The 267,500-nt window shown below is 45.5% G+C and overlaps 1 protein-coding gene across 1 annotated transcript; it reads right to left on the bottom strand.

The window, feature by feature from the left end:
• Nucleotides 1-26,312: 26,312 nt before the first annotated feature.
• On the bottom strand, nt 26,313-152,089 carry LOC142290027 (retinal guanylyl cyclase 2-like). Its single transcript, XM_075333970.1, has 18 exons — nt 151,348-152,089; nt 132,276-132,577; nt 125,860-126,214; nt 111,785-111,869; nt 105,750-105,846; nt 100,791-100,925; nt 97,270-97,350; nt 84,382-84,558; nt 83,053-83,209; nt 80,708-80,857; nt 79,128-79,276; nt 74,853-75,016; nt 70,734-70,926; nt 67,049-67,223; nt 66,819-66,917; nt 57,430-57,524; nt 51,089-51,174; nt 26,313-26,388 (listed from the first exon to the last, which is right to left on the bottom strand). The coding sequence occupies exons 1-18, from the start codon at nt 152,087-152,089 to the stop codon at nt 26,313-26,315; spliced, it is 3,318 nt and encodes a 1,105-aa protein (XP_075190085.1).
• Nucleotides 152,090-267,500: the final 115,411 nt, after the last annotated feature.

Below are 267,500 nucleotides of genomic sequence, written 5' to 3' on the forward strand. Positions count from 1 at the left end.
TCTTTTGAGAGCCAGCCCTCATGCAGGGATTGGCTGGCAGACCACTGCAATGCCACAGCCCTGTTAGTTGTGGAATTGCAGTGATTGGCCGGCCTGCACAGCGTGACCGAGCCTTTATATCGGCCGGCGCGCTGTGCTCTGCTCACAGCTATCCAGACAGTCAGTGCAGGGAGAGTGTCGCTGATTCAGGGAAAGCTTTGCGGCCCTTTATAGTTAGTTCCGGAGCAGGGCTGCAAACAGTGTGACCAGAAGTCCTTCTTAGGACTATTATAGTTGTATACAGGCAGGCAGGGTATAGCCAGGTCGGAGTACAGTAGCAGAGTCCTTCTCAGGACTATTGTTGCTATATACAGGCAGGGTATAGCCAGGTCTGAATACAGGCTAGTGACCAGAAGAGTCCTTGTCAGGACTATTGTACCAGTATACAGGCAGGCAGGCAGGCAGGCAGGGTATATAGCCATTCCTAGTGGTGACCGTATACCAGCCTTCATCATATCTGGGGCTGGTGTACACAGTGTAAAACAGTCCAGATAGTGTCTGACTTGTCTGTAATTGTCGCTCCCCAAAAAAACCTGTTAGGTTCTTATTGCGTCCGTGCTTGGTTTTTAAAACCGCACGTGTGTGCCTGTTGGTGGCAGCGTACAGGTGCACTTGTGTGCAATTTCCACAAACTTTGATATAACGCACAAGTAGTGAATATACACGTCAGCAGTGCACAGCATTGCAAAATGCGCAAGGGCATTGGCAAGGAACAAGGAAGTGGACGTGATGGTGGTGCAGGCAGAGGCCGAGGTCGTGGGCAAGCTCTAATTTCGCCACAACAAAGGGCCACATCTAGTCGCTCGCACGTCCTGTCCCAAATTCTTGGGGACCGCAGCAGTACACCGCTCTTGAACCAAGACCAGTGTCAACAGGTTGTTAGTTGGATAGCAGATAATGCTTCCAGTCAGATTGGCACCACCACAAACACTCTGTCTACCACACGGTCAAGTGTCAGTAGCCGTGATACTGCACCGCACATTTCTGAACCTGATCCTCCTTCCTACCACCAGGCTGAGTACACGTCCTCCTCGGACATTAATGATCCCACACTTGGACACTCGGAAGAGCTGTTCACGTTTCCATTCACACATTCTGGCCTCTCGCCAGCTCATATTGAAGTGGGTCATGAGGAGATCGTCTGTACAGATGGCCAAATATTTGAGCAGCCACGTTCTCACGAAGTTGGCAACGTGTCTCAACAAGTGGTGGACGATGATGAGACACAATTGTCAGGAAGTCAGGAGGAGGAGCAGGGTGCGGAAGAGGAAGACGACGTGGTGGATGATCCAGTAACTGACCCAACCTGGCAGGAGGATATGCAGAGCGAGGACAGCAGTGCACAGGGGGAGGGAGGCGTAGCATCACAACAGGCAGTAAGAAGCAGGGTGGTGGCCCCAGGCAGAAGTCAGGCAACCGTTCCCCGGAACAACACGACGACACAAGGTGCCTGTACAAATGTTAGGTCTTCCCGAGTCTGGCAGTTTTTTAAGTTGGATCCAGATGATTCAAAAAAGGCCATTTGCAACACCTGCCGTGCCAGCATCAGCAGGGGTACCAAAACTAGCAGCCTGACCACCACCAGCATGATCAGGCACATGTCAGCCAAGCACCCGACTTTGTGGGAAGTACAACAGAGTCGAGGAGCAGTGCTTGCTGATGTCACTGCTACGTCTTCGCTGGTTGTGCATGCGAGCCAATCCCCTGTCCATGCTGCCTGCGAACAAGCCTCCTCCACTCCTGCACCTGCAGTTGCCTACGCAGAAAGAACACCATCATCAAGCACGTCCTTGTCCCAGCGCAGCGTTCAGTTATCCATTCAGCAAACCTTTGAACGCAGGCGCAAATACACTGCCAACACCCCACATGCCACAGTTCTAAATGCTAACATTTCGCGACTGCTTGCGCTGGAAATGTTGCCTTTTAGGCTGGTGGAGACAGAAGCATTCCGTGACCTGATGGCGGCAGCTGTCCCACGTTACTCGGTCCCCAGCCGCCACTATTTCTCCCGGTGTGCCGTCCCCGCGTTGCATAACCACGTGTCACAAAACATCACACGTGCCCTGAACAACGCTGTTTCACCCAAGGTCCACCTAACCACAGACACGTGGACAAGTGCTTGTGGGCAAGGCCGCTACATCTCGTTGACGGCACACTGGGTTAATATTGTGGAAGCTGGGACCCAGTCTGAGCGAGGGACGGAACACGTCCTTCCCACACCAAGGTTTGCAGGCCCTACCTCAGTCAGGGTTTCACCCACACTCTACAGCTCCGGAATGTCATGCTCTTCAGCCTCCTCCTCCTCCTGCGCATCCTCATCCACTGTACCCTCCACACCAGTCACAAGCTGGAAGCACTGCAGCACTGCCTCGGCGAAGCGGCAACAGGCTGTGCTGAAGCTAATCTGCATAGGTGACAAACCCCACAATGCAGAAGAGCTGTGGACAGCTCTGAAACAGCAGGCAGATCACTGGCTCACACCTCTGAACCTAAAGCCAGGAAAGGTCGTGTGTGACAATGGCCGGAACCTGGTGGCGGCTTTGAGGCGAGGCCAGCTGACACATGTTCCATGCGTGGCCCATGTTCTCAACCTCGTGGTTCAGCGGTTTCTAAAGTCATACCCAGAGCTGTCTGATCTGCTGGTAAAAGTTCGCCGCCTGTCTGCACATTTTCGAAAGTCACCTACTGCTTCAGCCGGCCTTGCCGGCTTTCAGCGCAGTTTGCATCTTCCGGCTCACAGACTGGTGTGTGATGTCCCCACGCGTTGGAATTCAACTCTGCACATGTTGGTCAGGATATGTGAGCAGAAGAGGGCAGTTGTTGAGTACCTGCATCACCTAAGCCGTCGGGAAATGGGTCAAACTCCACACATAACACCTGAGGAGTGGAGATGGATGTCAGACCTATGTACCATCCTCCAAAACTTTGAGGACTCCACCAAGATGGTGAGTGGTGATGACGCCATTATTAGCGTCACCATACCGCTACTCTGCCTTCTAAAACGGTCTCTGCTGAAAAACAAACATGATGCATTGCAGGCGGAGCGCAATGAGTTGCAGCAAGAAACAGTAGTGGGTGTGGGTGATGATAACACACAGCCCAGCCTCGTCTCATCACAACGTGCAGTGGAGGACTATGACGAGGAGGAGGATGAAGACATGGAGCAACTCTCCGGCCAAATTGAGGATATGACATGCACACCAGTCATATCCTCGGTTCAGCGTGGCTGGCCAGAGGACAGGGTAGATGAGGAGGAGGAGGAGGAGGAGGAGGACAGCATGTTCAGTCATCTTGTTGGTCAGGCTACTGAAGTCCTGGCTGTTAAGAGTCTGGCGCACATGGCTGACTTTATGGTAAGCTGCCTGTCTCGTGACCCTCGCGTTAAGAACATCTTGGCCGACAATCATTACTGGTTGGTAACACTGTTAGACTCACGCTACAAGGAGAACTTTTTGTCTCTTATTCCCGTGGAGGAGAGGTCAACCAAAATGCAGCAGTTCCGGAAGGCCATAGTCACGGAAGTAGACAAAGCATTCCCCTCACAAAACGCTAGCGGCATAGGTCATGAATCAGTGGACAACCAAGGCGTACAGCCGAGAGAGGCACAAGTCCAATCCGCCAGAGGTAGGGGAACAGTCTTTAAGATGTGGGACAGTTTTCTCAGCCCCTCACGTACCACAGCCCCTGAGGTGCGGGGTAGTGCCACAAGAAATCCTAAGTTTGCCCAGATGCTGAAGGAGTACCTTGCAGATCGAACAACTGTACTCCGACATTCCTCTGTGCCTTACAATTATTGGGTATCCAAGCTGGACACGTGGCATGAATTGGCTCTCTACGCCTTGGAAGTCCTGGCCTGCCCTGCTGCTAGCGTTTTGTCAGAGCGTGTTTTTAGTGCCGCAGGTGGAATCATTACAGATAAACGCACCCGCCTGTCAACTGAAAATGCTGACAGGCTGACTCTGATCAAGATGAACAAGGGTTGGATTGGGCCAGACTTCACCACACCACCAGCAAATGAGAGCGGAATTTAAAGTTTGCCATGTACCTCCACTCACCCATGGGTACACACTTCTGGACTTTGGATAATCGCTGGACTGCTCCTCCTTCTCCTCATGCGCCACCATGATGATGACCGTTACAAATTGCAATACTTAGGCCTTTGTTTCAGGTATACCCCCAGTGGTAAATTTTTTCGCCCATTCTTTGCAGAATGGACATTACAACGACAGGAGACCCGCTCCTTTGCAATGGGAACAATGTTTTGAGGCCCTCATGCACGTCTCTACCCAGGGACAACGTGGAGCCTCCCAATTTTTGGCTGCCCTGCCTAAGGGCTATACTACAATAGACCCACTTCCTTACAATGGGCACTTCAGGTTTACAGGCCCTCATGCACGTCTGTATGCAGGGGCATTGGTGAACCTCACAATTTTGGACTGCCCTGGCAAAGGAAAATACTACAAAGACTCACTTCCTCAAAATGGGCACATTAGACTCAAGAGGCCTTCATGTACGTCTCTTCTCAGGGACATCGGAGTGCCACACAATGTTTTCACGTAAAATCTTTCATGTATTAATCTCAAAAAGTAACATACACCAGCTCTATCTCACTATTGGGTATGTGCCCTTAACATTTCCGCCATGAAAAATCATTTTGGGGTCATTTTGGAAGGTTTTCTGGTGAGTCCGTAAAAATGGCGTAAAACGCGGACAAAATTGTTCACAGCTGTGACTTTTCAGTGATAAATGCTTCAAGGGGTCTTCCCCATGCTGTTGCCATGTCATTTGAGCACTCTTCTGAGACTTTTGTGACATTTTTAGGGTTTCTCCATGCTGCCGGGGGGTCATTTCACAAAAATACTCGGGTCTCCCATAGGATAACATTGGGCTCGTTGCTCGGGCCGAGTACACGAGTATCTTGGGAGGCTCGGCCCGAGCTTCGAGCACCCGAGCTTTTTAGTACTCGCTCATCACTATTGCTCACCCATATTGTGCATCTGCGGTAAATGCTGTCCTGAAGGCCCCAACGCTGCGTTTCGCGTAGGGCTTCCTCGGGGGGCCATGCCGTGATTGTGTGTGTCGGGCTTTTTATAGCCCTAACATAACTATGAGATCTCCTACATGTGTAGCGCATGCGCAGCGCGAGCGAGCACCCGGAGCACATCACTTCCGGTCTCAGAGCGGATCGGGGAAAACCCCAGTGACGTCAATAGTACTGCCCCAATCACTCGTAGAGACCATCTGGGATGCGTCCAGGATGACAGCCCGCGACGCGCATGCGCAGTAGTCATCTCACAGACAATCATGGTAACAGAGTCATGGAAAGGTGAGTATAGGAACGGTGATCATACAATATATAATGCAACGTGCATGTGACATAAATATGATAGAACACTAAGACCTGGAGACGAAAAAACAATTTTATACATTATATGAGATGGAAAATTTATTGTCGCTCCAGAAGGATGTCATCAGCAGCTGAATGAATGCATATAGATCCCTATGACCTATACAGGAATAGCAGAAAAAAGGAAAAAGCAAATACACACACAAAATAAAACCAAGGACTCATAAAAAATACAAAATACCAATGGCACATTACAAAAAGGGAGCAAAGCTCTGCTGCTCGTTAAGCCCATTGGGTCTAAGTGTACCCAAAATGTGAATCCAGCGGCATTCCCGCTGTGCCAGGAGCCGCTTCATATCACCCCCTCTAGCACCAATCTTGATTTGCTCAATGCCACGTACCCTAAATCCGGTAGGGTCACAATTGTGATGAGCATGGAAATGCCTCGGTATGGGTTTGAGGGTGGCCGGCTCCACAGTGGTGCGTGCAGCTAAGATGTCCCTTACGTGTTCGCGTGTGCAGACACGAAGTTCCCTAGAGGTGAGACCCACATAGATTAGATTACAGGTGCACGTGGCGTAGTACACCACATATGTGCTACTGCAAGATATGAAATCAAATATTCTAAATTCTCTGGGGCCATCCGCAGAGACGAACCCTGTGGATCTCACCATATTGGGGCACGCACGACAATCCCCACAGGGATAGAAACCGACCCTCCTCCTACCCATCGACAGAGGATTGGTCACTTTCGCCACGTAGTGACTTTTGACTAGATGGTCCCTCAAATTCATGCTCCTCCTTGCCGTCCTCATGGGAGATGATGGCAAGACACTAGCCAAAATTGGCTCAGTGAGCAGAACAGACCAATGTTTCTGTAGAATCTGACGCATATTTTCCCAACGATGGTTATAGGTGGAAATGAACCGTATAGCTCCGGGAGATGACTTCCTGGAAGAAGGTATCAAAAGGTCCTTTCTATTACTGGATTTGGCCCTAAGATACCCTCTCTTAATGCACCTCCTGCTATAGCCTCTCTCAGTAAACCTATCTTTAAGATCGACGGCCTGCTCCTCAAATAATTTGCCAGTTGAGCAAATCCATCTGGTTCTGAGGAACTGGCCCGTAGGAATAGCCCTGATGGTAGATGGTGTATGGGCAGAGGAAGCGTGCAGGAGGGCATTAACAGAGGTCTCTTTTCTGTATAGGTCGGTGTGTATTACACCGTCATCCTGCACAAGAATTTTTATATCCAAGAAATCAATCTCTCGTCTATCAAACTTATAGGTAAGTCTGATGTTGGAGTCATTGCAGTTCAATCCCCCCATAAACTTCTGTAAATCATAAGGTAAACCTTGCCAGATGAACAGTACATCATCGATGTACCTGTACCATCCTTGTACCTGGGGAGCAGCATCTGCCCCGCCGAAAATGCCCCTCTCCCAGAGTCCCAGGAAGAGGTTAGCATACGACGGGGCACATGCCGCTCCCATAGCTGTACCTTGTTGCTGTAAAAAATACCTATCTTTAAAAATAAAAAAATTGTGTGTAAGGATGAACTGCAACAACTCCAGCACCAGACCGACCAGGTCCGCATCCAAGTTACTCATCGTGAGAAAGTATCGTGATGCCTCCAAGCCATCAGTATGTTTAATGCTTGTATAGAGGCTTTCGACGTCAGCCACCACCAAGTACATATCCGATTCCAATGTCATGCCATCAAGACATTGGAGGACGTCCATAGTGTCTCTGACATAGGAGGGCAGCGTCTCAACTAAGGGATGTAGATAATATTCTATAAATTTACAAATTGGATCGCATAGCCCTCCTATGCCAGAGACAATTGGACGTCCAGGTGGATTCTGAGGATCTTTATGTACTTTCGGTAAAACATAAAAAGTCGGGGTGACAGGATTCTTTGTCATAAGGCCATCAAATACCTTTTTAGTAATAGTGCCTTCGTTAAGAGCTCGTTCCAAGATCTTAAATAGGACGGAAGAAAAACCTCCCACTGGGTTATGGGTCAAAGTTGTATATACCTCCTTATTCCATAGCTGCCTAAACACCTCACGTTCATACTTGTCTACAGGCCATATGACCATATTCCCCCCCTTGTCTGCAGGTTTAAACACTACGTCCTCCCAGGACTTTAATTCACACAGGGCCACTCTCTGATCCAAAGTTAGATTATCTTTTTTCTTTTTGTTGTTAATTTGTTTCAGATCATTGGCCACCAGTTGTGTGAGATGTCCACCTGGGGACAAATAGACAAAGAGTTTGATATATAACCTGAGGTCTCTTAGTTGCTTAGCCTGACTCGGGCGTTGGCTGTTTTAGTGACTCGCCCACCCCAGGGCTATGGGACACCCGGTGCCGGGCTGGACTAGTCTGGGGGTCGTCAGTGGTGGCGGGGCCCGGCTCCGTGGCCCTGGTGGGTGTCAGTAAAATATGGCTGGTGACTTGGGGGTGAATAAAGTTTGTGTTCGTGACGCCACCTGTGGTATGCGGCTATAAAGCCACCGCTGCTGTATGAGGCCTCCGGGGTGATGGAATGGCAGCTGGTATGGTACTGCTCCCCACAGGTGGAGCGGTGCCCCGGGGCACAGTTGGTGCTCGTGAGAGTCTATGGTGTAATGGAAGGCTAAGCAGATGAAATAACAGAGACAACACCGGAGGGTGCAATTCCAAGATCTTTACTCACACTTCCTGGCAAGTGCACACTGGTGCCTTCGGACGGCTGGAACCCACTGTCAGGGACCTCCACCGTTTCTGGGTGATTTCAGGACTGAAAGCCGGTACCCTTCTCTCTAAAGTGTCTCTGTCTTCAGCTGTCTCCTTAAGCCTAGCTCTTGTAGGATGAACCTGCTCGGCCTCCACTACAGCCTCCAGGCTGGGAGCTCGCCTGTCGGTTACTTGCCCCCTTTCTAGAGGTTCTGCTGTGGGCTGTGGCCCGGGGATTTTCTAACTTTCCCTGGGCCTCGGTTTTCACGGTTGGAGATGATTTTTCACTCCTTCTGTTTCTAGGGACCGTCCCCTGTTGCAGCTTGATCCCTCCACCGATGTTCCTGTGGAACAGGCCACCACAGCTCACCAGCTATCTGTGGCCCTGGAATCCCTTTGTTCCCTGCTTGGTGTCACCTGGACCCTCTGAGTCCCAGGATCTTCACCAGGAAGCGTCTCTTTCTTTCCTTAGCTCCTGTCTGACTAGAGCTTTTCTTCTTCTTCTCCTTCTTGTCTGCCTCCTGCAGACCTCCTCCTCCTTCCCCTCACTCCCTTCAACTCCTCACTTCAACTCCCTAAACTTGACCTTCCGTTCTCTGACTGCACTCTGGTGGCTCCTCCCACCTCCCCAGTTGCTAAGCTGTACCCTATAGGAGCAGGGATGGGTCTTACGGCCCCTCCCAGCATGCAGCATGGGAGGGTTGCTGCCACTATCCCTGGTCCCAGTGTGTACCTAACAATGGGTGTTGTGTAGATTTGCCAGGGGACCGGAGTTCACTCCTTTCCTCACCCAGAATGGGACATCACACCGCTGGATGGGGTGCAATGTCCTGTGGCGACTGAAGCCTCAGGGGCGCCACACTCCCCCACAGCGAATCCCAGCACGTCCTCGGGCTGAAAAACCACAGAACATGTGGAAGAAATTGCAAAATTTTTGTTATGCATAACATAAAACAATAAAACTTTTCTTATAAAGAAACTCTAAATGTGCACTTCCAGTCCATTGCACGGTTTGGGTACTTCCCCCATAATTCTGGTAGGGGGCACAACAGGTGCAACTATTTACATTCTTGGCTACAACAAGTCCAGTAGCCTGGCAGTTCGTTCAACTTTTCAAACTACAAAGGGCAAAGACAAAACCAGCCACTAAGTCCAGTGGCCTGGTTACACAGGACACATTACATTCACATTCACCGGGGACCACATTCCAGTTCCGTGGCCCGGTAAAACATACACATGGGGGGTGACTTTTTCAAAAAGCACAAGGGGCAGTAAGGCAGGAAAGGGTGTCATCTTCAAAAAGCACATTAGGGCAAAACAAAAGGGACGTCTTCACAAAGGATGAGGGGCAGACAGGGGCTATATACAGTTCAGCTTCTTTTCTTCACTTTACTCGCGGGGGTAGATACGAGGATCCCACTCCGGCATGGCCCCAGGCAACAGGTAGGCCGAGGAGATCATAGTCTGGGTCTCCCGGGTGCTGGTCACTGGCCTACTGCGGGACGCTGCAGCCTGGGTAGGAGTGGGGCTGCTTGCAGGCACAGCACGGCTTCCTTGCAAAGGACTGCTTGCTTGCAGGGGGCTGCCGGCTTGCATGGGACTGCTGGCTTGAGAGTGGCGGCGCCACTCTGGCTCTTCTGGGGCCTCCTCCTCCCGCAGGACATGAACACTCAGGGCATACCAGCCACGGCTCCCCATCAGCCGTGTGTACTCCACTTGGTCGCCGGGCTGGACGTCGCGCCCTGGGTGGCCCTTGGTCAAGTGCTCCTCAATGTCGCGGCGGGAGACAAAGACATCCTTGCCCAGGCCGGGCTCCCGGATGAAGCCCCAGCCCGCCGTCTGCCTGAAGTCAATCACTTGGCCCCTTCTCATTGGGCCCTGAGATCCTTTTCGGGCCTTCCGGATCTGTGCTTTGGAGGCCAGGTTGGATGCCTCCACGGCCCTCCGCTTCTCCTCCCGGAGCTCCCGCTCTTGCTGGAACAGCTCCACTTGGCGGGCGCAGGCTATCCCTTTTGCCAGCGGGGTTTCGGCAGGGCGCAGGGGCCGGGCCAGTCCCAGGTCACGGACCGGAGTGGCATCCCAATTCACCCCAGGTGAGCACGCATCCATCAGGGCAGTAGGAGGGCTCGGTAAGGGACCCACCAACTCATCGGGGCCCGCTGGGGCCTGGTAGCCTTCTGCACTGCTGGGGGCTGCTGGGCGTGCTGTGGCTAGGGTGCGGTTGGCGGACGCCTCCTGCAAGCCTACAGGAGGGCTGAACAGGGACACTTCGCTGTACCAGGGGCTCGGGCAGGCAGGGGCAACATGCAGCTTACCCAGGTCCAGTACCGCGGCCTGTTCTCGGTGGCCCACGACTTCTGCTGCCGCCTGGTTCTGCTCGGCACTCGCTCTCTGCTCTGCGCTCTCCACCCGCCGTCCCACTTCAGCCTGCAGGGCACTCGATCCCAGGATCTTCACCAGGAAGCGTCTCTTTCTTTCTTAGCTCCTGTCTGACTAGAGCTTTTCTTCTTCTTCTCCTTCTTGTCTGCCTCCTGCAGACCTCCTCCTCCTTCCCCTCACGCCCTTCAACTCCTCACTTCAACTCCCTAAACTTGACCTTCCTTTCTCTGACTGCACTCTGGTGGCTCCTCCCACCTCCCCAGTTGCTAAGCTGTACCCTATAGGAGCAGGGATGGGTCTTACGGCCCCTCCCAGCATGCAGCATGGGAGGGTTGCTGCCACTATCCCTGGTCCCAGTGTGTACCTAACAATGGGTGTTGTGTAGATTTGCCAGGGGACCGGAGTTCACTCCTTTCCTCACCCAGAATGGGACATCACACCGCTGGATGGGGTGCAATGTCCTGTGGCGACGGAAGCCTCAAGGGCGCCACATTAGCTTTACTGCTCTCCAGTCATTCCTGCTGGCTTGTGAACTGCTGCTAGATGCTCACGCTGCTAATGACCACTCACAGCCGCCTCCACCCCTTATAAGGTACTGCATCTGGTTGCTCCTCGACGAATATAGCTCAATGTTGTTTCAGCAATATCAGTCCCTATTGTAGTGATCCAGAGCCTGGTGATCTGTTGTGTGCTTTCCTGTGTGGTGTGGAAAGATCGTAATTGATAGTTTATTTCTTCCCTTCTTCCCAGTGTTTATTTCTTCTTGGGCACGTATTGTCTCTCCCTTGTGTCTGATTCCAGTGTGCATGTGTTTTGTTTCTTCCCGTTTCTGTGGTATTTATGGGGTTTGCTTCTCCAGGGATGTTAGATCAGTTTTCAGGGATGTTAGATCAGGAGTTAGGGTCATGCTGGCTGTCCAGACCTGGCTACCATCAAGCCTACCTTTGGGATAAGGGACAGCACAGGGTCCCAAGTCTGAGGGCCAGTTTAGGCCCTGCTCCAGTTACCCTGACAACTCCGTGACATATATCTATTTATTAACTATCTATCCTTCTATCTATCCATCTATCTATCTCAAATTTATTTTCTTTTATTCTATCACCTATCTACAAAAGACGAAGGCTCCAATTTATGAACGTGTTTCTGTCACTTTTCTGGTGTAGAAGACCTTCAAATGTCACAACAGTTGCACAAAGATTTTTGTGCTTTTGGCATTTTTACACAAGCTTTGCCAAAATGGGTGAAGCCTGAGCAGGACGGGACGTGGCTAAGCAGATCCAACTGTTTCAGCGTGATTTAATCTAGCACTAATATATATATATATATATATATATATATATGAGTGCAAGCCAAAACTTACATACTATAGGAGGATAAGGCTGCACATCAAACTTAGATAATGGTATAAATAATGGTAAAATATATATATTAGTGCTCACTTCAGTTATCCTATTCAGTTATATGTAGTTTTTTTCTGAATGTGAACACAGCTCCGCCCCTTTTGGCCATGTTTTTTCCATCTCCTATATAAGAAAGTCCTTAGTTGCCCCTCTCCACCCACAGCAGTTTTTAATTGCAATGAGATGACACACAGTTAGGGTCACAGAGCTAGGGACCCCAATATAGAGATATACCTTGACGAGGTCTTGGGGCTCAGTTACATTGATCAATGTGATTGCTAAATATCTCCTTTTTCCTAATATTCATGGCAGGTATGCAATTCATTATTCACATGTTCAAATTAGCAAGTAGCATTTTTCATTGTATATTCCAATATTTGTCCATATGCTTGAGGCATTATACCATTATCTAAGTTTGATGTGCAGCCTTATCCTCCTATAGTATGTAAGTTTTGGCTTGCACTTTATATATATATATATATATATATATATATATATATTAGTGCTCACTTCAGTTATCCTATTCAGTTATATGTACCCCAAAAGGGACAGTCGGGGTTCCCAAATGCTTCACGCTACAGGGACTCAATCTACAGAGAGTGCCGGGGACAGAGAAACCTGGATCACTACATTGGCACTGGTCCTCCAAGTGTCTGGTCTCCATTATTGCCCCACTATAGCTCCCAGGCACATCCCTACCTGTGGAGGGCCTACCATAACAGCTGCCACTATCATCAGCTCTGGGAGTACCCACATACAGCAGCGGCGGTTCTCCATCCTTAAGCCCAACCTGCAGGTGGCGTCACATGACAAAAACTCTTATCTCCCCTGTAAATAAGCCAGATTAACAAAAAGGCCCAGAGCACGGGACCGGACAACGGCCACCAGAGTGACATTCTCATTTGTTACTGTCCAGGACCGAGTACACCCTACCCTGGGCGCTACACTTCCACACTACAGGAGAAATAGAGGAATGCGCTGATGATAAGAGCTTACACTCTATGGAACAGAAAGAGGACCCTGCTGATCATAAGAGCTTACACTCTACAGGAGAGAGAGAAGAATGCGCTGATCAAAAGAGCATACACGCTATAGGAGAGAGAGAGGAACCTGATGATCATAAGAGCTTACACTTTACAGGAGAGAGAGAGAGAGAGAGAGAGGACACCACTGACCATAAGAGTTTACACTCTACAAGAGAGAGAGGGGAACACGCTGATGATAAGAGCTTACACTCTACAGGAGAGAGAGGAACATGCTGATAAGAGCTTACACTCTACAGGAGAGAGAGAAGAACCTGATGATCATAAGAGCTTACACTCTACAAGAGAGAGGGGAACACGCTGATGATAAGAGCTTACATTCTACGGGAGGGAGAAATGCGCTGAGCATAAGAGCTTACACTCTACAGGAGTGAAAGAGGAACACGCTGATAAGAGCTTACACTCTACAGGAGAGAGAGAGAGAGGACCCCACTGATATTAAGAGCTTACACTCTGCAGGAGAGGGAGAAAGAACCCCACTGATCAGAAGATCTTACACTATACAGGAGAGAGAGAGGACATGGCCGACCATAACAGCTTACACTCTACGGGAGAGAGAGAGTAATGCGCTGAGCATAAGAGCTTACACTCTACAGGAGCGAAAGAGGAACATGCTGATAAGAGCTCACACTCTACAGGAGAGGACCTTGCTGAGCATAAGAGCTTAAATTCTACAGGAGAGAAAGAGAGGAACCCACTAACCATAAGAGCTTACACTCATGATACGGTAAAATTAATGTTCTTAAACATACAACTCAGCAAAAAATACAAGCCCTCATACAGCTATAGGATTGGGGAAAAAAGTTATGGCTTTTGGAAGTAAAGGAAATAAAAATGAATGTGCAAAAATTTAAAATTTCCCAGACCTCAAGGGGTTAGTGAATTTCAGGGTTCATTACCTTTTGGTTCTATCCATCTGAGATCAATAATTCCATTAAACTCAACAAGTAACCAAAGAATTTTTATTTACAGAAATATATTTTACAAATCTAAAAATATTGCACATAGGAAAATTTACAATTCTTTCTACAGTCTATCGGCAAAACATTAGAATGCTCATTGCATAATTCTACACACCCCTGTATAACCTGTGATGCAAACAATAGTGAGTCGGCAAGTGGAGTCATTCTGTAAAAAAATAAAAAAATTTACACATTGCATTTGATCAACCTTTTTTAAATTTAGAACAAATATTTATATGTAGACATTAATATATTATATTATATATATATATATATATATATATATATATATCTCTATCTATCTATATATATATATCGATTAATTAATTTTTCCTTCTGAAGGCTAAAATGGAGCCGTCACAATTTTGATTTCAGTGGATACACAATTCGATTTTGTGTAAAATTATAACCAATCAGTCCACCCATTGACCAAGAAAAATGTAAAAAAAACCACAATTTTTAAAGCATTTTTTTTTTAATTACCAAAGTAGTAATGTGATCAGAGATCAGCGAATCACTTCAAGGCAAATTGAATTCACAAAACTGAAAATGTGAATTCACCTGAATTGAGTTTTCTGGGTTCAAAAGGGCCAGAAACCGATAAAAAAAAAAATAAAAACAAAAAATTAATAGTTATCTGGCTGTCTCCAGCATTTCTATTCTTGCATAGAATGGAGGTTAATGAAAAATGAGTAACCAAATTGTAACATTTTCCATAGTGTAGTAAATCAAAAGTTAGAGACTAGCCAAAGTTTGAAAAATTATTTTTTTATTTTTTTTTTTAAATTTTATATATCTCTTTTTTGTTGTTGCAACGTCCATACTGTAATTGCACAAGTGACAACAGGAAGGGCGGCCATGTTGATTGTCCCTTTTAAAACTAGAATTATTTTGAACTATGATTCCCTCCAAAAGTAGCAGTAACTGGTTCAAAGGTCACAAGGAGAGATGAGCGTATCGGTGGAAGTTCGGTTCGGCGGGTGCAGCCGGAGTTTAGATAACGTTTGGTTTGGGACACTGACTTGAACTGAACCCCAATGGAAATCACTAATTGGGCAGTTTGGGTCTCCACCCACATACAGCTAGCCATAAACATCACTTCTGGCAGCAGATAAGCAGGGTTTTTCCATTTTTTTTTGTTTGGTACACACTAAATTTGATCATGCTGTTACTCCAAGTGCACAAAGGTCACAACTATAGATGAGCGGTCCCGTGGAAGTTCACTTCGACGGGTTCAGCCAGACTTTAGATAAAGTTTGGTTTCGGATCCGGACTTGATCTGAACCCCAATGGAAGTCACTAATTGGACAGTTCAGGTCTCCGCCCACATGCAGCCATAAACAGATCACTTCTGGGGAAGGGTGGTCGGGGTTTTTCCATTTTTTTGGGTGAACCATGCTGTTGTTACCCCCATTGTGAGCCGTTAAAACACTGTAAGCGGCTCACACTGGGCTGAGCACCGAGTCTCTCCGAGCACAGCGATACTCGCATGGGTGGTTTGCATACATAAAGTATCCCAACTCCGAACCCGAACTCTGTTTTTTTTTTGTTAAGTCTGTGCTTGGTACGAACACCAAACTTCGGGTTCGCTCAACTCTAGTCTGTTGTGAATATGTTTTCCAGTTTGGGGCTCCCTCTTGTGGTCAGTTGATGTGTGGAGCGAAAGATACACACCTGTGGAGGACTGGCAATCAGGGTCAGATTGGGCTATTTAACTGAGTAGTTTTCTCTGGTTACTTGCCAGTAGTCAATTGCTCCTGTGTATTAAGGACATTCTGTAACCAGCTCTGCTCACAGCCAGAACTCCTCTCAGATAAGTGGTCTTTGTACCTCTGCTGTTTGTTTTCCACTTTCTTGTTGTTTTCTCTGCTTTGATACTAATGCATGATTCCTACTTTGTCTGTGTGGAGTTCGTGGTGGAATGGGATCATTCCCTGCTGGGAGTGTCTGTATACTTAGCTCCATGATTCTGCAAGGTTTGGGTTTGTCATGCTTGGTATTAATTCAGTCCCTCATCTGTATTAGTGTTTTTGGATCCCAGTAACATCTGAGTGCTGGTACAGTGGGGGAGAAGTTGTGTGACCTCAGGATTTTTCCATATCAGAAGTGCTGGTATATATTAGGGTTTTTACGGCTGCAGACAGTTGCTTTTTCCTATCCTATCCTATAAAGATAGTTTGGGCCTCACCTTTGCTGAATCTGTCTTTTCTGGCTTTGTATTGTATTTTTCTATATCACCGTAGTCTTTACATGTGGGGGGCTATCTATCTATCTTTGGGGACTACTCCGAGGCAGACTTTCCTATATTTCTGTGAGATTATTTAGTTCTCCGGCTTTGTCGAGGCGTCCAGGTAATCGTAGGCACGCCCCACGGCTACTGTTAGTTGTGTGTCAGGATTAGGTCAGCAGTCCATTAGGTTTCCAGCCACTCTGTTACCTTTTTGGGATTCCACAGTTTTTGATTCTCTTGGGTCCCTGAATCATAACACTAGTCACAACTAATATCTTTACGCACTACTATTTGTTTCAAAAATTTCCACCTGAACAATATGCAAACATTGTAATAATTTTGTAATATTATGGCTAGATAGTGATACGTTTGTTGTTCTTTGGGGCTACACAGTACCTCTGTATGCATCCAATTTCACATGATGCAGGGAAATCAGAAGAATGGCGTGGTAGTGACTGCGCTGCTGGACAGTAATAGAGACTGAGGCATTTTATCCAGAGGAAATGTGGTTTATTTCTCAATACGTTTTGAAGTGGTCGCACTTCTTCCTCAGGAGAACCCCCAAAGTTGATGGTTCTCATGAGGAAGAAGTGTGACCACATTGGAACACGTTGAGTAATAAACTGGATTTCCTCTGGATAAAGTGCCTCGCTCTCCTTTACTTTCCAGCACAGCAGTCACTACCACACCAGTCTTCTGGTTTACTTGCATCGTTAGTAGTCTCAGGGCTCATGGTTCATGTGGCGGCTGGTTACAGGCTCGGATCTTGTTGTGTGTGATAACCCACGAAGGTGAGCACATACTCTGCTAATATCAATATTAGTCTGTCAGATAAGACCTATTTTTGCTGTTCTGTCCTGCAGCCCCCCATTTCCGATTTTACATGGAACGCAGATTTTTTTTTCTTCCCAATTCTATCAAAATTGTTCATGACTAATCAAATTTGTCACGAATTTCACCCACAAAATTCAGATCCCAGAATTTGATATTTTCCTGATCAGTTTCGTACTAATCCTACAAAAATGTGCTATGTTGTTGGATTCTTCATAGAGCCAAGAGGGGGTTAAAAAATAATTAAAGCTTAAACTCACCTGTCCTTGGCTCACCCCTCACCTGTACGATTTCCACAGCTCCTCGCTGAGTCCCCTGCCTGTTCCCTCCAGTCCGAAGAGCAGCAAAAGTATGATCAGAGGGCACAAATGGAGGACTCGGTGGAGAGCTGCAGTAGTAGAATAGGTAAAGGGCAGGCATAGGAAGGTGAGCTTCCTTGACCCTACCTTCTTACAATTGAGCAGGAAGTCAGCGCTGTGCTCACATCCTGCTCAAATGTCTGAAGGCGGGGAGACAAACGCCAGGTGCTGATTGGTCGCGGGGTTCGCGTGTCATAACAATGTCACGTGGGCCCCGGGAACGCGGTTTCATACATTCCCGGAACCGCAGCCGCACCAGAGGTGTGTATAGGCTTATTTATTTTTAAGGAGGGAAACAAGGGGAATAAGTAGGGGTTGTCCAAGTAGTGGACATCCTCTTTAAGAACAGTATTAACTTTCGTCAGGCTAAATAATTTTACAACGTTAACAGCGACCCTTTATCTCGGAAGGGGGTGGAGATATTTTATTGAAATTTGGCCAATATATTCTGGACCAAAACTGCAGAGATGTCACAAAATTTCAGCCCTCTACGGCTTTTGGAAAAAAAAATGTATTGCAATTTTAAAACAGAATAGTTACAATTGTACCTATTCAGCCGGACCAAGGTTAAATTAATTTTCACAGCAATTTCGATTTGGATGAATTTTATTTGGACCAAAATTTGCCATCTGGTAGAGCAGGTCTGCCTAAAACAAATTTTGGGAAATTCTCTCACATCTATTCAATTGATATGGAATCATTAAGGGAAAAAAAATCTAATGACATGATCCATAGGATGCCACATTATACTAATACTGTCCAGTAAAAAGAGACACTACGGTGGCAGACACAGCTCTTACAGCTTTAGGCCTCTGCCACACTCACACAAGTGCCGAGAGACACATATTTCCCCTGCGTGTTGCGTGTGGTAAGTACGTGTCTCTGGTACGTGCGGGCCACGTGCGATAGCACACGTAGAACCGGTAATTTACATACTCACCTGGTCCTTCCTGCTGTCCGCGCTGCTGTCCAGGGCGCTGATCCTCAGTCTTCAGCCCTCCCGTCTCCCCGCTGCTGCTGCTGCCAGGCAGTGAAGTGAATATTAAATGAGAATAATGAGTGGCGGTCAGCAGCAAGAGGCAGCAGCGGCAGAGACAGGAGTGCTGGAGTAGGTGAGTTAATGTTTTGTTTTTTTCACTGACGTGTGTTTTCTCCGGCGCGTGTCACACGGGACCGCATCCACACTACACCCGTGTGGTACGGGTGCGGGACGTGTGACACCCGTGCTGCGGGAGAAAACATTGACATGTCAGCGCTTTGAAAAACGCACACACGTACAAACGCACACGGACACACGTTCCGTGTGGTTTTACGTGTGTGTGCCTGCTACCATAGGGTAGCATTGCTTAACGTGTCTCTGTGCCACAGGTATGTGTAAAAAATGACAAACACGTGCCGGCGGCACGGATGTTTGTCGCAGGCCTTAGGCTGTGTGTGCACGTGTGCGTATTGCATGCATTTATGCTGCGTCTAGCACTGCAGCGTAAACGCATGCGTTCTGCGTCCCCAGCAAAGGCTATGTAACTTGTGCAAATTCCATGCGCACGTTGCGTTTTAGAACGCAGCGATTTGCATGCTGAAATTTGTGGCTGAATCGCTGCTTTCTAAAAAGAAGCGTCACTTCTTTTGTGCATTTTGGATGTTTTTCCCACTCTGTCTATGGCAGAGCAAGCATCCAGAACGCATGAAATCTGCATCCATTCCGCATTCAAAAGATTTCCAAAACGCAGCTTTTCGGCAGCGTTTTGAAACGCACATGCAGTGACAAAACGCTGCAGAATATTTGTCACGGCAGAACGCAGACGTGCGCACTTACTCTTATAATGTAAAATCATAGGGACTCTATACTGCCATAATAAAATACATTGTGTAAAAATTCTCCCTACAGGGGCCTTGTTTCCCAGTCTAAAGTGGCCAGTTTTTTGCTTCTATTCTATTTCACCTGCTCCACTGAGTAATCAGTTTTGGTTTTTTTTTGTTTGTTTTTTTGCCATACACTTCCAGAGATAAATCTTTTTATTTATTTATTTATTTATTTAATTTAGAACTATTTTTATGGTCTTTAACAAGAAGATGTTGCTCACAGGATCCTCTGGGGTGTGTCTTTAGACTGATCTACATAATTACACCCTTATCTCCTGCTTAAACTATTGCAACCCCCTGCTCTGTGACCAACCTTCCAACAGTCTCTCACCCCTAAAATCTATTCTAAACTATGCTGCCCAACTAATTCACCTGTCCCCTTGCTATTCCCCGGCCTCTCCTCTCTGCCAATCTCTTCAGTGACTTCCCATTGCCCAAAGACTCTAGTTCAAAACCTTAACCATGACATACGAAGCCATCTACAACCTCTCTCCTTACCTGCACATAATCTGCGATCCTCACAAGATCTCCTGCTCTACTGCTCTCGTATCTCCTCTTCCCACAATTGCATCCAAGTTTTCTCTCGTGCCTCCCCCATACTCTGGTACTCTCTATCACAACATATCAGACTCTCACCTACCTTGAAAAGCTTCAAAAAGAACCTGAAGATCCACCTCTTCCGACAACCGTACAACCTGAAGTAACCCTCAGTCCACCATAGCGTCGCATGAGCCACTCTGCATTCACCTACTAAATCCTTACCCATCCCCTGTAAACTGTGAGCCCTTGCAGGCAGGGTCCCCTCTCCTGTATCCTCACCCATCCCCTGTAGACTGTGAGCCTTCACGGGCAGGGTCCCCTCTCCTCCTGTATGCTCACCCATCCCCTGTAGACTGTGAGCTCACGCGGGCAGGGTCCTCTCTCCTCCTGTATCCTCACCCATTCCCTATAGACTGTGAGCCCTCGCGAGCAGGGTCCTCTCTCCTCCTGTATCCTCACCCATCCCCTATAGACTGTGAGCCCTCGCAGTCAGAGCTCTCTCTCCTACTGTATCCACACCCATTCCCTGTAGACTGTGAGCCCTTGCAGGCAGGGTCCTCTCTCCTCCTGTATCCCCACCCATTACCTGTAGACTGTGAGCCCTTGCAGGCAGGGTTCTCTCTCCTACTGTATCCTCACCCATCCCCTGTAGATTGTGAGCCCTTGCAGGCCGGGTTCTCTCTCCTCCCCTATCCTCACCTATCCCCTGTAGACTGTGAGCTCTCATGGGCAGGGTCCTCTCCTCCTGTATACTCACCCATCCCCTGTAGACTGTGAGCCCTCGCGGGCAGGGTCCTCTCTCCTCCTGCACCTATCTGTGCCTTGTATTGTTCATGATTATTCAACTTGTTTTTATTATATATGCCCCTTTCCACATGTAACGCACCATGGAATAAAGGGCGCTATAATAATAATAAATTATCCTGTGAGCAATGCCCTTTTGTTAAAGGTGGTCAAAATTACCGTAGCACTTAATAAAAAGGCCCAAAACGCTTTAATAATATTTTGGATTTAAAAAAAAATGTATATGGAGAGCAGTGTGAATAAAATATGAGCAGGAGCTACCACTTTTAAAGTGGTGACAAGTTCTCTTTAAATTATAGCATTCCCCTCGAGAAATGAGCAAACCCAATGTTCAGTGTTCGTACGAAACACAGACTTTGAATAAAAAATAGAGTTTGGGTTCGGAGAATGGGTGCTTTATGTTTGCAATACACTCGCGCGACCATCGCTGTGCTCGGTGCTCAAACCGGTGCAAGCCACTTGCAGTTTTCGAACAGCTTGCACGGGGGGTAACAACGGCATTATCGGATGTAGTGTGCAGTAAACAAAATATGGAAAAACCCTGACCACCCGCCCCCGGAAGTGACCTGTTTATGGCTGGCTGCATGTGGACGGTGACCAACTGCCCTATTAGTGACTTCCATTGGGATTCAGGTCCTAAACCGAACTTTATCTAAAGTCCAGCTGAACCCGTCGTACCGAACCTTCAACGGGTCCGCTCATCTCTATTCGCCTGTCCACCATGAGGTAGCCAACCAGCTATGTTTATAAAATCAAGAACTATCAAGACTTAATAAAATTGTAAAAAAATATTAAGACAGTATCTATATAGTATAAAGGGTTTCTATGGACATCGAGTTACAAAAGGCTAAAAACTGTATATATATATATATATATATATATATATATATACACAGGACATGCTGAGAATGCATCAAATGACTGAACATTTTTGGGTGATTTACAAAAACATTTCTGAAATGAGTTACGACCTTGTACACATTAAAAAATTATCAATAAGGCACACCAAGGAATATTAGACATTTTTATATGAGATACTGCTGTAGTAATTGTCCTTGAATACCTTATTGTAGAAATGTTTTATGAATTTATATTATTTTTTTTTCTCACACTCGAAAATATTGGCAAGGCTATGCCCAGAATTACATTACTCAATTAAAAAAAAAAAAAAAAAAAAAAAAATCATTATAAATCTAAATATACACATTGTATATTTATGTGATATTTGGTATTTCTATTTTTTTACATTTTAATTAAATTTCTTATTAAATTTTCTGAAAGAATTATAGTCTTATATATGCATTTTTTTATACCTATTTCTTCCATATTTTTTTCTTTTTTTAATATTATAACAACATAAATACAAAGTTTATTTCCCTGAGGTCAAATAAATACAATAGATAAATTAACTAATTTATTACGTATTTAAAGTAAAAAAAATAGTTGTTTTTTTTTTTATTTTATCAACCCTTCTTATTGCTTTGGTCTCAATAATCTAAATCTAAAATAAATGCTATTTCCTTTACAGACATTTGCAAATCAGATGTATATTTGAAAATGTAATGTAATTGTACATTTTTCATTTAAAAACTTAATAAAATAAAAAAAACTTAACAAAATTGACTGTTTTTTAACTGAAACAAAAACATAAAATAAATTGCCCAACATTGATTTAATGTATTTTGACAGGTTTAAGTGTATTGATATTTTATATTTCTTTTTTTTTTATATGCTCTTATTCTCCGACAAGTGTCATAATTTATTAGGCAATAAATAGTTCTATCTCTGTTTGTTCTACGTTTTCTTCATTTTCTTAATTAATGTTTCTTTTAAAACGATTTTAAATTTTAATTCAATAGTTTTACAATTTTTTTGCATTTTTATTGTTTTTCTGTACTTTAATATTTAGCAACAAAGTTCTAACTTCAGTGTTGGCAACATATTTTGCTGCAAAATTCACTTACAATTTATATTTAGCTTCTGGTGTAATTTAGTGATTGAATATTATTTTTTCTTTTAGTGTTTTTGTGTTTTTTGTATTTTTTTATTGGAATTTTCCAGCCACAAAAGCTGAGCTATGATATGCCTCGCTGAACTTGTTGCCCCAGCCCATATTACTTAAAGGGAAACTGTCACCTACTCACCTGTGGTGCGGTTCGATCTGATCCAGTCAGATGGGCATCGCTGATTTTGACTTGGCGCTTCCTCCATCCTTGCGATCTCTGTCCTTCTTTCTGATTCATGTGGATGACACAAATTATGACATCCACACAGTGTCCACCATTGCAGTCCTGCGCATGTGCAATTCTTTTTGCCATGCTGAGGGCAGAACAAATTACTGTAATGTGCAGGCGCGGGGAAAGGTCAAAGAATGCCCGTGCATGCTTACTACAATACTTTGCTCTGCCTTCAGCATGGCAGAGAGAAGGGACACAATGGAGAATGCTGTGTGGATGACGTAGGATGCGTCATCCACACGAACCAAGAAGGAGGACAGTGATCGCAAGGATAAATGAGGTGCCACACCGAGACCAGCAACACCCATCGTATCGGAAAGTATCGAAACGCCCCACAGGAGAGTAGGTGAAAGGTTCCCTTTAAACTTATTTTAGAAAATTTATTGCATCTAAAAAAGTTCTACCCCACCCCCAAAAAAATCAAACATTTCTGACCTTTTAACATGACTGTTTAAGAGTCCATATTGCAGAATTGAAATTCAGAATATACAGTGGAGAAAAAAAAAGTATTTAGTCAACCACCAATTGTGCAAGTTCTCCCACCTAAAAAGATGAGACTCCTGTAACTGACATTATAGGTGACCACAACTATGAGAGACAAAATGAGAAAACAAATCAAGAAAATCACCGCGTCTAATTTGAAAAGATTTTTTTTGCAAATTATGATGGGAAAAAAACTATTCAGTCACCTAAAACATGCAAGGTTTCTGGCGCTCACAGACCTGTAACTTCTTCTTTAAGAGGCTCCTCCTCTGTCCTCCACTCATTACCTATAGTAATGGCCCCTGTTTGAACTTGTTATCAGTATAAAAGACACCTGTCCACAACCTCAACAATCACACTCCAAACTCCACTATGGTGAAGACCAAAGAGCTGTCGAAGGACACCAGAAACAAAATTGTAGCCCTGCACTAGGCTGTGAAGACTGAATCTGCAATAGGCAAGCAGCTTGGTGTGATGAAATCAAGCGTGGGAGCAATAATAAGAAAATGGAAGACATACAAGACCACTGATAATCTCCCTCGATCTGGGGCTCTATGCAAGATCTTAACCCATGGGGTCAAAATGATCACGAGAATGGTGAGCAAAAATCCCAGAACCACACTGGGGACAACTAGTGAATGACCTGAATAGAGCTGGACCACTGTAACAAAGGCTATTATCAGTAACACACTACGCCGCCAGGGACTCAGATCCTGTAGTGCCAGACGTGTCCCTCTGCTTAAGTCAATATATGTCCGGGCCCGTCTGAAGTTTGCTAGAGAGCATTTGGATTATCCAGAAGAGTACTGGGAGAATGTCATATTGTCTGATTAAACCAAAGTAGAACTGTTTGGTAGAAACACAGCTTGTTGTGTTTGGACGTTTCAGAATGCTGAGTTATATCCAAAGAACACCATACCTACTGTGAAGCATGGGGGTGGCAACATCATGCTTTGGGGCTGTTTCTCTGCAAAGGGACCATGACGACTGATCCGTGTACATGAAAGAATAAAAGGGGCCATGTATTGTGAGATTTTGAGTGCAAACCTCCTTCCATCAGCAAGGGCATTGAAGATGAAACGTGGCTGTGTCTTTTAGCATGATAATGATCCCAAGCACACCATCAGGGAAACAAAGCAGTGACTTCGTAACAAACAGATGAAGGTCCTGGAGTGGCCTAGCCAGTCTCCAGATCTCAATGTACCACCCCTGCAGCTGTCGGACTGCTCGGATCCGGGGTTACTGTGGCTCGAGGATCTCCGGACCTGGGGGCTTGCGGAAAGTTGAAAATAAAAGGGGCTATTTACAAGGGGATTAGTGTTCGTGACGCCACCCGTGGTTCGCTGTAAGGGGAGTACCGCCGCTGCCAATGGGAGTACCCAGGGGAGATGGAGCGGGGAGGTCAGATGACGTTCCCTCCGTGGGTAGGGTAGGCCCTGGGACTCTGGATGGTGGAGATGTAGGGGAGCGTGGTGCAGGCCAGGCGGGGAGATTCAGGGGAATCAGCGAATTCACTCAGGTCGTGTGGGTGTTGGTGCGGCCATTAAACAGACTCTCACACAGGAGTAAACCAAGTCTCTGGGTGCTGCTGCCACTCAGGGGAGCTCGTCCGGGAATCCGTTCCCGTTGGTATTGTTGATGGTTCTGGACTATATCCATGCACTATATTTAGATGTTTCGGAGTGACCCCTCAGCCTGAAGCTTTCAGGGTCCCGCTCCCTACAATTAGTTAGAGGAGGTGTGCTCTCGATGGCTGACACTTGGGATCTCAGTGGGCCGCATAAGCTGGAAAGCTCTATCCCCCTTGTTGTGTTGGTGCCTTTGATCTCTGAGCTCTTGGGGAAAGTTCATAAAGGGACTATCCTCCACAGGTGTATTATCAGGTTGCGTGAAGCTACTCTCTGATCTAGGGTCCAGTACCCTGCCGTGCTCAGTACCAGTCCGGTTACTAGATTTTCCGGTGTCGACCGTTCTCCAAAACTAAGTCTGGGCACTCTTCACCAATACCCTGCGACCGGGTCTCCGACTCCTCCGGCCCCAGACCACCATCTGCAACCTAGCCAAAATCTCCCAGGGAGCTCCAACTCCCTCAGCTCCTCACTCTCTGAGGGCTACCACTCAACTGACTATGTCCCTCCCACCAGCCTGCCTGACCCCTAGGCGGGTGGCCCTTTTCTAGCTAGACCACCCACTGGTGTGCGTGACAGGGTGTGGTGTGAGGTGTGGTTAGGATTTGAATGCTGATGGAGCAATACCAAAGGTTAGGATCCCAGAACCATGGAGGGTAAGTTCTGCATCGTAAGAGAAAGGTGTGCAGTTCTTTGTGACACCATGACTAGTCCAGGCGTGTCACATCAACCCCATAGAAAACCTTTAGAGGGAGTTGAAAGTCTGTGTTGCCCAGCGACAGGTTCAAAACATCACTACTCTAGAGGAGATCTGCATGGAGGAATGTGCCAACATACCACTAACAGTGTGTGCCGACCTTGGGAAGACTTACAGAAAACATTTGACCTCTGTCATTGCCAACAAAGGATATATGACAAAATATTGAGATGAACTTTTGTTATTGACCAAATACTAATTTTCCACTATAATTTGCAAAAAAAACTCTTGCAAAATCAGACAAGGTGATTTTCTGGATTTGTTTTCTCATTTTTTCTCGCGAAGTTGTGGTCACCTATGATGCCAATTACAGGCCGACCTCATCTTCCTTTTAAGTGTGAGAACACAATTGATGGCTGACTACATACTTTTTTTTCCCACTGTAAATGGCAGCTTTGATATTTGCTATACCAGTCTGTCCTGATAACAGAGCTTCCTACAGTGCAGCTACATCTTCTGCCGCGCTACGTTACCCTTAGGACCGAAAAATCATCTATGACTTTCATTGACCATTATTGATCCGGTTCACATCAATCGATCTCAATATGAAGATCTTCCCTTCTTTCTCTCTGCGACCGAGAGTCCAATCAGAATAACCACTGAGTAGTGAAGTCCTAAGGACAATTGTAGGATTATCCACCATATTCAGGACGGAAGAAAGATGGCCGGTTCCAAAACTCCACTTGTATTCACACCACAATGCTCCTTCTTTTTCTCCAAAATATTGTTTTAATTTCCTTGTTAATTACTTCCTGCCAGTCTTCCCTGTGAAAAGATAGTAACAATAAAAGTGTAAATTAAACTCCAATATTGTATAGTATGAGATTACGTAGTATAGTAAAGTCTAACTATAATATGGTGCATTATAATATTATATAATATTCAGAGAAAGGATCCAACTCAAAATCTTCAACTTTATTTAGAAAATTTTAAAAAACATCTACACATCTAAGAATCATCCATCGGCAAAAAACACCAACGCGTTTCTGGTGCACCTTGACCATGAGCTAAGGAGCAACCTGTACCGGAAACGCGTTGGAATTTCTGCTAATGGATGGTTTTTGGATGTAAAGATTGTTTTTTAACTTTCCAAATAAAGCTGAAAATTTTATATTCGTTAAGCTGGATACTTTATATATATAGTTGTTTTCATACCAAGAAGTGATACTGGTTTGAGTTCCTGAAAGAAATAGGCTATTATGGTGAGCTGAATTCTTTTTTATGTGTATAATATGATATACTAGAACATTAATATATATGTATAATATTAGAATAACATTATATAATATAAAATAAAAAAGCGTCTAAAGGCCCCATCACACTAAGCAACATCGCTAGCAACATCGCTGCTAACGAACAACTTTTGTGACGTTGCTAGCGATGTTGCTGTGTGTGACATCCAGCAACAACCTGGCCCCTGCTGTGAGGTCGTTGGTTGTTGCTGAATGTTCTGGGCCATTTTTTAGTTGTTGCTGTCCCGCTGTGCAGCACACATCGCTGTGTGTGACAGCGAGACAGCAACAACTAAATGTGCAGGCAGCAGGAGCCGGCTTCTGCGGACACTGGTAACCACGGTAAACATCGGGTAACCAAGAAGCCCTGTCCTTGGTTACCCAATATTTACCTTTGTTACCAGCCTCCTCCGCTCTCACTGTCAGTGCCGGCTCCTGCTTCTTGCACGTGTAGCAGAGTACACAACGGTAATTAACCCCATGTGTACTGTAGCTAGGAGAGCAGGGAGCCAGCCCTAAGTATTGTGCGCTGCTCCCTGCTCTGTGCACATTTAGCTGCAGTACACATCGGGTAATTAACCCGATGTGTGCTGTAATTAGGAGAGCAGGGAGCCAGCGCTAAGCGGTGTGCGCTGCTCCCTGCTCTCTGCACGTGTAGCTGCGTGCGCTGGTAACCAAGGTAAATATCGGGTTGGTTACCCGATATTTACTTTAGTTATCAAGCGCAGCATCTTCCACGCGGCGCTGCTGGCTGGGGGCTGGGACACTGGTTGCTGGTGAGCTCAGCAGCAACTCGTGTAGCCACGCTCCAGCGATCCCTGCCAGGTCAGGTTACTGGTGGGATCGCTGGAGCGTCGCAGTGTGACATCTCACCAGCAACCTCCTAGCAACTTACCAGCGATCCCTATCAGGTTGGATCGTTGTTGGGATCGCTGGTAAGTTGTTTAGTGTGACTGGGCCTTAACAGTATAATATAGAATTGGCTAGTATACAAATGTATGCGATACTACAGTGTAAGGCTGGGTTCTCATGTCCTGTACTCATCCATTATCACGGATTCATTACATATCCGTTGGGAAAAATTTATGCAGACGTAACTTTTTTGTCCATTGTTAAATAACGGATGTTGGCCGGATTCATTTGTAACATGTGGAGTCTATGGACAACGGAGCTGTTAACAGATTGCCATCCATTGCATTTGTAACTGATCCGTTGTTTTCTTACCGGATCCTTTACAAATGGAAGATAAATAGCAATCTGTTAATGGATCTGTTGTCCGTAGACTCCCATGTACAAAAAAAGGATCCGACAGAAACCAGTTTCCCAACGGATCTAGGTAGGATCCATTCTAATGGATGACTACAGGACATGTGAACTCAGCCTAATACTGTAAAGGACAGTACAACAAAATTGTATAGTATAATAATAGGCCAAAAATAGATAATAAAGTATAGGAAATCATTATTTTCTAAGTTCTTCACAACCTAAATCCAATAACATGTTTGTAACTGCGGCTAAAAGGTTAATTTGGGGGAAAGAATTGACGGCCTAAACTTAGGATACGGCATTCATATATGATCTGTGTGGGCACATATCTACAGTATGAACCCACTAAAAATGAGTAGCATAAAGAGTTCCTCAATATTTAGTAGGGTACAGCAGTCTATACATGCAGTGACTGGAGCTAGGGGATAGTACTAATCAGTCTCTAATTTCCAATGGGGCCACTTGTAGGATTTTCTGTGGAAGTACATGGTGCACACAGGATGAAAGAATGTGCCTTGCATAGAACCTGGTGGCGTAAAGTCAGTGACACAGAACACAGAATATTAGGATGATAGCAAAGAAAGACTCCCACATTGGATAAAGAAAAACTAAGGATGAAAAATTGCATTTGATCCTCTGGATTGGGGTTGGGTATCTCAAAATGGCTTAAAAGAGCACTTGCCCCACGATTTTGGTCAGTTAGGCTGAATGGAAAAGTCAAGTTAAAATGGTTGTCCACTACACGGATAACCTTGTCTTTAATGCCAGAGTCCCTAACAAGAACCTTAAAAGGACCTTCTAGATATGTCGGAACCAGTTTCCCCTGAGCTCAGATGACATTGCCATGTCGAATGAGCACTACAGCCAATCTGCGGCTGCTGACAGTCTGAAGCCCTTATTATGTTATCCACTCTGACAGAATATTGATGAGCCGCAGCCAATTAGCAGAAAACAAGGTGTGAGGAGAGTATGAGCCTTTTTATTTTACTTGGAAGACTTGGGCAGTTAAGAAGGGGTTGTCGGAGCAGTTAACAATCCCTTCGAATTGATCAAAAACCAGCAAGCTTCTCATGGATTTAGCAACTGGAAAACGTGAAGGAACTTCACGTTTTTATGATCTGTATAAATGGTGGTAGAATATTTTGCCCAAGATGTTCTCGATGCAACAGGTTCCAGTCTTCAATGTAATAGGAGAACGTCCTGGTAGATATCTCAATAACTAGGCAAAAAAGGTAAGATTAGAAGATGCCTGGGTCACGAAGAAAGGGCCAGAATAAACAAAGTGTGCCGTAAGTTGTTCAAGGACACAGACACTTCATGTCAAAAGCAACGAATAACTCCTCTATCTACAGTATAAGGAATAGTAATAGCTAGAAAGCATTGCAGTACTTTCAAAACTCTAGGACTAGGCTAATGAAAGATGGTAGAAAGCACATTCGGCTCCAAATTCCAACCTTGAGCACAGGTGATGTTAGTACAAAAGGGATATTATGATTTTTAAGAGTTGGATTTTCCACTTTTTTGTATAAAGAGAAAGTCCTAACAGACCATGTAAGACAAGAACATGCTGCCCACACCAAGACGCCGTTATCGAGTAGGACACGGAAAAATCTCAAGGTCAGGGTTTCTAACTTGACTTTTAATTTTTTTCTTGACAGCTTATCAATAAATCACGGACAGACAATACTTTTTATGGACGTATTGGAAAACCATATTAAATCATTATGATGTTATGTAATATATATCTTCAACCCATAATTCTGATATGAAGACCTGAGTGACCTGCCGTCACTGTAAACTGTAAAATGATAATTAACATCAAAATAATATGTATAAGTCTCTTTAGCTTCAAAAAAAAGTTATGGACACCTTAAAAATATTTTACTGGCAGGGCAAAAAAGTGTACTTATTTTACGGACTGTCCTGGAATTTCTGGACGGTTAGCAACCCAGTTCATAGTGACAATATTTTGTAGTATAGTCAAAGCATTACAAAGCTTGACAGGCATGAGCAGGTGAAAAGACCAGGTTATAGGCAGTAATTTGGTGAAGATGGTTAACTGGTCATACAACTTAGAGATGAGAGGGAGAAGATGATCATCCTTCACTGTGATCAGGTTTAGCCTTTTATAGTCTATATAGGATCTCAAAGACCCACATATCTTCTTCAAGAAGAAAATGCCAGCTCCGAGTAGGTAAGAAACTGATGCCAAAGAGTAAGCCCAAAGCAGAAAGGTGCACACAATTGAGCGGCTGACTGCATCTGAACAGAAGAGATGCCCCAGACCTTGTTGAACATGAGAGTCGAGGTAACAATAATACCTTTAACCTGTAACCCAAATCACAGCAGACGTTCCTAGCAGATCCATAGTCAAAAATAAATGAGGTAAGGAAGGTTCATGAAGCCTTGAGAAAAAATTATGGAGAAGAAATGTCAGGCATTCCTCCTTGTTCGTGAAGCCTTGAGAAAAAATTATGGAGAAGAAATAAGTTAGGCATTCCTCCTTGTCAAGCTTAGACCGGAGAATTTACTAGTCTAGGACAATGGATAAAACAATTCTGGTATTGCTAACCCTTCTGACTGCAGTAAATGCACACAACCAAAGCAGCCTACAGAATGTTTACTATGAGGACAAAAGGGTCATCAGATGACATAGGATACATTAGCTGGAAAGACTCAATTAGGCAGATCTCTTTGATATGGCCTGCCAGATCCCTCCTGGAGGCCACTACCAATACTGAATATGGTGGCCAATTGAAGAACATACCTCTTTATATCATAGATGTAGTGGAGGATGTATGTCGAAGTTTCTCAAACACCTTGCGGAAGGTTGTCATGAAAGGTTATAGTGAGGTGTTGAGGTAGCATTGTTCTCTTCTTCCCAGAGGGGTAATGGCCAGGCAAGAGCTTCGTCAGAGAGAAACAAAATAAAACAGGCAATGTAAACTTGTCTGACAGTTTCAAATGGATTGTTCAAAGTGCCCAAAAAGTTTTCCGGTTGTATTTCTCAGGATTGGGTCCAATGTCAAGAGATGACATAAATTCCATGGAAAAGTAGCATTTGCTTTTTCCTCAACTGGAGAAAACTGTTAGACCGGAATACTTTGAAACAGTGGTCTACCGCAAACTAGAGTGAGGTACAAAGTATGACATAAAAGTCAGCCAATCCCTCTAAACTCTACTGGAGTAACCAACTATCTTATGCATTTCAGGGTGTGCTGCCTCTCCCCTGATGATGTTGGGGGAAGAACAGATCAGGTATGTTTACCAATCCTTTTGTTCTTACAGGATATAAGGTACTGCCAGAGGAATTTAGCAGTGGTTTACTCGCCTCAGTTGAGCTGATCTTGCATGTGTATTGGAGAGTTTGGACGTCTTTTGGACAACAGCTCTTGAAAGTCTCGGCCCAGCTTAAAGGCCACCTATACTCTCTGGCTGGACTTATGTTTTTCGATGTCAGTAGAATCAGCCAATAGTCTGATGTTTATGGGGGTTTCTCCAAGTTTCCCTCTTCAGATGATGTCAGGGACAGTGAAGGATGCAGCCGGTTGGATTTCCAAAGTCCATTCAATTTGTTCTCTGGGAGATTAGCAGCTGCTAGCAGAGCCTTTCTCATTCAGAACACAGCAGCACTCACCAATCCGAAAGGGCTTATATGGAGGACTCGGGCAGACATCTATCTAATGTCTATGGGAGCTGATCCTCGCATTAGTCACCAGAGGGATGCTTAGATATAATATAATTGGTCAGATCCCTAGGTAGTCAATATTTGGCAGCGAAATGCATCAATAATAAGGCACAGTAAGGCAGTAAGGCAATAAGGCAATGGCTGTGGGTCAGAACTGGGAGGTTAAAGAGGGAGTGGGCAGAAGAAAGGCAGCTCCAGGAGTCCATGCCAGAGGTCCATGCCTGGTCCACAGAAAGAAAGGCTGGGTGAAACACAGGCAGGTTAAGAGAAATATACAGACTCGGGACAGGATTCAAAACAAAAGTGGGCTGACAATGGTAAGAGGGTACAATACATAAAATTACCAGTGGTACCATCATTGATTAGCACAGCTGGATGACAGAACTGTACCACTTGAAGTCCTGCTACAAGCATAATAAAATATTACTGTACTAGCACCAGGGTCTATTGGAGGATCCACTGGTACTTTCGTGAATCTTTTCAATCCTGTGGCTATTTCTTAGGATCTCACTGGTAAAGGTTAGAAGAAAAGATTGGCCGTCCATCACACTCATGCATGGTGCGGGGCTGTAGAAGGTTATGGGACCTGTTTTCCTAACACAATTGGAAACTTTGCAAATAGTTTTTAAACTTTTAACAACCAATCAGATTCTATCTGACATTTTACTCTTGGACCCAATTCAAACATTACCTCCCTCCCAGCCAAAATTTTGGAAATGACAATTTTTTTTTATTTCTTGCTGGTTCCTGTCTGAGATACATAAAAATGATATATATCATGCACACAGAACGACCAGACAACACAAGAGTTTTGCCTCTACCTCATCTCTACTCCTGTTTAGAAAGCGACTTTTCCGCTTTTCTCCTTTTGAACTCTGCAATTTCGTCCGCTGTTAACCCGTGGGCATTACACCTGTGGTAGATATATACGTCATTAGTTAATCGGAAGCTCAAGAGTTAAAATTTGTACTTTATACTTTATCATCAGGTTACAATTCATTATTTTTTTTCTGTTTGTGATGGATTCACAGAGTCATCTTGGAGCTTCTGGGTCCAAAAGTAAAATCTGAAATGGGACCTCATCTGTCATTTCTAATTCTGGTATCTTATGATGGAGGACAAAGATCTATGACCAATGACCTATTGACAGCAAAACGTAACAGTGACCACTCTCTGCTTATTCTTCTTGACCTCTCCGCCACCTTCGACACTGTTGACCACCATCTCCTTCTCTCTATGCTCCATTCTATCGGCCTAAAGGACACTGTGCTTTCCAGGTTCTCTTCCTATCTTTCTGGCCGTTCATTCAGTGTATCATTTGCTGGCTCCACATCTTCTCCTCTTCCTCTCACTGTTGGGGTCCCTCAAGGTTCAGTCCTTGGCCCTCTTTTTTTCTCCCTCCATACTGCCCCAATTGGAATGACCATCAGCAGATTTAGCTTCCAGGACCATCGTTATGCTGATGACACACAGCTATACACCTCATCCCCTGAGCTCACCCCCGCTGTACTACAAAGCACTAGTGACTGCCTGACTGCAGTTTGCAACATCATGTCTGCTCGCTATCTGAAACTTAACCTTTCCAAAACTGAACTTCTTTTCCCTCCATCTCCCAACCTTCCTAAACCTGACATCTCCCTCTCTGTGTGTGTCCCAACGATAAATCCTAGGCAGCAGGCCCGCTGTCTGGATGTTATACTTGACACTGATCTCTCCTTCACCCCCCCATACACAATCTCTTGCCCGCTCCTGCCGCTTGCACCTCAAGAACATCTCTAGAATCCGCCCCTTCTCACAATGGAAACGACAAAAACCCTCACCGTGGACCTGATCCACTCCCGCCTTGACTACTGTAACTCTCTATTAATTGGTCTCCCCCGAACTAGACTCTCCCCTCTACAGTCCATCCTTAATGCAGCAGCTAGGGTCATCTATCTGGCTAACCACTACTCGGATGCCTCTGCTCTGTGCCAGTCATTGCACTGGCTGCCCATATATCACAGGATCCAATTCAAACTGCTTGTTCTCACCCACAAAGCTCTCCACAATGCGGCACCCCCCTACATCTCCACCCTCCTCTCTGTCTATCATCCCACCCATTCTCTGCACTCTGCAAATGACTTTCGACTAACATCCATACTAATTCGACTTCCCACTCCCGAATCCAAGACTTCTTCTGACCTGCACCAAACCTCTGGAACGCTCTACCCCAAGAAGTTAGGATGAATCACAACTTACTCAGCTTCAGACGCACCCTAAAAACGCATCTTTTTAGGGCGGCCTATCACACTCCCTAGCCGAACTAATTTCACCTAATCCCTACACAATTTATCAGAAAATAACCCCACGTCAAACTCCATGCCACCCAAATGCATCTCAAGGTTCTGGCCAACTGGTCCAGGAAGCCATTATCTATCCCCCATTTCCTTGAGATGGCTGGATTGTCACTGTAAATAAGCACTTGTACCTTGCCCCTCCCCCCACCTCATTGTAGATTGTAAGCTCTCACGAGCAGGGTTGCCTTTTTTCCCTTTAAATATTGTATAGTCTATAACTGTTACTTGTTTGTATATGAACCTCCTGAATTGTAAAGCGCTGTGGAATATGTTGGCGGTACAGAAATAAAGATTATTATTATTTATTATTATGATCTATGGTCGCTTCTCCAACACCAGGACTTGGGCATGAATGCTACGTCATCCGCCCCTTCTTTCACTCAGCTGCTATGCAGGGTATAGAATAAGGGCCTGTAAACTTAGACTGCATGTGAAAATAACACCCCAACCCTGCTAGAATGTTGCAATCACCTTGAGGGGGATGCCTACTTATCTGTTTTCTAAAACCTGGTCCTGCATTGCTTAAAATTAGGATAAAATTAAGCATACTCACCTACTGATCCCCGGATGTTCCTCCATACTGCAGATTGGTTTTCCCACTGGTCTCCTTGCTTTGTCTTCCAGCTGAGATCGCCATGTGATCGCTGTGTAATGGAGATGAAAATTGCCGGCACCCCTGAAAAATCTGCTGTTATTATAGAGGGGCTGAAACCCTTGTATTTTGGCAGCAATTTGTTTTATAAAACAAGCAAACAAAGAAAATGTGCTTTACTCACCCTCCCCAGGTCCAGGTCTGAGTTTCAACCCCTGCTCCTGGTGTATGGCTAACGCCATGCTGTCAGCCAATAACTGAGCTCAGCAGCTCTGCCTGAGTTGACATCACAAGGTGCTCACAGCTGCTGAGCTCACTGATTGGCTGTCAACATGATGTCAGCGCTGCAGACAATAAAAGATACAACCGGGAGCAGTCACTGCAGGACTTGGGAAGGTTGAGTAAAGGACAGCTTTGATTTAAAAAACAAATTGTAGCCAGGAGGGACAGAATTTTCCAAACCCACTAAATCCCATATTTGTATGTTGGTGCATTTTACACTATTAAATACCTGACAATGACACCTTATCTATTGTACTGTTGTAGCTGGTGCGATTTCAAGATTAAAGGGGTTTACCGAGAATGACATAAAATGGTGTCCCTAATATAATTCAAACTGTAGCCCATCCTAGTCACGTGTCAGACTGCACACTGAATCAATATAGTTCCCAAGACCTGTGTGTCAACTCACAAGAGCTGTATCACACATACCTCAGTAAGGCTGTCAAATGTAAAGAAATATATCTTTTCCTCGCTGAGCACAATGGGTGTTTTCTCAAGGATTTCCAGGTTCATTCTCCTCAATATTTCGTTTTTCAGTTGGGCCCAGTCAGTCTCTGCACTGCTATAAAGCTGTCAGACTGACTTAGGAGGAGGATGATAATGGAGATCTTCTTTAAACATCACAGTCAACAGTTGACTGAGGTATGTGTGATACAACTCTTGAAACACAGGAGCTGTATGTCTTCAGTCTGCAGCCTGTACTGAAACATGACTAGGACAGGCTGCAGTTTGAATTACATCAGATATGCCAATTTTTCCTTAATCTTGGAGAGCTCCTTTAATGTTATTGTTTATTGTGTCCACCTACATGTGAAGGTAATGAAAGAATGACATCTAGGCAGTGAAATATCAATAGTGAATCAGGTCCTGCTGCAGGTAGTTCTGGGAGACAGAGTTTACTTGTAGGTTCTAGTGAGTTTTTAGATAGTGAGTGAAATGTTATATAGGCTCAGTGTTTGTGAATGAGGATTCATTGTATCAAGCATAGTGACTGAATTGTGAAAGTTCGGACATGGCTAGACTATCGTTGGTGCCCAGGAAAGGGGAGCTAAGGGGAAGAGGAGCTCAGCCGCAGCAGGTACAGAGCCAAGAGGTACAGCTTTGAGTTTGTGGGGACCCTGAGACAGCAAAAGAGAAGATGGTGACAGAGGCAAGGTGTAGACCTGATATTGACTTGTTAAGGAATATTGGGCTTGCAGACCGGGTCACGGGTACAGTGCTAAAGGGAACTAAAAGTAAAGAAAGACATAATTAATGAGATGGATGGACAAAGTTAGCGAGATAATTTAATTGTCAAACACGTTGTAAGAAATTTTTTGACACGTTAATACGGAGGATTTGTTGATCAGGTCTTGCATCCGATTTCTTCTCTAAATATGTTCCAAATTTTATAAAGTGACCTGACTCCTTCCTCATCAGTACTGTAGGTCTTGGGATCCAGTGTCATCCAGCAAAGTGTAGCTGAGAAGGAGCTATTTAAAGAAGTCACCAACACAAAATGGGACGCGCGTCACTGGTGATTAGGTGTGCAATGAAACACGTTGGCCATTGCAACAATTACGCTAAAAATTGGCAAAGTCTACAGAATAAAGGAGTTCTGCAAAGTACGGAGAAAACGTGTCACCCAGTAACAAAGGCGTTTGAGAAGGGAAAATATGGCGATCTATGGCGCAGTAAGAAAGAAAAGACCCCCCCACTATGGAAGGATGCCGTGTAGAGCGATGTGAAGAGTAGCCCAGTCCACTGAAATGGTAGACAATAGAAAGACGAAAGAGCAGTACTGAAGAAATTAGGCTCCTCGTAAGAGGGGAGCACGGAAGAAAGGCCGGAACGGAAGGAAATTGTTCTGCCCACTGGGAGGCAGAGGAAGGGAGCATGAGGTGCTGATATGGCTGGTGATACAATTCTGGCAAGTGAAGAATCCTGCTGCTGGAAATCTACACCTCAAAAGTGGAGGAGCCAAAGCGGCAGAGGTGCTATGAAAGTAAAAAGCAACACACACATGAAGGGGCGCAGCTCACTGGGGTCTGGGTAACACTGATTTATTTTGACCCAATGATCAGAACAGGATGAACCAGAAACCAAGTTGTATGGACATGTAGTCACCTGCCCATCCCTGTGAGAGGCGGGAGCAAGGAAACTGGAGAAGGAACTGGGCACACTATTAAAGAGTGTGGCGGGGCATCAGTAGGTGCTGGTAGGGTTTTTTTCTATATTTTTAGACTATGCTCATTCTAGTTTAAGAAAATAAAAGGAGATGGATAGCCTATTTAAAAATCCACGTTGTTGGGATCATATATCATATGGTAGTACCATATTTTGGCTTTAAATAATTCTCAGTTTTGGACAAGTCGCAACTTGTCAGAAGGGTCAATCACAAATTGCCCCCTTCTGAGACTCCCAACTATCAGGTGTAATCTGTGGGGAAACCTGAATGTGTGGGGTTTCCCTGCAGCGCCTCCACAGGAGAAATTAAGTATTACAGGGCGGCACGGTGCCTGAATGGTTAGCACTGCAGTATTGCAGCGCTGGTGTCCTCAGTTTAAATCCCACCAAGGACACCATCTGCAAGGAGTTTGTATGTTCTCCCCGTGTTTGCGTGGGTCTCCTCCGGGTCCTCCGGTTTCCTCCCACAATTCAAAAATATACTGATAGGGACCTTAGATTTTGAGCCCCAATGGGGACAGTATTGCTGATGTATGTACAGTAAAGCGCTGTGGAATTCCTATCACTGGCTGGACCCGGCTCCTCCGGCTATCGGGGAGCTCAGGGAGAGAGTCAACACTATACTTTGGTTTGAGAGCGGGGTGTATCTTAAAAGAAATGCGCTTAAAAAAGTCTACAAGATTTGGGGGACGTGACTGGATACTCCAGGTCTTCCCTCCCCGACACTGTTGCAGGATGGCATGGGGGATCAAGTCCTTCTCACCGATTAATTACATTTTGGGCTAGGATGTTCTTTTGTATAGGCCCGATACACGTGTGGCGGTTGGGGATGGTGGGACGTAGTTAGGTTAAGAGGCGTACACCAAAATAAATCATCTATCTCGTGACATGTCTTCATTATGGGTGTGGGCTGCGGGTGCACTGTTTGTTTGTGGTTACTTCATTTGAATGTATATTTTCAATGTTATTTTGATGACCGGAGACGGTCTTATCCCTTATCCCGAATTGTTGTTCCAGGGGAAGGGACTGTTATGTCATGTGGGTTTTCCTTTTTTAATAATAAAAATGAACATGATTAAAAAAAAAAGAAAAAAAAGAGCTATGGAATTAATAGCGCTATATAAATGATTAAATATTATTATTATAAATAATAATTAATAATTTTAATAATTATTAATGATAATATTACTTATTATTGATTATTATTAACTAATTATCTAACGATATATCGCCGGGGTCACGGACTCCGTGACGCACATCTGGCATCGTTAGCGACATCGTTGCGTGTGACACCAACGAACGTCCATTAACAATCAAAAATACTCACCTTATCGTTGATCGTTGACACGTCGTTCACTTTCAAAAAATCGTTGATTGTTGAGGATGTAGGTTGTTCGTCTTTCCCGAGGCAGCACACATCGCTACGTGTGACACCTCGGGAACAACAAACTACAGCTTACCTGCGGCCGCCGGCAATGCGGAAGGAAGGAGGTGGGCAGGATGTTCGGCCCGCTCATCTCCGCCCCTCCGCTTCTATTGGGCGGCCTCCTAGTGACGCCGCTGTGACGTCGCACGAACTGCCCCCTTAGAAAGGAGGCGGTTCGCCGGCAACAGCGACGTCGAAAGGCAGGTAAGTAGTGTGACGGGTGTAAGCGATGTTCTGCGCCACGGGCAGCGATTTGCCCGTGACGCACAACCGACGGTGGCGGGTGCTTTCACCAGCGATATCGCTAGCAATGTCGCTGTGTGTAAAGCCCGCTTTTAGTCTCTGTATGGCAGCATAAATCAGTCATTGGATAGTAGTGTTAGTCTGTGTATGTCGGCATTATTGAATCATTGAAGGTAGTATTAGTCACTGTATAATGTTATTATTTAGTCATTGTATGGCAGTATTAGCCACTGTACAGTAGTATTAGTGAGTTACTGCATGTGTCGCGGGCGGAGGAGGGGACGCTGCGCTCTCCCACTGCTCGGGTCCGGCCGCTGTTGCTGCGGCTGCTGCTGCTCGGTGGTGGCTTGAGCGGTGGGCCGGATCCCGGGTACTCAAGCGGCGCTCCTCGCCCGTGAGTGAAAGGGTGGGGGAGTTAATTGTGGGGATTTGATATTGTCCGTGACGCCACCCACGGTTGTGGTGATATTGGTGACACCACCGCTGCTCTGGACGGGGATCCCGGGAGCGATGACAGGGAGCAGCCTGGATGTTAGTTCTCCCCTCCGTGGGTAGGGGGTTTGGTTGTCCCGGGGCCCGGTGAGGGATAGGGATGGATTGCAGGCGGGCTACGGGGCCTGGTGAGGTGCAGGGTCGCGGGGGCAGCGCTGTGCCACACGGCACGGTGGTACTCACTCAGCCAGTAACACACACGGAGTCTCTGATGAAACAAACGGCTGGATGGACGGGTCCCACAGACGGCTGCGGTGTTTTCCCCTGACCGCAGGTTGGTAATTTAAGTCCTTTCCTGCACTTTCCGTACACTCCTCCTGCGCTCCGGTTTCCAGCTGGCTCCCCGGTTCGGTACCGGTGGGCCACCGCCCAGCCCCGGCTACCCACGGTTCCACCAGACTGTCTTCCCGGCTCTCACAGACGGCCACCACCGTCTGCCTGACTGCTGCACAAGGGCCCTAGGCTCCAACCTAGGCCCCAGTCTGCGTCTGCCTCTCTGCAGACCTCCTCTCTCTTCCTCTGCCTGGACTTGTCTGCTCTAGTTTCCTGCCTCAGGCCATACAGACTCTTCGGTGGGCGTGCCTCTCTGCTTGACTCCGCCCACCTAGTGTGTGTGTCTGAACCCGAGGGAAGGAATCAGGTCTCACTGGGGATGTTTGTTGTGAACTGCTGGGGGTGGGTGTGTGTGTTGTTACCTGTGGCCCCTGGCTTGTCCAGGGCGCCACATTCCCCCTTAGTAAAATGCAGACCGTCCGCGGGCTGCCCGTCCATCACCGGTTTTATTTTTCTATTTTAAACTGAAAAGATATAAAAACAAACACCAAACAGTATACATTTCAAATCTTCCCATACGGGAGGCATAACACTTCAACCGTTGCAACAGCAATAAAACACTTTTAATAACAGCAACGGAACGGGTCCTTCAGTCACCCACCCAAATAACCTGGCCCTGATGCTGCCCCTAAGAAGTGGGCAGCACCCCTTGACCCCAGTCCAGGAACGGGCCCAGATTCCTTAACGGGATGGGTGCTTCGCTGCCGTTGCGGCCGGGCGGATTGCCGGAGCCGTCGTCATCTCCGTCGCGGCCGGGTGGACTGCCGGGGCAATCCTCATCAGCGGTGCCGGACGGACGGGACATCTCGTGCAGCGGTGTTCCAGGAACCAAATACTCGCAGAGTCCTGGCGTCCCTGCTTCCACAGCCGCGGTTCACATGCGGCCGGACGCCATCCGCCCCCCCTTAGTGTCTCTCTGGCACCTCCTCTACAGGGGCGGGGTTTTGGCTTTTGCGCCTCCACTGCTCGAGGAGACGCTCGAGCGGGAATTTTTCGCGCCCAAGATGGCGGCTTCTCCAAATTTTTGGCCGGACACCTCCGGCGGTCACAAGGCGCACCTCTACCAGATGGCAGAGCGGTAAGATCCTGTTCGTGACGCCAAGTTGTCGCGGGCGGAGGAGGGGACGCTGCGCTCTCCCACTGCTCAGGTCCGGCCGCTGCTGCTGCGGCTGCTCGGTGGTGGCTCGAGCGGTGGGCCAGATCTCGGGGACTCGAGCGGCGCTCCTCGCCCGTGAGTGAAAGGGGGGGGGGGGGGGTTAATTGTGGGGATTTGATATTGTCCGTAACGCCACCCACGGTTGTGGTGATATTGGTGACACCACCGCTGCTCTGGACGGGGATCCCGGGAGCGATGACAGGGAGCAGCCTGGATGTTAGTTCTCCCCTCCGTGGGTAGGGGGTTTGGTTGTCCCGGGGCCCGGTGAGGGATAGGGATGGATTGACGGCGGGCTACGGGGCCTGGTGAGGTGCAGGGTCGCGGGGGCAGCGCTGTGCCACACGGCACGGTGGTACTCACTCAGCCAGTAACACACACGGAGTCTCTGATGAAACAAACGGCTGGATGGACGGGTCCCACAGACGGCTGCGGTGTTTTCCCCTGACCGCAGGTTGGTAATTTAAGTCCTTTCCTGCACCTTCCGTACACTCCTCCTGCGCTGCGGTTTCCAGCTGGCTCCCCGGTTCAGTACTGTATGGTGGTATTATTCAATCATTGTATGGTGGTATTATTTAGTCATTGTATGGTAGTATTAGTCACTGTATGGTGGTATTATTCAATCATTGTATGGTGGTATTATTTAGTCATTGTATAGTAGGATTAGTCACTGTATGGTGGTATTCAGTGATGGTATGGTAGTATTAGTCTCTGTATAGCGGCATTATTCAATTACTGGAAGATATTAGTTAATATATGGTGATATTATGCAGTGATGGTATGACAATTTTAGTTACTGTATAATAGTATTAGTCAGTTACTGTATGTAATTTTAAGTTTCTGTATGGTGGTATTATCTCACTGTAAGGCAGTATTAAGTCACTATATGGAGGTATTATTAAGTCCCTTTATGGTAGTATTAGTATCTTTCTGGCGGTAATAATCAGTCACAGTATGATACTGTTAGTCAATACATGGTGGTATTATTTAGTCACTTCATGATATGATTAGTCACTGTATGGCACTATTACTCAGCCAATGTACAGTAGTATTTTTCAGTCATTGTATAGCAGTACTATTCAGTTACTGTATAATGGTATAAATCAGTTTTTAGTCGCACTAAAACGTTTAATGTGCAGGGAAGAGGGTGGTGGGGTTAAAATGCAATTAACCCTGAATAATAAAAATGTCCGCTTACCATTACCTATAAGGTTTAGTTTCAGGAGCACAGCTGCGCTTCGGATTGCCAGCCTGATTTTTTATCTTTTCTGTCCAGTCATTTTTGGAGTGCTGGCGGCATTGTCTGCACCGACGCTTATATTAAATCTAGGCCCTTTGGTCACACGCAGCTTGGTTTTGGATCCATCACAAACTTCAGAAAAGTTTTTTCACAACTTTCTCATTACTATGCATCAGTCACTCAGCAGGCGGCTGGTATATTGCGGGGTTTGGCAGTATATTTACATATCCGGCAGCTCCCTGCGATCCACGCTTTGTTGAGCCGTTTCTCTTATTATGCTGATCGTTGTATTTATTTGCCCTCGTTGTCATTTTTTTTTTCTCGCTTTTTTCCATCTTTTTACTCTCAATTATCTGCTTAGAGCGAGGCAAGCAGTTTCCTTTGCTGGGAGATATTACGCTATTAAAGAGAATTTATTGTGTTCCATAAAAGCCGTACCTCCGAGACGCCGCCGTGAATCTGAATACACTCCATGTTTTTTATGACGGCCCATAAGCTGCTCAGACAGAAGAAAGTGCTAAGAAGGGGTTTGAGATGCTAAACAAATTGCTGAAATCCTGACGTCTGTAATAATGCCGCTACTATATATAATGAAATATTTTCTGAAGTCACAAATTAGTGGGCAGGATGAAAAGTGGAATTTACTGCAATGGTGTTTTAAAAAGGAAAAAAAAAAAAATACTTATCAGCCACTCTCTGCCACCCCTGCAGCGGTCGAACTGCTCGGGTCCAGGAGTGTGCTTCGGCTCGAGGGTCTCCAGACCCGGGGGCCCGCGGCCACTCGAATGTAAAGGGGGTATTATTTACAGGTAATTAGAACTCCCTTACCGCACACCACGGGTGGCGTCACGGAGTACCGCCGCTGCTGATGGGAGTACCCGGGGGAGATGGAGCGGGGCAGCCAGATGATGTTCCCCTCCACGGGTATAGGAGGCCCCGGGACTCTGTATGGTGAGAAGCTGGTTACAGGGGAGCGCAGCACTGGTTGGAAGCAGGAAGGACCATGTACTCCCTCAGGCAGTGTTGGTGATGATGCGACCGCAAAGCAGACTCTGAGATCAAGGTAAACCAAATCTCTGGGTATCCGTCCCCTATAGCAGGGTTCCCCAACTCCAGTCCTCAAGGCCCACCAACAGTGCATGTTTTCAGGATTTCCTTAGCATTGCACTGCTGTTGGAACCAGCACCTGGGCAGGTAATTACATTAACACCTGTGCAATACTAAGGAAATCCCAAAAACCTGCACTGTTGGTGGGCCTTGAGGACTGGAGTTGGGGACCTCTGCCCTATAGTACTGCCGAGTGGTAGGGAGCCTGCCTCCGTGCACAAATTAGAAGGGTTCTGGTGGCCCATTGGCGTAAAGCTGTCCGGGCCCTGCTCTGTTGTGAATACGTTTTCCAGTATGGAGCTCCCTCTTGGGGTCAGTGCTGGCACTGCAGTTGATGTGTGGAATGGAAGCGACACACCTGCAGAGGACTGGCAATCAGAGTCAGATTGGGCTATTTAACTTAGTAGCTTTCTCTTGTTATTTGCCGGCGGTCAATTGCGCCTGTGTGTCCAGGACATTCTGCAGCCAGCCCTGCTCACTTCCAGAACTTCCCTCAGATAAGTGGTCTTGTACCACTGTTATTTGTTTACCACCTTTTGTTGTTGTTCTGCTTTGATACTAAGCATGATTCCTATTTTGTCTGTGTGGAGTTAGTGGTGGAATGGGATTATTCCTTGCTGAGAGTGTCTGTGTACTTAGCTCCATGATTCTGTAAGATTGGTGTTTTGTCATGCTTGGTATTATTCAGTCCCTCATCTGGATTAGTGTTTTTGGATCCCAGTAACATCTGAGGGCTGGTACAGTGGCGGAGAGGTTTAGTAATCTCGGGATTTTTCCATATCAGTAGTGCTGGTATTTATTAAAGTTTTTACGGCTGCAGACCATTGCTCTTTCCTATCCTTTTCTATAAAGATAGTTTGGGCCTCACCTTTGCTGAAATCTGTCTTTTCTGGCTTTGTATTGTGTTTTTCGATATCACCGTAGCTTTTACATGTGGGGGGCTATCTATCTATCTTTGGGGACTACTCCGAGGCAGATTAGCTTTCTTATATTTCTATCTGTGAGATTATTTAGTTCTCCGGCTTTGTCGAGGTGTCCAGGTCGTCGTAGGCACGCCCCACGGCTACTGTTAGTTGTGTGTCAGGATTAGGTCTGCAGTCTGTTAAGTTTCCAGCCACTCTGTTACCTTTTGGGATTCTGCATTATTTGATCCTACCCGGTCCCTGAATCATAACACTGCTCCCTACTTGTTGGTAGTGGAGCTGTGCTCTAAAGGGCTCACGCTTGGGATTTCTGTGGGCTGCGTGGGTTGGAAAGCCCTATCCCTCTCATTGCGCTAGTGCCCCTGATCTCTGAGCTTCTTGGGGACAGTCCATAAAGTCACTATCCTCCACAGGTTAATTGCCGGGTTGCCTGAAGCTACTCCCCGACCTAGGGTCTAGTACCCCACCATGCTTTCAGTCCCGGACCGGTTATTAGACTCAAGCTGCTGACCGTCCTCCAAGACCAGGTCTAGGCACCCAGCCTCAGTACACTGCGACTGGGTCTCCGAGACCTCTGGGCCCAGACGACCGTCTGCAACCCAACCTGTAACCCCCTGGGAGCCCTACACTCCCAGCTCCTCACTTCTCGAGGGCTAACACTCCACTCTCTACTTCCTCTTCCTTCCCGCCCACCATTCTGCCGGACCCCTAGGTGCGCGGCCCTATTTCAGCTCAGCAGCCCACTGGTGTGTCTGACAGGGTGTGATGTGAGGTGTGGTTGGGATTTGGATGCGGATGGAGGCAGTACCATAGGTTGGGAACCCAGAACCAAGGGGGGTTGAGCCCTGCACTACAGAGCAGCAAGTGCACTACCCTGTGATGCCCTGACTAGTCCAGGGGCGTCACATTTGTCTGTAACTCTCATTGCTGGATAGCAGATCTTCTTCTCCTTCCAGTTTAAATAGGAAGGATACATTGGTGTTGACGTACCTTTGACTTCTAACTGGTCTGCTTCGCAACTGGAGAAAATGTAGCATGATAATCTTCACCATATCTTTGCGAGTACCCCTCTGCGACCAATTTGCCTTTAAAGCGGTGAACTTTACCTGCGAAGTCATATTTGTTTTTGAGGATCCACTTACATCCGATAGCTTTCTTTACTTGTGGTAGCTCAGTAAGCTCCCATGTCTGGAGTTGGTGAAGGGACTCCATCTCTTCATTAGTGGCATTAATCCACTTCTACTTCTATGGACAGGAGGTTTTTGCATTTCTTGCCATGACTGTGGCTCAGGAAGTTTTCTGACCATATAAGAAAGGCGCTTAGCTGGGATACCTTTGCTTGGCCTTTCTGATCTCCTGACTGGACGTTGATCTGGTTCTTCTGTGTCTTCCTTGGTGGCTTCAGAGCTTATCCAGACTCCAGTGTCTTTCTTTTTCGGTGTCTGGATTTGGTGATTGCGATTCTTGTTCTTGCTTTTTAGGTTGAATCACTGGTGTAACTTCATGGATTTTGAGCAATACAAAGTTCTCATCAATCACTACTAGGGATGATCGAATATCACAAATATTCGGCTTTGCGAATATCCGACGAATAGGTCACCGCTATGTGAATATTCGATGGGCAATGTAAGTCTATGGGAAGTGTGGCGCCTTGGACTAGCCAGGTAGCCACAGACAGAACACACACACCCCCACCCCCGGACAGTTACATTAGTCAGACACAAAACCCTTGTTGCCTCCCTCCAGGGTCTGTTGTCCACACCAGGTGGGGTGGAGCCAGGCAGTTGGTCCCACCCACCGAGGAATTCACAGGCCTGGAGGCGGAAAAAGCAGCAGTGAGAGTCAGGAGGTGAAAGTGAGAGGTCACGTACTGCAAGTGTCTGGGTCGGAGCCCAGGAACTGACAGCAAGGTTGGCAGACAGTGGTGGCTGTCTGCAGGAGTTGGTGGAACTCCGCAGAGCCGTAAGGACCGGGGCGGAACGGAGTGAAGCTAAGCACACACAGGCAGGGCCATCGGACCCCGACCAGGCTTGGAGCCGCCGTCAATAGTCAAATCCGAATGTGACAGGAACCCCCGGAGTTCCCTAACAACTAAGTCCCGATTGAAGGCAACCGCTCACACCGTGAGGATATACAGCCACCGCCACCGGCTAGAAATCCAAGGGCCAGCGCCTGCGGGCAGAACGGGCTCCTCCGGTATCTATATATGGCGCCCTGGACTAGCCAGGTCGTCACAGATAACACAAACACCCCCACCCCCATTAGACAGGGACACCAGCCAAACACAAAACCCTTGTTGCCTCCCTCCAGTGTCTGATGTCCACACCAGGTGGGGTGGAGCCAAGTGGTTGGCCCCATCCACCGAGGAGTTCACAGGCCTGGAGGTGGGAAAAATTTGAGTTTGGAGTTGGAAGTGAGAGGAGTGAGCACTTGGGTGTCTGGGTTTGTGGCCCAGGCACTGACAGCAAGGTTGGCAGACGGTGATGGGCGTCTGCAGGAGTGGTGGAGCAATGCGGAACTGTAGGACCGGGGTCGGGCGTTGGCCCGCCGGTACCGACCGGGGAGCGAAGTGAAGCCAGCACACACAGGCAGGGCCATCGGACCCCGACCAGGCTTGGAGCCGCCGACAATAGTCAAATCCAAATGTGACCGGAACACCAGTGGTTTCCTAACAGCTAAAGTCCCGATTGAAGGCAACCGCCCACACCATGAGGGTATACAGCTACCGCCTAAGGCTAGGGACCCAAGGGCCAGCGCCTGCGGGCAAACGGGCTCCTCCGGTACCAATACACCGGGGAGCGGACTACCATTGGGGATCCATAGTAGTCAACTGAGAACATCAAGGTGCAGGGAAAGACAGCCGTCATCACCTGTCCGGGGAGAGACACAGCAGCCGGCTGCGTGACCCGTCCATCCAGCCGTTTGGTTTACCGAGGACTTTGTACATTTCTTACTGAGTGAGTACACCCGTGCCATCCGGCACCGCACCGCGCTGTCCCTGCAACCCTGCACCTCACCAACCCTGCCTCCCCGTCACATTATCGGGCCCCGGGACCACCGACCCCTACCCACGGAGGGGGAAAACAACATCCCAGCTGCTCCCTACCATCGCTCCCGGGATCCCCGTCACCAGCAGCGGTGGTGCCCATCTTCACTACAACCAGTGGGTGACGTCACGGACTAAATCCCCCAAACCAACCACCCTTTTCAGTCACAGGCGAGGAGCGCCGCTCGAGTCCCCGGATCCGGCCCACTGCTCGAGCCACCGAGCAGCAGCAGCCACAGCAGTGCCGGACCCGAGCGTTAGCGAGCGCGCAGCAGCGGCGGCGTCCTCCCCGCCCGCGACATATACAGCGGGGAGCGGACTACGATTGGGAAGCCATTGGAGTCAACACAGTACACAAAGGTGCAGGGAGAGACAGCCTGTCCGGGGAGAGACCCTGCAGCCGGCTGCGGGACCCGTCCATCCAGCCATTTGGTTTTCCGGAGACTTTGTGCATCAATTGCTGAGTGAGTACACCCGTGCCATCCGGCGCCGCGCTGTCCCTGCAACCCTGCACCTCACCAACCCTGCCTCCCCGTCACACCACCGGGCCCCGGGACCACCGACCCCCTACCCACGGAGGGGGAAAACAACATCCCAGCAGCTCCCTACCATCGCTCCCGGGATCCCCGTCACCAGCAGCGGTGGTGCCCATCATCACCACAACCCGTGGGTGGCGTCACGGACTAAATCCCCAAACCAACCACCCCCTTTTCACTCACGGGTGAGGAGCGCCGCTCGAGTCCCCGGATCCGGCCCACCGCTTGAGCCACCGAGCAGCAGCAGCAGCGCTGGCGTCGAGCGTTAGGGAGCGCAGCGCCCCGCCGCCCGCGACAGAAGCCCGAATAGTTGCTATTCGGCAACTATTCAGGTTTCCCATAGACTTACATTGCGCATCGAATATTCGCAAATAGTCGAATAGCGGTGACCTATTCGGCGAATATGGGCGTTGCCGAATATTTGAGGTATTCGATCATCCCTAATCACTACATCTCTGCTGATTGTTACTGTGTTGGTCTCCAGGTGCAGGATTCTGTATCCTTTTTGAGTCTCGCTATAGCCCACCAGGACCCCTTGCTTTGCATGTGATTCCCACTTGGAAGGTTTTTCTTTGGGAACATACACAAACGTTTTGCTTCCAAATATCCTGAGGTGCTCAGGTTAGGCTTCTCGGAGTTCCATAGCTCATGTGGAGTTTTATTTGAGGCTTTAGGCCCCTTTCACACATCAGTTTTTTGCCATCAGTCACAATCCGTCAAATTCTGAAAAAAAATGGATCCAGCGACTGATGCCGCTACATCCGTTTTTTTCTCACTGACTTGTATTAGCGATGGATGGCCTCACGTTTCATCCGTCGTTCAACGGATCAGTAGAATAATGTTTGTACGTCAGACGGAGACGACGTCCACAGTAATGTGTTTTTGTTTTTAGTTCTATCTTTATTAACCCCTTAGCGACCCATGACGTACTGGGTACGTCATGGATCATGTCACTATGATCGCCGCGGGCTGCCCACGGCGCACATAGCTGATTTCAACAGCTGACATGTGTGCCTGCTAGTCACGAGTGGAATCGCTTCCACCCGCGACTATTAACCCCTTACATCTCGCTGGCAGCGAGATGTATATGCGCGTGGCCATAACTTTGACTTACCCCGCCCCCATCGGAAGTCATGTGACATGATCACGTGACTTTCGTTGGTTGCTATGGTAGCACAAGGTCATGTGATGACGCCTATAGCTAACATGAGTCACTTTCTCTCAGTGCCGGCATAGTGCCAGCATTGGGACTAAAGCAGCATATCTGAAGATCTCAGCTCTGTAGCTGTGATCTGAAGATATGGAAGAACGATCAAATTGCTGATCATTAAGGGACCTAATAAAAAAAAAAAGTTAAAAAAAGTTTTGAAAAATAAAAAAACCTAAAAGTTCAAATCACCCCCCCTTTCACCCCATTGAAAATTAAAGGGTTAAAAAATAACATATATTTGGTATCGCTGCGTTCAGAAATGCCTGATCTATCAAAATCTAAAATCAATTAACCTGATCGGTAAACAGCGTAGCGGCAAAAAAATTCCAAATGGCAAAGTTACGTTTTTTGGTCACCACAAATTTTGCGCAAATGCAATAACAGGAGATCAAAACGTAGCATCTGCGCAAAAATAGTACCATTAAAAATGTCAGCTCGAGACACAAAAAATAAGCCATCACTGAGCCATAGATCCTGAAAAATGAGAACGCTACGGGTTTTGGAAAATGGCGCAAAACATGCGCCACTTTTTTGGACAAACTTGTGAATTTTTTTTAACCAGTTATATACAAGTAAACCTATTCATGTTTGGTATCTACAAACTCGCACCGACCTTAGGCATCATACCCACACATCAGTTTTACCATATAGTGAACACTGTGAATAAAATATCTCAAAAACTATTGTGCGATCACACTTTTTTTGCAGTTTTTTTCACACTTGGAATTTTTTTGCTGTTTTCCAGTACACTATATGGTAAAACTTATGGTTTCATTTAAAACTACAGCTCGTCCCGCAAAAAACAAGCCTTCATATGGCAAGAATGACGGAAAAATAAAAAAGTTACGGCTCTCGGAAGAAAGAGAGAAAAAAAAACAAAAACGGAAAAACGCAAAACGCTTAAGGGCTTAAGGGGTTAACAGCAAAAAAAAAAAACTAGCAACTAAACATTCATAGACAGGAATGGAGTTGTTGCACTAAGCATATTCCAACAGAATGTTAATAGCAGATTGTATTTCATTATTATTTAGTTAATTGTGTGTTATTTGGACAGCATAAGTCAGTATTATTTGAGCACTATGTGGCGGTATTTACTAGGCTTGTGTCAGCGGACATTTTTTTTTAAACCTATGTTAATAGCAGACTGTATATCATTGGTACTTATTTAATTAGGTGTAATTTGGACAGCATTGGTAAGTATAATTTGAGCACTGTGTGGCAAAGCTATTTTGGTAATTGTTTTTTGGATATGTTGTTTTTAAGTACTGTGTGGCGGTGTTTACTTGTCACTGAGTGGCTCTGTACAATATTTTGTAGTATATATGGTGGTATACTGTAACGAGTTGTTATGAAACTGTGTGGGTTATATGTCAGTATTATCTGAACACTGTGTGGCGGTATTTACTAGACGTAGCGTATACTTACAGTCACAGTGTATGATGGTGACTGTATAGCATTGGTACTTATGTGTGTGTTACTTGCACAATATATGTCAGCATTGCTCATGTACCGTACGGAGGCATTTACTAGGAGTTGTGTATTTCCAAGTGTAGGTTGCTCCGGGACTGAAGATCATTATTACTTAGGTTTCAATGTGTTAATTGGTCAACATATGACAGTATTACTTGAGCACTGTGTGGCGGCATTTACTAGTCATTTTGTGGCACTATTCATTATTTTGCATTGTACGATGGTGGAGTTCTGTATATCATAATTATATAGGTCACTCTTATATGAACAACAAATTTCAGTATAATTTCAGCACTGTATGGCGGTGTTTATTTGGCATCATGTGGCACTGTGCAACATTTTGCAGTGTATACAGGTGTTGCAATGGTAAATGTATGTTGCATTTGGACAACATATGGCGGTATGATTTGAGAACCATATGGTATAGTACTTATGATTATGCTGTATGCTATGGTTACTCTATCATCCGACATGAGGGTAACCCTAACAGTATCCAAGTAATATCCCCTTGCCTTTTGAGTAACGTCCTCTTGATTTGGGCGCCCACGTCCCTTTTGGGCATTACCCCTATACTGCCTGGTGCCCTACGCTCCTCACAATTTTACTCCTCTCTGGGTTGTGAAGAGAATGAGCTTTATTCTTATAAGTTCGTTTTCACAGTTGCCGGTATACGCCGACTGAAATTCCAAATCAAGACCCCAGAAAGATGGTAAAATACACATACCCTGGCTTTACATTCAGTGGTTTTGGTAACAGTTTGGTGAAACCATCTTTTCCTACTAACCAGTATGTTTCTTCTATACCTTTGCCCTAAAAAAAGAAAACAAAACAAACTGAATGTTACACACAAATCTTCATTTTTATGATCTCCTATAGGAGACGTCTGATCAGTCGGTACAGAATTATATGTGTTGGGGGGGGGACACCATTACTGTCATGACAGTGTGTCGCCATCTGGTGGTCACAAGTGTAACGTGCCAGGGGCGTAACGACCACGGTCGCAGCGGTCGCCATCGCGACCGGGCCCGGGCAGTTTGGGGCCCGCGGGGACCCGACAGATCAGCAGCCAGCTCCTCTCAGTGAGAGAGAAGCTGCGCTGATCTGTCACAGTGCACGCGCCCACTATATGACCCGCTGCCGCCCCCGACACCGGGCCCTCCTGCCCGATGTCAGCGGCGGCACCGGGGCCCCCCTCCCCCGTCACCGCGCACAGTAATAATGAAGCATAGAGCGGCCAGCGCCGCTCTGCATCATCATACTCCCCCTGTGCCTGCGCGGTGACGTCACTCCTGTGCGACTGCTGTGCTGAGTGCACAGAGCGCAGGGAGGGAGGACGCCGACCGCAGCACCGGGAGAGAGAGGAGGACGAGCAGCAGTGGAAGGAGGAGAGCAGGGAGTACAGCAGCAGTGGAACAAGGAGACGTCAGGACAGAGCAGCAGTGGAAGGAGAAGATCGGTGAGTACTTGTTTTTTTTTTTTTTATATATATAAAGTGAGTACACGGTGGTCAGAGGCCTGGGGTGGGGAGGCTGCATGATACTGTACATGGAGGCCTGGGGTGGGGAGGCTGTATGATACTGTACATGGAGGCCTGGGGTGGGGAGGCTGCATGATACTGTACATGGAGGCTTGGGGTGGGGAGGCTGCATGATACTGTACATGGAGGCCTGGGGTGGGGAGGCTGTATGATACTGTACATGGAGGCCTGGGGTGGGGAGGCTGCATGATACTGTACATGGAGGCCTGGGGTGGGGAGGCTGCATGATACTGTACATGGAGGCCTGGGGTGGGGAGGCTGCATGATACTGTACATGGAGGCCTGGGGTGGGGAGGCTGCATGATACTGTACATGGAGGCCTGGGGAGGCTGGCAGCATTATTATAGATGGAGGCCTGGGGAGGCTGGCAGCATTATTATACATGAGCCCTGGGGAGGCTGGCAGCATTATTATACATGAGACTAAACACACACTCGACATCGAATTATCGGCCAAGAATGAAGTGAGTTCACATAATATTATCTATGAAAATTATTTTATTATTAATAAACTTAAAATTACACTTTCAAACAAGAGAGCCACCAGGGGGGCGCAGGATTCCAGATTGTCTACATGTCATATCAATCCTATGTATACATATATAACATATCAGATTGAATCCAAAAACATCGGATAATTGTACTCAATATTTATACATAAATGCTTATTTAAGTCATGAAATTATATCCAATGTCTGTTTATATCAACTGACAGAATATAACAAGGAATAATTGTAACAGTACTAAGTGTGTAATAAGAAATAATTGAAAGCAGTCCTCAATTAATCATTTTGACATATATGGCTGCTTTCAGTGCTTATATAAATATTGCTGCCCAATACATAAACACCTAAACCTTCTTTGCCTTCATCAGCGTGAAAATGAGGTAAATCATAAAGACAAACCCCCTAACATTAAATTTGGGGCTGTCACACATACAGCTGAGCTGTCCATCAATACATTAAATCAGCATCCACTGACTTGTATGGACTGCCGCTCAGCTGCTGTGTCTCCGTCTTCGATTGACACTGAACCCCCACCCTCTGAGGGGTGGTGGGGTGCATGACCAGACAAATTAGTCAATGTAAGTATCTATTCTATAATTCTACCTGTTGAATATGTAATGCAAGTACCTTGTTGTGTAACGGTTGTTATCTCTGGTTGCCCTGGTATACATTTCACTACCTATTTGGCATTTATGCCCGTGCATCATCAGCGTGATTCTGTGGGGGTTCAGTGTCAATCGAAGACGGAGACACAGCAGCTGAGCGGCAGTCCATACAAGTCAGTGGATGCTGATTTAATGTATTGATGGACAGCTCAGCTGTATGTGTGACAGCCCCAAATTTAATGTTAGGGGGTTTGTCTTTATGATTTACCTCATTTTCACGCTGATGAAGGCAAAGAAGGTTTAGGTGTTTATGTATTGGGCAGCAATATTTATATAAGCACTGAAAGCAGCCATATATGTCATAATGATTAATTGAGGACTGCTTTCAATTATTTCTTATTACACACTTAGTACTGTTACAATTATTCCTTGTTATATTCTGTCAGTTGATATAAACAGACATTGGATATAATTTCATGACTTAAATAAGCATTTATGTATAAATATTGAGTACAATTATCCGATGTTTTTGGATTCAATCTGATATGTTATATATGTATACATAGGATTGATATGACATGTAGACAATCTGGAATCCTGCGCCCCCCTGGTGGCTCTCTTGTTTGAAAGTGTAATTTTAAGTTTATTAATAATAAAATAATTTTCATAGATAATATTATGTGAACTCACTTCATTCTTGGACGATAATTCGATGTCGAGTGTGTGTTTAGTCTAATTGTATAGAAGTGATTATAAGGAAGTGGACTTTGGTGATTAATTATTATACATGAGGCCTGGGGAGGCTGGCTGCATTATTATACATGAGGCCTGGGGAGGCTGGCTGCATTATTATACATGAGGCCTGGGGAGGCTGGCTGCATTATTATACATGAGGCCTGGGGAGGCTGGCTGCATTATTATACATGAGGCCTGGGGAGGCTGGCTGCATTATTATACATGGAGGCCTGGGGAGGCTGGCTGCATTATTATACATGGAGGCCTGGGGAGGCTGGCTGCATTATTATACATGGAGGCCTGGGGAGGCTGGCTGCATTATTATACATGGAGGCCTGGGGAGGCTGGCTGCATTATTATACATGAGGCCTGGGGAGGCTGGCTGCATTATTATACATGGAGGCCTGGGGAGGCTGGCTGCATTATTATACATGGAGGCCTGGGGAGGCTGGCTGCATTATTATACATGGAGGCCTGGGGAGGCTGGCTGCATTATTATACATGAGGCCTGGGGAGGCTGGCTGCATTATTATACATGGAGGCCTGGGGAGGCTGGCTGCATTATTATACATGGAGGTCTGGGGAGGCTGGCTGCATTATTATACATGGAGGCCTGGGGAGGCTGGCTGCATTATTATACATGGAGGCCTGGGGAGGCTGGCTGCTATATTATACATGGAGGCCTGGGGAGGCTGGCTGCTATATTATACATGGAGGCCTGGGAGGCTGGCTGCTATATTATACATGGAGGCCTGGAGAGGTTGGCTGCATTATTATATATGGAGGCCTGGTGAGGCTGCATAATAAACATGAAGGACACCTTATACATTGAATATAGAGGTGTAATATACATAGAGGTCTATGAGGCTGCATTATACTGGAGGTCTATAGGGCTGCATTAAAATGGAGGTCGGGGGGGGGCTGTATAATACAAAATGAAGGGACACCTTATACATGGAATATAGGGGTCAATTATACATGGAGGAGTATGGGGCTGCATAATACCATCTGAAGTTTTATGGGGTTGTGTTATAATACATATAGGACTATGGGGGCTGCATTATAATATATGGAGGACTATGGAGGCTACCTTATACATGGACTATGGAAGTGCATTATAAAACATGGAGGACTATGTGGTGCAGTATAATATATGGAGAACTATGGGGTGAATTTTAATACATGGAGAACTATGGGAAATGCATTATAATTGAAGGGCTACTTTATACATGGAGGATTATGGGGGTGCATTATAATATATGGAGGGCTATGTATCTGCATTCTAATATATGAAGGGTTATGTGAGACCCTTTATACAATTATTTGGAAGGCTATGTGGGGGCTGTTATAGTATTTTGAGAACTTTATACAGGGGGGACAAAGATACAAGTATGGGATGGAAATGTTTTGTGCTGAGGGAAAAAGGCTCTTTCCCTCAGCAGCCAACTTTCCCATGCTCTGCTATACATCTCTCAGCACCCAGCTTTCCCATGTTCTGATATACATCTCTCAGCACCCAGCTTTCCCATGTTCTGATATACATCTCTCAGCACCCAGCTTTCTCATGCTCTGATATACATCTCTCAGCACCCAGCTTTCCCATGTTCTGATATACATCTCTCAGCACCCAGCTTTCCCATGTTCTGATATACATCTCTCAGCACCCAGCTTTCTCATGCTCTGATATGGGAAAGCTGGGTGCTGAGGACAAGATAAATATCAGAACATAGGAAAGCTGGGTGCTGATAGAGGGATTTCAGGGTGCTGTGGGTGAGAGCCAAGTGTCAGCGTCATTATCCTGTACCCCGAGTGTCAGTGTCATTATCCCTTACCCCATACCTCCCAACCGTCCCGGATACAGCGGGACTTTCACGCTTTACGTTGTTTGTCCCGTTGCCACGATCGGGACGGCCGGCTCCCGGGCTCCGCCCACCCACTCTCTCTCCGCCTCCCTGCTTTTCCCTCCTACCATCCCAGTAGACGTGGCATAACAGAGAGGAGCGCTGCCTGTGCTGCTGCTGGTACAGTAAAATCTCCCCAGCGCTGATTTCCCTCCCTCCCCCCCCCTCACCCCCGGCCGGAGCCTCTCTGTGCGGCGGCCGGCCGGCTGTCTGTGCGGTCGGCCGGCCGGCTGTCTGTGCGGTCGGCCGGCCGCCTGTCTGTGCGGGCGCCCCCCGGCCGCCTGTCTGTGCGGGCGCCCCCCGGCCGCCTGTCTGTGCGGGCGCCCCCCGGCCGCCTGTCTGTGCGGGCGCCCCCCTGCCGCCTGTCTGTGCGGGCGCCCCCCTGCCGCCTGTCTGTGAAGGCGACCGGCCACCTCACTGTGTGGGCGACCGGCCGCCTCACTGTGGCTCCCTGCGTTTCCATGCTGGAGGCCCGCCGGCTGCCTGCGTGTCCATGCTGGAGGCCCGCCGGCTGCCTGCGTGTCCATGCTGGAGGCCCGCCGGCTGCCTGCGTGTCCATGCTGGAGGCCCGCCGGCTGCCTGCGTGTCCATGCTGGAGGCCCGCCGGCTGCCTGCGTGTCCATGCTGGAGGCCCGCCGGCTGCCTGCGTGTCCATGCTGGAGGCCCGCCGGCTGCCTGCGTGTCCATGCTGGAGGCCCGCCGGCTGCCTGCGTGTCCATGCTGGAGGCCCGCCGGCTGCCTGCGTGTCCATGCTGGAGGCCCGCCGGCTGCCTGCGTGTCCATGCTGGAGGCCCGCCGGCTGCCTGCGTGTCCATGCTGGAGGCCCGCCGGCTGCCTGCGTGTCCATGCTGGAGGCCCGCCGGCTGCCTGCGTGTCCATGCTGGAGGCCCGCCGGCTGCCTGCGTGTCCATGCTGGAGTCCCGCCGGCTGCCTGCGTGTCCATGCTGGAGGCCCGCCGGCTGCCTGCGTGTCCATGCTGGAGGCCCGCCGGCTGCCTGCGTGTCCATGCTGGAGGCCCGCCGGCTGCCTGCGTGTCCATGCTGGAGGCCCGCCGGCTGCCTGCGTGTCCATGCTGGAGGCCCGCCGGCTGCCTGCGTGTCCATGCTGGAGGCCCGCCGGCTGCCTGCGTGTCCATGCTGGAGGCCCGCCGGCTGCCTGCGTGTCCATGCTGGAGGCCCGCCGGCTGCCTGCGTGTCCATGCTGGAGGCCCGCCGGCTGCCTGCGTGTCCATGCTGGAGGCCCGCCGGCTGCCTGCGTGTCCATGCTGGAGGCCCGCCGGCTGCCTGCGTGTTCATGCTGGAGGCCCGCCGGCTGCCTGCGTGTCCATGCTGGAGGCCCGCCGGCTGCCTGCGTGTCCATGCTGGAGGCCCGCCGGCTGCCTGCGTGTCCATGCTGGAGGCCCGCCAGCTGCCTGCGTGTCCATGCTGGAGGCCCGCCGGCTGCCTGCGTGTCCATGCTGAATGGGTGTGGATGGGGAGTGGATATGGGCGTGACTGTGAAATGGGTGTGGTTAGGGGGCGTGGCCTAAAAATTTGCAAACTTTGTCCTTCTTTTCCTTCTTTAAAAGTTGGGAGGTATGCCTTACCCCAAGTGTCTGTGTATGTGGAGGGGGGGCCCAGGTCTAAACTTTGCACCGGGGCCCATCCAACTCTAGTTACGCCACTGTGCCCAATGTAGCCTAATGGCGGCAAGACTGGTGACGCCATAAACCAGCAATGGCTGACCGACCTTACATTTCTGATTAGCGGGATTATTATATACACGGGTATGTCCTAATCTTACCTTTAATTCTGTTTTTCCTCTAACATCTATTTTATAGTTTTCATTCAGGGTTCGCAGCGTGGCCACCGTGCTTCGGTTGACGTGGATTCTGTAAGCTGCAAAAAAGCAAAGGATATTACCAAATTTACCAGATATTTAATTGAAAATATGGCTGCTGATGCCAGTGCCCTCCTTGACAATTTTCATTTATGGTCTTTTGTTTGTTTTCCCTCCCCTTCTTGCCATATTATAAACTATTCTTTTGCAGCACGAGTTGTACCATTCATGATAACATATAATATAGGGGGAAAAAAGACATTCCAAGTGTGGTAAAATGGTGAAAAACCATATTATATATATATATATATATATATATATATATATATATATATATATATATATATATATATATATATATATATATATATATATATATATATATATTATTTATTTTTTTTTTAATTTTTTTTTTCCCTTTCGCCCATGACAGCACCACCTGAGAGATAGGTTCCGCCCACATCAGGACAGGAAACCCACTGATAAAAAGGCGGTACCTCTCCTCCACATCAGTTTGGTTTCCTGTCCTGATGGGACAGCCCACAGATTCTCCCAGGTCTGACCCGGTGTGGAAGTTTGGTTTCTTACCAAAAGCCGGCATTCGGGCCTGGATGCACCTCCCCAGGGCTTCGGCTGTCTGCGGTAGTGGGGCGTGTGACGCCCTGGGCAAGACAGGGGTCACAGGTCACAACACCACACGCACCCCACATTCCCTGCAGGTACACACAAAGTCAAAACTAAAATCCTTGTTGCCTTTCTCCAGGGGCTGGTGTCCACACCAGGGGGTGGGCCAGGTGGTTGGCTCCGCCCCCCGAGGAGTTCACAGCCCTGGAGGCAGGAAGAAACCAGGAGATTAGCTCAGGGGGAGCTTGAGTGAGGAGCTAAGTGGAGGAGTAAACAAGTAGTGAAGTGAAGGAAGTAAAGTGGTAAAGGAGGAAAGTAAGAGCGGTGACAGAAGAAAGCCTGAAGTAGTCCAGCTGAGTGCAGGACAGGGTCAGCAAGGTCAGCCCTGGAGGCGGGAGGAACCAGGCAGATAGAGTTTGGACAGGAAGCAGAACGGAGTTAAGCTTGTAAGAGGAGTAAAGAAGTAAAAAGAAACAGTTAAGCAAGCCTGAAGTTGGTCCGGGTGTGTGCCCCGGACTGAGACAGCAAGGTTGGCAGACGGCGGTGACCGTCTGCAGGCGAGACTGATTGGAGGTTGCCGAAAGGACCGTGGACGGGTGGTGACCCGGCGGTACCGGAGCGGTATACGAAGATTAGTCAGCACCAGGGCAGGGGCCTTTCGGATCCCGGCAAGGCTTGGAGTCGCCGAATTTGCCAAATCCGTCAGTAAAGGGGACGACTGTCTCCCAACAACCAAGTCCCGTTGAAGGCGACAGTCCAACCGTTAAGGGGAGACACCGCCACCGCCAAGGCACCAGTTTCCCAGGGCCAGCGCCTGCGGGCAAGAGTGGAGCTCCTCCGGCTCATATCCAAGCTGGGGAGCGGGTTACCGGTGGGGACCCATCGCTACCAAAGAGACTTTCATAGGTGCAGGGAAGAGACCGTCACCACTAACTGCAGGGAACATCAGCACCGTGAACCGTCCGAGGGACCCGTCCAACCAGCCGTTTGTTTACAGAGAACTGTGTCGTGTTTACTGGCTGAGTGAGTACCTCCGTGCCGTGCGGCACAGCGCTGCCCCTGCGCCCCTGCACCTCCACAGGCCCCATCCCCGCCTGTCCACCATTCCAATCCCATCACCGGGCCCCGGGAGCACCAAGACCCCTACCCACGGAGGGGCAAATCAACAACTGGCTGCTCCGTACCATCACTCCCGGGCTCCCCCAAACAGAGCAGCGGTAGTGTCAACTCCATCACCACAACCTTGGGTGGCGTCACGGACAATAAACTATCCCAAATCCCAATCCCCTTTCACTCACGGGCGAGGAGCGCCGCTCGAGTCCCCGGGATCCGGCCCATCGCTCGAGCCACCGAGCAGCAGCCGCAGCGGCAGCCGGACCCGAGCAGTGGGAGAGCGCGGCGTCCCCTCCTCCGCCCGCGACAACTTGGCGTCACGAACAGGATCTTACCGCTCTGCCGTTGGGTAGAGGTGCGCCTTGTGACCGCCGGAGGTATCCGGCTGAAAAATTTCAGAAGTCACCATCTTTGGCGCGAAAAGTTCCCGCTCGAGAGTCTTCTCGAGTAGCAGAGGAGCGAAGGCCAAAACCCCGCCCCAATAGAGGAGGGGCCGGAAAGAAGCTAAGGGGGACGGATACAAGATGTCTGCGCCCGACGGGGCCGCGGGAGGAGCGGCGGTCGCAGCCGCAGGGGCACCCGTGGATGGGAATGGGCCTGCCCAGGTCCCGGCCGCACTGGCGGGAGGTGCCGCGGTCCCCGCTCTCGCCCAGGTGATGCTGTTCTCCTTGCCCTATGCGCCCGGAGCTACCTGGCTACCGCAGTATGACGGGAAACCTGATGCTTTACACGTCTTCCGGAAAAAGCTTAATCCGCTTTTAGAATTGTACCCCCCTAACTGATAAGCAACGTGCAGCGGTAGTGCTGGGCCAGTTAACCGGCGCGGCTGAGCAGGAAGCGGAGACCTGGGCCGAGGGGGACCGGCTCTCTGTAGCCACCATATTTGAGAAGCTACAGACTGCCTTTGAGACCCGTACCGAAGCTGAGCTGAGGATGCAGTTTTACCAGTGCCGGCAACGGCCTGTGGATAGCATTCGGGACTACGCTTTACGCCTGCAAACCGCTCTTCGCACCCTAAAGCAGGTAGATACCATCAATGAGGCGGACAGCAACAAGATGCTGGTAGAGCAATTCGTGCAGGGGATGAAGTCCTCTGAAGATCGCAACCAGCTCCGGCTGTGGGCCCTGGAACACCCTGATGTTGACTTTGCTGTATTAAAGGAGCGGGCCATTAAAGCACTGCAACCCCCAGCTTCGGAAATGTCGGAGCCAGCCTCGTGGCCCATTGAGACGGCCCCCGTCGTGGTGGCCCCTGCTCCACCAGCCTCTTCAAGACCTGCAGCTTCCAGCAGCACAATGGAGGAACTAGCAGCCCAGGTCCGCCGCATGGACGGAGACCTCGCCAAGATTCTCGCTGCAATCCAACTTTTGACCAGATCCCAGCCTCCACCCAGGATACAGCTAGCCGACAGCCCTGAGGATGTTCCCTGGATGCAGCGGAGGAGTGCTAACAACTCACGGAACAGGCCTTCAACCTGCTACAAGTGCAACAAGCCTGGCCATTACTTCCGACAGTGCCCGTTAAACGAGCAACCCCTGGGGCCACGGGCCAATCCTCAGGAGTAGAACCCCGTGGCCCTCCAGACTGGCGGGACCGGTATATAGGTGCCCGTCCCATCATTCCCGTGGCTGTGGACGGCATCCTAGTGATAGCTCTCTTGGACACTGGATCACAGGTAACCACCATACCATACACCTTATACCAGCGGTATTGGGGGACAGACGAGCTGGCACCCCCAGATACTAGTATAACACGGATTGCCGCTCGAGCGTTCCAGGCTTATTTCTGCCGACCACATGGATATCCAGAAAAGGTGCTTACTGACCAAGGCCCGGCTTTTGAAGCGGAGGTGTTCCACGAGTTCTGCCAGTTGTACGGCTGTAAGAAGATCCGGACCACCCCTTACCATGCCCAGACCAACGGCATGTGTGAGAAGATGAATCACTTGGTCCTGGGACTCCTCAAGACGTTACCGCTGGAAGAGCGGAACCAGTGGCCGGAAAAGCTACCCGACTTGGTCGATATGTACAACAATATACCGTCCAGCTCAACAAAGTGCACCCCAGCATATCTGATGAGGGCTCGCCCCGGCCGCCTGCCAGTGGACCTGGAAATGGGGTTGGAGGCCCCAGAAGCACTCCCTTCAACAGCTGAATGGGAAACTCGGCGGAGAGCACAATACCGGCACATTCAAGAATATGTCGAGAAGAACTTAAGTCGGAGTCGGGAACAGCAGGAGCAGCGCTTTAATCAAAAGGCGTCTGCTGGCCCTTTTCAGCCCGGAGATGTCGTACTGAAGCGGAAGAGGAGAACCCACAAGCTGGATGATCAATGGGAACAGAACCCGTACGTCATACAGCCCACAGGATGGGAAGATGGGAAGGCCTACCAAATCAGTCGTGACCATGGAGGCACTTTGGCCACAGTTTCCCGGGACCATCTGAAAAGGTGCCCACCAGCCTTAAGAGCGGCGGCAGAAGTACCGGTTCCCCTACCAGCGGATAAGGCGAAAGAGGTGATCCACACTGCGATGGGAGACTTCCCAGCAGACTGGCCTACACAGAACGGCGCGGTGATTCTTCCAGTGATACTGTTCCCACAACCCGTGGATGAAGAAGTGATGGAAGCGGTCAGCCGTGAGTCAGTACCAGTGCCCAGGGATGAACCTGTACCCAACTCCCCTATGCCTCCGCCTGCCCTACACGACAGCAGGGAGGAGGAACTGATTGTTCCCTCTACCCCACCGCTTAGCCCTACTTACACCGGACCCCGGAAGTCCACCAGTCCCAACCTAGGTAGACCCCCACTTAGGTACAGGGAGACCGTCCTTTAAAAGGGGGGGGGGGGGAAGGTGTTTGACTGAGTTGTGTTTGCAAGTTGTTGAAAAGTTGGAAAATGATAAGAAATGGAACCGAACAGTCACCTGATTCAACCGTGATTTGCAACCGGCCGTGGCCGGCACAGTTGTCCCCGTGGGGACCGTTTGAAAAGAGTTTGCATGAGGAACTGCTCATGGACAAGCCCGTGAACTTGCAGGGCAACCACAGACGTTAGTGGCTTGTAAATAAGTTGTGTTACCGTTACCGTTTCCGCAATTGCCGCCTCCGGAAAGGCAGGTTGGAGGGAGGGCCCACAGCAGAGCAGGCTGGGGCCCAGCCACCACAGGAACCGGTGGCTACCCTCTGGAGGGGAAGGACAGATCCCGCTCGGGTAACTTGTGCTGGACTGGGGTCAAGGGGTGCTGCCTGGGTTTTAGGGGCAGCATCAGGGCCAGGTTACTTGGGTGGGAGAGAGCGGAGACCGTAACCGTTAACCGTTTTAATGTTTGCAACGTTTAAGCACTGAACCTCCCGATGTGGGATGATGCCAAAAACTGTAAATATGTTACCGTTTTTCTTATCTTTACAGAAAACAAAAAGGAAAATAAAACCGGTGTTGGACGGGCAGCCCGAGGACGGTCTGCGTTTTGCTAAGGGGGAATGTGACGCCCTGGGCAAGACAGGGGTCACAGGTCACAACACCACACGCACCCCACATTCCCTGCAGGTACACACAAGGTCAAAACTAAAATCCTTGTTGCCTTCCTCCAGGGGCTGGTGTCCACACCAGGGGGTGGGCCAGGCGGTTGGCTCCGCCCACCGAGGAGTTCACAGCCCTGGAGGCGGGAGGAACCAGGCAGATAGAGTTTGGACAGGAAGCTGAACGGAGTTAAGCTTGTAAGAGAAGTAAAGAAGTTAAAAGAAACAGTTAAGCAAGCCTGAAGTTGGTCCGGGTGTGTGCCCCGTACTGAGACAGCAAGGTTGGCAGACGGCGGTGACCGTCTGCAGGCGAGACTGATTGGAGGTTGCCGAAAGGACCGTGGACGGGTGGTGACCCGGCGGTACCGGAGCGGTATACGAAGATTAGTCAGCACCAGGGCAGGGGCCTTTCGGATCCCGGCAAGGCTTGGAGTCGCCGAATTTGCCAAATCCGTCAGTAAAGGGGACGACTGTCTCCCAACAACCAAGTCCTGTTGAAGGCGACAGTCCAACCGTTAAGGGGAGACACCGCCACCGCCAAGGCACCAGTTTCCCAGGGCCAGCGCCTGCGGGCAAGAGTGGAGCTCCTCCGGCTCATATCCAAGCTGGGGAGCGGGTTACCGGTGGGGACCCATCGCTACCAAAGAGACTTTCATAGGTGCAGGGAAGAGACCGTCACCGCTAACTGCAGGGAACATCAGCACCGTGAACTGTCCGAGGGACCCGTCCAACCAGCCGTTTGTTTACCGAGAACTGTGTCGTGTTTACTGGCTGAGTGAGTACCTCCGTGCCGTGTGGCACAGCGCTGCCCCTGCGCCCCTGCACCTCCACAGGCCCCATCCCCGCCTGTCCACCATTCCAATCCCATCACCGGGCCCCGGGAGCACCAAGACCCCTACGCACGGAGGGGCAAATCAACAACTGGCTGCTCCGTACCATCACTCCCGGGCTCCCCCAAACAGAGCAGCGGTGGTGTCAACTCCATCACCACAACCGTGGGTGGCATCACGGACAATAAACTATCCCAAATCCCAATCCCCTTTCACTCACGGGCAAGGAGCGCCGCTCGAGTCCCCGGGATCCGGCCCATCGCTCGAGCCACCGAGCAGCGGCAGCAGCGGGCCGCAGCAGCCGCAGCGGCAGCCGGACCCGAGCAGTGGGAGAGCGCGGCGTCCCCTCCTCCGCCCGCGACAGGGTGCGGGCCTGGAGCGGGAGCTCGGCTTTGCGTCGCCCCAGGCTATGTGATCCTCACACGGAGCCCGCGAGACGGGCGCCCTGCTGACGGAATGCCGGGGTGAAGAGGAAGTGACGTGGCACCCGGAAGTTAATCACCTGTGCATGTGCAAGGTGTTCCAAGATGGCGGCGCCCAGTGAACGGATTTCGGGCAGGAAAATTGATCATATATGCAGGGCCTCCACTTGGTCCTCCTTCCTCTACCTTTTTCTGTCACTTTAGACTTGACTTGTCCTCCACGGCGGTGGTCCCTCCCTAAGGTGATTGGTCTCTAGAATCTCTCAGGTGGTGCTGTCATGGGCGAAAGGGAAAAATTTTAATTACTTACCGGTAATGGGATTTTCAGAAGCCCATGACAGCACCCTTAGTTCCCCCCCCTATTCACTGGTTATGGGCACCCTTCGGGGAGTGTTAGAGTTAATGGTGTATTCCTTTGGTGGTGGTGTGATTAACATTTTTGTTTGTTTTTTGTTGGTCCTCTCTGGCTCTGTAAACCTACTGATGTGGAGGAGAGGTACCGCCTTTTTATCAGTGGGTTTCCTGTCCTGATGTGGGCGGAACCTATCTCTCAGGTGGTGCTGTCATGGGCTTCTGAAAATCCCATTACCGGTAAGTAATTAAGATTTTTTTTTTTTCTTTACGATGATCACTGTGCCACAGAAATGACCGGACAACTTATTTTTCGATAAAGGCAATACCAAGGTTGTATCATTTTTTTTTTTTTCTTTTAGTTAAATGGTTAAAAAAAATTCAGAGATTTGCGAAAACAAAAAAAAAAGCTTTGTTCAAATTTTTACATTTTTTTTTATATCTTTTTTTTTTCCAGGTCATAGACCAACATAGACAATATACATTACTATTAACCCATTTACTACCATATTATATAGTTACCAAAATCAGTTTTGGCAATTTAAGGATTTCTCATTCCTGCCCAAGAATGACCCAGTCTGGCCCAGAAATGCCCAAGTGTTGGTGGAAGTTGAGTAAATATCAATTACTTTTGGCACCAGAGAGCACCAATTTTCTAAAAATCAGAATAGTGTTGTTAAATTTGAGATGATTAGCTTAAACCTCAATTACCATCATAGACCACCATGGATGATGGATATCAAAATTAACCCCTTTACCACCGTACACCTCCAAAAATATTAAACGTTATCCCATAACGATAATAAACCAGTATGAATAAGGAGATGTCATGGCCAGAGATAGAAGCTATACCAGCCATATAGTACAATACAAAGGGAAGGGGAAAAAATGCTCTATTTGCTAGGGAAAGGGGGAAGTAGTGACTCCCTGACAACAACCTGCAGCTCATCCACCCTATATAGGCTCAGCACTTGTCACCAAGCAGGAATACCCAGCCCTAGGCAAACCCTGATCTGGGCCCTAAGTAAGGATGGCAGGTATGAGCACTTGTCAACACCACTAATGCTAAGAGAGACAAAAGGAAACTATACAGGGGAAGCCCAGGTAGATAGCAAAAGTCATATTCTTAGCTTAGGAGCAGCTACCACAGAAGTCTCTGGAACAACAAGATGAGACGACCACTGCAGATCACAGCCAGGAACAACTAGAAACCGCACCCAAAAAACCCCGGGGAGGTTTATTAAGGAAGTCAGAGGCTAGCAACTGAGAGGAAAAACTGACAGCTTCCCAGGGTCATAGAGTCTTCTGCAGAAACAGGGAACTGTCAGATAACAACACATGCTGCCAATCTCTAGGAGTTTCTAACACTCGCTGCCACTGGATTGTCAGCCAGCCGAGACACCTCCATTACAGGCCATGACACATGTGTGACAGGAGATAAGTGAAATGATTCTAAAATAATCAGGTTGGTCAAGAATTTCACAGATTTTTCTGCTGATTCGGACAAAAAAATCCAAATCGAATATTTAAAGTGTAACCGTTGTATGAATGTTTATTTCATAAATCAATAGGACACGTGACAATAATACACTTTGTAAAATATCTTATCAGACAAATTTGCTTCTTTCTCCTACAAAACTGATCATTTGTTCTCAAAATCAGTCTTCGGTGAATAAAGACCGTTTCCGTTACGGAGATAGGAGGTGACAGTTGGTGGTTTTAAAATATTGTAGTGGGAGGAGCTAAAGAGACATGGACATTCTGCTACAAGTTCTGAAATGACCATTACAGTTTAAAAGTTTATTTGTGTCTAATATTAATGTTCCCAAAGGTCCCCATCGGCTTTTTCCCACCCTCATCCTTTGATTGACAGGTCCCTCCCTATGCACAAACCTGTCAGTCAACACTGAATGCAAATAAAATATGTTGGCCCTTGCCCATTTGACATTATCTGTAGAAAAAACTTTTGGCTCCAATACATCATTTGTGAGTTTTTCAAGCCCCCCCATCTATGATTATTAGATGCCAGTATTTTCGCCAAATCCCTCAATGTGGTGCAGCCAGTTCATAAATTTTTCGCAAAGTAAAATATGATCTTTATTTCTATGTTTAATATTTGCTTGCAATTTTTCAAGCGCAAAAAGTTGCACATTTTAAAAACTTTCTGGAGTGCGTAAAATCCCTTTGGGAGGGACCGGGGTACATTTATGCAAATGTTTTGGGACTTTTCAAAAAGTCGAATAGTGAATGAGTCAAAAACATCTGGAAATCCTAAACTCCACCCACAGTGGCAAACATAGAATAACAGGCAAAGACATAAAAAGGAGACAAAAAGGCACAAATACACAAATGTATCAGCCCCTCTGTGTTTGGTTTAGAGCAAAGGGGTTTTAAAAAAGTTTTTTTTGCCATTTTTCTGTTGAGTTTTTCATATTTTTCATGTTTTTTTATACTACAAATGTGAGCATAACAAGCCCCACTCCCATGAACTTACGCAGTCCCGTGGATTCCATTCGTGACGCCGTGTTCACAGTGTCTCCAAATAGACAGTAACGCGGCATGGTAAGGCCAACGACTCCGGCTACACAAGGCCCTGGATGGGAGGACAAAGATAAAATCATTGTACTTGATATCCTTCTGTTTTCCTGGCTCGGGCCTCCACTTTTGGTATTTCCAATAGTCTTGTATCACTATTGTGATGTTAGACTGAGGAGAACTTCCTACCTGAGTGTAAACCAATCCTGATCCTGACCGGAATGTCCGGCATGTGTCTCATCTGGAAGCTGCCCACAGAGCTAAGGATGTCCAGAGACATGTTGGCTATTTCGGCAGCATGCTTGTTTCCGTTTCTCTTTGGAAGCCCTGATGCCACCATGTAGGCGTCACCGATGGTCTCCACCTGCAAAGGAGATGCAACATGGACTGCTCTGTTTATTTGAAAGGCAATCATATAATACTACATTCCTCCTGTACTGGCCACTGCAGGACAATTCTGCACCTACTGTTGCTTCTCTTGGTAAATCGACCAGCAAAGGTTTCTTGGGATAATCAACTGATCATGATAGGATTTCAATTTCTCTATTTTCCCACAAGGCCATGCTCTAGACAGATATGTAACTAAAAGGGTATTTCCATCCACCGGCTTTGTAAGAACAGTATGCTCCATGCTAACGGGGTATTTAGCTCTTCCCTCAGGATCTATAGGGGTCCTGGTGGTGGGATACCCAGACATCAGGAAATTGGATGGGTAAAACTTGCTAATATGGGAATAACCATTTAAAGTTCCTACGTCTCTTTACAAAATCTGTAGTACAACCAGATAAGCCACAAGTCCAATTTTAGGGGGTAGCTGCCCTCATTGAGTATCGTACATCTGCACAGGAAGCAGTGACCTGGCTCACTCAAATCTTTTTTCTGGGAAAATTATTCTGTCTTCAGTGTTTGATCTTCGGGTTCCTCCTGAAGTCGATATTTAGTGTTCGGTCTTTGGATTCCTTTTGAAGTCTGTGTGACGCCCTGGGCAAGCCAGGGGTCACAGGTCACAACACCACACGCACCCCACATTCCCTGCAGGTACACACTAAGTCAAAACTAAAATACTTGTTGCCTTCCTCCAGGGGCTGGTGTCCACACCAGGGGGTGGGCCAGGCGGTTGGCTCCACCCACCGAGGAGTTCACAGCTTTGGAGGTGGGAAAACCAGGCACATAGAAGTGGAAGTTCAAAGTGAGAGAAAGTGGTAGAGGAGCTAAAGTAAGAGCAACAGAGAAAGTGACAGCAAGAAGCCTGAAGTTGGTCCGGGTGTGTGCCCCGGACTGAGACGGCGGGGTTGGCGGACGGCGGTGACCGTCTGCAGGCGAGACTGATTGGAGGTTGCCGAAAGGACCGTGGACGGGTGGTGACCCGGCGGTACCGGAGCGGTATACGAAGATTAGTCAGCACCAAGGCAGGGGCCTTTCGGATCCTGGCAAGGCTAGGAGTCGCCATAATTTGCCAAATCCGTCAGTGAAGGGGGACGACTGTCTCCCAACAACCAAGTCCCGTTTGAAGGCAACAGTCCAGCCGTAGAGGGGAGACACCGCCACCGCCAAGGCACCAGTTTCCCAGGGCCAGCGCCTGCGGGCAAGAGTGGAGCTCCTCCGGTTTATATCCAAGCTGGGGAGCGGGTTACCGGTGGGAATCCATCGCTACCAAACAACAACACATAGGTGCAGGGAAGAGACCGTCACCGTCAACTGTAGGGGACATCGGCAACGTAACCGTCTGAGGGACCCGTCCAACCAGCCGTTTGTTTACCGAGAACTGTGTCGTGTTTACTGGCTGAGTGAGTACCTCCGTGCCGTGCGGCACAGCGCTGCCCCTGCGCCCCTGCACCTCCACAGGCCCCATAGCCTGCCTGTCCACCATTCCAACTCCATCACTGGGCCCCGGGATCACCAACCCCTACCCACGGAGGGGCAATACAACAACTGGCTGCTCCATACCATCACTCCCGGGATCCCCAGCCAGAGCAGCGGTGGTGTACACTCAATCACCACAATCGTGGGTGGCGTCACGGACAATAAACAATCCCCACACCCAAACCCCCTTTCACTCACGGGCGAGGAGCACCGCTAGAGTCCCAGGGATCCGGCCCATCGCTCGAGCCACCGAGCAGCGGAAGGCCGCGGCAGCCGCGGCAGCCGGACCCGAGCAGTGGGAGAGCGCGGCGTCCCCTCCTCCGCCCGCGACATCTGTATTTGTTGTTCGGTCTTCAGATTCCTCCTGAAATCGGTATTCAGAGTTCGGTCTTTGGGTTCCTCCTGAAGTCAGTATTCACTGTTTGGCCTTCAGGTTCCTCAAAATGTCGGATATTCCGCTTCTATTTGACGTTCCGTTATTGAATTTCTTCTGAAGTCGGTATTCGGTGTTCAGTTGTTTGGTTCATTTGGGATTGGATCTTCAGATTCCTCCTGAAGTCGGTATCTAGTTTTCAGTCTTCAGGTTCCCCCTGAAGTCAGTAGTCAGTCTTCAAAATCCACCTGAAGTCGGTGTTCAGTCTTTGGGTTCCTTCTTAAGTCATTATTCAGTATTTAGTCTTTGGGTTCCTCATGAAGTCGGTACTCATTGTTCGGTCTTTGAGTACCTTCTGAAGTCGGTATTTGGTGTTCAGTATTCAGGTTCCATCTAAAGTCAGTATTCATTTTGGTCTTCAGGTTCCTCCTGAAGGTGAAATTCCTTGGCTGGGTTTCCTTATCACAAGCTTCCTTTGCTATGCAAATGTCCACTTCAAGTCTTGGCATGAATTCCTCCCCTCCTTTGTCATTCTAAGATTGTATATTTTGTAATTGCACCACAGCTTTCACCTGACCTGGCATCCCCTTCAAACTTTTCCCTCAAGGAAACACATTCTCTATTCTTCAGTTCCTGCCTGCTCTATCCATCTATCCATCCAACAGATGACAATGTGTACTTGTGAATACTGTCAGGTGTTTTAGTGTGTGCATCTTCTGTTCACTACACCCTTACAGGACCTCCAGTCTGCTCTCCAGAACTTACAGCTTCATGTGCACAAAGGAGGCTTTCATTTCGCGTAGGGAGACCCATAGTCTATATACGGAGCATTGGTTTGCAATGTATTCCTCCTGTTGGTAGCTGTACACATTCAGTTGCCTCACCCTTTCCACAGGCATTGCTAATTAAGCACCATACTTGGTTCTGGTCCGCCTTTATCAATGGTTGCTGTCTGGCACTGGGAGGGTCAGATCTGATATAGTCCTGGTATGTGTAGAGCTTGCTCCACATGCTGGGACCTGGGCTGGCTTCTATCCACAATTGCCTCTTTTGCAACATAGAAGCGGTTATATATACAGGTTACAGGTATGTGTGCTCCATTATGGTTCTGCTTTTAACTTTATCTAGGAGGCCGCATGGCACATGAAATACAGAATATAGAGTAGGACCCCCCTATTGAGATTTGCCGTGACGTTGGCAGGGGTGGCTCAAAGAATTGATCAATTATTTGCTAAAAATCTCATTTATATTACAGTACAGTTGGAATAAATCTGTGAATTTGCACTTTTTAGATGATGTATGCCATTTTCAGATCGTGCTGGCTCCCCTCTCTCTATATACGGAGCATGCCATATGGCTGAACCCAGACTTATGCAAATTTGTTTGGGGCTCCTAGGTGCTTAGGCGTGACTCCCATCTTTGCATGCCTATAATAATTATACCCCATATTTCTAGATTTTATTTTTTTTCTTGTGTAGTAGGGACCAGGTTGATGAAAAGAAGTCTAGTACCAAATCATTTTCTGAAATTCCAGGGAAATTCCAGAAATGGAGAAGTCTAACTCCAATTTAGCATGCAGATCTATAGAAATCTGGACAAAGTAATGTCTGCCATTAGCGACCGCCACCCTTCACTCACCTTATATACATCATGATTTCCGAGAACGGCGTCAAATAAAGTATAAAGGTCATTTAAAAGGTCGACCACCTCGATGGGTTCACTAAGGGCTGAGATGGTAGTGAATCCGACAATATCGCTGAAGTAGATTGTAACCTGATCGAAATATTCTGGCTCAACTGTAGCCCCAGTTTTAAGAGCTTCGGCAACAGATCTGAAAGACACAAATGGAAGGATTATAGTTGTATTGTTTTGTGAATTGTGTACTGCATCTGTGTAAATAAAGTAATATGTGAAATGTGATGTATTGTATTGCGTACTGGACAGTAAGATTATGTACTGCCCCGCGCTCGAGCCGCTTGGATCCGGGCTCGTTTGGTGGGTGGCCCGAGCACCTCCGGACCCGGGAGTCACGTCGCTCTGAAGGGAGTTGGCGCTGTGTAGGGATTTCGGTGGGGAAGGTTCACGGCCGAGGCCGTGGAGTTTAAAGGTGTAAGTTCGTGACGCCACCCACGGGTTGTGGTGAATGTGGACACCACCGCTGTTGTTAACTAGGCTCTCGGGGACGGTGTTATGCAGCCTGGTATTGACCCCTCCGTGGGCAGGGGGTGATGGTCCCGGGGCCTGGTGGTTGAGAGGTGCAGGCAAGATGGTGTGGTGCGGTGCGCGGCCCGAGGGCATTGTTGTACTCACTATGACAGATACACCGGAGTCTCTGGTAAACCAAAAGGATGGTGGTCGGTGTCCGCAGCCGGCTGCGCTTTGCCCCTTTCTCAGGTTGGTGGTTCCCGCCTTTCTCCTGCACCTCTGTGGTAGAACTTGACTGCCTATGCTTCAGCAACGGTAGTCCGCTCCCCGTCTTGATATGTGTCGGGGAACTTGTTTGCCCGCAGGCGCTGGCCCGTTGGATCTTTCTGCCTGTGCGGTGGCTTTCTATCCCCCTCGGTGGGCTGTTGCCGTCTTTTGGGTCTTGGGACGGGAAAGGACCTAAGGTCCAGACCTCAATCAGTGAATTCGACGTGGTCCAGTGGCTTCTGGACCTCGTTCTGGGGCTGAGTACCCCTCCTGGTGCTCCTGTTTCCAGTTTGCTCCCCGGTTCGGTACCGGTGGGCCACTACCCTGTCCCGGTCCCTTACGGTTCCACCAGCCGTCTTCCCGGCTCCTGCAGGCAGCAACCACCGTCTGCCTCCTTGCCAGAGGTGACTGGGCTCCAACCCAGACACCTGGTGTTAGACTGTGGCAGACCTGGACACAGGTCTGCACTTGAACTCCACTCCACTTCACTGTCAAAACTAATCTACTCTGTTTTTCCTGCCTCAGGGCCTGTGAACTCTTAAACCCAGAGGGAGGTGACTAGGGTTTGTAGGTTGGCTGCTGTCACCTTATTAGGGGCTGGTGTTTGTGCAGGGGGTCTACCTGTGACTACCTGGCTAGTCCAGGGTGTCACATTTATATGTGGTTGTTGGATTCTAGGGTAAGAAGTAGTTAAGTTTTGGGACTAGCCCACAATGGGAGGGGTTAGTTCACAGGGAAAGAGACAGATTTCTTCTAGTTGAGACTCAGTGTGTGACAAGAGCAGACATATGGTCTGAAGGTCATCAAGGTTGCATGCAGTGGGTGATCTGTGGCAGGAGAAAGGAGACCGAAGCTAATATAGCGTGATCCTGAAGTACTGACTGAGACACTGAGTATAGGGGAGCGTTGACGCTAGATACTGGCCTTAATACAGTGCGGCCCCAAATCAGAAGGTTGCAGAGGATGGAACTCTAGCAGAAAGACCCCAAGAAGTTTACAGGTTTTTAGCCTTGAGTTGTAAAAAAAAAAAAAAAAAAAAAAAAAAGCGTTCCCATTCACTGAAAGCAAACAGAGATTTAACATTTATCCAGTCACTCCTGTTACCCAACAGCATACAGGTCCCCTCTCTCTAAGGGCCCTAGAGCTGTTTCATGGTCTGTGTATGTGATATGAACGTCCTTGATCTGGTTCTTTGGCCCCTCATGAATAGCTAGCTGGGGGTGGTGGGGGGTGAACGAGTTCCAGATGTCTAGGGACCAAAATGCACGTGACTAGCAGGGTTTACCCAGTACCATGTAAACCCTCAGAAGATGTAACAACACACAGGGAACACAGGGGTCAAGATTAGGGATGATCGAATATCTCAAATATTCGGCTTCGCGAATATTGGCTGAATAGGTCGCTGCTATTCGACTATTCGCGTATATTCAATGCGCAATGTAAGTCTATGAGAAACCCGAATAACAACTATTCATAACTATTACTAATGTAAGTCTAGGCTTCCCATAGACTTACATTGCACATCGAATATTCGCATAGCGGTGACCTATTCGTCAGATATTCGCGAAGCCAAATATTTGAGGTAGTCGATCATCCCTAGTCAAGATACAATGGAGGTCCCTGCCACTAGGGAGAGGGGTGAGTGGACACCCCCTGAACTCACCCCGAGCTGACTCCTGAGCTCCCTAGCATTCCTATACAGGTTTTTGCAACCTGTCGCCGAGTCGGATACCTTAGGCCCTCAGCTATCTCTACACTTGTGATGCCCCTGGACTATCAAGTCATCACAGGGTATTGCACAATCTGCCCTCCAGTGAAATATCCACCTCCTTCTTGATTATGGGTCCCCAACTACATGGTGTTGCCTACATCAGCTAATCAAAATCCTAGGTACACTCTGCACCACACCCACCAGACACACCAGTGGATGGCCTGAGTGGAATAGGGTCCCCACTTGGGGGGTTGGTTAGGGGAGTTCAGGAGTAGTGAGAGTTGAGTGTTGGAAGTGAAGGAGAGAGGAGGTCAGGAGCCGGGCTCTTAGGAAGTTATCTAGGTGGCAGACGGTGGTCTGGAGCTAGAGGAGCTGGACCCCCGATCGCAGGGGATCGTGGCAAGGGGCACAGGTCTGTCGAGGAGGACAGCCACTAGCCTTGCACGATCACCGGGCTGCGACCAGGGCACAACGGGGTACGTAAACCCTAGGTCAGGCAGTAGCTTCAGGCAACCTGACAATTTACCCGACGAGAATGGAGCCTTCAAGATCCACTCTCCACCCGCTCCACAATCGGGGTACTAGCGATACGAGGGGGATAGGACTTTCCACTCAAACAGTCCAGAAAATCCCATGCGTGAACCCTGAGAGCAAGCTCCCACACTTGGCCATAGTGGGGAGCGGGACCCAGCAAGTTCCATACTACCGGGACCAACAGAGAAGTAAACTTAGTGCCAGGAGGCAGGTCATGGATCACCAGGCAGCACCATTGGGGACGGGACCTGAACTAGCTCCCCTCAGCGGCAGCGGTATCCAGAACTTTGGTTTATCCAGTAGTCTGTGTCAATATAATGGACTGAGTATGAAAGTGACCCCTTCGCACCCAACGGCACTCCTCCTCATCATCACCGATTCCCGGGGCATTCCCTCTACCCGTGGAGGGTGCTAACATCCGGCTGCCCGTTCCATCACCCCCGGGTTCTCCCAACTGCAGCGGTGGTGCTACAAATTACCACATACCATGGGTGGCGTCACGAACGTTAACACAATCCCCTGTAAATACCCCCTTCATTTGAGTGGCCGCACGACCCCCGGGTCCGGACACACATCAAGCCACCACGGATCCGGATCCGAGCAGCCCGGCTGCTGGCGTGGGGTGGCACACACTCACCCTGGCTAGTGAGCATGCCAATGAGAGCACTAGACTCTCCACTACAATACAGAAGTACAAGGGAAGGAATGCAAACAGGGGAAATAGGCATGCAAAGGAAAAACACTCCAGGCGGCTTCAATGCAGCAAACACCGCTGCTGCACACAGCAGAAAAAAATTCCTCCACAGCAGGTTCCTTCCAAAGTGGACCACATAGCATGAGGATTCAGTTTCTATCACAGGTATCATGTGATCAGATCACATGACTTAAGTAGGGAAGGGGAGTGATCCCAAAGAGCCACACCTGAGATTGGAAGCTACAGCCAGCAGCCAGGAAAGAAAGGGTGCTTAATCCTTACAGCACCAAAAGCAAGGAGATGTTATCACACAACAGTAGTGAACCTGCCAGCAGTGAGGTGCTGTCATCTTCTGACACCAGGTCTCCACCCAAGCGAGATACACTCATGACAGATGTCTACTCACGGAGGCAGCATTTGTGAGAGAAGTTTTTCAGTTTTCTGTTTTTCCACCTCAAGCTCCTCCGTTCTCTCCCGGATCAAATCTTCTAAATTACTGGAATATTGCTCCAGCATCCTCAGCATGGAGTCAATGATGTTGGTTTTCTTCCCTTTGTTTATGGTCTTAAACTGAAATAAAAATGTTGGATCTTGATTATAGAATAAGGACTATCCCGCCATACTGTGCATCATATAGTGTGTCCACCCATATCCTGTCCACCGAAATTAACTTGAGAATGGCGGCAGCTATAGGCATAGAAGTGGTGTCTAGGTATAGTAAAATAGCCATGCGCTACGCAATGAAAGCACCTATAGCGCCACCTGGTGGAAAACAACGGAGTTAGCATTTTTATCTCGAAAGCGGAACTAGATAGAGGAAAAAAGTGAATTAAAAATTGTAGGGCATCATCAATTCAATATGAATCAACACCTTGCATACAGAAATGCTATGATATGAAACCCATGACCCCCCCAAAACATTGAATGCTGGTCACGCATATGGCGCTGCAATGCACATCTGGACTCTGCACAGCATACTGTATCTTGCTGCACGTTGTGCAATATGGCAGGTGACACGTCTGCACAAGCATCTGTGATACGTCGTCGTAGGTCCTGCAATGTTGGTGGAGGGGTCGCATACACGTGCTGTTTGATGTCACCTCACAGAAAGAAGTCCAATGGGGTCAGGTCAGGTGAGCGTGGAGGCCACACAGCCACCATACCCAATGACTTGTAGGAAGGTCTCCATGAGTTATCGCTTCACGTCCGCAGCCTTGTGAGTTTTACACGTTCTAATCATAGCATTTCTGTATGCAAGATGTTGATTCGTATTGAATTGATGATGCCCTACAACTTTGTAATTCACTTTTTTTCTCTATCTCGTTCCGTTTGCGAGATAAAAATGTTAACTCCGTTGTTTTCCACCAAGTGGCGCTATAGGTGGTTTCATTGCGTAGCGCATGGCTACTTTACTATACCTAGACACCACTTCTATGCCTATAGCTGCCGCCGTTGTCAAGTTAATGGCGGTGGACAGGATATGGGTGGACACACTGTATAGTGCACAAGCTACAGCCACTTGCTGCAACTCTGAAGCCCTGTCCACTTTTCAGATAATAATAAGATTTATTCACTTATATAGCGCTATTGATTCCACAGCGCTTTACATACATTGGCAGAATAGGGCGGTAATACATTTATAAACCTGATGTGTCAATGTAACAATGATGAATTTAATAATAAAACAAACTAAAGCTTTATAAGAGGCCTAACAGAGAGAAGGGAGGATGTGTTCCCATTGCCGAAAAGTCGGGGAAGGGCTCTGATTAAGCAAGCTGCCTTCCAGCATGAAATGAAGGATTTGTTGCACATTTTGTTAATTAAAACGTACCCATATTTTGGAAAGACTGTTCCAAATAAGCTATTGGATGAGTACACAAAAAGCTACACAATTTCTGGCCATTATATGACTTGCATGTTGCATTTTCTCCAGTTTTCCCTTCTGCCGTCTTTATCTCTAACTTTCAGTTGTCTCTGAGCTTGGTGGGTGGAGACTATCTGCTTTGATGTCTCCCATACACAGTACACACAAACATGAGGAACTTATGTTCTCCTGTCTCTATGTAGAAAATGTTCAGAAGCAGAATCAGCATGAAGGATATTACACATAAATACTGAGCAGTGTAGCTGTGAATCCAGCTCTGGGGTCAGATAAATATATATATGAGAAAATTGGAGCAATATAGAACATTATACAGCAGTGTAGTTGTGAATCAAGCTATTGGATGAGATAAATACATACTAGAAAGCAACAGCAATATGGTGCACAACATACAGCATAACAGAGCAGTATAGCCGTGAATTCAGCTCTGGATAAGATAAACACCTATTAGAAAGCAGCAACAAAACGGACCATAATACACAGCAATATTGAGCAGTGTAGCTGGGAATCCAGCTCTGGAGTGAGATAAAACACTAGAATGCAGCATTGAAAACATTATACAGCAGTGCTGTGAGTTGAGATTTGGGGTGAGATGAAACACTTACTAGAAAGCAAAATTCAGGACATTATAGAGTGGTACTGAGCAGTGTAGCTGCAAATCTAGCTCTGGAGTAAGATAAAACACTAGAATGCAGCAGTGAGAACATTATACAGCAGTACTGTGAGTTGAGCTCTGGGTTCAGATGAATCACTTAATAGAAAGCAATATTGAGGACATTATAAAGCAGTACCGAGCAGTGTAGCTGGTAATACAGCTCTAGGGTAAGATAAAACACTAGAATACAGCAGTGAGAACATCATACAGCAGTACTGTGAGTTGAGCTTTGGGGTGAGATGAAACACTTACTAGAAAGCAAAATTGAGGATATTATAGAGCAGTACTGAGCAGTGTAGCTGGGAATCCAGCTCTGAGATGAGAGAAAACACTTACTGGAAAGCAGCATTGAGGATATTATACAGCAGTAATCAGTGCTGTGAATTTAGCTCTGGAGTGAAATAACACACTAGAGAGCAACATTGAGAGCATCATACAGCAATACTGAGCAGTGTAGCTGTGAATCAACAGATAGTGGTGATCAAATATCTCAGTAAATCCGTCTTGTTCAAGGATTTTAACAATATTTTATCGTGAATTATGAGATTAAGAAGTGAGGGAGGGGGAAAAGCAGCTCACAAGCAGAAAAAGAAGCAGATTTCACTGATAAGATATATTACAAAATGTCTTATATTCCCTTGTACTATTGATTTATGAAAAAAAAAAAAACAACAAACACCACATTTAAGTGTCTTACAATGTGTCTTCTAATATTTTATTATCCTGTAAGGCTGTGTGCACACGCTGCAGATTTGGTGGAGAAATTTTCTGCAGCAGATCTGCACACTGTGGAAAAATTCTGCGTCAAAACCGGATGTGGTTTTGATGCAGTTTTGATGCGGTTTTGATGCGGTTTTGATGCGGTTTCATGGGCCATCAATAAAGTCAATGAATAGAAGTCAGTGGGTGGAAAAACGCTGCTAAACCTGACCAATAATTGACATGCTGCAGATTTTTTCTGCATCAAAATCTGCACCAAAACCGTGCAGAAAAAAACTGCACAACAAATCTAAAATCCCATAGACTTTGCTGGCTTCAGGGGACCATGCAGATTTTGCTGCACATTTGGAAAAAAAAAAAACTCCATCAAAAACAGCAGCGTGTGCACAGGGTCTAAGTGTGATGTCAAGATGGATTTTTTTAGCTACTGATTTGATAATGCTACTGCTGAAGATGATGATGAACGAGATTGAATGTTTTGTCTGACCACTATTGACAAGACCATTATATCTGGATACATTACGTTAAATACAGGTGCAGAATGAGGAGTGATCTGAATCTCTCCAATGCAAAGTGCACTTTTCATACATTGCATTGTGTTAGGTTGCAGTACAGCTGTATGACCAGCAGGTGGCGACACAAATCTATGTTTCTGCCATCCTGAGACCTGATTTGCAGAATTTCACTTTTGTAGATGAGTATCTCTTACATATCAGGGCTTCCTTATTGATAAATGAATGGATTCAGTGATAACATCCCCATGGATAGAACATATAAAGATGATCAAAACCGGACAAATCTCCTATTACAGAACTGTTAGTGCATATTTGTGTTCTTCTGTCAATGAATGGTGAATCGGATTGGCCCATTAAAGGGTCATTTCACAATTTTATAAATGGATATTGTTATATGGGGCCTGTAAATACAAGCGATTTTGTAATTTACTGCTTATTACCTTTTCAGCTGTTTTTGCCATATCATCACTTTTCTTCTGTTAACAGAAACCAATCTCCATTGCTATTCTGCAGAACATCTCGCTCTTTTGCATAAAAATCTGCTGCAAATACTGATGTGTTGGTAGGAAAAATACAGCATCAAATACATGCGCTTTTTAATGCGTTTTTGATGCATTTGTGGCACCCCAGTGTCCGGTTGCCACAGTAACATTGTCTTCCCCAGTGATGCTATGCCTGGAGGCAAGGGGGGGGGGAGTACTTTCTTTATTCAAACAAATCTCAGAACAGACCTATATCTGCCTATAGGATAACTGGCTGCAGCAGGAGCCTCCCCCCACTGCTCTGCCTATAATAGGAGAAAAGCAACAGTAAGCTCCACTCTATTGTTAAGTTTCCCCTTTCAACTGTCTGTCAGACTAAAGTGGAAGGGGTGAGGTGGAAATAACCGAAACGTCTTCTGTCACCCACCTGATCGAAGATTTCATCGAAGGTTGGCCTCCTGTCCGCTAGTTCACTCCAACATTGCTTCATGAGCTGGATACACTCCAGAGGGGCCTGGTCGGGGGCCACGTTAGGGCGACACAGAGGTGGAGGCTTCTTTACCTTCTTGATGATTTCTAAAAAGTGTAAAATAGAGTCACTATATCGTATTTTATTCCTCACGTTTTCTGAACATCTCCAATAATCACACCTAGCTCATGGTGGATAAGATCTCTGCTTGCAGTCACTGAATAAAAATCTGCTCCAGTTGTGATGACTGCAGAGGTAGTCACGACTTGACAGAATAACAACAAGCAGAGTTCTTGGTTACAGGAAGAATACGTAACAAAAATCACTATACCATGAATAACCTTTTATCTCCTAAAACTTGGAATATTCTTTTAACCCCTTCCCGATCAGGCGATTATTTTATTTTTGTGCTTTCTGTTTTCCTATTGTGGCACCCTGAGGTGTCAGGTGCCACAGGGTATTGCTTTCAGTAACAGGGAGAGTACGGTGTGAGAACTCATGGGACCAGGCACAGGCGGGGTGCAGAGCCCTAGTTCAGGAAGACGCTTCAAGCTCATCTGATAAATCTGCCCGGTGAGGGAATCATCAAAGTACCTCACCAACATTAGTGTCCGGGGAACAGCAGCAAAGAGGGAACCCGGGAACGGGGACAAAGGTCCAACCCAAGAGAGTTTCAAGCTGTCTGCCATACGGGCCAGGACAGTGACGACAGGAGGGGACCCCAGAACGCATCAGGCCATGGGGGCCCACCAACTGTAGATGGGTACATGGAAGTAAAGCTCACCAGGTCACTGCACCGGTACTGGGATCAAGGGAATCCCGAAACACCTGAAGCCCAGATTGGTAGAGACCAGCACCAGCCGGGTTGCACCTCCAAGAAACCAGTGAGTAAAGAACAAGTTAAACCGCAGCCCCTGTGTTGTCTGAATTCTTCCTGCCCTTCTGCATCATTACCTTTCACCATACGACCACCACCATCATCCTCCCCTGGGGCCTAGCTCTACATGCAGAGGGCCATAACATCCAAGCTGCTCAATACCACCAGCCCCAGTAGTGAGAGACTTTGCAGCGGCGGCTTTCCCCATACAGCCGCATACGGCAAGTCGCGTCACGAAAAACTTTTTATTTTTCACCCCTTTTTTAAGCGACCCCCAGGGTCACGGAATCGGGTATCGGCCATCCGTGATACGTCCCCATGATACGTCCCCATGATTCAAGGCCCGGGACTGAGTACCCCAAGGCCCTGGGGTGCGTCACTATCATCTGTCCACAACTATAAGTGTACGAAGGCTTGTTTTTATTTTGGTGGTTAAAAAAAATTGTCGAACATTGCCCAAAATATATATAAAAAAAAGTGGCTCTTGCACATTTTACGCCTTGTCTCTGATTCGATGTATCGGAGTAGCCTCATGTGCTCAAACGGTGGCCACCTTGGCAGGGAGTCCTTAACATACACACCTTGTAATATAGAGGATATACTACAAGAAGAGATATAGTACCGCACCGCTATACAAGGATGTATTGTATCAAAGCTTTACCCTCAGCTGGGAGACCCGACATGCAGTATGGTGGACCACGTACTACCACTTCTTGCAGTATGATAGCAAAGCTGAATACATCTCCTTTGAAGGTTCCTCTTCTGGCCAGGTTTTGATCTCGAAGCAGCTCAGGGGCCGTCCAAAATAATTCTGTATGAGAGAATGACATCACATGGATTAGCTCCTCCCATGAGGAGATGATGTTACAGTATTTTCATTAGCAATGGGTGTGAATTAGTGATGTCATTTGGTACAGAAGTGCAATGCATAGAGGCCAGGACTATAATTCTGGAGCTGTAGGATAGAGGGCAGAAACACTAACAGGCTGCACTGATGCGTTTGAGAGATTTCTTCTCTGCCTATAAACCTTTTTTCTGTACATGGCAAAAGTGAAAATATGGCCGCTTTGTATACACCACAAATCCTCACCCTATTCATGAAAAATGTCCATCAACACATGGACAGGAGCCCTCAGATAGGAAACTGCCCTCAGGTCACACCACTCCGAGGATTAGATTGAGGCCAGAGGTGGAATGCTCGCGGTCACAGGGATCTCAATCGCGACCGGGCCCGGGGGTACAGAGAGCCCGCCGGCCCCAGCTGAAATGTATTGCGGTGCACAGACCTATCAGGTCCCTGCACTGCGATACATACTGCCGGACAAACAGAAGCCGGCAGCTTTCGTCGGCATCCTCGTGACTGAAGCGGCACATGACAATGACGTCATGCATTGCCATAGCACGGACGCCGATGAAAGCTGCCGACCACTGTGGGCAGCTATAGAGGAGGACAACGCACGATGTGGGAGCTGGGGAGGTGGTCAGTACAGTATATACCAAAAGGGGGACCGTATGTACCAGGACCGTCCCAGGAGAGGAACATATATAGCTGGAGAAAGACTGTATATACCAGGAGGAGGACAGTATGAACTAGGAGGGGCCCAGGAGAGGAACACATATACCAGGAGGGGTCAGTATACACCAGGAGGGGGGCAGTATATGTAAGGGGTGGGCAGACCCCTTACAAGGAAGCGCAGTTTTCCCCCTGAAAGTTGTTAATGCTGATGTTATTTAATAAAAATGTTTTACTGTTTTAGTGGGTTCCCCTAGTGGCCGGGTGGGACGGCTGTCCCTATAGAAACAGGGCAGAGGAAAGGAGGAGCCGGCAGCAGAAAGGGGAGGGAGAAAAGGAGTTGTTAAGGAAAAAGTTAGAGTCAGAGGCAGTTGAATCCGGGACGGGAGAGAAGAAGCAGAAGGGGCAGAGTGTGGGAGCTGGGTGGACAGGAAAGCGAAGGAAAAGAAGAGAAGAAGTGTCCTCAAGGGTGAAGCAGTATTGGTGTGGGTCCAGTCTGTGTTAGCCGGAGTGGGAGCCAGGTGAAGTGGAGTAGCCGGGCACATCCCCACTAGAGGAGACATCTAGAAAAGGTTTTCCCCCAGCCGAAGTTGTGACACCATCTGATTATTGCCTCTGTCATGAAGAAGTGTACAATAAACATGCCTTCTGGTTCAACCGATCCACGTCTGCAAAGTGTTTGTACCTCTGACGGCGTTATCTGCACCACCACACTCTGCCCCACCAAGTCATCTCCTGTCCCAATAGTGACGGCGGAGCCGGGGGAAAGCCTGACCGAAAAAGGGGCCATGACTACAACCCCCGAGGCACCCCTGGCACCCCGTTACATATATTTCAGGAGGGTTCCAGGAGAGGAACATATATACCAAGAAGGGGGACAGTATATACCAGGAGGGGGACAATATATATCAGGAGAGGCCCAGGAGAGGAACATATATACCAGTAGGGGGACAGTATATACCCGGAGGGGACTAGGAGAGGAACATAGATACCAGGAGTGGGACAGTATACACCAGGAGGGAAACAGTATATACCAGGAGGGAGACAGTACATAACAGGATGGAAGACATATATATCAAGATGGGGGAAGATGTATACCAGGATGGAGGACATATTTACCAGGAAAGAGCCCAGGAGGAGTTACATTAGAACAGGATGGGGGGACATTACTACATAATGGGAAGGAGGGCAATTAGTATGTTTTTATAGGATTTAGAACGCTAAATGTATACATACATCTGACCAACATGCGGGGACGGTGGGGGCCCAGGTCCAAATTTTGCACTGGTGCCCATCAAACTGGTGTTACGCCACTGATTGTGGCAAATATTCACCTTTCCCCCTTCTTTATGTTCCCATAGGAAATGCATGAGCTGCTGGTACGGTATTTTCACCTCCAGTGATAAGGGAAAATATTCGAAAAAAACAGGAAAAAAAGACCAGAAACTAGGAAACAGATGAAAGAAATAATACATTCTCCTCTTGTTTCTCACCTCCAGGTGGTAGAGGGCAACGAGGAGCCTTTTGGTTCTCTACAATGTCATTGTAACCATAGTCGGTGATCTTCAGGACAAACCTTCCATCCACGACACAATTCCGTGACTTCAGCCGTCCATGGGGGAAGTCTCTGTGGTGTAAATATCTCATTCCCTGTGATAAAAAAAATCAATTAGCATAACAGAAAAAAACCATGAAAAATGAAATAGATGAACATTGCACCTGAAGACTCCAGTGCCAACCATTAGACAGCTCTACATCCATTACTCAGTGTTGGGCTTGTCGGGCTTTTAATACATGGTTGCAGTCTACAGTGTGTCCACCCCTATCCTGTCCACCGCCATTAACTTGAGAACGGCGGCAGCTATAGGTATAGAAGTGGTGTCTAGGTATAGTAAAGTAGCCATGCGCTATGGAATGAAACCACCTATAGCGCCACCTGGTGGAAAAAAACTGACTCAGCTTTTTTATCTTGAAAACGGAACGAGATAGAGAAAAAAAGTGAATTACAAAGTTGTAGGGCATCATCAATTCAATACGAATCCACACCTTGCATACAGAAATGCTATGATTAGAACGTGTAAAACTCACAAGGCTGTGGACGTGAAGCGATACCTCATGGAGACCTTCCTACAAGTCATTGGGTATGGTGGCTGTGTGGAGTGGCCTATGCTCACCTGACCTGACCCCATTGGACTTCTTTCTGTGAGGTCACATCAAACAGCAGGTGTATGCGACCCCTCCACCAACATTGCAGGATCTACGACGACGTATCACAGATGCTTGTACAAACGTGTCACCTACCATATTGCACAACGTGCAGCAAGATACAGTATGCTGTGCAGAGGCCAGATGTGCATTGCAGCTGACGGGGGCCACTCTGAGCATCAAAGTTAAATGAGCGCTATATGCGTGACCAGCATTCAATGTTTTGGGGGGGGGTCATGGGTTTCATATCATAGCATTTCTGTATGCAAGGTGTTGATTCGTATTGAATTGATGATGACCTACAACTTTGAAATTCACTTTTTTTCTTTATCTTGTTCCGTTTTTGAGATAAAAATGCTAACTCCGTTGTTTTCCACCAGGTGGCGCTATAGGTGGTTTCATTGCGTAGTGCATGGATACTTTACTATACCTAGACACCACTTCTATGCCTATAGCTGCCGCCGTTCTCAAGTTAATGGCGGCAGACAGGATATGGGTGGACACACTGTATATTGCTACATTGTGGACTTGCTTGGTGTTATACTTATTGTTAATTTTGTAATTTTAATGTTTTTCTTCTTTTATCACAGCCAGTAAGACACGTATGTCATACAAACCTTAATCAAATCTAACACTAGTGATGACTTGAACATCCAGTCCAACTTGACGTCTTCGTTCTTCAGCAGATCCTCCAGACTTCCTCTGGAACAATGTTCAGTCACGATGGCAAAAATGCCGCAGTCAGAAAAAAAGCCCAGGAAGGGATTCACATTTTCATTCCTCAAATCTTTCATCTGCAAAACAGAAGGGGACCGGTCAGCCACACATGGGACTTAACATATGTTGATGCCATTTACAGTGATTCTAGGCTGGCTATTTATTGTCTGGTCATCTTGTGTACAAATAAGTGTATAGTACAATGCGTGATTATTGTCAGTATATAGAATAGTGCACGATTAAAAACGCCCTAGTGTACAGAGCATGAGAAAGAGCGCCATATAGTATAATGCATGAGTAAAACTGCAACACAGAACATTTGTAAAAGCACCATACAGTACGGTACATGTGTAAAAACGTCATACAGTGCGGTATATGAATAAAAGCACCATACAGTGCGGTACATGTGTAAAAACGTCATACAGTGCGGTATATGAATAAAAGCACCATACAGTGCGGTACATGTGTAAAAACGTCATACAGTGCGGTATATGAATAAAAGCACCATACAGTGCGGTACATGTGTAAAAACGTCATACAGTGCGGTATATGAATAAAAGCACCATACAGTACGGTACATGTGTAAAAACGTCATACAGTGCGGTATATGAATAAAAGCACCATACAGTGCGGTACATGTGTAAAAACGTCATACAGTGCGGTATATGAATAAAAGCACCATACAGTGCGGTACATGTGTAAAAACGTCATACAGTGCGGTATATGAATAAAAGCACCATACAGTGCGGTACATGTGTAAAAACGTCATACAGTGCGGTATATGAATAAAAGCACCATACAGTGCGGTACATGTGTAAAAACGTCATACAGTGCGGTATATGAATAAAAGCACCATACAGTGCGGTACATGTGTAAAAACGTCATACAGTGCGGTATATGAATAAAAGCACCATACAGTGCGGTACATGTGTAAAAACGTCATACAGTGCGGTATATGAATAAAAGCACCATACAGTGCGGTACATGTGTAAAAACGTCATACAGTGCGGTATATGAATAAAAGCACCATACAGTACGGTACATGTGTAAAAACGTCATACAGTGCGGTATATGAATAAAAGCACCATACAGTGCGGTACATGTGTAAAAACGTCATACAGTGCGGTATATGAATAAAAGCACCATACAGTGCGGTACATGTGTAAAAACGTCATACAGTGCGGTATATGAATAAAAGCACCATACAGTGCGGTACATGTGTAAAAACGTCATACAGTGCGGTATATGAATAAAAGCACCATACAGTGCGGTACATGTGTAAAAACTTCATACAGTGCGGTATATGAATAAAAGCACCATACAGTGCGGTACATGTGTAAAAACGTCATACAGTGCGGTACATGAGTAAAAGCACTATACAGTACAGTGCATAAGTAAAAGCGCCATACAATATGATACATGTGTAAAAGCGCCATACAGTACAGTACATTAGTAAAAGCGACATACAGCATAATACATCAGTAAAAGCACCATATAATACAGTGCATCAGTAATAGCGCCATACAGTACAGTGCATCAGTAAAAGCGCCATACAGTACAGTGCATCAGTAAAAGCACCATATAATACAGTGCATCAGTAAAAGCGCCATACAGTGCAGTGCATCAGTAAAAGCACCATATAATACAGTGCATCAGTAATAGCGCCATACATTAGAGTGCATCAGTAAAAGCGCCATACAGTATCGTGCATCAGTAAAAGCACCATATAATACAGTGCATCAGTAAAAGCGCCATACAGTGCAGTGCATCAGTAAAAGCGCCATACAGTACAGTGCATGAGTAACAGTGCCATACAATATGATACATGTGTAAAAGTATCATACAGTGCAGTACATTAGTAAAAGCGCCATACAGCACACTTCATCAGTAAAAGCGCAATAGCGCAAAGTGCATCAGTAAAAGCACCATACAGTGCAGTGCATCAGTAATAGCACCATACAGCACAGTGCATCAGTAATAGCACCATACAGTGCAGTGCATCAGTAATAGCACCATACAGTGCAGTGCATCAGTAAAAGCACCATACAGTGCAGTGCATCAGTAAAAGCACCATACAGTGCAGTGCATCAGTAATAGCACCATACAGTACAGTGCATCAGTAAAAGCGCCATACAGCACAGTGCATCAGTAAAAGCGCCATACAGTACAGTGCATCAGTAAAAGCGCCATACAGTACAGTGCATCAGTAAAAGCACCATACAGTACAGTACATCAGCAAGAGCGCCATACAGCACAGGACATCAGTAATAGCACCATACAGTACAGTGCATCAGTAAAAGCACCATACAGTGCAGTGCATCAGTAAAAGCACCATACAGTACAGTGAATCAGTAAAAGCACCATACAGCACAGTGCATCAGTAAAAGCGCCATACAGTACAGTGCATCAGTAATAGCACCATACAGTACAGTGCATCAGTAAAAGCACCATACAGTGCAGTGCATCAGTAAAAGCACCATACAGTACAGTGAATCAGTAAAAGCGCCATACAGTACAGTGAATCAGTAAAAGCACCATACAGCACAGTGCATCAGTAAAAGCGCCATACAGTACAGTGCATCAGTAATAGCACCATACAGTACAGTGCATCAGTAAAAGCACCATACAGTGCAGTGCATCAGTAAAAGCACCATACAGTACAGTGAATCAGTAAAAGCACCATACAGCACAGTGCATCAGTAAAAGCGCCACACAGCACAGTGCATCAGTAAAAGCACCATACAGTGCAGTGCATCAGTAAAAGCACCATACAGCACAGTGCATCAGTAAAAGCGCCACACAGCACAGTGCATCAGTAAAAGCACCATACAGTGCAGTGCATCAGTAAAAGCGCCACACAGCACAGTGCATCAGTAAAAGCACCATACAGTGCAGTGCATCAGTAAAAGCACCATACAGTGCATCAGTAAAAGCACCATACAGCACAGTGCATCAGTAATAGCGCCACACAGCACAGTGCATCAGTAATAGTGTCGCGGGCGGAGGAGGGGACGCTGCGCTCACCCACTGCTCGGGTCCGGCTGCTGCTGCTCGGTGGTGGCTCGAGCGGTGGGCCGGATCCCGGGGACTCGAGCAGCGTTCCTCGCCCGTGAGTGAAAAGGGAGAGGTTTGGTTTGGGTTTAGGGATATTGTCCGTGACGCCACCCACGGTTGTGGTGAGGTTGTGACACCACCGCTGCTCTGGACGGGGATCCCTGGAGCGATGACAGGGAGCAGCTTGGATGTTGGTTCTCCCCTCCGTGGGTAGGGGGTTTGGTTTTCCCGGGGCCCGGTGAGGGGTAGGGATGGATGGCAAGCGGGCTACGGGGCCTGGTGAGGTGCAGGGTCGCGGGGGCAGCGCTGTGCCGCACGGCACGGTGGTACTCACTCAGCCAATGATGAATGCAAAGTCTCCGGTAAAACAAACGGCTGGATGGACGGGTCCCAGAGACGGCTGCGGTGTTTTTCCTCCCGGCAGGTTGATGGTGACTGCCTTTCCCTGCACCTATGTTTTGTGTACGGTTCCAATGGGTTCCCACCGGTAACCCGCTCCCCAGCTTGGATGGGTGCCGAAGGAGCCCCTTTTGCCCGCAGGCTCTGGCCCTGGGAACTGTAGCCTTGGCGGTGACTGTGTTTCCCTCTACGGTTTGAGCTGTTGCCTTCAATCGGGTCTTGGCTGCTGGGAAACCCCGGAGGTTCCCTTCGCTAACGGATTTGACCAGTTTTACGGCGACTCCTAGCCTGGTCGGGGTCCGTAGGCCCTGCCGAATGGTGCTGGTTTCCCTTTGTTCACCGGTCCGGTACCGCCGGGCCACCGCCCGTCCACGGTCCTTACGGCTCACTATGATCGGCCTCTCCTGCAGACGGTCACCACCGTCTGCCAACCTTGCTGTACCATCCGGGCCACACACCCGGACGCTGTCAGTCTCCTCTCCACTTCACTTCCAAAACTCCTCTGAAACTAAACTGTTTTCCCGCTTCCAGGACTGTGAACTCCTCGGTGGGCGGGACCAACCACCTGGCCCACCCCCTGGTGTGGACATCAGCCTCTGGAGGGAGGCAACAAGGATTTTGTGTTTGGCTTTGGTGTGCCTAACCGGGGTGTGGGGTGTGTTGGTGTAGTACTTGTGACGACCTGGCTTGTCCAGGGCGCAACATTCCCCCTTAGTAAAATGCAGACCGTCCGCGGGCTGCCCGTCCATCACCGGTTTTGTTTTAACTGTAAAAGATAAAAAACGGTAAACATATAAAACAAGCATTTTCAATCTTCCCACATCGGGAGGCACATTCCTTAAACGTTACTAACGGTAACGGCTTCTGCTCTTCTCCCACCCAAGCAACCTGGCCCTGATGGTGCCCCTAAGCAAATGGGCAGCACCCCTTGACCCCAGTCCAGCACCAAGTTGCCCGAGCGGGTTCTGTCCCTTTCAGGGGACCCACATCCATGGGGAACCCCTGAACCCCCGGAGGATCGCCACCGGTTACGGTAGTGGCGGGCCTGGGCCATCTCTTTCCTCCAGGCCATCCTCCAAATCAGCCTCTCCGGAGGCGGTAGCGGTTAAAGTCTTAAAAACACATTTTTATTTACATACCACTAGTTCGTGGTTGCCCTGCCAGTTCTCGGGCTTGTCCGTAGCAGTTTCTACGCATGGTTTGCAAACAGTCCCCATGAGGACAACAGTTGCCGGCAATGACTGGTTCAATCATGGTTGTAAATCAGGTCACATCTTCGGTTAATCATTTTCACTTATCATTCAAAACTTTCTACGGTACTGGTGGTCCCAACGGGGACAACTTGCAGCGGGGCTCCGCTAACCTACTCCGGATCCACGACGTCGGCCAGGGGAGGGGGCTGGGCGGATACTCGGGCCTCTTGACTGCCCCTCAGCTTCGCATCAAGCGCAAACCAACCCCTCTCCCCGCAGTGCCTGGTGTACTGTACCAAATCTCCCAGCATCAGGTTGCGGCCCGGGTGGTCTTCTGGTAGGTGAGCATTGACGTCCCGTCGGGCCACAAAGACTTCGGCCTCCAGGCCCGGTTCGTATATAAACCCATAGCCCCGACGGACGTCAAACCTCCTCACTTGCCCCTCATAGAGCGGACCCCGGACACGGAAAGTTGCTTGGCGGAGGCTCTCCTTCTCCCGGATCGTACGGGCCACCATCTCCGCTTTCATTCGCTCCCTCTCTGCAATTTTTTGGCCCAGCGGGGTCTGTCCTCTGTCCCAGTAAGGGGCCATTGCAGGCTCCGGCGCACGGGTCGGGCCCCGCGAGACCTCCTTCATGCTGCCCAGGATTGGCATTCTGGGGGTAAGGTCCCGCGGTGTCATGGCCTTGGGTGCTGCCCTGCAGCAGCAACCCGGCGCGGCCTCAGCCAAGGCGTGGGGGATAGGCACATGGATCGTCTCCCGCTGGGCCTCCTGCACGGAGCGGCCTGTCGGCACCGGCTCGGGGGAAGTCTCCGCAGGTGCCTCCAGTTCTGGCTTCGGCACCTTCTACGGGAGCAGTTCTGATCAGTCACGGGCTCCGGCTGCAGGCCGGTCCGCCTGGGCGGATGGGCGGGGTACCGCTACCGGTGGTGGTGGTAGCGGGCCTAGTGGCAGGGTAGCAGCAGCCAACACGGGTAGCGGGGGAGATAGCAGGTCGAGCGGGTATGGACCGGGTCCCTTGGCTGCGATGACCGACCCACTAGGGGTACAGGGGTGTGGGTCACTTACCCTCCCTTCCAAGACTCCTTCCTCCTCGCGTCTCCGTACGGCCGCCACCACCTCCGCCATGTCGGCCTCCCACTCCTCCAAGAGGAGTTGCATCTTGACCTGCAGCCGCTGTTGGAGCTGGGCGGTCCAGACCTCCACCCACGCCGCGGTTCCAGGCGCGGGGGCTATGGTGCTGCAGGACGGCATGTACATCGTTCTGGTGGCCTCTTCCAGGAACAGAAAGATGGCCGCAGGGTCCTGGCGTCCCTGCTTTTATAGCCGCTGCCTACATGCGGCCAGACGCCATCAGTCCCCCTTAGTCTTTTTCCGGCTCCTCCTCTACAGGGGCGGGGTTTCGGCTTTCGCGCCTCCACTACTCGAGGAGACGCTCGAGCGGGAATTTTTCGCGCCCAAAATAGCGGCTTCTCAAAATTTTCGGCCGGACACCTCCGGCGGTCACAAGGCGCACCTCTACCAGACAGGAGAGCGGTAAGATCCTGTTCGTGACACCAAGTTGTCGCGGGCGGAGGAGGGGACGCTGCGCTCACCCACTGCTCGGGTCCGGCTGCTGCTGCTCGGTGGTGGCTCGAGCGGTGGGCCGGATCCCGGGGACTCGAGCGGCGGTCCTCGCCCGTGAGTGAAAAGGGGGAGGTTTGGTTTGGGTTTAGGGATATTGTCCGTGATGCCACCCACGGTTGTGGTGAGGTTGTGACACCACCGCTGCTCTGGACGGGGATCCCTGGAGCGATGACAGGGAGCAGCTTGGATGTTGGTTCTCCCCTCCGTGGGTATCGGGTTTGGTTGTCCCGGGGCCCGGTGAGGGGTAGGGATGGATGGCAGGCGGGCTACGGGGCCTGGTGAGGTGCAGGGTCGCGGGGGCAGCGCTGTGCCACACGGCACGGTGGTACTCACTCAGCCAATGATGAATGCAAAGTCTCCGGTAAAACAAACGGCTGGATGGACAGGTCCCACAGACGGCTGCAGTGTTTTTCCTCCCGGCAGGTTGATGGTGACTGCCTTTCCCTGCACCTGTGTTTTGTGTACGGTTCCAATGGGTTCCCACCGGTAACCCGCTCCCCAGCTTGGATGGGTGCCGAAGGAGCCCCTTTTGTCCGCAGGCTCTGGCCCTGGGAACTGTAGCCTTGTCGGTGACTGTGTTTCCCTCTACGGTTTGAGCTGTTGCCTTCAATCGGGTCTTGGCTGCTGGGAAACCCCGGAGGTTCCCTTCGCTAACGGATTTGACCAGTTTTATGGTGACTCCTAGCCTGGTCGGGGTCCGTAAGCCCTGCCGGATGGTGCTGGCTTCTCTTTGTTCACCGGTCCGGTACCGCCGGGCCACCGCCCATCCACGGTCCTTACGGCTCACTATGATCGGCCTCTCCTGCAGACGGTCACCACCGTCTGCCAACCTTGCTGTACCGTCCGGGCCACACACCCGGACGCTGTCAGTCTCCTCTCCACTTCACTTTCAAAACTCCTCTGAAACTAAACTGTTTTCCCGCCTCCAGGACTGTGAACTCCTCGGTGGGTGGGACCAACCGCATGGCCCACCCCCTGGTGTGGACATCAGCCCCTGGAGGGAGGCAACAAGGATTTTGTGTTTGGCTTTGGTGTGCCTAACCGGGGTGTGGGGTGTGTTGGTGTAGTACTTGTGACGACCTGGCTTGTCCAGGGTGCCACAATAGCACCATACAGTACAGTGCATCAGTAAAAGTACCATACAGCACAGTGCATCAGTAAAAGCGCCATACAGTACAGTGCATCAGTAAAAGCGCCATACAGTACAGTGCATCAGTAAAAGCTCCATACAGTACAGTGCATCAGTAAAAGCTCCATACAGTACAGTGCATCAGTAAAAGCGCCATACAGTACAGTGCATCAGTAAGAGTGCCATACAGTGCAGTGCATCAGTAAAAGCACCGTACAGTACAGTGCATCACTAAAAGCGCCATACAGTACAGTGCATCAGTAAGAGTGCCATACAGTACAGTGCATCACTAAAAGCGCCATACAGCACAGTGCAGCAGTAAAAGCACCATACAGCGCAGTGCATCAGTAAAAGCGCCATACAGCGAGGTGCATAAGTAAAAGCGCCATACAGTACAACAGTAAAAGCACCATACAGCACAGTGCATCAGTAAAAGCGCCATACAGCACAGTGCAGCAGTAAAAGCACCATACAGCGCAGTGCATCAGTAAAAGCGCCATACATCGAGGTGCATAAGTAAAAGCGCCATACAGTACAACAGTAAAAGCACCATACAGCACAGTGCATCAGTAAAAGCGCCATACAGCACAGTGCAGCAGTAAAAGCACCATACAGCGCAGTGCATCAGTAAAAGCACCATACAGCGAGGTGCATAAGTAAAAGCGCCATACAGCGAGGTGCATAAGTAAAAGCGCCATACAGTACAACAGTAAAAGCACCATATAGTACAGTGCATCAGTAAAAGCACCATACAGCACAGTGCATCAGTAAAAGCACCATACAGCACAGTGCATCTGTCGCGGGCGGGGAGGAGGGTGTCAGCACACCGCGCTCACCCCTTCTGCTCGGGTCCGGCAGCTGCTCCTGGTGGCTCGAGCTGTGGGCCGGATCCCGGGGTTTCTCGAGCGACACTCCTCGCCCGTGAGTGAAAGGGGATGTTTGTTGGGTGTGGGGATTGTTATAGTTCGTGACGCCACCCACGGTTGTGGTGATTGCACCACCGCTGCTCAGTGTGGGGGTCCCGGGGATGGTGATGCGGAGCAGCCAGGTGTTGTGTTGCCCCTCCGTGGGTAGGGGTTGGTGATCCCGGGGCCCGGTGATGAGATGTGAAGTGTAGGGCCTGGAGGGCGCAGGGACGCGGGGGCAGCGCTGTGCCTTGCGGCACTGTGGTACTCACTCAGCCTGAGACACGGACACAGTTTATACGGTAAACCAACGGCTGGTAGGACGGTCCCACAGACGGCTGCACCTGCACTCCCGGTAGGTGACGGTGATGTCTCTCTTCCTTGCACCTGTGTTGACTGATGGTAGCGGTGGATTCCCTCCGGTTACCCGCTCCCCGACTGCAAACTGGGCCGGAGGAGCTCTACACTTTGCCCGCAGGTGCTGGCCCTGAGAAACTTGTGCCGTGGCGGTGGCGGTGTCTCTCCAATACGGGTTGGGCTGTTGCCTTCAATCGGGACTTGGTTGTTGGGGGATCTGCGTCCCCGTCACTGACGGATTTGGCAAATCTGGCGACTCCTAGCCTTGCCGGGGTCCGAGAGGCCCCTGCCCTGGTGCTGACTGTCCTTCAGAACACTGCTCCAGACCACCGGGCACACAGCCAACGGGGTCCTTCCAGGAACTTCCAAACGGTCCCCCTCCAGACAGTCACCGCCGTTGCTGACCTTGCTGTTCTGGCCCTCACAAAGCTGGGCCCTTCAGGCTGTCTTTCTCTTCTGTTACTTTACTTGCTTTCCTCCTTTACTACTTTCCTTCCTTAACTCCTCCACTTTAGCTCCTCACACTTGCCCTGCCTGGGCTAATCTCTGTTGTCACTCCTTCCACTTCCTCCTCCTGGACTCATCTGCCTGGTTTCTTCCTGCCTCCAGAGTTGTGAGCTCCTTGGTGGGCGGAGCCAACCGCCTGGCCCACCCCCTGGTGTGCATCATCAACCTCTGGAGGAAGGCAACAAGGATTTGTGGTTAGCTGTGATGTGCCTACCTGGAGTGTGGGGTGTGGTGGTGTGTGACCTGTGTCCCCTGGCTTGCCCAGGGCGACACACATCAGTAAAAGCGCCATACAGCACAGTGCAGCAGTAAAAGCACCATACAGCGCAGTGCTTCAGTAAAAGCACCATACAGCGAGGTGCATAAGTAAAAGCGCCATACAGCGAGGTGCATAAGTAAAAGCGCCATACAGCGAGGTGCATAAGTAAAAGCGCCATACAGTACAACAGTAAAAGCACCATACAGTACAGTGCATCAGTAAAAGCACCATACAGCACAGTGCATCAGTAAAAGCGCCATACAGCGAGGTGCATAAGTAAAAGCGCCATACAGCGAGGTGCATCAGTAAAAGCGCCATACAGTACAGTGCATCAGTAAAAGCACCATACAGTACAGTGCATCAGTAAAAGCACCATACAGTACAGTGCATCAGTAAAAGCACCATACAGTACAGTGCATCAGTAAAAGCACCATACAGTACAGTGCATCAGTAAAAGCACCATACAGTACAGTGCATCAGTAAAAGCTCCATACAGCACAGTGCATCAGTAAAAGCGCCATACAGCGAGGTGCATAAGTAAAAGCGCCATACAGTACAGTGCATCAGTAAAAGCGCCATACAGTACAGTGCATCAGTAAAAGCACCATACAGTACAGTGCATCAGTAAAAGCGCCATACAGTACAGTGCATCAGTAAGAGTGCCATACAGTGCAGTGCATCAGTAAAAGCACCGTACAGTACAGTGCATCACTAAAAGCGCCATACAGCACAGTGCATCAGTAAAAGCGCCATACAGCGAGGTGCATAAGTAAAAGCGCCATACAGTACAACAGTAAAAGCACCATACAGCACAGTGCATCAGTAAAAGCGCCATACAGCACAGTGCAGCAGTAAAAGCACCATACAGCGCAGTGCATCAGTAAAAGCGCCATACAGCGCAGTGCATCAGTAAAAGCGCCATACAGCGAGGTGCATAAGTAAAAGCGCCATACAGCGAGGTGCATAAGTAAAAGCGCCATACAGTACAACAGTAAAAGCGCCATACAGTACAGTGCATCAGTAAAAGCGCCATACAGTACAGTGCATCAGTAAAAGCTCCATACAGTACAGTGCATCAGTAAAAGCGCCATACAGTACAGTGCATCAGTAAAAGCGCCATACAGTACAGTGCATTAGTAAAAGCTCCATACAGTATAGTGCATCAGTAAGAGCGCCATACAGTGCAGTGCATTAGTAAAAGTGCCATACATTACAGTGCATCAGTAAGAGCGCCATACAGCACAGTGCATCAGTAAGAGCACCACACTGTAAAATGTATATATAAAAGCGCCATACTGTGTAGTGCAGGGAAAACACCGACAGCCCCTAAGATGTCTTTGTATTTGCTGTTCACCAATATTTTTAGTAATTAAATGGAACAAACTCTTTGACTTTTGTTAATCCTCTTATTTTTACCACTATAAGCTTCTATCTCTATTATCCCAGGGAGGAATAGAACTAGGTGATTGCACCGGGGGAAAGGACTTGGTCATAATAGTAGATCCCAGATTCAACATGAGCCAAGAGAGCGGAGCTGCAGCTAAAAAGGCCAACAAAATTCTGGGATGTATCAAGACAAGCATTGAATTTAGATCAAGAGAGGTAATTATTCCCCTATACCCTGCCCTGGTCAGACCCCTCCTGGAATACTGTGTACAGTTCTGTGGCCCCCAATTCAAGAAAGACATTGATATATTGGAGCAAGTCCAGAGAAGAGCAACGAAGATGGTACAAGGTCTGCAAACCATGTCATATGAAGAATGGCTAAAAGAACTAAAGAGAAGGCTGAGAGGAGACTTAATAGCGGTCTACAAATATCTGAAAGTGGGTCACAGTGCAGAGGGAACTACCGTATTCTTATTAGCACAAGGCAGTACAAGAAGCAATGGGATGAAACTTAAAGGAAGGAATTAGGAAAAACTTTCTGACAGTGAGGGCAGTCAGAGAATGGAACAGGCTACTCCGGGAGGCAGTGAGGGCAGTCAGAGAGTGGAACAGGCGACCATGGGAGGCAGTGAGGGCAGTCAGAGAATGGAACAGGCGACCATGGGAGGCAGTGAGGGCAGTCAGAGAATGGAACAGGCGACCATGGGAGGCAGTGAGGGCAGTCAGAGAGTGGAACAGGCGACCATGGGGGCAGTGAGGGCAGTCAGAGAGTGGAACAGGCGACCGAGGGAGGCAGTAAGGGCAGTCAGAGAGTGGAACAGGCGACCATGGGAGGCAGTGAGGGCAGTCAGAGAGTGGAACAGGCGACCATGGGAGGCAGTGAGGGCAGTCAGAGAGTGGAACAGGCGACCATGGGGGCAGTGAGGGCAGTCAGAGAGTGGAACAGGCGACCATGGGAGGCAGTAAGGGCAGTCAGAGAGTGGAACAGGCGACCATGGGGGCAGTGAGGGCAGTCAGAGAGTGGAACAGTCGACCATGGGAGGCAGTAAGGGCAGTCAGAGAGTGGAACAGGCGACCGAGGGAGGCAGTGAGGGCAACCAGAGAGTGGAACAGGCTACAGTGGGAGGCAGTGAGGGCAGTCAGAAAGTGGAACAGGCAACCACAGGAGGTAGTGAGGGCAACCAGAGAGTGGAACAGGCTACAGTGGGAGGCAGTGAGGGCAGTCAGAAAGTGGAACAGGCAACCACAGGAGGTAGTGAGGGCAACCAGAGAGTAGAGCAGGCTACCACAGGAGGCAGTGAGGGCAGTCAGAGAGTGAAACAGGCAACCACAGGAGGCAGAACGGGTAGCCATGAGAGGTGGTGAGCTCTACATGAATGGAAATCTTTAAGCAAAAGCTGGATAAACATATGCCTGGGATGATTTCGGAAAACCTGCACTCCAGGTGGGTTGGAGGTCCCTTCCAAATCTACCATCCTATGATTCCTGTTAAGAACACTATTCAGGTTTTTACGCAGAAAAAAACGTTCTTATACACATAGGGCCTGATTCATTATTGCATTTTCGCTCTTGTGTTCTCACATTTTCAGTCTTTTGCACCTTTTTTAGTTTCCGCCATATTCATCTTTACGTTTGTGCCTTTTTTAAAGTCACTTTTTTATGTGTTCATTTTTTTTTCTAGATTTTCTGATGGTTTTTGTTAGTTTCATCAAGGCTGACTTTTTTGAAAAAGTCATTTTCAAAAATTGTAAATGATGAATCTTGGCCCTTATTCTAGGAGGGCTCACTGATAGTGTCTCTGTCTTCCATACTATAAGTTCTGAGTTTAAGTCATGGTCAGGAGATAAGGTACAAGAAAAAGCTGTAGCTCAACCATTTGTACTCTGAAAGTCCCCCATAATATCATGGAGATGAGATGCAGGGGTCATCTTCTTTAAAAGTAACTAGTTGGCAGGTGGCTATTAATCTTACCTTGCGCAAAGTGCTGGTTGTGCTCTGCCGCAGCTCGTGGTACACACCCGGCTCAAATTTCTTCAGCCAAACCCAGTCTCCCTACAAAATAATATCACATCATATATAAGAGACTCCAAAAGAATAAAGTCATTTATATATTAAAAGAAAATTAGTACAATTGAGAAACTCATGTATGTATGTACACAGTGACAGCATCAGCAGAATAGTGAGTGCAGCTCTGGAGTATAATACAGGATATAACTCAGGATCAGTAATGTATGTACACAGTGACTGCACCAGCAGAATAGTGAGTGCAGCTCTGGAGGTTAATACAGGAGGTAACTCAGGATCAGTACAGGATCAGTAATGTAATGTATGTACACAGTGACTGCACCAGCAGAATAGTGAGTGCAGCTCTGGAGTATAATACAGAAGGTAACTCAGGATCAGTACAGGATAAGTAATGTAATGTATGTACACAGTGACTGTACCAGCAGAATAGTGAGTGCAGCTCTGGAGTATAATACAGGAGGTAACTCAGGATCAGTACAGGATAAGTAATGTAATGTATGTACACAGTGACTGTACCAGCAGAATAGTGAGTGCAGCTCTGGAGTATAACTGACTCCCCTATAGTCTTTCAAACCACTCCCTGTTTAATATATTCTCCAGATTTGAGTCTAATTTTTGTATTGTGCCTCTTCCTTTTTAAAATACATGCTCCAAGGAGCTTTCTTATGTGCCTTCACGCTCTAGACCAGATTTGAGTCTAATTTTTGTATTGCACCGTTTCTTGTCTTGTCTGTATGCCCTAAAAAGTTTTTTGACATACATTTGTGCCCTTTGTTGGACCTGCGTTCAATCTCTGCACTGTGCCGTTTATAATAAATCTGCTCCAAAGAGCCATTTTTATATACATTTGCACCATATAATGGACTTGTGCCAAACTCTTGTATCGTGCCACACTTTGTTAGCTTAACACAGCTTGCACTTTATCTCCATGCTGCACTTTTCTATATCCAGTATATAAAAAATTAATTACCAAAATGTGTCGCCACAAGGAGATACACGTCAAACCATCTCCAGGTAACAAAAATAGAACTCGGCTATTAATTCAAATTGAAAACAAAAAGAAGTAAAATAATATTTACAGCGTTGTGCAAATTAATTGGGACAAAGCATTTTTTAAGTAAAATGGTAAGCTGGTTACCAGTCAGTGATTCAAACCAGTTTTAACTGCTTTGAAAAAGGGAAATGTGGAAGAAAAAGGAAAACGACACCAAGAACTGATAAAACATTATCAGAAATAGTAAAATTACTGCAAGAAAAACAAGTAAAGACCCCAAAGAGACTTGTTCGCTGCAGGTATTGATATTAGCGATTTGACTGTACGGCGCAGGCATCTTCTGGAAGTTGGTCGGAGGGCAACAAAGCCAGTGAAGAAACAACTTCTGACATCTCCAATGAAGGCGAAACGACTCGCATGGGCAAAAAATATAAGCCTTGGACAACTTGCCAGTGGAAAAAGGTAATTTTCAGAGATGAAACCCATCTTTTTGTTCAAGGGTACAGAGCAAGTGTTAGAAGAAGCAAAAATGAACCATTGTGAGCCGATCATATTCAACAAACTGTAAAACTCCCTCAAAAACAGATGTTTTGGGGCTTTTTTACAGCTGATGGTGCAGGGAGCTTTTTTTCCTGTTGGTGGTATGATGAATTCATCCAAATACATAGACATTTTAAAACAGTATTATTGTGCCGTTCATGCGCAAATTTGAAAGGACATTCCAACAAGATTTGGCTCCAGGCCACAATTCCAAGTGTGTGAAGAAATTCCTGGAAGAACATAAAGTAAAAGTGCTGGACTGGCAATTCACCAGACTTAAGGGGTACTTTGCCCGTTGCGACATCGCTACTGCGATATCATCGAGGTCAAATCGAAAGTGACGCACATCCGGCGCCGGTAACGATGTCGCAACGTGTAAAGCCTAGATGTGCCGATAAACGATCGCAAAAGCGTCATAAATCGGTGATCTGTGTAGTGTCGGTCATTTTCATAATGTCGCACCAATAGGACATACGATGTTGTTCCTCATTCCTGCGGCAGCACACATCATTGTGTATGAAGCTGCAGGAGCGAGGAACATCTCCTTACCTGCCTCCACCGGCTATGTGGAAGGAAGGAGGTGGGCGGGATGATTACGTCCCGCTCATCTCCGCCTCTCTGCTTCTATTGGCCGCCTGCCGTGTGACGTCGCTGTGACGCCGCACGACCCGCCCCCTTAGGAAGGAGGCGGGTCGCCGGCCAGAGCCATGTCGCAGGACAGGTGAGTGCATGTGAAGCTGCTGTGGCAATAATGTTCGCTACGGCAGCTGACACAAGATATCGCATGTGCGACGGGGGCGGGGACTATCGCGCTCAGCATCGGCTAGCGATGTCGCAGCGTGCAAAGTACCCCTAAGTCCTATAGAAAATTATTTGTAGAGCATTGTGCAAGACGTCTTTGAAAAATGGACTGTACAACCAAAGAACGCATGATAAACACCGCCATACAAGTGTGGCTCCATTATGAAGAATTTGTGAAACAACTTGGTAGAATCAAGGCCAAAACACATTGAAAATCTCATATCTGCTAACGGAGGACATTTTCTTACTAAAATTGGAATGTAACAGGGCATTATAACATTTTATTATTAAATATTCAAAAATGTGTTTTTTTTGCTTTGTCCCGATTAATTTGCATAGCATTGTATTAATCAAAAATGCAATTATTAAAATATAAAATATTAAAATGCAAGGGTCTAGTAATGAAAAAGTGCACAAGCACCACAGAGCTCAGCAGAATGATTGTAAGCAGACAAAAATATTTGCTAGATTATTAATGAAAAATAGTAACGCACCTATTGGGTATTTTTGCTGAGGTTATAACAATAGTATTCCCAAGATGCAACACTATATGAACATATCTATCAAGGGATTAGACATATTCCATAAGAAATAGCAAAAGCTCAACACCACATGGTATAAGGCATTACAAAACTGCTCACATATAATTAAATAATTAAATATTCCCAAAATAGGGGTGCATACCTTTCGCCATTGTTCCCCACTGCTGAGCCACACCAACACATGTTTCGGCCTAAGCTTTCATCAGTAACCACACCTCCCTGATACAATAGCACAACAATACCACAGAGGAGTACAAGCCACCTGCTTGCAATCAGAACTAGAATGAACTGAATAATATCACCAGCACCAGTCCATGGACGATGGGAGTATTTAAGTACCAAGATAATACTGATAATCAGCAGCTGGATGGAAGGAGAGCTCCTGCTGGGTCCAAAAGGGGGAGAGATGAAAATCCAGCAGGCAAGCTACCTCTTATAATGAATACTAACAGCAGGAACGTCAGGGAGCATTTATAGCAGCGAAACGCTGTGACCTTCTATTGCCAGAAACCAGATGACCGTCTGTCACCCGTGATACCAACCATATTATGTAGGGATCAAAAAATCTTTGATTTTTAGCACTGCCTTACCTCGTACACGGCCACGTTGGAGTTCTCATGGGTGACTCCTCCTGTGCTTTTAGTGGACAATGAGCGTGCCATGGATTTCAGGCTTTTGCAGTCGGAAACACTTTTGGTGTCACTCAGATTGTCTAAATTCAGCTTCTATAATGGAGGGAAACATTATTTCAGGGCATTTTTAATTAGAGCAGGTCTCTAGCATTCAAAAACAGAAACAATGGCCACTTCCTTGCAAAAATAGATCCATCTATAGATTGTGTTATTCCAGCTCCATTCACTTCAATACAATTGAGCTGCAATACCAGTCACAACCTGTAGAGTGGGGGGCGCTGTTTCTGGAAAAAAAAAAAATCCATGGTTTTCTAATTCTGAACAACACCCTTTAAGGGGAACCATTTTTTTCACTATTAAACTAAAAGTATCACCTTCCGCAGCTCCTGGGCTGCATCATATGAAGGTGCACGTTGTTCCATGACACCCCTTGCAGAGCCCAAAAATAACTTCATAAAAGCTGATCGCCACGTATGCAAATTACCTCATCCAGTCCGGTGGGCGTCCTCTTTTTCGGCTCCTGTCCCTCCTCCTGCCGCTGTTCGCCGTCCTCCTTTCTTGATTGACGTGATGACGCCTCCGTCATCATCCTCCTTGCTCTTTCAAATCTCGCGTCTGTGCAGTCATGTCCACTCGCGCAGGCGCAGTTCGCTCTGCCACATCGCGGGCAGAGCATAAAACATAGCTGCCCTCGCGCGCGCCGGTGAGCTAAATGCGCAGGCGCGAGATTATGGTCGGCGCTGTGCATGACCTTACCAGCGTCATCCTTGTACCTGACCATAATCTCGCGCTTGCGCATTTAGCTCACCGGCGCGCGCTAGGGCAGCTATGTTTTCTGCTCTGCCCACAATATGGCAGAGCCAACTGCGCCTGCGCGAGCGGACAGGACTGCACAGGCGCGAGATTTGAACTAGCAAGGAGGATGAAGACAAAGGCGTTATAACGTCGATCAAGAAAGGAGGACGGCGAACAGTGGCAGGAGGGGGGACAGGAGCCGAAAATGAGGACGCCCATCTGACTAGATGAGGTAATTTGCATACTTGGCGGTCAACTTTTATAAAGTTATTTTTGGGGTCTGCAAGGGGGGTCAGGGAACAAGGTGCACCTTCATATGATGCAGCCCAGGAGCTGCAGAAGGTGACACCTTTAGTTTAATAGTGAAAAAACTGGTGACAGGTTCCCTTTAAGTTATATCTCAGCACATTTAACCATTTTCAGAAGAAAAGACGTCTTGGAGGAGGATTTTGCAGCCAATGACATAATTAAATTCCTAAAAATTCAACTTTTTATAAAGAAATGAGACTGATTTGTAGATTGATGATCTGTTGCTATTATTATAAAACACTTTATTATTATGACATAACTCTCCATTAGGATCCATTAGGATTAATTCCACATTTCGGGGGTTTATACCTCTCTGCTTATGATACAAATACAGACATAATTCGCATCTAATGCGGGAGCACATATGACACTTTTATAATCCGCCCCAGAGAATATCTGACGGCACTGGATTCAATTGTGTTTCTAATTCTTGATCTACATATGTGCAAAGGAGAATACTATAGAAGAAATGGAAGAAGGAGGAGAAGAAACGGGATGAGGAAGTATGAAGAAAACAAAATATGGCGGAGAAAAGGAAGGACAGAAAAAGAGAAAAGCGGAAGAGAACAAGACCGCCATATTTTGGGTAAAATGCATCATTATGAAAGTTGTCTTGAAACCTGAGCCAAATAGTGATATGTTTTTAAGTTGTCTCCAAACTTGTGAAATTTGGAAAATGACTGTGTCGCCCAGGGATAAGGGGTACTCAGATCCGGGCCAAGTGGTCACTTCTGTAGGTATTACGGTGGCGTGACCCAGTCTGTGATCCCAGGCTCCACAACCAAAAAGGGGGATTATGTTCAGGGGAATTTGTAAGTCTATGATCCGTGACGCCACCCGTGGTGTGCGGTGAGGTAATGAAGCACCGCCGCTGCCGGTCAAAGGATCCCGGGGATGGTGCTGGGCAGCAAGGTGGTGATTTTCCCTCCACGGATAGGGTGTTGATGTCCCGGGACCCCGGTGTAGTGGATTGGGGAGTGACGGGTGCAGTCCACGGCTTGGACAGGGTGGTGCAAGAGTACTCACAGTATAAGGTAATAACTGACACGAGTCCAGGAATTAACCAAGTTGCTGGTAACTGGTGCCCACGGATGCTGTGAGGACAGGTCCCACACCCGTGTGTGTAATTCAGGTGCTCCTCTCCTGCCTGAGGTCTGTGTCTGCTCGTGCACAGGTCCGGACTGGGTCCCGACAGTCGGCACCTGGGGGGCCACTACCCTCTCCTGGTCCACTTCGGGTCCCAATAAGCTGCTGGCCTATTCCTGAGGCCCTTACTGCCACTCTCCCTAGCTCCACACATGAGCTGCTTCCAGACTTCTCTCCTTCTGCAGAATGACTACAGCTCAAACTCTGCTCTACCCTTCCTAAGCTCCTCTCGCCCCCTCCCGTTTTCCTGGGGAGGGGGTGAGTAGGGCCTGATTGGCTGGTGTGTTTCTGTGTGGGAAACTCCCCAAGGGAAAGTGAGATCTGCACCAAAAAGATGGATGCAGACCTCTGTGACACCCTGGTTTTGCCAGGGCGGCACATGACCATAAGATTTAATTTAGGCTAAATTTATTAAAGACTAGCAGCTGTTCTTACAGTGTGGCTATTTTGGGATCACAAATGGAGGACCCTCATCTACCATATGTGACAAGATTTTCGGATGACCCTCCGCAATGTACGAAGTGTGTTGACAAATTTTTTTCCCCAGAACTAAACCCCCTTTTCAGGCAACACATCTCCACATATCTTACACAACAGATCATCTTAAGTGGGTGTAATGCTCGCCACTGGTATTGTTGAGGCAGCGAGAAAGAGTGGACCCACTGGACCACAGGGGAACCCGGGCTTACCCTTTAGTGTGAGGAGCTGGACTAAGCACCCGGTACCACTCCCAGGGCAGTGACTGGGACTGTGGCAGCTGATTCCCAGGACATGAGATGGACACAGATGCAGGTAGGTACAGGTGGGATGGCTGAGGCAGACAGGAAAGCAGGTACAGACAGGTATGGTCTGCATGGTAGAGACAGATAGGTATGGGAAGGCAGACTCAGGAATAGGTAACGGGACAGGAGCATGGGACCTGATAACTAGCTAGCAGACAGTAGACTGACTAACTAAGGGCATTGTGCAGGCACTTCCCTTAATGGGAGAGTGCCTTAAATACCTAGTGCCTCTCAGCCATAGGCTGAAAGGAATTTCCAGGAAATGGCGCACTGGCCCTTCAAGAGGAGGGCAGGTGTGCGCGCCCTAAGCGCATTCCCGAGGAGTCTGGGACGAAGAGGGAGCAGAGATGGATGGCTGCAGGGAACCAAGGGAGGATGCAATCCAGCCGGGACGGTGAGAACGTCGGCGTCCCAGCTAGGGAGAGACTGGGCAGTGCAGGGGCGCCGATGCTATAGCGGATTGAGGCGAAATAGTGTAAAATAACGGTGTAAATCTAAGTTTACTCAGAAGGTGTGGTAGTATTTTTGCTTGGCTAACTGAATAAACATGGCAAATTTATGAAGAGGTGTACACCCCTGAAGGTCCAATCACTTACACTCTTCAACATACACTTTTTTTTTTAAGTAAATTTGGAGCAGGAATGGAGAAGTGTGAAATTATGAAAGGGAATATGATGAATAAGGAGAATGATGAAGAAGAATATTATGATGGATAAGAAGGAAGGAGAAAATTATTATAGAGTAGATGGAAGATGATGGAGGAGGAAGAAGATAATAATAGAGCAGGAGAAGATGATGGAGAAGGAAAAGGAGGAAGATGATGATGATGGGACAGGAGAAGGAAGGAGAAAATGATGGAAGAAGAAGATAATGATGGAGCAGAAGATGATGGAGAAGAAGGAAAAGGAGGAAGAAGATAATGGGGCAGGAGAAGGAAGGAGAAGATGATAGAGAAGGAAGAAGAAGGAAGAAGATAATGATGGAGCAGGAGAAGTTGATGGAGAAGAAGGAAAAGGAGGAAGATGATGATGGGTAGGAGAAGAAAGGAGAAGATGATGGAGAAAGAAGGAGGAAGACGATAATGATGGTGTGGGAGAAAATGATCGAGAAGGAAAAGGAGGAAGAAGATAATGATAGGGCAGGAGAAGGAAGGAGAAGATGATGGAGAAGGAAGGAGGAGGAGGAAAATGATAATAGGGAAGGAGAAGGAAGGAGAAGATGATGGAGAATAAGGAAAAGGAAGAAGATGATGATGATGATTGGGAATAACAAGGTAGGAGACGATGATGGAGAAGTAAGAAGAAGAAAGAAGATGATGACAGTAAAGGAGAAGGAAGGAGAAGATGATTGAGAAGAAGGAAGAAGGAGAAGATGATGACGATAAAGATGAAGATAATGATTTAAAGGAGTTTCCACTATATTAGTCTAATGGGAGTTATTAAAATAAAAAAGCCTGTGCGCTCCTTCTTGAGCTGTCTCCTCTGCCCCATTGTTGATATCAACATGTGGTGTGAAGGAGCTTCACGTGATGACTGCAGCGAGTCATGGCCTTCTGATGTCCCACACTGGAGGTTGTATCTAACAGTCCAGCAGGGGACAGAGCTGCGAGAACAGAGGAACCCTGCTATTCATAACAGTGTATACTCTTTTTTTCTGTTTTCTTACACCACCCTCACTCCAGTACCAAATGAGCTTTAGTTAAAATGTAGTGGAGAACCTCTTCAAGGAGAAGGTGGAAGAAGATGATGATAGATGAGGAACATAAAGAAATGGTGACTTTGGATAATGAGCAGAGGAAAAAATAAAAAAGATGAAGGACAGAGAGGATGGAAGTAGTAAATAGAAAAAGGAAATAAGGCTGAGATGATTGGAGGCTCCTACTTACCTTCACACTCAGCTTTGGGTTGATAAATGTCAGGTCATCTAAAGACAATAGTATTTTGTTGGGTCCCTTCACCAATTGGATCTGAAGGATGCTGTGTCTGGAATATTACACAAATGGAGACATTGTGGAATGACTGGTAAATGCAAATTACAAAGTGACTGTCCATTCTGTCTCATAGAGAAGAGAGCGCTGGGCAGAAGATGCTGATATACCCTACTGGGCAACATAGACAAGGGCTGACCTTAGCAGACAATACATTTCATGGTCTTTGGTTCTTTCAGTGCAATAATTCAGTTTTGTGCTTCTTCCCGACAAAGTAATAGATACAAATCTCTGTAGGACAATGAGCTTATAGGTATTTGTAGTGCACCACTGAATCATTCGGCTACTACTAACGGGAACATGTTCTCCTGCATCAAAAAAGGTCAGTCTGCTGCCAAAAAAGAATATATCAGCATCACTGCAAAATGCTGCTGGTGCTGAACCAAACCCAGCAACCAGGGCGCCTGTCCCACCATCCACTGCCTACACCCCGATAATGCATATTTATACTTCCCATTTCCAGGATTAAAGCATGGCATGTATAGGATTACAGGAGAGTAATCTCTGTGATGTAAACACTACACCTCTCTAAACAACATAAATTACTTAACTTTCCAACAATCCTGAGAAAACAATTATATTTTCATCTTTTAAGAATTTTGAACAAATTTAACAATGGTCACAAATTCAATCCTAGAGATTATTTTATTGTGTCGTCAGTCACAGATGAGCATCTAGCCCAGCTGGACTGATGGTGAGCATCACAGGAGCTACACCTTGTATTAGGCCCCCTTCACTATATTTGGACTAAAAGACAAAAAAACACCCTCTTTGACCACTTTATTAACCCCCAAAACACCCCTGCAGTCACAGTTGGGAGGTTCCCACAGGTGGAGACCTGTGACTGAGGTGCGGTCACTGAGTTTAATAAAGTACCCTGAGATCAGGTAACCTGCGATCACAGGTAGAGGACCGTGGAAACCTCCAGCTGTGATCGCAACTTACCTGAGTGACGTCATGTTCCATGATCACACACTGTAATTTCATGTAGCAGAGTTGAATCATCGTGGGACCTGGATTATGTCAGACCTGCAGGGGTGTCTTGGGGTTAACAAAGTGGTCAATGCGGATGTTTTTTGTCTTTTATTCCAAATAAAGGATTTTTTTAGTGTTTGTCTTTATTTCTTTACACTTACAGATAAGTAATGGGGGGGGTCTCATAGATGCATCCCATTACTAATCTAGGGCTTAGTAGCAGCTGTGGGCTGCCATTAACCCCTTATTACCCTGATTGCCACTGCATCAGGGCAATCGGGAAGAGACGAGTAAAGTGCTGGAATTGTCGCATCTAATGGATGCAACAATCCTGGGTGACTGCAGGCCACTATTTTTAAGCTGGGGGTCTCCCCAGCCTGAGAATACAAGCCCCCAGCTGTCGGGCTTTATAATGGCTGGGTATCAAAATTGGGGGGACCGCACGCTGTTTTTTAAAATGACTTATTTAAATAATTTTTTAAAAAAACCACATGCGGTTCCTCATAGTTTGATACACAGCTAAGATAAGCACACGGCTGGGGACTACAGTCTGTAACCGTATGCTTTATCTGTGCTGGGTGTCATAATATGGAGGGACCCTACGCCATTTTTTTAATGTATTTATTTTTATACCATGATACACACATAGCATCTGTGATTGGAAGCAGTCAGCTGACAGGCTGCCACTTAGGGTGGGGGTGTGTCTGATTGCAATCAATCACAGACGCCAGTGGGCGGGGAAGCAGTGCATATGCATGAAGGCTGATGCCCGGCCCCGGAAGTGAATGGGCGGCCGCGGGAGCAGTTACAGCCCTGCCTAAATCTTGGTAAGTATAGCGCAATTGCTTCTATCCCCATATGACTTCTACCACCATTTTTAATCGCCAGATTCTGGTTCCCATAGACTTATATGGGGACCGGAATCCGGCCAGATACCCAGGATCAATTCTGAGCTGGAACCAGATTTTTTAAAAATCCGGTTAGGTCTGCCAGTCCCGGTTATCTGCGAGTCCGCCCATCACTACTCATAATTAATTGATTATTTCCCTTGCATCATGGTCTATTTTGATTGGTGAATTTGCACTATATATGTGTCTTGAGGAATATGTTTTCTATGCTATGACTAGGAGCACACTACATGCTGAAAACAAGTCAAAAGTATTCCTATGTTCCATGTGTTTGATATATTTTTTAACTTGTCCTAGAAAATAAAAAAGATAATTTTATACTTTTTTTTCTCATATACTAGAGTGCTGGACTGTTTTCCCTTTTCTACAGAGCAGTAAAAATAGTTACTAGGGATGATCGAGCACTACCATGCTCAGGTGCTTGGTACTCATAATGAGCATGTCACAATATTGGTGGAGAGCAGAAGACAGGGGCTCTTAGACTGGCCGTCAGGATAGGAGACCCTCCTAGCTATCCCTAATTCCAGAGTTACCGCTGATGATGAGGATGTCTGGACTACTAACAAAGGGGGGATTGCTCGGCACCACCTGAATTATTAGACAAATCATGTGCCATGTACCTATCAAATCACCTGAACACACACAATATGGCACAAAGAGGCATCAGACTTATGAATAATAAATAATTAATATGGAATAGACCTTGATGTGTGCAAAAAATACAATATTTATTTATTTATAAAGGGTGGCAAAACACTCACAATTTTAAAATCATTTAAAATCAGACATAAACACTAAACACTGCCTCCAACATGGGACATATGAATTGCAAAGACAAGCATATTGAGGGTAAAGACAACAATACTGACCCATATCTGGGTATTCTTATACAAAATCAAGTACAGTGCCTACAAGTAGTATTCAACCCCCTGCAGATTTAGCAGGTTTACACATTCGGAATTAACTTGGCATTGTGACATTTGGACTGTAGATCAGCCTGGAAGTGTGAAATGCAGCAAAAAAGAATGTTATTTCCTTTTTTTTTTTTTTTTAAATTGTGAAAAGTTTATTCAGAGGGTCATTTATTATTCAACCCCTCAAACCACCAGAATTCTGTTTGGTTCCCCTAAAGTATTAAGAAGTATTTCAGGCACAAAGAACAATGAGCTTCACATGTTTGGATTAATTATCTCTTTTTCCAGCCTTTTCTGACTAATTAAGACCCTCCCCAAACTTGTGAACAGCACTCATACTTGGTCAACATGGGAAAGACAAAGAAGCATTCCAAGGCCATCAGAGACAAGATCCTGGAGGGTCACAAGGCTGGCAAGGGGTACAAAACCCTTTCCAAGGAGTTGGGCCTACCTGTCTCCACTGTTGGGAGCATCACCCGGAAGTGGAAGGCTTATGGAACTACTCTTAGCCTTCCACGGCCTGGACAGCCTTTGAAAGTTTCCACCCGTGCCAAGGCCAGGCTTGTCCGAAGAGTCAAGGCTAACCCAAGGACAACAAGGAAGGAGCTCCAGGAAGATCTCATGGCAGTGGGGACATTGGTTTCAGTCAATACCATAAGTTACGTACTCCACCGTAATGGTCTCCGTTCCAGACGAGCCCGTAAGGTACCTTTACTTTCAAAGCGTCATGTCAAGGCTCGTCTACAGTTTGCTCATGATCACTTGAAGGACTCTGAGACAGACTGGTTCAAGGTTCTCTGGTCTGATGAGACCAAGATCGAGATCTTTGGTGCCAACCACACACGTGACGTTTGGAGACTGGATGGCACTGCATACGACCCCAAGAATACCATCCCTACAGTCAAGCATGGTGGTGGCAGCATCATGCTGTGGGGCTGTTTCTCAGCCAAGGGGCCTGGCCATCTGGTCCGCATCCATGGGAAGATGGATAGCACGGCCTACCTGGAGATTTTGGCCAAGAACCTCCGCTCCTCCATCAAGGATCTTAAGATGGGTCGTCATTTCATCTTCCAACAAGACAACGACCCAAAGCACACAGCCAAGAAAACCAAGGCCTGGTTCAAGAGGGAAAAAATCAAGGTGTTGCAGTGGCCTAGTCAGTCTCCTGACCTTAACCCAATTGAAAACTTGTGGAAGGAGCTCAAGATTAAAGTCCACATGAGACACCCAAAGAACCTAGATAACTTGGAGAAGATCTGCATGGAGGAGTGGGCCAAGTTAACTCCAGAGACCTGTGCCGGCCTGATCAGGTCTTATAAAAGACGATTATTAGCTGTAATTGCAAACAAGGGTTATTCCACAAAATATTAAACCTAGGGGTTGAATAATAATTGACCCACACTTTTATGTTGAAAATTTATTAAAATTTAACTGAGCAACATAACTTGTTGGTTTGTAAGATTTATGCATCTGTTAATAAATCCTGCTCTTGTTTGAAGTTTGCAGCCTCTAACTTATTTGCATCTTATCAAACCTGCTAAATCTGCAGGGGGTTGAAGACTACTTGTAGGCACTGTATATACTCCATCTATGCTAAAAATGTGCTTGTATTGCATCAAGTTGTTATTGGATATCCTGAGACTGTCACCAAATGGTATATAACAAAGGCTAAACTTTGGACTCATTGTTATTATTTTTGGCTAGTGTAGCCTTTGTTATATACCATTTGGTGACAGTCTCAGGATATCCAATAACAACTTGATGCAATACAAGCACATTTTTAGCATAGATGGAGTATATACTTGATTTTGTATAAGAATACCCAGATAGGGGGCAGTATTGTTGTGTTTACCCTCAATATGCTTGTCTATGCAATTCATATGTCCCATGTTGGAGGCAGTGTTTAGTGTTTATGTCTGATTTTAAATGATTTTAAAATTGTGAGAGTTTTGCCACCCTTTATAAATAAATATTGTATTTTTTGCACACATCAAGGTCTATTCCATATTAATTATTTATTATTCATAAGTCTGGTGCCTCTTTGTGCCATATTGTGTGTGTTTTGAGGATGTCTGGGCCACTTTCCTTGCCCTGCTCCTCACCATCCCTAATCTTAGGCCGGGGTCACGCTTGCGTGTGACGCGTGTGAGTATCGGATCGCACTGCCCGGACCGGCCGCGGCTCTCCTGACAGGAGTGGGTCAGCATCATAGAAATACATACAACAGAGCTGCTCCTGGCAGAAGCGAAGCCAGCCGGCCCGGGCAGTGTGATCCGATACTTGCACAAGTCACATGGAAGTGTGACCCCAGCCTTATACCCACACCTCCAACCCCTTGGGAGGGCCAGGGCAGGAGTGATATAGCCAACAGAAATAGGGAAACTGGGAAAACTAAATCTCTATCTTTTGGCACACACACACACACACACACACACACACACACAGGTATAAGACCTTGGAAGGAAAGTAAGAGCAGGGAGGAAACAGCAAGAAAACAGGAGAACTTCACAACAACGTCACACACAAAGTAATACAATCACCATCAGGACTAGGATACAACAGCACATGGACAGGTTTAGCAAAAACTATAGTTGGCATGAAAAGACAGGCTCCAACATCTTAAAAAGGCAGGGAGTGACAGTGATAGGTTTCCAGCAACATGTGATCTAAGAAGTAACCAGCAGACTAGCAGAAATCAACTCCTGCAAGCCCAAACACTAATAACAACACAGCTGGTCGACGCCCGAGCCTTTCTGTGTAACTCAGAAGCACCAAAGGAGGTAAAGTGTGGAGTGTCAGATTCTGCAGTGTGAACAGCGTCAGATGCCGTCATGACACTCGACAAGTTAAGAGCCAAACACCATGTGATGGAGTAGTTGGATGCTTGGATGGGGCTCAACTCACGTACTGAGCATAATGGAAGTCAATGGAGAGCTGGAGCATTTTTCCGGAAAATCTTCTTGAAAAATGTTTATGTTCCCCATTTTATTTCCATTATTTTTGGTACACGAGTTGTGTCCATCCGAGCCTCTAACTACTTATTACGAGTACCGAGCACCCGAGTATGGTAGGTCACTCATCACTAATAGTTACAAAACGTAATGGCTGGAGGTAATGAAATAAAAAAAGTATTTACCTGATGAGATAAGAGACACCAACGCCACATAAAGCCAACGCAAACACCAAGCCGAACACCAGGATGACGATAGATGGTTCAATACCTGAAAAAGACAATGTCAATGTAGCATTAGTAGCATCACTACAGGTCAGAAGATATCACAATGATGGAAGAGTAGGAAAAACCCAAAAACAAAGTGATAGCTGGATTAATGTAGGGTGAAAAAAAGCAAAATGTGCTCCAATGTGAATTTCTAAAACATGGTCGCTCATGGGAACAAGGAACAATATGAATCTGTATTATGTGCCCTAGCATAAACCTAATTGATGGTTCCCTTAACTTAAAATTTTGTTGTACAACATTTTAAGGCAAATATTACACATGATTTCTGTAACTCCGTGACACCTCTGCTCCTGTCCATTGTATTTTGGCCAACTCCTCGTGAGTAGATGGCTCCTTGTGTCTCTGGTGTTGTGCGTCTTCTCCAGACTGAAGGTTTCAGCTCCTTCCACATATGTTCAATGGTATTTAGGTCAAAACTCATAGAAGCCACATCAATACAGTCCAGTGCTTTGCTCTTAACCATTCTCGGATGTTTTTAGCTGTGTGTTCCTTCACTATCTTGTTGGAGGACCCATGACTCGCATCTCAGACCAAGCTTTCTGATGCTGGGCAGCACATTTCAATTCACAACACCTTGATAGTATGACGCCCTTGCCTATCAGGTCGTCACAGGGTATTGTGCAATCTGCCCTTCTGCACAGTATCCAATCCCCCTTGGTTATGGGTCCCTGGCCTGTGGTGTTGCTGAGAACAAGCTAATCAAAATCCTAGAAACACTCTGCACCACAACCACCAGACACACCAGTGGACAGCCTGAAGGGAATAGGGCTGGCCACTTGGGGGGTTGGTTAAGGGGAGGTCAGGAGTCTTAGGAGAGAGGGAGTTGAGTGGTGACTCTCGTGTGGAGAGGTCAGGGAGCTGGGCTCCTCAGTTTCTAGGTGGCAGACGTTGGTCTGGGCCTGGTAGGAGCTGGAACCCCGGTCGTAGGGGAATGTGTCAAGGGGCACGGAACTGCCGAGCAGGGCAGCCGGCGGCCTTGAGTCATCTCCGGGCAGAGGCCAGGGCACGGCGGGGTACATGGACCCTAGGCTGGGAAGTAGCTTCAAGCGTCCTGGTAATTTACATGACGAGGGCGAAGACTTCATGATTCGTCCTCCACCCGCTCCAAAATCGGGGTACTAGCGCAACAAGGGGGATAGGACTTTCCCAATACACAGTCCAGAAAATCCCAAGCGTGAACCCTGAGAGCAAGCTCACTCCATTAGCCATACGGGTAAGCGGGAGCCGACTAGTTCTATACTACAGGGGCCAACTAGTAAAGAAAGTACCAAGGAAAAGGTCACAGGCTAAGAAGCAACACCATCGGGCATGTGACCCAAGTGTGCTCCCTCCCTGCTACAGCGGTGCTAAGAATTCCGGTTTACAAGTTGTCAGTGTCAGCGTTATTGGACTGAGTGAGTACGCAGTGACCCTTTCCTCCCCAACGGTGCTCCCCTCTCACCATCACCAAGCCCCGGGGCATTTCCCCCCTACCCACGGAGGGGTTAAACACCTGGCTACCATTCCATCGCCATCGGTAGCAGCTGTGGTAGCGTCATGAACTCTAACCACAAAATCACCTGTAAATACCCCCATTTATTTCGAGTGTCCGCGCGACCCCTCTCAAGTCCGGAGATCCCTCGAGCCATCGCGGATCCGGATCCGAGCAGCAGCCCGGCTGCTGGCACTGGGGCGGTACAATAGTCTTGAGATTTCATTGTACCCTGCACAGATTCAAGACCCCCTGTGCCAGATGCAGCAAAGCAGCTCCAGAACATAACAGAGAGCCTCCTCCATGTATCACAGTAGGTACAATGTTTTTGCAGGCTTCATTTTTGCGTCTGTGAACATACAGCTGATGTGGTGCGAAAAAGCTCCAGTTTTGTTTCATCTTTATAAAGGATGTTTTCCGAGAAGCTTCGTAACTTGTCAATATACATTTTGGCAAATTGTTTTTTTATGATTTGCTTTCAACAGTGATTTCCTCTTCAGTCATGTTCCATGAAGAAGTCCACATTAGCCAAAACAACGCCAGATGGTGCGATCTGACACTGATGTTCCTTGGCCTTGGGTGCTACCTCTAATCTCTTTGAAAATTGTTCTGGACTCTATTGTTAGCATTTTTATTATCTAACTCTTCAATTTGCAGCAAAAACTAAGGAAATCAGCTCAAGTCCCATAGACCTTAAACTTCTGAATAATATGTGTAACTGTAGAAACAGGAAAATCAAACTGGAGATGTCTTATAGCTTTTACCTCTAACATGTTTGTTTATAATTTTCTTTCTAATCTGCTGAGACAACTCTCTCTCAGCTTTCTTTGTTCCATGTTCAGTGTGTTCCACAGCATGATACCAAACAGCACAAAGACTACTTTTCCAACAGTAAATAGGCAGATTGACTAATCAAAGGTCTGTAGACACTTGAGATGCTAATTAGAGGACACACTTTAGTTCCCCATGTCCCTATGGTCAAATTCTTTTCTAGTGGAACCATCATTCTTGTACAGGTCAGTTTCATTATTTCTTTTTCTCTTCAACCACAATTCACGAGTCTGATTCTCATTAATTGATATTCAGTTTTTTAATAGAAAACTACTTTTATCAGTTTCATGTTATTTAGTGGCCATTGTGTGTCTTTCTTACTTAATCAGAAGGGACCAACAGTTTTGTTCATGTGTGTAAATCCATTAAAAGGGTATTTAAGCCTAAATTATTTTGTTACGGGTGTCTCATGGGTGACAGTCATGTGGTTTCTGGCCATAGAAGGTCACAGTGTTTGGCTGCGTAGAATGCTCCCTGACTGTCCATTGTTCCTGCTGTCAGTATTCATTGCTATAGGTAGCTTTCCTGCTAGATTAATATCTCTCCTTTTGGACCATCCATCCAGCTGCTGATCATCTCTTGGTGCTTAGATACCCCTTCCTTCCTTGGACTGGTGCTGGTGATATTATTCAGTTTATTCAAGCTCTGGATGCAAGCAGAGGGCTTGTACTCCTCTGTGGTATTGTTGCTGAAACTTTGCTGAACTTCTGCCTATGTCATCTGTGGATAAGTAGTTCTTGCATTTTCCCCCTGTGTGTCCTCCTTGTGTTTTCTATAGTGTTTAGTGGGGTTGACAATGAGCTCATCCCATCCATTCCATATTTAGGGTCCAGCTCTAGGGATACCTAGGGTCAGGTATCCGGCTTGGCGCAGAGCTGCGGAACCTATCTAGGGTAGTGAAGGACTCCAGGGACAAGCAGTAGGTTTGGTCAAGGGTCACCATCTTCCCCTTCCCTAGACACAGGGTTTCCCTTGTCTTCCCTTTCACCGTTGGCTTGGTACTTCCCTGTACCTAGTGTGACACATTTATCATCTACTCACTGAAGATTGAGGGTCTACAGAAACTACCCTCATGACTAAAATAAGAAACTCTGGTCTACAATACCCCAGAGTAGTGGCGGACACAGACAAAAAAAGACTCCTGTGCAAGAACAGTATACGGACCCTTTGCAGTTCAATAGTTCTGCTATGACAAAAGTTGAAAAGGCCGCTACTCCTCAGGTATCAGTACCAGATTAGAGTTCATGCAGTTGGTGTTGGGTCATACTGTCCACTCTGATATACAGTCTTTTAGGCTATAATTACACATGGACAATGGCACTTTTAGAGCTTTATATATGTAGTGAATACACGACAATACTTAGAGAGTACCTGAGGCTTCGATGTTGGGCAAAGTTATCCCCCTTGTTAGCTAATATCCAAATGGCATTGTGGGAATACTTATCCAGAGGAGTAGAAGTGAAGACTCAATGCAAAAGAGAAAACTGGAGATTGAGACGCCCGTCATGGGTGCTGTGGGCATGACAGCTGAGGAGACATGTGAGTATATTGTTTTTTTTTAATTTTTTATCCCCCACCCTGTCCTCATTTATTATTATCTAGGGTCTGGTGGACCTCGGAGCATAATAATCATATTTTAACCAGCAACTCAATTTCCATCAAATAATATTGATTACAAATTAAAATTTACAGACAAATGTAAGGCGCACCTGTGCAATAATCATGCTGTTTAATCAGCATCTTGATAATCCATCTACCTCACAGGTGTGGCATATCACCACAAAGGAGAGGTGCTAACACAGATTTAGACAAAATTCTTGTGGTTATATTTTTGTTCAATGTAATATATATATATATATATATATATATATATATATATATATATATACATACAGTACAGACCAAAAAAAAGTTTGGACACACCTTCCCATCTCTAGAACAACTGTTAAGAGGAGACTTTGTGCAGCAGCCTTCATGGTAAAATAGCTGCTAGGAAACCTCTGCTAAGGACAGGCAACAAGCAGAAGAGACTTGTTTGGGCTAAAGAACACAAGGAATGGACATTAGACCAGTGGAAATCTGTGCTTTGGTCTGATGAGTCCAAATTTGAGATCTTTGGATCCAACCACCGTGTCTTTGTAGAAAAGGTGAACGGATGGACTCTACATGGCTGGTTCCCACCGTGAAGCATGGAGGAGGAGGTGGGATGGTGTGGGGGGGCTTTGCTGGTGACACTGTAGGGGATTTATTCAAAATTGAAGGCATACTGATCCAGCATGGCTACCACAGCATCTTGCAGCGGCGTGCTATTCCATCCAGTTTGCGTTTAGTTGGACCATCATTTATTTTTCAACAGGACAATGACCCCAAACACACCTCCAGGCTGTGCAAGGGCTATTTGACTAAGAAGGAGAGTGATGGGGTGCTACTCCAGATGACCTGGCCTCCAGAGTCACCAGACCTGAACCCAATCGAGATGGTTTGGGGTGAGCTGGACCGCAGAGTGAAGGCAAAAGGGACAACAAGTGCTAAGCATCTCTGGGAACTCCTTCAAGACTGTTGGAAAACCATTTCCGGTGACTACCTCTTGAAGCTCATCAAGAGAATTCCAAGAGTTTGCAAAGCAGTAATCAAAGCAAAAGGTGGCTACTTTGAAGAACCTAGAATATAAGACATATTTTCAGTTGTTTCACACTTTAACTATTTCCTTCCACATGTTTTCATTCATAGTTTTGATGTCTTCAATGTGACTCTACAATTTTCAGAGTCATGAAAATAAAGAAAACTCTTTGAATGAGAAGATGTGTCCAAACTTTTGGTCTGTACTGTAGATTTAAAATATGATATCTCAAGCTAAAAGGAGTGATAAATATGGACACGGCAGTCAACAAAAGCAGTGAAAAATGCATAGAAAGGAAATCTTAAAGGGATTGCATCATCAGAAAAAGGCCTATTTTTAAATCATGTTTTTGTGCTAAATGTATTTATTTTATTTTTTTTCCTATTATTCTTTATATTACAAGCTGTATAAAAAAAATTAGTAATCTCACACTGGCCATTTTGGCTCCTCAAGATTCGTACTTCTTGGTTTTCTATAAAGACTTTACAGCAGTCTCATTATCATCAGAGGCAGAATTAAAATCAAAACCGCATTACTACGAAATACCAATGATTGTCTGTCTGCTGTCTCGAATGTCCCCTCTATATCTAAACTGAATCTGTCAAAAACTGAACTCCTTGTGTTTCCTCCCTCTAATAACCTTCCTAAACCTGAAATTGATATCTGTGTGTGTTGTTCTGCCATAACTCCCCAGCAACACACTCGCTGTTTTGGGGTTATATTTCACTCCCTTCACTCACGTCACTTGCACTTCAAAAGCATCTCTAGATTTTGACCTTTTCTTACCGTTGACTCTGCAGAATCTCTTACTGTCGCTCTTATTCATTCTCACCTGGACTGATGCAACTCTCTACTAATTGGTCTCCCTCTTAGTAAACTCTCGTCTCTCTGATGCATTTTGAATGCAGCAGCCAGGATCATATTCTTTTCCAGCCGCTTCACTGATGCTTCCATCCTGTGCCAGTCATTGCACTGGTTGCCCATCCACCACATATTCTAATATAAACTTATTACACTTACACACAAAGTTCTCCATAGTTCTGCACCACCCTACATCTCCTCCCTTATCTCCACTTTGCTAATAACCTAAGACTAACATCCAAACCTCCCATGCTGCACCAGTTTTCTCTAACACGCTACCCCAGACAATTGGGTTAATTCCCAGTATCCACAGTTTTAAGTATGCCCAAAAAACACATTTCTTTAGACTGGCCTATCGCCCCATCTCACTCACCTAACTATTCCCTGTTATCGCTTACATCCCTGCTTTACCTGCACTTGTACATACTGGCTGGTGACCGGTTCATGCATTATTTGAATACCCTATTTAATATACTGATGGCTGAACCTTACATGACAAGCCCTATATTTTTACCTTTTACCTTTTGTGTCCCCCTATTTCTTCATAGACTGTAAGCTTGCGAGCAGGACCCTCACTCCTCTCGGTATGCGTTACTCTGTAATGTCATCTTTTCTCCATCTTTGTTCATTTGTCGGATCCATGCTTTCCTTAACCAAGAATCTGCAAAAACATTAGTGCATGCCCTCATCATCTCCCGCCTTGACTACTGCAACCTCCTGCTCTCTGGCCTCCCTTCCAACACTCTTGCACCTCTCCAATCTATCCTAAACTCTGCGGCCCGCCTAATCCACCTCTCCCCTCGCTACTCCCCAGCCTCACCACTCTGCCAATCCCTTCACTGGCTTCCCATCGCCCAATGACTCCAGTTCAAAACATTAGCCATAACATACAAACCCATCCACAACCTGTCTCCTTCCTACATCTGTGACCTAGTCTCCCGGTACCTACCTGCACGCAACCTCAGATCCTCACAAGATCTCCTTCTCTGCTCCTCTCTTATCTCCTCTTCCCACAATCGCGTACAAGATTTCTCCCGTACCTCCCCCATACTCTGGAACGCTCTACCTCAGCACATCAGACTCTCCCCTACCGTGGAAAGCTTCAAGAGGAACCTCAAGACCCACCTCTTCCACCAAGCCTACAACAAATAATAACCCTCAGTCCAGTAGACCACTGCGCAACCAGCTCTGTCCTCACCTATTGTACCATCACCCATTCCCTGTAGACTGTGAGCTCTCGCGGGCAGGGTCCTCTCTCCTCCTGTACCATCACCCATTCCCTGTAGACTGTGAGACCTCGCGGGCAGGGTCCTCTCTCCTCCTGTACCATCACCTATTCCCTGTAGACTGTGAGCCCTCGCGGGCAGGGTCCTCTCTCCTCCTGTACCATCACCCATTCCCTGTAGACTGTGAGCCCTTGCGGGCAGGGTCCTCTCTCCTCCTATACCAGCCTGTTTTGTACTGTTAATGATTGTTGTACGTATACCCTCTTACACTTGTAAAGCTCCATGGAATAAATGGCGCTATAATAATAAATAATAATAATAATTTGTACAAGTTCCCTCTGAATTGTACAGCACTACTGAATATGTTGACGCTATAGAAATAAAAATTATTATGTGTAATGTTTATTCAGTGTTCATGACTTTCTCTTCCTACCTGATATGTCTGCTATAGCCCGGTGGCTAAAAAAAGGCTACATTGGACAGACTTAGCACTAGCCATTCTGATTGGCAGATCCCAGAGGCACCCTGGCCTTTACCCTTTAACCACTGTACAGGATTTAGTCTTACAATGGAGTTCCCTGAATTTTTTCACAGAGAGGTTGCTATCATGGCAGCGTCAAGATCTGTGGAGACTACAGATTTTGGCACTCTACTTGCTAATGTCTCTGATGTCTGTGATCAGCGCAGGGAGACTCAGGCAACTACCCACAGATTTATGGTTTATAAGCAGGATAGCAAGAGTTAATCCCTGCAGGACTGCTTGTTATTCTCCTTTGATCACATGCTGTGCGGGAGCCAGTCACATTCACTCCCCTCCTATATATGCTGGCAGGACAATTCCATTATTGCCAGCTATAGCTAGTCTATACTGGTCTGATGGTGTGATCCAGACTTACTGGAGGTTGTTGTGCATTATTGCTGTGAGCGGTTGTGGTGTTAACCCTTGTTGTCCTTTTGTTGCTGCCTTCCTTCTCTTTCTTTTCTCCTTAGTTTCTCACTGTTTATTCCTGTGAGTTTGCAGTGTGTCTGAGTTTTTTGTGTCTGAGTTTTGTTTTTCCTCTGTCTGTGTTGCCATCACACTCCTGCCCCTTCCTTCCCTGGGGGGGGGGGAAGATTAGTTATGGTCAGGAGAATAGCCAAACACAGGACTCAGGTATCTCTACCATTAGGGGTAACCCTGATGTTGGGGATAGCCTAGGGTCCTGTAGTGTGAGGGACAGTTTAGGAGCCCCCTGTCTCTCCCTATCCTGCAGTCACATTATGACAGCACCAATAGGGAGATGATTAAACCCGCTGGATGGCTGGACAGCTCCCACACCCTTTAACTAGGCTCAGCAGAACCATAAGTCTCAGTCAGGCTGGATCCCTTGCTGGACAGTGACTGCACTATGGAGGGAAACTGATTATCACATCTCCTTTAGCATACCTCACAACTTTTAAATTAAAAAAAGAGGTACAAATACAGTGTCATGTGTCATGCCACATTAGTTATGCCCCCACAGTACATTCCCTCCCACATATTATGATACCTCCACAGTGTACACACACACACACACACACACACACACACACAGCTCTGCTACATGAACACACACACACACACTTAGCTCTGCAACATCAACACACATACACTTAGCTCTGCTACATCAATACACACAGCTCTGCTATATGAATACACACATCTCTGCTATATCAATACACAACAAAAAGCCCTACCACATCAATATGCATCCATGCACACACACACACAGCTGATACAGCAATACACTCCCTTACATGCACAGGTCTGCTACATTAATGTACCCACTATACACACAACTCTGCTATATCAATACACCCTGAAACAAACACGCAGGTCTGCTACATCAATTCACACATACAGCTGTTACCTCAATGCCAATACATACACAGGTCTACAACATCAATACAAACAAATATACACACAGCTCTGCTACATCAATTCAAACACAGCTATGTTACAGCAATGCAAACAAATACATACACAGGTCTGCCACATCAGTTAAACATATACACACACAGCTCTGCTACTTCAAACCACACATGCACGCACACAGCTCTTTTACTTCAATACCAACATATGCACACACAGCTCTGCTACATTAATATAGATACGCACACATTACTTTTCTTCACTGACAGTTATGTGACCCAAAAATCTTGGCAGGACCTTTGGTCTTTACCAAGACTGAGAAGTGGAGGAAAGCCATTTTGGCTCATTTCTACACTGTTATTGTTACGAACCGGCGCCGCTATAGCCGCAAGCAGCCTGTTGCGGTTCCTGTTGCGCCCAGGCGTCGGCTGCCATATTTGGCCGTGCCTCGGGTCGTTCAGCTGGCTGCTTCTTCCTCCACATCTAAGTGTGGAGAGGCGGCTAGTGCGCATGCGCGCCTCGATTTACCCCAGCCAGAGTCTAAGTCCAGTGTTTCGCCTAGTGAGCATGCTCAGCCTGATAGTGCCATTTCTGAGGCTAAGTCCTTGGTTCAGGCTACTGAGCATGCTCCTACACTTAATGCGAAAAGCCTCTTTGCACAGGTACTTGGACATTGGGCCGTGTGTAAGTCCAGTGTTGTGCCTACTGAGCATGCTCAGGCAGATAGTCTGATTTCCCAGACTGTTGTTCAGGCTACTGAGCATGCTCAGGCACTTAGTGCATCAGAGGCTAGGTCCGGTAAGGACCTCACTGAGCATGTCCGTGAGGTGGCAGGTACTGATAGGGAAGAGGGTGTCAGGTGTCCTGATGATGTGGCCACTCCGGACTGGCTCGCAGAGGCCCGCCTCTATGATCTGGCAAATCACCATTGGTCGTCAGACGATGACTGGTGAGGTGTTTGGGGCGTGGCTTCCATGAGGTCATCAATGACATGGCAGTTCCAGATAGGCCGCTGGTGACGTCGCTGCTGGCATGGCACTCTGCTATTAGACCTTGGTGGTTCCACCCTGGGTTTGGGGCGGACCCAGGTTATAATAGAGGCTGGAGACAACATGGAGGCATGCACAGTCTTCACTTAGAGTTCATGGTGGCATAAGCCTTGTTGGAAGCGGTAGGTAGGGCTAGGCGAACGGTGCCTGTCATGCCAAGATTCGTGGCTCAGCACATCAGGGTCAGGCGCCGTGCTTCCTTGCTGCCGTTCCAGTAGTGCTATAACACTCCAGTGGCGTTAACTGGACTGCGGCTGCTGCGTTATGTGTCCGTTAGTGCCTCCTACGCACACAGACAGCATACCTGCTGCGTCACCTGTCCAAAAGTGCCCTCTACGTACATGGACAGCGTACCTGCTGCGCCACCGGTCCGGTTGTGCCCTCTACGCGCACGGACAGCGTATTCCAGAACCCCTGTGGAGTTAACAGGGTGTTCCTGGATTGGGTGTGTGAACCCTATTTCCCTCCTCGGCTTCCCAGTCAAATGCTACTGGTGTGACTACCTGGTCTGACGTGTCCTTCACACACGTGGCCAGTCGAGTGGTGACCAGAAACGCTAATCGGAGGACCGCTCGGCCTGACGTGTCTTTCACACGTGGCCGACAGGGCGCTGTCGCAGCGGTCTTCTTGGTCAATGCTACCTGGTCACCACCTGGCCTGACGTGTTCCCTTCACACGTGGTCGGAGTAGCGCCCGCTCCACCGAAATGCTAACTGGGTTGTCGTCCGGTCTGATGTGTCCTTACACACGTGACCGGTTCCTAGGTCTCCTGGGTTATCTCTGAGTCATCAGCTCTTTAGTCTCCGCCTAACCCACAGGGTGCCAGCAGCTCCATTATCATCTGGAGCACGGTGGGCCCCAACTGGCGATTGGGATATATACCCCTGGTCCTAATCTGCCGGTCCCCCCATAACAGTTATATTCAGGTGCATTTGTAACCTTAGAACAGAGACACAGCTGATGTTAGGACAGACCCCAAATTTCCTTTGACAGCTCCCAAATTCGGGACAGTCCGGCTTAGCACCAGCGTTGTTCGCAGAGAGAATGAAGCAGCACTTAGTGACCAAAGCAGATGAAGATGAACCAGACTAAGATGAAGATGTTGCTAAGCTGTGAACTGTCCCATCCTCCTACTATCCATATTCACTGCAAAGCACTGCTGCATTCCCTGCCTTGGCTTTTATACAAGCTAGGAGAATCCCTCCTGATTGACTGTATTATACCATGTGATATAATAGCTGCAAAGCATTATGGTGGAGCCTGCATGGCCTCAGCTAAAATCATGAGAGCCTTTTATGGCTCATGAAATTTACTGCTTTGTGAAAATGGTGACTCATGCGAATCGAATCACAAACTGTTTGAATTTGCTCAGTCCAGTGAATTTCCTAAAATTCTATATGAAATTGAATTGCATTGAATCTATTCGCTCAAGGCTAGTAGACAGTGTTCCTGTCATGTGATGTTCGGCTCTGCACGCGTTTGGTGGCATGGTGGTGTCGCACTTTGCTCACACTACAGAGTATGATAAACAACCTGAAGCTTCGTATTGTTCAGCCAGATCCGGGCGTTGGCTGATTCAGGTCCACTGGTCTACAGCCCTGCAGGAGTTAATTCCTGCAGACTGGTGAGCAGGAACTAGGACGGAGCTCAGGTTGCTAATTGCCACATGTAGCTGACTCCTTCCTATTTAAGGTGTAGGGGCTTCTTCCAGTATGCTCCGATAAAAGCTTTAGCATAGCTCCAGCGATCCCGGTCTTAGTTGTGATCCTGTTTATGGTATCTGTGTTACGATATTGATTGGTATGAGCATTCCCCTGTTGTGCGTTACTTTCTTCCCTTTTCTTTATTCCCCTGTACACATATTGTCTCTCCTGTTTTGAATGCGGTGTGTATGAGTTTCCGTTCTCCCTTGTTGTTTCTGTGGGGTTTTGTTATTGTGTTTCCCAAAGGTGGGGGAGAGGGGGAGTAAGTTCAGGGTTTGAACAGGAATCAGGGTCATGCTAGGGGCTCAGACCTGGCTACCATCAAGCCTACCTCCGAGATAAGGGACAGTGCAGGGTCTCAAGTCTGAAGGCCAGCTTAGGAGCCCCTGTGCCGTCATTACAAACTCCATGGTAGTTCCTTTATCTTTCACCAGTGCAAGACCGGTTCATTTACCCCCGTTCTTGGCAAGGTACATTTTTGGGAAATGATGTATTGTAATGTGTCCAAAATGGCTTTCATATCTAGTAGCGAATTACAATAATACATCTATACATCAGCCTTCATATACAGTTAGGTCCAGAAATATTTGGACAGTGACACAATTTTCGCGTGTTGGGCTCTGCATGCCACCACATTGGATTTGAAATGAAACCTCTACAACAGAATTCAAGTGCAGATTGTAACGTTTAATTTGAAGGTTTGAACAAAAATATCTGATAGAAATTGTAGGAATTGTACACATTTCTTTACAAACACTCCACATTTCAGGAGGTCAAAAGTAATTGGACAAATAAACCAAACCCAAACAAAACATTTTTATTTTCAATATTTTGTTGCGAATCCTTTGGAGGCAATCACTGCCTTAAGTCTGGAACCCATGGATATCACCAAACGCTGGGTTTCCTCCTTCTTAATGCTTTGCCAGGCCTTTACAGCCGCAGCCTTCAGGTCTTGCTTGTTTGTGGGTCTTTCCGTCTTAAGTCTGGATTTGAGCAAGTGAAATGCATGCTCAATTGGGTTAAGATCTGGTGATTGACTTGGCCATTGCAGAATGTTCCACTTTTTTGCACTCATGAACTCCTGGGTAGCTTTGGCTGTATGCTTGGGGTCATTGTCCATCTGTACTATGAAGCGCCGTCCGATCAACTTTGTGGCATTTGGCTGAATCTGGGCTGAAAGTATATCCCTGTACACTTCAGAATTCATCCGGCTACTCTTGTCTGCTGTTATGTCATCAATAAACACAAGTGACCCAGTGCCATTGAAAGCCATGCATGCCCATGCCATCACGTTGCCTCCACCATGTTTTACAGAGGATGTGGTGTGCCTTGGATCATGTGCCGTTCCCTTTCTTCTCCAAACTTTTTTCTTCCCATCATTCTGGTACAGGTTGATCTTTGTCTCATCTGTCCAGAGAATACTTTTCCAGAACTGAGCTGGCTTCATGAGGTGTTTTTCAGCAAATTTAACTCTGGCCTGTCTATTTTTGGAATTGATGAATGGTTTGCATCTAGATGTGAACCCTTTGTATTTACTTTCATGAAGTCTTCTCTTTACTGTTGACTTAGAGACAGATACACCTACTTCACTGAGAGTGTTCTGGACTTCAGTTGATGTTGTGAACGGGTTCTTCTTCACCAAAGAAAGTATGCGGCGATCATCCACCACTGTTGTCATCCGTGGACGCCCAGGCCTTTTTGAGTTCCCAAGCTCACCAGTAAATTCCTTTTTTCTCAGAATGTACCCGACTGTTGATTTTGCTACTCCAAGCATGTCTGCTATCTCTCTGATGGATTTTTTCTTTTTTTTCAGCCTCAGGATGTTCTGCTTCTCCTCAATTGAGAGTTCCTTAGACCGCATGTTGTCTGGTCACAGCAACAGCTTCCAAATGCAAAACCACACACCTGTAATCAACCCCAGACCTTTTAACTACTTCATTGATTACAGGTTAACGAGGGAGACGCCTTCAGAGTTAATTGCAACCCTTAGAGTCCCTTGTCCAATTACTTTTGGTCCCTTGAAAAAGAGGAGGCTATGCATTACAGAGCTATGATTCCTAAACCCTTTCTCCGATTTGGATGTGAAAACTCTCATATTGCAGCTGGGAGTGTGCACTTTCAGCCCATATGATATATATAATTGTATTTCTGAACATGTTTTTGTAAACAGCCAAAATAACAAAACTTGTGTCACTGTCCAAATATTTCTGGCCCTGACTGTACATCACATTGGCTGCATCTTTCCTCTACAATCAATGTGTTTGCCAAAAAAAATGTTTTATCCTGTAACTTATATGAATATAAATCCACTGACTTACCTCCAATGCACAATGTGTCTGGATCAAACCAACAGCTGGAGTCTGCGGGAGGAGGTGTCCCACCAGGAAAGCGTATGGTCTTTCCCAAGAAACGCACTAAATTAGAGGACATCTCCACAGAGTAGGTTGGGAAGAGCTGATTTACCTTCCCATCAGTGTCCAAGACCACAAAGCTGCTGAGTCCATCCCCATTCCCATCTGTGTGCAACATGTGAGTAAATCCGGGATAATCTAAGTTTTTGGTATATTCCACAAGGTTTGATCCTGAAATCCAGGCGCCTTGCTTCCATGCGCTGCTCATTGCTTTGGCCAGTAAGTAAAAGGAATTGTAGATGGTTCCAAATAGAGGCGAAACCTGCAGAAATGCAAAGATGTATTAATACTTGACAGAAAACAGCACCACTCTGGTTCATAGTGTGTGTCTGGTACTGTAGCTCTGTACTATTTTATTCTAGGCCAGGAAGTAGAGCTGTAGATGTAGCACTTAGAAATGTTGCAAATTTGGATCTTTTCTTTTTTTCTCTTCCCTCTGGGTTTTTTTTACTTTAAAAAAAGTGGACCCCAAATAAGTGGTAATTAAAAAAATAAAAACACAGATGGTGTTCACACTTCCCAGGTCCAGCACTGGCTCATTGCCTCTGCTCTGGTCCTGGTGTTTTGGCTCCAACACACAAACACCTCTACAGCCAATCACTGAGCTCAGCGGCTCATACTGTCTACATTAGCCAAGGTCAGTGATTGGCTGCTAGGGTGGCAGCCAAAACACAGAGACTGGAGCAGCAGCTGCGAGCCTGAACTGATGCAAGTAGGGTGAGGACCGGCTCTGTTTGTTTTGTAACTATTCAATTGCTTTGTGACCACTTTTTTAAAGTGATAAAACCCCTTTAAGTAAATTCTCATTCTCTGTCTGCTGAGATTGCCGTGTCTTATACTGTGATGTGTTGCATGCTCAGAACCAATCAGATGTCTCTACCTTGCTGCACCCCTTCCTCCAAGCTCTGCCCTATTGAAATGCTAAATAAGAATCTGCAGCTGCATCCCCCTCCTCTCCCCTCCTACCTATCTAAGGTGATGAAGATGCCACTTTAAAAAGTTGTCATATTCTAATATGTATCATTAAAGACAAATTGTGTCAAAACGAACATTTCTGATGTTCTTATGCATGATCATCTCTCTCTGTCAGACTCCACACTTGGTGGAGACCCTGAACTGCGCATGTGCTGCGCAGCCTCGGTGCAGGCAGGGCTTCGGGCCAATGTAAGCTAATCAGATAGATAGTTATCAGACCGATAGCAGGACAGGATCAGTGTCTACTTAGGGTCCCCAGCACACTATTTACTTTCCCTCTATGACTGCTTTTGCATACTACCCTGGTGCACTAATGTTCTAATCCGCATTTGTCTACAAAGTCTGTTCTGGAGTAATCCCCAGTGTCCACTCTGGCTTCACCTAGAACCTCTCAACTATGTATGTGTGTGTGGTATAGCGGCACTATGTAAGTGAGTTGTTTAGTGGTATATGTGGCATCTGTACTATGTACTGTACATGTGTGTTACAACAGTACTATGCATCTATATATAAGTGGGGTATTGAAGGACTATGTATGAGTGTGGAATAGAGATAATACATACAACGGGTGAAATAAGTATTGAACATGTCACCAATTATCTAAGTAAATATATTTCTAAAGGTGCTATTGACATAAATTTCTCGCCACATGTTGGTAACAACCCATCCAATCCACACGGGCAAAGAAATCAAACCAAAAGGTGTCCATAAATTTAGTGATGTGTAATAATGAGAATAGACACAGGGAAAAAGTATTGAACACATGGGAAAATAAGTACAAAAAGCCATGGAAAAACATAACACCAGCTGAAATCTGCCAATAATTAGAAAACAATCCTGTAAATTAGTGAAAGATAATATCAGTCAGTTCAACTGATGGACTGTAAAAAGATTACCATCAGTAAACATTACCAAGGTGGCACACAAGAAACATCTCATGATGGATAACACCAGTGAGCTGTCTCAAGGCCTTCGCAACCATATTGTTGCTAAACATACTGATGGCATTGGTTACAGAATTTCTAAACTTCTGAATGTTCCAGTGAGCACTGTTTCATGATGTCTTCCACATAGTCAGACACCCATTGCCAAAGTGAACAAAACAACCCCAAAACATCTCTGTCCTCCACCATATCTGACTGTAGGTATTGTGCTCTTTTCTGTGTAGGAGTCATTTCATTTTTGGTTAGCAGTAAAATGATGTACTTTACTAAAAACCTTTATCTTGGTTTCATCTGTCCAAAATACACTTTCCCAGAAGGATTTTGGTTACTCATGTACATTTTCGCAAACTGCAGTCTAGCATTTTTATGTCTCTGTGTTAGCAGTGGGGTCCTCCTGGGTCTCCTCCATGGTATTTCATCTCAATCAAATGTGGACGGATATTTATACTGAAGCACTCTGAACCTACAGATCCAATTCAAATTCTTTGAAACTTGATTGAAGTGGCTTATCCATCATCAGGACTCTCCTGCATTGCAACCTTTCATCAATTTTTCTCTGCCTTCTGTGTCCAGGGAGATTAGATACAGTGCCATGGGTTGTAAACTTCTTCAATATGTTCCACATTGTGGACAAAGGAACATCGGGATCTCTGGAGATGGACTTGTAAGCATGAGATTGTTGATATTTTACAACAATTTTGGTTCTCACATCCTCAGACAATTCTCTTCTCTTCTTTCTGTTCTCCATGCTTAGTGTGGCACACACAGACACACAATGCAAAGATTGTGTCAACTTCTCCCCTTTTTCTCTGGTTTCAAATGTGATTTTCATATTGCCCACACCTGTTACTTGTCACAGGTGAATTTGGATGAGCATCCCATGCTTGAAACAAAATTGTTTACCCACAATTTTGTAAAGGTGACAACAATTTTGACAGACCGATTTTTAGGATTTTGTGTCAAATTATATCCAATTTGCTTTTTTTCCCCTCTCTTTTTTGTGTTCCAATACACACAAAGTAAATAAACATGTGCATAACAAAACGTGTGTAATTGCAATGATTTTCTGTAAGCAATACTTCAGTTTCTGGAAAAATGTCAAGGGTGCCAACAGTTTCGGCCATGACTGTATTTCCTTAGAAAATGATGATGTGTACAATACTTATTTCACTGGCTCTATATGTTTGGTCCACTGGTGATGTACAGTATATTCATCTGCTATAGTAGTATTATCTATACTTTAAGTGTGGTATTGCGGTACTATGTGTGAGGTGTATGGGTACTAAGTATGTGTGGTTTAGCAGCTCCATGTATAAATGTGATATAGTTGTATTGTGTATACAGTGCCTTAAAAAATGTTCATAAAGTGTAAAGGAATTAATGCATAGTTTTATAAATATTTTAAAAATACAAATCTGAAAATTGTGATGTGCATATGTATTCAGCCCCTATAGTGTGATAGCCAAAAATAAAATCCTGATTGCAGAAGTCCCCTAATTATTAAATTGAGGCTACCTGTGTATGATTTATTCTCAGTTTAACTACAGCTGTTCTGTGAAGGTCTCAGAGGCTTGTGTGAGAACTTTAGGGATCAAAAAGCATTATGAAAACCAAGGAACACACCAGACAGGTCAGGGATAAATTTGTGGAGAAGAGTAAAGCAGGGTTAGGTTATAAAAAATATCCCAAGCTCTTAAAATCTCACAGAGCACTGCAATCACCCTGATAACACCATCCCCACAGTCACCCATGGTGGTGGCTGCATCATGCTGTGGGGAGGCTTTTCTTCAGCAGGGACAGGGAAGGCGATCAGAGTTGATGTGAAGATGGATGGAGCTAAATACAGGGTAATCCTATAGGAAAACCTGTCATAGGCTGCAAATGTCTTGAGACTGAGGCATAGGTTCACCTTCCAGCAGGACAACGACCCTAAACATTCTGCCAGAGCTACAATGGAGAGTTTAGATCAGAGCATATTCATGTGTGTGAATGGCCCTGTCACAGTCCAAGACCGAAATCCTATTGGGAATCTGTGCGGAGACATGAAAATTGCTGATCACGGACGTCTCCATCGAATCTCACTGAGCGAGAGCTTGTGTGCAAAGGGGGGGGGGCAAAAATGTCACCTGTAGATGTGCAAAGCTGGAGAGACAGACCCCAAAAGAGTTGCAGTGGTAATTGCAGCAAAAGGTGGTCCTACAAAGTATTGACTCAGGGGCTGTATATAAATCCACATCACAATTTTCAGATTTATATTTTATAAATTACTTAGAAAAGTATTTATCATTTCTTCATTAATACTTGGCATTTAGTGTTGCGTTTTGGGTGCAATGTGAAATATGTGGAAACGTTCAATGGGTATTAATACTTTTTAAGACACTGTATATGTGCTATAGCGGCACTATCTATGCTTGTGGTATAGCAGTAGTATGCATATGTGTAATATAGCGGTATTGTGTATATATGTGCTATAGTGGGGCTATATACAGTATGTATGGGGTATAACAATATCATGCATATGTGTAGTTTAGTGGTATTGTGTATATACAGTATGTGCTATAGTGGTACTATGTATGTATGTGGCATAGCAGTGGAGATGAGCGAACCGGCCGTGGCTCTGTTCAGATTCGCCGAGCTCGCCTCTGTTCACCAAACAGTTCGATGAACCTAGCTGAATCCATTGAATTCAATGGGAGGCAAAAGAAAAAGCATACACAACATCTTTAAGTTGTCCTAAAACAGCTCAAACTGTTTTACAGTGGAGCCACACTGTTGTAGCACAGCCATTAACTTCCTAGACTATTAACATAAGCTATATTGGATGAGTGACAGGAGTAGGCCTCTTGCTCTGAGAACCCTGCCATTATAGACAAGATACAACTTGGAGACCTATCTTAGAGTCTCCACATTTTCAAAAATTGGAGGTAGACAGCAGGACAGTGGCATCAATTGGCTTACAGTACCCATGGTTTCTTAGTTCTGTAGTCAGGTATGGGCCATGCACCACATAGGGTCTAGCCCAGAATTTACTGCTTTCAAATCAAGAGGTGGATGAGTGACAAGAGTAGACCTGTTGCTCTGAGAACCCTGCCACTACAGGCAAGACATAACTTGGAGACCAAACTAGGAGTTTCCATATTTCCAAAAATTAGGGGCAGACACCAGGACAGTTTCATCAATTGCCACAGAGTACCTATAGTGTCTTTTCACAGCAGTCTGGCATGGGTCATCCACCACACAGGGTGTGGTCCAGCATTTACAGCTTTCAAATCAAGAAATGGATGAGTGACAGGAGTAGACCTCTTGCTCTAAGAACCCTGCCATTACAGACATGATACAACTTGGAGACCCATCTTGGAGTCTCAACATTTGCAAAAATTGGAGGCAGACAGCAGGACAGTGGCATCAATTGGCCCACAGTACTCATAGTGTCTTAGTGCTGCAGTCAGGTATGGGCCATGCACCACACAGGGTCTGGCCCAGCATTTACAGCTTTCAAATCAAGAGGTGGGTGAATGAGTGACAGGTGTAGGCCTCCTGCTCTGAGAACCCTGCCATTACAGACAAGATACAACTTGGAGACCCAACTAGGAGTCTCCATATTTCCAAAAACTAGGGGCAAGCATCAGGACAGTTTCATAAATTGCCCCAGAGTACCCATAGTGTCTTTTCACAGCAGTCTGGCATGGGCCATGCACTAAACAGGCAGTGGCCCAGCATTTACAGCTTTCAAATCAAGAGGTGAATGAGTGACAGGAATAGGCATCTTACTCAGAGAACCCTGTCATTACAGACAAGATACAGCTTGGACACCCATCTTGGAGTCTCCACATTTCCAAAAATTGGAGGCAGACAGCAGGACAGTGGCATCAATTGGCCCACAGTACTCATAGTGTCTTAGTGCTGCAGTCAGGTATGGGCCATGCACCACACAGGGTCTGGCCAGCATTTAGAGCTTTCAAACCAAAACGTAGGTGATGAGTGATAGCTGTAGGCCTCTTGATTTCACACCTCTGCCACTACAGACAAGACTCAACTTGACAGCCAATAACACAAGCCCTTGTGTCTAAACATTGCGAATCTTTTCTGCGTCCTGATTGGTTGTTGGAAAATCCACACATGATCCTGTCACTAATTCAACAAGAACCCCATCTTCTTTATGCAGAGATCAATCTCCACTCCCAGAAAACATGATGCAGCTTCAGTGCCCTTACATTATGTAGCAAGAAGCTCTGTCTTTAGAAATATCTTAAGACCCTCCAGACTTATCAGCCCAGGACTACCTCCTAATATTGTCCTTCACATGAGGTTGGCACCATTTGTTGGGTTATGGATTTCTAACATTTAGCTTCCTAGTGAATTGTCCACTAGGTGGCAGTACAGCCTTCTTTTTTTTTCACTTACTTGCTGCGGCTCCAGAGTTGTGTCTATTTCTCCCTTCTCCTTGAACTCGATAAAGGCATCATAGAAGGACTTTTCTTCGTAGTCCATTGTGATTGTTAGTACGGCGTCATAAGCCTCCAGCAGTTTTCTGTTTGTATTGAAGATGGCGTACGAGTTGTTCTTATAGGGAAGGCTGTAAAGCAAAGTGTCGTACGGCACGAAGACGTATCTTCCGTCTGTAAGTGCCATCTCATGAGCTTTGATTAGGAAGGCGGCTTGATCTCCCCCTCCGACCAATACTGAGTGCATACACATGATGACGACTAGGGCAAAAAGAATCAGAAATGATTAACCATGTAATGACCATTACCATAAGAGGATGAAAGTAAAAAACACCAAAATAGATTCATAGAAATTCCATGCACCAAATCAACATTTTACTTATATAGAGACATTACGTCCACAGCGCTTTTCAGACATCATCATCACTGTCCCTATTGGAGCTTACAATCTATCAGTATGTGTTTGGAGTGTGGGAGGAAACTGGAGAATACGGAGGAAACCCACACAAACACAGGGAGAACATACAAACTCCTTGAAGATGTTGTCCTTGGTGGGATTTGAACTAAGGATCTAAGTGCTGGAACAAAAAAGTCCTAACCACTGAGCCACCGTACAATGCTAACCACTGAGCCCCCATACAGTGATAACCTCTCAGACATTGTAGAGTGCTAACCACTGAGCCACTATATACAGGGCTAACCACTAAGACACCGTATAGTTCTAACCACTGAGCCACCGTACAATGCTAACCAGTGAGCCACAGTACAGTGCTAACCAGTGAGCCACAGTACAGTGCTAACCACTGAGACACCACACTGTGCTTACCACTGAGCCACCGTACAGTACTAACCAGTGAGAGACCGTATAGTTCTAAACACTGATCTAAAGTACAATACTAACCACTGAGCCATCATGTGTTCTAATAGATTGTAAGGGTTATGTGGAATTAGAAAAATATTTCTGTTTTTTTCGAAAAACAGTGTCACACCTATCTGCAGGTTGTGTGTGGTATTTCAGTCCACACACATTCACTTTAATGGAGCTAAGGGCCGCTTTACACGTTGCGATCTCGCTAGCGAGATCGCTAGCGTGCGTACCAGCCCCCATCGGTTGTACGTCATGGACAAATCGCTGCCCGTGGTACCCAACATCGCGCAGACCCGTCACACTACTTACATGCATAGCGACGTCGCTGTGACCAGCGAACCGCCTCCTTTCTAAGGGGGCGGGTCGTTTGGCGTCACAGCAGCGTCACTAAGCGGCCGCCCAATAGAAGCGGAGGGGTGGATATGAGTGGGACGTAACATGCTGCCCACCTCTTCCTTCCGCATTGCCGGCGGCCGCAGGTAAGGAGAGGTTCCTTGTTCCTGTGGTGTCACACATACCGATGTGTGCTGCATCGAGAACGACGAAGAACATCGTACCTGCAGCTGCAACGATAATTGGGAATGGACCCCCATGTCACCGATTAGCGATTTTGAACGTTTTTGCAACGATTCAAAATCGCTCATAGGTGTCACACGCAACGACATCGCTAATGCAGCCAGATGTGCGTCACATATTCCGTGACCCCAACGACATCGCTTTAGCGATGTCGTAGCGTGTAAAGCGGCCTTAAGCGGCAATACTGGACACAACCCATTAATATTTGTGGTGCTGTTTATGCCAAAGTGTTTGCCAGTGGTGGTAACCTGCAGGTCCTTCAAGATAATAACAAGGACATGAAGTGATGTTTTGTGCCTCTCGCTGGGCCCAAGAATGATTCGGGCCATGACTGTGAGATTTTGAGTCCAAACCTCCTTCTATCAGCAAGGACATTGAAGATGAAACGTGGCTGGGTCTTTCAGCATGATAATGATCCCAAGCACACAGCCAGGACATTGAAGGAGTGGCTTCATAAGAAGCATATGAAGGTCCTGGAGTGGCCTAGCAGTCTCCTGATCTCAACCCCATAGAAAACCTTTGGAGGGAGTTGAAAATATGTGTTTCCCAGCGACAGGTTCAAAACATCACTGCTCTAGAGGAGATCTGCATGGAGGAATGGGCCAACATACCACCAACAGTTTGTGCCAACCTTGTGAAGACTTAAGGCCCCGTCACACGCAGTGACGTATCTAACGATATATCGCCGGGGTCACGGATTCCGTGACGCACATCTGGCATCGTTAGCGACGTCGTTGCGTGTGACAGTAAGAAACGACCATTCACGATGGAAAATACTCACCTTATCGTCCATCGTTGACACATCGTTCCTTTTTAAAAAATCGTTGTTTGTGGAGGACACAGGTTGTTCATCGTTCCCAAGGCAGCACACATCGCTATGTGTGACACCTCGGGAATGACGAACAGCAGTTTACCTGCGGCCGCCGCCAATGCGGAAGGAAGTAGGTGGGCGGGATGTTACGTCCTGCTCATCTACGCCCCTCCGCTTCTATTGGGCGGCCGCTTAGTGACTCCGCTGTGATGCCGCATGAACCGCCCCCTTTGAAGGAGGCGGTTCGCCGGCAACAGCGATGTCGCTAGGCAGGTAAGTATGTGGGACGGCTCCAAACGATTTTGTGCGCCACGGGCAGTGATTTGCTCGTGACGCACAAACGACGGGGGCGGGTGCTTTCGGAAGCGATATCGCTGCGTGTAACACCCCCTTTATAGAAAATGTTTCACCTGTTATTGCCAACAAAGGATATATAACAAAATCTTGAGATGAACTTTTGTTGTTGATCAAATACTTATTTTCCACCATAATTTGCAAACAAAATCTTGCCAAATCAGACGCGGTGATTTTCTGGATTTGTTTTCTCATTTTGTCTCTCATAGTTGTGGTCTAGCTATGATGTCACTTACAGGCAAATCTCATCTTTATAAGTGGGAGAACTTACACAATTGGGGGCTGACTAAATACTTTTTTCCCCCACTGTATATGGTTAAAAAAGAGATAATAGGAAGTGCTGCTGCTAGAGATAAAGTACTGGCAATGTCGCAGGGCAAGAGCAGTGCAGCAGTCGGTGCCACCTAGCGGCCAAGGGTTTAATGTGTTTTATTGTATACTGTGCAGCATTATGTAGCACTACATATTGTATTATGCATCCCCATAAAGTATTATGCAGCCCCTTATGGTATTATGCAGCCCCATATGGTATTATGCAGCCCCATATGGTATTATGCACCACGTATAGCATTATGCAGCCCTACATTCAGTATTATGCACCCCTATGTATCTTAAGTTAATTTTATAGTAACTGTATTGTATAATGTTTAGTAACTAAGTAGAGGAATGTTATGTAGATTGTGTTAATAATAGAAACAGTTAATTTCAGGGTCAGCTCACTAGGGTGGAACAAGTGTTGAGCAGAGAGTCGCTTCCTAGTTACAGATGGAGCTTAGTGCAAAGGTGGGAGGAGTGACAGATGGTTAGGGGGGTTGGCTGTAGAGATAGGCCGGAGATAGATCAGTTCTGCAGTGGGGTTCCTGGTGTGTGGATGGTGCTTTGAAACTTGGGCCCATCCGCAAATTCGGAGGTATCTTCAAAGTGTTCGGAGCCTACAGCTCACCTCGGGAGAGTAGACAGATGTGCCCAGGAGAAAGTTCCTTGGGACACCCTAGGGAAGTCGAAGAGCTGGAAGCCGTCAGAGGCATTGAGTGGACACGTGTAGCCGCGGAGAGAAGAACAAGGAGTAAGCAGAGGCCTAGGCCTGGCAGCTTGAACTAGGTCCCAGGCAGTGGGATAGGTCAGACGAAATAGTCTTAATCAGAACTGTGGCATCGATCTTGACCATGTTTTAAGCTCCTTCGTAACACTCTAGTCATATGTACGAGACACTAGACTTGCTCTTTAAACTGTAGGGTCTAACTGTGGATGCTGACGAAATTCTTGGGAGTATTGACGTCAACACATGATAACCATCTATTCCGCATAAAAAAGGCCTGCAAGCCGTTATTAATTTTTTAGCTATGAAATGTTACCAATACCAGGCCCATCACACATTCAACCGGGGGTCTGCTGATGACCCTTGTGCCTGACATTACGATACTAATTTAAAATCCAGTGTTTAGTTGGCATTAATAGGAGACCGTGATATTCACTATACCTGGCAGTGCATCAGCACTGCAATGTATAGCACAAACAATGAGACTATCGCAGCTTCAAGGTTCCTAAAGAGACTAAAAAATACAGCAAAAACTAAAATAGAAATGTTTTTAAAAATCTGTCCCAAAAAAATAAAGCAATAAAAAAAATAAAAATACACATATTTGGTATAGCTGCATTTCTTAAAGTCTGATGTAACAAATAAATGTATCCATTCGGTAAATGGCGTAATGAGAAAAAAGTAAAAAAACATCAGAATTACGTTTTTTTGGCAGCCACAACATTGTAATAGTAGGCAATCAAAACAACATATCTAACCCAAAATACTATCTGTAAAAGCATCAGCCCAGGGTACAAAAAATATATGCCGGAAATTGAAAGCGTTATGGTTCTTGGAAAAGAAGAGTTAAATAAAAAAAAAAAAAAATAAAAAAATAAAAAATAGCAATTTTTCATTTCTAGTATCTAAGTACTAGTACTGACCTGGAGAATCGTCTTTGCAAGGACTGTTTTACTGTATAATAGACATGGATAATAAGGAAAAAAAAAAACAATTGTGAAATTGCATTTTTTTTTTTTTTAAATTTCAACATTTTTTTTTCCTGCTTTCCAGTGCATCAAATTATAAAATGGACGGTGTCATTCAAAATTAGAACTTGTCCCGCAAAAAAAAATAAATGAAAAAGCAAAACAAGCCCTCATATGGGTAGTTCTATGACAAAATAAAATAAAAAATAAATAAGTTCTATAAAAAGCAAAATAAAAAAATAAATAAATGAATAAATAAAAAAATAAAATAAGAGAAATATGGCTCTTGGATGAAGAAAAATAAATATAAAAAATAAACAATAACACTAAATTATAGAAAAATAAAACACTTTTTTTTAATAAAAATGAAAAAAAAAGTTTTTAAAAAGTATATTTAAAAAAACCCCCAAAAAACTAAAAGTTCAAATCACCCACTCTTGCCCCATTGAGAATAAAACAATAAAAAAAACAAAAGAAAATACACATTTGGTATCGCCAAGTTCAGAAATGCCCGATCTAACAAAATATAAAATCAATTAATCTGACACGGCATAGCAATAAAAAAGTTACAAACGCCAAAATTACTTTTTTTTTTTTTTTTGTCGCCACAACCTTGCATTAAAATGTAATAACAGGCGATCAAATTATCGTATTTACACAAAAATGGTACCGTTGAAAACGTCAGCTTGAGGCGCAAATAATAAGTCATCACTGAGCCATAGCTCTCGAAAAATGAGAACGCTACAGGTCTCAGAAAATGTCAAAAAAAGTGCAATTCTTTTTGTTTTTAATTTTGTTTTTACAAACGTCTGAATTTTTTTAACCCCTTAGATAAAAGTAAACCTATACATGTTTGGTGTCAACGAACTCTTACCGACCGGAGGCATCACACTGACATGTCAGTTTTAGCATATAGGGAACACGGTGAATAAAAAACAATCGTGCAATTTGCACTTTTTTTTGCAATTCCGCAAACAGCTCCGCAGATCTCAGCATTGTATTAAGGCTAGTTTGATTTCCTCTCCCTGACACCTTTCTGTATTTTTTTTTTTACATTTACACATTTGGATTTTTTTTTTCTCATCTATTTTTGTCTATTTTTTATTTATTTTCTTGATCCCACGGGAAACGCTTCTGTCAGATGGAAGAGACGCGACATTTACGGTTTGGTGGAAGAAAACACAAACATTTTCCTGCCAAAGGTTACATTTCATCGCTTCAGTGTCCGAGGTTTTCACGGTGTCAGATATCAAAAGTTCAGGGCGTCAGTTTACCTCTTTCTAAAGCAAAAAATGCAGAACCTACGAGCGGCCAGGTCTAGTGATTAGGTGACTTGGTCCTGACTTTAAGGCAATGGCCGCCTGCTTCTCCTGTTATTGCCTTCTCCTTGGTGCCACCGATAATTAATGGCCACAGTTATTAGGAAAAGGCCATTCTAGATTCTGAGATCCAACCAATATCTTTATAGTTTCATAGTGTTCAAGGTTGAAGGTAGACTAAAGTCCATCAAGTTCAATCCATGACCTAACCTTACATATTGATCCAGAGGGAGGCGAGAACCCCATGGGGCAGACAGTAAAAATGTCTTCCTGACTCCACATACAGCAATCACACTAGTTCCCTGGATCAACACCCTGTCACAGAATCTAGTGCCCATAACCTGTAATATTATATTTTTCAAGAAAGGTATCCTGGCCTTTTAGTAGTGACGCAACCATTACAACATCATGTGGCAGAGAGTTCCATAGTTTCAGTGCTCTTACAGTAAAGAATCTACAGTCTCAATACTCTTACAGTAAAGAATCCATAGTCTCACTGCCTCTACAGTAAAGAATCTATAGTCTCATTGCTCGTAGAGTAAAGAATCAATAGTCTCACTGCTCTTACAGTAAAGAATCTATAGTATCACTGCTCTTACAGTAAAGAATCCATAGTCTGACTGCTCCTACAGTAAAGAATCTATAGTCTCACTGCTCTTACAGTAAAGAATGTACAGTCTCACTGCTCTTACAGTTAAAAGTCCATAGCTTCACTGCTCTTACTGTAAAGAATCTATAGTCTGACTGCTCTTACAGTAAAAATCCATAGTCTCACTGCTCTTACAGTAAAGAATGTACAATCTCACTGCTCTTAAGGGAGCTTTACACGCTACGATATTGTTAATGTTTTATCGTCGGGGTCACGTTGTTAGTGACGCCCATCCGGCTTCATTAACGATATCGCAGCGTGTAACACTTACCAGCGACCTTAAGCGACCTCAAAAATGGTGAAAATCGTTCACCATGGAGAGGTCGTCCCAAAACCAAAAATCGGTAATGGTTGATTATCGATGTTGTTTGTCGCTCCTGCAGCAGCACACATCGCTGTATGTGACACCGCAGGAGCGAGGAACCTCTCCTTACCTGCCGCCGGCCGCAATGCGGAAGGAAGGAGGTGGGCGGGATGTTACGTCCCGCTCATCTCCGCCCCTCTACTTTGATTGGCTAACCGCTTAGTGACGTCGCTGTGATGCCGAACGTCCCTCCCCCTTGAGGGAGGGATTGTTCGGCAGTCACAGCAACGACGCCGACCAGGTAAGTGCGTGTGATGCTGCCGTAGCGATAATGTTCGCTGCGGCAGCGATCACACGATATCGCATGCACGACGGGGGTGGGTGCTTTTGTGACGCCCTGGACTAGCCAGGTAGTCACAAACATAACACCATACACACCCCCTTCCCTAGACAGTTACACCAGTCAGACAAAAACCCTTGTTGCCTCCCTCCAGGGTCTGATGTCCACACCAGGTGGGGCGGAGCCAGGTGGTTGGCCCCACCCAACGAGGAGTTCACAGGTCTGGAGGCGAGAAAACAGACAGATTGAGTTTGGAGGTGAAAGTGAGAGGACACAAACTGTCTGTGTCTGGGTCGGAGCCCAGGCACTGACAGCAAGGTTGGCAGACGGTGGTGGCCGTCTGCAGGAGTTAGTGAATCTCTGCAGAGCCGTAGGACCGGGGTCGGGCGTTGGCCCGTCGGTACCAAACCGGGGAGCGGAGTGAAGCTAAGCACACAGGTAGGGCCATCGGACCCCGACCAGGCTTGTAGCCCCCCACTACAGTCAAAACCGAGTGTGACAGGAACCCCGGGGGTTTCCCAACACCAAAGACCCGACAGAAGACAACAGTCCACACCGAGAGGATATACAGCCACCGCCATAGGCTAGAGATCCATGGGCCAGCGCCTGCGGGCAAAGCGGGCTCCGACGGCACCTATACGTCGGGGAGCGGACTACCGGTGGGCAACCACAGGAGTCAGAACATTCTAACAGGTGCAGGGAAAGACAGCCACCATCAGCCGTCCGGGGAGAGCACAACAACACTGCAGCCGGCTGCGGGACCCGTCCATCCAGCACTTTGGTTTACCAGAGACTCTGTCATTGATTGTCTGAGTGAGTACACCAGTGCCATCCGGCACCGCGCCGCGCTGTCCCTGCAACCCTGAACCCCCAGCCATCCAGCCTCCCCGTTACGCCACCGGGCCCTGGGATCATCAACCCCTACCCACGGAGGGGACAACATCCTAGCTGCTCCCTACCATCTCTCCCGGGATCCCCGTCACCAGCAGTGGTGGTGCCCTCATCACCACGTCCCGTGGGTGGCGTCACGAACCATCTCCCCAAACAAACCATCCCTTTTCACTCACGGGTGAGGAGCGCTGCTCGAGTCCCCAGGTCCGTCCCACCGCTCGAGCCACCGAGCAGCAGCAGCAGAAGCCCCGGACCCGAGCGTGGCGAGCGCGTCCCCTCCACCCTAGACACTTTTGCGTACGATATTGCTAGCAATTGCTAGCAATATCGTAGCGTGTAAAGCCCGCTTTACAGTAATGAGTCCATAGCTTCACTGCTCTTACAGTAAAGAATCCATAGTCTCACTGCTTGTACAGTAAAAAATCCATAGTCTCACTGCTCTTACAGTAAAAATAAAAATATTGTCTCACTGCTCATACAGTAAAGAATCTGCTTCTGTGATTATGATTAAACCTCCTTTCCTCTAACCGTAGTGGATGTCCCCTTGTTTCTGTTGCAGGCATAGGTGTAAAAAAAAATCATTAGAGACAGCTCTGTATTGTCCTCTCATATTATATTTGCACATTGTAATATGATCGCCCTTAAAGGCTGCTTTACATGAGACAATCTATCGTGCGATAGATCGTCAGGGTCACGTTTTTTGTGACGCACATCCGCTTGTGACGTCGGGCTGTGTGACATCTTCGAGCGACGCAGTATCGCTCACAAATCGTGAGTCGTGTACTCACCGCTCTGTTTCATAATCTCGTTTAATTAAAATGGCGCCGGTTGCTCATCGTTCCGGGGTAGCACACGCCGCTCCGTGTGACACCCCGGGAACGATGAACAGCAGCTTACCTCCGTCCCGCGGCACCCGCCGGCAATACGGAAGGAAGGAGGTGGGAGGGATGTTTATGTCCCGCTCATCTCCGCCCCTCCACTGCTATTGGCTGGCGGCTGTGTGACGTCGCTGTGACACCGAACGGCCCTCCCCCTTCAGGAAGAGGATGTTCACCGCCCACAGCGACGTCGCACAGCAGGTAAGTGCGTGTGACGGAGGTTAACGACTTTGTGCGCCACGGGCAACTAATTGCCCGTGACACACAAACGACGGGGGCGGGTACGATCGATCGTGAAATTGCACGATAGATCGTACTGTGTAAAGCAGGCTTAAGACTTCATTTTTCCAAACTGAATAGCCCCAAGCTTAATAACCCGTCTTCTGCATTTCCCCCATTCCTTTAGTGATCTTGGTTGCTTTTCCCTGTACCTGTTCTAGTTCAGCTATGTCTTTCTTATACACCGGAGCCCAGTATTGTACACAGTATTCTAAGTGTGGTCGCACTAGTGACTTGTATAGGGGGAAAATTATGTTCTTCTCATGAGCATCTCTGCCTCTTTTAATGCAACCCATTATTTTATCAGCCTTCTCAGCAGCTGCCTGACACTGGTCAGTACAGTTGAGTTTGCAGTCCGCCCATACACCCAAGTCTTTTTCAGTGATAATTTTACCCAGTGTTTTACAATTGAGTACATAGTTATAAATTTTATTATCTCACCCCAAGTACTTCACCTAACATTTATCCACATTAAACTTCAATTGCCATTTCTCAGCCCAAGCCTCCAGCTTACATAAATCCTTCTGTAATATTAAATTATCCTCCTCTGTATTAATTACCTTGCATAGTTTACTATAATCTGCAAATATTGAAATTCTACTATCAATGCCCCCTACAAGGTCATTAAGAGATATGTTAAAAAGAAGAGGGCCCAATACTGATCTTTTTTCTGCGGTACCCCTCTGTTAATTGTGACCCAGTCCGAGTGTGTTCCAATCACAATGCAATATCTTTTCCCTTATCCCATTAATCCCTTCAAGACTTGGCCAATTTCCATTTTTGCCTTTTTATTTTTTAATTTTTTGTTCCCTTTTTAATGTTAAAGGGCATCTGTCATCAGGTTTTTGCAACCTCATCTGAGAGGAGAATAATGTAGAGAAAGAGACCCTGATTACAACAATGTCGCACCTAGTTAACTGGGTGCCACCGTTGTAGTACAATCAATCTTTAGATATGATATGTATAAGAGCTCAGAAAGCTAATCAGTGGTTGGACTAAGGGGTGCTTCACACACAGCGAGCTCGCTGCCGAGATCGCTGCTGAGTCACGCTTTTTGTGATGCAGCAGTGACCTCATTAGCGATCTCGCTGTGTGTGACACTGAGCAGCGATCTGGCCCCTGCTGCGAGATCGCTGCTCGTTACACACAGCCCTGGTTCATTTTCTTCAAAGGCGCTCTCCCACTGTGACACACAGATCGCTGTGTGTGACAGCGAGAGAGCGACAAATGAAGCGAGCAGGGAGCAGGAGCCGGCGTCTGGCAGCTGCGGTAAGCTGTAACCAAGATAAACATCGGGTAACCAAGGTGGTTACCCGATATTTACCTTAGTTACCAGCCTCCGCAGCTCTCACGCTGCCTGTGCTGCCGGCTTCGGCTCTCTGCACATGTAGCTGCTGTACACATCGGGTTAATTAACCCGATGTGTACTGTAGCTAGGAGAGCAAGGAGCCAGCGCTAAGCAGTGTGCGCGGCTCCCTGCTCTCTGCACATGTAGCTGCATTACACATCGGGTTAATTAACCCGATGTGTACTGTAGCTAGGAGAGCAAGGAGACCTAAGCGGTGTGGGCTGGTAACTAATGTAAACATCGGGTAACCATACCCGATGTTTACCTTAGTTACCAGTGTCCGCAGCTTCCAGACGCCGGCTCCGTGCAAGCGCAGCATCGCTTCCATGTCGCTGCTGGCTGGGGGCTGGTCACTGGTCGCTGGTGAGATCTGCCTGTTTGACAGCTCACCAGCGACCATGTAGCGATGCAGCAGCGATCCTGACCAGGTCAGATCGCTGGTCGGATCGCTGCTGCATCGCTAAAGTGTGAAGGTACCCTAGGTCTCAAGTGTGCACCTAGTCTGGCAGTGATAATCTCCTGCTGATAAAGCACTCATTGTATTGAAAATAATGTACAGATCGTTATAAGTGACACATTGATAAAATCATTGTCTCAGACCCTATCTCTGTTACGGGGGGCTGTCTGATAATAACCGAAAGGAGTATCAGACAGTCAGGGTCCACCGTGCAAAGACTTTGCTGCAGACTATGGCAGAGTGCAATACCTCTGTTAACTCACAGAAGGATATAATAAGTAAGTAAAGCAATTCCTCCCTTACTTGGAGGGTGTGTGGAATGATCTCTGTTAATAATCACAGAGACAAAGGCAATGTGTGCGAAATGGCACCTACCTAGGTCCGCTCTTCTAGTGGTGCAAAAGAGACGAACAGCAGCGTAAGCCGCACAAAGCTCCTACCTGCGTTCGCTCCACTAGTGTGCGAGGACACGAACCACTAGATATGGCACCTGCCTAGGTCCGCTCTTCTAGTGGTGCAAAAGAGACGAACAGCAGCGTAAGCCGCACAAAACTCCTACCTCTGTTCGCTCCCCTAGTGTGCGAGGATACGAACAACTGCCAGACGCAGTATAAGGAACGTTACCCTAGCGGTAACGTCCACCTACGAGTAGAATCACAAGGCCCAGCCAGATCATGTGCCTCAGGCACCTGCCTATGTCCGCTCCCCTAAGAGGTAAGGATACGGACAGCAGCCGAAGCTGTAAGGTATAAGAACGCTACCCTGCCGGTAGCGCTCACCTAGCATAGACAGAGGAATGCCTAGAGGAACGCGCACAGAGCGTCTACTCATATGCATGAACCAAGAGGACTGAGCACCATGCGGCGTGTGTCAGGGTCTTATATAGACTCTGTGCCTCATCCAAGATGGAGGACACCAGAGCCAATCCGCTGCCAGAACGACAGGAGTGACGTCATGCTGGCCTATCACCGAGCAAGACGTCACAAGCACATGACCAGCGACCAATCGGCATAGAAGGTGTCAGAGACATGTGACCTCGTGTCAGCGATGATGTCACCCGCACATGTGCAATGGCTCCAAGATTGGACTTAGTCTCCGGCGCTCGCACATGTGCAGTAGCAAGAAATCTGGACTTAGTCTCCAGCGCTCGCACATGTGCAGTAGCAAGAAATCTGGACTTAGTCTCCAGCGCTCGCACATGTGCAGTAGCAAGAAATCTGGACATAGTCTCCAGTGCTCGCAGCAACCGTAACAGTACCTCCCCCTCAAGGGCCCCCCTCCTGGCGACGCAGGTAATCGGCAACTAAGTCGGGAGCATGGACAGCCTCCTCAGGCTCCCAAGAGCGATGTTCCGGGCCATAGCCCTCCCAATCTATCAAGAAGAACCTGCGCCCTCTAACCATCTTAGAACCAACTATGGCTCGTACCTCATAGCTAGAGCGAGAGGAATCAGAGGCAGGAGAGTGCACTTCACGAGCGTGAGGTAAAATAGCCGGCTTTAGCAGTGAGACATGGAATTTGTCATGAATCCTAAGATGGACGGGTAACTTCAATTGATAGACTACAGGATTTACCTGTCGAAGAACCTCATAAGGACCCAGGAAGCGAGGAGCAAATTTGACAGAGCTCACTCTAAGTCTCACGTGTTTTGCAGAGAGCCACACAAAGTCCCCTGGAGAAAAGACAGGAGCCGGGCGACGAAACCGATCGGACACCGTCTTCATACGGTCCTTAGCTGCTTGGATCGACTCTTGAGTCCGATCCCAAACCTCTCTGGCATTAGTTGCCCAGTCGGCCACAAGAGGAGGAGGTGCAGCAGCGGGAAACGGTACCAGTACCCTAGGGTGTTGCCCATTATTGAGTACGAACGGTGTCTGCCCAGTGGCCTCAGCCAGCGAATTGTTAAGGGCAAATTCTGCCCAGGGTAGGAGGGAGGACCAGTTATCGTGGTTCTCAGCAACAAAGTGTCGAAGGTATATAATCATAGATTGATTGGTACGTTCAACCAAACCATTAGTCTCCGGATGGTATGCCGAAGAGAGATTCAACTCAATTTGCAGAAGGCTACAAAGCTCTCGCCAGAAACGGGAAGTAAATTGCGGGCCTCTATCACAAATGATACGATCTGGCATCCCGTGAAGCCTAAAGACATGCTTGAGGAATAGTTTGGCTAGTACCCTGGAAGATGGGATTCTCGATAACGGTACGAGATGAACCATCCGGGAGAAATGGTCCGTAATGACCCACACAAATCTACGTCCCTGTGAACATGGAAGATCACCCACAAAGTCCATGCCTACCACCTCCCATGGTCTATCTGGCACTGGTAAAGGATGAAAGAGCCCAGCCGGTCTCTGCCGTAATGGACGGTTGCGAGCACACGAGTAGCAGGAACCGACATATCTCTTGACGTGGCTGGCTAAGTGTGGCCACCAATACCACCTCTCCAGTAACTCTCGTGTCCGCCTAATACCAAAATGCCCACCCACCTTTGAGGTGTGGGCCCATGACAGTATATCATTCTGTCAATCAGGCGGAACAAAGGTCTTGCCCGGTGGGATTTGGTCTAACGTCACAGGGGAGAGCGTATGAAAAACCCTGGAGGGAAGGATAAGACGAGGTTCGTCAATCTCTTCCTGGGTAGAAAGCATAGAGCGAGACAGGGCATCTGCCTTGTTATTCTTACTCCCAGACAAATAGTTGATGGAGAAGTGAAAGCGGGAGAAAAACAAGGACCAGCGGGCTTGGCGAGGATTCAGACGCTGAGCGGTTTGTAAGTACGTCAGATTCTTATGGTCTGTATAGACCTGGAAAGGATGTTTCGCTCCTTCCAGCAAGTGACGCCACTCCTCCAAGGCTAATCTCAAGGCGAGCAGTTCCCTATCCCCAATGGTATAGTTTCTCTCTGCCGGTGAAAAGGTTTTAGCAAAGAAGAAACACGGCCTTTTTCTACCTGCACCGTTCTTTTGATACAAGACCGCACCAGCACCCACTGAAGAGGCATCAACCTCTAAGAGGAAGGGCTTACTCTCATCGGGTCTTTGAAGAACGGGAGCAGTTGAAAAGTGTCTTTTTACTGCCTCAAAAGCCTGAGATGTCTCAGTAGATCAGGCTTTGGGATTAGCACCTTTCTTAGTCAAGGCCACCAAAGGGGCCACCAAAGTAGAAAAATGGGGTATGAACTGCCTGTAATAATTTAGGAATCCTAAGAAGCATTGCACCGCCTTCAAGGAATGAGGTTCGGACCATTGCAGGACAGCAGAGAGCTTCGCAGGATCCATAGCCAGACCCTCTTGTGAGATAATGTAACCCAAAAAAGGCAATGAGGACTGCTCGAATACACATTTCTCGAGTTTAGCAAACAATGAGTGCTCCCTTAAACGGGAAAGGACACGAACGACATCCTGACGATGAGTCTCCAGATCAGGAGAAAAAATCAGGATGTCGTCCAGATACACCACTACTGAGGATAACAGTAAATCCCTGAACACATCGTTTACGAAGTCCTGAAATACTGCGGGTGCATTACATAACCCAAAAGGCATGACGAGGTATTCATAGTGATCGTCTCGGGTGTTAAAAGCGGTCTTCCATTCGTCACCCTTTCGAATTCGTACCAAGTTATACGCACCCCGCAGATCCAACTTCGTAAAAACTTGAGCTCCTCTCAGTCTGTCAAAGAGCTCCGAAATTAAAGGTAATGGGTATTTGTTCTTTATTGTGATTGTGTTGAGACCCCTGTAATCTATGCAGGGACGCAAATCACCCTCTTTCTTCCGAACAAAGAAAAACCCAGCTCCCGCGGGAGAGACAGACTTACGAATGAACCCCTTCTCTAAGCTCTCTCTTATATAGGTCGACATGGCCTCCGACTCAGGTATCGACAGGGGGTAAACCCTGCCTTTAGGTGGAACCGAACCTGGGATAAGGTCTATGGCACAGTCATATGGCCTATGGGGTGGAAGAACCTCAGCACCCTGTTTGGAGAACACGTCAGCGAAATCCAAATAGGGTGTAGGTATGGGAGAGAGATCAGTTGATGCAACCGCAACGACCTTAGGTGGTAAGGGAAGACATCGGGACTGACATTTCGAACCCCAACTAATAATGCTGTCAGACTCCCAGTCAATGTGAGGAGCATGAGTCCGAAGCCATGGAAGACCCAGAAGGACGTCGTCTATACCCTCAGGCAAAACAAGAAAAGAAATCTCCTCTATGTGACCCTGAGACAGGGAAAGGCGCAAGGGAACTGTCCTCAATGTAATGGAGTCAGACAACATAGTTCCATTAACAACACGGACAGGAATAGGCGCCTCTAACATGATAGAGGGAATATTGTGTCCCTTTACAAATCCTGAGGACACAAAAATCCCGTCAGCTCCGGAATCCACAAAAGCCATAATAGGCCATGTATTCTCAGATAACGAGAGCTGACCTGGGATACAACACTTAGAGGGTGCAGAAGACGTCTCTAGTAACCCCCCTCTAATGGTTACTAGGCCAGGGAGTTTCCCTGACGACTAGGACACTTGTTGGCATAGTGCCCAGCCTGACGACATACGTAACATATAGGAGGACCAGACTTGCTTAGTCTGGAGAACGTATGACCTAACTCCATAGGAGTGGGAGATGTTTCAGATGCTGAGGAAGATGGTAGTGGACCCTCAACAACTGGAATAGCCCGATGCTTAGGGCGTGAGGAAGAGACCTCGAGTCTACGTTCCTTATGGCGTACATCGATCCTCGTTGCTACTGTGATCAAGTCCTCCAGAGAAGCAGGGACCTCACGAGTAGCAAGGGCATCCTTGACATAGCCTGCCAACCCTCTCCAGAAGATAGGAATCAACACCTTCTCTGGCCAATCTAGTTCTGCCACCAGAGTTCTAAAAGCAATGGCATAAGAACTAGTGGATAACGAACCCTGAGATAGATCTAACAGTCTCAGGGCCGCATCATGGGTAACCTGCGGACCCATGAATACCGCCTTAAGAGCATCAAGAAAGTCTTGATGTCTCAGAGTAACCACATCAGAGCGCTCCCATAGGGGAGTCGCCCATTCTAAGGCTTTGTCCTGAAGTAAGGAGATGATAAAGCCTACTCTGGACCTCTCCGTAGAGAAGCGAGAAGAGTTGACCTCTAGGTGTATCTGACACTGACTAATGAAACCACGACATGATCTGGCATCGCCAGAATATCTGTTTGGCAGAGCAAGTCGAGGATCATGTGCAGATGTCACCATGGTCTGAGGTTTATCCTCTATACTCTTGAGCCGTGACTCAAGTACTTGTATGTAACGGTGTAACTGCTGATATTCTGCCATAACTGCCAGACCCTTGGCTCAGTCCTAATGTTACGGGGGGCTGTCTGATAATAACCGAAAGGAGTATCAGACAGTCAGGGTCCACCGTGCAAAGACTTTGCTGCAGACTATGGCAGAGTGCAATACCTCTGTTAACTCACAGAAGGATATAATAAGTAAGTAAAGCAATTCCTCCCTTACTTGGAGGGTGTGTGGAATGATCTCTGTTAATAATCACAGAGACAAAGGCAATGTGTGCGAAATGGCACCTACCTAGGTCCGCTCTTCTAGTGGTGCAAAAGAGACGAACAGCAGCGTAAGCCGCACAAAGCTCCTACCTGCGTTCGCTCCACTAGTGTGCGAGGACACAAACCACTAGATATGGCACCTGCCTAGGTCCGCTCTTCTAGTGGTGCAAAAGAGACGAACAGCAGCGTAAGCCGCACAAAACTCCTACCTCTGTTCGCTCCCCTAGTGTGCGAGGATACGAACAACTGCCAGACGCAGTATAAGGAACGTTACCCTAGCGGTAACGTCCACCTACCAATCCGCTGCCAGAACGACAGGAGTGACGTCATGCTGGCCTATCACCGAGCAAGACGTCACAAGCACATGACCAGCGACCAATCGGCATAGAAGGTGTCAGAGACATGTGACCTCGTGTCAGCGATGATGTCACCCGCACATGTGCAATGGCTCCAAGATTGGACTTAGTCTCCGGCGCTCGCACATGTGCAGTAGCAAGAAATCTGGACTTAGTCTCCAGCGCTCGCACATGTGCAGTAGCAAGAAATCTGGACTTAGTCTCCAGCGCTCGCACATGTGCAGTAGCAAGAAATCTGGACATAGTCTCCAGTGCTCGCAGCAACGGTAACAATCTCATTCTGCCCATATCTCATTTCAGATTACATAACAAAATCCTGCTGACTGATTCCCTTTAAAGAGGACCAACCACCAGTATTTTCATATATAAACTAAAGCCAGTGCTATACTGGTGCTATCATGCTGATTCTATACATACCTTTAGTTGTGAGATCGGATGTATACTTTCTGTAATACAGGCAAGTAAAGTTTGTGAAATGCTCTGTTATTTGATTGACAGCAGCTACAGAATATCTAATAGGTGGGTCAGGTTTTGCTAGTTATTCCCACCCCTGTCCTTCCTCCCTGTCTCTGTTATTACAGGGGGAGGAAGGAGGGAGGAAAGAGGGAGGAAGGACTGGGGGAAGATGCACAGGCAGGCAGACAGTGGCAAGAATAGCTAGAAAATCCCAACCCACCTATTAGATATTCTGTAGCTGCTATCAATCAAATAACAGTGCATTTCACAAGTTTTACTTGCCTGTATTTCAGAAACTATATATCCGATCTCACACCTAAAGGTATGTACAGAATCTGCATGATAGCACTGGTTTTAGTTTACATAGGAAAATCCTGGTGGTTGGTCCTCTTTAAATATTTCCCTTCCGGGGCATAAACACAAGGTTTGATTTAATTATTCATTATTAAAATCCCATGTATAATTAGTTTTTGATTTATTAATAAAATATATTTAGGATTATAATTTATTTGTTCATGCCGAAGATAGCTTCAGTTTATGCTCCTGCGATTCCAGTCTTTGTGGTGAACCCATTTTTGGTGACCAGTTGTTTTCTATGTGAGTGGTGTGGATGTTTCCTCATTGTATGTTTACTTCCTTCCTTATACTTTATTCCCTCCTGTACACATATAGTCTCTCCTTTGTGTTTGTGTGCAGTGTGTACGAGTTTTGTTTTTTCCCCTGTCTGTGGTATTTGTGGGGTTTACATCTCCACTCCTGGGGTGGGGGAGAGGGGGTGTTAGATCAGGGTTCAGACAGGAGTTAGGGTCACGTTGGCGGTCCAGACCTGGCTACCTTCAAGCCAACTTCTGGGATAAGGGACAGCACAGAGTTCCTAGTCTGAGGGCCAGTTTAGGGCTTCAGTTATCCCGACACCTCCGTGATAGGTGATCATGCTCTGTGCAGACCATCATGCAGTGTGGGGACAATTATATTGTTTGGAGGTCTGTGGGGGTATCATACTGTGTTGCGGTCACTATGGGGGTATTATACTCTGTGTGGGGACTGTGTGTTCATCATACTTTGCATGTAGAAGAATTCACTGTAGGGGTATCATATTGTGTTTGAGGGCACTTTTGTTGACATCATAGGCAGGGACATTAAAGGGGTATCTTAATGTGTGGGAACACTAATACTATTTTTTAAGTAGATATATGCAAAATTTAGTATGTAATATATTCACCTGTGGGATTATGTTATGATAACTATTATAAAGGTACCAAATATGTTTTGCATTTTGCAAGATCTGTTTTGTATTTAGGCTTCTGCTGTCACCCATCAAGCATGCTTGAAATAATGGGCTTTCCCCCTAAACTTAGCTAAGTTGGCTTGATATGTCTTCAATAAAGTCTTAATAAAGATTTTGTGGATGTGGTGAATATGTTATAGATTTAAAAAGTGTTTATACGTGCATTTGTGACTCTCTTAACCTGAATTCAGTTCACTAGGTCCACAGGAGGTCTAGGTCAGGAGTCATGTTGAGACCAATAAAATATGATCATATTAAGGTCCAGCCAAATATAATATACTGGTTACCAGTTGTTCTTCTCACCTCGTAGATCATGTGTTTCCTTAATAGCTCGTAATGTTTCATCAATGCCTTTTTCCCCGTTGCCCATATTGGTCACAATACCAATGGGAAGTCCATGGTTCCTCAGTGCACTGGCTACTTTTCGAGCAGTATCCACCCAAATGTCCTCATTAGAAGATACCACTCCAACATGCGCCCATCTAAAATACTTCATGAAATGAAACAAAACTTTGGTTGGTGCTGGCATAGTTCTGGCAAATGTTGGAAAACTAATTTTATTATCCAGATCATGGTTGACACAAGCCCAAGAGAATATGGCTTTGTTCCAATTTTTGCCTAAAAGTGAGGCAGAATCACAATATCCTGGGTTCTGAGGTCCTAGAAACGCTGAAGAAAGTTTGTCAAAACCTGCAAAGTCAACTAAAGCTTTCGAAGTTTCACAATTTTCATCTAATATTCTGTAATCCAATTTATGGCTCAATTTGAGTGTTGAGTCATTGTTGATTTTGATGACTGCCAAACGGGCAGCCAATTCTGGCAAGGCCTTAGAGAAGAGAGGGTCACATTTCCAGGGACCTACCACACCCACTGTAAAGTTCACACTCTGTACACCCAAAGGCTTCATGAGTAATCCTAATAGAAAGCACCAAGAAACAATATGAAATGTGAACAATCTTGAAGGTCTTTGGGTTCGGAGCTGGTTGAGACCTTGGAGTCTTGATTTCTTCAAGAAGTCTCCAAGTCTCGAAGAAAGATAAAACATTGTCTTACAGCTTGTTATGGTGAAGCTGTGGTCCTTCACTGGCCATGAATCTCCAACCACGGTAGGTCCTAAAGAATAAAAAAGAAAAAGATTTATCATTTAAAAAATACAACAGACATCTTCAATTAAACTTAATGCTCGAACCCAACAAAAGACATCTCCCTTGGAAGTTTCTACGGTCTCCCTATTTACACCCTGTGCAACTCTTCTTACAGTAAATACATCTAAGGGCGGTATTAATAAGGAGTAGAATAGAATAGTTGTAGGGCTGAAAAGGACTTTTGATTTTACGTAGCATTAGCAAGGACTGTAAGACAATAATTCTGCCTAAAGGCCTTTAATATAAAACTAATACACTGTTCCTTCTCCAGCAGCTCTCCCTACACTAAATGCATCTAAGAGCAGTATTAATAGGGAATGGAATAGAATATATGTAGCCCTGAAAAGGACTTTTTGTTTTAGGGTGCAGCAGCAAGGGCTATAAGACAATAATCCTTGCCTATATGCCTTTAATGCAAATATAATGCACTGTTCCTTCTCCAGCAGCTCCCCCAACACTAAATGCACCTAGGACCAGTATTAATAAGCACTAAAACAGAATATATGTAGCCCTGAAAGGGACTTTTGATTTTAGGGTGCAGCAGCAAGGACTGTAGGGAAATAATCCATGCCTATATGCCTTTACTGCTAAACTAATACACTGACCCTACTCCAGCAGCTCTCCCTACACTAAATGCATCTAAGAGCAGTATTAATAGGGAATAGAATAGAATATATGTAGCCCTGAAAAGGACTTTTGGTTTTAGGGTGCAGCAGCAAGGACTATAAAACAATAATCCTTTCCTATATGCCTTTAATGCAAAAGTAATAATAATAATAATAATAATAATAATAATAATAATAATAATTTATTCATTTATATAGCGCTATTATCCATAGCACTTTACATACATTGGCAACACTGTCCCCATTGGGGCTCACAATCTAAGGTCCCTAACTATATGTTTTTGGAGTAATACACTATTCCTTCTCCATTTTTACAAATGTGTGTACCACACAATGGAGTTTATTTAAATGCAATTTTATTAAACATATTAAAAAAGGGACAAAACATCACAGACACCATGTCTATCCCAAGTGTAACATTAAGTACTCAGCGGACAAAAAGGAATAACCTCACAATGTGGGGATCAGGACAACAGTAATAATATGATGTACTTAGTAATGGCAGGAAATGCAATTATTATCATATACAGGGAAAAACATTCCCACAATCATGCCTGCAAAGTGCACCATACATATAACAAGGTCCCCAATATTCTGACACACCTGGGGATGACCACAATCAGTCATCCACCTGCACCATACAAAATATATTATTATTGCCCGAATAGGGGCAGTTAGGTGCAATCATACATACCAGTATGTGATCAGAGAGGGGGAAGATTTGTCCTGGTCCACGCCCGACGCGCGTTTCGGCTGCCTTTCTCAAGGGCCACCACACGTTGTGTGTGTCCTTGTGGCATCCTCCCTTAAATACCCTTCTGGATCCCATTATCCGTCCGTCATACACCCAAACAGGTGCGCGCCCGTACGGCGTGCTCCGGGAGTCAAAAAGAAGCACACAGCCGGCGGCAAGTAGCGCACTACCGCGCATGCGTCGGGGAAAAATCCCCTGACGTCATTCACGCATGCGCGGCGCCGCTCGAGAAGCCGCCGGGTGTATGCACCCGGAAGACACGCTCATACTGCGCGCATAGTAGGTAGCAGGCGGACGGATAACATGAGTGAGTGATTATATCTTACTGTCATATAGCCGATCTAATATATCTCAGTAGGAGGAAACATATTATGGCCCAAGTAAAGCTTATAGTCGGCACCCAAGGAAGGGCCATACTTCATCCTAAACATTGGCAGTCTCAATACACATTTATTGTTCATCCATAAGCTTAACATAATATTCCCCACAGGTTAGTACAGTTATGCATCAGACCCAACAAAAGGCGTACAATCTGATGGTTCCAGACTCCATTATCCCATCAGCCCACGCAGCAAGAGGGAATGCTATAATCTCTGAGGGTCATACTCAGTCATGCCTAATTCCCATATAAGTGTAAACAGATACTGTCACTTCTTTATAAGGGGGATCTCAATGGCCATGATCCTCATACATAGGCCACAGTGCAATTCAATATCAAGACGAGCACCACTTAATCAGATTCAGAAAGACGGCAGACACCATCAATCTTCACACTCGCCAGGATATATAGATCAGGGACACATCAGGTGGAGGGAAGGAAGCCAGACAATTAAGAGTCCGTATACGCGAACATGTTCGTGATATATTAAAAGCTCCATCTGTGACGGACCTCACGCTTCTCAGAACCCTCCCTAGACATTTTAAAGTCCATCACAATTGTGATCCTTCTGGACTTAAGGTGATGGGGATCGATTTGATCAAAGGGGGCATAAGAGGGGGGAATTTGAAAATGGCTCTATCTAGGTTGGAGTCTAGATGGATTTTTTCTCTTGGGACACTATCGCCTATGGGCTTAAACGAACAGCTGAGTTTCGCCCCTTTCCTGAGCGGATGATCCACTATATATATCTTTTATTGGTCCTTTTTGGGGAAATTTTGTATCTCATTGTCTGCTTTTTTATGCTGTTCGCTGTGCTTCTTTTTAATTTACATGTTGTTTGTGTTCTAGTAACATTACTGTAACTGAAGATCCAGCTGGCTTCCTTCCCTCCACCTGATGTGTCCCTGATCTATATATCCTGGCGAGTGTGAAGATTGATGGTGTCTGTCGTCTTTCTGAATGGAAGAAGAGAATCTAATTGGTCACCTGAAGAAATCTTAGTGCCTTTAACCGTATTGGCTGTATCAATAATTTTATTTTTGCTTTTTGATATATTATGATGATGCGAACCTTGACACACAAGGGTTTCCCTCCCCGCTAAGGGGTGGTTTGGTGGTTACATGAGGCCCTTTTTGGACTACAGATTGGATATCTGTTTATAACCACAACCATTATGTGTCTGGTTAATAACCCTATTCCTACTATGTAAACAATCTGATTAAGTGGTGCTCGTCTTGATATTGAATTGCACTGTGGCCTATGTATGAGGATCATGGCCATTGAGATCCCCCTTATAAAGAAGTGACAGTATCTGTTTACACTTATATGGGAATTAGGCATGACTGAGTATGACCCTCAGAGATTATAGCATTCCCTCTTGCTGCGTGGGCTGATGGGATAATGGAGTCTGGAACCATCAGATTGTACGCCTTTTGTTGGGTCTGATGCATAACTGTACTAACCTGTGGGGAATATTATGTTAAGCTTATGGATGAACAATAAATGTGTATTGAGACTGCCAATGTTTAGGATGAAGTATGGCCCTTCCTTGGGTGCCGACTATAAGCTTTACTTGGGCCATAATATGTTTCCTCCTACTGAGATATATTAGATCGGCTATATGACAGTAAGATATAATCACTCACTCATGTTATCCGTCCGCCTGCTACCTACTATGCGCGCAGTATGAGCGTGTCTTCCGGGTGCATACACCCGGCGGCTTCTCGAGCGGCGCCGCGCATGCGTGAATGACGTCAGGGGATTTTTCCCCGACGCATGCGCGGTAGTGCGCTACTTGCCGCCGGCTGTGTGCTTCTTTTTGACTCCCGGAGCACGCCGTACGGGCGCGCACCTGTTTGGGTGTATGACGGACGGATAATGGGATCCAGAAGGGTATTTAAGGGAGGATGCCACAAGGACACACACAACGTGTGGTGGCCCTTGAGAAAGGCAGCCGAAACGCGCGTCGGGCGTGGACCAGGACAAATCTTCCCCCTCTCTGATCACATACTGGTATGTATGATTGCACCTAACTGCCCCTATTCGGGCAATAATAATATATTTTGTATGGTGCAGGTGGATGACTGATTGTGGTCATCCCCAGGTGTGTCAGAATATTGGGGACCTTGTTATATGTATGGTGCACTTTGCAGGCATGATTGTGGGAATGTTTTTCCCTGTATATGATAATAATTGCATTTCCTGCCATTACTAAGTACATCATATTATTACTGTTGTCCTGATCCCCACATTGTGAGGTTATTCCTTTTTGTCCGCTGAGTACTTAATGTTACACTTGGGATAGACATGGTGTCTGTGATGTTTTGTCCCTTTTTTAATATGTTTAATAAAATTGCATTTAAATAAACTCCATTGTGTGGTACACACATTTGTAAAAGTGAATTGAGGAGTTCTATAATGGTGGATTTACAGGGGGTCATTATTTTGTGATTGTTCTGATTATTGAGCCCCCGCTTCTTATGAAAACTATGTTAATACTATTCCTTCTCCAGCAGCTCCTCCAACACTAAATGCACCTAAGAGCAGTATTAATAGGCACTAAAACAGAATATATGTAGCCCTGAAAAGGACTTTTGATTTTAGGGTGCAGCAGCAAGGACTGTAGGGAAATAATCCCTGTCTATATGCCTTTAATGCAAAACTAATACACAATCCCTACTCCAGCAGCTCTCCCCACACTAAATGCATCTAAGAGCAGTATTAATAGGGAACAGAATATAATACATGTAGCCCTTAAAAGGATTTTGGTTTTAGGGTGCAGCAGCAAGGACTGTAGGGAAATAATCCCTGCCTATATGCCTTTATTGCAAAACCAATACACTATCCCTTCTCCAGCAGCTCCCCCTACACTCTTTTTGGGGTAGAGTGTGCTGAACATGGTATCACTAGATCCGATGAAGTGATGCAGCCGGCCAATCACAGTGATACCAGTAGCAAACATGGCTACATTACTAGTATAATTGGCAGTCAATCCCCGACACGTTTAGCGGGTGAAAAATAGCCGCAGAACTTGCAGGGCGGGGACTGGATCACGTACCCAGCGTGTCCAAACATCACGATGCTCCATTGAGCAGTGGCGAGCATGCTCACTCATCATTCCTTACTTATTAAACAAGAATGCCAGATAACCCAAAATGCTATATTGCAAAGTAGGTATAGGTAACTACATGGATAGGCCATCCATGTAAAACTAATGGACAGCCCCTTTAAAACAAACTGTACCCTTGATACTTCTCTCCCTTCCCCCCCCCCAAAAAAAATGAACAAGACAAGAAAATTTTGTTAATTTCACATCCCAAAAGCTAGCACCTGCACTCGGACGCTGTATTCAGGTGATGTGTATTGGTCTAATCATCAACTACTATAACAAACAAATTTGCAAAAAAAAATATATACGCTCATGTGAGCACAGCCTATAACTACAGTTTGGCAACACTAACCAAGAGGTTTTCAAAGAGTATGCAGGTTATTTAGCTGCCGAGGAGCAAGACAATGGGCTTAACATATAAAGAGAAAAATAGAGGGCTCAAACTCTACAGAAAAGTTGTCCAAATTGTGGTAACAACGGTAACATTCAGTTTGTACCAGACACCTAGTGTCCGGTGCCGAACTCCAAACACAGATTTAGGTTTGCCACCAGAATAAAACTTGTTGAAATGGTGCAGCACAGCCAATCAACAAGCTTTAGAGTATGACCGCACTTTGCGTTTCCACCTGCAATTCAGCTGCTTTTTAGGTCCGTTTTGAGCTGCAGCGTTTTCATGCCAAAAGGCGTGCGTTTTGCTTTTTCCATAATAGTCTATGGAAAATGGAGATTTCTAGACCGCACTTTGCATTTTAAAACGCTGCGTTTAATTTGCATAATTTGTGGCAAAAAACATGCGTTCAAAGAAGCAGCATGTCAATTGTTTTTGCCATTTCTGCAGCGTTTTGCTAACATTGACGTCAATGAGAAGTTTAAAAAAGCAACAAACATCAAAATTCCTGCGTTTTACATGCTTTTTAGGTGCAGAAACAATGCGTTTTTGACTTTAAAAACGCATGCTTTTCAGACATTAAAATAATGGAATAATATGTCCCTTTACACACACACCTAGTCCGACAATTAAATTAGTGAAAATTATGATTTTATTGCTATTTTAGCAATAAATATTATAAAACCGCTATAATTTCATGAAATATAACTACCGTATTTTTTTAAATAATTCAAAAATTATGTTTTGCTTTTTTTTCTCTTTTTTCATTCTGACTATTTAATCTTTATTTAGCAGTGTCTTGATGTTCAAAACACATCTGTCAAAACGCAGATGAAAAAGCATGGGAAAAGCGCTGAAAACGCATCTAAAACGCCGTAAATACGCATGCGTTTTTAGCGCTAAATTTCTGGAAAAGGCAACTTTGGCTAAATCAATTAAGGCAAAAACGTGCGTTTAGAACTGCAAGTAGGAGAACGCAAAGTGGGGTCATAGCCTAAAGGCTGTGGGCACTTCTGGACCTATCACATTCATGCCAAGCATTGGTATGGCTGTGATTGGCCGGTGCACTACATCCGTAAGAAATTTCTTGCCTGGCACTGACCGGCAGTGACCTCTGGAGTCTCGTTCTGGGACATTACTCTTTGGATTATGTAGGAAGTAGCAGAATATCTTTTCAATTAATAAATTGGTGAACGAGGGAGTGTGGGGGAGTATTTATTCAAATAAACTTTTTTTCCAGTTTGTTTTCTTTAACTCTAGTCTACACTTATCGGGTTAGTAATGGGTGTGTTTGATAGACACCTCACGATTATAACCTTTGGGCTTCATGCCCGCTGTCAATTCACAGCTAAAATCAACCCCAAAGGTATTACCTCAATTGTCACCACACCTCGGCAATCGGGAAGTCAGGCAATGCATCAGAATTAGAACATATAATGGGTACACCACTTCTGGGGCGGCTGTGTGCTGCTATTTTTAGGCTGAGAAGGGCCAAATAACCATGGGCCTTCCCAGCCTGACAATATTAGCCCCCAGCTGTCTGCTTTACCTTGACTGGTTATAAAATAGGGTGGAGCCTGTGACGACATGGACTCTCATGGGTTAAAGTTTCTTAACATTCAGCCAGACTATTGTTCTTATGTGTGCTAAGTCATGTATCAAACATGACTTAGCACACATAAGAACAATAGTCTGGCTGAATGTTAAGAAACTTTAACCCATGAGAGTCCATGTCGTCACATTCCTCCCCCTTCTTAATATTAGCCAGACATGATAGCCTTCCGATCATCCTTCTCCTCTTGACGGCATTGTCCTTTTTAATGGTGAGGTCAGCAACAGAGGCTCGCATCTATACACCTCCCGCTGATTACCTCCCCCAAGTTGAGCAGCCATATTGCGGACAAGCACTAAGGTGGGGTCCATGAGTTGGGCCTGCACAAATCTCCCACTATCAATCCTCCCCCAGTCAAGAGCCACAGTGTGGTTAGGCTTACTCACGGTTCTTGGCTCAGAAGTGGATGATGGAGCCGGGAATGCAAACCATCCCTGGAAAAGATGTTAGAAAGATCCACATCAGGGTCCTGCTTGGCTTGGAGGTGGGTGACGGCTGCTTCAAACTGACTGGATAGTCCTTGTCCTAGGTCATTCTCCAAAATGACTGGTGTGAGCAGGTAATTCACAAGCCCCACTTTCCCTTCCCTTTGAGTGGGATCTAAAACAACAGGCTTGGTGGGGCCATCTATGAACCCCACTTCAACTTCCTCCTGGCTAGTCCCCGAAACAACAGGTGTGGGGAGGCTGTCCATAAACTCCATATGGACCTCTTCCTGGTCAGACCCCAAAGTAACTGGTGTGGGGACGGTGTCCATAAGCTCCACACCAGCCTTGCTCTGGTCAGTCTCCACAATGTCAGGTGTGGGGAGGCTGTTCACAAGTCTCACATCAACCTCTCCCTGGTCCTTTCCCGAAATAACTGGTGTGGGGACGGTGTCCATAAGCTCCACATCAGCCTTGCTCTGGTCAGTCTCCACAATGTCAGGTGTGGGGAGGCTGTTCACAAGTCTCACATCAACCTCTCCCTGGTCCTTTCCCGAAATAACTGGTGTGGGGACGGTGTCCATAAGCTCCACATCAGCCTTGCTCTGGTCAGTCTCCACAATGACAGGTATGGGGAGGCTGTTCACAATCCCCACATCGATCACTTCCTGGTTGGTCCCCAAAATACCAGGTGTGGGGAGGCTGTCCACAAGCTCCACCTCGACCTCTCCCTGGTCGGTCCTTAGGTCCAACTGCACACATGCCAGAGGAATGTCTGAGCGCTGGCCCTCAGCCAGGGAGATGGATAATTGGGAATCTGGTACAGGGTCTTCTGGAGAAACAATAACTGGGCTTACCAGAGTGATGGAAGATCCAATGTCTCGAAGTCCCTGAGCCTGTATATCACCGACCTTGACCGTCTGGATGTGGGGATGGAGGTTGGCTGGTGTACGGTGTCCGGCCTGCCGTAGGGTGTGGACTGGATAAACCACTTCCTCAGCTATTGGTGTTTCTTGGGAGTAGCATTCCTCAGGTCTCGTTGGTTCATCTCGGCATATGTTGACTGGTTGGAGTGGCAGACGGGCACCAAGCATGCGGCCTCGGTTTTGGAGACAATCTTTATCTATATGTCCATTGCGCCCACATGTATAACAGCGCCATAGATTGGGCGAGTCACAGGCCCTGTTTGTAGTCCTTTGTTTTGGCGCAGCTTCTGCTGGGTAGCGGGACCATCCTTCTCGACCGGCTGGTGTTAGCAGTACTGCAGCTGAAATCCCATAAACATATTCCAGAACATAAGCCCTCTCTTCTCTTGAGGATCTAGGCCCCAATGCATCCAACAACGCTGTGGCTTGGGCCATTTTGGACAAAGTTGATTCCCGATTGTCACTAGATCCATGATGTGTACATAGTTTAAATCCTCTGGGTCAATATCGGCGGGATCCTCATCGTCCTCTGCATCATTCTGGGCATCCCAACGGACTAATTTCCGGATCAAGTCCGACCGAGTCTCAGCGTTCCAGTAGATAATCTTTCACCTCTGGCACAGATCCTGTAGCATCCATTTACTGCAGCGGTCGTAACTGCTCTCTTGTCCTTGTCCCATGGCTGAGCTGGTGGGGTTGGACATGGCAGCGTCCGAAACCTGAATGCCTCCCCTATGGCCTGCTGGGTATGCTTATGTGCCTCCCTGGTTGTTGAGCCCTGGACGGTGTCCATGAACACCAGTCCGCTGCAGCTCCCCTGGGTAAACCAGACTGAGTAGTATCCCACTGTTGCCACCAATTGTGGAGACACGGGGCTCAGTGGGTGCTCTCGTCCACTAAAACCCACTGCCTTTAGAAAGACAGCGTGGCTCAGGGCTCATCCCAACTGAACGCCGGCCTCCTTAACCGTGGGCGTAACACTACTCAGACAACACAGGGTGAGGGAACCACAATAATTAGACTTTATTGGATCCCCAAAGTATTAATGGCACATAACACATAACCAGCAAAACACACAAATGTAACAGGCAACAGAGTCTCACCCTTCCGCTGGCTCACCAGGGATTTAGAATGTCCATGCCTCACAGGTTCCAAGCTGTCTGAGGTCTGCAAAGTCTGTAACAGGTGACTGAACTGTCCCAACCTGAGTGTCCTCCTTAGGTAGTCCTGGTTTGATGTTAAAATCCTGGCAGCCGGAGTCGAAATCCCTAGGCTGTGGATATGGTCTCCAACCGGGACCAGAGCCCCTAGATTGAAGCCATAAGATATCCTGATCCTCTAGTCAGCTCCAAAGAGCTTAGACTGGATCCATTAGCATCCAACAACCCTCATTCACCCTGGTGGCTTAAAGAAGTCCCTTTTATAGCCATAACCTTACCTTAGGATACACTGCATCCTCATCGATTGGTTGGACAAGATTGCTTCTCCCGTTGGATGAATTTCAAGCTGCATGGATAATGTTCATTTAAATGATGTGCATAGAAAGACTCAGTATATCTACATGGAGTCGGCATGTCACCGACTAGACAATGGCTACTAAGGTAAGTACATTATCAATACACAACTACAATACAATGGTTACTGGAAGAGACTGGAGATACAATAGCTAAGCAAACATGACTTAGCACACATAAGAGCAATAGTCTGGCTGAATGTTAAGAAACTTTAACCCATGAGAGTCCATGTTGTCACAGAGCCCATGCTGTTTTTTATTTTTTATTTAAATAATTAAATACAGCATGGGATCCCCTCTATTTTTAATAACCAGCCAAAGTAAAGCAGACAGCTGGGGGCTAATATGGTCAGGTTGGGAAGGCCCATGGTTATTAGACCCTTCTCAGCCTAAAAATAGCAGCATGCAGCTGCCCCAGAAGTGGCGTATCCATTAGATGTTCCAATTCTGATGCTTTGCCCGGCTCTTCCCAATTGCCGGAGTGTGGTGGCAATTGAGGTAATACCTTTGGGGTTGATGTCCGCTGTGAATTGACAGCGGGCATCAAGCCCAACGGTTATAATCGTGAGGTCTCTATCAGACACACCCATTACTAACCGGATAACCAGCCAAAGTAATGCAGACAGCTGGGGGCTAATATGGTCAGAAGACCCATGGTTATTTGGCCCTTCCCAGCCTAAAAATAGCAGCAGCTGAGGGCTGCAACCTACAGTTGTCTGCTTTACCCGCTATATCCTATTCACTATGCACCTTTATTTGCAGGGTAATTGCCCCCATTTTGCTTTCTTTTGCCACCCCCTAGCCCTTACTACAGCCATTTTACAGCCATTTTACAGAACAAATGTTCAGGTCTCCATTGACTTATATGGAGTTGTGGGTTCGGGGTCAAATTCAGATTAGGAATCCGGCTGAACCCAGTGCACCTGAAATTCCATGGGTTCACTCATCTCTAATCAGCTGCATTCACTGGAAATTGTAAAATGATGATAATTATAGTGAAAATAATCGGTATAAGTGTCTTCAGCATCAAAAAAATCATGGACACATTTGAAAAAAATGACGGCAAAAAAGCGCCATAATTTTATGAATGGTCCTGGAATTTCTAGGTTGTTGGCAACCCTGGACGTCAACCCCTTACACATCTTGACCTGTAGTTTAAAGCTCTGTGAGAAATTCACATTGGCTCTTCCTTGCTCCTTCCTGATGAGTCTGCACCAGCACAGGCTGACACAGAATATGCTACAGCTTAATTAGATGAATGGATTATAATCGTTTTAATGCCCATCGCTTTGTCAGCACAAGGATGAGGATTTGTTGCAGTTTCACCGGCTGCAATGACAATGCTAAATCCCCAATGTATACAACCTCAAGGCTTATTAACCAAGCGACAAAGAACATGGTGCGCACTCATAATGCGGCCATTGACATCTTAATGGACTGTGAGCGGGATAAAATTATATACATATATACATATTGTATATATGCTATACTGTGTGATAATAAACTTTGATCTGCTGCTGCACAAAATCCCGATGGAGACCATTGTTGAAGTGTTTGTCAATGAATATACTTATGCAGTTGAAACCAGAAGTTTCCCTCCGCTCTCTATAAAGACACATCTGTAGGTTTTTCCCTCCACTCTCTATAAAGACACATCTACAGGTTTTTCCGTCCACTCTCTATAAAGATACATCTGCAGATTTTTTCCTTCACTCTCTATAAAGACACATCTACAGGTTTTTCCCTCCACTCTCTATAAAGGCACATCTACAGGTTTTTCCCCTGTACTCTCTATAAAGACACATCTGCAGGTTTTTCCGTCCACTCTCTATAAAGATACTTCTGCAAGTTTTTCCCCCTACTCTCTATAAATACACATCTGCAGGTTTATCCCTACACTCTCTATAAAGACACATCTGCAGTTTTTTCCCCTTCACTCTCTATAAAGCTAAATCTGCAGGTTTTTCCCTCCACTCTCTATAAAAACACATCTACAGGTTTTTCCCTCCACTCTCTATAAAGACACATCTACAGGTTTTTCCGTCCACTCTCTATAAAGACACATCTGCTGGTTTTTCCCTCCGCTCTCTATAAAGACACTTCTGCGGGTTTTTCTCACTATCTGACGTGAAATTAGAATAAATCTTTCCCGGTTTAGGTCATTAGGAACCAAAATTATTTCTGCTTGCCAAATGTCAGAATAATGAGAGAGAGGATGTTTTCAGGCATTTTTATAACTGTCTGCAAAGTCAGCAGTTTCCTTCCATGTCATTAGTATTAGGCACCATTACCCTTATGCTGTATGACTTGGGTAAAACGTTTTGGATCTCCTTCTGGGACGCCCTGGGCAAGCCAGGGGTCACAGGTCATCACACCACCACACCCTACACCCCAGTTAGGAACATCAAAGCTACCAAAATCCTTGTTGCCTTCCTCCAGGGGCTGATGTTCACACCAGGGGGTGGGCCAGGCGGTTGGCTCCGCCCACCGAGGAGTTCACAGCTCTGGAGGCGGGAAGAACCAGCAGATCAGTTTAGGAGGTGAAGGAGTAAACAAGTGGTGAAGTGAAGGAAGTAAAGTGGTAAAGGAGGAAAGTAAGAGCGGTGACAGTAAGAAAGCCTGAAGTGGGTCCAGCTGTGTGCAGGACAGAGTCAGCAAGGTCAGCAACAGCAGTGATTGTCCGAAGGGGTGACCGTTTGGAAGTTCCTGGAAGGACCGCGGACGGGTAGTGGTCCGGCGGTCTGGAGCAGTGTACAAAGGACAGTCAGCACCAGGGCAGGGGCCTCTCGGACCCCGGCAAGGCTAGGAGTCGCCATAATTTGCCAAATCCGTCAGTGAAGGGGACGTAGATCCCCCAACAACTAAGTCCTGATTGAAGGCAACAGCCCAACCATTACAGTAGAGACACCGCCACCGCCAGGGCACCAGTTTCTAAGGGCCAGCGCCTGCGGGCAAAGAGTAGAGCTCCTCCGGTCCAGCTTGAAGCCGGGGAGCGGGTTACCGGTGGGAACCCATCGAAACCATCCACAACAAAGGTGCAGGAAAAAGGGACATCACCGTCACCTACTGGGGAAAGCAAGTGCAGCCGTCCGTGGGAACCGTCTTTCCAGCCGTGTGTTTTACCGAGAACTGTGTCAACGTCTCAGGCTGAGTGAGTACCACGGTGCCGCAAGGCACAGCGCTGCCCCCGCCCCCCTGCGTCCACCAAGCCCTGCATCTCCCACCTCATCACTGGGCCCCGGGATCACCAACCCCTACCCACGGAGGGGCAACACAACAACTCGCTGCTATACACCACCACTCCCGGGATCCCCATATAGAGCAGCGGTGGTGAAATCACCACAACCGTGGGTGGCGTCACGGACAATAGACTATATCCCAAAACCCAATCCCCTTTCACTCACGGGCGAGGAGCGCCGCTCGAGAACCCCCGGGATCCGGCCCACAGCTCGAGCCACCACTGAGCAGCAGCATCTGGACCCGAGCAGAGGGGTGAGCGCAGTGCTGACACCCTCCTCCCCGCCCGCGACACTTCCACGAGCTTCTCACAATAGTTTTTAGGATTTTGGGCCCCTTCCTCCTGACAGAACTGGTGTAACTGAGCCATGTTTGTAGGTTGCCTTGCTCGCACCGGCCTTTTCAGCTTTGCCCATAAATTTTCAATAGGATTGAGACCAGGGTTTTGTGATGGCAACTTCAAAACATTGACTTTGTTATCCTTAAGCCACTTTGTAACCAGTTTGGCAGTAGCTTCGGCTCATTATCCATTTGGATGACCCATTTCCACCTAAGATTTAAGATCCTTGCTGATTTCTTGAGATGTTCTTCAGTATTGCCCCATAATCATCGTTCCTCATGATGCCATCTATTTTGTGAAGTGCACCAGTCCTTCCTGCAGCAAAACAACCCCACACCATGTTTCACAGTTGGGATGGTGTTCTTAGGCTTCAAAATGTCTCCCTTTTTCCTCCAAACGTAAAGATGGTCATTATGGCCAAACAGTTCAGTTTTAGTTTCGGCAGTACACAGGACATGGCTCCAGAAATTAAGTTCTTTGTCCCTGTGTGTGTTTGCTAACATTAATCTGGCCTTTTTATGTTTCTTTTGGAGTAAAGGCTTCTTCCTGGCAGAGTGGCCTTTCAACCCATGTTAATACTGTGTTTAACTGTGGATAATGACACAATTTTACTAGCTTCCGCCAGCATCTTCACAAGGTCTTTTGCTTTTGTACTTGGGTTGATATGCACATGTCTGACCAAAGCATGTTCATCTCTGATACACAGAACCCGTCTCCTTCCTGAGCGCTATGATGGCTGGACATTCCCATCATGTTTGTACTTGCGTATAATTGTTTGTACAGATGAATGAGGCACCTTCAGGTATCTGGAAATTACACCCAAGGATGAACCAGACTTGTGTGAGTCCACAACTCTCCTCCTGAGATCTTGGCTGATTTCTTTTGACTTTCTCATGATGCTACACAGAGAATCAGTGTGTTTCAGCTGTGCATTAAAATACATCCACAGGTGTGTCTGTAATTAACTCAGATGTTGCCAGGAAAGCAAAGAAAATCAGAAGCTTTCAAAGACATGACATCATCATATTGGCTGTCCCATATTGTTTAAAGGCACAGTACTCTTAATGTATGTGAACTTTTGACTTTGCACAAAGTGATAAAAGTGTCTTACAACATTCTCTCTCTCAATATTCTAGCATTTGGCAAAATAAATAATTTTGGCTCCTAATTACCTAAAAAGGGAAAGATTTCTTCTGATCTCATGTCAGATAGTGAGGAAAACCCTGCAGATGTGTCTTTATAGAAAGCAGAGGGAAAAACCTGCAGATGTGTCTTTATAGAGAGCGGAGGGAAACTTCTGGTTTCAACTGTATGTGTGTGTGTATATATATAATATATATATATATATATATATATACATGTATACATGTACACACACACACACACATACATCTGTGTGTCCCAGCAGCTATCTACATGGTCTTATGGTTTTAATATATATATATATATATATATATATATATATATATATTCATTGTCAATTGCTAATATTGCTTAATATTGCTCTGTATAGCCCTACAGCCTACGTTGCATTATATATTAGAGATCACAGAACATAAAGGCCCTCTGTATAGATATTATATTTAGGGCAGTCTTGAAAGAAAGCAAAACTGATTAACTAGGCCTCATTTTTCAAGACAACCAAATAGTGGTTGTGTTACCCATAGTAACCAACAGCAACCAATCGCACAGCAGCTTACATTTCTTTTTCTACACTGGAAAAGTGTAAGCTGAGCTGTGATTGGTTGCTATGGGAAACGAGACTGGAGCTCAGGCAGGGTCTGAGGGTTAATTGTTAAAGGTGATAAGTATGTCAAAATGGTGTCAATGAAAATGTTATCTCGTACCATCAAAATGTTAAAGCGTCAGCACAAGACATTATGGGCAATTTTAGCTCCCACCTTTGTGGGAACATTTGGGGAAGGCCATTTCTGTTCCACATAACTGTGCCCAGTGCACCAGGTTCATACAGACATGGTTGGTGGAGGCCGGTGCCTGAAGTACCTAATAGTCCTCATGACCACATAAAGCCACCAGTACTATACCGTCACTAGTCATAAAACCACTGACGGGTGAGGTGAATAATAGCTGGGGACATTAGCACTGGGAGATATACTGGGCTTCAAGTGAACAGTCATTTCTTCAGGTTAATGTTTTGAAAGTGAAAAAAATCCCAAATAAGTAACTCTAATGAGGACTGAACGGTGATGTCTAGATGGCTGCTACAGCACATTTCCAAAATGGCACCTTTTGTGGCGTGTTCTTGGCATTCGAAAGGTCTTGTGAGGGTGCTACTGATATGTAGTGGTTAGTACCTACTAAAAGTACACCGAGAACGTATAACCAGCGACAAAAATCTGTGGGACCAAGGCATTGATGCATGTGGAAAGTGAAGGCTAGTATGTCGGGTCTGAGCCCACGCAAGAGACAATCTCTCCAAATGTAAACAATCCCTGCTCTCTGTGATACAAATGTGTCACACACAAACATTGAAGTGTGGTGTGCTTGGAGAGTAGCCACAGACCAGAGAGAGTCCATGGCTGTATCCTGTCCACCAAGCAAAGTGCTAACAAAAGACAAGTGGGCATCAAAGCATCAAAACCGCACCGTAAAGCAATGAGAGAACGTGGCTTTTTCATTATGATTGTGTCTTGCTTACCTAGGAAAGAGATTTTACCAGGATTCCTCACTGAGAGGACAATGGGACATTGATGGAAGTGTGATGGGGCAATGCTCTGCCTACAAATCTTGGGTCCTAATATTGAGCTGCACTCACTATTCTGCTGGTGCAGTCACTGTGTACATACATTACATTATTGATCCTGTACTGATCCTGAGTTACATCCTGTATTATACTCCAGAGCTGCACTCACTATTCTGCTGGTGCAGTCACTGTGTACATACATTACATTAATTATCCTGAGTTACATCCTGTATTATACTCCAGAGCTGCACTCACTATTCTGCTGGTGCAGTCACTGTGTACATACATTACATTACTGATCCTGTACTGATCCTGAGTTACCTCCTATATTATGCTCCAGAGCTGCACTCCCTATTCTGCTGGTCCAGTCACTGTGTACATACATTACATTATTGATCCTGTACTGATCCTGAGTTACCTCCTGTATTATACTCCAGAGCTGCACCCACTATTCTGCTGGTGCAGTCACTGTGTACATACATTACATTATTGATCCTGTACTGATCCTGAGTTACATTCTGTATTATACTCCAGAGCTGCACTCCCTATTCTGCTGGTGCAGTTACTGTGTACATACATTACATTAAATTACATCTTGTATTATTACATTGGGGTAGAATATTTATTTATTTAATCGTATGAACGTATATCTTACCATCATATAAAATCAAGTATGATGTAAATATCATGTAAGATATACTAACCAGGAAATTTAGATATAATTTGATTGTTGGGTCATCAAGATTGTTAGTCCTTTAAGGGTGCTTCACACGCTGCGACATCGCTTTCAATCGCACCCGCTCCCCCTCGTGTGTGCGTCACAGGCAAATCGCTGCCCATGGTGCACAACATCGCTTGGACCCGTCACATGGACTTACCTGCCTAGCGACGTCGCTGTGGCCGGCGAACAACCTTTTTTTTAAGGGGGTGGTTTGTGTTGCATCACAGCGACGTCACACAGCAGGCCACCAATAGAAGCGGAGGGGCGGAGAGCAGCCGCATGAAGGTCACTCCCACCTCGTTGCCGGTGGCCGCAGGTAAGCTGTTGTTCGGCGTTCCCGTGGAGTCATGTGGAGGTCGCCTGAGCTGTAGTATGTTTGTTTAAACGTAATAAGAATATCTGTGTATGTAAATAATCAAAATGTAGATGTAGTTGCATAATTATCTGTCTGTCTATGTAGCAATTGCACAGATCTATAAAAGTTGTATAGTCATGAAGGAGTTAACCAAAGATGATGAAGCCAGAATGTGAAGCTGCAAAAGTCTTATCAGTAATGTTTACACAGAAAGAATGTTTTAACGAACAAAGATATGTTGGGAAAAAATAAGGAGTTGAATACTCCTACTCCCTTGTTCTAGCTTCAAGGTTAGAAATGCAGATTGTATAATTGGGTGTCTTGGAATATACGAGTTAGTGGATGACGCTGACTCAAGGAGAGCATGTCTGTGTGTTCATTGTCTGATACATGGAAATATCGGCACTGGTATACAGCTAATACGGCACTGTCTCTGGATGTCCCAAAGGAAGACTCCATTAGCAGTCTTCACCCAAATTCCTAGCTTGACAGTTGGCGCACCAGTGTGGGGCTCCATGAACGCACTGCTGACCTGGAGATAATGATGGTTTGGACGTCGCGGACTGAGATCTCCCTCTCCTCCAAACAGGCCGATCACCTCCGACCCCACGGGTAAGCGATACATACTGTGTATTCACTGCTGTTGTTGTTGGTTTTGGAGAGGAGGGAGTGACGGGCTGTGTGTCCATATCGGTGTTAAAAGGTACCTGATTGTGACTCAGGGGTAGTGCCCGCTGGGGCTCAGAACACGATCCTAGCCCTGAGGTGTGGATCGAGTGTCACACGGGATCCAGAGAACGGTTGTTAGGGCAGGAAAGACGGTGGTGGCTGGATATAGCTAGTTAGCCTAACCCGGTCTGTAATTAAAGACGCGGGGGGATTCCCATGACTGAAGATAGCGAGTTAGGACGTTTAAATTTGGTGCAGCTGATCAAGTCTGGAGGGAATACATTTTGTACCCCTCCTCCGTGACACGGGACCCTTATTACTATAATTTTTGACCAATCTTTGAAAGATCAGTGACCCATTTTTTTTTTTTGGGAAGATCTGGGACTAAAGTTTTGGGCTAGTTTTTGACCAATCTCTGGAAGATCAGTGTTCTAATTTTTAGCGAGATCTGTGATCAATTTTTTGAAAGATCAGTGGGCTAATTTTAAGAAAGATCTGTGACCAGGTTTGAGAGAGATTTAGCTGAGGGGTTGCCAGCTAGTGTAGAGGTGTGGCTCTAACGCACACCGCATAGTCATAAATTAGTGTAATCCAGACACCACCAAGATAGCAAAAATGTTCAGACGGAGGAGACAGAAAGCTCAGAGGCCTGAAGGTTCACAGACTGTGTTAGAGCTAATTGCAGAGAGAGAAGGGAAGAAAGCTGTACGTCATGCCTTGGAGATTTTTAAAATGTTAGAATTACCAAAAGGAGGTCGGTTACAACCGTCACAATGAGCAACAGCACTAAAAGCAAAAAAGGCCAAGTTAAAAGACAGGAGATTGTTGAATAATGCAGAATTGTTTGGCAGAATATCGCAGGCATTGCTGTTGGAAGGATATATTGAGGTTGAAGATGAAGATGAGCAAGGGGATGTTGTGTTTTACTATATGTTACCCAAGTCTAAGGACAGATCTGAGGGTCCTCTGGCAGGTTGTTTTGTTGCTGCCCCACAACCTGATCCCCATTCTATTCCCCCTGTCCTGGAGATGCTCATAGATGCTGCAGCCCCACCCACTAGACAGCATTCCTTAACTCTTTCCACACCCATACCCCTGGTCCCTCCCATACCTGCAATGCCGTCTCTCCCCTCACCGGCCAGTCTGGCGTCACGCTCCCCAGTTACCAATCCCCCCCCTTGGATCACCCTCCTTCCCCTAGGACACATGGTGAACCCTATTCCAAACGATCCCGGACCCGTCTGGAGTTGTTTAACCCACGATATGTTCAGTCGCTTGCTACGCCCGGAGGGGCTCAGATTTTGTTTAGGATAGGGACGGGAGATTTGTTGACATAGGAGACAGGGGTGTTTGTTAATTCGGCTAATTCAAAATTGCATCATGCTGGGGGCGTGGCCTGGCAAATGGTTTTGCAGGGTGGTCAGATAATCCAGGAAGAATCGGATGAATATGTTAGACAGCATGGTTGTGTTGAACCCGGTCATATTGGTGTAGCTCGAGGAGGTGCCCTTCCGGCAGCCTATATTGTTCATGCTGTAGGCCCCCGGTTTGATCCCATGCATCCCCGGGATTCTGAAAATGTTCTGAGGGACTGTGTAAACCGTTCAATTGTTTATGTCTCAGATCTGAATGTTACTTTTCTGACCCGTAGAAGTGTTTCCCTGTCCTTGATATCTGCTGATTTATTTGGTTTTCCTGCGGAGAGGGCTGCAAGGGTGATTGTTGAAAGCATCATGTCTACAATCAGAGAATGTAATCTGTATCTGGAGGAGGTCAGGTTAGTGTTAGATGGAGAACTTGCTGTCTATCATGCAGTAGCAACAGCTCAACGGGAGTACTCAGTTCCCTTGTCAACAGCACCTCATGTGTCAGTCAAGACTGACACAGAAATCCATACGGAGTACTCAGCAGACTCCGAACCCGACGAGGAACAGCCCACACCCAAATATGTCCCCTTCAACCCCACCCAGTCAGCGGCATTAATCCACTGCCTGCCAGATCCCGAAATTAACCCTATGCAATTTTATAGGGAAATATTACAGGTCCACCGGTTGTATTCAGCTGCCCGGAAGGACCTTGTTAATCTCACCAAAGTAAAAGCAGGAGACAGTTTTTGGCCCTTAATGGAACCCCATCTCCCAATGTTCCCAGGCACTTCTGACACCACTTTCCAAAGTGGAGAACAGTATTGTGCCGCTTTAAAAAGATGGGCCCAAGATCAATTGGTGGAACAAGCCACTAATCTGAAGGATGTTGTGCAGGAGGACGGGGAATCTGCTGAAAAATATTATGCCAGGCTCCAACAAGTCTTTCTAGATCTCGGGTTCACTGCAACTAATAAATCACAAGCCACCCTCTTAACCACCTCCTTTATTGAAGGTCTGCAAACAGATCTTAAGGACATGGTGATGTCCACTCGACCCGAGATCATAAATCTTCCTGCCAAAGATGCTATCCTGGTTGTTAAAAGTTTTCAGAAAAATCTGGTAAAGCATCCAGATCCAAAATTAAAAAAGAATACCCCAGCACTGGTGTATACTAACACACCAGCGCAGCCCTTACCACAGCCCATGCCCCAACAGGGCCCAAACCCTGTATATGTACCTCCAAACCAACAGTGGCAACAAGAATACTGCCCTATGCAGCAGCAGCCACAGTTCTTTCAGCCACAGCAGATTCAACAGCAACCAAACCCTATTGTGAATCCGTACCGGTCCAACAATAGATCTAATCAACGTTTTGACAATAATCAATGTGGCCAACAAAGCCAATATCTGATCTGTTGGCGTTGTGGCCAGCCCAGTCACTTCCAGAGAAGATGCCGTACCCTACAATCCCAGAGGTGTGGCCGGGTACCCTCAAAACCATAATCAAAATATGCAGCACATAAATCTATAATAAAGGTGTTCCCTGTAGATTCAGTAATGATCTACCTGAAGCCAGGTGTGCCTTTTCCTAGAGTATCACAGTATCCCTTTAAATTAGCCCCAGGAGATCTCCCAAGATACCGCCCACAGTCCGGGCTGCACCCACGAGTCTGCCCCAACCTTCCCTAGTGACACAGAGGGGAGCCCCGAACTGTTTGCCCTTTTGCTGCAGTGATTTCCTGTCCCAAGCTACCCGCTCTAATTATGCCTTTCATTCCACTGCATCAATCTTACAGTTTCTGTGATATGTGTCTGTGGTGAAGGTTATTTACATATTTCTGTAATGAAAGTTCTGCCTATGGTTTTTCTTGTATCTGTTTTTCCCACCAGCCATTCTAACATTGCGTACTCTGAAGGACAAGTGGGGGCCATAAGCCTGTAGGGATGTGTAGGAGGGTGTACTTATCACAAATTGTAAAAAAAAACTAAAAAAAACCCAAACTGACGAAGTAGAGAGAGGAAAAGAAAAAAAAAAAAAAAATGGCTTCTGCAGAGATTTGCAGGACTATATGTGTTTTATATATTAACAAGTGCTTTCTCCGGTTGGTGAAGTAGATTTTATTTAATCCTTAGAGTTCAAAATTTCACAGGAGATTATACTAATATTCTATTAATACCTAAATAATTAAATTAATTTTGCAGGGAAAAGTATATTTCTTAAAATATACAAATCAGGGTTTTTTATGTTTTATCGTTATGTTTTTGTTTTGTATTATTTTTGCATGCAAACTGCCAATATTAATTACTTTCCTTTCTTTTGTAGATACAGAATATCTATGAACCGTGTTGTAAGGCTTCAAAATTCCCCAGTAAAGTATATGTTATATTTATCGGTTGTTTAATTATATTGTCTGCTGTTATAAACCTATACATTTTGCCAAAATAGTATACAAAAACAAAATATAAAAAGGGGGGGAAAAGTAGATATCTATTATATTTTTCCAGCAGTAAAAGGCACAGCAGACATATTGGCTAGGCTTTAAAGCTGTCCTTTCTTTTGCAACAGTTGTGTCATGTTTATTAGATTACTATGAAATATGTCTGTTATAAAAATGATCTAATGCATATTTCTTTTAGTTTTTGTTTTTATAGATAAAACCAGATGGTGGTCGATTCTGCACTGGATATGCTACGGTTTGCACAACATGAGGTAGTCTAAATTTAGGCCACTCCCTCCCCTCCTATCGGTACAGGAGGAAGTGACGTAAGTGCCTCTCTAGATGGGTGGAGCAGAGATAGGTAAGATAGTCAAAATGTATGTAGGCTGTAGATCTTTCCTGTTGTCAAATAAGCTAGGTACACTGAAAAGAAAGTCTAGATCTGAGCTGATGGAATCGGATGGAGATCCCCACACAGGTGCAGCTGACCACGAAGCAGTGAACGGGCCTAGAGTTGAGGAGTCCTTTACCATGCATAAAGACCATGCCTCGGTGACACTGGTCACGTCAGTGACTTCTGTCACTTCTTGTGTTCTTAAATCCCTACAGGAACAAGCGAGTCAACAAGGAGTGGAGTGCGAGATGCAGGGAGCCAGCTGACTGAGGAAGGTCTGTGGATGAAGGGCGGTAAGCTTTCTCTGCCATGAGATCTCTTCTTAATGATGGCCCAAGTAACATGGACTAAAATCTGTGAAAAACAAATATCAGTGTGCACTTTGGTGATGCCAGGGTTCAGTACCCAGATAGGCAAACTCACCCGGTCTTGTGAAACACGTTCTTAAAACAATGAGAAAAAACAGTAAAGAGTCCGTAGAAACACCCTGCACTTGCTCTACCCATTCTTAGAGACTGCAAACTGATTATAGATGTATATCATGAGCACGTTGTATGCAAGTCTGTGCGTGTTGTGTAGATTTCTTTCCAGGTCTGGTCAGAGGTTTTCCAGTGCAGAAAACGACGTCATTGCTGAAAATCCACATAATGCAAGTGGTATGTAAAAAAAAAACCAAAAAAAAACTAATAAGTTGTAAACCAATGCGTGTTTTGTTTCTCTTTAGTGTGTGTTGTGTTTCTCTTTAGTAATAAACAAGTTTCAATGTAAAATGTATGTTTTTTGGTCTAGCGCAAAGCATGTATAATTTTCATATGATTGACTAATTAGAGAAATAAACAAGTGTATTTTCTAATTCCAGATCCTAAATCAGAGTTAGTAGTATATGGTTTTCAGTCAGGAGACTGATTAATCCTAAAAGGACACAGAAAATTCGATAAAGCTCAACGGCAGGACAACATGGATTCACGCCCTGCATTGCAGAAGGGTCGATCCACCGGAGCTGCACTGAGCGTCCTGCTCATATTTATCCCTTACAAAAAGACCTGTACAGTCCCAAACCATCATTGCCGAAACAGAAGAGAGGACTTAGAGAACCTTGAGACATGGGAAAGTCCAACCACAAAGGGTGAGGACTCGCCTAGGGGTCCTTGGTCTCAAACCGGTGAAGAAATCCCATTCCCCTCTCCACCCATGTCTCAACGTTCAGTCAGGCAGGATTTCCCAAAAGATCTTTCTTTCTCTTTTCCTAAGGGAACACAGTACCCTTAGTATTTAGAAATGGCAGAAGTGAGTCAAAGGGGGGACTGTTGAGGGTACAAATTGCGTAATCTAAAATACTTAATTCAGCCATTTTATACAGTTAGGTCCAGAAATATTTGGACAGTGACACAATTTTCGCGAGTTGGGCTCTGCATGCCACCACATTTGATTTGAAATGAAACCTCTACAACAGAATTCAAGTGCAGATTGTAACGTTTAATTTGAAGGTTTGAACAAAAATATCTGATAGAAATTGTAGGAATTGTACACATTTCTTTACAAACACTCCACATTTTAGGAGGTCAAAAGTAATTGGACAAATAAACCAAACCCAAACAAAATATTTTTATTTTCAATATTTTGTTGCGAATCCTTTGGAGGCAATCACTGCCTTAAGTCTGGAACCCATGGACATCACCAAACGCTGGGCTTCCTCCTTCTTAATGCTTTGCCAGGCCTTTACAGCCGCAGCCTTCAGGTCTTGCTTGTTTGTGGGTCTTTCCGTCTTAAGTCTGGATTTGAGCAAGTGAAATGCATGCTCAATTGGGTTAAGATCTGGTGATTGACTTGGCCATTGCAGAATGTTCCACTTTTTTGCACTCATGAACTCCTGGGTAGCTTTGGCTGTATGCTTGGGGTCATTGTCCATCTGTACTATGAAGCGCCGTCCGATCAACTTTGCGGCATTTTGCTGAATCTGGGCTGAAAGTATATCCCGGTACACTTCAGAATTCATCCGGCTACTCTTGTCTGCTGTTATGTCATCAATAAACACAAGTGACCCAGTGCCATTGAAAGCCATGCATGCCCATGCCATCACGTTGCCTCCACCATGTTTTACAGAGGATGTGGTGTGCCTTGGATCATGTGCCATTCCCTTTCTTCTCCAAACTTTTTTCTTCCCATCATTCTGGTACAGGTTGATCTTTGTCTCATCTGTCCATAGAATAATTTTCCAGAACTGAGCTGGCTTCATGAGGTGTTTTTCAGCAAATTTAACTCTGGCCTGTCTATTTTTGGAATTGATGAATGGTTTGCATCTAGATGTGAACCCTTTGTATTTACTTTCATGGAGTCTACTCTTTACTGTTGACTTAGAGAGAGATACACCTATTTCACTGAGAGTGTTCTGGACTTCAGTTGATGTTGTGAACGGGTTCTTCTTCACCAAAGAAAGTATTCGGCAATCATCCACCACTGTTGTCATCCGTGGACGCCCAGGCCTTTTTGAGTTCCCAAGCTCACCAGTCAATTCCTTTTTTCTCAGAATGTACCCGACTGTTGATTTTGCTACTCCAAGCATGTCTGCTATCTCTCTGATGGATTTTTTCTTTTTTTTCAGCCTCAGGATGTTCTGCTTCACCTCAATTGAGAGTTCCTTAGACCGCATGTTGTCTGGTCACAGCAACAACTTCCAAATGCAAAACCACACACCTGTAATCAACCCCAGACCTTTTAACTACTTCATTGATTACAGGTTAACGAGGGAGACGCCTTCAGAGTTAATTGCAGCCCTTAGAGTCCCTTGTCCAATTACTTTTGGTCCCTTTAAAAAGAGGAGGCTATGCATTACAGAGCTATGATTCGTAAACCCTTTCTCCGATTTGGATGTGAAAACTCTCATATTGCAGCTGGGAGTGTGCACTTTCAGCCCATATTATATATATAATTGTATTTCTGAACATGTTTTTGTAAACAGCTAAAATAACAAAACTTGTGTCACTGTCCAAATATTTCTGGACCTGACTGTAGACCCAAAAATGTCGTTTAGTTAATATAATCTAACCATTTCTAAATGTTTTTGTCTCCTACTAACTCATATGAATATATTCAGTGATTTTCCTTAATATAAAATACTAGTTATGGATTCTCTCATCTCGGGAAAAGTTTTGGAAGAGCCTATCCCATCAGGCTGATGTCTCTCCGGCCTAGTCTGCTGAGCACTGGCAGTGACACGCGAGTTGACGTCACATCTCAGAAACCAATGGACCGATACAACCGAAGCAGAAAGCGGCCGCTATTCAACCCATTATCCCAGAAGGTTTTTCCAAGTCTGAACCACAAACTGTATACATGAAGCCTCAGCATGTTTTGTTGTTTTTTTTATCAAGAGCAGATTATCCAGGTTCACAAAGTGGCCCTAAGTGGACTAGCACTGACCAAGCATCTTCCTTTTTGTTTCATATCCGGAAAGAAGAACCATGGACAATTTGTAGCAAATGTTCTCTTGTTTTTTTTGTTTTTTAATTATGTGCTAATATTTAAATAAGGTCTAGATTCAATCTTTCTTAATCAGGATAATGTGCCCTAATGAGAGTAATAACGCCAATTCTAATAGCCCCTATAGATCAAAAAGTTATTTTTAATAAATAAAATAAGTACTTAAGGGGAGAGTTAAAGTCTGTAGTGTTAAATTAAACCGATCTCATGAAAAGCCCGCATATATAGATATAATTAAAGTCCCAAGGGCAGTAGGTCACAAATAAATCCCAAATAATAAAATACATCTAAATGGGGAAAATTTTAAAATTTAAGGTTAATAATATTCACAGATATTTTATTAAGGGGGTCTGTGGAGGTCGCCTGAGCTGTAGTATGTTTGTTTAAACGTAATAAAAATATCTGTGTATGTAAATAATCAAAATGTAGATGTAGTTGCATAATTATCTGTCTGTCTATGTAGCAATTGCACAGATCTATAAAAGTTGTATAATCATGAAGGAGTTAACCAAAGATGATGAAGCCAGAATGTGAAGCTGCAAAAGTCTTATCAGTAATGTTTACACAGAAAGAAAGTTTTAACGAACAAAGATATGTTGGGAGAAAATAAGGAGTTGAATACTCCTACTCCCTTGTTCTAGCTTCAAGGTTAGAAATGCAGATTGTATAATTGGGTGTCTTGGAATATACGAGTTAGTGGATGACGCTGACTCAAGGTGAGCATGTCTGTGTGTTCATTGTCTGATACATGGAAATATCGGCACTGGTATACAGCTAATACAGCACCGTCTCTGGATATCCCAAAGGAAGACTCCATTAGCAGTCTTCACCCAAATTGCCTCAGGAACGACGAACAACCTGCATCCTAAATGAGTAAAGATATTTTGGAAAGGAACGGCGTGTCAACAATCAACGATTGTTGCCATTTTTCGGATCGTTAGCGGTCGCTTGTACATGTCACACGCAACAACATCGCTAACGAGGCCGGATGTGCGTCACAAATTCCGTGACCCCAGCGATATCTCATTAGCGATGTCGTTGCGTGTAAAGCGGCCTTTAGCGTTACCCAGGGTGCACCATGTGGAAGTGGACTAACATTACACCCCGGGGTAGAATACTAAGTGCAGCTCTGGAGTTTAATAATGTAATTGTGGCTTTCCAAGATTTTTCTAACCAATAGAAAAGAATAACAATTTTATATGTGTGGGGAAGCAGCTCAGTTCAGATCTCTAGAATTTGTGTGTGCCTGGATGACCTATCTTTTAACAGAATATTGTAAATGAAAGAAAAATGCCTGTTCTAGATTTTGGTGTTAAAGTTCCTTTAAGGGTCATATATGTTGGTCTGGACACGTTCTCCTGCTGATTTAGCTGATTCCATAATTTGACATCTGTCAGTGCCACTAATCCACGGATTGTGTAAGAATTCAGGGTCGAATTTGGGGCAACTGATTCTGTTTTATTTTTCTAGATTTTATTATTAACGTTACTTTTATTATATTTTTAATGCTTGTTTATATTCATTTGCATTTCAATATGTATCACTACTATTATTAGTATTAGTCATTTATTATATTTTACCTATTTAATTACATCACTTTTATTGCTTACATTTTTTTGTCAATTCCTTTGCTATTTTTTATACTTGATATATTTAATTCTATTACTTTTCTCTGCATTTTTATGCTATTTTTATATTTTAGATATTTAATATCCCTTTTCTTACATTTTTTGACAATTTCTCGTTTTATATATATATATATATATATATATATATATATATATAAATGATTATATCAGTATTTTCTATTACATTTTTTCCATTTGCTATTTTTGTATTTTATATATTAAATTATATCACTTTTCTCTATTACGTTTTTTTCATTTTTTTCCAATTTCTTTGCTATTATTATATTTTACATATTTAGTTATATCACTCTTCTGTATTTTGTCTTCTTTCTTTAACCTTTATGTTAATATCTCACCAAGCACTATTGGGAACATTAATTTTGCAGATCCCCATCATCTCCTGTCTCTATAATATATAGATATGTATGAAATTGCATTTGGTTACATTAAAGACCACACACAAGAATTGCTGGAGTGGAGACATTCACTTACCCCTCAAGAGCCCATTATAAACTTTGTAAGCAGGACATCCTTAAGAAGTTTGCAGCCTCCTTTAACTCTTAAAAGTTTCCAAGTTTAAGGACTTCAGCACCCAGGACAGCTCCCTGCAATGTTCTGCTGATAGTCTTGAAGGACTCATGTCCTCCCAGAGTCCACAATCCAGCCTAGGAAGCCTTCTCCTACCTCCAGAATCCACCAAAAGATTTCTTATCTCCTTGATCTTCAGTTAAGATGTTCCAACACTCCATGTTATTGGGCCAAGGATCCAGCAAGGATGCAACATTATGAATAAAAACATATTATAGCATTCTGCTACCAGCCATGCCTGGACTTCTCCACTTTGTATAAGTCCATGGGTCAAGAGTAGCTCCTTTGGGTTCCTCCTTGTGTCCCGGCTTGTCATACCATTTGTAATAAAATTCCATATGTTAAAAAACTTAAAAATAAGATAAGGTTTACATGTATGAGCAGCAATTTTGCTTAGTGTGACCTCCAGGTCAGGAGCATTACCAAGAGATCTGAGCGTGTGTTTAATCCCTGCTTTGTGCAGGAGCCTCCTAAGAAGATTGCCTGTCTATTCTTCACACCTCTCTCCTCTGCTTGCACTTCACCTACATGTCATGTTGTTCAGTAGTAAAGCGGCTGTGCTTCCTGCACTGGGCACAGAGAGGATGAACTGGGAAAGTGATGAGCAGCTGGGCAGTAAATGCAGCTTACACAGAGTAAACCTCATTATTATTCTATTTTTACTGTTCTTTACCTTTATTCACAGACAGCAGCGGTCTCAAAACTGTTACTGTCTCCAGCCTTTGTCAAACTGTCCAAAAGGACATGCTGGAAACATGGAGAGACAGGGGTTAAACCACTCTGCCATAATGATGGTAATGGACAGGATCCTTTGTTTTACGCGTTTCAGGAAAATACCTTCTCTGAGGAGCTGGGACACCAAACATCCATCTATTCAGGAATATAGCCGGCCATCTATAGACAAGCCCGGACGCCGGCCCCAAAGGGGCTACAGGGAGGGCGAACATGACTGAGGAGGGATGCCAAGCGAAGTGTTAAGATGTAGTGCTTTTGTGCCGAAAAGCGTGGGGTGGAGTTATGGGGGTTATAGGGCCATGTGAGTGGTCGGGGAGTGGTCAGTTGTGGGATGGATATATAGGGCAGAACTGTGGGGGACACGGTCTTTCCTTACCTGGCAGACGTCCGGAATCTTCCTTTGCTCGTGGTTATGTTCATGGAATATTAATATGTGTTATGTATGTAATGTTATTGCTTGTTGGGTGTTAATAAACGGGGCTGCTGTGGCCTTTTACATTCAATGTCACGCAGTCGTGTCTTATTTTAGGTTAAGAAGGCGAAAGTGTGGGTTTTGGGCTGGGTCATTACAGCAAGGCCGTCAGTCAGACTTTCCTAAGTCATGTCCATTGCCAACATTACAGCAGCGTGGTGTGACCCCTGTCTCTACATGTTTCCAGTACATCTTCCTCCCATATATGCTTATACGAGCATAGTAGTTGTGACTTTCACAGCTACTTCAGGTGAGCCTTTACCACCTAAATATACATTATGTTACCTTGTATAAGACCCTATTAGCGCTATTTTGTCTCTCCAGCATTTTAATCAAAAGGACATGCTGAGACATCAGTTATAATATGATCATTAGCATAATTAGTAGAAGTTATCAAAGAAGCATCTCTTCCAATTGTTTCTTTTATCAAGTGTAATATTTTACATTTTGCTTATTCATATTTCTCTGAATTTGGTGTGCAGCTTTCACTTCATATAGATTGTGTATATTTGGCTAGCACCCTGTTCACATTTACAGTGGTGTTCCAATAGTCTTTTTGATTGTTATGCAGTTTCTTTTCTGTCTGAGAACCTAGTCCTGCCCTATAGCCATGATTATTCGATTTCCTATATAGCCAGGTCTCTAATGTCCCATACACAAGCAGATTTCAACCGCACATAGAGGTAACATTTGGTTAGGGACCCAATAAATAAGAGATTACCGTGAAGTGGTTATCGGGCAGTAATGAATTGATCAATACATTATCTAAATATCTCTTTTTTTTTTTAAAATAATCCTCAGCAGTCATGCAATGTTACATTTTTCAATTTTTCATATGGCTAATTGTATTTTTCAAGTCTTTATGTATCATAGAGCAGTTATGCTTATTCATATTTCTCTGAATTTGGTGTGCAGCTTTCAGTTTATAATATTTTACTGTCCGCTTAATTATTCCATATTATCAGTATAACAGTTGAAACCCTTATTTTCCCTCTGCTTTCTATAAAAACACATCTGCAGGTTTTTTCCTCCCCTCTCTATAAAGACACATCTGCAGGTTTTTCCCTCCGCTCTCTATAAAGACACAGCTGCAGGTTTTCCCCTCCGCTCTCTATAAAGACACATCTGCAGGTTTTTCCCCCCCGCTCTCTATAAAGACACAGCTGCAGGTTTTCCCCTCCAATCTCTATAAAGACACATCTGCAGGTTTTCCCCTCCAATCTCTATAAAGACACATCTGCAGGTTTCCCCCTCCACTCTCTATAAAGACACATCTGCAGGTTTTCCCCTCCACTCTCTATAAAAAACACATCTGCAGGTTTTCCCTCCGCTCTCTATAAAGACACATCTGCAGGTTTTCCCCTCCAATCTCTATAAAGACACATCTGCAGGTTTTTCCCTCTGCTTTCTATAAAGACACAACTGCAGGTTTTTCCCCTCTACTCTCTATAAAGACACATCTGCAGTTTTTTCCCTCCGCGCTCTATACAGACACATCTGCAGGTTCTTCCCTCCGTCCTCTATAAAGACACATCTGCAGGTTTTTCTCACTATCTGAAATGAAATCAGAAAAAAACGTTCCCGTTTTAGGTCAATTAGGAACCAAAATTATTTCTACTTGCCAAATGCCAGAATAATGAGAGAGAATGTTTTAAGGCATTTTTATTACTTTCTGCAAAGTCAAAAGTTTCCCTATATGTCATTAGTATTTGGTGCCATCGCTCTTACACTGTGTGACTTGGGTGAAATGTTTTGGATCCTTCCACATTTCTCACAATAGTTGGTGGAATTTGGGCCCATTCTTCCTGCAGAACTGGTGTAACTGAGCCATGTTTGTAGGTTGCCTTGCTCACTCCGGCCTTCACAGCTTTGCCCATAAATTTTCAATAGGATTGAGATCAGGCTTTGTGATGGCCACTCCAAAACATTAACTTTGTTATCCTTAAGCCACTTTGTAACAAGTCTGGCAGTAGCTTTGGGTCACTATCCATTTGGAAGACCCATTTCTGCCCAAGCTGTAAGTTCCTGGCTGATGTCTTGAGATGTTGCTTCAGTATTGCCACATAATCGTCTTTCCTCATGATGCCATCTATTTTGTGAAGTGCACCAGTCCCTCCTGCAGCAAAACAACCCCACAACATGAGGCTGCCGACCCCGTGTTTCACAGTTGGGATGGTGTTCTTAGGCTTCAAAACTTCTTAATTTTTCCTCCAAACATAATGATGGTCATTATGGCCAAACAGTTCAATTTTAGTTTTGTCAGACCGCAGGACATGGCTGCAAAAATGAAGGTGTTTGTTCCTGTGTGCATTCGCAAACATTAATCTGGCTTTTTTATGTTTCTTTTAGAGTAATGGCTTCTTCCTGGCAGAGTGGCCTTTCAGCCCATGTTGATATAGTACTTGTTCCACTGTGGATAATGACACAATCTTACCAGCTTCCGCCAGCATCTTCACAACGTCTTTTGCTTTTTTTTTGGGGGTTGATATGCACATGTCTGACCAAAGCACGTTCATCTCTGATACACAGGACCCGCCTCCTTCCTGAGCAGTATGATATCTACACTTTCCTTCTTGTTTGTACTTGAGTATAATTGTTTGTACAGATGAATGAGGCACCTTCAGGTATCTGGAAATTGCATCCTAGGATGAACCAGACTTGTACATGTCTACAATTCTCTTCCTGAGATCTTGGCTAATTTCTCTTTACTTTCCCATGATGGTACACAAAGAAGCAGTGTGTTTCAGGTGTGCATTAAAATACATCCACAGATGTGTCTTCAATAAACTCAGATGTTGCCAATAAACCTATCAGAAGCTTATTTCTGGAGAAAATTTGGAGTTTTTTTGTATCTGTCTCCCCTCCCTTGTGTGGTATTTATGTTAGTAATAAGACTAGTGTCTTACTAGCCTGCTCACTAGCCAGGGCTAATCTAGGGTCAACAAGGGTCTAGGCCCGTGATAGCACATGGGGGGAAGGACTCATCTAGGGAAGTTAGGGAGTGCAGGGATCAGACATAGGTGAGTGAAGAGACCTCTTCCTCTTCTCCCTATCGCTATTTTCATGCTTTGCATTTTCACTAGTGTACTCCTCCTGTTGTTCTGCACGCCCGGCGTTCCCTCACCCAGATTTCATATTCACAATAATTTCCTTCCTGAACAGACAATGCACTCACATCTCAAGGATGGATATTTAGACATTATGGCTTTGCCATATTTATTTAACCATATGTTATCCTTATTATTGGATTATTTGTTTACAATTATTTTTGTTTATAAAAATCTATATTGTACTGAGCATTTTGCCATGTTTTGGTGATCACAATAACCATTACTATTATATTTATACTCATATATATATATATATATATATATACCGTATATATATATACACAATAATTATGACTACAATTTATATAAATATATATATTTATATAAATTGTAGTCGTAATTACTGTGAACACTTTGACACTTCAGCTTTTCTTTTTTTTACTGTATTATAGGCATAGACTGATTCCCCAAGAAATACTGTATAATAAAAGCAATCACACAGAGAATCATGCAGTAAGACTGTGTTCACACCTTGTGGATTCTGTCAGGATGTAGATATGGAGATCCTCAGTTCACTGACATTCTGATTGACGTGCGTGCAAATAAGATATTTTTACAACCCATTCACATGTTTGGAAAAAATACATGCAGAATGATAACCAAGCGGTAGAGCTTAAAATTCAGGCCATGTTCATTATTGCCACGGATTTAGCTCCAATGAACTTCAGTCGGACTAATCCGCGCCCAGATCCATGCCGGAAATAACATGTCAGGTTTAGATTTCTGCCACAAATTTAATAAAAAATCCACATGACATTTTCTATTGCCAAAAAAATCTTGTGCTCAGACTGACACTCGAACTTTTGCTTTTTTATAGTTTCATAGTTTTTATCATTGCGTCGTGTACGGCGATTCTGTCACTTTATTTTTTTTTATTTTATTTTTGGATTATTCATAATATAAGATAAAAAAATATCTTATATTAATATATCTTCACGTATTCTGAGAACCCCACCGATCACTCAAAACTTCACATATTCTGAGAACCTCACCAATGACTCAAAACTTCACATATTCTGAGAACCCCACCGATCACTCAATACTTCACATATTCTTGAGAAATCCACTGATCACTCAAAACTCCACATTTTCTGTGAACCCCACCCATCACTCAGAACTTCACATACTCTAAAGGCCCCATTACACGGGACGATATATCGTGCGATCGCATAAGCGATCACACCCGCCCCCGTCGTTTGTGCGTCACGTGCAATTTGTTGCACGTGACGCACAAAGTCGTTTACCCCGTCACATGTACTTACCTCCCGAACGACCTCGGGCGTCGAACAACCTCTTCCTGAAGAGGGATGGACGTTCGGCGTCACAGTGATGTCACACACCAACCGCCCAATTGATGCGGAGGGGCGGAGATGAGTGGGACATAACATCCCGCCCACCTCCTTCCTTCCGTATTGCCAGCGGGACGCAGGTAAGGTGTGTTCGTCGTTCCTGGGGTGTCACACGGAGCGATGTGTGCAGCCTCAGGAACGACGAACAACCTGCATCCAGGAATGTGACCGACTTTATGAAAATGAACAACGTGTCAATGAGCAACGATAAGGTGAGTATTTTTGCTTGTTCACAGTCGTTCGGAGGTGTCCCAGAGTACGACATCTCTAACGATGCCGGATGTGCGTCACGAATTCCGTGACCCCGACAACATATTGTTAGATATATCGTACTGTGTAACGCCGCCTTAAGAACACCACCAATCGCTCAAAACTTCACATATTTTGAGAACCCCACCAATCACTCAATTCTTCACATATTCTTGAGCAACCCACCGATCACTCAACACTTCACATATTCTGAGAGCCTCACCGATCACTCAAAACTTCACATATTCTGAGAACCACAACGATCACTTAAAACTTTACATATTTTTGGAACCCCACTGATCACTCAAAAGTCCACATATTCTAAGAACCCCACCAATCACTCAAAAGTTCACATACAGTTAGGTCCAGAAATATTTGGACAGTGACACAATTTTCGCGAGTTGGGCTCTGCATGCCACCACATTGGATTTGAAATGAAACCTCTACAACAGAATTCAAGTGCAGATTGTAACGTTTAATTTGAAGGTTTGAACAAAAATATCTGATAGAAATTGTAGGAATTGTACACATTTCTTTACAAACACTCCACATTTTAGGAGGTCAAAAGTAATTGGACAAATAAACCAAACCCAAAGAAAATATTTTTATTTTCAATATTTTGTTGCGAATCCTTTGGAGGCAATCACTGCCTTAAGTCTGGAACCCATGGACATCACCAAACGCTGGGTTTCCTCCTTCTTAATGCTTTGCCAGGCCTTTACAGCCACAGCCTTCAGGTCTTGCTTGTTTGTGGGTCTTTCCGTCTTAAGTCTGGATTTGAGCAAGTGAAATGCATGCTCAATTGGGTTAAGATCTGGTGATTGACTTGGCCATTGCAGAATGTTCCACTTTTTTGCACTCATGAACTCCTGGGTAGCTTTGGCTGTATGCTTGGGGTCATTGTCCATCTGTACTATGAAGCGCCGTCCGATCAACTTTGCGGCATTTGGCTGAATCTGGGCTGAAAGTATATCCTGGTACACTTCAGAATTCATCCGGCTACTCTTGTGTGCTGTTATGTCATCAATAAACACAAGTGACCCAGTGCCATTGAAAGCCATGCATGCCCATGCCATCACGTTGCCTCCACCATGTTTTACAGAGGATGTGGTGTGCCTTGGATCATGTGCCGTTCCCTTTCTTCTCCAAACTTTTTTCTTCCCATCATTCTGGTACAGGTTGATCTTTGTCTCATCTGTCCATAGAATACTTTTCCAGAACTGAGCTGGCTTCATGAGGTGTTTTTCAGCAAATTTAACTCTGGCCTGTCTATTTTTGGAATTGATGAATGGTTTGCATCTAGATGTGAACCCTTTGTATTTACTTTTATGGAGTCTTCTCTTTACTGTTGACTTAGAGACAGATACACCTACTTCACTGAGAGTGTTTTGGACTTCAGTTGATGTTGTGAATGGGTTCTTCTTCACCAAAGAAAGTATGCGGTGATCATCCACCACTGTTGTCATCCGTGGATGCCCAGGCCTTTTTGAGTTCCCAAGCTCACCAGTCAATTCCTTTTTTCTCAGAATGTACCCGACTGTTGATTTTGCTACTCCAAGCATGTCTGCTATCTCTCTGATGGATTTTTTCTTTTTTTTCAGCCTCAGGATGTTCTGCTTCACCTCAATTGAGAGTTCCTTAGACCGCATGTTGTCTGGTCACAGCAACAGCTTCCAAATGCAAAACCACACACCTGTAATCAACCCCAGACCTTTTAACTACTTCATTGATTACAGGTTAATGAGGGAGACACCTTCAGAGTTAATTGCAGCCCTCAGAGTCCCTTGTCCAATTACTTTTGGTCCCTTGAAAAAGAGGAGGCTATGCATTACAGAGCTATGATTCCTAAACCCTTTTTCCGATTTGGATGTGAAAACTCTCATATTGCAGCTGGGAGTGTGCACTTTCAGCCCATATTATATATATAATTGTATTTCTGAACATGTTTTTGTAAACAGCTAAAATAACAAAACTTGTGTCACTGTCCAAATATTTCTGGACCTAACTGTATTATGGAAACCTCACCAATCACTCAAAACTTTACATATTCTGAGAACCCCACCGATCACTCAAAACTTCACATATTCTGAGAACCCCATCGATCACTCAAAACTTCACATATTCTGAGAAATCCACCGATCACTCAAAACTTCACATATTCTGAGAACCCTACCGATCACTTGTGACGCTCTGGCCTATCAGGACGTCACAGGGTATTGTGCAATCTTCCCTCCAGCACAGTGTACCACCCCGAGGGCTCGGCTGCGACCGCCGAGCCGCTCGGATCCATGCTCGCACTTTGGGTGGTGGCTCGAACCTCTCACGGACCCGGGGGTCACGTCGCTCTGCAAGAGATTTGGCGCTACACGCTGGGATTTGGGTGTTTGGTTTGAAATGATAGTTCGTGACGCCACCCACGGGTTGTGGTGATGGTAGACAGCACCGCTGCGGTGAAGGTATGGGGACCCCCGGGAGTGGTGTAGTAGCGCAGCTAGGTGTTGACCCCTCCGTGGGTAGGGGATGGTGGTCCCGGGGTCCAACGGGTGCAGGATGTAGTGTTGCGGTGCGGCGCGGTGTCGGATGGCACTGGTGTACTCACTCTGACACAAGACACTGTAGTCACTGGTAAACCAAACAGTGTGATGAACGGGACCCGCAGCCGGCTGCAGCTTTTCCCAGAATAGGTTGGTGGTGACCGCTTTTCTCCTGCACCTCTGTGTGTGAATCTTGACTCCTGTGCCTAGACACCGGTAGTCCGCTCCCCGACGTGTATCTGTCATAGGAGCCCGTTTGCCCGCAGACGCTGGCCCTTTGATCTCTTGCCCTTGGCGGTGGCACTTATCCGGAATGGTGGGGCTGTTGCCTTCTATCGGGACTTAGGTGGGAATGAACCCTTAAGGTCCAGACCGCAATCAGTTAATTTGACTTTGGTGGTGGCTTCTAGCCTAGTTCGGGGTCTGAGTACCCTGCCTGGTGCTCCGGTATCCAGTTGGCTCCCCGGTTCAGTTCCGGCGGGCCACTACCCTGTCCTGGTCCCCTACGGTTCCACCGGTCGTCTTCCCGGTCTCCTGCAGGCGGCCACTACCGTCTGCCTCCTTGCCAATGGTGACTGGGCTCCGACCCAGCCACCGGGTAGTCTCTGGGCAGCCTGGACTGCCCGTGAACTTGTCTTCTCTCACTCCAACCTCAACCCTCTCCTAGCCTGAGCTCGACTCTACTCTGTTTTCCCGCCTCCAGGCCTGTGAACTCCTCGGTGGGTGGAGCCAACTGCCTGGCTCCACCCCCCCTGGTGTGGACATCAAACCTGGAGGGTGGTGACAAGGCTTTAAGTTTGACTGATGTTACCTAACTGGGAAGGGGTGTGTAGTGTTGTTGTGTCTACCTGGGACGACCTGGATAGTCCAGGGCGTCACACACAGTATCCACCCTCCTTGGTTATGGGTCCTGGTCCTTTGGTGTTGCAAACAGCTGAGCCAATCAAAAACCCTAGAAACACTTCCCATTTTGACCTACCAGACATACCATTGGGGGTCCTGAAGGGAATAGGGTCGCCCACATGGGGGTTGGTGAGGAAAAAGTGAGGAAAGTAGCAGTTGAGCATTTGACAGTGGAGGAGTGAGTTGTGAAGTGGAGAGGAGCAGGGCTCCTGTGTACTAGGTGGCAGACTTTGGTCTGGGCCTGGTAGGAGCTGGAACCCCGGTCACAGTTGATAGTGTCAAGGGGCACGGACTGCCGAGGAGGATTGCCGGCGGCCTTGAGCTATCAACGGGCAGGGGCCAGGGCACGACGGGGTACGTGGACCCTAGGCCGGGAAGTAGCTCGACGCAGCCCGGCAATTTACCCGACGGGGATGAAGACTTCAAGTGTCATCCCCAACCTGCTCCAAAATCGGGGTACTAGCGCACGGATGCGATAGGACTTTCCCACTACAGTCCAAAGAAATCCTACGCGTGAACCCTGAGAGCAAGCTCATTCCGTTAGCCACACGGGTGAGCGGGACCCGACAAGTTTTAAGCTTCCGGGTCCAACAGAGAAAATACAGGTGCCAGGAGAGGGCTACGGACCAACTGCGACACCAAGGGCACGGACCCCAGTGTGCTCCCTCCCAGCTGCAGCGGTGCTCGGAACGTTGGTTTACAAGCTGTCGGTGTGGTTATTTCGGGACTGTGTGAGTACCCTGCAAACTCCTCTTCTACACCCCAATGGCACCCCTACATCATCCCTCACCATCACTGGGCTCCCGGGGCAAAAACCCCCTACCCACGGAGGGGTTAAAAACACCTAGCTGCCATCCCATCGCCACCGGGCCCCCATCAACAGCAGCGGTGGTACCTCAACTTACCACGCACTAATCCCCTTGTATATATCTCCCCCCTCCTTTTACTTCGAGTGTCCGCGCGGGACCCCTGGGTCCGGAGGCCTCTCGAGCCACCGCGGCTCCGGATCCGAGCAGCTCGGCTGCTGCTGCGGGGGCGGTACACACTCAAAACTTCACATTTTCTGAGAACCCCACCCATCACTCAAAACTTCACATATTCTGAGAACCCCACTAGCTAAAGAGAAGTGTGTTGTCAATTTGCAATGAATTAAGAAATAACACAAGCATAGAGCATATTGTATGTAGCAGAGATAATTTTGCCATTTGGTACAACTGGAATCATAATTTGACTCTCTTACAGAACCCATTCAGCTGTGCTACATCTATAATGGTTTGAAGGCGAAGGTTTAGAAAATCCATTTGGCATCATGCTGGACCAGTTCCGTCAGATTGATCTATCATCATAATATAATGAAAGACAATGTATCAATACTCTGACTCCCACTTACCTCTTAATGACGTTCTTGCGTCCTTTCAGGTTGTCAGCGATGACTTTTCTTATAGTAATAATAATACGTTGCTGTAAAACACCTGAACTAATAGTGCCCGGGTGACCTGGCTGCTTTTGTGCCCGAGGTTGGCTCTGACTGGCACCACCATGGGATGGGAGGTTTTTAGCTGAGCCAGGGGACTGGCATGAAGTCATATGTTCCAATTATTTTATGTCTTGTAATGAAACTTTCCTTCATTTAATCACTTGTAATATCGCTGAGACTTATTTATGGTACAAGTTGCTGATGAGAACATCGGAGATGTTAGTAGTGAAAAGCTGATAGCTGAAATAATGGTGAAAAACTTTGCAGAGCTAAAAGGGGACCTGTCATTTTTTTGGAGACTTCAAAACAAGCCGTCTTGTGTGTGTACATGAGTCACATTATTTCTGGACGTTATATGACTTCTATCATGCATTTTTCCAAATTTTTCCTTCTCCAATCTTTCTCTCTATTATTCAGTTTTCTCTGAGCTAGTGAGTGGAGACTAGCTTTATGATGTCTCCCATACACGGCACACACAGACATGAGGGATATCAACTTCCCTGCCTCTATGAAACAGATGTTCAAAAGCAGGACAGCATGGAGGATGTTAAACAGCATTACTGAGCAGTGTAGCTGTGTCTCTAGCACCTGCGTGACATAAAACAATTATTAGAAAGCAACAGGAAAGGACTCTTTGTGTCTGTTGTTTTACTCTGCTCCTTCCTCCTTTTCCTATCTCTATAGACTTCAATGGAAGCTGCTTATAAGCAATAGCAGCATGTAGTATGGTATACAGCAGTAATGAGCAGTGGAGCTGTGACTCTAGCACCTAGGTGATATAAAACACTTACTAAAAAGCAACAGAAAAAGTCTCTGTGTCTGTGCTTTTACTCTGCTCCTTCTACCTTTACCTGTCTCCATAGACTTCATTGGCAGCTGCTTAAAACAGCAACAGCATGGAGGCCATTATACAGCACTACTGAGCAGTGTAGCTGTGACTTTAGCACCTGGGTGACATAGAACCCTTACTAGAAAGCAACAGAAAAAGTCTTTGTGTCTGTGCTTTGATCCTGCCTCTTCCTCCTATTCCTGTCTCCATAGACTTCAATGGCAGCTGCTTATAAGCAGCAGCAGCATGGAGGACATTATACAGCAGTACTGAGCAGTGTTGCTGTGACTCTAGCACCTAGGTGACATAAAACACTTACTAGAAAGCAAAACAAAAAGTCTCTTTGTGTCTGTAATTTCACTGTGATCCTTCCTCCCTTTCATGTCTCCATAGACTTAATTGTCAGCTGCTTAGAAGCAGCAGTAGCATGTAGGACATTATACAGCAGTACTAAGCAGTGTAGCTGTGACTTTAGCACCTGGGTGACATAAAACACTTACTAGAAAGCAACACAAAAAGTCTCTTTGGATCTGTGCCTTCACTCTGCTCATAACTCCTTTTCCTGTCTCCATACACTTCAATGGCAGCTGCTTATAAGCAGCAGCAGCATGGAGGACATTATACAGCAGTACTGAGCAGTGTTGCTGTTACTCTAGCACCTGGGTGAAATAAAACACTTACTAGAAGCAACAAAAAAAGTATTGTTGTATCTGTGCTTTTACTCTGCTCTTTCTTTTTTTCCTGTCTCCATAGACTTCATTGGCAGCTGCATAGAAGCTGCAGCATGGAAGACGTTATACAGCAGTATTGAGCAGTGTAGCTGGGACTTTAGCACCTAGGTGACATAAAACACTTACTAGAAAGCAACTAAAAAAAGTTTATTTGTGTCTGTGCTTTCACTTTGCTCCTTCCTGCTTTTTCTGTCTCCATAGACTTCATTGTCAGCTGCTTAGAAGCAGCAGCATGGAGGACATTACACTGAGCCTCTAATGTACTTGGTCTAACTGGACATTTTGACCATCTCTTGCACTCTACGGCTGCAATGAGTGATGTTTAATTTTATTGAAATGACATGCTGTTTTCACCATTTAGATGGTCGGCCGCTGAGCTTATACTTCCCTGGTTTGATTTAATTAGATGAGCGCAATAGTCTGAATAAGCAGATACACATGTTCCTTTTATGATACGAACCAATCAGTGCAGGTCCCAGTCGCTGGTCCTTTACTGATTAATAAAGTGATCAACTAAAAATAAAAATGAGAAAACTTGTAGACATTATATGACATATCACAATTCTGGCTATCTGTAGCCACCACTAGAGGGAGCTCAGGGGCATTTTATGTGCTCATTTATTGCTGTATTCAATGTATAAACCTTTATGCAATAAGCTCCCCCTAGTGGTCACTTCAGGCAGCTAGAAATACTGCATGTAACCCTATTAAATTAGGATTTCAACAAAAATCCTGCTGGAATAAGTCATGATTTAGATCTTCTTAATACATTTGCGGCATCTTTTGACTGTCCTGCTGCCAGAAAATGAAATGAAAATGATCCTGACACTTCACACTATGGTTTCTCTGGTGCTTCTGAGCTACACAGACAGGCTCAGGCGTCGACCTGCTGTGGGCTCATTCATGATCAGGCGAGCAATTGTTAACCTCGGCTAGCCTGCTTGTTACTTCTGGGATCACATGTTGTTGGAAGCCTATCACATTGGCCCCCTTCCTATTTAAGATGGTGGAATCTGTCCTCTCATGCCAACTATAGTTTATTACTGTGTTGGTCTGTGTGCTGTTGTGTCCCAGTCATGCTGGTCATTATATTGCTTTGTACGTGTAGTTGTTGTGGAGTTCTTCCATTGTCTTATTGTTTCCTCCCTGCCCTTATTTTCCTCCTTTGCTCTTTTCATCTTATACCTCTGTGTGAATGTGCTCTGAGACAGAGTTTTGGTTTCCCCTTTTTGTGTATTTAATCACACTCTTGTCCCGGCCCATCCCTAAGGGGGGGTATAAGATCAGTGCTGGTCAGCAGCAGGGCCAGGAAGGTGGCTCAGACATCTTCACCTTAAAAGGTAACTCTGAGATCAGGGATAGCTAGGGTTCCCTAGTCTGAGGGCCAGTCTAGGAGCCCCTGTCCGCTGCTTTGTCTGTAATCACCGAGACAATTCTCTCATTGTCTTGTTGTTTCCTCCCTGCTATTACTATCCTCCTTTGCTCTTTTTGTCTTCTAGCTTTTGTGTGAGCGTGCTGTGAGATAGACTTTTGGTTTCCCCTGTTTGTCTATTTCTGTGGGGTTAATAACACTCTTGTCCCGACCCACCCAAAAAAGGGGTATAAGATCAGGACTGGTTAGGTGCAGGGCCAGTAAGGCGGCTTAGACATCCTCACCATCAAAGGTAATTCTGAGATGAGGGATAGCTAGGGTCCAAAAGTCTGAGGGCCAGTCTAGGTGCCCCTGTCCGCTGCTTTCTCTGTAATCACCGTGACAGATATATTATGAAGTTAACAACTAGGAATTGTCATTCTCCTATCACAGGGATATGTCCCGACAGAGTCCAATTAGTGCCGACAGTATCAGACAGCGTAGAGTAACATCCCATTATCAAGAAGATTAGTAATAATAGCCAGCTATCAGTTTTTCATAAATTTCCAGGAGGTCTAACAGAGGAACAAATCAATGCACAAATCTAAGAAAAGAAGCTCCAGCATTCTCAGTTCATGGCCAAATCATGTATATACATGTCCCAAAAGCTGCCCATCCTCTTATCATCTAGTAGCAACCAGAATTCAGACGTAATCACTCCTAGAAGGGTTTTTAGATAATTTTTTACTCTTTTTCTCATTTTATAAGAACATTAAAGTCATAAATATTGTAACTTCCCAATATTCTTATAGAATCTCCTGTATTGGCCGAGCACTTGGTGCATTGCCTTTCTCTGGAGTCCATGACGCCCTTGACCGTCCTGTGCGTGTGTTTTGCTTTATTGTCCTGCGAAAAGAAAATTACAGGTCAAAGAATATGCAGACCACATTCTAAATAAATAATCAACGGTGTCACCTGTAAATTACCACCACTAATCACACCCCTCCACCATAATTTACTGGTGAAACTGTGTCGCCCAGGGATATGGGGTACTCAGTCCCGGGCTGTATAACTGGGGAATGTCACTTTGGTGTCCGTTGCCCGGTCCCGTGCCCTGGGTGCTTTTTGAAAAGGGGAATATTTACAGGGGATTAGAATAATGTTCACACGTGACATCACTTGCGGTTTTGCGGCTATGTAGATGGAGCCACCACTGCACAATGTCCACTACTGGGGCTGGTGTTAATGGCAGCCTGGATGTTAGGCCCTCTGCAAGCAGGGCCGGGCCCCAGAGGGTAGGTGATGTGACGGGTGTCGGAAAAAGGTAGGCCACACAAGGGGTTCAGTGCAACTGGTTCTTTACTCACTTTCTGGTGGTAACTGGTTACCCGAGGCCGGCTGGTTTCACTTTCAGGTCTCCTTAGTCCCAGTGCCAGTTTAGTAATCTGGTACCTTCTTCCCCTGCACCTACCTCTCGTTGGTGGGTCCCAGTGGCGTAGAGCAGCTGGGGGTCCCCGTCTGGTGGTCTTCCACTGCAGTCCGTACGACGGTAGCATGAACCTTATGGGGTTGAAGTCTCTGGTCTTGTCCCCGGTTCTCCCTTTGCTACTGAGTCCCGAACTTCAAGGTCAGTGAGGTCCTTGATGGTCCCTTCGCTGTGCAGGTGTTATCAGGCCTGCCTGGAGCTTCTGCCTGACCTAGGGTCCTGTACCCCGTTGGTGCATAGCTCCGTGAGTACTCCATCGTACTCCAACTAACTGCCTGGGCCCTCAGGTCACTGTTCACTCCTGGTCAGTGCGTCTGCTCACTTCCACTCTCTCCTCACTGTCTGACACTGACTGTCTACGGTCTGCCTCTCCCACCTGGTCAACTAGTGGACTGGACTGGCTCCACCTCTAGGCCACCATCCATTGGTCCAACCCTAGCCTTGTACCATCTATGGGGGATTTTGGGGGAAAAACTGGGATTACCTGGAGTGTTTGTGTGTTACCGGCACTGGTATTCTGGGTCATTTGGGGGTAGGCCCTGCATCCCGGTGGGGATGCAGTACCTTGTAGCTCCCTGATGGCTTCAGGGGCTCTACAAATCCACACATCGGACTTCATCTATTCCTCCAGTCCTTATCTGTACCAACACGGAGGTTGCGGAGAATTCCAGGAGAATGTTACCCCGTGACTGCATTGTGCCCGCTGTACAGATGGGGGATGTGGATTAATGCTCTGGGCCGTTATCAGGAGTCGGCAGTGGCTCCTTATCTCCAGTGAGGAGAAATGTTAAAGCTTCAGCACAAGACATTGTGGACAATTGTAGCTTCCGGCTTTGTGGGAACATTTGGGGAAGGTCTTTTTCTGTTCCCCATGACTGAGGCCCGTGCGCAAGGTCCATACAGACACGGAGGGGGGAGAACATGACAGCCGCAGACCTCAGTCCCATTAAATAATGGAGATTGTGAGCCCAACCTCCCCCAACATCACTTCACAAATGTTCTTCTCGATGAAGGGGCAAAACATTCCCTAGACACCTACAAAATCTTGTAGAAATTCTTCCCAGAAGAGCAGGAGCCATTATATCTGGAGAAGTGCCAACTCTATATTATTGTCTATGGATGTAGGATGGGAGGTTGGAAGGTCAGAAAAGATCTTGATGGGGGGCACATACTTTTTCTCCATATAGTGCATGTATCCCAAGCAGGGGCAAAAAATAACGAAAACCTACCAACCAACCAATCACCCAGCATTTACCTTCTAGCAGTCATTTGGAAGGATTCCTTAATTGCTCTTTTGGTCAGGATGGGCTGCAGCGGGGACCTAGGTGGACAGTGATTGGCTGCAGCGGTCACATGTCCGTATGACCAGAACAGGTTGCTTTTTGTAGACCATTCTTACCAGCTAGGGTAGGCATTGTCACACTATTAGGGAAGCTCAGGAGAAGTCCTGGAGATGGTTGTGTGAGGAGCTATTCTTTGCAAACACAAAGAGCCTTGGAGCCTGCAGAGGTGGTGGCTGCACCCCGGCTCTAGTGCCGGAGGGGCCCCCACTTATTAATGGTAGATGGAGGGTGGGGGAGATGTACAGGTACAGATTACACCTCTGTCTGTGTGACCAGTTCACCATTTTACGCCTCACTTGTCCTACACGCGGCTTTTCTCCGGAGGAAGGTGCGGAGAGTCGGAGCCGGCGGTGATCTGATTAGTGAGGGTCTGCCAGATGTCAGATCCCCTCAATAAGCTCTGATTCCTCCTTTTACATGATCTTGGCCGGGGATGATTGTTTTTTCTCCTTAGGCCGATGAAAGGATAATGTTTCTTTAACCCCTTCCTGGCCGTTCCGAGGCCAAGGCAGAAAAACTAGGGCGACTGCCAGATGTCACCATTTCAAGGAAGCAAAGCGAGTTTACCGGAGTGTGTTATCTGATGTGATTGTTATTATGGATAGTAGAGCTTATAATAGTGCACCCAGGAGACACACAATGGATTTTCTTGCCTGTAGAGCTTACAATCTATCTGCTGGGTGCATCTGAAGATAAAGAGATGGCTGAAGATGAGGTTTATAGGGGTCATCTCATGAAGACAAACGCTGCTCCTACCCCCTATCATAGCATTTGGATGTCATGGAGTGGGGTGCTGAGGATGGAGCGCTGCTCTGCAGGAGCTGCATTAAGTGCACTCATGTACTAAATTTGCAACCATCATGATATGTCTGGACATGGTGTTTCTTGGCAATAATATCTGTAGATAGACTTTGTACAGTACCTTATTCACATCTGTGCTCCTGCCCTGGGCCTCCATCTCTCTGCCCCTGTATTCTGCTGTCATCATGCTCCCTCACTGCCATATAGTGATAATACTGCCATGTACTGCTCACATAAACCCACTGAGCTGTGCCCAAGTATTATACAGTATACAAATAATATTCCCTTAAATCGCTTGTCCCATCATTGTATATGGTAAGTGCAGCGCTTACAAGCTCTTTGCAATATAGCTAGTAAGCGCTGTTGTGCTCTTGTGCTCCGCTGATACTGCAGGTGGGAGAAACAAATGGGGCATTGGATCAACCAACCTGCTGGTCTGAACTGTCATCAGGTGCACACCATTCTCTGACAAGCAAAAAGTCGGGAGGCAGAGGAACAGTAGACAGGATATGAGGGTCAACATAATACTGCCAGATAGTGAGTACTGCCATATACAAAACTGAAAATCTGTTCGCCTGAGGAATGAAAGCCGAGGAGAGTAACCGATGAGGGCTCACTTCATATAGAGTAAAAGAAACTTTGGATCCCAAGTGGCAAAATCAGTCAGTAAATGTATAAAAAAAATGATTCTTTATTTCTTCATGAATAAAAAAAGCATGAAATTCAGCTACAAAAGCACATTTAAAAAAACTGATGTGTTTCGGGCACCATTTGCGTCCTTAAAGGGAATCTGTCAGCAGGTTTTTGCTACCTTATCTGAGAGCAACATGATGTAGGTAAAGAGACCCTGAATCCAACTATGTATCACTTTGATTTCTGGGTGCAGCCGTTCTGACACAATCACAATTTTTAGATTTAGCCATGTAGCAGAGCTGAGAGAGCTGGCCCCGCCCACACCAGGCTCTCTGTAGGGATTGAACATTGATAGTGAGGTGTCAATCAGAGGAGGGGGCATGTCTGACTGCTGTGAACGTGACATTGTAGTCCTGATGGTTAAACAAACATAGCAAGTAAACAACAGATCGGATCTTGACAATAGAGGCATCCCTGCATTCTCTGTGTTAACCCCTGCATCATGCTGTCATCAGTTTACATAGCAAAAAACCTGCTGACAGATTCCCTTTAAGCTTGATCTCAAGTTTCCTTTACTGCCATATAAAACCCACAAAACTGTGTAGAAATAATATACTGTATATAAATAATACTGCCACATAGCACCCACATAATATTACAATGCAACACCCAAATTATACCACTATATCCTATAATACTAGGGTGTTCTACCTTACTGCTGGCTTCCCACATCAGGGTCTTTGTGGAGGAGATTGACCACTTGCCTTAAATATTACCCTGGCTACAGGTAAAATAAAAAAAAATAATAATACTGCAATATTACAAAAAATAAGATGTTCACTTTTAAAACAGACAAGAATAAAGTCTTATAAAGTATGACAATATTACCCCTATATGGGGCATCAGAATGAATGTATTAGGCAAAATTTTAGAATTTTTGATATCTATTACAAGGCTGTCCATATAATTTGTCTACAAGCGGAACTTTCCGAGCGCAGACACCGCACAGTCCTTCTAATTGACCGCGCTATAAAATGTGATTTATCCCTTGGGGCTTAAAGTCGGGAACTGGTTAAATGTTAATCCCCGAACGGCGGGAGATAACCTGCTGAATGTGGCGGAAAACCTCGCTCCTTAATAGACTCTTTCTGTCTTCTCCGGATATAATGAGCGTCAGGGGAGCGCACGTAATTCAATTAATCCAGGACAAACTCTCGCTCCACTGGACTCCAACAACTTGTTAGGAGCATTTAGAGGCAGAAGATCTCATTAGATCCAGGGACTGGGGATCAGAACTTCCTCTTAGGTCTGTGCCGAGTAATAGCTAAAAAAACCCATGATGGAGTATTCCCAGTCACCAAATTAACATGAAAGGGGATGTCCATCATTGGGGACCATATCTGCATTATTTCAATGTGTCTATTTGGGGCTAAAATTAATTTTTAGAGATTGGGTTTTATTACAAACTAGCTGTAGTACCCGGCGTTGCCCAGGATAGTAATTGTCTCTCAATCTGTTTCCCAGTCCCTGTCTGTCTCTATGTCTTTGTCTGTCTTTCTCTTTCCCTATCTGTCTCTTTCCCTATCTGTCTGTTTCTCTATCTGTCTGTTTCTCTATCTCTTTCCCTGTCTGTCTCTTTGTGTCTATCTGTCTGTCTCTTTGTCTGTCTCTGCCTGTCTCAGTCTGTCTGTTTCTGCCTTTCTCAGTCTGTCTGTCTCTTTCCCTGTCTGTCTCTTTCCCTGTATGTCTCTTTCCAGGTCTGTCTCTTTCCAGGTCTGTCTCTTTGCCCGGCTATCTCTTTGCCCGGCTGTCTCTTTCCAGGGCTGTCTCTTTCCCCGTTTGTCTCTTTCCCTGAATGTCTCTTTCCCTGTATTCCCGTTTGTCTCTCCCTGTGTGTCTGTCTCTGTGTCTTTCTGTCTGTCTGTCTGTCTCTTTGTCTCTGCCTGTCTCTGCCTGTCTCTGTCTGTCTGTATATTTCCCTGTCTGTCTCTTTGTCTGTCTGTCTTTCCCTGTCTGTCTCTTTCTTTGTCTGTCACTTTGCAAATCAAAAAGGTCTGTGGAGCCTCTGTTAGGAGTCTCAACACAGAAACCAGCCAGATATCCCTCCGGGAAGGGCCCAGCCAAGGGGTGACTTTTTAGGAGACCACCATAACCACCATATTAAGTGGCCCTTTTAGTCAATATCCAACTTTTTGACAAGTTTAAAGATATGACAAGGGAAATACCAAGGCCAGGTATCCATCCACATCTAGGATTTCACTGTGTTGAGCGCCCTCGCTGGCTGCCGGCAGTGTTTTCTCTGGCTGGTCTCCCCGAGATCAGTGATTGTTTTGTCTTGTTGGTCTACTAGGCATTGCTCCCACCCGGCCAGAATCCTACTCCACACTGATGAGGGGCAACACCCCGAAACAGCTGTCTGTGGATGGATACCTGGCCTTTGTATTTCCCTTGTCATATCTTTAAACTTGTCAAAAAGTTGGATATTGACTAAAAGGGCCACTTAATATGGTGGTTATGGTGGTCTCCTAAAAAGAGTCACCCCTTGGCTGGGCCCTTCCCGGAGGGATATCTGGCTGGTTTCTGTGTTGAGACTCCTAACAGAGGCTCCACGGACCTTTTTGATTTGCATATTTCCCAGGGGGCAATGTACCTAGGATTTCACTGTCTTGAGCGCCCTCGCTGGCTGCCGGCAGTGTTTTCGCTGGTTGGTCTCCCCGAGATCAGTGATTGTTTTGTTTTGTTTGTCTGTCACTTTGTCTGTCTCTTTGTCTGTCTCTGTCTGTCTCTCTCTTTCACTGGCTGCATTGTGACACGCCAACATTCTTCTGAAGTTCTGGCTGCACTGTGGCTCCCAGCTCCATTGAATTCAATGGAGGCAGGGTTTTTGGCGAATAACTGTAAAGTGCAGGGTTAAGATTTCCCCTCAAAACATAGTCTATAACATTCCCTGAATCAAATGGGGTGTCAGTGCAAAATTTTGTGATTGTACATGCGACAGTGTGAATTCCTTTAGCGGACATACACACACATACATACATACATACACTTAACTTTATATAATAGATTTTGCGCTGGTTGACTTCTATAGCCCCTAGAGCAGAATGAGTTAACAGAGAATCTGTCAGTGAGTTTGTTCTGCTGCAGTCTGGGGTCATGGGTCTCATTTCCATACTGATGTCCAAAATGGGTGTCCAGTGTATAATTGACCACTGCATCCATCCAGCTTACCACATGACAAAGACAATCCCTATTTATATGACCTACTAGCTGTAGTACCCAGCGTTGCCTGGGATAGTAACTGTCTCTCTGTCTCTCTCCAAGTCTCTGTCCGTCTCTGTTTTTCTCTCCCAGTCTCTGTCTGTCTCTGTTTGTCTCTCCCAGTCTCTATTTGTCTCTCCCAGTCTCTGTCTGTCTCTGTCTGTCTCTCCCAGTCTCTGTCTGTCTCCTCATTTGCCTCCCCATCTATCTCTGTCTGTTTATATGTCTCTGTGTGTCTGTCTCTTTCCGTGTCTGTCTGTCTCTATCCGTGTCTGTCTGTCTCAATCCGTGTCTGTCTGTGTGTCTGTCTCTATGCATATCTGTCTTTCTATCTCTCTGTCTGTCTCTGTATCAGTCTCTGTCTGTCTCTATCTCTGTGTCTGTCTCTCTCTATCCCTGTGTCTGTCAGTCTCTTTCCCTGCCTGTCTCTTTCCCTGCCTGTCTCTCACCGTCTCAGTCTCTTTCCCCGTCTGTCTCTTTCACCATCTCTGTCTCTTTCACCATCTGTCTCTTTCTCTGTCTGTCTCTTTCACCGTCTGTCTCTTTCCTTGTCTGTCTGTCTGTCTGTCTCTGTCTGTCTCTTTCACTGTCTTTTTCCCTGTCTGTCTCTGTCTGTCTTTGTCTATTTCCCTTCCTCTTACTCTGTCTGTGTTTATCTCTGTGTCTCCCCACCGACATCTTATTACCTCACATATGAGCTTCTTATACTAACAGTTTATTTTGTTCCTATAGCAACCACTCACAGCTGCTATTAATAACCTTTAGATTGCAGCTCCATTGACTTTAATGGAGGTTTTTTGGAGAGTAACTGTAAAGCGCACGGTTGAATTTTCCCATCAAAACATAGTCTATGACGTTCCCTGAGTCACATGAGGCGTCTGTGCAAAATGTCGTGATTGTAAATGCGACGGTGCGGATTCCTTTAGCGGACACACACACACACATACATACACTCAGCTTTATATATTAGATAGGGAATATGGATTTTATAAAGAACCCCTCATCTAAGAGCCAGAAGACACCATGGACCACCGGGTATGATGTAACTAACCTCTGGACCACCTAAAATATCCTAAATAAAAACTAAAACATAAAATGTCAGCAAATACATTTCAAATCACCCTACACTGCCAATTATAACGCTGATCCCTGTACTTCCTAACATCCTTAGACGGGTCCTTCCCCCATACGCCATCACATGCCTAGGCCCTCGCTGGCCCTTAACTCACCCTGACTAGTGAAGGCCAGTGAGACTCTAGTCTCGCTACTGCAATAAGACAACACAAGAAAGAAAAAACAAACAGTTGGGGAAAGACACAACAAATAACACTCCACAGCTTCTCCGGCAGGAACTTCTCAGCTTCTCCAGAGACAGGCTCCTTCAAAGTGGACAGCATAGGTATGAGCTATAGCCGACATAGGGAGGAGTGAGGAGTGGATATTTATAGCTGAAAAGAGTGGCTGCATCTGAGATCACAACTACCTGTTAGATCACTAATGAACCTTAACCCCTTCAGAGCTGGACGGCATTAAATTCTCTCCATTTCGGGGTAAACAAGGAGCACAAAAGCGGATTTGCGATCAACAATACTCTGTGATCTTCTGATCCCAGATCCCCTGAGATCATATCAGGCCATGACGCACTCTTATTTTAGGTCACATTATGAAGGTGGACCTTTTGCAATGTATATCAGTATTATATGAGCACTTTATTTTATTTTATTTATTTAGGAACTTAATGATGATAATTATTAACAATTTATTTTTTGGTCGTTATTCAATGCTCGTATTTATGCAAGGTATGTCAGCACTATTTAGGCACCATATGGAATGCTATATAGGAGACACCAACAAACCACCGTCCAACCATCCAGCCATATGTACCCAAGCAGAGGTTGGCAACCAATGTTCACTTTCTAGATATGCAGTAATAACTCCCCTGCTCCCAGCTAAAGCGTACTATTTCAGGTGACTGTTTAGGATAAGTTGTCCTTGGTGTACATGAGGAATAACACTATTTCTACTGCAGAAACAGACATGAGGGATGTCTGCTTTCCTTGTCTCTATGCAGCACATGGTCAGATGCAACAGCAACATTCAGCAGATTATACAGTAGTGATAAGCAGTGTAGCTGTGTATCCAGCACCTAGATGACATAAAACACTTACTAGAAAACAGCAGCATGGATGACACTAAACAGCAGTACTGAGCAGTGTAGCTTTAAATCAGCACCCAGATGACATTGTGCAATCTCAGTGATTTTTCCTTGTGAGGGTTTATTCTCTTAGTCTGGGCTTGGTTTAGGCTGAATTGTACTTATGGGCATTTCTGCCTAACCTATAAAGTCTATTCCTAATTCAATGTTTGAGAAAATTCTCTTTTGCTTCTTGCATGGGAATAAGCATTCTTTCTGCACTATTTTTTGACGACGATTTATTCCCAGTTTTACTCCCAGTCTGATTAGGAGTATTTGCACAAGAGTTCCTGATATAGTGGGAGGAAAATTGTGTGATCTTTAAGGCCTTTTTGATTATCAGGTGTTTGTATTTTTTCAGGGTTTTCACTGGCTGCAACGAGTAATCTTTTCTATCCTTTTTGTATCTAGATAGCAGGGCCTCACTTTGCCTAACCCTATAGTAACCATCTGTGTTCTGTCTTTTTCCTTACATCACTGTTTTATATGTTGGGGGCTTTACTATCCTTTTTTGGCTGCTATGAGGCAAGTCAGGATTCCTCATTCCATCTTTAAGGCTAGTTAGTTCTCCGGCGGTGAAGAGGCATCTAGGTTAGTTAGGAGCGCTTCACCGCTACTTCTAGTTGTGTTGTGCAGTTAGTGGATTGCAGCCAGCTAAGCTTCCAACTACTCTTGTGCATTATTTTCTACCTCATATGGGATTTTTGCAAGATCATTTGCAGTGGTCTCCTGACCATAACAGAGGAGACTATACAGCAGTACTGAGCAGTGTATCTATGAATCAAGCACCTAGATAAAATAAAACAGTAGAAAACAGCAGCATGGAGGAGACTATGCAGCAGTACTGAGCAGTTTAGCTGTGAATCCAGCTCCTGGGTGACATAAAGCACATACTAGAAAGCAGCAGTAAATGTCTCTTTGTGTCTGTGTTGCACTCGGCTCCTCTCTTCTTTTCCTTTCTCCATAGATTTCAATGGAAGCTGTGTCACGCACGGAGTTGGAGATGTGCGTATGTGATAAAAACAATGGACGTCTGATGCACTACCAAAAAAAAACACAAAAAGGGGAAAACACCGGGGTTACAATACAACGGATGTCCTTGATGCTAGGGAGAAGGGTGAGGAGGCACCTCCTCGTCTGACCTCAAGATGACTCCTGAGCTCACTAGTGTTCCTATACAGGTTCTTTCAGCCTGTCGGCGAGCAGGATACCTGGGTCACTCAGCTGGCCTTAAGCTCACCCTGGCTAGTGAGTAAGCCGATGAGTACACTAGACTCACCACTAAGCTAATAAACACGAAGGGAAAGAAAAATCAGATGGGGGAGTAAACAGAAGGATACAAAGCACCAAACTTCACAGTAGAAGACTGACTCTAAAGAAGCAGGTGGATGGGCACAGGAGAAAACCTCAGCAGTTTCTTCCACCAGGCTAGCCAGAACAGAAATGATTCTAACAGCAGCAGGGATCTGCAGGGAAGGCTCCAGTATTCAACTTAAAAGGGCAAGGGCCCAAAGCAACAACAGCCAAGGCTGCTTTCACACATCAGTTTTTTGGCATCAGGCATGATCCGGCGAAAAAACTGATGCGATGGATCCGTCGAAAAAACGGATCAGTTGCATCAGTTTTTTTCATCAGTTCCTTCAGTTTTTTGACAGATCCAGTGTGATACTGAGCATGGTCAGTTCATAAAAACGGATCCGGCAGCCGGATCCGTTTTTTTTGCCGCATTACACCGGATCCGGCATCCCTAGGCTTCCATTATAAAAGACGCCGTATGGCGCGATCCGTTTTTTTTTTTGCCCGACACAAAAACGTTCACTTCAACGTTTCATCCGGCCGCTGGACAAGTAAATTTTGCCGAATCCGGCAAAAACCGGATGAAACGCAAGGCCATCCGGCACAATCTGGCGCTAATGAATGTCTATGGGTGGAAAAAAAAGGATCCGGCGACAACAGACGCCGGATCCGTTTTTTCCTGTTTTTGCCGGATTGTGCCTGATGGCAAAAAACTGATGTGTGAAAGCAGCCTTACCTGCACTGTCAGAGCTGCTGGCAACAAAACCTGAAATTAACCCATGAGATGCCAAAAGAAAGGAAACTTCATTTAAATGAAGAGTCAAGATGGAAATGGTAGGCTCCAGTCCTAAAGGGGGCTTTACACGCTGCGACATCGCTAATGCGAACTCGTTGGGGGTCACGGAATTGGTGACGCACATCCGGCCGCATTAGCGATGCCGTTGCGTGTGAAACCTATGAGCGATTTTGAATCGTTGCAAAAATGTGCAAAATCGCTCATCGGTGACATGGGGGTCCATTCTCAAATATCGTTGCTGCTGCAGTAACGAGGTTGTTCCTCGTTCCTGCGGCAGCACACATCGCTCCGTGTGACGCCGCAGGAACGAGGAAGCTCTCCTTACCTGCCTCCCGGCCGCTATGCGGAAGGAAGGAGGTGGGCGGGATGTTCCGTCCCGCTTAGCTCCGCCCCTCCGCTGCTATTGGGCGGCCGCGCTGTGACGCCGCACGGACCGCCCCCTTAGAAAGGAGGCAGTTCGCCGGTCACAGCGACGTCGCCGGGCAGGTAAGTATGTGTGACTGCTCTGGGCGATGTTGTGCGCCACGGGCAGCGATTTGTCCGTGTCGCACAACAGATGGGGGCGGGTACCCACACTAGCGATATCGGGACCGATATCGCAGTGTGTAAAGCCCGCTTAAGGCTGTCACTAGTCTCAAAATGGCAGGGAGACGACTGTGACAGGCTGTCATCTAATCCCTAAAGGCCACTTTAGGCCTGTGCCACACACACGTGAAAATCACGCACATGCCGCGAGACACGTATTTTCCTTGCATGGTGCGTGAGGTAAGTACGTGTCTCCGGTACGTGCGGGCCACGTGTGTTCTCCGTGTGCTATCCGCAATAACACACGGGGAACTGGTAATTTGCATACTCACGTGGTCCTTGCTGCTGTCCATGGGGCTGATCTTCGGTCTCCGGTCCCGCCGACTCCCTGTATCCCTTTATCTGTGTGTAAGGCCTCTGTCTGTGTTTTGCAGTTTTTTCACGTACCGGAGACACGTACACACGTGGACCAATATTTTCCTAATGTATTGGACACATGTAAGTATTTGCGCACGGAACGTGTGTCCATTCCGTACTTACATGTGTCCGTGTGTTTCTCACGCCGACATGTCCGTTTTCTCTCCGGCATCACGGGTGTCACACGGAACGCAAACGTCTCACACGTAACACACGGATGAGTTCCGTGTGACACGCACCGGAGAGAAGACATGTGTCTGTGAGAAAAAAAAACAAACCTTTACTCACCTTCTCCAGCCCTCCTGTCTCTGCCGCTGCTGTCACTTGCTTCCGACCGCCGCTCATTATGCTCATTGCATATTCACTTCACTGCGACCGGAAGCAGCAGCAGCGGGGAGTCGGCAGGACCGGAGACCGAAGATCAGCACCACGGACAGCGACGCCAGGGACAGGTGAGGAGAAAGTTCCCGTTCTCCGTGTGTTATCACGGATAACACACGGAGAACACACGTAGCCCATAAACACGGCTCACGGAGGTCAAAACGCACCTCTGACACGTCCGTGAAAAACGAGCGTGATTTTTCACTAACGTGTGAAAAAAGCCTTATTGTGTGTTTTTTGTGGTTGGAATAGGCTGCGAGTTGAGGAGGTGGGGGACGTATCCCGCTCCGGAATAAGGTTAAAGGTATTGTGGGTATCTTCGTCTCTTCTTGTGGGAAAGTGTCTGCAGGAATTAAATCCACCCACCTGACCTATATCTCATAAGCTGATAATATTAATCGGCTCAGTGTGATTACGTCCTATTCTCCACAATATTCAAATGTAAGATCTGTATCATCAGCAAACACAATCTGCGCCGCTCCTTGCCTATCAATATTTCCCCCCGGTAATTAGCGGGTGTCGGAGCTGCTCTGCACATTGTATTTATTATAACTGAGCAAATATTAATGGGGAATTATCAAAGGGATCATCATCACTGCGCCGGCGGCTCGCCCACCCGCACCGGACGGCTATAAAAAGCCCGGAGGATGGAGATTGGGGGCTGAGGGATTCACAAGACAAAAGTTCATTGCCTGATAATTGTGATGACAAAGGCGGAAAGACAGGGGTGAGATTTGTGAATAAAGAAAAAGGCTGGTGGAGGGAGGTCGTAAATAACATACCTGCTACAAATCACCAGAACCACCAGGTATAACATATACAGAGACAGCACAGTACCCATACAATACACATGAAGACTGATACATTACATATACATCACCCATATAAAGCCCCGATACATTACATATACATCACCAATATAAAGCCCCGATACATTACATATACATCACCCATATAAAGCACTGATACATTACATATACATCACCCATATAAAGCACTGATACATTACATATACATCCCCCATATAAAGCACTGATACATTACATATACATCACCCATATAAAGCACTGATACATTACATATACATCCCCCATATAAAGCACTGATACATTACATATACATCACCCATATAAAGCACTGATACATTACATATACATCACCCATATAAAGCACTGATACATTACACATACAACACCCATATAAAGCACTGATACATTACATATACATCACCCATATAAAGCACTGATACGTTACATATACATCCCCCATATAAAGCACTGATACATTACATATACATCACCCATATAAAGCACTGATACATTACATATACATCACCCATATAAAGCACTGATACATTACATATACATCACCCATATAAAGCACTGATACGTTACATATACATCCCCCATATAAAGCACTGATACATTACATATACATCCCCCATATAAAGCCCTGATACATTACATATACATCACCCATATAAAGCACTGATACATTACATATACATCACCCATATAAAGCACTGATACATTACATATACATCCCCCATATAAAGCACTGATACATTACATATACATCACCCATATAAAGCCCTGATACATTACATATACATCACCCATATAAAGCACTGATACATTACATATACATCACCCATATAAAGCCCTGATACATTACATATACATCACCCATATAAAGCACTGATACATTACATATACATCACCCATATAAAGCCCCGATACATTACATATACATCACCCATATAAAGCCCCGATACATTACATATACATCACCCATATAAAGCACTGATACATTACATATACATCACCCATATAAAGCACTGATACATTACATATACATCCCCCATATAAAGCACTGATACATTACATATACATCACCCATATAAAGCACTGATACATTACATATACATCACCCATATAAAGCACTGATACGTTACATATACATCCCCCATATAAAGCACTGATACATTACATATACATCCCCCATATAAAGCCCTGATACATTACATATACATCACCCATATAAAGCACTGATACATTACATATACATCACCCATATAAAGCACTGATACATTACATATACATCCCCCATATAAAGCACTGATACATTACATATACATCACCCATATAAAGCCCTGATACATTACATATACATCACCCATATAAAGCACTGATACATTACATATACATCCCCCATATAAAGCACTGATACATTACATATACATCACCCATATAAAGCACTGATACATTACATATACATCACCCATATAAAGCACTGATACATTACATATACATCCCCCATATAAAGCCCTGATACATTACATATACATCCCCCATATAAAGCACTGATACATTACATATACATCCCCCATATAAAGCACTGATACATTACATATACATCCCCCATATAAAGCACTGATACATTACATATACATCACCCATATAAAGCACTGATACATTACATATACATCACCCATATAAAGCACTGATACATTACATATACATCACCCATATAAAGCACTGATACATTACATATACATCACCCATATAAAGCACTGATACATTACATATACATCACCCATATAAAGCACTGATACATTACATATACATCACCCATATAAAGCACTGATACATTACATATACATCACCCATATAAAGCACTGATACATTACATATACATCCCCCATATAAAGCCCTGATACATTACATATACATCACCCATATAAAGCACTGATACATTACATATACATCCCGCATATAAAGCCCTGATACATTACATATACATCACCCATATAAAGCACTGATACATTACATATACATCACCCATATAAAGCACTGATACGTTACATATACATCACCCATATAAAGCACTGATACATTACATATACATCCCCCATATAAAGCACTGATACATTACATATACATCCCCCATATAAAGCACTGATACATTACATTACATATACATCCCCCATATAAAGCACTGATACATTACATATACATCCCCCATATAAAGCACTGATACATTACATATACATCCCCCATATAAAGCACTGATACATTACATATACATCCCCCATATAAAGCCCTGATACATTACATATACATCCCCCATATAAAGCACTGATACATTACATATACATCACCCATATAAAGCACTGATACATTACATATACATCCCGCATATAAAGCCCTGATACATTACATATACATCACCCATATAAAGCACTGATACGTTACATATACATCCCCCATATAAAGCCCTGATACATTACATATACATCACCCATATAAAGCACTGATACATTACATATACATCCCGCATATAAAGCCCTGATACATTACATATACATCACCCATATAAAGCACTGATACGTTACATATACATCACCCATATAAAGCACTGATACATTACATATACATCACTCATATAAAGCACTGATACATTACATATACATCCCCCATATAAAGCACTGATACATTACATATACATCACTCATATAAAGCACTGATACATTACATATACATCACCCATATAAAGCACTGATACATTACATATACATCCCCCATATAAAGCACTGATACATTACATATACATCCCCCATATAAAGCACTGATACATTACATATACATCACCCATATAAAGCACTGATACATTACATATACATCCCCCATATAAAGCACTGATACATTACATATACATCCCCCATATAAAGCACTGATACATTACATATACATCACCCATATAAAGCCCTGATACATTACATATACATCCCCCATATAAAGCACTGATACATTACATATACATCACCCATATAAAGCCCTGATACATTACATATACATCCCCCATATAAAGCACTAATACATTACATATACATCCCCCATATAAAGCACTGATACATTACATATACATCCCCCATATAAAGCACTGATACATTACATATACATCCCCCATATAAAGCACTGATACATTACATATACATCCCCCATATAAAGCACTGATACATTACATATACATCCCCCATATAAAGCACTGATACATTACATATACATCCCCCATATAAAGCACTGATACATTACATATACATCACCCATATAAAGCACTGATACATTACATATACATCCCCCATATAAAGCACTGATACATTACATATACATCACCCATATAAAGCACTGATACATTACATATACATCCCGCATATAAAGCCCTGATACATTACATATACATCACCCATATAAAGCACTGATACGTTACATATACATCACCCATATAAAGCACTGATACATTACATATACATCCCCCATATAAAGCACTGATACATTACATATACATCACTCATATAAAGCACTGATACATTACATATACATCCCCCATATAAAGCACTGATACATTACATATACATCACCCATATAAAGCACTGATACATGACTGATGGACTAGTGAATTGCGCTCCTGGTAATCTAATAAATAAGACACCACACACTGCGTGACATGGATTAAAATTTTGGCCACAGCAGCCCTTTATTTTAATAAGAAAAAACATCAATAAGAAAAAACAAGATTATCGGCCCAGAGATGTGGTTGTTATAAATCCCAGCCCCATATCCCCCTCCGCCGTGTACACCTAGCTCAAGGGGGAATCTGGGTATACCCCTTGATCATTTTCCTTGTGTCCGCTGAGCTCCTCCCCAGGGACCCATCTATTCCACTGTCCACTGAGCTCCTCCCCAGGGACCCATATTCCACTGTCCGCTGAGCTCTGGCCCAGGGACCCCATTAAAAACATAATTCTCCAACCAACAAAGAGGGGGTTTAAACAACCACATCCCGCCGCCGCCAAATGCTGCTGTAACATACAATATTAAAATGTTAATACAATATTAATATGTTGATATGACATTGTCAATTTGGATACATTACTGATAACAATTGATACAATACGATACAATACTAATAATGTTGATAAAATACCGATGATGTTGAATACCAATAACATTGTTAGAATATTGACAGTGTTGCAAAGTCCTGATATTGATACATTTCCCTTTATTATAGGGAGGGTGGGTGGGACAACTGCTTGTTCAGTCTTTAAGTCCAGGACAAAGGAATGACACCTTAACATGGGACCTATTTCTTATATGGCCCCTGCCCCCATCTCTCCTCCTGCTCGCCCACCACCACATTCCTTAGGTAAAAACCCCCATCCCTTACTCCTTAACCCTTTCCTGGATCTATCACTGCCTCAGTCATGTACGTTACGGCTATCTGCCTTCACTCTGCTTGACTGATGGACTAGTGAATTGCGCTCCTGGTAATCTAATAAATAAGACACCACACACTGCGTGACATGGATTAAAATTTTGGCCACAGCAGCCCTTTATTTTAATAAGAAAAAACATCAATAAGAAAAAACAAGATTATCGGCCCAGAGATGTGGTTGTTATAAATCCCAGCCCCATATCCCCCTCCGCCGTGTACACCTAGCTCAAGGGGGAATCTGGGTATACCCCTTGATCATTTTCCTTGTGTCCGCTGAGCTCCTCCCCAGGGACCCATCTATTCCACTGTCCACTGAGCTCCTCCCCAGGGACCCATATTCCACTGTCCGCTGAGCTCTGGCCCAGGGACCCCATTAAAAACATAATTCTCCAACCAACAAAGAGGGGGTTTAAACAACCACATCCCGCCAAGACTCGCTCTTGTGACACCTTACAAGAGTGAGTTCCTCCACAACTTAATGGCTCGTTCTACTCCTTCTTGTATTCCCAACATCCATATATCAATGCCAATGTCATTAAGATGTACCTTATCATCTCTCCAAAAATGTTCCTTTGTATTTTCCAGCATCTGGTGACGTATGGCCACCCCTCCGTTTCCAACACAAATTTTGTTATTTTTTTTATTAACCTTTATCCTTGTATTATTGATGCGAGCCACTGATCGCGCTGTTCTCCACATTTGTCTAGCTACTATATCCGACCAGACCACCACTGTTTCTGGGTAAGACCTCCATAAATTCAACATATCAAGCTTTATGTTCCTAACTAAATGTCTTGATGTTCTTATTGCTAAATCATTACCACCTAAATGGATAAGTAAGACGTCCGGGGGGCGGTAGAACTCCACATGATACTGGATTTCTTTTAACAGCTGATGCCACTGCATTCCCCTCTTTCCTATCCATGTCACCCGTGCCAAGGAACTGGGCAACCCCAACTGTTTGCCATTAGGCCTGACTGCTGCACGTAAGGCTCCCCAAAAAACAAATGAATGTCCCATGATCCAAACCAGGCATTGCTGTTCAGCTAAAACAAAAACAAAAACACAATTATCACACAATTGTCTAAATGAAGACACAACTACTATAAGATTACCACAATGTACACATATATATACATGTACGCCATTTATAATAAATGTAATCGAATGTAACTCTTAAATCTGCTCGATTCCCATCTCCCGATTTTTTTAACTATGTCAGGCTCTAAGCCCCATCTAGCAGCTTCTGTGGCTGCTCCTATCCTAAATGAGTGTGACGTGAATGCATTTGGAGACTCTCCCAATATTGTCAGGCATTTTTTAAGAACTGCTGTGAATTGAAATTGTGACAATGACTTACAATCCTCATGAATTAGTAATGAACCTTGGATATTTGGCCTTCTTGAGACATAGTTTCTAAAACAGATGACCGGGCAGGCCCTGGACCCGCTTAAAGGAAACAATGTGATCCATTTTCCTCTACCCTGTTGATCAGTTTTTGACTTTGCCAGAAAACATTCTAATCTGTCTGTGTACTGATGCACGTCCTCGGCTTGTAGACCCCATCTGTCTGTGTACTGATGCACGTCCTCGGCTTGTAGACCCCCACTTCTGGTGGAGCTACTCGCCACCAACTCGCTGATTCTAAAAGCGCCAAAAAAGGCCAGTGTGAATGCACAACTAAAGAGAAACACTTCAAAGGGACTGCTACAGACTCGGCCTAGTACACTCAGCATCTGCTGCAATAACTGGAAAGAAATCGGACGCCGTTTATCTCTGGTCTTCTTACAACTTTTCCTGTAACCCTTTAGGGCCTGCTTAACTAAAAAATGCTTTGTGTAATCAGTGAAGTCGTGCAACTTAAACCAAAAAGCTAATCCAGACATTTTACTATCAATACTGGACAATGAAGTACCGTCCACAAAGGCCCTGCTAATGTAAAATAACAACAAGGAAACATTGTCATGTAACCTGGCATCATGTCCCACTAGAGCACACAAGTTTTCCCATTCCCTCCATGCTGACTGGTACCTCTGCCCTGTGCTTACACCCACAGACCGTTCTATCAGAGCGTATGCAGTGTCACTGGCAGTGACCACAGAAAATCCGGACACTTCTTGCCTTGTACCTCTGCCATCGGGGCTAACGAACGGAATCTGTCCCACTGAAAACGAGACAGAGCATCAGCCACAGAATTGCAAACACCGGGGACATGCACAGCTGTAATCTGACAATGTGACTTTACACAGCGCAGCACTAGATGACGCAGCAACGTAACAACAGGCAGGAAAGAAGCTGATTGTCTGTTGATGACTTCTACAACTCCCAAGTTATCACAATGAAATCTCACTTTTCGGTTTTGGAAAATATTGTACCAAATTTCACAAGCAACCACTATGGGGAACAATTCAAGGAGTACTAAGTTTCGTGTTAACCCATTGTTTCTCCAACTCTCTGGCCACCTATCTGCACACCACTGTCCCGAACAATATGCACCAAAACCAGTTGACCCCGCTGCATCAGTGTGGATGTCTAGATCAAAATTTGAAACCGGTGGTCTGATCCACAATGACCTCACATTAAACTCCATTAAGAACTGTTCCCATACCGCCAGATCGTCCTTTAATGTTCTAGCCAGCCGCACAAAGTGATGTGGAAAGGTTATGCCTGAGGTAGCTGCAGCTAGGCGCCTACAAAAAACTCTACCCATTGGAATAATGCGACACGCAAAGTTCATTTTCCCTAACAGCGATTGTAGATCCTTTAATCTGATCTTACGGTGAGATCTAGCTTCTCTGACTGCCTCCAGCAGATCACTGACCTTGTCATCCGGTAATCTGCACTCCATTGCTTCACTGTCAATCAAAATTCCTAAAAACTTGATAAGTGTAGACGGGCCTTCTGTTTTATCTGATGCTAACGGTACTCCAAAACACTTAAAAACCGACTGAATCGCTGCCAATAATGAAGCACAAACAAATGGCTTTGGTGGACCAATACATAGGAAATCATCTAGATAATGCAGGACAGAACGCACGCCGGCTTCCTTCTTTACTACCCACTCCAAAAATGTGCTAAATGATTCAAACAAGGAGCATGAGATGGAGCAGCCCATCGGTAAACACAAGTCTACATAAAACATTCCCTGCCACTGACAACCCAAGAGATGGAAGCTTTCTGGATGGACTGGTAAGAGTCTAAAGGCAGCTTCAATGTCTGTTTTTGCCATTAAAGCTCCTCTGCCGTACTTCTGAACCCATGCAATCGCTGTATCAAATGAAGTATACGAGACTGTGCAAAGTTCCTGATCGATTCCATCATTAACTGAGCTTCCATGAGGGAAGGACAGATGATGGATCAGCCTAAACTTATTGGGTTCCTTCTTTGGGACCACCCCCAATGGAGAGACCCTTAAGTTTTCTATGGCATTTTGGGGAATGGGCCTGCCATGCGGCCCAGGTCAATTTCTTTGTTTAGTTTTGTGGAGACAATGTGAGAATATGTATAAGCTGAAGCAAGGTTACGAGAACAGGTTAATGGGCCTGAAGTAGATGGGATCTTAAAACCTTCTGAGAAACCCTCCCCCAGCAATTGTGCTGCTTTTCTATCTGGGTACCTGCTTAGATAGCCCACCATCTCCCCGAGTCTAATTGGGGTTTCCCCCTTTTTGGTTAATCTCTGCTGTTGGGGTGTTATTTCGTTTAAAGCATTTTGATAGGCTATGGTTTCCACTACAGAAGCTGCATTCATGTTTGTACCTGCATGTGTTTCCGAATCTGCACTGGCTATCATTGAACTGCCAGCAGCAACCTTTTCTGTTTGCTGCCGACAATCCGATTGGTGATGATCTGCCGACATAGCCCTGAAAGGGCTGATTAACCCCACGTGGCGCTGTCATGAGACGCATCCATAAACTAATATCTTTGTGATCCCAACGAATCCCTTGGCGACCAGCCTTTCGTTGGCGAAACTGCTCATCATAGCGCAGCCATGCTAAACCTCCATACACACGGTGCGCCTCCCCGATAGAATTCATGTAACAAAATAAGGCAGAGCAATGTTCAGGAGTTTTTTGGCCTATTACACTTGCTAATATGGCAAAGGCATGGAACCAATTGCTAAATGTTTGGGGGATGAGACAATACCGTCTTTCTTGTTCCTCTCTTTTCCTCTCATCAAACCTTACTCTATCCAAGTTATATTTTTCTAAGGGCAATAATGAAAATATTTCCACATATTCGTCGGCCCAAATCTTCTCCCTAACCTCCTGTTTCAAATGAATTCCTAGAGGACCCTCAAAACATACATATAATTCTCCTTTTGCTGCATCAGATAATGGAACCCCTTGTGAAATTACTGCGTCCTCCTGTGTCTCTGGATCAGCACACGACTGACTTACCACCTCCGATGTCCGGCGACCATTCCCGCACCATGCAGCAATAGGAGAAGAGGTTATGGGTAAGCTAGACTGACTCAAAGCCTCCTTAACCCCGGACACTAATTGCTGTACTACTGAATTAAGATCCCATCCTACATTGCCGGGACCCGTACCCCCAACTGCGCCCACTGGATTCATTACAGGTGTTGTTACACTAGATATAGGACAAGAAAAAGTGTTCTCACCAATACCTGGCTGCGTCCTAGGCTGACCAGCCGTCCGTGACGTATTAGTTATAGTCTCTACAGCCCCTCCATTATTGAAGTGCTGCGTGCTGCTGCCCTCTAGTGGGCAGTCGTTATCTGTGTCATAGTCATTGTCTGGAATCTCTTCTGAGTCTTGTAGCTGTAGATTTCTTGCCGGACTCATATCCTGAGCCGGCCGAAGAAGTCTTTGTCTGGTTAAAGTACTTTTGCGCAGTTGTCTTTTTGGATTCCTGCCACTCCTCGTGTAATGAGAACCCGGATCCGGAAATGTTGTGTGTCCTAAGCCCATCCCCCCGTGTTGGTTTATTTCCTGGGGTGAGGCCGTATGATGTCCTCTAGAATGATGCAAAGTTTGTTGAGGAAGTTCTATGGATTCATGGTGGGCTGTCGTCACGTCAGTTGTAGCTTGTGTGGCTGCTTCTCTGGCTGGCACCTCAGTAGAGCTGGACTTTCTCCTTGCACTTCTTGGTGTCTCTCTGGTTAGATGGTCGGGCTCTTTTCTCTGTCCTTTGTTATTCTTGTACTGTAGTTTCCTTCCTGGTTTGTAAGCAGGATCAGAGGCCGTGCTGCGCTTTGCTCTTTTCCTAGAAGTAACGGAAGGACTTATGATCCTATTGTGAGTCCTATTGGCCATTTCAGAAGTTAGTCTCTCAGGAGGTCTTGATCTTCTTAGAGTTTGATGTTCAGAAAGTTCAGAAGGGACAGATGCTGTATCCCGGGCATTCTTCAGCAATTCGTCTAGCTGGGCCTGAATCCATTCGGGCCTACATGTCAAAGCCGCGGCCTGAACGCTCTTCAGCAAGGCATCCATACTGCTTGTTCAGTCTTTAAGTCCAGGACAAAGGAATGACACCTTAACATGGGACCTATTTCTTATATGGCCCCTGCCCCCATCTCTCCTCCTGCTCGCCCACCACCACATTCCTTAGGTAAAAACCCCCATCCCTTACTCCTTAACCCTTTCCTGGATCTATCACTGCCTCAGTCATGTACGTTACGGCTATCTGCCTTCACTCTGCTTTACATATACATCCCCCATATAAAGCACTGATACATTACATATACATCCCCCATATAAAGCACTGATACATTACATATACATCCCCCATATAAAGCACTGATACATTACATATACATCACCCATATAAAGCACTGATACATTACATATACATCCCCCATATAAAGCACTGATACATTACATATACATCACCCATATAAAGCACTGATACATTACATATACATCCCGCATATAAAGCCCTGATACATTACATATACATCACCCATATAAAGCACTGATACATTACATATACATCCCCCATATAAAGCCCTGATACATTACATATACATCACCCATATAAAGCACTGATACGTTACATATACATCACCCATATAAAGCACTGATACGTTACATATACATCACCCATATAAAGCACTGATACATTACATATACATCCCCCATATAAAGCACTGATACATTACATATACATCACTCATATAAAGCCCTGATACGTTACATATACATCACCCATATAAAGCCCTGATACGTTACATATACATCACCCATATAAAGCACTGATACGTTACATATACATCACCCATATAAAGCACTGATACATTACATATACATCCCCCATATAAAGCACTGATACATTACATATACATCACCCATATAAAGCACTGATACATTACATATACATCCCCCATATAAAGCACTGATACATTACATATACATCACTCATATAAAGCACTGATACATTACATATACATCACCCATATAAAGCACTGATACATTACATATACATCCCCCATATAAAGCACTGATACATTACATATACATCCCCCATATAAAGCACTGATACATTACATATACATCCCCCATATAAAGCACTGATACATTACATATACATCCCCCATATAAAGCACTGATACATTACATATACATCCCCCATATAAAGCACTGATACATTACATTACATATACATCCCCCATATAAAGCACTGATACATTACATATACATCCCCCATATAAAGCACTGATACATTACATATACAGTACCAATACATATCACCAGAACCACCAGGTATAACACATACAGAGACAGTACAGTACCCATACAATACACATAAAGACTGATACATTACATATACATCACCCATATAAAGCACTGATACATTACATATACATCCCCCATATAAAGCACTGATACATTACATATACATCCCCCATATAAAACACTGATACATTACATATACATCTCCCTTATAAAGCACTGATACATTACATATACATCCCCCATATAAAGCACTGATACATTACATATACATCCCCCATATAAAGCACTGATACATTACATATACATCCCCCATATAAAGCACTGATACATTACATTACATATATATCCCCCATATAAAGCACTGATACATTACATATACATCCCCCATATAAAGCACTGATACATTACATATACATCACCCATATAAAGCACTGATACATTACATATACATCCCCCATATAAAGCACTGATACATTACATATACATCCCCCATATAAAGCACTGATACATTACATTACATATATATCCCCCATATAAAGCACTGATACATTACATATACATCCCCCATATAAAGCACTGATACATTACATATACATCACCCATATAAAGCACTGATACATTACATATACATCCCCCATATAAAGCACTGATACATTACATATACATCACCCATATAAAGCCCTGATACATTACATATACATCCCCCATATAAAGCACTGATACATTACATATACATCCCCCATATAAAGCACTGATACATTACATATACATCACCCATATAAAGCCCTGATACATTACATATACATCACCTATATAAAGCACTGATACGTTACATATACATCACCCATATAAAGCACTGATACATTACATATACATCACTCATATAAAGCACTGATACATTACATATACATCCCCCATATAAAGCACTGATACATTACATATACATCACTCATATAAAGCACTGATACATTACATATACATCACCCATATAAAGCACTGATACATTACATATACATCCCCCATATAAAGCACTGATACATTACATATACATCCCCCATATAAAGCACTGATACATTACATATACATCACCCATATAAAGCACTGATACATTACATATACATCCCCCATATAAAGCACTGATACATTACATATACATCCCCCATATAAAGCACTGATACATTACATATACATCACCCATATAAAGCCCTGATACATTACATATACATCCCCCATATAAAGCACTGATACATTACATATACATCCCCCATATAAAGCACTGATACATTACATATACATCACCCATATAAAGCACTGATACATTACATATACATCCCGCATATAAAGCCCTGATACATTACATATACATCCCCCATATAAAGCACTGATACATTACATATACATCACCCATATAAAGCACTGATACATTACATATACATCCCCCATATAAAGCACTGATACATTACATATACATCCCCCATATAAAGCACTGATACATTACATATACATCACCCATATAAAGCACTGATACATTACATATACATCCCCCATATAAAGCACTGATACATTACATATACATCCCCCATATAAAGCACTGATACATTACATATACATCCCCCATATAAAGCACTGATACATTACATATACATCCCCCATATAAAGCACTGATACATTACATATACATCACCCATATAAAGCACTGATACATTACATATACATCCCCCATATAAAGCACTGATACATTACATATACATCACCCATATAAAGCACTGATACATTACATATACATCCCGCATATAAAGCCCTGATACATTACATATACATCCCCCATATAAAGCACTGATACATTACATATACATCACCCATATAAAGCACTGATACGTTACATATACATCACCCATATAAAGCACTGATACATTACATATACATCACTCATATAAAGCACTGATACATTACATATACATCCCCCATATAAAGCACTGATACATTACATATACATCACCCATATAAAGCACTGATACATTACATATACATCCCGCATATAAAGCACTGATACATTACATATACATCCCCCATATAAAGCACTGATACATTACATATACATCACCCATATAAAGCACTGATACGTTACATATACATCACCCATATAAAGCACTGATACATTACATATACATCACTCATATAAAGCACTGATACATTACATATACATCCCCCATATAAAGCACTGATACATTACATATACATCACCCATATAAAGCACTGATACATTACATATACATCCCCCATATAAAGCACTGATACATTACATATACATCCCCCATATAAAGCACTGATACATTACATATACATCCCCCATATAAAGCACTGATACATTACATATACATCCCCCATATAAAGCACTGATACATTACATTACATATACATCCCCCATATAAAGCACTGATACATTACATATACATCCCCTATATAAAGCACTGATACATTACATATACATCACCCATATAAAGCACTGATACATTACATATACATCCCCCATATAAAGCACTGATACATTACATATACATCCCCTATATAAAGCACTGATACATTACATATACATCACCCATATAAAGCACTGATACATTACATATACATCCCCCATATAAAGCACTGATACATTACATATACATCCCCCATATAAAGCACTGATACATTACATATACATCACCCATATAAAGCACTGATACATTACATATACATCCCCCATATAAAGCACTGATACATTACATATACATCCCCCATATAAAGCACTGATACATTACATATACATCCCCCATATAAAGCACTGATACATTACATATACATCCCCCATATAAAGCACTGATACATTACATATACATCACCCATATAAAGCACTGATACATTACATATACATCACCCATATAAAGCACTGATACATTACATATACATCCCCCATATAAAGCACTGATACATTACATATACATCACCCATATAAAGCACTGATACATTACATATACATCCCGCATATAAAGCCCTGATACATTACATATACATCCCCCATATAAAGCACTGATACATTACATATACATCACCCATATAAAGCACTGATACGTTACATATACATCCCCCATATAAAGCACTGATACATTACATATACATCACCCATATAAAGCACTGATACGTTACATATACATCACCCATATAAAGCACTGATACATTACATATACATCACTCATATAAAGCACTGATACATTACATATACATCCCCCATATAAAGCACTGATACATTACATATACATCACCCATATAAAGCACTGATACATTACATATACATCCCCCATATAAAGCACTGATACATTACATATACATCCCCCATATAAAGCACTGATACATTACATATACATCCCCCATATAAAGCACTGATACATTACATATACATCCCCCATATAAAGCACTGATACATTACATTACATATACATCCCCCATATAAAGCACTGATACATTACATATACATCCCCCATATAAAGCACTGATACATTACATATACAGTACCAATACATATCACCAGAACCACCAGGTATAACACATACAGAGACAGTACAGTACCCATACAATACACATAAAGAGTGACTGATACATTACATATACATCCCCCATATAAAGCACTGATACATTACATATACATCCCCCATATAAAGCCCTGATACATTACATATACATCACCCATATAAAGCACTGATAGATTACATATACATCCCCCATATAAAGCACTGATACATTACATATACATCCCCTATATAAAGCACTGATACATTACATATACATCCCCCATATAAAGCACTGATACATTACATATACATCCCCTATATAAAGCACTGATACATTACATATACATCCCCCATATAAAGCACTGATACATTACATATACATCACCCATATAAAGCCCTGATACATTACATATACATCACCCATATAAAGCACTGATAGATTACATATACATCCCCCATATAAAGCACTGATACATTACATATACATCACCCATATAAAGCACTGATACATTACATATACATCCCCTATATAAAGCACTGATACATTACATATACATCCCCCATATAAAGCACTGATACATTACATATACATCCCCTATATAAAGCACTGATACATTACATATACATCCCCCATATAAAGCCCTGATACATTACATATACATCACCCATATAAAGCACTGATACATTACATATACATCCCCTATATAAAGCACTGATACATTACATATACATCCCCCATATAAAGCACTGATACATTACATATACATCCCCCATATAAAGCACTGATACATTACATATACATCCCCTATATAAAGCACTGATACATTACATATACATCCCGCATATAAAGCACTGATACATTACATATACATCCCCCATATAAAGCACTGATACATTACATATACATCCCCCATATAAAGCACTGATACATTACATATACATCCCCCATATAAAGCACTGATACATTACATATACATCCCCTATATAAAGCACTGATACATTACATATACATCCCGCATATAAAGCACTGATACATTACATATACATCCCCCATATAAAGCACTGATACATTACATATACATCCCCTATATAAAGCACTGATACATTACATATACATCCCCCATATAAAGCACTGATACATTACATATACATCCCCTATATAAAGCACTGATACATTACATATACATCCCCCATATAAAGCACTGATACATTACATATACATCACCCATATAAAGCACTGATACATTACATATACATCCCCTATATAAAGCACTGATACATTACATATACATCCCCCATATAAAGCACTGATACATTACATATACATCCCCCATATAAAGCACTGATACATTACATATACATCCCCCATATAAAGCACTGATACATTGCATATACAGTACCAATACATATCACCAGAACCACCAGGTATAACACATACAGAGACAGTACAGTACCCATACAATACACATAAAGACTGATACATTACATATACATCACCCATATAAAGCACTGATACATTACATATACATCCCCCATATAAAGCACTGATACATTACATATACATCCCCCATATAAAACACTGATACATTACATATACATCTCCCTTATAAAGCACTGATACATTACATATACATCACCCATATAAAGCACTGATACATTACATATACATCCCCCATATAAAGCACTGATACATTACATATACATCCCCCATATAAAGCACTGATACATTACATATACATCCCCCATATAAAGCACTGATACATTACATTACATATATATCCCCCATATAAAGCACTGATACATTACATATACATCCCCCATATAAAGCACTGATACATTACATATACATCACCCATATAAAGCACTGATACATTACATATACATCCCCCATATAAAGCACTGATACATTACATATACATCACCCATATAAAGCCCTGATACATTACATATACATCCCCCATATAAAGCACTGATACATTACATATACATTCCCCATATAAAGCACTGATACATTACATATACATCCCCCATATAAAGCACTGATACATTACATATACATCACCCATATAAAGCACTGATACATGACTGATGGACTAGTGAATTGCGCTCCTGGTAACCTAATAAATAAGACACCACACACTGCGTGACATGGATTAAAATTTTGGCCACAGCAGCCCTTTATTTTTTATAAGAAAAAACATCAACAAGAAAAAACAAGATTATCGGCCCAGAGATGTGGTTGTTATAAATCCCAGCCCCATATCCCCCTCCGCCGTGTACACCTAGCTCAAGGGGGAATCTGGGTATACCCCTTGATCATTTTCCTTGTGTCCGCTGAGCTCCTCCCCAGGGACCCATCTATTCCACTGTCCACTGAGCTCCTCCCCAGGGACCCATATTCCACTGTCCGCTGAGCTCTGGCCCAGGGACCCCATTAAAAACATAATTCTCCAACCAACAAAGAGGGGGTTTAAACAACCACATCCCGCCGCCAAATGCTGCTGTAACATACAATATTAAAAAGTTAATACAATATTAATATGTTGATATGACATTGTCAATTTGGATACATTACTGATAACAATTGATACAATACTAATAATGTTGATAAAATACCGATGATGTTGAATACTTTATTATTATTATTATTATTTATTATTATAGCGCCATTTATTCCATGGCGCTTTACAAGTGAAAGAGGGTATACGTACAACAATCATTAACGGTACGAATACCAAAACATTGTTAGATATTGACAGTGTTGCAAAGTCCTGATATTGATACATTTCCCTTTATTATAGGGAGGGTGGGTGGGACAACTGCTGGTTCAGTCTTTGAGTCCAGGACAAAGGAATGACACCTTAACATGGGACCTATCTCTTATATGGCCCCTGCCCCCGTCTCTCCTCCTGCTCACTCACCCCCCCCCCCCCCCCCCCCACCGCATTCCTTAGGTAAAACCCCCATCCCTTACTCCTTAACCCTTTCCTGGATCTATCACTGCCTCAGTCATGTACGTTACGGCTATCTGCCTTCACTCTGCTTTACATATACATCCCCCATATAAAGCACTGATACATTACATATACATCCCCCATATAAAGCACTGATACATTACATATACATCCCCCATATAAAGCACTGATACATTACATATACATCACCCATATAAAGCACTGATACATTACATATACATCCCCCATATAAAGCACTGATACATTACATATACATCACCCATATAAAGCACTGATACATTACATATACATCCCGCATATAAAGCCCTGATACATTACATATACATCACCCATATAAAGCACTGATACGTTACATATACATCACCCATATAAAGCACTGATACGTTACATATACATCACCCATATAAAGCACTGATACATTACATATACATCCCCCATATAAAGCACTGATACATGACTGATGGACTAGTGAATTGCGCTCCTGGTAACCTAATAAATAAGACACCACACACTGCGTGACATGGATTAAAATTTTGGCCACAGCAGCCCTTTATTTTTTATAAGAAAAACATCAACAAGAAAAAACAAGATTATCGGCCCAGAGATGTGGTTGTTATAAATCCCAGCCCCATATCCCCCTCCGCCGTGTACACCTAGCTCAAGGGGGAATCTGGGTATACCCCTTGATCATTTTCCTTGTGTCCGCTGAGCTCCTCCCCAGGGACCCATCTATTCCACTGTCCACTGAGCTCCTCCCCAGGGACCCATATTCCACTGTCCGCTGAGCTCTGGCCCAGGGACCCCATTAAAAACATAATTCTCCAACCAACAAAGAGGGGGTTTAAACAACCACATCCCGCCGCCAAATGCTGCTGTAACATACAATATTAAAAAGTTAATACAATATTAATATGTTGATATGACATTGTCAATTTGGATACATTACTGATAACAATTGATACAATACTAATAATGTTGATAAAATACCGATGATGTTGAATACTTTATTATTATTATTATTTATTATTATAGCGCCATTTATTCCATGGCGCTTTACAAGTGAAAGAGGGTATACGTACAACAATCATTAACGGTACGAATACCAAAACATTGTTAGATATTGACAGTGTTGCAAAGTCCTGATATTGATACATTTTCCTTTATTATAGGGAGGGTGGGTGGGACAACTGCTGGTTCAGTCTTTGAGTCCAGGACAAAGGAATGACACCTTAACATGGGACCTATCTCTTATATGGCCCCTGCCCCCGTCTCTCCTCCTGCTCACTCACCCCCCCCCACCGCATTCCTTAGGTAAAACCCCCATCCCTTACTCCTTAACCCTTTCCTGGATCTATCACTGCCTCAGTCATGTACGTTACGGCTATCTGCCTTCACTCTGCTTGACTGATGGACTAGTGAATTGCGCTCCTGGTAACCTAATAAATAAGACACCACACACTGCGTGACATGGATTAAAATTTTGGCCACAGCAGCCCTTTATTTTTTATAAGAAAAACATCAACAAGAAAAAACAAGATTATCGGCCCAGAGATGTGGTTGTTATAAATCCCAGCCCCATATCCCCCTCCGCCGTGTACACCTAGCTCAAGGGGGAATCTGGGTATACCCCTTGATCATTTTCCTTGTGTCCGCTGAGCTCCTCCCCAGGGACCCATCTATTCCACTGTCCACTGAGCTCCTCCCCAGGGACCCATATTCCACTGTCCGCTGAGCTCTGGCCCAGGGACCCCATTAAAAACATAATTCTCCAACCAACAAAGAGGGGGTTTAAACAACCACATCCCGCCAAGACTCGCTCTTGTGACACCTTACAAGAGTGAGTTCCTCCACAACTTAATGGCTCGTTCTACTCCTTCTTGTATTCCCAACATCCATATATCAATGCCAATGTCATTAAGATGTACCTTATCATCTCTCCAAAAATGTTCCTTTGTATTTTCAAGCATCTGGTGACGTATGGCCACCCCTCCATTTTCCAACACAAATTTTGTTATTTTTTTATTAACCTTTATCCTTGTATTATTGATGCGAGCCACTGATCGCGCTGTTCTCCACATTTGTCTAGCTACTATATCCGACCAGACCACCACTGTTTCTGGGTAAGACCTCCATAAATTCAACATATCGAGCTTTATGTTCCTAACTAAATGTCTTGATGTTCTTATTGCTAAATCATTACCACCTAAATGGATAAGTAAGACGTCCGGGGGGCGGCAGAACTCCACATGATACTGGATTTCTTTTAACAGCTGATGCCACTGCATTCCCCTCTTTCCTATCCATGTCACCCGTGCCAAGGAACTGGGCAACCCCAACTGTTTGCCATTAGGCCTGACTGCTGCACGTAAGGCCCCCCAAAAACAAATGAATGTCCCATGATCCAAACCAGGCATTGCTGTTCAGCTAAAACAAAAAACAAAAAACACAATTATCACACAATTGTCTAAATGAAGACACAACTACTATAAGATTGCCAAAATGTACACATATATATATATATACATGTACGCCATTTATAATAAATGTACCCATATATATACATGTACGCCATTTATAATAAATGTAATCTAATGTAGCTCTTAAATCTGCTCGATTCCCATCTCCCGATTTTTTTAACTATGTCAGGCTCTAAGCCCCATCTACAGCTTCTGTGGCTGCTCCTATCCTAAACGAGTGTGAAGTGAATGCATTTGGAGACTCTCCCAATATTGTCAGGCATTTTTTATGAACTGCTGTGAATTGAAATTGTGACAATGACTTACAATCCTCATGAATTAGTAATGAACTTTGGATATTTGGCCTTCTTAAGACATAGTTTCTAAAACAGATGACCGGGCCGGCCCTGGAACCGCTTAAAGGAAACAATGGGATCCATTTTCCTCTACCCTGTTGATCAGTTTTTGACTTTGCTAGAAAACATTCTAATCTGTCTGTGTACTGATGCACGTCCTCGGCTTGTAGACCCCATCTGTCTGTGTACTGATGCACGTCCTCGTCTTGTAGACCCCCACTTCTGGTGGAGCTACTCGCCACCAACTCGCTGATTCTAAAAGCGCCAAAAAAGGCCAGTGTGAATGCACAACTAAAGAGAAACACTTCAAAGGGACTGCTCCAGACTCGGCCTAGTACACTCAGCATCTGCTGCAATAACTGGAAAGAAATCGGACGCCGTTTATCTCTGGTCTTCTTACAACTTTTCCTGTAACCCTTTAGGGCCTGCTTAACTAAAAAATGCTTTGTGTAATCAGTGAAGTCGTGCAACTTAAACCAAAAAGCTAATCCAGACATTTTACTATCAATACTGGACAATGAAGTACCGTCCACAAAGGCCCTGCTAATGTAAAATAACAACAAGGAAACATTGTCATGTACACTGGCATCATGTGCCACTAGAGCACACAAGTCTTCCCATTCCCTCCATGCTGACTGGTACCTCTGCCATGTGCTTACACCCACAGACCGTTCTATCAGAGCGTATGCGGTGTCACTGGCAGTGACCACAGAAAATCCGGACACTTCTTGCCTTGTACCTCTGCCATCGGGGCTAACGAACGGAATCTGTCCCACTGAAAACGAGACAGAGCATCAGCCACAGAATTGCAAACACCGGGGACATGCACAGCTGTAATCTGACAATGTGACTTTAAGCAGCGCAGCACTAGATGACGCAGCAACGTAACAACAGGCAGGGAAGAAGCTGATTGTTTGTTGATGACTTCTACAACTCCCAAGTTATCACAATGAAATCTCACTTTTCGGTTTCGGAAAATATTGCACCAAATTTCACAAGCAACCACTATGGGGAACAATTCAAGGAGTACTAAGTTTCGTGTTAACCCATTGTTTCTCCAACTCTCTGGCCACCTATCTGCACACCACTGTCCAGAACAATATGCACCAAAACCAGTTGACCCCGCTGCATCAGTGTGGATGTCTAGATCAAAATTTGAAACCGGTGGTCTGATCCACAATGACCTCCCATTAAACTCCATTAAGAACTGTTCCCATACCGCCAGATCGTCCTTTAATGTTCTAGCCAGCCGCACAAAGTGATGTGGAAAGGTTATGCCTGAGGTAGCTGCAGCTAGGCGCCTACAAAAGACTCTACCCATTGGAATAATGCGACACGCAAAGTTCATTTTTCCTAACAGCGATTGTAGATCCTTTAATCTGATCTTACGGTGAGATCTAGCTTCTCTGACTGCCTCCAGCAGATCACTGACCTTGTCATCTGGTAATCTGCACTCCATTGCTTCACTGTCAATTAAAATTCCTAAAAACTTGATAAGTGTAGACGGGCCTTCTGTTTTATCTGATGCTAACGGTACTCCGAAACACTTAAAAACCGACTGAATCGCTGCCAATAATGAAGCACAAACAAATGACTTTGGTGGACCAATACATAGGAAATCATCTAGATAATGCAGGACAGAACGCACGCCGGCTTCCTTCTTTACTACCCACTCCCAAAATGTGCTAAATGATTCAAACAAGGAGCATGAGATGGAGCAGCCCATCGGTAAACACAAGTCTACATAAAACCTGCCACTGACAACCCAAGAGATGGAAGCTTTCTGGATGGACTGGTAAGAGTCTAAAGGCAGCTTCAATGTCTGTTTTTGCCATTAAAGCTCCTCTGCCGTACTTCTGAACCCATGCAATCGCTGTATCAAATGAAGTATACGAGACTGTGCAAAGTTCCTGATCGATTCCATCATTAACTGAGCTTCCATGAGGGAAGGACAGATGATGGATCAGCCTAAACTTATTGGGTTCCTTCTTTGGGACCACCCCCAATGGAGAGACCCTTAAGTTTTCTATTGGCATTTTGGGGAATGGGCCTGCCATGCGGCCCAGGTCAATTTCTTTGTTTAGTTTTGTGGAGACAATGTGAGAATATGTATAAGCTGAAGCAAGGTTACGAGAACAGGTTAATGGGCCTGAAGTAGATGGGATCTTAAAACCTTCTGAGAAACCCTCCCCCAGCAATTGTGCTGCTTTTCTATCTGGGTACCTGCTTAGATAGCCCACCATCTCCCCGAGTCTAATTGGGGTTTCCCCCTTTTTGGTTAATCTCTGCTGTTGGGGTTTTATTTCGTGTAAAGCATTTTGATAGGCTATGGTTTCCACTACAGAAGGTGCATTCATGTTTGTACCTGCATGTGTTTCCGAATCTGCACTGGCTATCATTGAACTGCCAGCAGCAACCTTTTCTGTTTGCTGCCGACAATCCGATTGCTGATGATCTGCCGACATAGCCCTGAAAGGGCTGATTAACCCCACGTGGCGCTGTCATGAGACGCATCCATAAACCAATATCTTTGTGATCCCAACGAATCCCTTGGCGACCAGCCTTTCGTTGGCGAAACTGCTCATCATAGCGCAGCCATGCTAAACCTCCATACACACGGTGCGCCTCCCCGATAGAATTCATGTAACAAAATAAGGCAGAGCAATGTTCAGGAGTTTTTTGGCCTATTACACTTGCTAATATGGCAAAGGCCTGGAACCAATTGCTAAATGTTTGGGGGATGAGACAATACCGTCTTTCTTGTTCCTCTCTTTTTCTCTCATCAAACCTTACTCTATCCAAGTTATATTTTTCTAAGGGCAATAATGAAAATATTTCCACATATTCGTCGGCCCAAATCTTCTCCCTAACCTCCTGTTTCAAATGAATTCCTAGAGGACCCTCAAAACATACATATAATTCTCCTTTTGCTGCATCAGATAATGTAACCCCTTGTGAAATTACTGCGTCCTCCTGTGTCTCTGGATCAGCACACGACTGACTTACCACCTCCGATGTCCGGCGACCATTCCCGCACCATGCAGCAATAGGAGAAGAAGCTATGGGTAAGCTAGACTGACTCAAAGCCTCCTTAACCCCTGACACTAATTGCTGTACTACTGAATTAAGATCCCATCCTACATTGCCGGGACCCGTACCCCCAACTGCGCCCACTGGACTCATTACAGGTGTTGTTACACTAGATATAGGACAAGAAAAAGTGTTCTCACCAATACCTGGCTGCGTCCTAGGTTGACCAGCCGTCCGTGACGTATTAGTTATAGTCTCTACAGCCCCTCCATTATTGAAGTGCTGCGTGCTGCTGCCCTCTAGTGGGGAGTCGTTATCTGTGTCATAGTCATTGTCTGGAATCTCTGCTGAGTCTTGTAGCTGTAGATTCATTGCCTGACTCCACTCCTGAGCCGCCGATGAAGTCTTTGTCTGGTTAAAGTACTTTTGCGCAGTTGTCTTTTTGGATTCCTACCACTCCTCGTGTAATGAGAACCCGGATCCGGAAATGTTGTGTGTCCTAAGCCCGTCCCCCCGTGTTGGTTCATTTCCTGGGGTAAGGCCGTATGATGTCCTCTAGAATGATGCAAAGATTGCTGAGGAAGTTCTAAGGATTCATGGTGGGCTGTCGTCACGTCAGTTGTAGCTTGTGTGGCTGCTTCTCTGGCTGGCACCTCAGTAGAGCTGGACTTTCTCCTTGCACTTCTTGGTGTCTCTCTGGTTAGATGGTCTGGCTCTTTTCTCTGTACCTTGTTATTCTTGTACTGTAGTTTCCTTCCTGGTTTGTAAGAAGGATCAGAGGCCGTACAACTGCTGGTTCAGTCTTTGAGTCCAGGACAAAGGAATGACACCTTAACATGGGACCTATCTCTTATATGGCCCCTGCCCCCCGTCTCTCCTCCTGCTCACTCACCCCCCCCCCCACCGCATTCCTTAGGTAAAACCCCCATCCCTTACTCCTTAACCCTTTCCTGGATCTATCACTGCCTCAGTCATGTACGTTACGGCTATCTGCCTTCACTCTGCTTTACATATACATCACTCATATAAAGCACTGATACATTACATATACATCCCCCATATAAAGCACTGATACATTACATATACATCACCCATATAAAGCACTGATACATTACATATACATCCCCCATATAAAGCACTGATACATTACATATACATCCCCCATATAAAGCACTGATACATTACATATACATCCCCCATATAAAGCACTGATACATTACATTACATATACATCCCCCATATAAAGCACTGATACATTACATATACATCCCCCATATAAAGCACTGATACATTACATATACAGTACCAATACATATCACCAGAACCACCAGGTATAACACATACAGAGACAGTACAGTACCCATACAATACACATAAAGACTGATACATTACATATACATCACCCATATAAAGCACTGATACATTACATATACATCCCCCATATAAAGCACTGATACATTACATATACATCCCCCATATAAAACACTGATACATTACATATACATCTCCCTTATAAAGCACTGATACATTACATATACATCACCCATATAAAGCACTGATACATTACATATACATCCCCCATATAAAGCACTGATACATTACATATACATCCCCCATATAAAGCACTGATACATTACATATACATCCCCCATATAAAGCACTGATACATTACATTACATATATATCCCCCATATAAAGCACTGATACATTACATATACAGTTAGGTCCAGAAATATTTGGACAGTGACACAAGTTTTGTTATTTTAGCTGTTTACAAAAACATGTTCAGAAATACAATTATATATATAATATGGGCTGAAAGTGCACACTCCCAGCTGCAATATGAGAGTTTTCACATCCAAATCGGAGAAAGGGTTTAGGAATCATAGCTCTGTAATGCATAGCCTCCTCTTTTTCAAGGGACCAAAAGTAATTGGACAAGGGACTCTAAGGGCTGCAATTAACTCTGAAGGCGTCTTCCTCGTTAACCTGTAATCAATGAAGTAGTTAAAAGGTCTGGGGTTGATTACAGGTGTGTGGTTTTGCATTTGGAAGCAGTTGCTGTGACCAGACAACATGCGGTCTAAGGAACTCTCAATTGAGGTGAAGCAGAACATCCTGAGGCTGAAAAAAAAGAAAAAATCCATCAGAGAGATAGCAGACATGCTTGGAGTAGCAAAATCAACAGTCGGGTACATTCTGAGAAAAAAGGAATTGACTGGTGAGCTTGGGAACTCAAAAAAGCCTGGGCGTCCACGGATGACAACAGTGGTGGATGATCGCCATATACATCACCCATATAAAGCACTGATACATTACATATACATCACCCATATAAAGCACTGATACATTACATATACATCACTCATATAAAGCACTGATACATTACATATACATCCCCCATATAAAGCACTGATACATTACATATACATCCCCCATATAAAGCACTGATACATTACATATACATCACCCATATAAAGCACTGATACATTACATATACATCACCCATATAAAGCACTGATACATTACATATACATCACCCATATAAAGCACTGATACATTACATATACATCACCCATATAAAGCACTGATACATTACATATACATCACCCATATAAAGCACTGATACATTACATATACATCACCCATATAAAGCACTGATACATTACATATACATCACCCATATAAAGCACTGATACATTACATATACATCCCCCATATAAAGCCCTGATACATTACATATACATCACCCATATAAAGCACTGATACATTACATATACATCCCGCATATAAAGCCCTGATACATTACATATACATCACCCATATAAAGCACTGATACATTACATATACATCACCCATATAAAGCACTGATACGTTACATATACATCACCCATATAAAGCACTGATACATTACATATACATCCCCCATATAAAGCACTGATACATTACATATACATCCCCCATATAAAGCACTGATACATTACATTACATATACATCCCCCATATAAAGCACTGATACATTACATATACATCCCCCATATAAAGCACTGATACATTACATATACATCCCCCATATAAAGCACTGATACATTACATATACATCACCCATATAAAGCACTGATACATTACATATACATCCCGCATATAAAGCCCTGATACATTACATATACATCACCCATATAAAGCACTGATACGTTACATATACATCCCCCATATAAAGCCCTGATACATTACATATACATCACCCATATAAAGCACTGATACATTACATATACATCCCGCATATAAAGCCCTGATACATTACATATACATCACCCATATAAAGCACTGATACGTTACATATACATCCCCCATATAAAGCACTGATACATTACATATACATCACCCATATAAAGCACTGATACATTACATATACATCACTCATATAAAGCACTGATACATTACATATACATCCCCCATATAAAGCACTGATACATTACATATACATCACCCATATAAAGCACTGATACATTACATATACATCCCCCATATAAAGCACTGATACATTACATATACATCCCCCATATAAAGCACTGATACATTACATATACATCCCCCATATAAAGCACTGATACATTACATATACATCACCCATATAAAGCCCTGATACATTACATATACATCCCCCATATAAAGCACTGATACATTACATATACATCCCCCATATAAAGCACTGATACATTACATATACATCACCCATATAAAGCACTGATACATTACATATACATCCCACATATAAAGCCCTGATACATTACATATACATCCCCCATATAAAGCACTGATACATTACATATACATCCCCCATATAAAGCACTGATACATTACATATACATCACCCATATAAAGCACTGATACATTACATATACATCCCCCATATAAAGCACTGATACATTACATATACATCCCCCATATAAAGCACTGATACATTACATATACATCACCCATATAAAGCACTGATACATTACATATACATCCCCCATATAAAGCACTGATACATTACATATACATCCCCCATATAAAGCACTGATACATTACATATACATCCCCCATATAAAGCACTGATACATTACATATACATCACCCATATCAAGCCCTGATACATTACATATACATCCCCCATATAAAGCACTGATACATTACATATACATCCCCCATATAAAGCACTGATACATTACATATACATCACCCATATAAAGCACTGATACATTACATATACATCCCGCATATAAAGCCCTGATACATTACATATACATCCCCCATATAAAGCACTGATACATTACATATACATCACCCATATAAAGCACTGATACATTACATATACATCCCCCATATAAAGCACTGATACATTACATATACATCCCCCATATAAAGCACTGATACATTACATATACATCACCCATATAAAGCCCTGATACATTACATATACATCCCCCATATAAAGCACTGATACATTACATATACATCCCCCATATAAAGCACTGATACATTACATATACATCACCCATATAAAGCACTGATACATTACATATACATCCCACATATAAAGCACTGATACATTACATATACATCCCCCATATAAAGCACTGATACATTACATATACATCACCCATATAAAGCACTGATACATTACATATACATCCCACATATAAAGCCCTGATACATTACATATACATCCCCCATATAAAGCACTGATACATTACATATACATCCCCCATATAAAGCACTGATACATTACATATACATCACCCATATAAAGCACTGATACATTACATATACATCCCCCATATAAAGCACTGATACATTACATATACATCACCCATATAAAGCACTGATACATTACATATACATCCCACATATAAAGCCCTGATACATTACATATACATCCCCCATATAAAGCACTGATACATTACATATACATCCCCCATATAAAGCACTGATACATTACATATACATCACCCATATAAAGCACTGATACATTACATATACATCCCCCATATAAAGCACTGATACATTACATATACATCCCCCATATAAAGCACTGATACATTACATATACATCCCCCATATAAAGCACTGATACATTACATATACATCACCCATATAAAGCACTGATACATTACATATACATCCCCTATATAAAGCACTGATACATTACATATACATCCCCCATATAAAGCACTGATACATTACATATACATCCCCCATATAAAGCACTGATACATTACATATACATCCCCCATATAAAGCACTGATACATTACATATACATCCCCCATATAAAGCACTGATACATTACATATACATCACCCATATAAAGCCCTGATACATTACATATACATCCCCCATATAAAGCACTGATACATTACATATACATCCCCCATATAAAGCACTGATACATTACATATACATCACCCATATAAAGCACTGATACATTACATATACATCCCGCATATAAAGCCCTGATACATTACATATACATCCCCCATATAAAGCACTGATACATTACATATACATCACCCATATAAAGCACTGATACATTACATATACATCCCCCATATAAAGCACTGATACATTACATATACATCCCCCATATAAAGCACTGGTACATTACATATACATCACCCATATAAAGCCCTGATACATTACATATACATCCCCCATATAAAGCACTGATACATTACATATACATCCCCCATATAAAGCACTGATACATTACATATACATCCCCCATATAAAGCACTGATACATTACATATACATCCCCCATATAAAGCACTGATACATTACATATACATCACCCATATAAAGCACTGATACATTACATATACATCCCCCATATAAAGCACTGATACATTACATATACATCCCCCATATAAAGCACTGATACATTACATATACATCCCCCATATAAAGCACTGATACATTACATATACATCACTCATATAAAGCACTGATACATTACATATACATCCCCCATATAAAGCACTGATACATTACATATACATCACCCATATAAAGCACTGATACATTACATATACATCCCCCATATAAAGCACTGATACATTACATATACATCCCCCATATAAAGCACTGATACATTACATATACATCACCCATATAAAGCACTGATACATTACATATACATCCCGCATATAAAGCCCTGATACATTACATATACATCACCCATATAAAGCACTGATACGTTACATATACATCACCCATATAAAGCACTGATACGTTACATATACATCACCCATATAAAGCACTGATACATTACATATACATCCCCCATATAAAGCACTGATACATTACATATACATCACTCATATAAAGCACTGATACATTACATATACATCCCCCATATAAAGCACTGATACATTACATATACATCACCCATATAAAGCACTGATACATTACATATACATCCCCCATATAAAGCACTGATACAGACTGTGGAGACCCGTATGTCTGAAGCGGTGCCCTCCCCTCTTCCCCCCAGTCCCCAAATGAAAACACAGACAGGCCTAGATGGGGTGAAACAGGTCGGTCACAGTTTATTAAGTTCATAGGTAGAAAAGGGGCCTTCCATGTCATTACGAGCTCGTCGCCGCAACCTTGTCTGCGACCGACCGACGTGCAGCCAACGAGCGGTTCCGACCTTGGCCCCCTTTCCGCCTTTTTCCGCTGTGACGTAATTTCAAATACAAGGGTTGCATCTATATTCAGTTAACACACAATTATTCTGGTAAGAAAACAATAACTAATAAGAGGGTGCTGAGCATATAAGGGAGGGAGGGTGGGACAAAAGCTTCTAGGGGGGCAGCCAGAGGGAAAGAGGAAGTCACTGACCCCGGGCACTGAATTTAACCCCTGTAGGTGTGGCTGGACCCCCCTTTCCCTTGTGATCCCGTTGGTCAGCTGGGCATCCCAATTAGTGGCTCACCTAGGGAATGGTGGAAAGAGGGGATATGGGCACGACCCTTGCTTCCTTTAGGATTGGTCAGGGGGGGGGGCTCCACAGTCAGAGGCACGTTCCTTAAGCAGTATCGTGCCTGCCAGACTGTGGAGACCCGTATGTCTGAAGCGGTGCCCTCCCCTCTTCCCCCCAGTCCCCAAATGAAAACACAGACAGGCCTAGATGGGGTGAAACAGGTCGGTCACAGTTTATTAAGTTCATAGGTAGAAAAGGGGCCTTCCATGTCATTACGAGCTCGTCGCCCCAACCTTGTCTGCGACCGACCGGCGTGCAGCCAACGAGCGGTTCCGACCTTGGCCCCCTTTCCGCCTTTTTCCGCCACGGAGGATCATGTGTACCGCCTACACAGGACTCCGACCCCACCCATCACCTTCAGGGCCTGATCCACTCCGTCCTGTATCCCGGACAACAAATTGTCTTGACCAATGTCCGTAAGGTGCACTCCGTCTGCTCTCAACAGTGCAGAGTTATCACCTTCCAACTGGTGGTGACGCACCACGATGCCACATCTTTCTCTCATGAATTTTGCCATTCTCGCATTGATCTTTCTCCTTGACCGCTCTATGCCATTTGCATTTTTTGCTCCGTGCCATACCGCTCGTGGTACTATCTCTGACCACACCCATACTGTATCCGGGAAGAGGTAGGCCAAACGTTCGATGTCCGTCTTCATCACTGTTAGTAGTTCGACCATACTGCGTTTCACCAAATCATTGCCACCAGCATGAATCACCATTACCAACGGCCCCGTGGCCGACCTGGAGATGTCCACCATCTCCGGGAAAACTTGTTGCCATCTTAGCCCTCTGATGCCTCTCCAATTGACCTCAACGTTTCTGAAGCCAAGGTTCTTTCCTCCTGGTCGAATCATGGCTCTTTTTTCTGCCCAGTAAATATAAGAGTGACCAACTACCCAGACTGCCGGTCTGCAGTCGCCTGTAATAGATAAACGTGTTTTTTCAGCAAATCCGGTCTTATATATCTGGCAAAGCAAGCGGACTTCCATCGACCCATTCTCTGCACTTCAGCCTCCGTTACTCCTGCCCTCGCTGCCTCAGTGGCTGCCCCGATTCGGAAGGAATGGGTCCCGTATTCCTTCGGATTCTCCCCAGCTTTCGCTAAGCACTGCTTAAACATTGCTTGGAATTGATACTTGGTAAGCGGGGACCCGTCCATATGGGAAAGAAAAAATCTGCTTGCGTGTCTGATCAGCGCGTATTGCTTGACTATTTTTAGTGGGCACACTGGGCCGTCTGCTGAGTTAACCAGGACCCACGTGCCCCTCCCGGTGGGGTCGCATTTGGATTTACGCACGCGAATGCGCAGAGCGTTGCTGCATATGACTAAATCCTCGTTGAGTAACCCGCCTTCAGATGCTGTTTTTGAGCGTGGTAACAATTCACCGATGCGCAGCGCGCCGAAAAAAACGATAGCGAAGGCTGCTGATATGAGGGACGCCTCGTATGGAGACTTGCATATTGAGGGGGATATTGCAATAATGTCGTGTAGTAATTTCAGTGACATGGGGCGACGACATTCCTGACTAGGTTGAAGCCTTTTCCAGCCTTTAATGGCTTGCTTAATGACAAAGAACTTCGTCACGTCCACCCACCCTGCTAATTGAAAAAAGAAGGCTATCCCCGATAAATGCCGTTGTGCCGATGTGCCCGACGCCCCTTGTTCTTTGAGCCGAAGCAAAAATTCCGTCGTCACTTCGCTTCTTGCGCGGTCGCAGTTATGAACGGGCCTACCCTGGATTAGTGAACACCACTCCTCCCAAGCCTTACCATAGACCTGCCAGGTAGCCGGTGTAACGGAGGCACGGATTAGAGGCATTAGTGATTGGCTACAGTGTCCCATAGCGATGGAGGACACGGGATACCCTCTGGATGCGCCATTGGGAGATGGTCTGTGAAGGCCTGCCAATCGGAACATAAAAGAGAGTTAACAAGGTTATCGTCTATGTCCGCCGCCGTTATATGAGCTCGGCACCAGATGTTGTGTCTCAGGCATAGAAGGGCGAGCCTGCGTAGCAGAGCCAGTAAGGGCAGCGACGCAGACGACATGTGATTTAAGCTCTTCGCCGTTATCAGATTTTTTGTTGGAAATCGAATGTTTGAGTTTTCCAGCTGGTGACCCCATAACTCCACGGACAATACTATTGTGAATATTTCTAGCAGGGCTGGATCACTCCCCCAGCTTGATGTGGCCCACAGATCCGGCCAGCTGCCGGTACACCACTGGTTCTTGTAGATTGCTGCAAAGCTCTTTTTATTACGTCCTCCTACAGTGAGCCCTAGGTCTGTGCTTGAAGTCTCTTTAGCCATGACGCAGGTATGGCCATTGAAGGATTGAAGGAAAGTCTTCCAGACTAGTAAGTCTGCCTTCAGGGAGCGAGTGAGCCTGATTCTATGGCCTGGTTGGGAGATGCCTTTTGTTGCTAGTGATAATCTCCGAGAGAAGGCCCTGCCGACCGGCATTACGCGGCTGGCGAATGTCAGCAGACCCAGCAAGGACTGCATCTGTTGGAGGGTGACCTTTTTCGCCTCGCAGAAACCCTCCAGCATATGCAGTGTTTTCTGAATTTTCTCTGCTGGCAGGCGAAAAACCATTGCGTTAGTGTCTATCTCGATGCCGAGGAAAGGCAAGACGTTACGGGGGCCGACTGTTTTTTCGGGTGATAGTGGGACACCGAAGCGCTGAGCTATAAATTTAAATTTTGTGAGGAGGAGGGAGCAGAGTTTAGAGTTTACGGGGCCGACGAATAAAAAGTCGTCGAGGTAATGGATCAGGGAATTGCTGCCTGTTTCGTAACGGACTACCCAGTCCAGGAACGAACTGAACAGCTCAAAGTAGTGACATGAGATGGAACATCCCATTGGCAGACACATGTCGTAATAATAGTGTTCATTCACCTTGCAGCCTAGCAGGTGGAAGCAGTCGGGATGCACGGGTAATAGGCGGAACGCCGCCTCTATGTCAGATTTAGCTAGCAGGGCACCGGACCCCTCTGCGCGGACTAATTCTACTGCTTTGTCAAAGGACGCGTATGTTACCGATGCTTCTTCTGGGGGGATTCCGTCGTTAACCGATGCGCCTTTTGGGTGGGACAGATGATGGATTAGACGATACTTCCCGGGTTCCTTTTTTGGGATAATGCCTAGCGGGGATATCCTGATATTTTGGAAAGGGATTGATTCAAAGGGGCCCGCCATTCGGCCTAGGTTTACTTCATTTTGAATTTTTTGTGTCAAGATGTCGGGGAATTCGCGAGCGGATTTTAGGTTATGCGCCAGGGTTGGTGTTCTATTAGGTTTGAAGTGGATAATAAAACCGTGTGTAAAGCCGGAGTGCAATTGCCTTGCAGCTTCTTTATTGGGGTAGAGGTTTAACCAGGGGGCCCATTGCGGTTACGCTCACCGGGGTTCTGCCTTGTAGGCACCCTGATTGCTGGACGGGTACACCTTGCTGCTGGGTGTCCTCCTCCACAAGCAGAGCAGTCGTGTCTGTATCTGCACGACGTGAGGAAACGGCAATTTCCCTCATTAAATTGCCAGCAGGGCCCGTTTTTTCGCACGACCACTGAGTGTTGGGCTGCGGGGTAGCTAGTGGTCGTAGATGAAAAGGGGGGCTGCTTCTGTGACAGCATCAGTCGTAACCATACGTCTGTCGCTTTAACTCCCCAGCCTAGGCTGGGTTGCAGGGCCAGCCGCCTGCGGAACTCCTCGTCATACCGCCGCCAGGCTGACCCGCCATGGGCCTTGTATGAGTTATATATCAGATCCTGATATATATAGAGCTCGGAGCAGCGTTCCGGATGCTTCTGGCCCATAATACAGCCTAAGACTGCGAAAGCCTGTAGCCAATTATTCATCGTTTGCGCTATTTTCGGTCTATTTCTGTCGTATGAACGGTCGTTTGTTCTCCTTTCTTTATCTATCGTCAGTTGGTCAGGGGATAATAAGGACCATATGTCAATATAGTCATTGTTCCAGATTTTGTCTCTTGTCTCCTGATCTATGTGTGCACCTAGGGGGCTAATTCCGCAGAAGAACGCGTCCTTGTGAAGGCTCGCTAGCTGCGGTGTAGCTTTATCTTCTGGTGTAGCGCGAGAGCGCGTCAGCTGTTGAATTAATGCCTTAATGGTTGACGCTAGCTCGTTCCCCACTGCGTTATGCCCGATATCATGTACAGTGTCGTGTGCATTGGCCTCGGAAAACTCACCGATGTGTGATGCAGGAAGAGCGACTCCAGGTGATGGAGGGACTCCGGCTCCCACTCTATTGACGGACGGAGGAGCGACTCCAGGTGATGGAGGGACTCCGGCTCCCACTCGATTGACGGACGGAGGAGCGACTCCATGTGATGGAGGGACTCCGACTCCCGCTTGATTGACGGACAGAGGAGCGACTCCGGGTGCTGGAGGGACTCCGGCTCCCGCTGGGATGATGGCTGGAGGAGCGACTCCGGGTGCTGGAGGGACTCCGGCTCCCGCTGGGATGATGGCTGGAGGAGCGACTCCGGGTGCTGGAGGGACTCCGGCTCCCGCTGGGATGATGGCTGGAGGAGCGACTCCGGGTGCTGGAGGGACTCCGGCTCCCGCTGGGATGATGGCTGGAGGAGCGACTCCGGGTGCTGGAGGGACTCCGGCTCCTGCTGGGATGATGGCTAGAGGAGCGACTCCAGGTGATGGAGGGACCCCGGCTCCCGCTAGGATGATGGCTGGAGGAGCGACTCCGGGTGCTGGAGGGACTCCTGCTTGGATGATGGTCTGGTAAATTTCGCCGGGCGCCCTGGGAGATGACCGGTCTCCCTGGCTGACAGCCATGGATGCGGCTCGTGACCGCTGGCGTCGGTCGAGAGGCCGGGCTAGTCTAGTGGGACTCTCGGATTTGTCGGACCATTGTGATGATGATGATGGGGAACGCCATCTAGAGGACTGCGATCTGTGGTGGCTCCTATGGGAGCTGCGTCTCCGGTGGTAACGTGGGGATCGCCTTTTAGAGGGATGTGGGGAATGGCGTCGGGACTCGTCGGAGGAGGTTGGGGAGGGCCTGCCGCGCCTATGCCTGTGCCTGCTGTGGCTATGGGTGCGCTGGGGGGCGACCGAGGGGACATTATAACGTGTACTAATGGTTTCGCAGGGCGGGTAATGTGCAGTAACTAGGTGGTTTCCGCTGGTTAATGTTGGGGTGTGCACTGATTGTGGAGAGTTAGTGGGGATTACGTGGTTACTGGTGTGCTGAGCATTGCTGGGGGGCAGGAGTATAGGGGGCATTGTATGTCTGGTAAGGGCTGTGTGAGGGGGGGCTGTTAGTGGGGATGTGGTGTGTGTGTCAGTGGTGATTGGTGCACTGTGTGTAACGTTATAGCCCTGCTGCAGGGAGCGCTGATCGGTCAGGAGAGAGTCACCGAGCAGAGGAACCCGCAGCTGTGGACATTACACTGGTGATCTCCGCTTCCTGTGTAGGCATCACACTGGAGCCTGCTGGAGGGGAGGTGCTCGCCTGCTGGCATTGCAACAGAGGAGTGGGCGGTGCCCGGGAATGAAGCTGCATGGTGGGCGGAGCCAGGACGCTTGGCCTGGAAGAGGAGGCGGTGACTTGTCTCCTGGCTCTGGATCTCTGGAGGGGGCGGGGGGGCTTGCACGTGGGGCACAGCTTGTGCTGTCCGGCGCCGGTGACCCGGAGGCGCTGTGGGGGGCGAGAGCAGCGCTGGGAGCGTCGGTCTCCCTGGGCCGGCAGCTCCCTGGGCTTGGTTTGGGCTGAGAGCTGCGTGTGCAGGGGGCTAGTGACCGGCTGGAAGGACGTAGGATATGTCGCTGGGATCCCGGGGGAGCTAGTGCTGGAGTGTGGGGCAGCGGGGGAGGCTAGCGAGCACTCGGGCTGATCTATGGGGAGGTCCGGAGGGGCTGTGGTGGGGGCCAGTGAGGCTGAGGCCTGGGCATACTGATCTATGGGGAGGTCTGGAGGGGCTGTGGTGGGGGCCAGTGAGGCTGAGGCCTGGGCATACTGATCTATGGGGAGGTCCGGAGGGGCTGCAGTGGACGGAGTCCCAGGGATGGATAGTATTCCCTGAGAAGCCGGAGAGGGCGCAGGGAGGGGAGCGCTGAGGCCAGAAATAAGGGCTTGTAGCCAGTGCTCACCTTCCTGTGCCGCTCTCTGCCGCAGGGCCTCCATCAGGGGGTCAGCCATGACAATAGCCTCCATGGGGTCCTCAGGAACAAAAGCTTCTAGGGGGGCAGCCAGAGGGAAAGAGGAAGTCACTGACCCCGGGCACTGAATTTAACCCCTGTAGGTGTGGCTGGACCCCCCTTTCCCTTGTGATCCCGTTGGTCAGCTGGGCATCCCAATTAGTGGCTCACCTAGGGAATGGTGGAAAGAGGGGATATGGGCACGACCCTTGCTTCCTTTAGGATTGGTCAGGGGGGGGGCTCCACAGTCAGAGGCACGTTCCTTAAGCAGTATCGTGCCTGCCATTACATATACATCCCCCATATAAAGCACTGATACATTACATTACATATACATCCCCCATATAAAGCACTGATACATTACATATACAGTACCAATACATATCACCAGAACCACCAGGTATAACACATACAGAGACAGTACAGTACCCATACAATACACATAAAGAGTGACTGATACATTACATATACATCCCCCATATAAAGCACTGATACATTACATATACATCCCCCATATAAAGCACTGATACATTACATATACATCACCCATATAAAGCCCTGATACATTACATATACATCACCCATATAAGCACTGATAGATTACATATACATCCCCCATATAAAGCACTGATACATTACATATACATCCCCCATATAAAGCACTGATACATTACATATACATCACCCATATAAAGCACTGATACATTACATATACATCCCCCTATATAAAGCACTGATACATGTACATATACATCCCCCATATAAAGCACTGATACATTACATATACATCCCCTATATAAAGCACTGATACATTACATATACATCCCCCATATAAAGCACTGATACATTACATATACATCCCCCATATAAAGCCCTGATACATTACATATACATCACCCATATAAAGCACTGATACATTACATATACATCCCCTATATAAAGCACTGATACATTACATATACATCCCCCATATAAAGCACTGATACATTACATATACATCACCCATATAAAGCACTGATACATTACATATACATCACTCATATAAAGCACTGATACATTACATATACATCCCCCATATAAAGCACTGATACATTACATATACATCCCCCATATAAAGCACTGATACATTACATATACATCCCCTATATAAAGCACTGATACATTACATATACATCCCCCATATAAAGCACTGATACATTACATATACATCCCCTATATAAAGCACTGATACATTACATATACATCCCCATATAAAGCACTGATACATTACATATACATCCCCCATATAAAGCACTGATACATTACATATACATCCCCCATATAAAGCACTGATACATTACATATACATCACCCATATAAAGCACTGATACATTACATATACATCCCCCATATAAAGCACTGATACATTACATATACATCCCCCATATAAAGCACTGATACATTACATATACATCCCCCATATAAAGCACTGATACATTACATATACAGTACCAATACATATCACCAGAACCACCAGGTATAACACATACAGAGACAGTACAGTACCCATACAATACACATAAAGACTGATACATTACATATACATCACCCATATAAAGCACTGATACATTACATATACATCCCCCATATAAAGCACTGATACATTACATATACATCTCCCTTATAAAGCACTGATACATTACATATACATCACCCATATAAAGCACTGATACATTACATATACATCCCCCATATAAAGCACTGATACATTACATATACATCTCCCTTATAAAGCACTGATACATTACATATACATCCCCCATATAAAACACTGATACATTACATATACATCTCCCTTATAAAGCACTGATACATTACATATACATCACCCATATAAAGCACTGATACATTACATATACATCCCCCATATAAAGCACTGATACATTACATATACATCCCCCATATAAAGCACTGATACATTACATTACATATATATCCCCCATATAAAGCACTGATACATTACATATACATCCCCCATATAAAGCACTGATACATTACATATACAGTTAGGTCCAGAAATATTTGGACAGTGACACAAGTTTTGTTATTTTAGCTGTTTACAAAAACATGTTCAGAAATACAATTATATATATAATATGGGCTGAAAGTGCACACTCCCAGCTGCAATATGAGAGTTTTCACATCCAAATCGGAGAAAGGGTTTAGGAATCATAGCTCTGTAATACATAGCCTCCTCTTTTTCAAGGGACCAAAAGTAATTGGACAAGGGACTCTAAGGGCTGCAATTAACTCTAAAGGCGTCTCCCTCGTTAACCTGTAATCAATGAAGTAGTTAAAAGGTCTGGGGTTGATTACAGGTGTGTGGTTTTGCATTTGGAAGCAGTTGCTCTGACCAGACAACATGCGGTCTAAGGAACTCTCAATTGAGGTGAAGCAGAACATCCTGAGGCTGAAAAAAAAGAAAAAATCCATCAGAGAGATAGCAGACATGCTTGGAGTAGCAAAATCAACAGTCGGGTACATTCTGAGAAAAAAGGAATTGACTGGTGAGCTTGGGAACTCAAAAAAGCCTGGGCGTCCACGGATGACAACAGTGGTGGATGATCGCCGCATACTTTCTTTGGTGAAGAAGAACCCGTTCACAACATCAACTGAAGTCCAGAACACTCTCAGTGAAGTAGGTGTATCTGTCTCTAAGTCAACAGTAAAGAGAAGACTCCATGAAAGTAAATACAAAGGGTTCATATCTAGATGCAAACCATTCATCAATTCCAAAAATAGACAGGCCAGAGTTAAATTTGCTGAAAAACACCTCATGAAGCCAGCTCAGTTCTGGAAAAGTATTCTATGGACAGATGAGACAAAGATCAACCTGTACCAGAATGATGGGAAGAAAAAAGTTTGGAGAAGAAAGGGAACGGCACATGATCCAAGGCACACCACATCCTCTGTAAAACATGGTGGAGGCAACGTGATGGCATGGGCATGCATGGCTTTCAATGGCACTGGGTCACTTGTGTTTATTGATGACATAACAGCAGACAAGAGTAGCCGGATGAATTCTGAAGTGTACCGGGATATACTTTCAGCCCAGATTCAGCCAAATGCCGCAAAGTTGATCGGACGGCGCTTCATAGTACAGATGGACAATGACCCCAAGCATACAGCCAAAGCTACCCAGGAGTTCATGAGTGCAAAAAAGTGGAACCTTCTGCAATGGCCAAGTCAATCACCAGATCTTAACCCAATTGAGCATGCATTTCACTTGCTCAAATCCAGACTTAAGACGGAAAGACCCACAAAGAAGCAAGACCTGAAGGCTGCGGCTGTAAAGGCCTGGCAAAGCATTAAGAAGGAGGAAACCCAGCGTTTGGTGATGTCCATGGGTTCCAGACTTAAGGCAGTGATTGCCTCCAAAGGATTCGCAGCAAAATATTGAAAATAAAAATATTTTGTTTGGGTTTGGTTTATTTGTCCAATTACTTTTGACCTCCTAAAATGTGCAGTGTTTGTAAAGAAATGTGACAATTCCTACAATTTCTATCAGATATTTTTGTTCAAACCTTCAAATTAAACGTTACAATCTGCACTTGAATTCTGTTGTAGAGGTTTCATTTCAAATCCAATGTGGTGGCATGCAGAGCCCAACTCGCCAAAATTGTGTCACTGTCCAAATATTTCTGGACCTAACTGTACATACATACACTCAGCTTTATATATTAGATATACATTTACCTCCTGAATAAAAGGTCCCTCACACTCATATACATGGATAATCCAACACTGTGACCCCCTTAACTATCATTTCCACCACCCAAAAAATATAAATGAATCAGACTCTGTGACTCTTCCCCTCACTTCATTTGACATGCAGAGAGATGAGGCGTTTTAGCCGGTGCTGCTGACCACACAGGCTAATGGGGCACGATGGTTATTTCAAGAGATAAAAATTTATTCATACATACTGCATGTTTCAGGGATGTCCTGTCCCCTTCTTCAGGGGTGGACATATGCAAATAGAAGGACCTTATATATACATCCAGTTCATAGGTCATGCGACATTTAATTATAACAAGTGAGATAAACAATCCCTGGATCACAACAGTGTGGATCTAGAAAACAATCAATATACTAAAAAAGCAATATGCCAGTGATAATAATATATTATAAATTAAAAAAAAAAATGTGTATTATATATATATACCTTGGGTACAGAAAGTATTCAGACCCCTTTAAATTTTTCACTCTTTGTTTCATTGCAGACATTTGGTAAATTCAAAAAAGTTAATTTTTATCTTAATAATGTACACTCTGCACCCCATGTTGTCAGAAAACCCCCCAGAATTTTTTGCAAATTTATTAAACAAGAAAAACTGAATTATCACATGGTCATATGTATTCAGACCCTTAGCTCAGACACTCATATTTAAGTCACACACTGTCCATGTCCTTGTGATCCTCCTTGAGATGGTTCTACTCCTTCATTGGAGTCCAGCTGTGTTTAATTAAATTGAAAGGACTTGATTTGGAAAGGCGCACACCTGTCTATATATATAAGACCTCACAGCTCACAGTGCATGTCACACCAAATGAGAATCATGAGGTCAAAGGAACTGCCCAAGGAGCTCAAAGACAGAATTGTGGCAAGGCACAGATCTGGCCAAGGTTACAAAAGAATTTCTGCAGTACTCAAGGTCCCTAAGAGCACAGTGGCCTCCATAATCCTTAAATGGAAGACGTTTGGGACCACGAGAACTCTTCCTAGATCTGGCCGTCCAGCCAAACTGAGCAATCGTTGTTCCATTAGTTTTAATATTAAACTATCAGGCTTTTTTTGATGGTCCAATAAAACTACTGGAAATATGTTTGGAAATACTGTGGTTTAAAATACCATGTTTACTGTTATACCGTTGCTTGTTTAAACAGGAATGCATAGGCTGGATAGTACGTCCCACATACTGAAGGCCACAACTACACTCCAATACATAAATAGCGTACATGATATTACAGTTTAATGTTTGGGAAATCCTAAAAACCTCACCAGTGACCTTAAATTAAACTGCAGTGCTCTCATGTATTATGATTTTACAGAGTAAACATTTACCATTTCCACATTTTTGGTTACCGAAAGGGGGTTCCTCTGCTATTGTTGCTTTGTTCCTATTTTCACTATGTGACAAAATCTTTATCATCACTACAGTTTTTTTTTCTTCTGGACCCTCAAATGCTGCGCGGATTCATTTGGGGAGATGACCGCTTGTAAATCCTAAATAACCATTTAGATCAATGGATTTAAAATGTGTGATGTCTTAATGATTCCCAAAGGATCTTTAGAGATAAGGAGATCCAAGAATTCAATAAAATTCTCAGAGATATTGGAGGTAAAGGTAAGGCCCCAGGGGTTACAATTAAGTTCTTCCACAAACAAAACCACTTCCTCAGATGTTCCCCTCCAAACAAAACAGAGGTCATCAATAAATCTGTAATATAATATTTTTTGTTTGGCGGGGAACATCTAAGGAAGTGGTTTTGTTTGTGGTTCCAGAGTGCAAAAGGGGAAGACGAGGTGGTGGACGATGAAGTCACTGGCCCACCTTGGGAAGGTGCCATGCACATTGAGGACAGCACTGCTAAGAGGGACAGATCCATAGCAATGCAACAAGCAGGAAGAGGCAGTGGGGTGGCCACTGGGAGAAGGCCAGCAACTGTTCCGAATAGCATCCACACACAGCAAGTGTCATGCAATGTTCAGCTTTGCACACACTTGTGGGCATGGTGTTGTCGGACGCTGTTCAAACCAGAATCTTACAAGCAACCTGAGGATTCTGCACTGTTCAACCAGAGCGGGGCATCGGATGGTCTTCAGCTCTGCAGGAGTTAATTTCTGCAGACTGGTGAGCATCACCTAGAGCTCAGGTTGCTATTTGCCTCATGCAGCCATGTCCTCCCTATTTTAGGCACAGTTTCCTTCCTATATGTGCTGATGATATCTTCAGCTTTCGCTGCAGCGATTCCCGGTCTTGGTGATTTTCCTGTTGATGGTGATCCGTGTTGCACCTCTGAGTAGTGTGAGCGTTCCACTGTTGTGTGTTACTTTCCCCCCGTTTTTCTGTTGTTTTCCTGTACACATATTGTCTCTCTTGTGTGTTTAGAGTGCTGTGTGTATGAGTTTCCATTCTCCCTTGTCCATGTAATTTTGTGAGGTTTTGTTTTTGTGTTTTCTGGCCCGCCCCGAGGTGTGGGAGAGGGGGACTAAGATCAGAGCTCGGACGGGAGTTAGGGTTACGCTGAGGGCTCAGACCTGGTTGCCATCAAACTTACCTCTAAGATAAGGAACAGCGCAGGGACCCCAGTCTGAGAGCCAGCCTAGGGTCACCTGTCACGTCATTACATACCACATGACATCCCATGACAGCAAGTTTCCCTGCCAGGGGTTAGGTGCTTTTAGGCTGTGAAGGGCCAAATAACCATGGCCCTTCCCAGCCTGATAATTTCAACCACCAGCTGTCTGCTTTACCTTGACTGGTTATCAAAAAAGGGGTGACCCCACACTGTTATTAATTTATTAGATTAAACAAACATACATCTGTAGAATAAACTCAACATGAAGACCACTAAAGGGGGGAACTTTGTAATATGTTGGGGATGCAAAATTATATATTTGTAGAATATCTATTCTACCAATCTATGTATCTATTATCTATCTACTGTATCTATCTATCCATCTCGCACTATCTATCTATCTATCTATCTATCTATCCATCTCGCACTATCTATCTATCTATCTATCTATCTATCTATCTATCCCTCTATCTATCTATCTATCTATCTATCTATCTATCTATCTATCCCTCTATCTATCTATCTATCTATCTATCTATCCCTCTATCTATCTATCTATCTATCTATCTATCTATCTATCTATCTATCTATCTATCTATCCCTCTATCTATCCTTCTATCTATCTATCTATTTATCTATCTATCCCTCTATCTATCTATCTATCTATCTATCTATCTATCCCTCTATCTATCTATCTATCTATCTATTTATCTATCTGTCTTTCTACCTATCTATCTCTTTCTATTTATCCACATAATATCTATTTATTATCTATCTATTAAATATCTAATATTTTGCTATCTGTGCTGTTTTTATTTGTCTTAGTTAACACTGTTATTTAATGTTTTTCATGCTTGTCTCTGCTGCCATCTACTGGTCAGACCTTTCGGCTCCTCTGTTTCTTTTGCCCAGCCCATGGGAGTGTCTGATGACCCTCTTGCATCACATCCTGGTATATTCATTCCAAACCAGAGTTTGTGAGAACAACATCCCTTATTGGAGCTACTAGGAGCAAAGTCTTCTGACCACGTAGTAGCTTCGGAGGCAAGCATCGCTGGAGAAACAATCCCAAGTATTTGGATTACTGCACTCTGCATGTCCTGACCTTTGGAGAAAATAAACCACCATTGTTTCATCTCAGCTTGTGCATGTTTCACTCTGGAGCGCTCTGGTCCTGTCTGCCCCACCTATAGGAAAAACGAAGGTAAGACTCTCACAACCTCTCACAACTACGCACCTTCCATCGCCTTTAAGTGGGGACAGAACAGTCAGAAGACTGCTTAAGAGCTCAATACCCCGGCTACAGATCCCTAAGAGCCCTGTAACTTCCCATGTAATCTGCCTAGCAACAAGCCTTGTGCACTAGTCTGCCTGCACAGTGCATGCCTGGACAAGCCTAAGGGGAAGCTCTCCCATCTGCCACGTCCTGTGTCACCTCTGCTTGGATTGTAAAGGGACAGTTTATGCACCTGCTGTTTCCCTCTAGCCATACCACTTCTATAAACTTGCAGTACATTATACCTCATTACTGCACATCGCTGCACTGCGAACCCCAAGACACCTTGGGAATCTCATCAGGGAATCCTTGCAGAGCTGCACAACGATTTTTGGACCCCTATTCAAAAGTCAAGTTTCTTAAAGAGACAGTACACCTTAAATCAAAATGGCCGAAAAAGACCTTGGACAGTTCCCCACTGCTGAAACAGAGCAAATACAATCTGATACTGTCCATTATGAAGCCCAGGAGGCAGAGCCCACGCTTTCAGCAGATCAAGTTGTCCGACCGAAGCGCTCTTCCAAACCCACAATAAAGGCCACTGAAAACTATCACACTATGAAAGATGAGCTATGTGAACACCTGGAAGAACAGTGGGAACGAGTCACCTATTACATGTCAAGACTTGAATCCTCATCAGGTGATGCCGCATGCTTACAAGCCGCTATGGAATGGCTGAACACAGCTCATGAAAGATACAAGAGACTGTCAACAAGGTACATTACCTTTCTAAAAGACTCTAAAATTGATGAAGCTCTTTCAGACCTGAGCAAGGCAGAAGAGGTAAACAAGGAAAGAGATGCCAAGGTGCAAGATGCCATAGACAAGGCCAAACACCGTATCTCTCACCAGCAAGAAACCAGATCACACCGATCAACCTCATCTAGACGTTCCTCTCGGTCATCCGGGTCATCATCCTCAAGAAGCTCAGCCCTGAGCGACAGGATACTAGAGGCCCGCATAAGAGCAGAGGAATCCAAGGTGAGACGTTCCTTCACAGAAAGAGAAGTAGAGGAAGAAGCCAAAAGGACAGAAGCAGAAGCCAAAAGGACAGAAGCAGAAGCCAAAAGGGCAGAAGCAGAAGCCAAAAGGGCAGAAGCAGATGCCCTTGCAAAAGCAGAAGCCGCTAAAGCAGAAGCCCTTGCAAAAGCAGAAGCTGCTAAAGCGGAAGCCAAAAGGGCAGAAGCGGAGGTTCGGATAAAGATTCTTCGGTCACAGATGGAAGAGGAAGTTGCGCTAGCTAAAGTGAGACTACTTGAGCAAGCATTGATCCAAGGTCCTGATCCAGCTCACTCGCCACCACTGGAAGCAGACAATCCAGTTGATCGCACAAGAGACTATGTACTGAATCAGTTACCTGTAGCAACCCCAGTTTGCAGTACCGTCCAAGCCGACAACACCGAAACCTCCAACTTACCTCTACCAGTGCCAGTGCCACCTAAAGCACCCGAGCAAATTAATAACAGTCACCAAGAGGTGCTCTCTCAAACACAGTCACCACGGCAAGATGGCAACCAAGTGTTTCCTGACCCACTTCCACAGCTCAAGCAGCGGTCATCAGAATCTACAGAGGCTAAACCACAGCTCAACCCTGCAACAACGTCATTTTACCCGGGAACATCTCATCCATTCATGCCAGACAGCCCATACGCCCCAGGGGCATCACGAGTCGTCGTGGCAACAAGTGGTGAGAAATCAGATATGTCTGAGTTTGCCAGGTTCATGGTGAGCAGAGAGCTAATCAACACTAGTCTCACGAAATTTGATGATCGTGCAGAGAGCTACAGGGCCTGGAAAGCAACTTTCAAGGCAGCCATCGCCAATCTCAACTTCACTGCAGAACAGGAGCTCGACCTCCTCATCAAGTGGTTGGGCCCAGGCTCTACAAACCGTATCAAGAGCCTCAGAACCGTCTATGTGGGACAAGCAGAAGCAGGTCTCGCTGCTGCATGGCAGAGACTGGAACGCACCTTTGGCAGCGCAGAAGCAATAGAGAAAGCCCTATTCAAGAGACTGCAGGACATCCCAAAGATCAACCTTAAAGAAGTCCACAAGCTTCAAGACCTAAGTGATCTGCTCATGGAGCTGGAGCTCGCCAAAAGAGATCCTCGTCTGTCTGGGCTGTGCTACCTGGATACAGCCCATGGAGTGAACCCAATCGTGGTGAAGCTGCCATACAGTCTGCAGGAGAAATGGGCAACGTCAGTCTCAAGGTACAAAAGAACGCATGACGTCACCTTTCCCCCATTTATTCAGTTCTGCAAGTTCATCGACGAGCAGGCCCAGATGAGGAACGACCCCAGCCTCGACTTCCTAGAGTTCAACACTTCGGCAGCAGCAACAACATCATCATCAAGGTATGAAGGGGCCATACACAAACGCAGAGACATTAAGAACACTGTGAGTGTTAGGAAGACTGAGCTACCATCACCTGCAGCACCCACAGATAAACAGTACACCATCTCATCACGAGATAAGTCTTTCAATCAAGAATGTCCCATCCATAAAAAACCGCATTCACTGAACAAGTGCAGAGGGTTTATATCCAAAACCCTACAGGAGCGCAAGAAAGTCCTCACAGAGCTTGGGATTTGTTTCAAATGCTGCGCATCACTTGAGCACATGGCCAAGGACTGTAAATCCATCGTCAAGTGTGAGGAGTGTCATAGTGAAAACCACGTTTCAGCCATGCACCCAACCCAGCTAGCTAGAGACACACCGGCTGCAGTCACCACCACTCCCACTCCGAGTCATGGCGGGGAGCCCAAGAATCAGATTGACACCACCACAGCCGTCTCCTGCTCATGCTCAGAGGTATGTGGAGAGGGCCAAACACAGAAATGTTGTGCCCGAATATGCCTCATCAAGGTTTATCCTGAGGGACATCCAGAAAAGGCAATGAAGGTGTATGCCATCATAGACGACCAAAGCAACCGGTCCCTAGCAGGAACCAAATTCTTTGAAGCCTTCGGAATTAATGGACCATCAGAACCCTACACCTTGAACACCTGCTCGGGTCGCATAGAGACTAGCGTCAGAAGAGCCCAGGGATTCATTGCTTCTCCTATCAATGGGAAGACTGAAATACCTCTACCAACGCTCGTTGAATGTGACCAAATACCCAGCCACAGGAATGAAATTCCTACCCCAGAAGCTGCATTTCATCAACCACACCTAAGACACCTCGCTAGTGTTATCCCACCTCTGGACAATAACGCAGAGATTCTACTCCTGGTCGGCAGAGACAATCTAAGGGTACACAAGGTGTGACAGCAGTGTAATAGGCCTGACTATGCACCATACGCCCAGAGACTGGACTTGGGATGGGTAGTCATAGGAAATGTGTGCGTTGATCGATCAGAAATTGATTCCTTCAAGACTTATGTGCATGGAGATGGGCGCACAACCTGCTTAAAGCCATGTCCTCATCACTATGGAGTGAAAGAGAAGTCTCCAGACACAATACAGCTACCTGACATCGCTTCTTCTCTGCATATCGACAACTTGGGAAGATCAGTCTTTCACACAACCAAAGACGACGATAAAGTAGCCTTGTCAGTAGAGGACAGAGAATTCATCGGAATAATGGACTGTGAGTTTTCTAAAGACAAAACCAACCACTGGGTCTCTCCATTACCCTTCCGATCTACCAGGGTAAGACTCCCAAACAACCGAGATCAAGCTCAGACCAGATTTAACTCTCTTCAGCGTTCCATGAACAGCAAGCTTGCAATGAGAGAACACAGCGTCGCCTTTATGGACAAGGAAGTCCGCAACAACCTAGCAGAACCTGTACCAACTGAACTGAATCCAGCAGATCACGCAACTAGACCTATGTCTATAAGTTCTTTTGCTAACTCTTCTTGGCTTACAGGTCCAGAGTTCCTGCTGAGACAATCAGAAGAAGGTGTCCAGGAAGCCTTCAGCATCCTAGATCCAGACGACGATCCAGATGTCCGAGCTGAAGTCAATACCCTGGCCACCAGTGCAGAAAAAACTTCCAACCTCGGTTGCCAACGTTTTGAACGTTTCTCCAGCTGGATGAGGCTCATCAGGACTGTCGCTAGGTTAGTGCATATCGCCAGATGCTGTCGTACTGACCTTAAAAACAAAGACTGTCATCGCTGGCATGTCTGCCACAAAGCCCTTTCTGCTGAGGACATCTCCCATAGCGAGTCCCTCATAATACGCCACCTCCAACAGAGTGAATTCGCCATAGAATGGAAGTGTTTATACAACAAACAGCAGATTCCATTAAGAAGTCCTCTCGTCAATTTAAACCCAGTCATCGACAGTTTCGGCTTACTGAGAGTTGGCGGTCGTTTGAACCAGGCTCATCTTGGAGTTGCAGAACAAAATCCTCTCATCATTCCCAACAAACACCATGTTACAGTCTTGCTGATCCGACACCACCATGAAAAGACTGAACACCAAGGCAGGCAAATTACAGAAGGTGCTTTACGGTCTGCAGGCCTCTGGATTATTGGGATGAAGAGACGTGTAGCACAAATACTACACGATTGTGTGCACTGTCGTAAAGCGAGAGGAAAACAACTGTACCAGCAAATGGCTGACTTGCCTACAGACAGACTTTCTACAGAGCCACCTTTCACCTACGTGGGCCTAGATGTTTTCGGACCATGGATGGTGTCCACACGCAGAACTCGCGGAGGCCAAGCAAACAGCAAGCGGTGGGCTGTGTTATTCACCTGCATGAGTGTTCGAGCCGTTCACATTGAGGTGTTAGAGTCCATGGATACCTCCAGCCTAATCAACGCCTTGAGAAAGTTCCTTGCCATCAGAGGACCAGTGAAATAGCTGAGGTCTGACCGTGGAAGCAACTTCGTCGGCGCATGTAGAGAACTGAACATCGACACCAAACCTATCCAAGATCAGCTGGCAGAGAAAGGTTGCACCTGGATCTTCAATCCCCCTCACAGTTCTCACATGGGAGGCTCCTGGGAGAGGATGATCGGGATTTCACGCAACATCTTGAACTCCATGCTAATGGACGTCAATTCCTAAAGACTCACACATGAGACTCTAGTCACTCTTTTAGCTGAAGTCTCAGCCATTATCAATTCAAGACCCCTTGTGCCGGTGATAATGGATCCAGAAACACCAACCATATTAACTCCTACTATTCTCATTACCCAAAAAACTGACAACGCGGTAATGCCCAGCGGAGAGTTCACCCACGCGAACACTTATCAAAAACACTGGAAACGGGTTCAATGCTTGGCTGACTACTTCTGGAACCGATGGAGGAAGGAATACCTCACCATTCTTCAAGGAAGAAAGAAGTGGCGACATCCCAAGCCGAACCTCAAGGAAGGAGACCTAGTCCTCATGAAAGATCAGGCCACAGAAAGGACTGACTGGCCTATGGGACTAATTACTAGGATACTGCCTAATCAGGATGGCAATGTTCGGAAGGTGGAGCTAAAGGTCATCAGGAAAGGTGAGACGAAGACCTTTGCAAGGCCAATCCACGAACTTGTTCTGCTTTTGCCCATAGAGAGCGTCCCTACAGGATGAACGCTACCGGACCTGAACTTTGAGCCATCCTTCTTGTTTTGGACTCAATTGAGCTTGTTTTTGCATTTAACATGCCTTTCCTTTCAGGTTGTATTATGGACTCAATAGTGAAATCCCCAAAGTGAATTTCAGACGGGGAGTGTGCTGATTCTATTTGTTTTAGTTAACACTGTTATTTAATGTTTTTCATGCTTGTCTCTGCTGCCATCTACTGGTCAGACCTTTCAGCTCCTCTGTTTCTTTTGTCCAGCCCATGGGAGTGTCTGATGACCCTCTTGCATCATATCCTGGTATATTCATTCCAAACCAGAGTTTGTGAGAACAACATCCCTTATTGGAGCTACTAGGAGCAAAGTCTTCTGACCACGTAGTAGCTTCAGAGGCAAGCATCACTGGAGAATTACAATGCCAAGTACTTGGATTACTGCACTCTGCATGTCCTAACCTTTGGAGAAAATAAACCACCATTGTTTCATCTCAGCATGCGCATGTTTCACTCTGGAGCGCTCTGGTCCTGTCTGCCCCACCTATAGGAAAAACGAAGGTAAGATTCTCACAACCTCTGACAACTACGCGCCTTCCATCGCCTTTAAGTGGGGACAGAACACTATCATCTATCTTTATATAAGATTGCTTTATTTTGTAGGTAAAAGATGGTGTTAAAAACACGTCATTCCAGATGCTTGGCAAGAAAAAAAATTCTGGCTGAGAATCGGACCAATTTTATATACGGAGGTGTGAGTGAACTCTAAGGCTATGTGCCCACGCTGCGGAAAATGCGCGGATTTTGCCGCGGATTTCTCGCGGAAAAGCCGCGGATTTCCCGAAAATCTGCATCAGCGGCACTTCCCAGCCATTTCTATGGCATTTTGGAAATGCTGTGCCCATGCTGCGGATTTTTCCGCGGCGGATTTGGTGCGGATTTTGATCCGGAAAAATCTGCAACATGTCAATTGTTGTTGCGGATTTTCATACGGATTTTGGCTTTAAAATTGGGGAAACAAAATCTGCATCAAATCCGCGGCAATTTTGCGGGAAAGCCGCGGATTTTGATGCAGAAAAATCCGCAGCTACATTCTCCCGTGGACACATAGCCTAAAGGAGTTTTCTGAGATGTAAAACACCCCCTTTAAATGTACTTGTTGCCAAGATTACTCATAGGAACATTGTTCACAAAAGCAGTGGTCATGGGCCATGAACTCAGAGAAGATTTTTGTTTTGTGACTTTGGATTTGATATGGAATAAATGGGCAGTGCCTCTATAAAGTTTTTGGTCTTTACTAGAGTTGAGCGCGGTTCGTGGTTCGTGGTTCTCCAGTTCTAGGCTCGAGTGATTTTGGGGCATGTTCTAGATCGAACTAGAACTCGAGCTTTTTGCAAAAGCTCGATAGTTCTAGAAACGTTCGAGAATGGTTCTAGCAGCCAAAAAACAGCTAAATCTTAGCTTGGTTTCTGCTGTAATAGTGTAAGTCACTCTGTGAATCAAACTATTATCACATTTCAGTGTATAGTGTGCGTGAACAGCGCCTTCAGATCACTGCTGTTTCTATAATGGCGATCGCCATTTTTTTTTTTTTTTTTTCATGTCTTCCTTCCCTAAGCGCGCGCGTCTTGTGGGGCGGGCCAGCATGTCAGCCAATCACAGACACACACACACCTAAGTGGACTTTGAGGCAGAGAAGCAACGGCATGTGTGATAGGATCTGCATGTCACATGTCCCTGCATTATAAAACCGGACATTTTCTTCACGATCGCCATTATCTGCCTTCTGCGTCTTTGGTGTCAGACATCACTGTCGCAGTTCCGTCCTTTGTCCTATCGCCGATACAGCTGTATGCGCTGCATACACAGCGTTAGACAGCTTAGGGAGAGCACATTCTAGCAGTCCTTTTAAGGGCTCGTACCGGCAGGGTCAGAGAGCCATAGGTGACAGGTCCTGCAAACAGCAACAGCGTCTGTGTAGCCCAGGTCAGGGATTTCCTCCCTGCATTTCACCATTAGGAGGGAATAGAAAGGCAGGCTTCCATTCCTCTACCCAGAGCACCACAATCCTGCCACTGTACCCTCTTGTCCTCTGCACACTCCAACTCATTCTAACTAAGCCATTATACTAGCAAACACTCAGTGTACCTAGTGGCATCCTATCTGTGGCTATTGGACTTTGCTATAGTCCCACTAGTGCAAAGACATTTGCAGAGCGCGTCTGCCTGCATTGCACACTCCAACTTTTTTAAACTCAGCCATTATACTAGCAAACACTCTGTACCTAGTGGCATCCTATACGTGGCTATTGGACTTTGCTATAGTCCCACTAGGGCCAAGACATTTGCAGAGCGCATCTGCCTGCGTTGCACACTCCAACAAATTATAACGAAGCCATTATACTAGCAAACACTCAGTGTACCTAGTGGCATCCTATACGTGGCTATTGGACTTTGCTATAGTCCCACTAGTGCCAAGACATTTGCAGAGCGCATCTGCCTGCGTTGCACACTCCAACTAATTATAACGAAGCCATTATACTAGCAAACACTCAGTGTACCTAGTGGCATCCTATACGTGGCTATTGGACTTTGCTATAGTCCCACTAGTGCCAAGACATTTGCAGAGCGCATCTGCCTGCGTTGCACACTACAACAAATTATAACGAAGCCATTATACTAGCAAACACTCAGTGTACCTAGTGGCATCCTATACGTGGCTATTGGACTTTGCTATAGTCCCACTAGTGCCAAGACATTTGCAGAGCGCATCTGCCTGCGTTGCACACTCCAACTAATTATAACGAAGCCATTATACTAGCACACACTCAGTGTACCTAGTGGCATCCTATACGTGGCTATTGGACTTTGCTATAGTCCCACTAGGGCCAAGACATTTGCAGAGCGCATCTGCCTGCGTTGCACACTCCAAGTTTTTTAAACTAAGCAATTTTACTAGCAAACACTCAGTGTACCTAGTGGCATCCTATACGTGGCTATTGGACTTTGCTATAGTCCCACTAGTGCAAAGACATTAGCAGAGCACATCTGCCTGCATTGCACACTCCAAGTTTTTTAAACTCAGCCATTATACTAGCAAACACACAGTGTACCTAGTGGCATCCTATACGTGGCTATTGGACTTTGCTATAGTCCCACTAGTGCCAAGACATTTGCAGAGCGCATCTGCCTGCGTTGCACACTCCAACTAATTATAACGAAGCCATTATACTAGCAAACACTCAGTGTACCTAGTGGCATCCTATACGTGGCTATTGGACTTTGCTATAGTCCCACTAGTGCCAAGACATTTGCAGAGCGCATCTGCCTGCGTTGCACACTACAACAAATTATAACGAAGCCATTATACTAGCAAACACTCAGTGTACCTAGTGGCATCCTATACGTGGCTATTGGACTTTGCTATAGTCCCACTAGTGCCAAGACATTTGCAGAGCGCATCTGCCTGCGTTGCACACTCCAACTAATTATAACGAAGCCATTATACTAGCAAACACTCAGTGTACCTAGTGGCATCCTATACGTGGCTATTGGACTTTGCTATAGTCCCACTAGTGCCAAGACATTTGCAGAGCGCATCTGCCTGCGTTGCACACTACAACAAATTATAACGAAGCCATTATACTAGCAAACACTCAGTGTACCTAGTGGCATCCTATACGTGGCTATTGGACTTTGCTATAGTCCCACTAGTGCCAAGACATTTGCAGAGCGCATCTGCCTGCGTTGCACACTCCAACTAATTATAACGAAGCCATTATACTAGCAAACACTCAGTGTACCTAGTGGCATCCTATACGTGGCTATTGGACTTTGCTATAGTCCCACTAGTGCCAAGACATTTGCAGAGCGCATCTGCCTGCGTTGCACACTACAACAAATTATAACGAAGCCATTATACTAGCAAACACTCAGTGTACCTAGTGGCATCCTATACGTGGCTATTGGACTTTGCTATAGTCCCACTAGTGCCAAGACATTTGCAGAGCGCATCTGCCTGCGTTGCACACTACAACAAATTATAACGAAGCCATTATACTAGCAAACACTCAGTGTACCTAGTGGCATCCTATACGTGGCTATTGGACTTTGCTATAGTCCCACTAGTGCCAAGACATTTGCAGAGCGCATCTGCCTGCGTTGCACACTCCAACTAATTATAACGAAGCCATTATACTAGCAAACACTCAGTGTACCTAGTGGCATCCTATACGTGGCTATTGGACTTTGCTATAGTCCCACTAGTGCCAAGACATTTGCAGAGCGCATCTGCCTGCGTTGCACACTACAACAAATTATAACGAAGCCATTATACTAGCAAACACTCAGTGTACCTAGTGGCATCCTATACGTGGCTATTGGACTTTGCTATAGTCCCACTAGTGCCAAGACATTTGCAGAGCGCATCTGCCTGCGTTGCACACTCCAACTAATTATAACGAAGCCATTATACTAGCAAACACTCAGTGTACCTAGTGGCATCCTATACGTGGCTATTGGACTTTGCTATAGTCCCACTAGTGCCAAGACATTTGCAGAGCGCATCTGCCTGCGTTGCACACTCCAACTAATTATAACGAAGCCATTATACTAGCACACACTCAGTGTACCTAGTGGCATCCTATACGTGGCTATTGGACTTTGCTATAGTCCCACTAGTGCCAAGACATTTGCAGAGCGCATCTGCCTGCGTTGCACACTCCAACTAATTATAACGAAGCCATTATACTAGCACACACTCAGTGTACCTAGTGGCATCCTATACGTGGCTATTGGACTTTGCTATAGTCCCACTAGTGCAAAGACATTAGCAGAGCACATCTGCCTGCATTGCACACTCCAAGTTTTTTAAACTCAGCCATTATACTAGCAAACACTCAGTGTACCTAGTGGCATCCTATACGTGGCTATTGGACTTTGCTATAGTCCCACTAGTGCCAAGACATTTGCAGAGCGCATCTGCCTGCGTTGCACACTCCAACTAATTATAACGAAGCCATTATACTAGCAAACACTCAGTGTACCTAGTGGCATCCTATACGTGGCTATTGGACTTTGCTATAGTCCCACTAGTGCCAAGACATTTGCAGAGCACATCTGCCTGCGTTGCACACTCCAACTAATTATAACGAAGCCATTATACTAGCAAACACTCAGTGTACCTAGTGGCATCCTATACGTGGCTATTGGACTTTGCTATAGTCCCACTAGTGCCAAGACATTTGCAGCACGTCTGCCTGCGTTGCACACTCCAACGAATTATAACTAAGTTACATTGTCAGGGATATTTATTCTTTATTATTCTGCTGTTAATAAAGCTAGACCACCACTGCAATCTTCACCACCTCTCAATTTTTACTACCACATTTTCAGTCCACAATCTTGTCGCAATCAACATGAGTGGCAAAATGACAGATGCTGGTGGAAAGGGGAAGAGGCGTGGTGGAAAAGGCAAAAAATGTTTTGTCAGTGGGGAAGGTGGCAAAGCTCCATTATCATCTGCTGAAGATAGACCATCTACTAGCAAAAGTAAGATGTCTACTACTTATTGTGGACAATCCGATGTGCTCCCTTTTTTACGGACACGAACAAGAGGAACAAAGGTAGATGATGGGCAAAAAAGGAAAATGCTTGAATGGATCTCAAGTGGTCCAACAAGTGCCCTCTCAGCCACTTCAAGTACCGCATCCAAAAAACACCATTCCTCTGAGTTGTCATCCCAATCACACTTGATTTCTCCCAGCTCTGAAGTCTCCATCAGCCCTGCACAGTATGGTGGAACTGAGATGGCTGAGTCTGCAGAGCTGTTCAGTCACACTATAGCCTGGGAATCAGAGGTCTGCTCCCAAGCTACAGTGAGTACAGAACAGGAAATGGTCTGCAGTGATGCCCAGAACCTTTGTGACTCAGATTCAGGCCGTGAGGACCAAGTTTCTGAGCATAATGTTGACCCTTTGTCACAAACTGTAACACCTGTGGTTATAGACAATGAGGAACTTACTGATGAAGATGAGACGCAGATACCCGATTGGGATGACAACTTAAATATTCGGTCAGGGCAAGAAGAGGCTCGGTCTGAGGGGGAGGGGAGTGCAAACACAACAATTGATGATGACGTTCTAGATCCCACCTACTGTCAACCCCCAGTCAGGCACTCGAGGAGGTCAACAGAGGCGGTGGAGGAGGATGCAACCGACGACGAAGTTACCTTGCGCCTTCCTGGACAGAGTCGGAGCACTGGTAGCACGTCTACAACTGCATCCTCAGCCACCACTCTGCCTATGAGCATTATTCGGGGTGGATCAACAGGTCGCATGGCCTCTAAGCCTTGCCTAGCCTGGGCCTTTTTTCACATCGAAAAAGATCGCCCAACTCATGTGATATGTAACATTTGTCATGATTCTGTTAGTAGAGGTCAAAACCTCAGCAGTTTGACAACTTCTTCCATGAATCGTCACATGAATAAATATCATAAGTCCCGGTGGGAAGCTCACCGTGCTGCAATGCCGGCTAGCGGAGCGAACCATCCACCGCCCGCCCCTTCCAGTGCATCCGCGCGCTCTTCATCTTCTAGGACTGTGGGGACAGCTGTCACACCTGTTTTTCCACGCAAAACTTCCACCACTGTAACCGCAACAGGCAGTTTGCTTGTAAGGTCGTCAGTTGGTTTGGAAGGGGAAACAAGTGAGTGTGTACAGCTCTCTCAGACATCGATAGCACCAACGTTGGATGAAGGCAACATCATGTCTCCGCCTGCACTTTCCTCACAAACCTGCATTTTTCCAGGGACACCCTACTCAACACCGTCTACACACAGCAGCCAGATCTCTGTCCCTCAGATGTGGTCAAATAAAAGGCCACTTCCTCCGACCCATGACAAAGCTAAGAGGTTGACTCTATCCCTCTGTAAGCTGTTGGCTACCGAAATGCTGCCTTTCCGCCTAGTGGACACACAGGATTTTAGAGACCTTATGTCTGTCGCTGTGCCCCAGTACCAGATGCCTAGTCGCCACTACTTCTCTAAGAAAGGTGTGCCCGCGCTACACCAGCATGTCGCACACAACATCACCGCTTCCTTGAGAAACTCTGTGTGTGAACGGGTGCATTTCACCACCGATACTTGGACCAGTAAGCATGGACAGGGACGTTACATGTCGCTGACTGGGCACTGGGTAACTATGGTGATAGATGGTGAAGGGTCTGCTGCACAAGTCTTGCCGTCCCCACGACTTGTGTGTCAATCCTCTGTCTGTCCAAGTTCCGCCACAGCTTCTGCATCCTCCACCTCATCTGGGTCCTCCACCTCCGCCCCAAGCCTGCCTGGTCAGGCCACCAGCGTTCTCACTGCGCAGAAGGAATCACGCACGCCTCATTACTATGCTGGCAGCCGAGCGCAACGGCATCAGGCGGTCTTTAGCTTGACATGTCTTGGTAATAAGAGTCACACAGCTGAGGAGTTGTGGTCAGCTCTGCGGTCCGAGTTTAATAAATGGTTGTCTCCACTCAACCTGCAGCCTGGTAAGGCCGTGTGCGACAATGCTGCAAACCTGGGTGCGGCCCTTCGCCTGGGCAAGGTGACACACGTACCTTGTATGGCTCACGTGTTGAACCTTGTCGTGCAGCAATTTTTAACACACTATCCCGGCCTAGATGGCCTTCTGAACAGGGCACGAAAACTGTCTGCTCACTTCCGGCGTTCAAGCGCCGCAGCTGAGCGACTTGCATCGCTCCAGAAGTCTTTCGGCCTGCCGGTTCATCGCCTGAAATGCGATGTGGCGACACGCTGGAATTCAACTCTACACATGTTACAGCGACTGTGGCAGCACCGCAGAGCCCTGGTGCAATACGTCATGACGTATAGCCTGGGCCAACGAGATGCAGAGGTGGGGTAGATCACCCTGATGGAGTGGTCTCAGATCAAGGACCTATGCACCCTTCTGCACAGTTTCGACATGGCGACGAATATGTTTAGCTCTGACAATGCCATTATCAGCATGACGATTCCAGTCATTTACATGCTGGAGCACACGCTAAACACTATTCGGAGTCAGGGGGTGGGACAACATGAAGGGGAGGAACTACAGGAGGATTCATATGTGCAAGGGACAACAACATCACCAAGATCCAGACGTTCATCATCACCAACGCAGCAGGCATGGGACCATGGGGAACAGGGATCGACAAGGGCGCATAGTAGCAGGCGAAATGTTGAGCAAGGTGCAGGAGAACATGAAGAAATGGAGGACGAACTGTCCATGGACATGGAAGACTCAGCGGATGAGGGAGACCTTGGTCAAATTTCAGTTGAAAGAGGTTGGGGGGAGATGTCAGAGGAAGAAAGAACGGTTAGCACCTCTATGCCACAAACACAGCGTGGACTTGGTCCGCATGGCTGCGCAAGACACATGAGTGCCTTCTTGTTGCACTACCTCCAACATGACAGTCGTATTGTCAAAATTAGAAGTGATGATGACTACTGGATTGCCACACTATTAGATCCCCGGTACAAGTCCAAATTTTGTGACATAATTCCAGCCATAGAAAGGGACGCACGTATGCAGGAGTATCAGCAGAAGCTGTTACTCGATCTTAGCTCGGCTTTTCCACCAAACAACCGTGCAGGTGCAGGGAGGGAATCTCCCAGTTGTAACTTGACAAACATGGGACGGTCTCGTCATCTTCAACAGTCTACCCGTACCAGCAGCACCGTATCTGGTGCCGGTAACAGCAATTTTATGGAATCTTTTCATAATTTTTTTAGACCCTCTTTTGCAAGGCCACCAGAGACAACAAGTCTGACACATACTCAACGGCTGGAGAGGATGATACAGGAGTATCTCCAAATGAACATCGATGCCATGACTGTGCAACTGGAGCCTTGCTCCTTTTGGGCTTCAAACATAGAAAAATGGCCAGAGCTCTCCAGTTACGCCTTGGAGATTTTGTCGTGTCCAGCTGCCAGCGTTGTCTCTGAACGTGTCTTCAGTGCTGCTGGGTGTGTGCTGACAGATAAGCGCACGCGTCTGTCCAGTGACAATGTGGACAGACTGACGTTCATCAAAATGAACAAGTCATGGATCCAGAAGGAATTTACTACCCCTGTGTCATCCTGGGGAGAGTAAATGCTTGTGGATTTGGAATGTGCTTGATGCAAATCAAAACATCCTGTTTGCAACTAGGGCCCAAGTGCTGCCACTGATGGGGTGGGTGTCTGTGTGGCCCAATTTTTGGAAAAAAGGGAGACTCCGCTTGGAGTAACCTTTGCTTGCTGTGTTTTTAAAAGAAGCCAAGATGAACAGAGCTGGGATCAGGAAAGACTTTGCTACCTACCCCGGTGTCATCCTGGGGACGGATAAGAATGGCGTATTTTTGAATGTGCTTGATGCAAATCAAAACATCCTGTTTGCAACTAGGGCCCAAGTGCTGCCACTGATGGGGTGGGTGTCTGTGTGGCCCAATTTTTGGAAAAAAGGGAGACTCCGCTTGGAGTAACCCTTGCTTGCTGTGTTTTTAAAAGAAGCCAAGATGAACAGAGCTGGGATCAGGAAAGACTTTGCTACCTACCCCGGTGTCATCCTGGGGACGGATAAGAATGGCGTATTTTTGAATGTGCTTGATGCAAATGTAGCTGTGAAGTGTACAACTGGGGCACAAGTGCTGCCACTGAAGGGGTGGGTGTGTGTGTGGCCCAATTTTTGGAAAAAAGGGAGACTCCGCTTGGAGTCACCTTGCGGTGTTTTACATGATTTTAGAAGGGCGTGCCATGCCTATATCTGTGTGTCCTCCTCTTTTTCCTTGTCCAGCTGTTTTGTTTTCGCATGAGTATATGTCCTTGTCACTTTCCAATGTGTTTGAGTTGTTTGTCACCTTTAGGACACCTTTGAGGGTGTTTTCTAGGTGTTTTTCTGTGTTTGTGATTGCCTGCCATTGTTTCCTATGCAGTTCGAGTTCGGTTCGTCGAACGTTCGACGAACCGAACTCGAACGGGAGGTCCGTTCGGCGAACCAACCTCGAGCCGAACCGCGACCGGTTCGCTCATCTCTAGTCTTTACTATTATCTGCATTGAGTGTAATCAGATCTCGCATGTTA

Source organism: Anomaloglossus baeobatrachus, chromosome 2 (assembly GCF_048569485.1).
Source record: "Anomaloglossus baeobatrachus isolate aAnoBae1 chromosome 2, aAnoBae1.hap1, whole genome shotgun sequence".
In the NCBI taxonomy this organism is placed as follows: Eukaryota; Metazoa; Chordata; class Amphibia; order Anura; family Aromobatidae; genus Anomaloglossus; species Anomaloglossus baeobatrachus.

Coding starts and splice junctions, on each gene's coding strand:
- LOC142290027 (XM_075333970.1), bottom strand. CDS start 152,089: ATGTTTTATCTTTCTTCGAGACTTGGAGACTTCTTGAAGAAATCAAGA. Junction 100,926..105,749: donor ACCCAAAGCTGAGTGTGAAG/GTAAGTAGGAGC, acceptor CCTCCATTATAG/AAGCTGAATTTAGACAATCT. Junction 70,927..74,852: donor CTCTCACAAATGCTGCCTCC/GTGAGTAGACAT, acceptor TGTGTCTTTCAG/ATCTGTTGCCGAAGCTCTTA.